This window comes from Chelonia mydas, chromosome 9 (genome assembly GCF_015237465.2).
Source record: "Chelonia mydas isolate rCheMyd1 chromosome 9, rCheMyd1.pri.v2, whole genome shotgun sequence".
Classification (NCBI taxonomy): Eukaryota; Metazoa; Chordata; order Testudines; family Cheloniidae; genus Chelonia; species Chelonia mydas.
In genome coordinates this window covers 3,665,210-3,909,002 of record NC_057855.1, presented here as the reverse complement: position 1 = coordinate 3,909,002, position 243,793 = coordinate 3,665,210, and the positions used below count along the sequence as shown (strand labels likewise).

General features: G+C 47.9%; 2 protein-coding genes across 3 annotated transcripts; both read right to left on the bottom strand.

Annotated features, from left to right (window-relative positions):
* Nucleotides 1-23,465: 23,465 nt before the first annotated feature.
* P3H2 (prolyl 3-hydroxylase 2) lies at nt 23,466-142,205 on the bottom strand. Of its 2 annotated transcripts, none has more exons than XM_037908996.2 (15): nt 141,596-142,205; nt 51,896-52,042; nt 50,153-50,342; nt 44,571-44,702; nt 42,398-42,540; nt 41,233-41,322; nt 39,890-39,930; nt 38,274-38,368; nt 31,824-31,951; nt 30,525-30,620; nt 30,276-30,426; nt 29,689-29,806; nt 28,914-28,989; nt 25,278-25,418; nt 23,466-23,659 (listed from the first exon to the last, which is right to left on the bottom strand). In XM_037908996.2, exons 1-15 carry the CDS (start codon nt 142,034-142,036, stop codon nt 23,567-23,569), a joined length of 2,082 nt encoding a protein of 693 aa, XP_037764924.1. In that variant the 5' UTR covers nt 142,037-142,205; the 3' UTR covers nt 23,466-23,566. The 2 variants fall into 2 exon arrangements, with proteins under 2 accessions (XP_037764924.1, XP_037764925.1); XM_037908997.2 differs by lacking the exon at nt 141,596-142,205 and adding an exon at nt 141,268-141,379.
* Nucleotides 142,206-214,437: 72,232 nt separating this feature from the next.
* Nucleotides 214,438-235,578, bottom strand: CLDN1 (claudin 1). Its single transcript, XM_027820300.3, has 4 exons — nt 235,104-235,578; nt 221,046-221,210; nt 220,348-220,432; nt 214,438-215,114 (listed from the first exon to the last, which is right to left on the bottom strand). The coding sequence occupies exons 1-4, from the start codon at nt 235,324-235,326 to the stop codon at nt 214,952-214,954; spliced, it is 636 nt and encodes a 211-aa protein (XP_027676101.2). The 5' UTR covers nt 235,327-235,578; the 3' UTR covers nt 214,438-214,951.
* Nucleotides 235,579-243,793: the final 8,215 nt, after the last annotated feature.

Sequence of the window (243,793 nt, the reverse complement as noted above, 5' to 3'; positions counted from 1 at the left end):
CCAGCCGGTCCACTCGTATGCTCTCCGGATGAAGGCTTTGTCTGTGCTGGGGTTTTGCCTCTGTGTCAGCCACCGGATAGCTACGCTGGTGCAAGCCCCGAACGTGGACAGGGTCAACTGCTGTCGGCTGCGTTTTACAGTGGTGCAGCTTTATCCCCGTTTCAGTCGGGAATCCGCTTCGGCACTGTCCCACAGCTATCTGCCAGTGGGGTCTCCAGGGCTTTCCTGAGCACCTCAGCATTCATGAGAGCTGGGGTGTTGGCAGAGCCTGGATTTTAAATGTCTGGGTGTGTCTGCTATAAAACACTGAGAGATTGGTAAGTAAGGAAACTAATCCTCAGTCTGTCCATGGGCCAGCGTAATGCAAGTATTGGCTCTGCAACTTTCCCCCACGGTGCTTTGCCAGGGACAGTGAGCCAGGGTTCTCCTTTGAGTCTAGAGGCCCTTTGCATGGTGCTCAGGAAAACGCAGTCAGGCTTGAGCCATTCAGCCCTCACTGCATCCAAACAGAACTTCAGCGGGTGAGAACACGACAGAGAGGGTCACTTCTTCTCCACAGGCTAATTGTGCCGTATTATTTGTATTCTCGCAGTGTGTAGGAGTCCCAGTCATGGAGTGGGGCCCCATTGTGCTAGGTGCTGTACAAACACAGCAAAGACACTGCCCTGCCCCAAGGAGCTTACAATCCTAGTATCAGCCAAGAGACAACAGGTGGATATAGACAGAAGGGGGGTGCAAGGAAACCACTCGCCCTGTCCAGCTCGCATCTCCCTGGTGCAGTGCCACTTGTTCACCCGAATGCTCTGCCTGTCTTTGTCGTTACACCGATGCCCACGCTTGGCTGGCCCAGCCAGGTGAAGATCCGGCACTCCCGTCTCCCATGAGCCATTCCTGCCCTCGCTCCCCCCAGGGGAGAGCGGCTCGCTCTGTCCCTTGGCCAAACGCCTTGACTTCCTTGTACGCTCTGCTGTGGGATTATGTATGTTTCACTCTTGAGAAATGTCAGTCTCTGGCTGTCGTGTTAGGCATGACAACATGTTGCTTCATGAGTTCCTTTCTGACTCTAGCCCACAGGTCCCACGGCTCTCAAGGTTTCAGCCGCTGTATGCACATCTCTGTGGTGTTCCTCTTCTCCACGTGAAACAAGGATCACTGGGCCTGTGCTGCTGGGACTTGAACCCACAGCTCTAGGTCACCTAGGTGTGCCTAGCCAGATATTGTAAGACTAAGCCATCGCCTTCAGTGTATGGGAGTTGCTGGGCTCTGTGTGCAGGAGCAGTTGTGATGCATTGACGTCTGTTGCAGAGACTAGCCCAGGCTCTGCCATAGATGGAGCCCCTGGCTTTCTTCCATCCCAAAATGTTTGGGTCACAATCTCTAGCTTAGGGTGAGACCCACTCGGTTCGTAAAGCCAAGTCCTCCACTGAGAGCGGCTGGGTTGTGTGCAAAGCGTTATACCGCGCACATGGCCCGTTTCCCATTGTTTCTATTGCACATATTGTTGTGGATGTTCGCATGGCGTGTAGCAGTAGCACGGGCGAGATTCTGCAGTACAGTGTCTTGGAAGCTGTTGCGGAGTCCAAAGTGTCAGGGCTCCTAGGAAGGAGGGAGCAGAGACGGCTGCTCACCCTGCTATTGACCGGCAATCCAGCTCCAATTTGGGGTGAGCAGCAAATGTGTGAACAAAATCTCTTCCTGAAATTGAGACAGCCACAGAATGGAATCCACCCACCCCAGGCACCTCCCGGTACATTATCCCCCGTCTGGTTTTATTCAGTTGAGACCAAAGAGAGACAGAAGTACAACCCCCCCCAGGAGCTGGTGACTCAGGTGAGTCTGTGTCTGAACACCGGCTGAGATACCCAGATGTACGTCTGGTAAACAAACCCCCTTCTGCTGGCTATGGAGATAGTGCCCTCCAGTGGATCGACAGCAGCCTGGATACAGCTAGTGCGGATACTTTGCTCCTGCAAATTCCAGGTGGGAAGGTCCTAGCAAACTGCTCCCCGGGGGGTGGTGAAAGGGAGCAGAGACACTTCTGGCTGCGCTAGTCAAAGTGGGATCTTAATGTAACTGGTACCAAAACAGAGGCATCACCAGAGCAGGGAAATGCACAAACATCCGAGTGGAATTTGTACTGGTGTAGAGAACTAGCACGAGCCCAGTGCACCCCGTAAGCCTGTGGCAGGAACAGACAAAGCCAGGAAATGTTAACATGCGTCTGATATCCCCAACCAAAACTCAAGCCATGAGGGTGGCATGTACTAATGTTTCTGTTACAAGCTGCAGTGCTATACAGAGCTAGCGCTAGCCACCTCTCAAATGTAAGGGTGGTCAAAGTTTCGCTATGAATTTTGCAGCTCAAATCTACATCTAATAAAAATTCCAACCCGAAGAACTGCCCCAGGGGCACAAGCGCTCAAGCTGGAGCAGGGAGATGAACCAGGTACTTATTCTAGCTTAAGACCCTCTTCTCCTGGGGTTACCTGTTGTGAAAGCTGCTGCTTTTGCAGCACGTTTCCTTGTTACGCTTTAGGTTGTGAGTGGATTTAGTGATCTTGTAAATAGAGAGCAGCATCAAGCATTTCTTTTCAAGGCACTTTACAGACGTTAATGGTGTGTCACAACAGCCCTGTGAAGAGGGAGGTCAACGGTAGCATTAATATCCCCATTTTACAAATAGGGACACTGAGGCACAGAGGGGCCGTGACTTGTCCAGCACCACAAAGGGAACCCATGTCAGCTCCAGGGTTAGAATTGAGATGTCCACTGGCCCTCCAGGATGGAATTGAGCAGGAAGCCACCAACCTGTCCTCATAAGAGTTTTAGAAACACAAAAAGGGAGCCATTCTGGCTCGCCAAGGACGGCAAAGCCTTGGTCATACCCTACGCAACATATGCCAGTACAGGAAGGATTCCGAACATTTATGCTAAAGGAGCACCAGCCTAGAGGCCAGCTATATCAAGGCCTCATTATACTGGATGCTACGTACTACACAGAAAATGACCTAAAGAGGGTGCAGTCTCGGAACCTTTCACAAAAAGAGCTTTTCTTCCAACTGTTTGTTAGGCATTAGAGCTAAACGGGTGCTAAGGAAACCAAAGAGCCTAATCTGAAAGAAAATCACTTCCCCGCTCTGCTTTCACTTCATTGGCCTCTGTGATGTCATAGTTATGAGTTCCCCAGTCCTCTGGAGAGTTGTTCAGGAAAAGCGGGATGTGAGCCCTGATTTATTTTTAATGTTAAAAAACCAGCGATTTACTTTTTTTCCAATTAAAACTTTCAAGTTTGTAACTGCTGTAAGGAAGCCAAAAAACAAACCAAAACCAAAGCAGACCTCATTTTAAACTCCACCTTTGAACTCCAAAACTGTCTTGATTTTTCAAAGGCTAAACCATCCACCACAACTGTGCTAAGCTACAACAGTTTAAATCCCCCCCCACCCCCATTAATGCCTGTCACCTCAAAAGAGCATTAATCCCACCTCAGACGCTTTAAGTGAACCAACAAATCCCATGCCAAGAAGCCAGGGCTGGTTGAATGATAAAAGCTGAATGGATCCTCTAAAGCCTCTTCTATTTTTCTCCCTCAGTAAATCTGCAAAATATTTAGGGTTCAGAAGAGTAAATAAAATGTCATTAAATGAGCTTTAGGAGGCAAATAGAGAATATTTTACAGTAACCCACAAACATTTGAGCAATGATCAATACAAAGGAGCAGCCCAAGGAAGCTTGCTTCTGGTTGGGAAGAAGGTGGTGACCCAAGCACTTACCTTGCACCTTGGGACATCAGGGTTCAAATGCTGGATTACGTCACACAGGGAGGCGGGTGGTCGCGGGCCAGGCCACCACGTGTGCAGTTCACAAAACACGTTGCATTGCAAACAATTGAAGCCTGGAATGGCAGCCTGGAGCACTGAGCAGGCCTGAGGTACAGTGGCAGAGCTGAGTGTGGGGCGATGCCCTGGGGTACTGCATGTCAGCGGGAAGAGTAACAATGGCGGGGGGATCAGGAGGAAGCACAGTGGGGTGGGGGGTGGCTCAGGATTGAGGGGCAGTGGTGGCAGTCGGCCAGGGTTAGGCCAGCTGGGGGTGGTTTGTGGTCAGGATTGCGGGGCACTGATTTTTGGTTAGTCCCCAGCATTCACTGTCGTCACGTTACCGCCGTCAGCCGAGGCCTCTGTACGTTTCATGCGCTAGCGTCCCAGTCGAGCTGGTGGAGCAGCTCATTAAGCCACATCTTCCCGCTGAAGCCTTAAGGCTTCGTTGCCAGTTTTCCTGCTGGGAGACGGTGTGTGATGCTGGTGGTTGGTTCAGCGTCCCCAAATGACACTTCCAAGTGCTTCTCCGGCAACTTAGTTGGGAGCGTTCCAGGCTGAGGACTGAACGTTTAAAACTCACCTCTACGGAGGGGCAACTACAAGAGGCTGCTGTCTGCTGTCGTTCTGGGTCGGAAGGGGGTGGACATCACTGAGGCCAGCTGAGGACAAAGATGGTGTTTATATTGCTCGCAAAAATATCTCTGACGGAAGTACTAGGGTTTTTGATTTCAAAGGGGCTGACTTTCAAAAATTAAGGAAATTAGTTAGGGAAGTGGATTGGACTGAAGAATTTATGGATCTAAAGGCAGAGGAGGCCTGGGATTACTTTAAATCAAAGCTGCAGAAGCTATCGGAAGCCTGCATCCCAAGAAAGGGGGAAAAACTCATAGGCAGGAGTTGCAAGCATCTCAGAGCGGTGATTAAGAAAAAGCAGAAAGCCTGCAGGGAGTGGAAGATGGGGAGGGATCAGCAAGGAAAGCTACCTTCTTGAGGTCAGAACATGTAGGGATAAAGTGAGAAAGGCTGAAAGTCAAGTAGAGCTGGACCTTAAATTAAGGGAATTAAAACCAATAGTAAAAGGTTCAATAGCCATATAAATAAGAAGAAAACAAAGAAAGAAGAAGTGGGACCGCTAAGCACTGAGGATGGAATGGAGGTCAAGGATAATCTAGGCATGGCCCAATATCTAAACAAATACTTTGCCTCAGTCTTTAATAAGGCTAATGAGGATCTATGGGATAATGGTAGCATGACAAATGGGAAGGAGGATATGGAGGTAGATATTACCACATCTGAGGTAGAAGCCAAATTCGAACAGCTTAATGGGACTAAATCGGGGGGCCCAGATAATCTTCATCCAAGAATATTAAAGGAATTGGCACATGAAATTGCAAGCCCATTAGCAAGAATTTTTAATGAATCTGTAAACTCGCGGGTTGTATCGTATGACTGGAGAATTGCTAACATTGTTCCTATTTTTAAGAAAGGGGAAAAAAAGTGATCTGGGTAACTACAGGCCTGTTAGTTTGACATCTGTAGTGTGCAAGGTCTTGGAAAAAATGTTGAAGGAGAAAGTAGTTAAGGACATTGAGGTCAATGGTAAATGGGACAAACTACAACATGGTTTTACAAAATGTAGATCGTGCCAAACCAACCTGATCTCCTTCTTTGAGAAAGTAACAGATTTTTTAGACAAAGGAAACGCAGTGGATCTAATTTACCTAAATTTCAGTAAGGCGTCTGATACAGTGCCACATGGGGAATTATTAATTAAATTGGAAAAGATGGGGATCAATATGAAAACTGAAAGGTGGATAAGGAATTGGTTAACAGGGAGACTACAGCGGGTCCTACTGAAAGGTGAATTGTCAGGCTGGAGGGAGGTTACCAGTGGAGTTCCTCAGGGATCAGTTTTGGGACCAATCTTATTTAATCTTTTTATTACTGACCTTGGCACAAAAAGTGGGAGCGTGCTAATAAAGTTTGCGGATGATACAAAGCTGGGAGGTATTGCCAATACAGAGAAGGACTGGGATATCATACAGGAAAATTTGGATGACCTTGTAAACTGGAGTAATAGTAATAGGATGAAATTTAATAGTGAGAAGTGTAAGGTCATGCATTTAGGGATTAATAACAAGAATTTTAGTTATAAGCTGGGGACTCATCAATTAGAAGTAACGGAGGAGGAGAAGGACCTCGGAGTATTGGTTGATCATAGGATGACTATGAGCCGCCAATGTGATATGGCCGTGAAGAAAGCTAATGCAGTCTTGGGATGCATCAGGCGAGGTATTTCCAGTAGAGATAAGGAGGTTTTAGTACCATTATACATGGCACTGGTGAGACCTCATCTGGAATACTGTGTGCAGTTCTGGTCTCCCATGTTTAAGAAGAATGAATTCAAACTGGAACAGGTACAGAGAAGGGCTACTAGAATGATCCGAGGAATGGAAAACCTGTCTTATGAAAGACTCAAAGAGCTTGGCTTGTTTAGCCTGACCAAAAGAAGGCTGAGGGGAGATATGATTGCTCTCTATAAATATATCAGAGGAATAAATACCGGAGAGGGAGAGGAATTATTTAAACTCAGTACCAATGTGGACACAAGAACAAATGGATATAAACTGGTCATTGGGAAGTTTAGACTTGAAAGTAGACGAAGGTTTCTAACCATCAGAGGAGTGAAGTTTTGGAATAGCCTTCCAAGGGAAGCAATGGGGGCAAAAGACCTATCTGGCTTTAAGATTAAACTCGATAAGTTTATGGAGGAGATGGTATGATGGGATAACATGATTTTGGTAATTAATTGATCTTTAAATATTCATGGTAAATAGGCCCAATGGCCCGTGATGGGATGTTAGATGGGGTGGGATCTGAGTTACTACAGAGAATTGTTTCCTGGGTATCTGGCTGGTGAATCTTGCCCATATGCTCAGAGTTTAGCTGATCGCCATATTTGGGGTCGGGAAGGAATTTTCCTCCAGGGCAGATTGGAAGAGGCCCTGGAGGCTTTTCACCTTCCTCTGTAGCATGGGGCATGGGTCACTTGCTGGAGGATTCTCTGCTCCTTGAAGTCTTTAAACCACAATTTGAGGGCTTCAATAGCTCAGACATAGATGAGAGGTTTTTCGCCGGAGTGGGTGGGTGAGATTCTGTGGCCTGCATTGTGCAGGAGGTCAGACTAGATGATCATAATGGTCCCTCCTGACCTTAATATCTATGAATCTATGGCTACAGTGGGGGATTTTTCTCATTACTGCCGGAGACCAGTTGCCTGATTTCTCTTGCCAAAGGTATTTAGGCTCCTAACTCCTAATGAAATAACAGGAGTTAGGAGCCCAAATACCTTTGAGGCGCTGGGCCATAGTTTATGAGTATGGGGACTAGCAGGGATTAAAATGAGACCAGTCAAGACTGCAGGCTGGTCGGAGGCTGATCAAATATGATTTGAAAAGTGCTTTGCACTCTCACAGTGCATTTCCTCCGGCATTGCAGCACACTATTATTATTATTTATTAGGCATCACAACCCTTTGTTTGTGCTGTTGTCTTCACCTTCAGTGTCCAGCTTGCCTCCACATCGTGAAGCCAGGCAAGCTCTGCCAGAGAAGGTCTGAAAGACTGTTAGACAGTAAGGGATGGTAGAATACAGGTGACAACACTGAGAACATCTTAAGAGGTTTCTATTATTGTCCTAGAGCAGCTTTACTGCCGCTACTTCAAGAAGTTGTCTTAATCTTCTCTAGCTTCCGGTAAACTTCTAGTGAATGCACTGGCTTCTTCAATTTTGGGGTCTTCTTTGTGGCTAGGTTTTGTCCATATACATCCATGCAGCTCTTTGGTTGATTCAGGTCTTGCTTCATTGGAAAGGCGTTGCCTGCCAGAGATAATGCTGTTGCTGAAGGTCCCTTCAGGTATGGTCCAGTCACCGCTCAGATCTCCAGAATGCTGCATATCCAACGCATTTGTAATTGGCTAAGAAATATTGCAACAGATCCTAATATCCCATAGCCAAGTTGCTGTGCAACAAATATATTGCAGTAATTGGAAAACATCTTTGATTAATGACAGTCTCTCAGAATTAAAGGTGTATATGATTACATCAGAACATCCGTGCCTCATGGTGAAATGTGAGAGAAATACATTGTGACTATTACAAGGGCATTGTCAAGTAGTTCATGCCAAAATTTGTGGATGGGAATATTCTTAATAGGAATAGAAATATTTCCACAAGTCTGTATAACTAATGAAAACAAGAATTGGGAGGGGGGGGTTACATGTAACTCTTCTCCTGCCATTTTGCAGCCTTGCAATCACCATGCATGGAAAAAACAAATGATTAAATTAACTAGAAAGTCAGAGTGAAACTGAATAACCTGGTCTCGTTGTCTAAGCTAAATGAAGGGCAGAAAAATAATCAAGAAAACAGAGTGAAAAGGAAATGCCATTCGAATGTCCTTCCACCCTCAGGTTTTATAGTTTTATATATATATAGTTTTATAGGTCGCACGAGCATTTAATCTTATTTCAGCAGAACCCCGTCAGGATCAGGGCCTCATTGTGCTCGGTGCTATATAAACACATGGGTTTTGCTGCCAACCGCTCACAGCTTAATCAGTTTGTTAAATGATGTTTAGCTTGAGATTGTCCCTTTGGCAGTAACAGCTGGAGCCTGGGCACAGGAACGATCCGCACAAACTCATTCTGAGCTTGTCATTCAAGGAAAAGAATTAAGGCGGCAAGTTGCACAACAAAACCACCCACATACTGGGGTTGCATAACTAGTGCAGGGTTGACTCATCCCCCAAAGTGGGGGAATGGTTGGTGTGTTCCAACGAGCTGTTGAGCCTTTCCATGGATCTAGGGGGAAGGTATCTTTAAGGCAGGTGTGTTACGTTCAGCCCTTGAGCAGCAGCTGTTTCAAGCTTTCATTAAATTATACCTCCCCACCCACCCCCAGCCCCAATTGAGCTGAACGTGACCTGTGAGTAAACATTGAAAGAACTTGACATATTTAGTCTAGAGGAGAGAAGGCCGAGGGGGCGACCTGAGAAGTCTCCAAATATGTTAAGGGCTGTTCTAAAGAGGATGGTAATCAACAGTTCTCCATTGGAGGTGGGGCAAGAAGAAATGGGTTTCATGTGAGGCAAGGGAGATGTAGGATAGATATTAGGAAAAACTTTCTAACTCCAAGGGTAGGTGAGCTCTGGAAGAGGCTTCCAAGGGGGGTTGTGGAATCGCCTCATTGGAGGTTTTTAAGGACAGGACGGACAGATTCCTGTCAGGGATGGTCTAGGTTTACATGGTCTTGTCTCAGCGCAGGGGGCTGGATTTGGTGGCCTCTCAAGGTCCCTTCCAGCCCGACATTTCTATGGTTCTATGTTCTGGATTTGTAACCGGTTGGAGGAAGTGAGATTAGAATCAGACCCCGTGTGGCTGCACCGTGCAGGGGACGAGCGGGCTGAAAGCCCTGCCTGTGTAATGGTGGCGATTCTCCTCTCACTTGTACCGGCCGTACACAACGGAAGCTGCACTGGCTTCAGTGGAGCTGCTCCTGATTAGTACCCGTGGGAGTGAGAGAGCGGGGGCGCGGCCGGAGTGCACTGCGGGAGTCCAGCCAGCGATGGATCTGTTGGCACGTTTGAGAACATGGACGCTCCCTTCACATTCTGCTGCCGTGTGTGTGTTGGGGGGCCTGCCAGGACATCCACACCTCTGGGCCTCCCTCTTGGGCTCCTCAGTGCGGGTCATCCAAAGCACGGCTACTGCCTACGTGTGAGGGCTAGTGGGAAGGGACTCTGAGCTCCCACCCGGTGGAGTGCAGCCCTAATTGGGCTCTTTAAACACAGAGGGCTAGCAGGGCCAGGGGGAGCAGTGGAGACTGCCCTGAGTGCCTGGGTGGATGGGAAGGGCCCTGTTCTGCTTCCCCGCAGGTGCTGGGGGTACTGCTCCAAGTCCTTTGTGGGGCAGGCGTGCTGTGCCTTAGTCCCCAGGCCCCTGGGGCGGAGGGAGTGCTGGCTTTGCTGGCCCACTGGGCGAGGGAAGGTTCGGCGGCAGCAGCCTTTGCCCCAGGAAGAGATGGACTCTTGCTTTAGTTTGCACCCCAGAGTCTAGGCGTGCTCAGAGGGAAGGCACCAAGCCCCAGGGAACACCTCGCTGCTCGGCATGCAGAGCAGTGTCAGTGAACTCCAGGGGGCGCTGCCGCCACCCCGCTTGGCCCATTCCATAGCCACCCTGATGGGCGGCCTGTGAAAGGGGTGCTAGGGGGTGATGCGGCAGTGGGGTGGGGTGCCCTCAGCATGGACTTTAGAGTGAGCTCCATGACCTGGATTACCTTCAGTCGCTTGAAGCCCAGTCTATGGATCATTTGGGACAGTCACGGGCCCCTGTCCCATGGCACGGACAGTTGGGTAACTGGAGAACTTGCACAGCCCATCTGCTGCTGTAATAATTCAAACCTGACCTGACCTGACCTCCCAGTTAATCCTGGGGGGTGGATGACTGGCAATAAGGTAAAGTTCCTGGTATTGCACGTTTCACCTTTGTTTCACTTTAATTAGCCCACTTCATTCTGGAGGGAGGGATGGAAGGACAGAAAGTGCAAGTAAATACTTTCTCAAGCGCCTCTCACAGACAGAACTTGGCTTGGAAGGGCGTCCCACACCTCCAGCTCCTGAGAACCAAGCAACATGGACCCAGGCTCCCTCACTTCCAGGAAAGCTCAGAAATTTTGTGGGATAGGCTGTTCTGATGAGACTTCCTGCTCCGATTTGCATAGCCAAGATGCTAGAATAGCTCTGATCAGCTGCCCACAAGCTTCCTGACTTTCACGCGCTTCCCTGACAGAGCTCTCCTGTGAATCAGAGCAATGCGAAGTGGAAAGGGGTAGCGGAGGGGTAGCTGATTTGCCCCGTGTTGGTTTCATGTGCAGTAATTTAGAGTGAATTCCAACTGAGCAGCGTATTGATTTGTCTAACGCTTGATTCCTTCACCTCTGGGGAAATAGTTTACGGTTAGTCAGACTCCTGAGCTAAATGAGGCTTATGGAGTCAAATCAGTTCACTGTGTCAGTTTCAAAAGGCAATACGACTCCCTCAAAACCACCCCCCACCCCCACTCCACTCCTGCAAGTCCATCCAGTCCCTTACAATGGACATAAGTCACAGCAGCCAAAGGCAGGCCAGCTGATTGATCGCTCTAGGGGACTTGCAGTACTCTGGGTGGAGTCTTCCAGTTACAGCTGCTCTGGACCTTGCCCAGTTCCTGGAATGGTTACTCACGGTTCTGACGCATGCACGTGAAGTTTGCACCAGCAGCAGGGAAGGATTAAGTGGGCCTCACAGCCTTTCTGGCCTGCGACAGCCCCTGACCAGTGACAGGAAGAGCGAGCGAGTGTGCGTTCACGCGGTCACCAACGGAAAGCGCATTCATCCCCAGCGCCACTTTTGTTTTCCTCCCAGACTACTGCATAGGGTGCAAACTCTGCCGTCATTTCCACCACAGCCGAGACCAGCAGGAAGGACCAGCCAAGGGAAACGGCATCATTCAAATGTCAGGAGCTCCCACGTGTGTGAGTTCAGTGCAAAAATGTTTAGTAAACATCCCGTCAGAAGCGCTGGACTAAAGAGGAGTCACGGGAGGGGTTGGAGAGCGAGCCCACCCTTCACCGGCGGCTCCTGGCCCATAGAGTTGGGCCTGGCCCCTCTGCCTGGTGCACAGGGTCACAGCACCAGTCGGGTTTGGCCCCGGAGACAGAGGGGCAGACAGCCCCAAGCTGAGCGGCGTTGCAATGGCACTCGGTTTGGGGGGGGTCTATTTAAAAGACATTACCAAGAGTTTGCCAACTTTATTCAAATTAACCCTTTCTGTGACAAACTCGTGAACACAGCTATTGCTGGGCTGGCAGGATTTGACAGGGGATGGCCGTGCTGGCAGACTTGGGCTTGGGTCCGGGTACTGAACTGCCCTGTGGTCTCCGGCTACACACTTCAACTTCCTCGGTGTGGCCATCCTCGCCCCCTCGCCCCTGGGAATGCTGGGAGAGTTACATTCGGTCCCGGTTGAGCCACGGGGTGCATGGGAAGGGGAATGAGTGTGAAAAGAATATTTAGCACAGCGCCACTTCTCAAACCCAGCTTTCGTACTCCTCAGCTCCACTTCTCGGCAGCAGGGCGTGAGGTGATTTAGGAGCTCCGTGGGGGGCGGGGGCCCAGTGACTTTCAATCCCACCCTTTGGGAATCAAACTCTCACGAGGACCCAGACCGAGCTAATGCCCCTCAACTTGCCCCTAGACACTAGAGCTGGAGACAATCTTGTGTGTTCTGCAGCCATCTCCCTGGCCGCACAGGAATGGTCCCTGTGGTGCATTTACTAGTGTGGTCTTAGCCTGGCGGGAAAACACTTGCTAATGTTGAAATCGGTCACCTGTGGCGTTGTCTCCTAAGGGAAGTGGTGGGAATCATTTGACACTAGGCCGAGCAGAACACTGGATGATATTCTCCAGGGACAGCTCCAGCAGGGGCTGTGGGAACAGCTGGTTTGCCCAAACAGTCCTTTTCCTTCTCTAATGGCTGTGGTTCTGTGCACTCCCTCGCGGCTGGGCATTACTTCCCACACACTGTGCCAGGCTTCTGTTGCAGCTGCATTAGTCTGTTCCTATAGGAAGTGCCTTGGTGTGCTTTCCCCCGCATAGGTAACTAAAATAAGAGCAAAGGGGAAGTTTCTGAGCGGCATCCTGGCTGCTGACTCCTGAGACGGAAGCCCTTAGAGGCTGGAATCCTGGTGCCCCGTTTTCCCAGCCTTATTCCCATGGCTATCAATAACGAGGGCTGGGAAAGTTTCCCCGTAGCGCACACGCACACACACAGAGGCAGGTGGTGACCCCGCTGCTGAAGGCAGGTAACTGTCACACAGGAGATAGACGTGAAAACACCCAGCCCCGCCTGCTGCACCCAGAGCCAGGAGGGTTTTGAAAACAAAGGGAAAAGTCAGTCCCCACCCATCCACCCAAGTTGGCTGGTAAATCAAATAAAACAACTGGCAGCTGGCACAGTGGGTGTGGTGAGATGCCAATTCCCGGCCTCTCTCAGCACCGCGGAGGGGATGTCGAAATGAGCGAAGATGAACAAACAACCCGAAGAGGCCTGAGGCGAACTGGTTTTCAGGCGCTGGTGGGTTGTTTTCTTATTACCAGCTCTGCTGTGCATGTGATCGGCTCTGTGATTCCTCCCTGAGGGGCTGGTGAAGCTCAGCGGGCATGCACACAACTTGTTACTCTCTGGAGGCTGTTCACTGGTGAGGCTCGGGTCAGGGTCCATCCTGCAACGATCACCACTGCAGCTGGTCTCGTTAATGCCGGGCTCAGTAGAATTGCCCCAAAGTACCACGGAGGGGCTTCGCTCTGAGGTGGCCCTACCAGATCAGGGTTGGGGCATGTTGGTGGGAGACACTTGACCTGTGATTGTCCATGCAGATTACGCTGCATGTCTCAAGGGGTGTCAAGCCAGAACTTTTCCTTAGCACAACGCTCACTTATAAAACTCATTTATAGGCTGGCGCCTCTTGCTGTGAGGGCCAAAGGCTCAGCAAATTTAAGGTGCCTTTTTTTATGACTGCAAAGACTGGCGCGTGCAAATGGGGAGTGCACGCGGCATCCTGTGTCCGTCGTCAGCCGTCTCACTGCAGCTGGGCCAGGCCCTCAACGGCAATCACCCTTGAGCCTGTGGGCCTGCAAGGCCTGAGTGTGTGTGGGGGGTCAATCCAGCGTTGGCATTACACCCCTGTAAAGTCCCCAGGAATCACAGAGCTACAGTCCTGCGAGCTAGGGGCTGGAGGCAGGAGACCTGAGTTTTAGTTTCAAGCTCTGGCACTGACCTGGCAAGTCCTGCCTGCTCTCTGAGCCGCTCTTCCTCCACCCACTCTTTGTCTTTGCTAGTTACAATGTAAGTGCTTTGGGCTGTCGCTCAGCGCATGGCTGTGTAGCATGCAGCACAAAGGAGCTCTGAGCCCCAGAGGGTCCACTATGAAACACGAACAGTAATAAGCTTTGTGCTAACCCATTTACATCTATGGCTTCAGCCTGCACTTCTCCTCTGGCCTGGCCACTCCATCCTGTATTTCTGAACCAGGTCTCCAAAGGAGTTTAGTTCTCATGAGAAAAATAGCTGGCAAGTTACTACAATTGACGGGACGTTTGCAAAGCACAGATGTCCCCACAAAAGCGCCACAAATGCACCTGGGCCCAGCGTCACACAGGGGCTCAGGTGCCCAACTCCCACTGAACTCACCTGACGCCCGTTGAGGCTCTGGGCCCTCAACCTTCACAGCACTGCCCTTGCTGCGGTCCCCTCTCATCAGCGACAGTCTGGCCTTTCTGACGTGTGTGTCTTGTGATGGACGCAGAAAGCGGAGTAGGATGACCTTAGCCTGTGAGCTAAGGAACATCAGGGCGCCTGAACGCTGAGTAATTGCATTGCTCTCCGGGGCTTCGGCGTGTGTCTGGAGCACGGGTGAAGGCAGGGTGTGAATGCAGGGCCCTGGAGAGAGGCGTGCTGCACTACCATGGTGGAAGCTCTAGCTCTGTTGGGTGGCTGCCTGCTGGGTGCATCTCCTCCGCTCAGCCTGCGCCTTACCTGCTGCTTAGCTCGGTGGGAACTTCAAGATGACGATGTGGGTGAAGGGCATTTACAAGCACTGAACCATCACCTAGGCTGGCATCTTTGCCCTAAAACTAGCCTGACGAGCTCTTGTCAGACGAGGGCAAAGTCGGAGGCACTGTAAATCTTACGCAAACAGGCCTGGGAGGGCACCGGTCCCTCTGCAGTGCATGCAATTAGCTGGCTGCATTGGGTTGGGAATGCAACCACGATCTCCGTACCGTCCGTGCCAGTGTGAAAGGCAGCTGATCTTCCCCACGCCTGGCAGCGAAATAGCCTCGAGACCTGTGCAAGCCGAGCAATTTCCACGTGTGTGGGAGCGCTCAGCGCCCTCGTGAACGCACAAGGGGTGTACAGACGCTGCTCAGCACTTCCTCCATTCGCGGTGACAGCCTGATAGGGCCACAGCCATCTCGACAGGGATCCCGCCTTTATTTGTAATGAGCTAAACAGCTTAGCACCCCATGCGCTAACCTTCTGAAGCCAGGCAACAGCCATTAATGCTGTGCTCATTATCTGAAACCACCCCAGAAATCTCATTAGCAGAGTCTCTCCCTCCCCATCCACACCTGCTCTGCAAGCTTGGGTTCCACCCCTCTGGCTGGCAGCATGTGCCCGATTCACCCAGTCTCGCTGCAATGCTCCTTCTCTTCTCCTCACCTGGGACCAAAACTTACGCAAGCACCTGGCCTGGCGCCTGTTGAAATCAGTGGTGGGTGGGGCTTTTTCTATTGGCATCCATGGGCTCTACACTGCGTCTAACTTGTCGACACTGGCACTTTACAGCGCTGCAACCGAAAAACACCCCCCTGAGCGCAGCAAGTTTCAGCGCTGAAATGCGCTAATGTAGACTGGGCCCCAGCGCTGGGAGCTACGCCCCTCGTGGAGGTGGGTTTTTTTAGAGCGCAGGGAGAGCTCTCTCCCAGCGCTCTGCCATGCCTACACAAGCCACGTTCAAGGGCTTCCACGGTAGCGCTTTCGTGTTGCCAGTGAAGACTCGCCCTAAGTGGTCAGTACGAATCCTTCGGGGTGACCTCCCCCCAGCGCCTTTACTCTCAACTGGATTTTCTGGGGGAGTGGCAGGCCAATTGACGTTCTGCATTTCAACTTTTACCAGATTAAAACCCATGCACTGGCTCTATTTGTGTTCGCACTGGGCTGGGACTGGAATCGAGGTAGCTGGGGGCGGTGGTTATACGCCCTGGCGCTGTGGCGTGCATGCGCTGGAGAAAGGTTATAGAAATGGGTGAGAGCTGGCACCTGAGGGCAAGGCCATTTCCTCCAGCTTGCTCCTGGTCTAGGCCTGATCTACGGCTCCTGAGTTGGTCCCCGTTCCCCATTCTACCTGGGTATCTGGCAGGATGCTGGGACTTTGAGGGCCGTGAATAGGACTGCTCCCAATCCCTTGAGAAGGGTGGTCAGACGCTCAGGCCACGTACCACCCAGATGCGGCCTCGGGAGCTGAGCACAGCTGCCAAGGAAACCAGTCCCAGACTAACGACACTGGTACCGCAGCACATTGACACTGAAAAATGACTGTTTGAGGTTTATTTTTTAAATGAAAACTCTCAGAAAATGTCTCTTTCTCAGCTGGCAACTGAGGTTCCCTCTCGAACATGAGCAGCTGGGATCAGGCTGATGGCTGTCACCTGCATCTGCTCTGGGGCAAAGGTGGGGTTTAGCGTGGGGGTGCTAGCAACGCCTGCTGTGAACTCACCCATTGTTCCTAGGCAAGGCACAGCCTTGCAATGCTGCGGTTTGTAGCCACCCAGGAGCTGTAATGCAAAGCTGACCAACCCCTCTGGATGTGCCCTTGATCTCCTCTGTTCTGGCTGTGGTGATCGGGCTGAGCAACTTGGCTTCTGCAGCCTCCCCCAACTGCCCTCCTGCTGGTGGCCCTTTCAATCCACCTGTCCCAGCGGGACATGTGGGGAACTGGCGCTGTAAATAGATCACCTGTTGCCAGGCAGTGGAGGCGGCTTTACCAAGCCTGCCAAGGAGAGGCCCACTCCCTACAGGGAAGAGGTTCAATGGGCCCTTCCCTGATATTCCTGCCTTTGCATCCTCGCATTGGGAAACCAGAGGGAGTTAGTAGCTTTGACGATGCGGGCCTTCACTGCGTTGCATCTCAGGTGAGACACAATGAGATAATGTTACTTACCGACCTCCTTGGGGATTAATGTCTTTTCCCTAAAGTGCTCTGAGGCTCTTATGACTGAGGTCCAGCAACACGCTACCGCATCATAAATACCTGTGGGAGCCACAAAAACACAGAGGGGAACTGTACAGTGCCCCAGCTGCAGGAGAGGGCAGATTGCTGCAGGGAAGCCTGGCGAAACAATGACAAGAAAAGGACCATCCCCCTTAAATAAAATCCTTCTGAGTAACGTCACTCAGCAATGTCTTGCAACTGTCGCATCCCCGCCCAAACGCAAACACCCTGCCTAGCAGACAGCTCAGTACGGTCTTACAGACATCTGAATTATAGTAAGCTTCCTTTAGGCTCTTTTGCAGACATAACTCAGACTCCGCTAAACCTGTCCTAGCTGCTGTTTTAGTACTAGGCGGAGTCCGGCTTAGTTAACAATAAACTAAGCTCCAGTGCGCTTGACACCTTTTCCAAACCCCGTGGGCCACGCCTATTGTCACTGAGAAAACTGGGTCAGCTCTAACAACCTGAGAAAGTGTCCGGTGTGCCCAGGACTGCCGTGAGCTGCTTCAGCACCTGCTAGAGAGGCGAATGCGTGCTTTCAAAAATCTATTGATGCGCCAAGGGACGTGCTTGACCCCACCATTAACTTTCAGCTGTGCAAACAAGTGACCACGGCAAGTGCAAAACTCGCGGCTCTGCTCCCAAAACAGGCTCTGGCTCCGGGAGAGCGGTTACAGTGCAAGCGCTCTGAGGCAGCCGCTCGAAAGTGACAGACGAGAGCTCTTCTGACCACGAAATGAATCCAGCCCGCTGGGCATGGCAGTGGGAGACGTTCTCCCTCCAACACAGAGCTGTCCACACCAGGGCTTAGGTCGGTGTCACTGACATCGCTCGGAGTGGGGCGTGGCTAACTCACACCCCCTAAGCCACGTACCTTATCCTGACGTCAAGGCAGTGTAGACATAGCCAGACCTTCGGTGAAAACTGACAGCTGGGCCTGGCTCTCTGACAGCTGGGCCTGGCTGTCAGCGCCAGCTCAGCATGGCTAACCCAGAGCGCTCTCTTTCTGGCCATGCCCTCCTGACCCAAAATGGCCTTTCTTGGCCACACCACTCAAGCCCGTCACCTGGGCCTCAGCCCCCCTGCTCTAGGGTCTCATCTTCAGGCAGGGGCAGCGGGGGTAATCGGCCAGGGGAGGCTAAGCCGCCCCCAACAAGACGTGGCGCACCTCCCTGGGGCAGCGGGCCACCGGCCTGGCGCCCTGGGCGCACCACCGCCGAAAGGAGGCCCAGGCCGGGGTCCTGCCCACGCGGTTCCCCGCCCCCGCTCCAAGGCCCTGCCCATACTGTGCCTCATCCGGTCCCTTGTCCGCCCCTTTCCCCTGCCCCCCCCCACTGCTCATACTTCTCTCCCACTTCCCTGCGCCCCCCCGCCTGCCTCTTGACCCTCTTCACCCCCCCTCCCTCCATGGCCCCCCTCCCCCGCCTGCCACTCACACCTCTTCACCCCCTGAGAGGCAGAGAGTCGTCGGGGGGGGGGGGGGGGGAGGTGCAGGCAGTGGGTGTGGGGACATTCGGGAGGGGAGGGGGGCGGAAAGGTGTGGGTGGCGGGGGAGGGGCAAGCGTGGGAGGGGATTTGGAGGTGGGTGAGTGGGCACCGGCCTTGTGGGGGGGGTGGTGGCACCGCCCCCTTGGAGGGATCTTCCAGCGCTCAGGCCACCCTCCCCAAATGCGGGCGTCACCCTTGCCGCCCCGTTCTCTTTAAAGCGAGCGGACGCTGCCTCCAGCCCACGAGCGCCCAGCGGCGGCACCGGGACGCGCCCTCCGGTTTGAGCCCCCGCTCGGGAACGCTTTGGGCACGAGCAGTGGCCCCCTCAGGGGCATCGCGTCGAACGGCGTTCGGCCCAAACACCACTGGTCACGCGGCTGCCTGTGCAGGGACCAAAGGGCCCCCGAGGCCAAGCGACCCGCCGGGCAGCTCAGCCTCTCCCCGGCTTGCACCCTGGGGCCTGCACGAGCCGTCGCTCAGGACTCCACACATGCAGGCTTGCCCCCGTCCTATCCAGCCAAAAACGCTGCTGCAAACAACGGGGTTTCTCGCCCCGCCTTTTGCCCAGGGCACCCCAGTCACATCAAACATCCATGGCTTGTCAAGGCCCTTCCTGCTTCAGCCTCCCACCAGCTCTCATTCAGTACGGCGCTGCCATCTCTCGCGGCTGATCAGCCAAAGCCGCCAGCCTCCGAGGCCCTTCAAAGCCCTCCTTACGTTTCGTTGATCAGGGTGACCAGATGGCCTGATTCGCGGGGGGGCTTTTTCTTACAGAGGCGTCTATTACGCCCCAGCCCCTGGCCTGATTTTTCACACTTGCTGTCTCGTCACCCTACCCATGATGGCTGCATGAAACGTTGCAACGATTCACCTGATCAATCGGCTCTCATTGGTTCCTGTCACGCGCCCATCTGTCTGCAGCCATCTCTTGGCTTCCACCATCACCTCTTTGGGGGCAGGGCCCATCCTGGTGGTCTGTTAAGACAGCACCTAGGAAATGCGAGCCCGGCCCATGACTAGCGCTCCCAAGGTACTACAGATAATCAGTACAATGCTCATAGTGTCCCGAGCCAGCTGGTGCACATATTTCACATTGCGTACTGCTGGCTGGACCAAGAACTTCCCTGTGTAGAGCCTGGACTCTCCCTGGGGAACAGTCAATTGAGGTTTTCTTTTAGCAGGGGGTGGCAAGCTGGCTGCGCAGCTGGGGCAGGAGGCGCTGAGTGATGTTCAGCCTGGCCGGGACATGTGTGATGCTGGCCGGTCTATTACCCCTGTGCCCGACCAGCTTCGCAATAGTTCACCAAACGGGGGAGGGGGCTTGTGAGGGGCCTCTGCTGAAAGTGGTGCGTTAGAAGCAGGACGGTTGCCTTTTAACACCCATGTCCGCGTGTGCGCTTGCACTGACCCGAGCAGCCAAGGGAGTGGCGCCTGCTGCCTCTGAGCCATGCCCTGAGCGGTAGCTGCCTGTGGGGCCGCTGGCGTGGTGGGCTTCCCCTACCCGAGCCGTCCCGTGGGCCAAGGGGCTGCACAGGACCCATCCTCCCCCTGCTGCAGCCCCAGCTTGGCTGCTACAATCCTGCCCTGGCCTCGCCCCACAGTAATTACCACAACACCCCCTACTGGTAAGGCAAGATCCGGGCCTGGGCAATTGCTGTGGTACCAAGGCAGCAGCTTGAGGCACTACTGACTATCCCAAGTTTTGTGCCTGAGCAGCGTTATGTTCCTCCCGCCGCCCACAGCAAGCGGGTTGTGCCAGTGTCCGTCACTCAGCAACTGAATGTGGTTGTAGCTTTTGGGCATTCAGCGTTAGGCTCGGAGGACGTGCCCGGCTGCCAGGAGCCCCCCGGAGTCCCAGGTTTGGCCTTTTCCACAGCAGCAGCAGCCTAGTCGTCAGACACGGCTCTCAGCGCCAGGCTGCGTTCCTTCCTCCCTTCACCTCAGCCCCCAGCCGAGCTGTGCTCCGGGCCATATTGTGCCACCAAGGAGCCTGCTGCCAACACACTGGGCCCGAGTCCCTCCTCTAGCCCAGCTACGCTTGGTTCAAGAATGGGGTGAGCGGCGGGAGGGCAAAACTAGCGTCACCCACTGCTCTGCCTTGTCCGGCCTCCCGCACGAGGTCAAGCCTGCTGCCCACAGCCCCGAGGGGACAGGGTGGCATTTGAGAATTGCACGCTCTCAGCCCCAGTCACATCCCGGCTGGCAAACCCTAGAGTTAAGTGCAGCTCTCGGCCCCCCAGGGAAGCCTCCAGGCTGCAGGAGCGAATCAGCCGGGGTTAGGGCCCTGTTGTGCAGCTGGAAGAGCATAAAGGCGCCCGGGAGAGCTCTGCCATCGCCTGGGGCCCCATGAGTGACTGGCCACCTACTCTGAACGTGGTGCACAACCCACCCCAGCAACCTTTTGTGCTGCACAAAGGCTGAGCCGATCCTGCTTGCTCTTCCCGAGCTGGGCTGGCAGGCGGAGAAAGCAGCGAAGACTCATGGGCATCACTCGGCTGCTGAGCTCTGACTTTGAAACACGCTCTGGGCGCAGCTCTGCTAAAGGGCAGGATGCCAATTGTGGAACACTTGTCCCACAAAACCCACACATTTAATGAACACACACCGGCTTTGAGATGATTCCAACCCCTCTGAGGCATGGTGGAGGGAAACCCCTTGTAGAGACGATGCAGAAGTGGGCCAACCGGGACTGAAACCCTCAAAAGAAAGGGCTGGGGAATCCCAGGAGAGGATCTGCGTTCCAAAGGAGCGACCCAATGTTGGAGAGGCCCTCTCCAAGCCGATAGTGGACCTTTCTGGATAAATCACCCGAGGCCAAGGCTGTGTCCTGTGTTTAGTTTATTCCCCTGAGTTTAGACACAGCTCTCTAGGGAACAGCAAAATAGCAGCAGCCAAATCACAACCTGCAATGGGAGCGTGATAGCGCATCTGGCCCGTTGTTCCTTTCCTCGCTGGACGCTGCAAGAACTGATGGAGACTGCGCCCTTCTAGCCTCACAGGCCACGAGAAATGGAGTGTGCAGCCCGTGGGTGTAGACGAGCAAGCTTGTTTTTGCAGGGGAGCTGGGGGAGGTTTTAGGGCTCCTGGGATTTGCAGTGGCAGGGTAAACGATGGGCCTCCCCAAACCCAGCACAGATGGGGCAGGAGCTAGTGTTCATGGCAGGTATGCGTTAATGAAAGGGGAAGCAGCATAAACCCTCTTTAACATCATAGATGCAGCATTTGCTGATTAATAAACTAGGCAACATAGGGTCAGTGTGGGTCAGCAGCTTACAGAGCTTGACTATAAGGATGTAAATGCCCTTCCTCATGCACTGCTGCTCCCGCGGTTTTAACAGGGCACCACGTGCTTCTGGAAGACACATTACAGTGGGGCTGGGATATTAGAAAAGAAACAGGCTGCAGGTTTACAAAAGCCTCACAGCACATGGGCAGGAACCTACCCCAGCTGCATGCTGACTCCGTCTTACTGCTGAAACAAAAATGTTGATCCCACCCGACCCGGGGCTGGGGCAAGAATCCCTGGGAAACAGGGCAGGAGCGAAGGCTGGCCGTTAGCATGGTTGCTTACAAAGTGGGCTGAGGGAAGTTGCCCCCTCCCAGCCTCGGCAGGAAGGTGGCAGCAAATCCTGGCTCAGCGACACACGGTAAACGCCCTGCTTCGCTTTCAAGGATGTAACTGTGTCCCCTTCCCGGCCTGGTCACGTAATCAACCTGAAGCCAGGAGAAGCCTGCACCAGTTCCCCTCCCCGCTGAGGTGGCGGCTTTGGAAGCAGACAAGCCCTGAGGAAGGCAGTGGCAGGCGGGAGGAGGAAGGCAACTGCTACCGATTCAGGACAACTTGGGGCAGGTTCAGCACAAGCTCCATGATAGAAGAGCGAGAACAAGTGACGGGTTCCAGATTCTCCAAGCCCTGGCAATGCCGGGGGGAGGGGCAGAGGGCTGCCAGCAAGGGCCAAGCACCAGCCAAGTTCCCAGCAGAACTTTTTGGCAATGGGACAGTTGCCGTGAACCCCACCTCACAGCTCCCAGCCTGCCAAGGTGCTCTTTGCTTTGCAGCTGACCGATTGGGGCCAGAATCGTCCCTGTGCATGGGGCCAGCGCGGAGGGTCAGACCTCACTGGCTTCAATGATTGCGCTGATTTAGAGCGGCCGAGGATCTGACTGTACAGCCCCCATCCGGGCCCCAGGGTTATATTCACCCTACGAGCAGAGAAGACGACACAGCAAGATACGGACTTAGTGGCCTACCAGAACTCTAACGCTTAACTAACAGCCCATGCTACCCACAGCAGAAGCCAGATCCGTCGAGGCATTACACTTCGTAGAGCGAAGCATGCAGTAAGCACCTCACACTGAAAGCAGCACAGGAGCACAAAGGGCTGCTGGTGCTGCAGGGCATGTGCCCGCTCCCCCTGCCAGGGTGCAGCTACAGGATCTTCCACAGGAACAGATGCAAAATGCACACCCAGCGGCAGGTCACCGTAACATCCCCAACCCTGTCAGACGCTGTACTGCATGGACCTGGGGCTGGGGACTTCTAACCTTCCATTTTGCCAGTATTGGGACCTGCGCCTGCCCCGGAACAGAAGTCCAAAGACGACAGCATGAAGCTGAGTTTCTTTCATGGCCCCAAGCAGTTAATGGGGAAAATGCAATCAGTGAGAGTGCCAATCTCACGGTGGAGCAGCTGGAAAACAAGCTGCTTGGCTTAGGCCCCTTCTCTTCATACCACTTTGCCTGGGTCTTGTGCAAAGCACATGCGGGAGCCCTCTGCAGAGCAATTCCATCTTGGGCTCAGCAGACATGATTTCTTAAAGGACAGCTCCAACCCCCTGGCTGTGCTCAGGAATTTATGGCCAGATCTCAGCCATGCAATAGGAGCCTGTACACGTCCCAGAGCAGGGTTCAGACCTAACTCCTCAAATGGCTTTGGAAAGGGAGCCACCACAAAAAGAAAAGCCAGGTCTGACATGCACTGCACAAACCCGGGACAACGAAAGAACTGTACAGTTCCCCTCTATCTGCGGTCAGCGCCCTGCCGGGAATAGGGCGTGTGATGCTGAAGACCTGCCAGGAACCCCCACTCTATGTTCTCCTTATCTGGGTCTGAGGAGAGACCCCCGCCTGAGGAACGGGAAGACAGCCTGTCAGGGGAATAGAGGGACCCAAAAAAGTGCTGGGGAAGGCCAGTGAATACAGCAGGAAGAGTCAGCCCCAGCAGGAGAGATGTGCACATGGGGCCCAGAGGGAGCTGTGCCAAAACACAGAGGCGCCATGTTCATATTAACCGATTCATTTATACCGAGGCTCTGTATAAAAATAAAAGGGTTCTAATAGGATTAACAATATTAAATAAATATTTAATCGGAAGTCCTTGGCCTAGTTTAGAGCTCGTCCTTTGGGTTGATGTTCAGGTCGTTGGCTCCTAGATGCTCTTGGTCTAACGTCGCTATCACTTCATCCGCCTGGATTCGCTCCTGCAGAAAAGAGGAGGAGGAGGAGGAATAAATAGCAGCAGCAGCGTCGATGTCTCCTCTCGTCTCTGAGCTATTTCTCCATCAAGGAGGAAACTCATCCTGGCATGGAAGGCCAGTATAAGACCTAGGCACAACTCACCTGGGGACATGGTGTGGCCTAATGGATTGGGCACTATGCTGGCACTTGGGAGAGCCATTCTCAGCTCTGCCACGACCTTGCTGTGTGATCTTGGGGAAGTCACTTGACTGCTTGGTGCCTCAGTTTCCCCTCCCACCCTTTGACTGTCTTGCCTATTTAGAGTTTAAGCTCTTTGGGGCAGGTCTCGTCCGATGCACCGAGCACAACGGGGCCTGTAGTGCTACTGTAACACAAATAACTACAGCACCGCCAGGTACATGTGCCCCAAACTAAGGCCCCAAGGGATGGACAGGCTGCGGTTGCCAGACCCCAGGAATCCAGAAAGCAGAAGCACAGTCTAGCGACCGGATTGGTAGACTGGGTGTCAGGACTCCTGGGTTTTATTCTGTTTTGCCAATGACTTGCTGTGTGACCTGGGGGAGCTGTTTAAAGCCCCTGTACCAGAATTTTGCCATCGGTGAAAAGGGCCCCACCAGGCTGAAGTAACTAATGGTTGAGATCACTGGCTGAAAGAACCGTGTGCTCACAAACAGGGGTGTGCTCCTGGTCCTCTCCCTTGCTGTGGATTTCCACTGGGATACTGGTCATTACCCGAATTGTCCACTAGGTGTCACTAATGCTCAGCATAAACACTGCTCTAAGGGGTGTCTACACTGCAATTAAAAACCTGCCGCTGGCCCCCGCCAGCTGACTGGGGCTCACGGGGCTTGAGCAAAGGGGTGGTTTAATTGCCTTATAGATGTTCGTGCTCAGGCTAGGGCCCAGGCTCTAGGACCCTGCGAGGTGGGAGGCTCCCACACCTCGGCCTGCAGGTGTCTGTCTGCAGTGTAGACGCACCCTAAGAGCCAGTCCCAGATTGCAGGTCCTGTTTCTCGACCTGGCCAAAAACGGAGCCCATGCAAGGGTCACACGGGAAAGCCACCCTCTTAGTGGAGGTTCCAGTATAACCACAATCTGCCCAGCCCCCCAGTGTCGTAATGGGCAGCTCCCAAACATGGCCGAATTTACTGACACAAGTCCCTCAGAGGCAGGACAGGGTACTGTCCCCACCGTGCAGATGGGAATTGGGGCCCAGAGAAGTGAAAGTCACACAGCTCAATCCAGATCTCCTGACTCCCAGTCTAGGCCTGCTACAATGCCTTTATTGCATTCATTGGGGGTGGGGGGAAGGGTTCGTTTTGCTTGCGGGAGGCTGGTTGATCCTGTAAGTCCCTTTCCATCTCTAACCCTATGCTCTGTAGAGCATGACAGTATCCAATGCCCTGAAGACGGGTTCCAGCTAGCTATGGAAACACCCACTGGTTCTGAGGCAGACAGCACTTCTGCCTAGGCAGGCATCTTTGTGGCTAGGCAGAGGGGCCTCTTTGCTAAATATGACAGAGCATTACAAGGAGCTCCCTGGTTTTTCACTAGCTCCCCGCTGTACCGCCCCGCGCCATTCATGACGGTCTCTGCTGCTGTCACGATGGAAGAACTCACCAGCTCTCTGTAAAGTGGGTCCAAAGTGAACCAGAGAGCCACAGCACATCGCTGGCCTTTGGTGACTGCTTTGACCCCGTGGGGGTTCTCCCCACCAGAGGAGAAGCTGATCATGCGCCCACACTTTGGCTTGATAGAGGCCTGTAAAAAACACCAAGTCAAACATTGCAAACACAACCAGCATTTAGACTCATGGCAAAGAACCAGCATACTGCAGATCTCTTGTGTTGCCCTGGGTTCCCGTCAGTTCAGGCCTTTGACTTTAATGGATCTCTCTGGATAGCTCCAGGATACTGGAAAACTCAGAGCATTGCTAAGATGGGCATTTTGCTCCAGAAAAAGGGCTCTGTCCTGTTGCAGAGGATTAACCCAGAAAAGATGAGGCAGTGTGCAAAGTCTGTGCAAAATTCAATGCAACACACTCAATCATTGCAAACCAGCTGTGTTCAAACTAGGCAATAATTAGACGTCCCTTCAATGAGATCAGGTTCACCTTCACACTCTGACTGCATATAAGGAAATAAGGCATACATTTCTAACAGTGAGGGTAACTGCTCCAATGGTTAATTTACCAAGGGTCATGGTGAATTTTCCATCACTGACCATTTTTAATCAAGACTGGATGTTTTTCTATAAGATCTGATCTTGGAATTATTTGGGGGCAGTTCTCTGGCCTGTGCTGTACTGGCGGTCAGACTAGATGATCACAAGGGTCCCTTCTGGCTTGGAAACCAGGAATCTATGAACCACGAGCAATGTTCCTCTTCTCCCTCTTCTGAAGCCATAACACTATACATTTCTGAATTGACACCCTGATTTGACTTTATGATGCTCAGTCCCACAATGGAGTGGATTGCAGTTCCAAGTTACGACAGTTCGACTTACGATGCAATTTTCTGCAACCAATTGTGTCGTAAGTCCAAGGACTGCCTGTATCTAGTTCTTTTTTGAACCCTGTTATAGTCTTGGCCTTCACAACATCCTCTGGCAAGGAGTTCCACAGGTTGACCGTGCATTGTGTGAAAAAAAACTTCATAGAATCATAGAATATCAGGGTTGGAAGGGACCTCAGGAGGTCATCTAGTCCAACCCCCTGCTCAAAGCAGGACCGATCCCCAATTAAATCATCCCAGCCAGGGCTTTGTCAAACCTGACCTTAAAAACTTCTAAGGAAGGAGATTCCACCACCTCCCTAGGTAACGCATTCCAGTGTTTCACCACTTCCTTTTGTTTTAAACCTGTTGCCTATTAATTTCATTTGGTGACCCCTAGTTCTTGTGTTATGAGGAGTAAATAACACTTCCTTGTTTACTTTCTCCACACCAGTCATGATTTTACAGACCTCTATCATATCCCCCCTTAGTCGTCTCTTTTCCAAGCTCAAAAGTCCCAGTCTTATTAATCTCTCCTCATACGGAAGTCGTTCCAGACCCCTAATCACTTTTGTTGCCCTTTTCTGAACCTTTTCCAATTCCAATATATCTTTTTTGAGATGGGGCGACCACATTTGCACGCAGTATTCAAGATGTGGGCGTACCATGGATTTATCTAGAGGCAATGTGGTATTTTCTGTCTTATTATCTATCCCTTTCTTAATCATTCCCAACATTCTGTTTGCTTTTTTGACTGCTGCTGCACACGGAGTGGATGTTTTCAGAGCACTATCCACAATGACTCCAAGATCTCCTTCTAGAGTGGTAACAGCTCATTTAGACCCCACCATTTTATAGGTATAGTTGGGATTATGTTTTCCAATGTGCATCACTTTGCATTTATCAACACTGAATTGAATTCAAAGGACTCATAGCAAGCTTATGTTCAGTCTTTAAATGAAGGTGGCTGGAGAGTGGAGGAGACAAGGATGGGGACACACTTACAGTCCAACCCTACAATGCGATTGGCTTATTTCTTTAATAGGATATCACTTGTATCATTCTAGGTGCGTTAACAGGAGTGTCGTACGTGAGACATTGGAGGGAATCGTCTTGCCCTACTCGGCCCTGATGAGGCCTTTGCTGGAGTACTGCGCCCCATTTGAGGGAAGATGTGGACAGACTGGAGCGAGGCCAGAGGAGAGCAACAAAAATGATCAAAGGTTTAGAAAACCTGAACTATGAGGAAAGTTAAAAAAACTGGACATGTTTAGTGTGGAGAATGGCAGACTGAGAGGGGACCTGATAACAATTTTCAGATATGTGAAGGGCTGTTATAAAAAGAACAGGGATCAAGTGTTCTCCACGTCCACTGAAGATAGGATCAGAAGCAATGGGCTTAATGTGCAGCAAGGGAGATGTAGGTTAGAGATTAGGAGGAACTTTTTATAGCTCTCAAGGTAGTTAAGCTCTGGAACAGGTTTCCCAGGGAGGTTGTGGAATCCCCATCACTGGAGGCTTTTAAGACCAGGGTGGACACGGATGGCCCTAGGTTTCCTTGGTCCTCCCTCAGCGCAGGGGGTCGGATTTGATGACCTTACTTTTCTACAATGCAGTGCTGTTGTAGCCATGTTGGTCTCAGGATATTAGAGAGACAAGATGGGGGAGGTCATATCTTTTATTGGACCACCTTCTGTTGGCGAGAGAGGAAAAGTTTTGTATCTCACCCACCTTGTCTCGCTTGCTTCAAATTTGACCACTAGGGGGTGCAGAAGCTCAGTGAATTGGGCAACCACACAAAGTAGGATCCTCGGCCAGCCTGTCGGGGTTTTTTTTTTTTTTTTTTAAACTGTGTGTCTTCGTCTAAACCTTTTACTTAATGGATCAGAGGTTCCAAAAATCTAATCTCTGCAGAAGTCAGGAATCCTGAGTGATTGTAGGCGCACAGGATGCCAGCAGCAAGGTTATGACATGGCTTTAGAAGGGAAAGTAACAAATACTTTCCTCATAGATTGTATTTTCTAAATGGACAACCAATCTAATTCTCAATTACTGAGGGACAATCCCCTCTCATTGATATATTTTGCTTTCCACAACCAAACCTCCGTACAACTTTTCATGAGTGTTGTACCCGACTATTCGGATTCTAATATCTAAACTGTATTGTTAAATCTATTCACCTAAATTTGGGTTTTTGCTGATTATGTACTCTATGGATCATATGACTTTTAAAAACTAACTTTGCATTTGTGGATAATCTAAGCACTATACCCAGATGTACAGACACTCTTTTCCCAACCTATGTATTATATAATTTTTTTAACATTAGCTTTAATAAAAAATTTAAAATTTGCTTCCACTTGTATCTCCCATGACAGAGGAACAGAAATTGCTTGTTAGCTTAATTCGGTAGCAATAAAAACCCTCCAGCCAGTTAAGGCTGTCCTCATTGACAGTTGTAGAGGGGTGGCTGTGAGCCACACTGAAGACCTCACACTCTGGGTAGCCTTGTTCTGCACCATTAGGATGGTGAATGTCTTTTCAGATTACACCTAGAATGGATTCTAGTCTAAGGTTACCGAGGCTAGGGATGTGACTGTTTTATGGAGGGGCCCACTGGTCTGAGGTCAGAGTTTAAGTCATCTGAAAAGCCCTAGCTATACACGGCGCCAGCCCTGGAGGAATGGACTAGGAAGGAAAACAAAATGGATCCCCCCAGCCAACCCACTGACATCAGCTTTGCCAGCCAAGGCAGTTTACTTACAGTAACAGTTTTGGCATCCATCTCAGTGAATATAAACTCCCCGCCTTCGAAATCCGTGTTAATGTACAGAAGGGCGCTGGGGGAAGAATGACGAGACCCCGGTGAGGCTGGCTGGCCGCCCCTACCCCACGCAGCTACAAACACAGGATTTGCCTCAGCAGATCTGGCCCGTGGGAAGAAGAATGCTCACCACTCTCCCAGGGCCCACTCCGCCTGCCAGGGAAGTCAGGGGAAAGGCTCCCACGGACGTCAATGGGAGGTGGCTGGGCCCACAGTATTTCAGGGGTTCGGGTCCCGCCCGCCCTGTGGGTGCCAGCAGGGGCAGGTATGTGGGGGACAGTGATACAGGGGTGGGGGTGGGTAATCTCTCCTCTGGGTTGTATCTAAGCCCAGCAGGGACACGCATCCTTCCTTCCTGGCACGGATGTGCTGACGATCTCCCCAGACTGGCCAGCCTTGCGAGGTGACCGCCACGTCAGGTGAAACAGCCGAGAACACCATGGGGCTGCCACAGCCAACCGCTGCCTGGACCTTGGCCCCCAATTCCTCCTAGAAGCACGACCATACCATGGATCCGGAGCCTGCCTCTTCAGCCCATCGCTGGCTGGGATTTACCTGGCTCTAGGGCAGCCTAACTTTACCAGGCATCGGAGCCAAAGTGGGCTCTCGTGGTCACGCCCCACCGACCTGGTGCCCAGCGAGGAACATGCCCTGTCTGTTTCCCCCGGCCAGGCACCTGCATCTGGCACATGGCATCTCAGCCCTGCGTTCCTACCTGTAATCCCGGAAGGTGTAGGCCGGGGGCTCCTTCCAGCACTCGCTGGCCTCGGGATCCAGCAGGCAGTTGTCGGCATGGATGGGGTGGCTCAGGTCGTTCCTTTTCTCCTGCTGGCCTAGGCAGTACCACGCGGGGGGAGAGGAAGAGATGAGATAAGGTCTCAGAGCTCAGCTCCCCCCAGGGGCATTTGCACTTGGAGGGCTCTCGCTGCCAGCAAAAATGCAAAGACAGCGGGCGAAAAGGGGGAATCTGGGGAGCCTGGAGACAAAGAATTGATGCCTGCCTTGCGCTCACTTGAAACACCATGAGCCTGATGGAACAGACACCCCAATCTGGGGTGAAGGAGAGCAAAGGGGGGCACTGAGACAGAGAGAGGAAGGAGGAGACGCAGACGAGGAGAGATGAAGAGCGAAAGAACGAACAAACTCATGCCCCCTGCAGGAGGCTTCCTCCAGGGAGAACGTGGGGCAGGGATCTCTGAGGCAGGAGACAGTACAAAACCGTTGTACGTACAACAGCTCCGTTCCCTCCCTCTTGACTGCTTCTTAAGCACTGAGCCGCAAGGCCGGCCCCTGCCCCCTTACCCGGCAGGGCGGTGCGGCACACCATGTGCGTGTAGGAGAAGTAGAGGGTGGAGTTCAGCAGGAAGTAGGACTCCACGATCCTGCGGGCCTTCTCGCTGACGTCATAGAACAGGCGGGCGCTCTTCAGCGGGACGCGCCCCTCGTAGCCGAACTGCAGGGCAATCACACACCAGAGTGAGCACTGGCCGCCCAGAGGGTGGCGGAGCCACCCGCCGAGCCACGGGGGTTGGAGAGAGGGGCAAACCGCACCTTGAGAGCTTTGAGGACAGTGGCCCCTTCAAACTTCTCGTTGGGAGTGTGGGGTGAGGTTTTCCCTCGATAGCCATCTCCAGCCAGCATGATCCCCTGGAAGAAATGACACAAGCAGAGGTCAGGGACATCGGTTATCCTGAGCAGAAACCCCCAAATCAGTTTTATTCTTCATCCTGCTCTCCCCACCCGAAATACTGAACCCTCACCAATAAGAACTACAGACGAAATCAGGTGGGTTCCATTCTGCTTTGGTCATTGTCAATGGCACCGTCAGCTAAGGGCTGATGGCAACATCGTTACTGGTTGAAATGACAATTAAGCCGCCATGGGTCTTTGACAACCCAGGGAGATTCAGGAGTGCAGGGCTCTCTGTTTAGCTCAGCTACTACCCTGCTTTCGAGCAAGCCACTCCACCACCGTGCCCTCTCTAAAATGGGGATAATCGTCTTATCTCCTCTGTGAAGTCCTTGGAGATCTATGGGTTGAAAGCACCACGTAAAAGCTGGGTATTATTGTTAGAGAACACAGCTCAGTTTTGCTAAAGAAGAAATATGGAAAACTATCCTTGCAACTCATGAACTTTCCTTAAATGTCATCCAGCTTTTTAAAATGAAAATATCGGCTGTGGGATTCGAGGCTCCCCCTGTTTCCCCCTTCCCCAAAAGTCTTGTTGAACTCAAAGCTTATGGCCCTGTGTGCAGAGAGAAACAGGAAGAAAATGATAGATAGCTAGTGAAAACAGCTGGCTGCTATCGCTGTCCCTTCTGAGTGAAATGCAAAAAGTAAACAAACTGCACCACTAGGGGAAAAGCGAATGAGATGATTCGACTCACTTCAGGGGTTACTTGGAACACAAGCAAAGAGATTATTTAGGAGTGGGCTATTCCCTAACCGGTCTTCTCATGTAACTGACAAACACAGTGGGCCAGATCCTCAGCTGGTGTCTATTGGTGTCACAGCATGGGCTGGCAGTGGGGATTGTAGACGGCATTTGATATGCTCCCCTAGTGCCTGGATCACACAGTTCTGTTGCAGAAGCCAAGCTCTGACCCTGGATACACACACGCAACTCCCAGAGACCTCGTTAGCGGTTACGTGCATGTGGGAGGGTGGAATTTGGAGACACGTTCTTTGTATTTGCTGGGGGCCTTGTGCAGTTAGGCAAAATCAGACAGTTACACCCACTCCACATGGCTCCCTGGCCCAGACCCTCTGCCCACGTGGCTTCCCTGCAACCAGCAACCCCCCTTCCCCACCCTCCACCCAGCAGCCCTCCCCACCATCTCAGATACTCACATTGGCCACTCTACGCAGCTCTCGGCACTCCTCCTCCGATATGACGTTATCCAGTAGCACTCGCTGCGTGCCGTTCAGCTGCTGGGAGTTATAGATGAACTTCACGTCGCTGTAGAGCAGAGAACCCCCTATGGGAAAGACAGATATAAAACAACCCTGAACATGACACCTCTTCCCTGGCTTGTCAGTCACACGGAGGCACCAGGCCAGCTGAGGTCACCTTGGTGGCGTTCCAGAGGCCTGGCTTCACAGCCGTGTAACGGAGAGCAGGACCTGGCCTCGTGTCAATAACAAAGACACAGAGGTGAAATCCGCTCCCTGCGAGAGTGCCAGAGATTCCCACTTTCTCATCAGGCTCTTTGGCAATGCACGGGCCAGACTCTAAAACGCTGCACGGAGATGCAACGGGGCCCCGGACACCAGCTAACTGGCTTTTTTCAGAGCAGCCAATAGAACCAATTCCTATTTTAAGTCGACCCTAAATTTCCACTGTGTTTGTTCTGTAAAAGCCTTTTTTGTATTTGGCTCAACACACCAGCCCCGGGAATAGTCATCAGCATTTTTTCTGTCTTTTTTTATTTTTATTTTTTTACTCTGTGGCTGCTGGGAGCGAGCTGCATTATTCCAGCCCAAGGCTGCTGACAGGAGCTCTCGTTGAGGGCCAATCTGTGATCACGGAGCGGATCTCCTGCCCCCCACCCCACGCAGGGCTCCTGGGAGACAGGGAAGCTGTGGACGTGGCGGTTCTGTGCCGCTGGGGACCATTCCCTTGTGCTGCTCACAGCAGTCTCACCCCTACAGTGTGTCCCCTCCAGTTTGCTGTATCCTTCTCTTGTCTCTCGTTTTCCACGTTCTAAGCTCCTTGGCGCAGGGACCGTCCCACGAGGCGTGTACAGCAGCTCACACAAAAGGGCCTGGCTTCCCAAACGCAGCCTCCATGGGCTAGCGCCTCACAAACAATTCCTCATCCTAAGGTCCCATTACCGGAGGGGTCATTCCTAAAGGCCCTGGGAGGGGCTGGAGGCAGAAAGGCAACGGCTGTGATCGCAGGCTGCTCGAACCCCAATGTTCTGCCCCCCTCCTCGTAGGCTTGATTTGGCCCGGCCGCCCTTCCATCATGCCAGAGAGGCGGCCGGGCCAAATTGCAGTGAGCGGCATTGCAACCTGGCACGCAGGGTCGCAATGCCACTCAAATTGTCCTGACAGAGGAGCTGTATCTGCTGCCTAGTTTATCTATTGCTAGAAGAGCCCCTGGCTAGGATTTGCTCTACGAAGGCTGGCCTGCACCTCCCCCTCCCATTATGCTCTGGGGCAGAGCCCATTTTCCAGGCCTGCAAGCTCGTAGGGGCACTAACATTATTTCGGACTAGCAGAACTTCATCACGGTGTCCCGGCGCAGCAGCCGTACACAGCCCTGCTGCGACTCAGCACGATGCCGCTGTGATGCGGCATCCTGTGGCTGCGGGAGCGCTGTCAAACACCAGCTCACGAGACGTTGCACGTTTTACTGGGCCGGGGGGCGCACACACTGGTTTCACGTGGTATTCCCTGGAGATTCCAGCCAAGACCCCTTTTTTGTGGAAGGATTTTACACCATCGGTTCATATCTGTTCACAATGGGTCATATCTTGGGTTGGTTTTGAGGTCCTCTTGAAATATACTGGGCAACGTATTGTCCTGATAGTATGGAGATACTGCCATCATCCCTTGGCACAAGTCTGCCATGGGCCAGCGCTCCACACTGCAGACTGGGGCCAGGACAGGCTTTTTGTCCTGGGTTTGTACAGCGCCTAGCTCCGAGGGTAATACAAATCAATACTAGGCAGCTGGCGAATCGGACGCCTACCTTGCAGGGAGCGGGGAAGTGATTAGCCATTTGGCTCACACGCTCTCTCTCCTGCGCACGGACACGGGATGAGGCCGCCCTCCTCCAAACGGAAAAACAAGACAATGAGAACAAAAGTCTGTGTGTTTTGAAAACTAAACCCTTACCCAGATGTTTCTCTGGGGGGAAGGTGAAATGCTTCGGAGCCACGGGAAACGGATCTGCTCTTGGAACGCCGCTATAAAAAGCGGGCAATGGCAGTACAGCATTTCTCTTGAAATTCGGCACGATGGAACATTTCTATTAAATGCTGCTTTTTTTTTTTTTTTTGGTCAGCTGCAGCACATTGCTGTTTTGGAAGGGCCCCAGGCCAATGGAGGAGACACGATACTGAGATCCCATTGCTTGCCGAGGAATGATCTGCGAAGAAGATTTAGGTTTCTTGGAAAAGGGAGCATCCCTCACGGTCTGTTTTGTTGCTTGAGGATAATGTTTATTATAAACCAGCATGGATCAGAAAGAGAGGCCTGGATCGAAACCTCACACACTCGGGGCACTATCCGACTGGGCTCTGAACTTTCTGGATCAGATTCGTCTCTTATACATACACAATACAGTGGGCACATCTAAGAAAGCTTTTGTTACTGCTTCCTTCTGGATGTGCTTCCAGTAGCTCCCCATTGCTGGCAGAAGATCAACTTCAACAGGATGGAGCTGTTAAAAAGTGAACCACAAAATATCCAGCAAGTTGACATGGATGTGCTGCATGTCCCAGCCAGGGAAAGGAGGGTCACTGCTACATCACAAACATGAAACTTCATCTTCCTTCTGTTTGTAGGTGCTGATCTACCTGGCGCCTGCTCTGGGCCAGGTCCCAGCATGTACCGTGCAGGTGAGCTCTACAGTGCAAACGGGTAAGTGCTGGGCTTTGCCCATGGCTAGATTGTCTTTACAAAACCGAAGGATTTGCCCTGGCCTTGCGCTGTTCACGTGGCGGTCTCCAAACACTTTACAGACATCCACCGAGCCTCTCACTGGGAAGCATCATCACCACTACTTAGAGGATGGGCAAAGGCAGGCACAAAGGGGTTAACTGGTCCCATGCAGCTGGGAATGGTACCCAGGAGCTCTGACTCGCAGTCCTCTGAGTTTAACCAGGACCAGCAGACACAATGCTGAACGCGGCCTGTCCTTGTCATCCTCTAACTTTGGGGGTCCCAGTGGTTATAATATTTCCCAGACAGGCTCATATAAGCCACCAAACAGCTGACCGAGGGCTCAATTCTGCTTGCTTCACCCAAGGGAACAACCAGTGGAAGCTAATAGGAGTCCTTCTGGGAATGAAGTGAACAAGATTTGGGGCCTGATCTACTGACCATAAATCAGTGGGGAGCTTTCCATGCAAGTTCCATGGAGCTGAGTCAGACCAATGGTCCCAAGCAGTGAAAGGCTCTGTCCCTAATCCCTTGATTTTATTACTAATCCCCACCCCACACCATTCAGGAGTGGAGCCATAATGGTTGTCCCTTTGGGAGGCTTTTAATTTTTGGCGATATTTTTGTAATTCCAGCCATCCGCTGGGGAAAGCCACGAATGATGCCAACTGTATGCTACAGTTACAACAGATCACTTGCAGCCAAAAATAAAAAGGAGCCGTATTAGTTCTGACAGCTAATATGTGCTCCGAGATTCATTCAATCAATCCTCTGGCCAACTTTGTGCACAAACGGGGGTGGCCAACCCAAAGGAGTTTGGCATCAGAGTTCAGAGGCAAAACCCAAGTCCTCAAATTCTCAGGAGACACCAAGACCTTCTGAGGATCAGCTGTTTGGAGAACCAGCAGCTCCGTTCCTGCAGAGCCCAGCAGCTCTAGCCCTCTGGAGCCTCTAAGCCTTGCAGCAATGCAGCTCCACATCACGTTCAGGACTGGGGAAACCATGCGCACACCCCACCACAGGCAATGAGACCAGCAGCTTCTGGAGTAACGCTAACGTTGGGGAGTTCGGCTAACTCTGGCAATCCTCATCCCTTCCTGCCCTGCTTCGTGCCCTCTCCAGGCTCAGGGGACACAACCAATCTTCAGTTAAACCTGAATTCGAGTGAATTAAGGTTTGCCTGTAAATTCAAAGCCAGGTGAACGCTTAGCTCAACACAAATATGATCTTTGCACCCCATGTGGCCAGGGCTGAAACAAGGATGGCAGGAGGTGGCTTGGTGCGTGGAGAAGCTGAAGCTGCCGTCCCTTTCCTCCCGGTGCTCTGGGAGCCCATCCTCAAGAGCAGTATTTTCTGGAGAGGCTCGTGATGTGTTGGCTGGCTTTGGCGTCTGCCAGGGCTGACCCTACAACATTGGGATGTTTATCCTGGCAGAGAGGAGCCCAGTGTGGGTCGAGATCAAAGAACAAAAAAAACCCGAAGGAATAAAAGGCCTTACAAATGTGTTTAGGTTCCTAACAGCCGGTTTGCACAGAGCTGACCCAGCCAACGTGCAGCAGCCGCCTTGGGAGCTGTAGTGCAAACACTGCATCCTTGTATCACACCGTAGGTATGTACTTGGCTCGGCTCCTCCAGCCTCCCGGGCCTGTGGTTACAACGGCAGCGGGATCAAGGGGAAACCTAACATCACACATACACAGTGACTGTGCTAATGATTTGTTTGGCCTCCAGTGTGTCCCGAGACTTTATATGCTCATGAGCAGAGGGGCTCCAATATCTCAGGCAGTACGTGCGTCAAAACAAGCTGGAATGGAACAGGGCAACAAGGTCACTGGCATTTTCTTTCTAGACACCATGGGGGCCCAGATTCTGATCTAAATGACACATGTGGGAATCTGCAGCAAGTCCACTGAGCTCAGTGAAATTATGCCTATGCAAAGCCAGGACAGGAAAGAATCAGGTCCCAAATGTGTCCCGGACAGAGTCTGTCACAAAGGGTTTTTCTGGGCAAATCTCTGAAAGGAATGAAAAATAAAACCCATTTTTTCCAATTTTTGGAGAGTGTTTTTTCAGATTTTTTACAAACAAAAACCAATCCTTTTTCCTGGTGCCCCCCCTTCTCTTCCTTTTCTTCTCTCCTTTTTTCACTGGAAATGGAAAATAAAAAGGGAATTAAAGGGGGGGGGGGGAGAAGACAGAAACTGAAAATCTTTTAGTTTTGGTACGTGTTTTTTCCTGAAAACTTGGAGAATTTCAGCTAAAGTGAAAATTTTGCACAAAAATTAAAGAAAGAAAAAACAAAAAAACAAACCAATTAGCTTTTATACCAGGCAACTTGCTTGAAAGCTCTCAAATACCAGACTTTCCTACATTGCTTGTGCTGTGCCGGGGATTGAGAGCAATAGATTGATCACTTACAGCAACGGTGGGCCAAACGCAGCCCCTGGAGGGACATGCAATGTGGTACAAACTGCCGGGACACTCAGCTCAGGAGGGGGGAGATTTGTTGCTGCTGAGAGTTGTGCCTTGATATTAAGGAAGACGGTGGCCGCGATGTGCTCCATTGCACGCAAACTGGGCTTAGCCGCTGATGATCTGGACAAATATCTGATGTGGCCCTGGCAAGTGCAAATGTTGGTTTCCTCTAGTTTTGATCACACAGTGTTATTAATGCTCTGCATCATTTTTAACTGCAACCACTGACTATGATTTCCAAAGGGAGCAATGGCCAGGATTACCCGGGAAACTTTGCAAGATCTTGTTACAATGACAGCCAGAGGGCAGAACCTTCCCCTGGCCCCATCCAAAGAGCAGAGCAAAGGTCCTGATATTTGACATGATTTTCTCTCCCAAGCACGCAAGATGGAGCCGGCTCAGCGGTGGAGACAGGAGATCTGCTATGGCTGGCTTGCTGTCAGGCTGCTTTGAAGCGAAGGAATGGCTTTGGAATTTGGCAAGAGCACACCTGATTTCAAAATCATCCGAGGGAAAAGCTCAGCTGTTAGTACAATAATTGATGGCTATTCTCTCTGACTGGGAAACAATCACTGAACCAGTTGAAACCCCTGCAGATAATGTGCCTACCAGGCGTTAAAAGGAAATAACTTGAACTTAGCCAAGATATGAAATTGTGAGCAAGGAGAACAAATATGCAGTGCTCACTGGAATCAGAGGATAGGCCTCGGGCTGCTAGCAAAGGGGTGGGGGCTGGGAATTCCCCCAAAAGTCTAATGCTTCACTGTCACTCAGTGTGCGACTTCGGGCGACAGGGAAAATACTCCCCTCCAGGGGTAACGTGTGAGGATTAACGGTCGGACCATGTTTGGAAGGCGAAAGGTGCCACAGAGCACTAAGGGTACATAGTGCTCAGGATCAGTGTAAATCACAACACGGGAACTGCCATTTCAGAGCAGCACCTAATCCAGTCTCCTATCTCCAAATTCTGAGCTCAGTGGAGAGCGCTCAGCAGCTTGCAGAATTAGGCCCTAATTGCAGGGCATCATGATGGCAAAAGCAATAGGTCCCTCACTTTGGCAGCGTCACGCAGGGTTGTAACAAACAGAACTGCAACTCCCACAGCTGACACGAGGATGTGACTCCGTGGCTTCATCCCCTCTAGTGACAGAATACGTGTCTTCATGGCTCACAGAAAGCCTCTGGTTTGGGTGGAGACCCTTGGCGCAGACTTACCCTCCCGCAGCTCTCGATCCATTTTGGGTGCAGGTTTCTTTCCCAGAGACAGTGCGGGACCATCTGCCAGCTCACTGTTAACACCCGAGGGGACTCTGGGGAGCAGGAGACAAGAGGAAAAGCCATGAGTTTTCAGTGGGTTTCAGATTCTGGGAATGCAGCTTTTTTTGCAGCTACCAGAAAAATCAGTAACACACACACACACGGAAAGGAAAGGAAAGGAAAGGTGGCGCTGTTCAAAACAGAGTAGGGATTTGGGGTGCCTAGTCTGAGACACCTTCAAAAAAGAGATCAAATTTTTTTTTGGCAGGGCATGGTTCTGCACTTGCTGGAAACTGGACCCCTTTACGGTGTCTGGGTCCCTAAAATCATGAGTCACTTTTGAAAATGCTGGCCTCAGTGTTTGTATGTTGGTTGCATGATCTTGACGTCTAAACCAGTACCACCAGAAACTAGCACTTGAGGAGAAGAACAGCATGGCAGACATGTTTAATAATTCAAATATCCAGTGCTGTCCTATAACAGCACAGCTCCTAACGAACCAAGGGATTGCCCCCGGGGTCATGGGTCACAATCCATTCACACTGCCTTTTTAAAACAAAAACCAAACCTTTGGGGTAGTAGTTTGTGCTTTTGAAAGGTGCCACCAAATAGTCACACCAAAGAGACTGAAGCTCCCCAGAGCAGGTTCCTTAGGGTTATGAGCAGCAGCCGTGCATGGGATACCTAGGGAGGTGGTGGAATCTCCTTCCGTGGGGGTTTTTAAGGTCAGGCTTGACAAAGCCCTGGCTGGGATGATTTAGTTGGGGGTTGGTCCTGCTTTGAGCAGGGGGTGGGACTAGATGACCTCCTGAGGTCCCTTCCAACCCAGATAGTCTATGATTCTATGCCATATTGCCTCACCAGTGGAGTTTATCTGTGACCCAGAGGCACTGCAGGGATACATGTGCAGCCCCGCACCCTGCTCTATGCACCCATCAGGTCTCACAAGCTAAACACACTAGGACCTCCCAGGAACACCTCCATGCTGCAGGAAAGCTATGAGTGCTTCCATAGGTGATGCTCTCCCCTCTGAAGGAGTCCGGCGCCCATGGCCCAGCATGGAGGTGAGGTGCTATCCTTTGCATGAGATGCGAGCGTCTCAGAACCCTGTGTTCTAAGGAAAGCAGCATGTTCTCCGCACTCACACACAGCACTGGGGCTGAGGAGATCCGGGTTCTAGCTCTTGGCTGGTTGGGTAGCCTTGGTCAAGTCACTTGGGCACTCCGTGCCTCAGTTTCCCCATCAGTAAAACCTGGCTAACACCGTTTCCCTACTAGATCGGGGTATTGGGAGGTTTAATTCATGAATGTTTGAGAGACACTCAGATAAAACCAGGATGGGTGCTACAGAAAGGTCTGTAACTAGATGGAAAAGGGACCCATCGTTTCCACTGAGTTACTGAGCTTGCTGGGATATGTGGAGTCCAGGACTGGAAACATCAGGTACCGCTTCGGCTCTCTTCAGCAAACAGACTGGTCTCTCGATCACAGCAGCGGCCATTTTAAAACCCTGTGTTGATTCCTGCGAAACCCTAAGTTCAGAAAACAAGGCCGTGCCTTTGGTCAGGGACTTACCTGTGCTCGTCCTGACGGGCACCGGAGCGGCTCCAGTAGCTCTGCAACAAGAGAGGGGGGTCGGGTTCTTTACACGGAATGATCAAATTGACCCACGAAAACAATTCGGGAGGCAAAACAAAACACTGGAGTTTTTGAACACTGGAGATGGGAATGTAGAAAAACCAGCTTCCTGGGAACGCGCAGGTGATGTCTGTGCTGGCGTGGCCCGGGGAGCACGTTTACACACCCCTTCTCGGACCGTCTCTGCAGTGGTCTCTCTGCCTCGCACACGCTTTTCTCCATCCAGCGATGCCAAAGGCAGTGGGCCTTGTGGTGCAACTCGCTGATCTCAACAGGAAGGGCAAGCAACAAACCAGACGACGTTAGCAGCTCTGACCTACTCCACGGCACCCTAGAGATGGGGCCGAGATGCGAACTTCAGCATTCCCCTAGTCTAGCGATGTTCAGAGTCCAGGCATTACAGAGACAAGCCATGCTATGAAGTCTACATCGACATTCAAACTGCTCTGAGAGGGTTCAGATCCTCGTATCTCTATCAGAACCATCCCTTCTCCCCACGTGAGGGAAAGGTGCACAGGTCACAGTGTCAGCAAATGGCACAAAGCCCACATAACGGCTGTGGCATTGGTTCTCCCAAAGAAAAGGTGAGGCAGAAGGGAAAGGAGTGAAGAATCTGCATGCATATTCCACTCTGCACTTCCACATGGGTGGAGTCATGGGTGCATGGCTTTGGAGCACTGTCGCAGTCCAGTGGCATTCAGGATGTTCTCTAATCTGCAAATCCATTACTTCAGTTGCTTACAAAGGATGGTCCAATGGCTAACACACTGGCCTGGGGCCCATGTTCAATTCTCTACTCTGCCACAGCCTTCCTGTGTACCCTTGGGCAAGTTACTTAGCCTCTCTGTGTCTGCCTCAGTTTCCCCAACAGCAAAACATGGCTAACATGACTTCCCCAGTAGACAAGAATGCTGGGAGGTTTAGTTCTTTAACTGAGTGCTTCACAGATGACAAAACCATGACGAGCGTCACTGAAAGGTCTGTAACTAGACTGAAAAGGGGCCCATATTAAAGAATGTGAGACAGCCAGCTACTACAGTGACAGGGGTCTAACAAGTGGGGTCTGTCTCTGTTACACACTGGTAACACCTGTATGGCTTGTCAGGCCAATACATTCTTCTGGACTTAAACGGACGTTGATAGACTGCTTTGAGACATACCTCATCCCTCACTTCACACGCTTGGCCTTGCTAATGGGGACAGAAAATAGGGACTGAAATCAGGCGGCAAAGTTTGGAACTAACAAACTGCAATGGCAAGGAAGAACTACATGTCGTTACCGGCTCAGTGTATGCGAATCCCAGGCCAGTTGCTCCCGTCTGCAAGAGGTCAGACTCCAGCTTATGACGCCTCAGAAACTTGGCAGCCTCCTGCAATAGCCGAGGGAAGGGAGAAGGAAGCGTGAGGCTGGTCAGGGCATGAGCCTCCAATTCAGGATTCCTGCATGACCGCAGGCGATTCACTAAGGCTACAAGTGCAGACACTTGCCACAGCGATGGAAGGGGTTTTCCGTAGCTGGAGGAACCGCCCCAGCCCCCGAGAGGCAATACCAAGATTGCTGGAAGAAACGACCAAACGGTGTCTACACTGGGGTTTAGGTCGGCCGAACGATGTCTCTCAGAGGTGTGAATTTTTCATACCCCTAAGCAAAGAAGCTAGGTCAACCTAAATTTTAGGTGTAGACCAGGCCTCAGGTTCTCTGCACCCCTCCTTCCCCTCTGTACACGGGCATAACAGCCCTGCCCTACTGCAGAGGGCTGTTGTGAGGCTAAATTCCTTACCGATTGTGGGGCACTATGGAAATCGGAGCCAGATAAGTATCTAAGATACATCCAGCTCTGGCAGGAGGAGACGTCTCTCAGGGCTGTGATGGGAACATTCTCCAGCATGGGAAAGGGACCCACTATGGGAAAATTATCGGTAGAAAGACATTTCCTCCAGTGGTGACTCAATAAGTCCTGTTTCGACACAAGGCTAATCCCCACCCCACTTACTGCAGAGCTGTTCCCTGCAGAACAGTTTGGAGTGCTTTGCCCAGTCTAGCTTTAAATGACTCAAGTGGTAAGACTGGCTTTCACCACTTCCCCAGTTGACTAACAGCCGGGACTGTCTGGAGTTCTCCGGATGCTCCTTACCCTATTTCATCACACTGCTCCTACTCCTGTCCTCCTAAACAATCCCTCCCCCTCCTTGGGCCATACACCTACGTGGGCATCACATCCCCCCTGCTTGGTTGTCATTGGGCTAAAAACGGTCACACCAGCCACTGGCATTAATCCCGAACGTGACCAAGAGAGCCACCTGGCCACAATCCTTTAACCTTTCCTCAACATCGGTGATGGTACTAGGAGATGGCCAAATTGCTGCATCAGTTGAGCTACTTCCAAACAATGCTTCAGTTGTGGTGCCGTGCAGGGTAATTTCAATACATTTATGTATTCTTACCTCTCTGGGTTTGATGGTCTCCGGGTCCACAGCCTCTTCCAAAAGGCTCTTGTAATAATCCGCGTTCTCCAAGACAGCTTCATCGTCCGGGTGGAACAGGAGGTAGGACTGGGCACATTCTAGGGCTTTCACGTACTCGCCAACTGCAAGGGAGCAGAGCAGAGGTTGGGGACGGCATGGAGACTACATGGCATGACCGACCCAGGGGACTCAGGGGTGACAGATGTGCTGCAGCTAACTAGGAGGAGAGATAAGAAAGAAGCCAGCCAGAGACGGATGGATGAGACTTTTCACTCGTACAGACTTTCACCTGATGCCCCCCAGGCTCATGACAGACATTTATGAATCAGCTCCACCACAGCCCTCTGAAATAGCTCTGTCTTATTGTCTCAATTTTACATAGGGGGAAACCGAGGCACAGAGAAGTTATGTGGCTTTTCCAAGGCCACCCAGCAAATCAGGGGACAGAGCTAGGACAGAAGCCCGGAATCAGCAGCAGACCAGAGTCCCTGAGAGGAAAATAAGGGGGATGGAAATCAGTGAATATGAGAAATGAGCAAGCTCCCAGTTTTAAGTCGGATTTATGATTCTCATGTTGTATTGCCAGATTTGCTTATTTTCCTCTTCTCGGGCTCTTAGTATATTCCTCTCTAGGACACCGATTGTAGGTGCTTTTAATAAACAGACCATTGTCTTATCCTACATGTTGTTTTACTATCGACAATAAGCACAAGTAATTACTTCTATGGTCTTGCCAATGCTCGCGATTTTGTTTCGACTCTCGCGATCTTTGGTGTTTATTTTAGGTTGTTACAGGAGATTCTCAGTTTACCTTTTGTTAAAAGAGAAGTTTATAGCCCTAGCGTTTGCAGTAAAAAAAGCTCAGAAACACAAACTCCAAAGGCTCAGAGCCCAGAAAGCCAATGAAAAGATCCCAAAACGTATCATTAAAAAAAGAATCTCATGATTGTTAAGCCAATCTCATGAGTTTGTGGTGGTTGGTGGTGAGCAAATAAGGCTGGTGATGCTGCTTTTTATAAAAGCACTTAGAGCCAGACTTTTAAAGCTTATTTAGGGGCTAAAGACACAGATAAGCACACAGTGGGATTTTCAACCGTGCACTGGCATCTAACTCCCCCACCCGGTGCCTATTTAGGTACCTAAATAACCTTTAAAAATCTGGCCCTTCACTCTTTGCACTTCATTCAGCTTGGAGAGTAACACTAGGCAGGGCTCTTCCACTCTCAGTTTTTAACTGGATTTATTTTCTGGTTCTCATGCTCTCATAGACTAATGTCAGAAGGGACCATCTATTCTAGTCTGACTTCCTACACACTGCAGCCCACATAACCTCACCCGCTCCTGAAATAGACCCCCAACTTCTGGCAGAGTTACTGAAGCCCTCAAGTCATGGTTTAAAGACTTCAAGTTACAGAGAATCCACCATTTGCACTAGTTTAAACCAGCAAGTGACCCACACCCCAGGCTGCAGAGGTCTCTGCCAATCTGACCTGGGGGAAAAGTCCTTCTAGACCCCAAATACGGTGATTGGTTAGACCCTGAACATGTGGGAAAGACCCACCAGGCAGATACCTGGGAAAGAATTCTCTGCAGTAGCTCAGAGCCCTCCCCATCTACTGTCCCATCTCCAGCCAGGGGGGATTTTTGTTACTGGCAGCTGCCAATGGGCCACATGCCATCGTAGGCAGTCTCATCATACCATCCCCTCCATACACTTATCAAGCTCAGTCTGGGAGCCAGTTAGTTTTTTTGCCCCCACTGCTCCCCTTGGGAGGCTGCTCCAGAACTTCACGCCTCTGATGGTTAGAAACCTTTGTCTAATTTTGAGCCTAAACTTGTTGATGGCCAGTTTACATCCATTTGTTCTTGTGCCCACATTGGCACTTAACTTAAATAACTCCTCTCCCTTCCTGGCATTTATCCTGATGTATTTATAGAGAACAATCAGATCTCCCTATAGACTTTGTTTGGTTAGGCTAAACAAGCCAAGCTCTTTGAGTCTCCTTTCATAAGCTAGCCAGTGCCATTACGTTGTGATGGAATACACCCTACAGGAGAATATTTAAATCCCCAACTAAAGCAGTCCCCACTAACCCAAAAAGAGTAACAAAAGCAAGCAAGGGCTGCTAGAAATGGAGAAGCCCAGCTTTACCTCTGTAATAGGCAAACTGCAAGTAGTCATAATGGAGAGGAAGGTAGTTCTCAATGGGTGACAAACGCCCAGGACGGGTGGCAAGTTCTCGGACACACTCATGTTGACACACCAGGATCTGCATGTAGTGATCTGCGAGGGAGAGAGAGAGATGACAATGTCTGTGCTCAGAAGGCTGATGATCAGCTCTTGAGAGATGAGCTCAGCTGGGTTTATGGAGACCAACTTTCACGGCACAAGTAGGTCAAAGACACAGGGGCCCCATCCTGTAAGCTGCTGAGTATATTCTGAGAAGTCAGTGGGACATAAGGGTGCTCAGCAACTTACGGGAACATGCTGTCCGTGCCCAATATCTGGGCCTTCTGTCATGTTCCTTTCTAACAGGACTCATAACTCAACTCAGGTCTTGAACATCTTGCAAGCACATAGTCTTCAGGCACAGCTTGGTTGCAGGTGTCTGATGTTTTACTTGGTGTTAATTTCCAAGGGTGTTAATTTTGCACACATGGTGAGGAGAGACTGTACTGCAGAAACCACTATTTCTGTCTAAAGCCACAGCAAAGCCACCTCAACATACAATAGGCCTCTTGAGAGATCTTTGCAATGGGAATCAACGGAAGTTGTCAGACTCGGAGGGTCAAAACTCGGAGGGACACCAAGAAGGAGATCAAAGAAACCTGAGATGTGAAAGACTTATGAAGTCATCTAGCCAATCGGGTGAGGAACAGGGTAAGATTGCTCTCTACTACATATTTTCCAGTGGTTTGTTCAAACCATTTTTAAATGGGTCTTGCAACAAGGTTTCCACTGCTTCCTTTTGGAGACTAATCTATAAAATAACAGGCTCTATTCGAAAGTTCTGACTGATGCACAGCCCATAATTTCCTGTGTTCAATTTCCCCCTTTGACAGCGGAATATACTTCTGTGGGAGCACTCTTTCAAAAGACTTAAGAACTGGATCTTTGATCCTTTCTCTATTGCAACAGCAGAACGCACAATACGGGACACATCCCAACTGAGTGACAGTTTGAGATTAATACTGCTGCAAGCCAGGCTGGGAAATTCAATGCAACCATTCAAGCTAAGCCGGACGGAATGTGTACTAATAATATTAAGGGGAGGAATGCTATCGACAGAACCCTTCTGTTCATCGCTTCTTAAAGAGGACACATTTCTCTGGTTAATTTAACTGAATGGCAAGCATCTGCCATAAACAAGATTTCTAACTGGTGACAGCACACAGTACAAGCCAAAGCGGACATCTGATTCCACTTTGGGACCTTTTCTGCAATGTACTTACAAATCGACTTTGCTTGCTGTGTCTCTGTATGCAATTAAAATCTTTAAGGAACAAACATAGGTTTGAAACAAAACATGAGCTCTGCTACCAGAGCGCTCCCCCGAGCTGCCAAAACGCTGGCTTTATGAATTTGCATTGAAATTAAGTAGAAACTCAAAACAGGCCCCGTCTTGCTCTGGGGATTCAAAGAACTGTTAGCGTGAGTGGACATTTGATTTCCCAGACACACTCTGCATCGTGCACTAAAGAGAGAGTGGGGGAGGGGAAAGCTAAACTTTAAACCTACTGGGAGCATCCTAGATCTGAAGGTTGGCAGCAAATCCTAATATCAATCATCACTGACATACAGTGCTTCCCCTCAATGCTCTCAAAGCGTCCTTCAAAACTTTACGGTGATCATGCAGGAATCATTACCTGCCATTGAAATGCAGCCACCTCTGGGGTGGAGAGTGGCAGCACCACAAAATAGCTCAGGATAGGAAATGAAACATGGTTTTGGAGAAACTTAAAACCATTTTCTCAGTAGCATCAGAATTCCCTCTTTCCACTAAATATAATGAGGCTGGGAACCAGAGACCTGTCAGTAAATTATGGAGTAAGACATCCTGTCATGTATCACTCTCAGTCCTCTGTAGAAAGACAAGTAACAGCAACGGGAGTCTACGTTATTTTGCCAAGCTGCTCCAGTCAAGCTGGTTTCTATGGGTGGCTAGATGGCTCTGGGACTTGGTAACGGGCTATAAACTCTTTCGCCTCCTGGTCATGGATTTAAGTCTCAGTGAGAACTGAAAACCTTTCCCATGTGATGGCTGTTCAGTGGCCTCTGGGAAGGGAGTTTCTTGGTCATTCTCAAGTTCCCAATGGACAGCATCACAAAAACCATTCACACCACTGGCTCCAGTAGGCAGCAAGGCCAAGGGCTGAGCTGGCCAAGGACATGGAAGAATCTTCTCAGTCTAGATGAGGTCCCTCCACGTCCATTGTGAGAAACAGGGTGAAGGGAGGTTGCACTGCCCACACTTTATCTGCTCCGGGGCTTCACTCTCCAGAGCTCCAAGCCTCGCACCTTTCACTAACGTCACGGCGACGCTCCTCTTCCTCCCGGTACGACCTGATTCTGTTGCTGCTCTGACTATTCCCCAAACGACCCCCCCCTCCCAAACACACGCAATTGCCATCAGAGCCCAAAGCCACTGAGCGCAGCGAGAGCAACATACGTGCACTAAACCAGCATGAGTTTTGCCAACTTTGAATGAGTCCCAGCTGCAGCTTTGCCAAATGATCTCCCCAAAGGAGGTGATCAAAGCTGTCTGATGCTAGGACGGTCTCCTCGGGACTCACAGCAAAGAACCCTCTGTTTGGAAAGAGGTGGGAACTCAGCAGTGCTGGTCTCTGGGCGCATGCCTCAGGGGCAGGAGGAGCTGCAGATTTTCCTGGTCTCATGCATGATGATGCCCAGGGTTTGGTATAGGTAACCTGAGAGGATGGATGGCAGAGCGGTGTTAGCCTATCACACAGAGACTCTTAGGGCTTATCTGCACACAAAAGTGGTACTTTCATTATACCGGTGTAATTTTAACTATGTTGGTATAGTCAAAGCACTACAAGCCTCCTAGTATGGACAGAGTTACACAGTTATAAAAAGGTGCTTACACTGCGATAGCTTATTCCTGTATGGAAAGGGGAAGAAGATATTCTAGAAGAAGACACCTTTATGCCACTATATCTGCATTAGAGTATATACTGGTGTATCTACATTGGCTGGGGTTGGGAGTGGGGAATGACATCCCTAACTGACATACAGGTATGAAATCTACCTGCAGATCAGGACTTTGAAAACTTCTCTTTTTTTCTTGCATGAGTAAATATTAAAAAAAAAAAACAACAATCTGCTGTCTCGTTCCAAAAACGACCAATCGATAAATCATCAGGCAAAGAGTCTTCCCTCTTGTTGTGCTCATGGTTTCCCATCTCATTGCTCTCAGTTAGGCTCTTGACTTTGTATTAGCAAATGAGTTTTGACACAAATAAAAACTAATCTGCATTTGAATGGAAATATTTTCCATAGCAGCAGAAGAAAAACAATCTCCCCAAAACCATGCATCAGCTCTCAGAGCTGACAGGCCAACTACAGATATATGAGACTTCTGAGGCCAACTGGGCTCAAATGTATTGTTATGCTTTCCCTTACTGCTAATTACAGGCAATTCAGTTTATGGAGAGAGGGCTCCCGCTTAACCCTGCCTTGCTCAGGGCCACACATGCAAATCGAAGGACAGCAGAGCAGCAGTGTTCAATTCCCTGCACAGGTTTCTAATCTCTAGTAATTCTTTGCCACTTCTGCATTATTCTAGCACCTATCCTATTTTTTTTCGCCAGTGTCCCGGCCTTTTCAGACAATGAGCTGTTCAGAATATGACCTGGCAAAATCCTTCCCTCCCTACCTACCTGATGAAAACAAGGGATGAAGCGTGCTGGGCCTGTTTATCATTCCTGCCCGTCCCGGGACCCAGCTGTGCAGCCCTCCCGATCTCAGGAAGTCTAGGCAGCTGGAAGGTAGGATGCTTATGTCGGTAAGAGTACAGGATTGGGAGCCAGGAGTTCTGCGTTCCATTCTTGACTCTGCCAATGACTCGCTGACTGATCACGGGCAAGCCGCTTCCTCTCTGTGCCCCCGTTTCCCCCTCTTTATAAACAGGGTGGTAATTCCTCTCCCCGGGGTGCTATGCAACGCTTGCACGATGCTTTTAGATCCCTCAGCTGGAAAGAGCTATAGAAGGGCAATGTCGAGCTGTTATCACTCACTGGGCTGTGAACACATTATCCTGACACAGGGGCCTCGTTGCTCCCAACTCCAGGCTCCTGCGTGCCAGACTTTGGAGCAGGTCAGCAAGTGCACAATTGGCAGAATCTGACGTTTGGGGGTTTTGGTTCAGCCTGTTATAGTGACAGGGACCAGTCGTGAAATTCCGATGCAGACTCATCATGGACTTCAGGGATAAAAGTTGGACCCCTGCATGCACAGGTTCAGAAACAGCCTTCCAATCAGTATTTGGTGGGCACGAAACCTAGCTAGTTTTAAGATGGAGCATGCTAAGTTTATGAATGAGGTCATATGACAGGGCTGCCTCCAACGGCAGGGCACTGGACTCTATGACTAGGGCCCTACCAAATTTACGGCCATGAAAACCACGTCACAGCCCATGAAATCTGGTCTCCCTTCCTGAAATCTGGCCTTTTCTGTGCTTTTACCCTATACTTTACAGATTTCACGGGAGAGACCAGCGTTTCCCAAACTGGGGGTCCTGACCCAAAAGGGGGCTGGTGGGGGGTGGGGGGGCCACAAGGTTATATTAGTGGGGGTCGCAGTATTACCACCCTTACTTCTCCACTGCCTTCAGAGCTGGGCGGCCAGAGCGTGGCGGCTGCTGACCGAGGGCCCAGCTCTGCAGGCAGCAGCTCAGAAGTAAGGGTGGCAATACCGTACCGTGCCATCCTTCCTTCGGCGCTGCTGCTGGGGACGGCTCTGCCTTCAGAGCTGGGCTCCCGGCTAGCAGCCACTGCTCCCCAGCTGCCCGGCTCTGAAAGCAGCACCGCCCCCAGCAGCAGCGCAGAAGTAAGGGTAACAGCACTGCAACCCCGCCCCCCCCCCGACAATAACCTTGCGACCACCCCACAACTTCCTTTTGGACCAGGACCCCTACAATTACAACACCATGAAATTTCAGATTCAAATAGCTGAAATAAGGACATTTAAAAAATCATAAATCGTACGACCGTGAAATTGACAGGGCCCTAGCTATGATCCAGGAGGTTTCTTCAGTCCTGTGTCCTTATGCACATTGTTCTAGACCCCTTAGCACCTTTAAAACACTTTACACACAGCTAGCTAGTGCACGGCCATGCAGCACGCTGGTAAGGCAGATGTTAATGTCCCCCTTTGGTGGAGGGGAAAATGGAGGCAGAGAGGTGGAGGACCTGATTTTCAGAAGCGCTGAGCACCCATAACACTAACTGTAATCAATGAAAATTGCAGGTGCTCAGCACCTCTGAACGTGAGCCCCAAGCCCACTGAAGGAGATGGTTTTCAATTCAGGATTAAAAGGAGGAATCCCTGGGTCCCAGCTGGCTTTACAGTTCAGTGCTGCCGGTTATTGAAGGGAAGCTGCTTTGCCAAATTCAGCAACGGTGTTAAAGTTTATAGTTAAAAACACCCCAGGAGCCAAGGCACATACATGTCCTGTGTCTTAAAGGGACATGGGGATTGGTTCGAGACCTCACCTGCAATTGCTTCATAGAGGTCAGCTTTATACTCCAAGTACTCGTACTCCTCGAACCGCTGAGGCCCCTCGCACATGACCCGGCACTCCACATCTGCGGTGTAGTAGCCCCGGAGCGCTCGCTCCAAGGACTCGATGGCCAGCACGTATTCTTCTTGATCATAGTGCTTCACCCCTGCACTGTAGTTCTCCTGCAAAGAAGCCCGACAGCCTCATTCGGCAGCTGGGAACCAGGTCCAAACATGTACAGACACCGGCCACGTGCCCGGCAGTGAGGCCCAAAGATTTACAAGTGTATAGGCACCGCCGTGCTCAGCATCGCCACCCACGCCTACCAGATTTAGGAGCCTAAGTCTCATTTTCAAAAAGGATTTAGGCACTCTGGAGCCTGAACAGCCTTGACTGTCAAAGGGATTTAGGCTCCCAAGTGCCTAACCCCCTTTTGAAAGTAAGACTTGGGCTCCTAAATCAGGTAGGTGCTGTAACGCTGGGATTAAATCAGTGCCCATGTGGCACACTGGTCTAAAAGAGAATCCTGTAGAACTGCACATTATGCTGAATGAACAGTGATGTTTGCTTAACGAACCTCCTGTGTGTAAATTCTCCAGAGCGCTACGAAATCATTAACCAGTGACTGCGATGAGCCCAGTTTTTGGGTTCATTTTGGTTGCTTCATAAAGCAGTTGTAAAGCTGGCTGAACCGGCTGGGCACTACCAGATAACATCGGCCATATCCAAGACCTTACTGAGTCAATGGGAGTTTTTCCATTGGCTTCAATGGGCTTTGGATCATGCTCATGGACCTGACATAACACCGGTACCTCTCCCAGCATTGGCATAGCTGGGAAAAGAGACACACTTGTGCTCTGGATCAGTCCGGGAATGAAGATGGCTTAAATCCCCCTTTGTTGCCCCCACCTCACCCATACCATCCTGTGCTGGGTACATCTCAGGGGGTCTGGAGAACCCAGCCCCCATGTAAATGTGAGAGAGCCATTTACTGAGCCGTCCATCAAACCAGGCTATTGCGGATACTGAAAGCAGTCAGCGTGTGAGTCAGCAGCTCCTCTACGGAGAGGACAGGTTGGAGGGTTGCGCCACCGGGCATAGGACAGGGGATACATATAACTGAGGATGTGCAGTCAGCTCCAAGAGGACACGCATCCGAAAACAAAAGGGAATTCTGACAGATTTGTTTTCCAGTTGAACCTTCACGACCAGAGAACACTGGCATGTCCACTGCCAGCCAGAGCTTAGCCCTCAGAATTGCACATTTGATGCATTGCCTTGGATGTACATGGATAAAACAGGTGGGTGAATAAGTGCCCTGGCTAAATGCATATGGCTGGACTACAGTGAAAATACAGGTGCACAGACGCCTGAATGGAAGTGTAAATGAATGCAAAATGACCATGCTACCAAGTCTATGTTTAATGACGTAAATCAGAGACACTGTGGTTATCTCTTGGCTATGCACAGGGTAATGGCGCAGCCAGGCAGATGCTATGGGGAGGGAATTGACAAATGCTGCCTTTCTAATGCCCAGCATAGACATGGCCAAAGGCTCACACACCGATATTCTCTAGCTAGCACGAGCTCACGTCACAGCATTGTAAACGCCATCCAACCGAGCTTGGCCAGTAGCCTGTGTTACCTTTCTCCAGGCCCAAAACTCTTCCCCAAGCTGGCTGACACTTGACGTACGTGTTCAGCTCAGTGGACAGAGCTGGTTTCCCAAACTCACCATGTGCGGCTTGGCCTCTCGATCAACCAGATGGACCTTCCCAGCCATGGTTTTGTAGTTCTCAATGTCCTGCTGCATTTCCATGTGCTCAGGGTTTGCCATGAAGAAGGTGTGAGCTGCATCTGCTGCCTCCTCCAGCTGGTTCAGCTAAAACAAGGGAAGAAACAGGCAGCTGGTAAGTGCCCTGCTAACACAAGCCAGAACCGCTCTCCATATGAAGGCACCACACTCAAGATTTCTTTCGCCGCCTACCACTGCTCAGCATTCCGGGGGCATTTGGGACCAAGCTACCACTGCCACTGAACACAGGGAGGAAATCCTGCCATTTCATCTGTCCTAAGGGTGCATCGATGGCCAAAAGCAGGGACTGGGAAGGGACCAACAGCAAATGAGATCAACATTGAGTGATGGGCGAAATCAAGAAAAAACTGAGCATGCAGAATGAAGGAAGTGATTTCAATGCCAGAGCCAGCCTGGTGCAGGGCAGTTAGAAGATAGGGAGTCTGTTCCCGCCTGCCTGCGTGACCTTGGGCAAGTCACTTTGCTTCTCTGCGACTCAGTTTCCCCAAGTGTACTATGGGATAGCAGCTCCTTCAGAGGTGGGTGCAGGCACAGAGCAGCAGTAACTGCTGCTTGGAGCCAGTAAATACACACAGCCTGGTGCCGAGACTGGCTATGCCTAAACCATCGTTGCCACGTTTGCCCTGACACATCGTGGAACACAAACCCTAGCGCAGTGGTCCTCAAAGCCGGTCTGCCGCTTGTTCAGGGAAAGCCCCTGGCGCGCCGGACCGGTTTGTTTACCCGCCACGTCAGCAGGTTCGGCCGATCGCGGCTCCCAGTTGCCGTGGTTCGCCGCTCCAGGCCAATGGGGGCTGCGGGAAGTGGCGCAGGCCAAGGGACGTGCTGGCCGCCACTTCCTGAAGCCTCCACTGGCCTGGAGCGGCAAACTGCGGCCACTGGGAGCTGTGATCAGCCGAACCTGCAGATGTGGCAGTTAAACAAACTGGTCTGGCGCGCCAGGGGCTTTCCCTGAACAAGCGGAGGACCGGCTTTGAGGACCACTGCCCTAGGGGATGTGTGGAAGAAATCTGGGCAGGTCTTGGGGGGGAAGCATGAAAGACCAGCCACCCCTCTCATTCTAGACCCCTCTAAATTCTCTGACCTGAATCCCCATGGAAACCCCGCACTGGGAGGGAACATCCTGCAGTGAAAGTACCCTGCCCATCTGCTTTTCCTGCAGCCAGACCCAGGGCTCCAGGCTCTCCTTGGCTTGCACAGGGGACCATGGAGCCCTTGCCAGGCTATTTTAAATTGCAAACAGGCAGATTCTGCTGTCAATCACACCGATGTCATCTGCAGTTAATCCCACTGAGTTAAATTACTCCAGATTTACACTGCTATCAGATGCTGGCCCTGCACTGGTCAAGGCCTCCTACACATGTAGAGAGTCCAGCCCTGTGCACACCGGCTGCAGCTGTGGGATCTGCAGGGAAAGAGACAGATGTGGTAAAACATCTGCCTGCTGACAGCCATACACACCATCATGGGGAGAGAAAAGGATAGGAGACAGCTTCCCTGGCTGAGGCCCCTGCCCCCAAAATTAATCACAGCACCATAGAGAAAGAGCAGGTGCAGTTTGGGAGCCAGCTCTCCAGGGGTGCCCAAGGGCTGTCCAAGCTGAAGGCTGGTTACTAGCGGTGCTAGACTCTCAGGGCCTGGTTCTCCTCCCACGGCAGGGGGCGGATGCCCGCCAGAGGCCTACCCAGCACGGAAATCCCACTTAACCCTGGCGGTGGTTTCACCGACACTCCCTCATGTCTCCGCTCCCTCACATCCGACTCAGTAAATGGTGGGGGCCCATGGTTGAGGAAGTAGATTGCAGCGAGGGAGAGGAGCAGGGTGGGCCTAGCCCCAGCCTGCCCTTATTGCACCAGTCTCAGCGCAGGGGAGGAGGGGACGCACACCGGGAAAGCTTGTGGCGGCCACTGGATATTCTGTCTGAGTCAACCAGAAACCCCCCCGGGGATTCCCACCTCTGCACCCCCCTCCTCAGCAATGGGGCCTGTAGCTTCCAGCCCGAAACCTTTGTAACGATCAGCCTCCGCCGATCAAAGCTACTCAGCACAGACAGCTCATAATGGCACAAGGGTCTCCGCCCGCAACGAGCAGAGGAGGAGTCACACCCAGGGACTGCGCCTAACTGATGGGGGGATCGGCGGGGGCACAAGGGAGCAGTGCGATGGTCCGAGAAGTGTTGTACGCAGCAGGCCCAGCACCCCAGCCGCCAGGCCACTGCCTGTGGTTTTCAGGCATCCCGGGAGAGCTGAGTTAGGAGGAGAGATTTCCCGGGCACGCTGCCCTGCCGCCACGGTCGGACATTGTCTCCCTGAAATGCCTCCTGCCTGCGTACGGCACCAGGAAGCAGATTCCAGCCACACTTGTGCACATGTGGGAAATTCAGTCTCGATTACAATGATTTGACAGAGACCGAGCACGCCAGCCTTCCTCCCAGAGGGACCACAAAGCCTGGCCGGCTCCTGGCGGATGTTACTCACCCGGGAGAGAACAAGAGACCGTGCTGGACGCCGGCCAGTTCAAAGCCGCACACAGTGTCACAGCACAGCATGACCGAGGGTAAAGTGCTGTAGGGCTGCGAACACGAACCGCGTGCCACTTGGCCAGCACCGCGGGTTGTTGGTAAACCACACTGGTTTGTTTGCTTTGGTCCTGTCTGCTGCTCAGATTCCCAGACCAGATAATTGGCAAGGGGGTCCTTCCATTTGTTGCCTTCTTTCTTAGTCTACGCTGTGGCTCGAGACGTAGGTCACAGCGAAGCAGCACACCCTGAATCAGCAGGTCGTCTGCCCAGCACACGGCTGGACCAGCTTGCACCGGTCGCACTTTGATTTGTGTGACCGGTCACACTTTATATTACGGTTCCATTTAGCAACAGTCGATGCAGGGTTAATACATGACTGACAGATGTTTCAACAAATGATAACGCAATTGCCAGCATGTCTGCCTGGTCTATAGGTTGCTTGTGACATGGGTTATGGGAATTTATAGCACTTCTGCAGGTGTTCATACCCCTCTATAACTTGTACTACTTGTGTCTAACAGCTATCAATCCTTTCTAAACCATTCATCAATGGAACCTAAACAATAATTGTGACCATTTTATGTACAGACACTCCTCACTGTAACATCCCCACACCTCATAAAGTTTGCCCTGACAACTCTCCTGTGAGTATCATCAGCTACATTTTATCCACTGGGGAGCGCAGATATGCAGAGGTTAAGGCCCAGATTCGTAAAGGGAATTAGGCACCTAAGTTTCACTGATTTCAATTGGTGCCTAATTCCCCTTTCAGGAGCTGGGCCTAAGTGACTTGCCAAAGGCCGTGCAGGAAGAATGTGGCAGAGCTCCAAGTTCCCAGCCTGGTACCCTAACCACAGGACAGGTCTCTGCATTTCTCTCACTGTTTCTGCACATTTCTCACCCCTTTCCTCCATCTGTTTACAGCACATTCCAGTCAGTCCCTGAGGAACACGCTGTTCTGCTAGCCGCGGTGCAAGGCACCGAGGAGAGGGGCAAGAGTAACGGACGTGCCGGGGGGAGCAGGGCATCATCTCGGAGCAGACTGTTTACGCCCTATGGGGAATTGCTAGTTTTGCATCAAAGGCTTGTCAAAATGCAGCCGTGACATTCAAACTGAAAATGTATTTTCACATCTCATGGCAAAAGAAATCAAAACCGGAACTGCTCAGAGGGAGGGGGAATCTGTGATGCTTTAACTTCACACTGGATGAAAACAGACCCCTTGGCAAGCTGGGACGTGCTACGTTCCACTAGGAAACCGGCCACATATTGAGCAAAGGTCAGCCCGCTCTTGAGCGATGAACACGCAAGAAAAGTCATGTTTTTATGTTCCAAATGCAAAAAAAAAAAAAAAAAAAAAACAAACCCAACTCTCCCCCCCCCCCCCCAAAACAAAACAACAAAGCAAACAAAAAAAACTGTACTGTGAAATCCCACAAGATATTGATGCTTTGAGGCACAACACTGTCCCAAACTGAACAGGTATGTTTAATCTTAGCCTAGATCATCCCAGGGAAACCTGAAGGCAGAAGGAGACCTCCACATGCAGATCTCTTCTGCTCAATGCAGAAGCTGCTTCCGTGATACTAGCCCCCACGGCCTGGCATCCAGCAGAGGGCTCTCCACAAGGTCAGGATCTCAGCAGGAGATTGGGAGCAGCGGGGTCATAAAAAAAGGGATGGCCGGAACGCTGCCCCGGGAATTGTGCTGCCCCAAGCATGTGCTTGCTTTGCCGGTGCCTAGAGCCGGTCCTGGCTGCCTTGTGGCAATTACCTAGAAGGGGTGTCCATCTGGGGCTCTGGTTCTTTTCTTGTGGCTCCCTTCAGCATGGAGACCTGAAGCCATCCCAGCTCTTTGGGATCCCCTGGAGCCTACTGGATTTGGGGACAAAGCAGCAACTCATTCTACAGGGGAAGGGGCAAACTCCGTAAGTTGGTGCTCACTGGTTTTCCCTTCCCTGTCTGGGACCAAGGCAATGTCTGCACGACATGCTAGGAGTGAGATTCCCCGGCTCGTGTACACGTACGTGAGCATAAAGAGCCAGGCAGCTGGTGGAGGGCAGGGAGCTGCAGCGGAGGCACGGCTGAGCCTGAAACCGGCGGGTACGTACGTGCTAGTCCAGTTTCAGGCTTCATAGAATCACAGAATCTCAGGGTTGGAAGGGCCCTCACGAGGTCATCTAGTCCAACCCCCAGCTCAAAGCAGGACCAGTCCCCAACTACATCATCCCAGCCAGGGCTTTGTCAAGCCTGACCTTAAAAACCTCAAAGGAAGGAGATTCCACCACCTCCCTAGGGAACGCATTCCAGTGCTTCACCACCCTCCTAGTGAAAGAGTTTTTCCTAATATCCAACCTAAACCTCCCCCACTGCAACTTGAGACCATTACTCCTTGTTCTGTCATCAGCTACCACTGAGAACAGTCTAGATCCATCCTCTGTGGAACCCCCTTTCAGGTAGTTGAAAGCAGCTATCAAATCCCCCCTCATTCTTCTCTTCCGCAGACTAAACAATCCCAGCTCCCTCAGCCTCTCCTCATAAGTCATGTGCTCCAGCCCCTTAATCATGTTTGTTGGCCTCCGCTGGACTCTTTCCAATTTTTCCACATCCTTCTTGTAGTGTGGGGCCCAAAACTGGACACAGTACTCCAGATGAGGCCTCACCAATGTCGAATAGAGGGGAATGATCACATCCCTCGATCTGCTGGCAATGCTCCTATGTGTACAGCCCAAAATGCCGTTAGCCTTCTTGGCAACAAGGGCACACTATAAACTCATATCCAGCTTCTCGTCCACTGTAACCCCTAGGTCCTTTTCTGCAGCACTGCTGCCTAGCCATTCGGTCCTAGCTACTAGTCTGTAGCGATGCACAGGATTCTTCCGTCCTAAGTGCAGGACTCTGCACTTGTCTTTGTTGAACCTCATCAGATTTCTTTTGGCCCAATCCTCTAATTTGTCTAGGGCCCTCTGTATCCTATCCCTACCCTCCAGCATATCTCTCTCTCCTCCCAGTTTTGTGTCATCGGCAAACTTGCTGAGGGTGCCATCCACGCTGTCCTCCAGATCATTAATGAAGATATTGAACAAAATCGGCCCCAGGACCGACCCTTGGGGCACTCCGCTTGATACCGGCTGCCAATTAGACATGAAGCCATTGATCACTACCCATTGAGCCCAACAATCTAGCCAACTTTCTATCCACCTTATAGTCCATTCATCCAGCCCATACTTCTTTAATTTGCTGGCAAGAATGCTGTGGGAAACCGTGTCAAAAGCTTTGCTAAAGTCAAGGACTAACACGTTCACTGCTTTCCCCTCATCCACAGAGCCAGTTATCTCGTCATAGAAGGCAATTAGATTAGTCAGGCCTGACTTGCCCTTGGTGAATCCATGCTGACTGTTCCTGATCACTTTCCTCTCCTCTAAATGCTGCAGAATTGATTCCTTGAGGACCTGCTCCGTAGTTTTTCCAGGGACTGAGGTGAGGCTGACTGGCCTGTAGTTCCCAGGATCCTCCTTCTTCCCTTTTTTAAAGATGGGCACTACATTAGCCTTTTTCCAGTCGTCCGGGACCTCCCCCGATCGCCATGAGTTTTCAAAGACAACTACGGTTACACCCACTACTGCGACCCTTGATGCACTTCTATTTATACTCGTGCTCGCTCAATGAGAGCAAGCATGAGCACGCGCACACGAGCAGTGGAATCACACCCCTCACCTGTAGTGTAGAGGTAGCCAGATTGGCATGTCTGCCCAGTAACTAGCCACCTGCAGATGTCCCATGGTAGCTGAATCAGGCTCGCGGGGCTCCTACGGTGCAGAGTCTACACAGCAATGAAACAGCCCCACAGCCCAAGCCCTGCACACGAGTTAGCTGGCACAGGCCAGCCCCGAGCTTTTCCTTGCTGCGTAGACAGACCCTCAGTGGTAACTGGGCTTGGCTACAGCTGGCCAGATGGTGCACACAGCTGTCCTCTGCTCAGGACTCCTGGCTTTAGAGAGGGCTTGTTCCCGGTACGTTACCAGAACAGCACTGTCAAGAAGCCCCGTGTTTATGTTTAATGCTGCCTTGAGCAGGCATGGCCTGGAGCTGAGTAAGAGTGGCAGCCTTGGAATTCAGCTAGAGCAGAAGAATTCCTCTGGAAGCAGCAGGCCCGGCGGAGTGGCTGCAAACCTGTTCCCATTCGGAAACTGGAGCTGGCTGCCAGGGCTCATAAAAGAGGCCAGTTGTTTAACTGGCAGAGCGACACCTCCCCCTGCACTGTATGCACGGTTCAGTGGGGCTTGGGAAAATACAAGGCTCGATGAGGATGTATATTTTTGTTCTGAGGCAGCTTTTTCTAAAAGTTTAGTGGGAACATATTTTGGCAGCAAACAAACTGGCCAGTACCATTCGAGTTTCCTCTTGCAAACAAAAATTCCAAGTGGCAAAAATGCATTAAGAAGCTACAGAATTGGATTTCCTTTAGCACTGTAAGAACCAGTAGGGAATTAAAAGAACAGCAAGCCACCGAAAATAATTTTACATGAACAGAAAGCAAGCGAGCAAGCTTGGGGAATCAGAGAAGTGTCCTCAAGTCCAGCCACCCATTTCCCAGACTTCCTAGCGTTTTCCCAAAACGTGGCCCTGTGTTTGTGGTGCAGCGTGGGGAAACTTGACTGTCAGAGGACAAAAAGTTGGCCTGTGGGATCATGGGATACTTTTAGCAGCCTCCCAGAGTACAAGTCCAGTGGGGCGGTGTCTACACTGCAAAGCGATAGGGCTTGAACCCTGGGCCCCAGCTTGATTTAGGCTCGAACTCTACACCCTGGGTCTGAGCCCTGGGTTAAGGTGATTTATGTGTAGATGGAAGGGGGGTTAGGGTTGAACCCAAGTTCGAACCCTGGGCTTATATTGCAGTGTAGACGTACCCGGAGGGTGCGAGCCCTGCAAGGACACGTCAGCTGACGGAGCCTCAGGTTTTTTAATCGCAGTGAAGACATGCCCTAAGGGACTTAGCCTGCGGGCACAGCAATCAATTGCAGAGCTCGGAACAGAAACCGTGTCCTTACTGTCACTCCCCTACCTTCCCTGGGTGGCATGTGGAGGGGACGCTACAGATCGTGTGGAGGCTGAGATATAAACTTGGGAGAAAACAACTTTCTTCCAGTGGCTGGAATCCTACAGCAGGTGTCCCCCCCCAGGCGCCTTCAGAATCCTTCTGGCTCTGTGGCAAATGCTAACATGGAAAAACACTTCAGATGAAGATAGGAATCAACTCCAGTGGCATGCTCCATGAACTTTGCCTATCCTGTCATACTCCTGCTTTTCTCATTGGTAACAATGGGCTGAATCAGCCCTCAAATCAACACAGGTTTCAGAGTAACAGCCGTGTTAGTCTGTATTCGCAAAAAGAAAAGGAGTACTTGTGGCACCTTAGAGACTAACCAATTTATTTGAGCATGAGCTTTCGTGAGCTTCAGCTCACTTCATCGGATGCATACTGTGGAAACTGCAGAAGACATTATATACACAGAGACCATGAAACAATACCTCCTCCCACCCCACTCTCCTGCTGGTAATAGCTTATCTAAAGTGATCATCAAGTTGGGCCATTTCCAGCACAAATCCAGGTTTTCTCACCCTCCGCCCCCCCCCCCTCCCACAAACTCACTCTCCTGCTGGTAATAGCCCATCCAAAGTGACCACTCTCTTCACAATGTGTATGATAATCAAGGTGGGCCATTTCCAGCACAAATCCAGGTTCTCTCACCCCCTCACCCCCCTCCAAAAACCACACACACAAACTCACTCTCCTGCTGGCAATAGCTCATCCAAACTGACCACTCTCCCCACAATGTGCATGACAATCAAGGTGGGCCATTTCCAGCATAAATCCAAGTTTAACCAGAACGTCTGGGGGGGGAGGGGGTGTTAGGAAAAAACAAGGGGAAATAGCCACTCCCAGTCTCTATTTAAGCCTAAATTAATAGTATCCAATTTGCAAATGAATTCCAATTCAGCAGTTTCTCGCTGGAGTCTGGATTTGAAGTTTTTTTGTTGTAAGATAGCGACCTTCATGTCTGTGATTGTGTGACCAGAGAGATTGAAGTGTTCTCCGACTGGTTTATGAATGTTATAATTCTTGACATCTGATTTGTGTCCATTTATTCTTTTATGTAGGTGCCACAAGTACTCCTTTTCTTTTTGCAAATCAACACAGGCACTTTGCCAGGGAACTGAAGCTCACTGAGATTTCCACCACTGTAGTCAAATTTCAGACAATAAAACCTCTAAACTCTAAGATTTTGTTCTATTGCCCTAACTCAGCCAAAGTCCACTGACTGGTCCAATTCCCAGCAGACCCAGAGCAGGGCTGCCTGAGAAGGAGCATGTGTGATTGCCTTTGAAAAGAAAATGTAAGCCCCAGTCAGAGGGCATGTCAAAACAGGCTCCAGCTTTGTCCTTTGAACAGCAAAGCACCAGGGCACAGCGATGCCCAGAGGAACTTGAACAATTTGTCCTGTACAAACTTGAGAATATTTTTGGCTTTAACCCTGTAGTTACAATCTGTGCAGGAAACAGAGGCTGGCTTTGCTCTTCCTGCAAAACAATAGCTCTCCCGTTTGTGTATTCAATCCAAACAGAAGTGAAAGTTTGAGTTTACACTACAGCACAAAAGAGAGAGAGAGAGAGAGAGAGAATGAGAATTATGTCTTGCAACTTAGTTGATCAGGTAAATTCTATTTTATCCATTTTACAGATGGGAAAAATAAGGTTCAGGGAAGTAGTGTGATGTGTCCACGGTTATATTATATAAATAGGTGTCAATTCTTAGCATTGAACTCAGGAGTCCTAACTCGAAGTCTCCCCTAAACCCTGGCCACAGAGGGTATGTCTACCCTGGAATAAAAGACCCGCTGCACAGCTACGCCTGGCCTGGGTAAGCCGCCTCGGGCTCGCGATGCTCGGCTCACAGGGCTAAAAACTGCAGTGTAGACATTCAGGCTCTGGCTGAAGCCAGAGCTCTGGGACCCTCCCCACCACGGGGTCCCAGAGCTCAGGCTCCAGATGGAGACTGAATGTCTACACTGCCATTTTACAGTCTGCAGCCTGAGTCCCGCGAGCCTGAGCAGCTGACCCAGGCCAGCCACGGGTACCGTACCACAGCATCTCAATGACCTGGTTGTAAGAATGGTTTTAATGTGGACAAAACAGCTACTTACTGACAGCAGAGTATCAGGAATCTTGGGGTCCAGTCCAGCTTCTGAGGGGAGTGATCTCTCGTGGTCACAGACCCTTCTGTCCCTATCCGTGACCCGTCTCATCCCAACCCCAGATCTCTGTCCCAGTTTTTTCCCCAGCTCTTCATCCTCATCCCTGTGCCGGTCTCCTTGCTCACTCTCGGTCACCCCCACAGGGGCTCCTCGTCTGATCCGTCATACCCCAAACCCCAGCTCCCAGTCTCCCCCACCTCCCCAGGCTCAATCTTCTCCCTCTTCCTTTCCTTCCTTTGCCCAAAGGTAAGGAATTGAGAATACAAGAGAGACAGGCTCCCTGCCCTCAGTTCCAGAGCCAGCACCCTTAGCCACCAGGTTGGAGCACGCTTGGTCACTGTGTGGGATGGTGCATGCATAGTCTGGTCACATGCAGGAGCGGTGAGAGATTGGAGCATGCTCCGTGCAGGTGGAAGCTTCAGAGATTTAGCTGCCAGCATCTGTAAAGTGAGATTTTTTCCAAAATCTTATAATTTGGCCAAATTTGGGTGCATTTTCATGAGAACCATAAAAGCCATAATCCTGGCACCAGGACGACCCCCTCTTCTCCCACCAGCTCTGCTCCAAAGCCTGGGGGCACTAGCGCTGTTCAATGAAATGGTTATACGAATGTTTTTAAAGTGGACAAAACAATGTCTTTTCTCATTCTGAGAAACGACAGCCATTTATGCTGAAAAACTGTCCAAACGCACCCACCCGGAGGCACCTGCCTGGAAAATGTCATCCCCAGTGGCTGAAGTTTGGCAAAGTTATAACTGAAAACTGGGTCTTACAATAAGAAGTCTCAGGCAACCTTAACTAGTGGCAGTGCTACCAGCTCAGCCTATAAGTACAGCAGGTTAATTGGTGACAAGAGGACATTCGAGAAAAAAGAAGCAGCTGATTTGAGATTACATCGATGATTGATGTTAAGGAAATCTTTGCACTGTTCAGAGCTATTTACAGTGCAAACTTCAGCCTTGATCTCTCTCATTCTTGTTAACTTTGCAGTCCTTTGCTTCCAAAGGTTGTGTGTTTAATTCTACCAGTAAGCTCAATCCTGCTCTCTGCAGCACCAGGATGCGAAGCAAAATGCTGTGTGGTGTGACTGGATTGTTCTTGCGCGTGCTGGTTCCCATTTCTTTTTGAAAGGTGTATAACCCACCAGTAGGTCCTGTGATGGTTTCAGCTCTTCCTGGGGAAACTCACTCTTGTGCAGAGGGCTCGAATAATTCCTGAACAACAGAGAAGCCGCACCTAACTCCTCAAAATAGGGTGTAAGCAGTGCTGAGCTCGAGTGCTGGGTGAAACTCAGAACATCTGAGCTCCACCCTTTCAGGGTATCCCCTTCTGTGTTTGCTTCTGAAATATTCAAGTTGCCCTAGAAGCCAAGCAGTGATAAGTTTCTACTTGTCTTGGAGTGTTTAAATAGAAGCATATATATAAACAAATTCCAAACCAGTAAGCTGTTCTCAGAAGCTAGGGAACAGACGTATTATGAAACACTCCGGGGTCTGCTGCCAAGTTCCCTCGAGACCCAAGGGAGAGGAAGAATGGTTTAAAGTACAGGACTTGGACTCAGGAGACTATGGTTCAGTTTCTCGTGCCATTGCAGACTCAGTGTGTAGCCTCAGGCAGGTCACAAACTGATGGAGAGCTAAGTCACAAAGTAAAATAGGAATAATAATAAATAATGCTTCTTTCCTCCACCTTTTCTTGGTCTTCTCTACATACAATTTCCCTGGGACAGGGACCCTCTCTTACTAAGCGTATGTAGAGAGTGTGCGTAGCATATGGGAAATCCCATTCTTGATTGTAGACACTATACTATTAACAACAACTACTAGTGGATGGAAAAACAGGATCTCAAAAACTATATATTAGAATTGGACAAAGTACAGAGAAGGGCAACAAAAATTATCAGGGGTGTGAAACAGCTTCCATGTGAGGAGAGATTAATAAGATGGGGGCTGTTCATCTTAGAAAAGAGACGACTAAGGGGGCATATGATACAGCAAGTGAATAGGGAAGTAGTGTGTTATGTGAAGGCATAAATAAGAACCAAGGGTCACCCAATGCAAACAACAGGCAACTGGTTTAAAACTAACAAAAGGAAGTACTTTTTCATACAAAGCACAGTCAACCCGTGGAACTCGTTGCCAGGGGATGTCGTGAAGGCCAAAAGTTTAGCTGCGTTCAAAAAGGAATGAGAAGTTCCTGGAGAATAGGTCCATCAATGGCTTTAGCCATGAAAGTCAGGTATGCAACCCCATGTTCTGGGTGTCCCTAAACCTCCAACTGCCAGAAGCCGGATGACAGGGTTGGATCACTCTAAAGTGCCCTGTTCCGTTCATTCCCTCTGAACCACTCGGCGCTGGCCACTGTTGGAAAATAAGATCCTGGGGTAGATGGACCCTTGGTCTGACCCAGTGTAGCCATTCTTACGTATCAGACCCTTACTGTACAATACATCTTGAATTACACTAACACTCCCGGAATGACGTTGTGGGAATATCTTCAAAGTTTTACATCAAAACCTTTACATTTCAGCTGCAAGGTCACATAAACAGAGCACAGCATCAAGAAATATGCAAGAGCCCCGAAACACTATGGCGGGGTCAGCTCAGCTGTGGCAATGACTAGAGCAGGAAAATGAGGAAAAAAGCACCTTTTTTGAATTTTGAAAAGTGAAATGAAATTTTTCAGCTCAAAACCAAAACTCGTTTCATTTTCTTGGCAAATGGAAAGATTTCAAAGGAAGTTTGAAAACCTATTTTCATCAAAAAATGTTTAGATGAAAGAATTTCAACTGATTGTAGTTTACACTTCTGCAGGGGGTGGACAAACTGTGGCAAACTACTGAATAAAATATTTGTTCTGTGTTTGTACAGCTCCTGGCACAACAGGGTGAAATCCAGACCCTATTATAGTCAGCGGGAGTTTTGCCATTGAATTTAATGGGGCAGGATTTCATCCACAATTAGTGGCTTTCGGAAACTTATATGGGAAAGATTTGAACAGGGTAAGGACTGAAGTCAGACTGCAGGATGGACCTCAAGTTAGTACCTGCCTGGTCCTAGCACGATTTATAGTGTCACTTGACACCTAGAGTGCAGCCAGTTGGTTTACTTCAATAGTGAAAATCCTAGATGGGGAATGACTACCATTGCTCTCAGAGGCTGTATGATAATGTATCAATACAGTATAAACAGCTTGCTCAAAATTCACCCTCTTTCTGGTTTTCATTACGAAGCCAATACCGTCTTTCCCCAGCAACCCAATCTAAATCCTTTGCCTTTCTATGATTGCAGGTTAGCAACCAGCAAGGTTTAATACATAATACTCTCTACATTCTTCCCATTTGCTTGGCAACACTGTACCACTAAGGTATCTGGAACACATCTTACACAGAGTATGATATTATCAGCACTTTGGCTGCTGCTTCATTTTTAAAAGGATAACATCATAAAATCATCATGGATGTGTCATGTAATCCCAATCCTGAACGCCCATCTGCAATCAGCTCTGGCTAGCTCAGCTCCATTCCAGAAGAACTGTTTTTAACTTGGACTTGTGCGTAATAATAATTCTGATAAGGACTTGGACTCATTCGCATGGTGATAGATCCTAAAAAAAACCCCAGACTGATCCCAAGTCGCTAAGTGCTGTTCAAATACACACAAAAACACAGTCTCTTCCCCTGCGCAATCTGCAACAAGACTCAACGACAAAGCAACGCTAGTCAATAGCTAAAAACTATGACCCTAACCCCGCAATCACTTAGGCACGTACATGACTGTACTCGGGTGAACAGGGCCACGGAGTGCAATTGGACGGCTCACCTGAGTAAAGCTATACATGTGCTTAAGTGACTGTGGGATAAAGATCTACAGTGCTGGAAACAAAATGGAATGATCTATTGCCAGATTTTTGGAGCAAGCAATCCATGGTGTTATACTGGCTTATTCCTGCATTTTTCTCTGTGTGTGTTTAGACAGACAGACAAAGTGCGTATTCTGTACAATGTTACTAAGTTACAGGACCATTTTCAAGTTGCAAAGTGAATCACTCAAAAGTTAGGAAATACCAGAATGAATGTAGCCTATTCAATGTTAATTCGAACTCCTTTTCCATAAGTACACGACACAGAAATTTATTACATGGTCTCCTATGACTTTTGCCACAGGCTCCCCTTCCTCTCCTGTCTCTTATTTCAATACATTATCATCTGTCAGGATCCGTGAGCTGTCCAGTGTGACTGGCCCAATTCATCCAATTTCCATAATGGATTTCAGAGCCAGTCATGCTGTGTGGGGAGCTGGGGATAGGGGCGAGAAAGGAGGGAGGAGGGGGCGGGGGAAAGGGGGGAAAAAACCAAAACCAAAAACCCACACACCTAAATTCAGCAGCCTCTTGAAACTTGGAGAGAGCCACAGTTCTCCAACTGTGCCTGAAGAATTTGGTCTTTTATTTTGCAAATGGCTTGGCACAGCTGATGGCTGTGCGCACTTCAGAGGTGATCAAGCACACAGCTACTTCTGTCGGGGTCAATTTATAATGCAGTCCTAATTTCCTCTCCAATTTGTGTTTATGAAATGCACTTAATGTTCCGCACAGACTACTTCCCTGTGAGAAATGCTAGGCAAGCAAACACAAACAACTCAAGCACTTCCCCCATCTTGTAGCTCTCAAAGGCCTAAATATACCCTTCTCCCCTTGAAATAGCCGCCATTCCTTACTCAGACAAGGGCTCTTATTTTTCCGGGTACTTCAAAAAACGGTTTGAACATTGGAGAACTCACTTGAGGAGGAATGTGCAGTGACTGCTGGCCAAAGCTTATTTCATTCCACAGGCCAGACCTGAAGGGATACTTAAAGAAGTGAGGCTTGCCCATCCCAGCTCACTGTGGTGGAACACAGGACCTTTGCTAGGGCATTTCTCACTGCAGTGGCTGACACAGAAAGTCATAGCATCCAGATCCATCCAAACCCATCCCTGTACACAACTCCATCCCATGACACGTGGCGCCCACCAGGGTAAACACAGAGCAGCCTGGATGTGAGTGGCACTGGTTGAAAGGACGTAGGGATACACTTAGGTACTATGGCACCCAACAGCATAGAAATACAACAGACAGAACGTCCTGCAGCGACCGCTTCTGGAATTATTTATGCTAATTTCTGTTCATTCAAATACATCTCGGTTACCTAGGGAGGTGGTGGAATCTCCATCTTTACAGGTTTTTAAGGCCTGGCTTGACAAAGCCCTGGCTGGGATGAATTAGTTGCGGATTGGTCCTGCTTTGAGCAGGGGGTTGGACTAGATGACTGCCTGAGGTCCCTTCCAACCCTAATCTTCTATGATCTCCTTGGTAAGGATGCTTTTCCTGTGCTAAACTCTATGGGCTGGATTGCGGCTGGTAGCTATGACAGTACGTAGGGTTGGGAAGAGGTGCCAGAAGACACATGGCTCAGGAGCACAGGCTGAGGCTCCAGAGGGTATGTCTAGACTGCAATGTAAACCCAGGGTTAGTAGAGCAGACCCTGGGTTTGTTAGCCTAGGGCTTGAGCATCTACACTCATTTGTAACCCCAGGTTAGGGATTGTTGAACCTGGGAACCAACCTGGAGCTCCAGCACCCGAGTCCCATTAGGAGTCCCCGAGTCCTACTACCCATATCCCAGACTTCCTAGGGCGCTCCCAAAATGTGGCCACTCTAGGCCTGTGTTCATGGTGCAGTGTGGGAAAACTTGGCTGTCCAGAGGACAAAGAAAGTCAGCCCATGGGATTGTGGAACGCTTCTGGTGGACTCCTAGAGCATGAGTCTGAAGGGGCCATGTCTCCATTACAAAGCAATAGGGCTTGAACCCTGGGTCCCGGCTTGACTCAGGGTTGGACTCTCCACCTCCACCCCCCCAAAGGGTCCCGGGACCGAGCCCTGGGTTAGCGCGATTTGTGTGTAGACTAAATGGGGGTTAGGCTTAAGCTTTAGTTCAAACCCTGGGCTTACACTGCCGTATAAACGTGCCCAGAAAGTCTGGCCATAATGTGTCTCATGAGCCCAGGCCTCCGAAATGAGGGGGGCTCGAAGGGCACGGGACATCCCGCCCCGCTCCAACCCCTGGGGCATCTGAAGTGGCTGGACTCAGAGACCTGCTGCCAGGGCAGGGTACCTGCCACACAAGCATGTGCTGTGCAGAAGGCTTGAGAAAGGATTCCAGCTGCATCAAGCGCACCAGTTAAAATGAATCGATCCAGTTTTCATAACTTCAGGGGGACTGGCTGGCTCAGGGATTGGTAAGAGATTGTGCAGCACGGTGTGATGCCAGATCAGCTGAGTAGAGACAGACAGTCGTTCCCGTCTGACATGGAGTACCGACACTAGGGTTCGATCCAGTTCCTAGTGGCCAGGTGTCCATGTCTCATGAGCCAACAACACAGCTGCTGCCCAAGAGAGTCTCGGAAGTCCAAGGGCTCAACTGATGGTGGAGAATGGAATGATCTCCGGGCACTGGCTCCCTGCAGCTCAGGGATTGCGTGGCATCAATTGGCATCCGGTGGGAAGCTTGTATGGTTGCTGACCCCCGTAGTGACCCGTTTAACCACAGAACTGACATCTCCCTTTGGTACCGGAAAATCTGATCTCGTCAGTCTTTTTAATCAAGTGGCCAGCTGCATTTCTAGCCCAGAGAGCTTCCCCCTGCCTAATCTGCAACAAGACCATAGTTGGGACTAGGTCGCAAGCTATTTACATCTGTCGCCTTGCAACTTGCTTTTGCCTGCTATGCTGAAGGCTCTGCAGCAGACACAACACAATCATTGTCCAGTAAAGTGAACACTTTAATTCCCCTGCTATCTATGCTGATGTGCTCCACATCCCTGGGGTGTCTATTGCAACTCAGCACTCAGGTTTCTAGGTCACTTGGGTAAAGTTTTCAAAAAACACCAAAAAAAACTATGACCCAACCCCAGTTGCTCAGCTGTACTCTAGGGCTACCAGTAGGTAGCAAGAAGCCCTGCCATGCATACTGCAGTAAATTGTCAATGAACTCTTACAGTAGCAGGTGTTGACAGAAATGAGAGTTACAGAACCAAAGAGGGGTTTTCAGACTGAATATTATTGCAATCCGCATCACACAAATTGACTCAAAAGTACACGAACTCTGACAGAGGAGTGAAAGGAAGCTACTTGAGCGGGTTTCGTGCATCTTTGGAAGAGCTGAATGGGCTTTTCTGCCTTCCTTAACTTCATAGAATCATAGAATATCAGGGTTGGAAGGGACCTCAGGAGGTCATCTAGTCCAACCCCCTGCTCAAAGCAGGACCAATCCCCAATTAATCATCCCAGCCAGGGCTTTGTCAAGCCTGACCTTAAAAACTCCTAGGGAAGGAGATTCCACCACCTCCCTAGGGAATGCATTCCAGTGTTTCATCACCCTCCTAGTGTAAAAGTTTTTCCTAATATCCAACCTAAATCTCCCCCACTGCAACTTGAGACCATTACTCCTCGTTCTGTCATCTGCTACCACTGAGAACAGTCTAGATCCATCCTCTTTGGAACCCCCTTTCAGGTAGTTGAAAGCAGCTATCAAATCCCCCCTCATTCTTCTCTTCCGCAGACTAAACAATCCCAGTTCCCTCAGCCTCTCCTCATAAGTCATGTGTTTCAGTCCCCTAATCATTTTTGTTGCCCTCTGCTGGACGATTTCCAATTTTTCCACATCCTTCTTGTAGTGTGGGGCCCAAAACTGGACACAGTACTCCAGATGAGGCCTCACCAATGTCGAATAGAGGGGAACGATCATGTTCCTCGATCTGCTGGCAATGCCCAGATTGAAACTTGTTTCGGACTTTTCTCAGAAGTCTGCAAGCTGTTTTGTTGCCTTTTCAGAGCAGAGAGATATCCTATGTGTCGGCAAACATATCTTGAAGCAGACGGTTAGCACTGCCCGTTCATACCATTACTGAATGCTGTACTGGGGGAAGAGGGAAACATTAGAAGGGAACCAACCACCTCCAATTTAATGTACCCTGGGTGTGATGATATTCACAAGGTCCGAGATGATCTTATTGATACTGCTGTTCCCTGGGACAGGAGCTCCTCTTTTATATCAGTCTCAAAATATCACTCCAGACTTTAGCATATTAAAAGAAGGTGACAGTCTGCTTTAACTATGTCCCAGTTACCCTGTAGGGGCCCAAGTCCAACATTTGTCGCCAGGCATGATCCACTTTGACTTCAAGAGAGGTGCCAACACCAGAGAGAGAAATTTGTCCTAGAAAACTATATTCCAAGATGGGGCCTTTGTCCATAGGTCTCGGATTATTAGACGTCTGTATAGGTCTTCAAGTGTGAAAATCCATTTCCTTCCCAAAACACTTGTCTATTTGCAGTCTACCCGCTCAGGTTATGTACAACAGGACTCTGTGCTACAACCTGCTTAGACAGAAGGTTCTTACCTTAAAAGATTTAGTCACCACATTGCTTTTTTCCTCATTGCCTTCAACATGCCCACTACCCAGGACAGAAACACATACTTTATGACTCTTTGGAGGCCCCCCAACTTTTTTTTTTGAGAGATTCTTCCATCCCCAAAATATAATCAATCTCCAGTTTGCTCTGGATGTTCCCTTTTTAAATAGTTTCAATGTGTCTCAAACTAGCACATTAGTCTTCTGTTGGAGCAAAATGGAGCAAATATATGCTCATCACGACAAGGGAGGGTTGGCCTGGGTATGTCCTGAAAAAGCTACCTTGAGAGGCAAATTATACATACTACACAATCATACTTACCAGTATGCACACTGGCATGGGCATGCACACACCGCAGAGCCAGACTGGATCAGGTTTTGGAACAGTCTCCAAAAGGAGGTGGCCCTTTGGAGCATCCTTGCTTTGGAAATTATAACTGGGCTGAACAAACTCTGAGAAAATATTCCACAGGGAACAATCCTGCATCTGCTGCAGGGAGCTAGACTAGCTGTCCTAATGGATCTCTCACTTGGGTGATTATCTCCATGTTTTTTATATATACATATATATACACACACACACACACACAGGACCAAAAGATTCGGGGGGGGGGAGAGGGATAGCTCAGTGGTTTGAGCATTGGCCTGCTAAATCCAGGGTTGAGAGTTCAATCCTTGAGGAGGCCATTTAGGTATCTGGGGCAAAAATTGGGGATTGGTCCTGCTTTGAGCAGGGGGTTGGCCTAGATGACCTCCTGAGGTCCCTTCCAACCCTGATATTCTGTGAGTCTCCAGTCTGATAAGGCCACTTTGTAGTGGGTAAGCAACACAGAGTGGCCATAAAGTAGCTGGAGGAGGTCATCAGAGAATTACCCCTGTTCCAAGGAACTCTCCACTAGTGTGAGGCCAGTGGAAGCACTGTACTACCTTCTGCACTAGCTACCCCCCATCCCCAACATAAGGAGAGTAGGAGTGCACTGGGGGCATTCTAGGGGTGGTGGGTGATCAGATTAGGGTGTGTATGACCACAATTTGCTTTGCCCCATCCTCCAGTGGTTTAAGGGAAGGTTGCACAAGGACAGTCCCAACTTGCACCAGAGCTGATGAGTCCTGAATCAGAGAGCCCCATCTGGCCCCCTGCAGCTCCCCACTCTCCATGCTGCCTAAGCTGTGCTCAGACGGAGTTGAGAATCAAGCCTTTCGTACATATATTTGTGCTTGTGCATTACATGCCTTACGCTCTCGCATGTACACAATTCAGCAAGTCAGGCAAAAGGATCATCACTCACACCCAAGTTACTTGCTGAACCATTTCCCAGAAGAAAAACACCTCCCACTCCCAAATCCCAAACACACTGAATATGTCCTAGGATATGTCATGGGAGCATGCAGCCGGAGATCTGCGTGTATTTATGGTCCTATACCGAGCCTTCACTATGATTGATCATGCAAATTGCTCCCGTTGGGATTTTCTCCCAAGAAAATTTGATTCTGTTTAACACACTCAGAAGAAGGCTAAGTCATGCATTAAACAACACTTTATAAAAGAAAACTTTCCTAGAACACGCCCTGTTGGCTCTCTTGGCAAATAGTTAAGGCTGAAGCTGAAAACTGGATGTAAACAGAAGGCTGTGCAGAGTGAATTCTTTCCTCCATTCCAGTAGGTGCAACACACGCAGCCCATTATCACGCCGAAGTCACGCCAAGGGTGTATCTGGCAGTATGCAAATTCCACCACCCTATTTTGTAGCGCAATACTGGACCAGGAATATTCACTCATAGCAGGTGACACACAGCCAATGGGACATCTGGCGAAGTTGAGCCCTTGCAGCTCAAGGTAGAGCTGGGCCCAAAGAACCTACTATTAAAAGAGATCAATCAACAGGAGCTGAAGACACCAATTAGCTACACTGGAGCTTGTGTTTTCCACCACTATAAATCTGACAATCCAGGTGCCTCATCAATTTCTCCTGCTTGGGCCTGGCAAGAAAATGTATGTATTCTATGTATTTAAATGGATGCAAACATAAATCAGATGGCAAATGAGTAAGTGGCAAAAGGTTCTCCTTTCATAACTCCCATTGGGACTGGCAGAATTTTATTTAGCCTTTGGGAAACGCTAAAGAACAGTTTACCTTTTGGTACTTGTAAGAAAAAACACTTCACATATTTTTTGGTCAAGCTAGATCAATAGACTTACAAATGCACCCCAGTTCACCTCCTGAGCCTCTGAGGTCTTTTGTGGCCAGGCATTATTGCCTTTAAAGCCAGATGTGAACAGCAATATACAGCACCAAACCAGGGGTGAAAGTAACTTAAAGGACTTACCGGTACTCCGGAGTCCTGAGCAGGGGTGTGTGGTCTCGACTGGAAGAGGCGTGGCCTCAACGGGACAAGGCGGGGCCTTTAAATACCCAGGCCCTTTAAAATCAAGATTTAAAGGCCCCAGGGCTCCGGCTGCGGCTGGGAGTCCTGAGGCCTTTAAATCACCCCTGGAGCTCCCAGCTGCACAGGCAGCTGGGAGCCCGAGGGCGATTTAAAGGGCCCCATCTCTGGCCGCCGCTACCGGAGCGGAGCGCCACGGGGGCTGCGGCCACTGCGGGGAGCCCCGGGGGCGCTTTAAATGTGCAGCAAGAACAATTGTGGCGTACGTCAAAGAAGTCTGACAAAGACAAGGAAGCAGGACTGTGCATTTATTGTATTCCCTGCAACCACTAGGCATGGGATCACGACAATACTTGATATTTATATCGCACCTTCCAACATTAAAGATCTGAAAACATCTCAAATGCCACCACGAAAATGCAGACACTTCCTCGGAGATGAGGGGCAGCAACCAAGCAGACCAAGGAGTTTGCAGGCAGAAAACCGGGAAACACTCCTACATTTGCTAAAAGGCTTGTGGGCTCCAAGGTCCAAGCAGAGCAGAGCTGACCTCAGTTTTTAAGGCCTAATCCCAAAGACATGCAAAGTGCACAGAACCCAATTTACAATATGTACACCAGCAAGGATGAAGGGCTGATCAGAATGCCAGGATTGGAATGTGTGTTTCTTATATAATCCTAAAATCTAGGCCACTAAAACATCCCCTTCATTACAGCACAGAACCTCCGCTGGTTTGCAGACTCCTGCTGTGATGGAACAGCAGTTCAGACCCATGCTTGTGTAGTTGAATTGAGGAAACATGTTCCGCAGGAAGATCTACGAGCTTCACAATAAACTCTGCTGTACACAATAGGCTGTTCGATCTACCTACCTACCTACCTACCATTAGCAGAGCACACTGAGCTTCACAACAGCAGGCTATGCCGGTTTTCTATCAGGGTACAGCAATTCTTCTGCCTGTACTGTACCCGCTGACACCTCCCTGCAATCTCTGCAAATAGCAGTATTGTAAGAGTTAATTAGGAGGTTCACGGTGCAATGAGAGAAGTCAGAGAATGGACCACAGAGTCTCTCTACGGGCACAACACAGTCCCCTTGACAGAAGATACATCAGACACAACAGACCACTGATATCAACCATCAACCATCCTCAGTGTCTCAGCTTATCCATTTCTCTTGCCTTTTTTCATTTTTTCCTTTCCTGGAGGACATATGCAAACAGGACCTTTCCAGGTGAGGGGTTTGTCTGCTCGAGCTTCCTGCCTCTCATCCAATGTCCTAACACACCATTTCGAACACCACAAGCACTGGCTCTTGTGAGGTTTATTGCATCATAAGGAGAGGACGCGTGACACCAGGTGTGGGAGCAGATGAAGAGCTAAGCAGCAGGGCCACTGTTTTCATGCTGATGTCTCCAGCAGTAACTAAAAAAAAGATGGAAGAAAAACAAGACAGAAAACTGTAGGAGCCAGAAACACTCCAACAATAGAACGGTTTCCCCCAGAGTGCCACAACGGCTCAGCACCTCTTAAAAGACTCAAATGATGAGCTGCTGAATGTGCAGCATGCTGCCATTACTGAGCATTGTCCAGGCACTTCCAAGAGCTGCTTCTCCCTGATGCCCTTTCAAGAGAGAGCTCGAGTTAGTTACAACCATCAAGCGCAGGCAACCAAGACACAACAGATCCAGCGAGTAAGAACACACTTTTACATAGCCACTTTTCTGACTTAAAAACAGACTTGTGTCGAGCTGTAATTGGCTTGTCTCAGCACTGCTCCAAGCCCGAACGAGGCTCTCTGACAAAAGACAGTTTATCTTCCAAGGAACGTATCAGCTGACCTGAATAGTGAGTTTGGTCCATTTGTTATTTTTAAAAAACAGTGTTTATTTTTAAAATGAATCAGTGAATAACCCGAAGGGGAAAGCCAGGAACAGGACTGTGCTATCTTAGAAAGAAGGTGCTATCTGCATACACTACAAGCAACACCATCCCTGCAAGAGGGGGAAATAAAGAGAGGCAAATTAAAACTCTAAAATCCCAAAGAGAAAACAGACTTCCCATTTAACTATTCCCACCAGAATCTTTGACAGTCTTTAAGAAAATGGCTTTGCCTGCCACAGCGTTTTCAGAATAGCTCTTCCAGGGCTGGATTCATAGTTCAGTTCATCACGCCTACCAAGTGCTGAAAGCATGAAAACACAAGGATGGCAGACATTAAAGCCACTGCAGATTTAATTAAAAAACCACCCCCATCATTATTTGATAGAAATTCTGCAGAAACTAAACAGGCTTTAAACAAAAAGACAACTTCAGGATCTTTGAAGGGAAGAAGGGAAGTGAGAAAGGCGGCCAAATATTAGCTGCGGTCCGGTTTCAACATTCATTTTTGGGAGGGCCGATAATTCTGTTTGGGGATCGCGTTTGGGGTGGCCTGGCTCTCCTCATCCATCCTGCAGCTGTCCAAAGTGGATATTGACACGCTGAGCAGCGGGAGAGGCTGCACACTTACACACTTCTCTAACCCCGGCTGCTGATTCTGCTTGCTTAACATAAAATGAACAATACCTCACTCCACAGCTAATCCCACTAGAGTCGACAGAGTAGTGGTAATGGGGGCTGTCAGAGTTTCAGCGTAACTTCCCGTCTTCCTGCTCCATGATCCCCCAAGGGCCTCCACTTAAAGGCTCCTGGCTCCCAGCCATCACCTCTGTTGGTCAGAGAGCTGCGTCTCTCTCCCTCCTGACCAGGGTTTTTCCAGGCTGCAGAGTTCCCTGCCTACACTGTGATATCCCCAGCAAGCCAGACTGCCGAGTCAGGCCACTCGGTGCTTTGCTTTCTCTTCGAAGGCGATGAACAGTGTCATTGCCAGCAGGCATTAGTCACCACACAGCTCTTTCTAAGCAAGTACATTTATTCTTAAGGTGAAAGTATTACAGAGAAAACCTATTCCAAGATGCTACATGCACGCTAAAAAGCTTACCAGAGATCATCCCCAGCTCCATCCTCAGGAGCTGGTAGGTGTAAATCCTTCAAAACCCACAACTGCATTTCACCCCTGGTTACACGTTCATAATTGTCTCCAATTCAGAACCGGAACCGAGGCTGGACAGTTCACCCATTTCTTTATACAAACCAGGGCCTTTGATCTCCAGTCTCTGGGAACAGTTAATCAGCAGATAGTGACATGCTCCTCAAGGCAGAGCTTTAAAAGGTTAAACTTTTGCATAACCAGAGGTGGGCCGTTTGCATTAACCTCCACCTTAGGATGCACTTAACACTTATTGCCTCAAAGTCCATTCCTGTCCGGCACATTTTCAGTATAGTCCTTTGACCTCCCAGGCCTCACATCACATCTCCCACCCCGAGAGGTTACATGCAGTGCTGGCCCACAACAACGTGTAAACCATTCATTTAAAACTAAGCGCCTTAAAGATACTTAATTCAACAGGGTTTTCCAAGGATATTGCAGGAAATGGCCATCTCTGCTAGCTAATTTTAAGATTCATCTTGATAAAATTATGAATGGGATTATACGATGGGTTTGCATGCAATAGCAGGGGACTGGATTTGTGACCGCTGTTCCTAGGAACTTCTCCTAGAGTAAGGCTCTACTTAATGTGAGGATGTGAGTTTGTAACTAACTCAATTTACAAGACCATTCTTTCTGGAGAGCACTGAAATCTGAGACTTCAACCCCGATCCCATGAATCCTCTAACTTCTGGAACTCCAACTGCCCCCTTCATTTGCTCACTGCAAGAGAAGCAACATACGTTGAAGTCAGGGGGAAAAGGCAATTAGGGGAATTAAAACAAACCTACAGTTCTGGAGCATTAAAATTCTACCTGACTCGAAGGGTGAATTCCACTGAACACCCCGAATTCCCGCTTAAAACCAAAAACAAAAAAATGACACTCCCTACCTGCTATAAAGGTGGGATTTGAAGACTCCAGGACACTATAGTACATTATTCTCCCTAGAATTTGGCTGAGGCCATGGAATAAGTAAAGAGCTAAGCTACGATATAGTTTTTTTAGGAAAGAGGATTGTAATGAAAATATAACACACATACACACGCACGTGCACACACATGTTTAGATGCGTGAATCAGAGTAAGATAGACTGCTGAAGTGAAACTGCAAACGTGTCCATAGCTTCACTGAAATCCACAAGCATTTGGGTAAATCAATGCAGATTTTCACACAAAGTTTCATGCTGGTTGTTTCATTGTTTTGAAACCAAACCAGGAAAAACAAGCGACAAGAGCTGGGTTCAGGGCTCATGAAACCAAAACACAGTGGAATGTTCCACACCAGCATCAAAGAGATTGATCTCGAGTAGGCACTCAGATTGGTGGAGGAGTGACAGGTGCTCTGGCATGGAGAAGATGGGAATCAGCTTCATCAGGCAGAGGGAAATGGTCTCAGCATGGCAGATTTCACACTGAAACGATTCCTGTGCATGGTCCCATGCAAAATCGAACCTAAGCACTCCTTGGAGGAAAGGTCCTCTTTCTGCAGCCCACGAATGTTATGGCCAAGGTTGACTCACAGGAATAAAAGAGCTATCATAATCCCTTGTATAGATATCGTGGTTTCCATCTGGAGGGTTTCCAAAGCACTTTCCCCACCCAATAAAATGTCATCACTTCTGAGGTGGAAAGGGCCAGCTGTTTAATAACGCACAGCGACAATCCACACTACTCTTCAGAAGGGGATCTAACGAAGGACTTGGACAATGGGCAATTAGGAGAAATAGTTGATCCACTAATGTGTTCTCTTCTTCTGTAAAGCTTCTGGTGCCCGTAGAGTCTGCCAGCAGGAGACTCTCTCTCTCTCGCTCTCTCCTTCCCTCCCAACAGCAACCAAATAGCCAGAGTGGCATAAATCAGCTCAAGTTTCTATATAGCTGAAGCTAGCATAGGAAAGGACCTTGGAATGGGCCCGATTCTCCCCTCAATATGCCAGTTTTACACCAATGCAATTCACTGACTTCAGTGGAGCTACTCCTGATTTGCACCAGCAGGAGAGAAGAGCCAGCACCAGTTACTACAATGGAGCTGCACTGGGCTGAACTTGGCCCAGGCTTTCAGCAAGAAAGTCCTCATGCTGGCCAAACAATCACCTCCACATGCTCCAGGAACCACAAATCTCAGCTGGATTTGCTGTTTCTGAAATGAAAAAAAAACAACAAAAACTTTGCTTGCGTTCCCGGGCCGTGCCTTGGTAATAATGACTAAACACTTACCAAGTGGACGGCTTTCATTTCCTGAGAACCTGGATCCAATTAGTCCAGAACGCCCCCTGCTTTTGACTCAGACACTGAGGCACAGCAGTCTCCGAGCCCTCCTGCTACAAAGTTAAACTTTGCTACGGTCTGACGCGGAGAGAATCCAGCCAGAGTCCAAAATGGCCAAATTACTGTGATGATTAAGAGTGCCGGGCTTGCTTCACAACACGTAAGAATAATAAATTATAATGCTTTGCAATGTTCCCATATAAGGTTCTTTATTAACCTTTGCTAAGCCCTTCAAGCCCTCTGTGGGAGAGGTATCGTTGTCCCCATCTCACAGATGTGGAAACTGAGGTCACACGGCAAATCAATGGCAAAGCCAGAAGTAGAACCCAAGAGTCTTGACTCCCAACTCCACGGCTCTCAGTAACCAGCCACAATCCAATGCATGTTTATTAGGACATTCAGTACAATGGGAGGTTAAAAGATTCTTTGTACAATGTTCTGAATAGAACACCATGGGACGATCGCTCCAGTAGTGACGTTAACACAATCTCAACACTCATTAACAACCACCAGTTTGTAAAAAGACTTGATGCCTCACATCCAGCCAGGTTATTCTTAGTTAGATAACAACCATAGCATTACAAGGCTATAATTCTGTTGTTGCCAAACCACAATACGATCAGTATGGCTACACAGGCACCTGCTCTATCCCTTGAGCTAGAGGAAAATCCTTCCATTTAGCATGAGAGATCTCCTCCTTCCAAACTTCCAGTCAACCTCAGGGTGGGAATCTCCTCGTGCTGAAGGGGGTCTACAGCAAATCATGGTATGAAAAGGAGGAGGCAGGTGGAAAATGTACACCAAGAGAGATGCTCACGGATAGACTTGTGTGAAACCCTGCTCTCACAATGCCAAGACTAGGGTGGCAAAACTAGCTATGGAAGCACGGAGGCAGTTACAAGAAAACAGCACCCACCCCACCCTACCCTACCCTCGGGGGACATAATGGGCTTCACCCAAATGAAAGTGCCCCCTCATTCTTCCTGTGCATGCACACACGAAGCATGGCCACTCTCTTCAGGGACTGAGCAACAGGAAAAGGTGGCCACCAAGGCTGCATCTACACTGGGGGCTGGTCTACACTACTCAGTTAGGTAAGTGCCCTACTACACCGACATCATAACTGCACCTCCACGACCGGCGGAGGGCTTATGTCGGTGTCGTTAGGGCGACCCAGAGTCTGTGTAGACACTGTGTCCCTTACATCGGCTGTTGGTCGTTGTGTCAATTTCACAGCAGGAACCGTGATACTAACAAGAAAGCCAGGCAGCTAGAGCCCAGCTGCCTCCTGCTCTCCTGGAAAGTTGAGCCGCTGGACCCTGCTCCCAGCTGGGAGCCAGTGTGAGAAGGGACCAAAAACGGGACCCTTAATTCTCTACCAGTGCAGCTTCAGTTTCAGTAGAGGACAGTGCAATCCTAGGTTTATTGCCACTAAGGGCATGTCTACACTACAAAGCCTGTGCACCAGGAGGGCTACGTCAGCACGGCCCCTTGTGCAGATCCAGCGACTGCGGACAGGAGCTCTTCTGCCGACACAGACGCACCACCTCCCTGAACAAGGGTTCGCTGAGCTGACAGTAGCACCCTTCTGCCTGTATAGTGATGGTCACGCTGGAAGTTCTGCCCGCTTGGCTATGTCAGCGGGGTGGGGTGAGTTTGTCACACATTCGTAGAGCAGGCCTAAGCTGCATTTAACAATACTAAGCTATGGCCTGTCGGATGTTCTCTGAAAATTGTATCGCCTGTTTTCCTCATTTTTCCACCTCAAAAAATTAGGAAATACCACAAGAAAATACCACTGTTTGGAGAGGTGGCAAAGTTACAAGTTTCCATAGACTGAATTCTTGCTTTTCTGGAGACTCTCGCTCTCTGGTAATCCAGAAGGCTAGGGATAGCATGACGGCCACATCACGTCTCACAAACTACTCCACTGCCAATGACCACCACACCGACCCAAAAGGTCGCTTGGTATGAGGCGTAGGTGAGTTTTTATACTAGCGCGGTCCTGGGCCTCTCTTTAGCAAACTCACTGCCAGCCAGCCACAGTTGTGCCTTTTTTGATAGCCCACAGCACGAAACCATAAGGCACTGCACTCTGCCCATGCTAGAGACCTCTCTTCTTGGAATGTCCGGCTGGACTTGTAGGGCAGATCCATCGGCAAACGGCTAGTGCTCAACCAGACTGCAGCACAATGCCGAAGTGGCATCTTTTCCCTAGGCCCTCCAAGCAGGTCTCCCGCGGGTAGTCCGTGTGCGAGCTTCTTCCTCGCTAGTGCCCAGGAAGTCTGAAAGAGTTGCGGCACCCTCTGCTATTCCATGCCTTGGCTCCCCCTCAGTTCTGCCAACGCCCATCGTTCCTGACCTGCTCCACCTTCAGTTCCTCCAGTCCTGAGCAAGTCGCGCGGCTCTGCTAATACCTAACCCAGCCATAACACTGCAAGAAGATTTGCAGGCTGTTCCAGTCTTGAGAGAGCAACCTGGCTGTGGGCAGTTTCTTTCAGTTCTGACCTGCAGCCCCCACCCTGCTCTGCTATCCCTGGCGCCCTCTTGAGCGGAGAATGTCAACTATGCTTGTAGCAAGTGCCAAGGGACCCTCCATTACCAATTCGTCAGGATCTTGGTTTTACTCTCATTTCAGCAGCAGCGCTGGGGCGCTGGTTCTGTGCCGACTTGGAAGGGACGCTACTGAATTGCGATCATTGCTCCCCTACACAGACTACCACGTGGGATAAAGGAACAGCACTGTAGAGCCGGTGCACTGGGATGAAGATCGTCATACTCCTTGCTGGGACAAACATGGCACAGCTTCTCCCTCAGGACCTGGTCCTACACAGAGTGAAGACTGACTCTGCACAGAGTCCTAACTGAAGGGAGAGACAGTGTGCCAGGCTGGAAACCAGCCCAAGCCCAGCCAAGCTCTGACGCACACGTCTGCCAATTCCTTCAGCAGCCCCCTTTTTCCTAGTCCCAGGCCTCGGCTAGGTCGACAGGACTCCATTCATTGCCCATGCCGGCGAATCCCTTTGCAGGAGAGGAGCTGGGAGCAGGGTCAGTGGTGGGCATTCCCTAATGGTCTCCTATCTGCCTTAATTTGTAAGAGCTGATGGGCTCTCAGCACGAGCACAATGGCCGGAGGAACAGGCTACCTGGAGTTATGTGCCACTGGGAGGAGTGAAGAGGGTTCAGTTGCCTGCTGCTTTACTTTCCCTCTCGGACATGGAAGAAAGCAGGCGACGTGGTCCTGCGTCGCGGAGCCCAGTGGGTTGCCAGGATGAACTAGACAAACAGCCACGTAGAGCCCGCAGGGAGCAAGGCGTGCGTTTCACCCGACCGAATACAGAGGCGCCGCGCGATGACAACACGGGTTATTTCTCCCTGGAATGAACGTTGGTATTTCTGACAAAGCTGCCACTATTCATTCAGTGCAGCATGGCAGCTCCCTCCTGCGACATCACCTCCGAAGACTGAGATGTTACCCTCTGTCTGGGACAAAGCGATTTCCCGGTATGTAGAAAATGAAGATCAGTATATGCCTTTATTCAGAACACAGGGGGAGTGAACTCTGGGCAAGAGGCCAATGCGGTCTGTGCTTAGCACAGGGACCTGAAAGTCTGAGCTGGTTTCTAAATCCTGCCTCTGACTCGCTGTGGGTTCTTGGACAAGTCTCCAAACCACCCTGTCACTCAGTTTCAACATCTGTTAAATAGGTCTAAAACCCACTTACCTACAGACCCACACCAAGCAGGGAGGCTGAACACTACCACTGGAGACTCTCAGATGCTATTTTAAGGGCCTAAGATGTTGCAATAATTTCCTATTGACCTTAAGATTGTTAATTAGTCCCCTTCAAGGGCTCACTCAGCCCTTATAAGTGGCTCTCTGTTGCTGCTCCTGTCTACGCCCTGGTCCTTCTTTGAAAATCAAATATGGCTAACTCCATACAAGGCTATTTAGAGAGACTCTGAAATCCATCAAGGGGATGTTAAATAGGGTCAGGCTGGTTTCGTCTTTGCCAGCCTGGACTGTAGCCAATAGCGGCTCTTTCCTACATCTGTGACCTGTGACTAACAAAGGTCTGCCTGTCTGCAGTCACCAGCGTGGGTGGGGCCTGTTTTACCCCCAATAAGGGAGTCCCCAGCAGCGCAAAGAGCTATTTCGTCTCCAGATGAAATATTTACAGTGAGAAAGGGAGATGATGCCAAGGTAAAGTCAGAGAGTTAAAAGGGAAAATCCCCTCTCCTTGTTCCTAACAGCTGAAACAGGCTAGAAAACGAGGGTGAGGGGAAGCCTGCAGAAAATTTTGACTTTTTGTGGAAAAAATGAAACCCGAGAAGCAAAAACATTTTAGTTTTCAGCTGAAATTTTTCAATTTTCGGGTTTTCCGACACTTTCCACAAAAATTTTTGTTTTGTCAAAATGCCAAAATTTCCTTCCAAAAAAGATTTTTGTTGGAAATTTGTCAAGCAGGCTCAGTAACAGCACTTGAAGCTGATGAAGCCAGAATAAGTTTGCCATCTAATCAACTTCTCGGCCAGCACAGCGGGGAAAGTAAATCAGATGAAGGCTAAGAACAATATAACCAGAGTCATCCATTTTACTTTCTGTGTACCGTGAATTTCACTGCACTGTTCACAGCATAGGTCGGGGAGGGAAATAGGAATAAATAAACTCAAACACATCAGTTTTCAGAGACATTAAAGAAAGACAATATTTCTATCAATTATATTAACAACGATTTCTTGGAATGCTCTGATCACCACAATATTTCACGAGGATTCCTACAGCTGGCTCTGTGGCAGAACCAGCTCAGGATGAACTGTGGAAGGGCAGGGCGTGCAAAGGTGACACAGAAAGGTATTCAGGTAGCCAGAACATAATTTGGAATTTGGCCAGGATACCAGGTCCAACCTCTGTAGTCCCAGAATATTCAGTGACTATCAGGAGTGAGGAGCCCGGTTTTGCATCTTCTCTAAAAGGTGGTCCCTCCAGCAGCACAGCATCTGCTACATCAAGCCCCGGCATTGGTTCAGGAATGACTTAAAGAGAAGGGCATCAATTATGAAGAAGTTACCCACACCATTTCTGGGCTCCCATCCAAGTACAGTTTTGCTTTGCTTGAGTGATCGGTTAGGGCTAAAGCACGGCTGGTAGGTACAGCGGCCCAAAAAGGCATGATAACTTACCTTTTAGCCAGGTGCCTCATGACAGGCCCAAGGCCGCATGTAGCTATATCCATTAGAACTAGCCAGACCACCTCATGAATTGTCAACCCCGTACCACCGTGTCCTTTTCCAGTGCACAGGGGCTGCTCCATTTCAAAACATTCTATTGCAAGCAGACATTTCCTGCCAGCTACCGATGGCTTAAGTTTGAAAATGGAGAGTTCAGTAAGTTACAATCTGTCAAATCAATGCATTTAGGCGGCTGACTGGCATGCTTGATACCACCATAATATCACATTTATTCTTTTGTTTTTACTTTGGACTCCTTTCTTAGAGAGTCCTCTTGTTTGCCTAGGTGAGCAATGGCTGCTTGTTTCAAAATGCCTTTGGAAACCAGTCCGTCTGCTCCAATCCTATTCTACTGTTGGAATGGCAAAAAAAAAAAAAAAAAAAAAGAATAAATCAGCCTAGATTCCTTCTAAATGAAGGAAAGGCCACGATAGAAAAACTAGTACAAAATACATTGGAAACACATATTGTGGTCATTCCTGCACATCACAACACGCCCAACTCACCCCTCACATAATTCACTGAAGTCAATAGGTTTACACCAAGGATGAACCTAGCCCAATGGGCACAATTCAGCTGGACCCCCCGGTGGTGTAAGTTGCTGGCAAAGGGGCGTAGGTAGCAGAGTTGTGTACCTAGCGCCAATGCTACAGGTGTGGGTCTGACTGTAACTTGCAGAATTTTTTAAGCCACCGCTTAGCTCTTGTATGGCACTGTCTGTCAATTGCAAAATGTCTACAAAAGGAGTGGAAGTGTCTTTATCCCCATTTTACAGATGGGAAAACTGAGGCACAGAGAGCAGAAGTGATTTGCCCAAGTCACACAGCAGGCCAGAGCCAGGTATAGAACCCAGGTCCCTTGACTCCAAACCCACTAGACCACACTGCCTCGCTAGTAGTGCTATTCAATGACTTCAAGGGAGTTCACCCTGGTTTGCCCCAATGTAAGTGAGAGCACAAGCATGTATGTCGGTCACATCAATTTAACATACCACATGGATCCAATTCAGCCCTGGCCTCAGGGGGTGCAATTCCCTGTGAAGTCAGCGGGAGTTACACCTGCTTATGCCAGGACTGAATTGGGTGCCAGGAGCACCAGAGATGGCATGGGAAAGCCTGCTTTACTTTGTGTGTAAGCGTCACTCCTTTTGCACATCCACTGAAGGCTAAATGGGCACAAAGCACTCTTACTTGGCCACTTTCTCCTGCTTTCTGACCAACTCGCAGGTGACACAACTTAGATCATCAGGTCCCTATTGACTTTGGCCCAGAAATTTCCACACCCATTTACTCCAGGCTGTATTTAGCCCTATGAGCAGAGCACCAATGGAGAAGAGGCAATAAAAACACCGGTTTCAGAGTAGCAGCTGTGTTAGTCTGTATTCGCAAAAAGAAAAGGAGTACTTGTGGCACCTTAGAGACTAACCAATTTATTTGAGCAAATAAATTTGTTAGTCTCTAAGGTGCCACAAGTACTCCTTTTCTTTTTAATAAAAACACCAAAACTTTCTAACACAGAAACACCGTATCTGTTGTCTATTCTATTCCCAGCCTCTCTGTCTCACCCCGGGCAACTTGATTAGCTGCCCTGTGCCTCAGTTTCCCCATCTGTGACATGGAGGAGATACTGATCGTCTCCACAGTGGGGCTCACTAAAAGTCATTACAGCTGATGGAGACCGTTGCATGGCAAATGCAGGACAGCAAAAAGGAGCAGCAGCCGCCGACCAAGAGCTGGCTGCGAGAGGCAAGCCTGGCCCAACTGAGCAGAGGAGAAACCCAGTCCAGACCGATTGAGCTGGAGGGAGCAGGCTCAGCCCTGCTGGGGTACTTGCGAGGAGGGACCCAGCCCGAGCTAGATGGATCAGAGCCCAGCTGGGCCAGAAGGAGACCAGCCAAGTGTCCCATATTTTCCATTGACAGAGACCATGGGACCTCCCACCATGGCAGCTGACAGCAGAGACCAATATGAGCTAATCCACCCTCTTGAAATAAAGCATCTCAGAGGAAACCAATAACTCCATCCACATCCACCCACTCCACAGGCCTCTCCCGAGGGGCCCAGCACATGTGCTTGCAATGAAGCGGCCGTCAGGCAGCAGCACCCTGCTAGGCGATGCCCCGACGGGCAGCTGAGCTGGGTGCCTACTGCACACTCGGGACCCGTGCCCCCTGGCGCAAACAAAACCAGGAAGGGTCAATCAGGAACCAGAAATTGTGCTCTCTGCCGGGTACTGCAGCCTCAGGAGGATCTAATGGAGCCTAACGAAGGGGGGCCAGAGTCGGGGGACTCCCCTCCATACCTGCTCAGTCACTGCATCGGAGATGCCCCAGACCTTCAGCAGCTGCGGGAACCTGCATAAAAATGGGGCAGATTGGCATGTACATACCAAGCTGACAGGCAGGTGACGGGGTAAGCCACCATCTTGTCTGTTGTCTTCTAAAGAAAGGGTTTTCTTGGTTTTGTTTAAAAACAGCTACCCGGGACTTTGAACCTCGGCACAAACTTTCACTAACTAAGCCTGAATAGCCGGGGTAAGACAGTACCACCCGTACCGATGTAGAAGTTGAGGCACGGAGCTGGGATGTGACCATCCCCAAGGTCACACAGCAATTCCCCAGCAGAGCTGCAAAGGGACCCCGACTCCCCTGAGTCCCAGACCACTCTCCTCAAGCACCTTCTGTAGCTCAGCAGGTTCGTGCGACCGCCCCAGAGCCAGAGCGGTGCCCCAGCTTGACACAGCTGGGGAATAACTAGTCCACAAGCTCCAATTCAGCAACGTATTCCAGTGTAGATGGGAGACATCCGAGGGCAGGGCTGCCACGGGCGTGAAGCACACGCGAACGTGCTCAGGGCAGACATCCCAGGAGTGAGGCGAACGCAAAAAGCTGGTTTCCAGTGGCAGCAGCAGAAGCCGGCTGAGTCGCCAGACCACACATGAATGGCAAACAGGTCCTCCCTCACCACCGCTCGGCAACGACTCCGAGCCAAGTTCCTCGAGCCCCCTTTGCAGAGAACCTCCCCAAAGAGGACTTGGCCACAGCCCTTTGGTGCCATGCTAGTGCCCGGTGGAACGATGAAACCCGCCCTGGGGCGGGGTCAAGGGAGCGGGTGCGACTTACGGGGTCTCTGCAGCAGCAAACGCAGGGGCTGCTGGACGTGTTCGCGGAGGCGTGTGTGCGCTGGAGCGCTGCAATGTGCGATTCGATGTGGGGGCAGCAGGGAGGGACAGGCCCAAGCGTCACAAGGCCTGAAGTCTACCCCTCTCGGACCCTGCAGCGCAAGTCGGTTAGGCCCAAGTTTTCAAGAGCAGCCTCTAATTTTTGGGTGCCCCACATGACACGCCCTGGGCCTTACCTTCGGGGTGTTGTGCACCAGGCTGCTTCATGAGGGGCACGAACCTGAGGCCATTCTTTAATATTTGGGCCGTCGCACCTCTGGCCCTCCGCTGCTCCTCAGTAAAATGGGGACAGCACCCATTTGCCTCCCCGGGCTGCCGTGAGGGTCAAACGCCTGGAGGGAGTTCTGCGACCCGTGGACTGATGGCATTGTAACCACTGCCTGTATTAGGGGTGGGCAGCTGCCTCTGGCTCCAGCATGCTGGGGTGTCCAAACCCTCCCAGGGTCCTTGGAGCAACCCACGGAGATCACTCTAATTCCTTGCGTCGGCCATTTGAGAGGCTCCCTTCCCCCTCCTACAACAAAGACTAAATATTTCAGCATCCTCCTTAATCTACCTACCTCCCAGGGGAAGAGGGGAAATCCATTAAAGTATGTAAAGTTCCTTGAGAGCCTTGGATGGAAGCCATGAGGGAACTGCAAAATCATCTTCTTTCATGTCTTTCTCAGGCCATGGAACAGGCAGGCCACATTTTTGGTGCCGCTCTTTATTTATGCAGAGTGTCGGGTTCGATGCCCACTAGGAATCAAAGAAATTAACACGGGGGCGGGGGGCGGGGGGGAGGAGAACCCAAACCAAACCAATTTGGCCTCTTTAAACTACCTCTTTGTCTGGGGCAGGATTGTTTCTTATTGTTTGTATCACAGTAACGCACCAATCCGTACAGCCCTGCACGTATAACAAATTTGTATCCGCATACGATCTGCAAAAATGATCCTTGGATATAAAATGGACATCCATGGATTTGCAGGGTGCTACCAATCAGGTCAGGTCAGGGTCAGTTTGTTTGTTTGTCAAATACCTGGCAGAAGGGGTAAAATGTTCAGAACTGCCTGAGTCACATAAGTGCCTAAATACCAGTCGGCTCCTAAACCACTTAGGTAAACTTTTCCAAAGTGCCTCTGGTCTCTGCCCCTATGAAGCTTATGATCCAATCTAAAAGTCAAAAGGCAAGCACCAAACAAGAGGGGAGGAGGGAGGGTGAGAAACAGCAGACCTCACAGTTTCATATGCACAAGTGCATCCGTAGATTCCAAGGCTAGCAGGGACCATTGTGATCATCTGGTCAGAGCTCCTGTGTAACACAGGCCAGAGACCTGCCCCACAAGAATTCCTAGACCGTATGTTTTAGCAAAACATCCCATCTTGATTTAAAAATTGCCAGTGATGGAGAATCCTGCACGACCCTTTGTAAATCATCCCAAGGGTTAATTACCCTATTAAAAATTTACGTCTTATTTCCAGTCTGAATGTGTCTAGCTTCAACTTCCAGCCATTGGAGTGTATTATAGACTGAAGAGCCCATTATGAAATATTTGTTCCCTAGGTGGGTACTTACAGATTAAGGGGTGACTTGATGGCAATCTTCTCTTTGGTGAACTCAGTAGATTGAGCTCCTTGAGTCTATACGGCATGTTTTGCCATGTGAAAGTCCTAATTATTTCAAAGCGTTTTTATAATACATACATTCTAATGCCTTAGTCTGCTTTTTAATCTCTCAAGCACTGGGGAAACTCATTGCACTTGTGACCTAAGCCCAATGTGAAACCCCCTCGATGCAGAGGTGACTAGCTGGAATTTAATCCATAGCACTACAAAAAAAGGAGGATGAAAATAACAGAAGTCGGAAAAATACTTACCATATTTTCTCTCGATGAAACAAGCTAGGACAATATGAAGCCATGTCACAGTTGATGCGACTATATCCGCATCGCCCTGGGCTGATTTCAGAGAGTCCCTTATCGTTTTAGAGGTCAGATTTCACTTCAAGACAACTGAGAAACTGCTAGGCAGAAATGGCCTGTATAGAGCCACACTGATTTGAGTAGCCTGGATGAAATCAGGCCGCAGTGCACAGGGAGAGAGCTCAGCAGGCCTGGATTAGCCCTCTGGGAACACGTTTAGGCATACGGAACACTCATACGCAGCCTTTTATGAAACTGAAAGCACCTGGACTGTACCACACTCCCCTGCGGAGCTGAAATTTCAGCATAAAAACTGGTATTCTCCCCTGAAGCTATTCAGGGGTCTCACTGTCCCTCCGTGCACCAAGATTGGGTGCTTTAAGCTGGCTTGTGAGTTGTCGTGTTTCTATGGAACATCCGACGTGGCACCAACCATTAGAAAACCTTGCACATTCGAACCCTTGATATTTAGACTAGGTCACTTTTGAAAAAAATAAAAATAAAAATGTAAGAGTCAGAAGCATAAATCACTGCTTGTGATTGCTATTATCCGGCATTATAAACCTAAGGGAACATGGAGAATGAAGTCGTGCTTTCAAGTGGGTTACTGTACCACCGACGAAGACACCATTCCTGTCATGGCACAAGGCATTGCACGCAAATAGTGATGTGCATGTGCACCACTGCCCTCTGTTGGTCGCAATCAGAATTACTCACGCGCACGTACGAGGCCCAACACTGCGGGGCTCACTAGAGCTGGGCAGGGAAGATTCTCCCACCCCACCAAAATTTCCGAGATATCGAAAAAATTTCTCGGCCCAAATCGAGACCAAAAGCTGAAATTTCAATGAAGCAGCATCTTCCAACTAGCTAAACCTGAATAGTGATTTCCCTTGGGATCCAGAGGTTGAGGCCTGTGTTTTTTGAGACAGGATAATGAGCTTTAACCCTACAGCCATGTTGTGCAACATGGTGATAGATACGAAGACTTAGGGGACCAAAGTCCTGGACCTGGTGTCTGCTTTTACAGTGGCATTTTTCCACCCACTCTGCACTGGTGTGAATGACAAGGCCCGGTGCAAAGCAATGCTGAATTGGACTCTATCTTCAGCACACTGAAAGGTTCGTGTCCACGGACTTCATTGGATTTGCACGGCAGGATGGAGGACTCCTCCCAGCACTTAGAGACAGGGGTAAACACAATCCCATTACCATGGCACCGTACAGCTGTCTTTTTTAAACACACCAGGGAAAAGGAAATTTGTTCTTTTCTCCCTTTGTATTTGAAAATGTGCACAATTTATAACCGCAACAATGGCCTATGTACTGGGTATTTCTTAACCAAGGATGGCGAATACCCCAGTGTCTAGAAACAGCATGCCAGACCCTCAGCATACGATGGGCAAATGAACCGGCACCACTCCATTACAGCGGCGCTGGATCTGCCCCTGTAATTATTGATAGAGTAAATCCACATTTTTCTTTTGAAACAACTTTGAAATTCAGGGTGAAATCAATGGCCAAACTCCTGTGGACTTGAAAGGCCAGAATTTCACCCAGGGAGTCTAATTTTATATCCAGTTCTCCGCTTTCCAGCCCCTCCCTTCACTTCTCAACTGACAGTAGAAGGACGGGGTTCCTGCCTGTCTGGGTCAGATGTAGCGGAGCAGCTCCAGGGACCAGACAGGCAGGATTCTAGTTAGGTAAGTGACATTCCTCTCCCAGCCTCCTGCCCAAGGTAGACAAAGTGGGGGCAGCAGATACAGGGGAGGGCAGATTAGCACGGACTGGGGCCATCATGAGCCTGCTGTGTGTGCAAAGAGGGGACAGCAAGGGAGGGCAGCGGACTGAGCAGAAGCTTCTGAGAAGTCACAGAGAGCGGTGGGAGTTGAAGGGACTTTATCCAGTCAAGACAGGGTCTCCCCTAGGACCCAGCTCCTTTGTCCCCCTGTAGCCAAGGCCCCTGTACACCCACACCTTAATGACTGTCTGAAGTCCTCCAGCTAGTGACTAAGCGCTAGGAACAGCCTCCCCATCTATTGTGATTGTTTAAAAGGAGGCAGAAAAGTTCCCTGTTCACTCAAAGGTCTGTTAATATAATTACCTGATTGTTCAGTCTGAGCCCAGTCTCACAACACGGGCCAAGACAGTATGTTAAATGTCTACAAATAAAAGTAAATGAAAAATGAAATCAAGCCACCCGGGGCTTTGGCACAGCACCCACCCTGTGTTTAATTTGTCAGGGTCTCTGAAAGCTCTGATCCTTCAGCGCTGGATCTAAAGCTAACAAACAGGGGGAAAGAGGTCAGAAGTCAATGTACCATGAAGTTGGCTTCCTTCAGAACAGCTTCCGGAGTGGATACAAATATTTGACTTTTCTCTCCCTTCTAAGTTTTAATGCACACGCCACTAAAGCTCTGGGTTTGTTATTGGAAGCAGCAGCTTGCATTTTCATTGACTTAATCTCAACATGATTTCTCCAAGGGTCTGCGTGTTTGCTTTCCCTGGTCGTTCCGGAGAGCAGTAGCTAGTCCTCGGCTGAGCATACTGGAAAGCTCCCCGGACTGAGCATGCAGGGATGCCATCTCCAGGGGCGCTCCGATTTCACAGGGCTGTCAAGTAGCACGTACCCTGTCAGGGCCAGTTCCAGGGGCTCCCAGACGGCATAGTACCATTGCACCGCTTGTTTCTTTTACTTTTGGCTGCTGGGGGTGAGCAGGGAAAACATTTTCCACCCCCGCCAGAGGCAAAACAGCTCAGACTGCTCCTGTACCCAGCTACCTCCCCACGCAAAAACAAGCTTATTTATCAATAGACGTCGTTCCCGTACAAATACACAGTGCCAGATCCAGTATGATACAACACCCTCGCTAGAACTAGTTACACTGCACCTTTGTAATATACCAGGTGTATCCCTACCCCACAGTGCAGACCCCACCCGCACTCCTGGAAAACGCACCTGCCACCAAGCCTTTGTCTGCAATGTGTCATCAATACCCTTACGGTGCTAGGGAAAAATCAAAATAGCCCCATTCCCGCACCAGGGAAGCTGAGTGCTGTTCCCTTAAGGAGTCTAATAGAATTCATCCACAGCTTCACTTGGCATATTACAGCCTCTCCTCTCCACCCACGGAGGCTCAGACTGTGTCTAGCAGTCTGAGCAGAGGTGAACCCATCCTCTGATCTCAGCTGCTCCGTGCCATCAGTGGGCTGCCTGCTTGCTATGCTAAGTATGATATGCTGTTACTCCAGCATAAGGTACTAGGGAAGAGTCCCTACTAAGAGATCAAGGGCCTATAATGAATAATATTTATAATGAAAAAGTATGCCACCAGCATTGTCTGTAAACCACACTCACAGGATATCATAACCGCACATCAGCACGCGCTGTGCAATACCCACCAAATCTAAATCAGAAACCACAGTTTAAATCCTCACTTACAACCTTTTCCAACCCACAGCATCTGAGGTTCTCCATATACCCATGGCTCCCATAGGATTTTACTTTTACAACAATAATTTCATCTAGGGGGGCATAGGCAGAAGGGGTTTGTTGGAACTAACAACAGAGTACAACTGTCCCATAGAGGGGGGTGAGTTATAAAACAGCCTGGCCCCTGACCTGAACAGAGCAAGCAATTTTGCTTGTGGTGGGGAGGGGAGAGGCATTCATTAAGCTCTTAATTACCTTAAATCAAATGAATATTCCCTCCCCCTTTTTAATGTGCTGAACCTGTCAAAGGGCCAACAGCACAAGACACACGGCACAATGGGTTTGTTTTGTTTGAAACGCCTTACACTGCTGAAGCTGACCCAACGCTGCCTTCCAAAAGCAGGCGGTGGGATTACAGGCCTCAGGCATGACTCACTCTCCTGCCGCTGCCAGAGTAGTAGTTCTGGATCGAGGAAGTCCTAGGAAGACTTAAATTAGAGAGTGGGAAAAGAAGAGGGAAAAAAACGCTCCTCAGACTGACATGTAGGTTCTGCTCTCAACCAGATAATAAGAGGCCTTGGGAGGAATACAGCATATACCATTAAAGGGAGAACAGTGTCTACGGTTTGATATATGTGATTATATAATTAACATACACACAGTCTAAAATTTATACATACCATATGTACACGTGCACCCTCCCCCCCACACACTTCCCTGGAATAATTTTTTCTTTGATGGGAGAGTACAATTTCAATGTCACCAACATTTTCTAACCAGCTCTGCTTTGCCTGTGTGTGTCCTTAGTCCACATCTACACCTCAGGGACTACTGTAGGATCGCTACAGAGACACAGCCATGCAGGCATAACCCCACAGGGTAGACCAGTATACACACACCCTTGTGGGTACGCAGAGGTCTTCCAGGGGGTACATCAACTCATCTGGAGATTTGCCTGGTTTTACAACATGCTCCATAAAAAGCACTAGCGAAGTCAGGACAAACTAAAATTTCATATAATGACTTGTTTATACTGCTCTATAAAGTACAATATTTATATTTCAATTGATTTATCTTATAATTATATAGTAAAAACGAGGAAGTGAGTGATTTTTCAGTAAGAGTGTGCTGGAACACGTTTATATTTTTATGTCTGATTCTGTAAGTAAGTCGTTTCGAACGGAGGGTAACTTGGGGTATGCAACCCAAATCAGACCTCCTGAAAGGAGTGCCGTTGTCTGGGAAGATGGAGAGCTACTGGTGTGGACGAAGCCTACAATAATAAAAGGGGGTTTTCCACTGCGGTAGGGACAGCACCTCCCCAGGCGAGAGTAGCTAGGTCAATGTAAGCATCCTTCTGTTGACCTTGCTTAGATGCATCAACTAGGGGAGTTAGTTTACACACCCCTCAGTAGCCTCTCTCTGCCTTCTCCCTCACAGAGCTCTTCCTTCGGGTCGATGGCAACAGACTGGGGCGTGCTGCTTTGGAGTCCATGAGCACCACTCCAAAACTACGGGGTCACTGCAGCGTAAATCAAGTTGCACAGCGTAAATCAAGTTGCACGCTACCCCAAGTGCCCACTACCCCAACCAACCCAACTACGTCCTCTGTGTAGAAGTGCCATTGATTTCACAGTCAGAACTACTTCTGGGCTTAAATTAAGCGGGTGCGTAAGTGTTTGCAGGAGTGGGGCCTTAGCTTGTGAGCTCTTTGGGGCAGGGTCCATGTTTTGCTGATTTGTCTGTTCAGTGAAGCACCTAGCACGGTGCTGGACACGATACTGAATGACAATCACGTGGGAACGAAGGCCAACTCTAAGGAACCTAGAGCCTGGCTTGAGAATATTTCCCAACCCCGACGCAGGTATGCATTTGGCTGACAGTACGGGATCGGATGCCCTCCAGGTCAGTGTCCAGTAGGAAGCTGAGATATCAGCGTCCAGTCAAACCACTAATCCTGAGAGAAGAAATCTAAAGCTGGGGCCAACACTGCCAATAATTCATACTGCTGCAAAAAAACCAGAGGCACAATAGTGAGAGTTAAGGAGGTCATGTTAGCAGGGCTTAATTTGCTCCCGAGCTTGCCCCTCTGGGCTTGGCCATTCGTAGCCTTGGCCCCTCTGGGCTTGCTGCGTCAGTTATGAAAGTAAAAAAAATTCCTTGAGCCCCTGCACCTCTCTCATTACAAATTAAGCCCTGCTCGTTAGCCTCGTTACTGAGACTTCCTGCTCTGTGTTTGTTTAAGGGAAGCCCCCACGTTTCCGGTCTCTCTGGTCACTGTGTATTTAGGCAGCTTTTTTATTTTTAATCTTGATAATGTATAATACAGTCTTAAAGAGTTTGTCAAATAGGGATAAAGTTTAGTCGGGAGACGGGGAGAGTCTTTTCTCTGGAGCTGTTCTTATGGGTAAACATTGTGTTTGTTGTGCTTAGGTAATCTGAAAAAGAAAACACATGCGATGTGTCTGATAGATCAGGAGAAGCCAGCCTGGTACACACCCACCTGCTATAATCACAACGGCTGTTGCTTTACAAAGCTGTATGGCTCCATTGATTAGAATATTCAGGAGCCGTTCCTATGATGCAATTATTAGAGACAGTATCAAGTTGAAATCCCACCTATATTAAAATAAAAATGGACCCTAACCCACTTTGGACTCAACACCTGCACCGAGCCCGGCCAATTTTTGTGATCTTGCTTAGAACTAGTATGGGGAAAAAATGTCCTCACCAAAAAGAAAAAGAAAAAAAAAAAAAAAAAAGGATTAAAAATGAACATTTTCCTTTTTTGTCAAAAATTTTCTTTGAAAACAAAAAAAATTTAGATGAAAATGGAAATTTTGGGATAAAAATTTCTGTTTTTGTTGAAAAGCCATTTTCCTTTGGGAAAAACGTTTGGAATGGCATTTTTCAACCCGCTCTAGTTTTACATTTTCTCTCACCTGTTTGCTGTGTGAAAGACCCAAGAAACCCAGCCCCCGAGAGTAACCACTAAACTATGGTCCCTCCTCAAACAGATGCTCTCTCGAATGTGCAGACCTTAGGTAAGAGAGGCCGAGTGGAGGCAGGGTTTTGGGGGGTGAAGAGGCCAAAGGGGGCCCCAAGGCCTTGCGGCAGGGCCATAGTTTGAGCACTGGGGCTCACAAAAGACTAATCCGGCTTTGCGGTGCTGAGCACCCACGATCTTTTTCGGTGACTGTGTGAGCCCCGGAGCGCCCACGGAGTCGGTGACTAGGCTGCCCCAAGGGAATTCTCGGATCACTCCCCTTGTCAAACTCCACACTTCTCTTCCGCCACTGGCAAATTCAAGCCTGCGGCCTCAAAGCCATGTCAGGTTCTTGAAGAGGGGACAGCAGGCTGGGGAAGGATAGCAATCCAACAGCCCTGATTACGCAGCCTCTGACAGTCAACGGTGCCTATTCTTCATCACCTAGGGGCAAATCTGCAGCTCGGTACACAGTCTAAGCGTGCTGTGGCTGTGTAATGGAGTGAGGGAAGAAGGGAGACACCGCGTCAACCTCCCAAGCTCCTCGAGCAATTCCACAGCCCACCACCAAGCCCCGCCCGCGACCATGCGCTGAGGACCGGGAAGCCACTGCCAAGCTGAGCACGGGAGACAGACTTGCGTGTCAGGTGTCTGCAAATGCGAGCAGGCACTTTCCAACCCATGGAGACCACCCGAGGTCACACTGCCTGTCAATAGCCAGGCCAGGGGAAAGAATGCAGATACCTAGGGCTTGATTCTCCACTGCCCTTCTCTGTGTAGTCATTTATACCAGCACAAAGACAGATACTTACATAGGTATGTGTGTATGGACACACACACACACACCCCTACATTCAGATAGGTCATGCATACACATATATACAGTATATAGATACACTTACATATGCAATATACAAACATTATTTAGACAAACATTATTAATTATTATTAAATAAAAAGTCTACGTTTGGGGCCCAAGCCAATTTGAGAGGGTCCCTTTAAAGCAAACAGGAATGGATCTCAAATCCAAGTTTCAAAGAGCCAGCCAGACTTTTAGTGTGTTTTTCCGCTCTCTCATTCTGCCGACTCCCCCACGAGGGGAAGAATTTATAAAATATCTGGTAATTCCATTTCAAGAACAAAGACAGCTCAAGCGGCAGCTGGATGTAGTTCTGCGTTCAATAAAATGTCTTGCTTTTTAGCTCGAGAAATGGAAGCCGTATTTTAAGCTACAATTATGGCTCAGAAACCATCTGGGGTTCTGAAAATTGTGCAAAATCTCGATTTTAAAAGGACTCGTTTTTAAACTTCTGCCTCCCTTTCAGTTGTGACTGTTGGCGAAAGGAACCTTGGGCAGCAGGAAACCTAGTAAATCCTTAAGCCACTACACAGATAAGAGGAAGCGGGGGGGTAACAGCAGAGAGAAAGGGGACATTTTTGTCAAGATATTCTGCATCATTTTTTCAACTAGCTTCAATCACTGTTTAAAATAAACACCCTGGACCTTGAAACTAAATGACTGAGATTCGTGTTGCACTGTGCACACACCAACTTGTTATTGCAGGGTTGTACAAGAACCCTGGGTTGTAAACACTGGCTTCTTTCTGTAGGGCTGCTGAGTGTACTGCCCTGCACACAATGGTTTGTTATTGTAGGGTTCCTCAAGAATACTAAGCTGTACACACCTGTTTATTATTGTAGGGTTGTTGACAGGTTTTATCTTCTGAGAGCCCTGAGGTATTTATTTTTATTTTAAAAAACCTCCTACATATGTAAAGTTTTAGATGGATTTTGCAAACAAATAAGAAAAAAAAATAAACTAAGGGAGAGAAGTTTTTAACCTCATCTCCCCCTGCCCCCACCTGGGCACTCTCCCTGAAGGAAAATATTCTTGTGCAGTGGACAAATAAAGATCGGAGACCTGAGCCCAGCTATTTGTAAGAAACTGGTCAGAGCTGAGCCTGCAGACTTTAGATCTCCCCACCTTTGCTCCCCACTAAAATATGCTAGTAAAGCATGTTACCAGCATGGGCCAAAGATAGTCCAGTCATTTTGACTCAGAGAAGGCAGCCAGGACAAGGGAAAGGGGAGAAGCAGTCGCAGGTAGAAAGAAAGACCCATTCGAGTGGCCATGTGCTGCTCCCACCAGAGCAGTTTACTCAACGCAATATTCTCAGTCTGGAATAAAAACCCAGAGTCTCAAATTCATCCCTATTAAAAAGTAGGGGGAGCCGCTGAGACTAATGCGGTCTAGACAGGCCTTCAGCAGCCTAACTGCTGGCCAGGCTGCACTGAAAGCACCAGCCGCACCCAGCAAGTGGTGGGGTGGGTGGATGGATGGAAAGGGCCACGCTACTGCTCCATGTAGCTCTTCACCATCCCCCTCTCGGAGACACAGCAGGGGAAGGGGACAAGGAGGAGGCCCGGAGAAGGCTCCTAGCCCATATATCAACTGGGTTTGACCCATCCTTCCAACTCAGTGATCGCTGGGTGCAACTTGCATTGACTTCAGTCAGTCACCTATACTTACATGAGGACGGAATTTGCTCTTTTTCTAGGCAGCTGGTTTAAAACCAGCCCAGCCGGGTAATAAAACAAAATAAATACTTAGCTCGTCTCATTCCTAGATCTCAAAGTGCTTTACAAAGCAGGTCAATATCGCCATCTCCATTATGCAGATGTGAAAACTGAGGCACAGAGTGACGATGTGACTAGCCCAAGGTCACCGAGCAAGCCAATTTGCTCTGCTGCTGCCCATGCTGTCCCTGATCTGTGGGTAACCAGAGGAGGTCAGAGTCTGGGGCTGTCCATCTGAGCAGCGAAGTTCTCTGCAGAGAAGCCGAACGTGACAGAGAAGCATTGTAAGATGAAACAGTGAAAGGCTTAGACTTCTAGTGACTCTAGGAATGTGCAGCCAGATGCTTTCCGGCTGGTAAACCAGAGTCGTTATAAAACCGGTTATGAAGCCTGGACAGAAGGGAATTCTGTAACACAGTCTAGGGAGTCAAGTGCTAGAAACCAAACCCTGAGGAAAGCCTGAAATTCATGCAGGCCTATGCACTGCTCTGGTAGTAGATACCCAGGACGCAGAGCATTCACGCAGACCGCCCCGACTCCATCCCCACTCGCAGCGGCAATGAAACGAGGCTTCGGAAAAATGTGACTTCACACAGGGTAACTCGAGATCCTCCGGACGACAGGCAGGGCGTCTGGTCTGGGGTGGCGGGAAGCAGGGGAGGAGGAAATCACTGGATAGCTTGAGAAGCACTGGCTCGAATGCGATCTGATGTGGGGGACTGGCAATTTTATTTTCCAATGTGCGCGCGGACCGGCAGCCGATGGCTCGGATTCCGGCACCGGTCCCTGGACCACAACTTTGAGTAGCACTGATTTAGAGGACTCCACAACCAGCTCTGAACAGCCGACTCGACAAAACCTACAGGCTTCATTTTGTGCAGTCCTAGGGCGCGTTCACAATGCCACCCACAGAGCGGGAATCAACCCCCTACCCTCAGTGCTCTCCTATAGCAAAGCGGTGGGATTCAGGCGGGGCCGTCATACCCAAAGCTCCTGGACAACATGGAGCAACCCAGACGCCGACGTAGACACCGGACCATGAGACCCACCGAGACCTGACAGCGCATACGTGCCACAGAATAGCCATTAGATAGTAGCAAGGTTCAGTCCCTACGGAGCTGGGCTGGATTTGAACTGGCAGCCCACAGGGGAAAGGCGCCACCAAACCCATAACAATCTCCGCTCCCACATCCCCGCCCCCCCGGCAATAGCTGCCTTACACGTTGGCCGCACACCTCCCCAGCCCTGCACACAGCTCAGATCACGGCAAAAAGGAAAACGGGTCAGGGCAAATCCTGTCTGCCCCTCCCACGCGTAAGAAGGGCCTCAAACGCAACATGCAGCTCTGCTGCCCCAGGGGATTTTGGGATCCCTACCCCCACATGACGGGGGAACTGACCCCCTGCTTTCCGGCACACTGAGGGGCAGGAGGGGAAGGAGGCTCTCAGCTGGCCTGCAGGCCGTTCGCTTTCCAGGAAGGCCTTGTTCCTAGAGCTACACAATGGCTCTACAGCCAGAGGGGACGGGATTCATGTGCGCCTAGCACTCGGAGGCGGCAAGAAGAGGTGCCCTTCCCATATTTCCCTGCTCCCACAACAGAAGCGTTTCTCTCCCCACTTCTGTTCGGCCTGCTGTGCATTTCGGGGGTGGGGGGGGCAAATATTCGGGGTCGCCCGCGAGTGATCCCACCTATGACCATCTCTGCACGCAGCTGCCCCTGTGCCCCAGGGTGCTGCTCACACCTTGCCAGACTCGCTCTCTTGGAAGACGGCTAAGCAGTCCCCTTTCCGCTGGATGCCCGCCCAACGGAGGCTCCGTCCCCTGGGGGTGGGGGAGGCTGGGAATCTGGTCCAGGATTTGGGTCTAGCTGGCTGCAGGCAGGCCTGCAGCTGGCTCCCCAGGGAGTAGTGAAGGGGGGGGGAGGGGGAGAGTTAATTATATTAAATATCTGACAGCTGGAAAATCTGAGCCACCATTGTTCTCAGCCCCTTACTGCCCCCCGGCCCCTGCCTTCCCCTCTCCAAGTCTGTCGGCTGACGAGCAGCAGGGATAAGAGAGTGGGAGTTGGGCTGGAATCACTGACTCCCCTCCCAGCACAGAGGGAAACCTCGTTGGAGGTTCCAGGCTCCCCACCGCGCCCCTCTCGGGCTGGCTCCGCATCTGAAGGGTCAAAGGCTCTCGCTGCTTCTGGGCAGCGGCTTGCTCCCATTTCGCCTCCTCAGAACAGCTGTGCTGTGTCTCTGCACGGGGCACTAAACTCGCTGCTGTTGTTACGGGGTGAAAATACTCCTCCGAGGCCACAAGGCTGCTGTCTCCTCTGAGCCGCCGTGCGGGTGGGCAGGAGCACAGCCGGACGCGTCCCACAGCTCCAGCCTAGAGAACGTTATCTCCCCCACCGTTCCCAGCCCTGCTAGCCCAGGAGGCTAGAGTCCCGAGGGCCAGTAGCCAGCCTGTGAGCCAACATCCAGAGGGAACCTTAGGGCCTTTGCAGGGACCCGGCCTGCCCCTCTCCACAACGTGAGAGATGAGGGCCTTTGCCTCAGTCCGGCTTCGGTAAGTCAAAATTCACAGGCAGGTTGTGTGGAAAGAAGGCAAAAGTTTTCAGCGAGAATCACCAACTCTCAGTTGCTAGCAATGGGCAGCGCCTGGTACCAGTGGACACAACAACCCACCTACCCCCGCCTCCTCTGTCTCACTCCCCTTCCAGCTAACGAGCCCTTCCAACACGCCACTAGACCCCAGGCTACTTCCCAGTAGCAAAGCCCTCAATCAAATCCACCACTGAAAGCACCCTGAGCCGCCCCCCTCTACCACTGATCTCAGGCACCCCCCTCATCCCAGAAGATGGGAAAATGCCTGAGAACACGACTCAAGTAGGGACGGATCACCCAGAGGAAAAGGTATTTCCAGACATCCAAATTCACATCCCCAAGGGATGCTGTCAAGGTGCTATCGCCAGGACAAGGCTCCTGGTTACACTGCAGCGATCGGTCAAAGTTTAACCCCTAGGGGTTAGAAAGCGATTTTTATCTGAACCGTTTAAATAGTTCTCTGCTCGCTCCCGAGCACAGCCCTCACAGGACTGAAATGACAGCAGCGTCTCTGGCCTTCCGGACAACGCGTAAGTAAATGAACCACAGAGATGGTTTTCAAAGTGGATGCTCGTACGCAGCTTAAGATCCAGACCTGACCTGCCTTCCTAATAAAAGTCTTGTCTCTGGTTCATGGGGGGCGGGGAAGAGGCTTTCAGCTCCTGAATGTATTTGGGTGCATCATTCACCAATAAAGAGCTATTAAGTGCCTTCATCATCATCTCGCAGCTCGCCCAAACTTGAATTTCCCCAGCCACAGACGGTGGCAGGTGGTGGTTGGAAAGTGGCACTTGCTGACGATTTCCCCAATTACATTTCCTTCTCCCGGTGGAAGCAGGCAGACTGGATTGTTTTGCAACTGGAACTAAGAATAACACCACTCAAACCACGCTGATGGAGTAAGACAGGCACACCACAGACACGTGCACACGCCACAATGGCCTGGAACACAGAAATGACATGACATGCACAATAACCGTAAGTGGCTTGAAACTTACTCATTACTCAGCTCTTAAAAAACAGGTGGGGAGCGCTCTCCCAGCTATATACACAAGAGAGAACAAATGTTAACTATGGTATTCTATTCCCTGAGCTGAGTTAAAGTCACAGATAATGCTGGGCCACACACAATGCAGGGGAAACCTCAATATTTGAAAAAGTGTCTTTAAAAAAGTTTGACAGCACCTATAAGTGTAAACACACACACACACACACACACACACAGTTCAGTAAAATTTCTCACCATCTCCTCTGTTGCATCTCACACAATGTACATGAGCCAGCCTGATCGAGGTTAAGTGCTTTAATACAAGGCACATTCTGCATGGCACCTCCCCTTGGTACCCATTTTTCCCCAATGCCAGCTAGCACATCCACATTAAAAAACCACCCTCTAAGAAGAGAGTCAGAGCATCTCCAAGCCCTTAGAGTGGCCTCTCTCAGAAACGCCTCCGCGACTTTTCCCACTGTTCACATTCCTTCACCCAGCTGGGAAACATGCAATTATTTATATTAATTTACGTTCAGGAAAAAGGCTTAAATCCTACTGAAGTCTGCATGGTTAGGGTATGATGTAATTCAGGCAATGGAAATTCTCCTGTACAAGGGACATGTAGATTGTCAAATTCCAGCAGCAGTTGGCTTGGCTGCGAGTAATCCAGGGGCTTACATAGCCAGCTTATATCCGCTTCCCCCTTTGTATGTATATCCCTTCCTTTCTTACAGAGCCTAAACAGACATTTAACCATGGTGGAGTCTCACTGCATCTCTGCACAGAGATGAACGATCAACTGAACCTGCAGGGACAGGTGCCGACCCTGTTTATCTCCTCAGCTTATCAAGAGAATATGCCCAGCCGCTCAATTCCATGCTGAATCTTTGTCTTCAGTTTGTGCCCCACTGCAGCAGGTGGTTAATGCTATCAAGAGCCTGGCTGGCAGGTAGCTATTGAGCTCACCTGTTAATAACCTCCGGTTTGCACTGATCACCATTCAGAGCTCTGCAAAGTGTACCGTTTGGTTTCCAAGAAACTCCAGCCTCCCTGAAGAACATCCCCCTGCAGCTTGTGCAGACATCACCTTTTCCAGCCCTCGATCTCAAAACACTGTACCAAGCATTGTCAGTACCATTATCCCCATATTGCAGGTGGGGAAACAGAGGCACAGAGAGCTGAAGGCGCTGAAAAGCAGAGGCCTGCATTTTCAAAGGTATTTAGGCATTGCTGAGCTCAGCCAGTGGGATTTGGGCTCCTAAAGGAGACTTGGGCTCCTAAATCAGTTACGTATGGCAACGCTGAGCTCAGCAATGGCTAACTACCTTTAAAATCTGGGCCAAATTGACTTGCCCAAGGTGTCACAGTGCATCAGGGTCAATCAGCATTCAGTTCTCTTGACTCCCACTCCTATGCCCTATCTGTTGGGCCAAAATCCCTCCTGATTTACAGCAAAGGTGGGGAAAGGAGAGCTAGAGGAGGAAGAGCTTGCAAATTCTGTAGCTGTGTGAACTGGTTCCCCCAACGTTCAGAGAATCCATCAGCCTCAACCCCAGCTTTGAAAGCAAAATGTTTTGCACGGCTCTTATCTCAGCCCATCTCTGCAAAGCCCCTGTAATGCAGCCAGGAGTTTTGGCCTACAGTTTCCCTTAATTAAGCAATGGGAATTAAGTAATGAAATGTTAAGAGGCTCTCTCACATTTGCAGAATGCTAGTACTTGGAAAGGGCTGGCTGAATCATTAAGTCATCAACTCTCTGCAAGTATAGGATCATCAGGATATAAATTAGGAGCTTGACATGTAAACAGCTTTGTAATTAACTTCTGCTGCCCCACCTCTCCCACTTTCTCCCCCGCAGGTCTGGACAAAAAGGAGGCAGCTGTAAAATGAAGAATTTAACTTGGCTTTTAATTCAACGCTGAGGAGATGCAACAGAACAATCAGATCTAGTGGTATTACATACCAGAAGGTAGGTGTGTGGTGTGGATCTGTTTTTCATCAATGCAGCCTTGGAGGATTTACATGAACCTAAAGCTTTAGGTTCCCTTTTAACAGAGAGAAAACAGAATCCATCGGAGATATTATTCCTCTTCCCACTCCTTTTGTATTGAATTCATTGGCCACTGAACCTTCTGCATGAACTTCCTATGGTCAAGGAAGCCTACAGATAAGGGGTAATGTTTCAGCACCATATGCAGGGAATTACACACATACTTCTGGCTAACACTAATGGGAACCGCAGATCTGCTGCACATGGTGCTGAAACCGTATTTGGAAGCGCAATAAAAATCAGAATGACTAATTCACACACACTATTCAGGATCAACAAATGTAGACTATATAACCTCTAGAAAGAGTGAAGCATGGTACTCCTGCATAGCAACATAGCACAGTCTTCAACAGATAAATTCAGAATTTAACAGACGATGATGTCCTTCCCTATGGTTTTTTTTTAAGCCACCCTAAAAAAAATTCTCCATTCAATTTTACAGGGTGATTCAAAAAAATCCTGATCACCTTTCTGCCTTTTTTAATTACTTTCCATTGGGTTTCTCTATCTTGGGCACTGAGAAACACTGAGGGATATGATAACTTGTAGTTTTCTTTTCATTCAACAGCAGCAAAAAGGAACTGTTCTGTCAAGCAAAGACAGTTTCCCAGGTTCTCTATAAGAGACACGATGCAATCTGGTCCCTTGCACAAGGTGCCACAAATACTCCTGTTCCCTTGCACAAGGAACTTCTAGTCAAATTAGCCATATTATTACTCTCTCTCTGATGGGGCAAATCATCAGGCTAGAGCAGTGGTGGGCAACCTGCATGTGGCCCATCAGGGTAATCTGATTGTGGGCCACGAGACATTTTGCTGATGTTGACCTTCCGCAGGCATGGCCCTCTGCAGCTCCCATTGGCCAGAAACGGCAAACCGCGGCCACCAGGAGCTGCGGGGGGCCGTGCCTGCAGACGGTCAGCGTCAACAAAATGTCTCGTGGCTCACAATCAGATTACTCTGATGGGCTGCATGCGGCCCGCAGGTTGCCCACCACTGGCCTAGAGCAACAGCTGAACTTGGATGTTAGACATCATGTCATTCTTGTCTGCAAAGGCTGGTAGTGATAAGTATTAGAAAATACCTAGCTTCTCTCTTGACATAACACGCACTAGAAGAGTTCAGGATTAGTGCTAACATTCATTCAAAACATCCACATCTATTAACAGCGAGCCTCGTGTGTGATGTGGCACTGACCTCATGTCCCACTCCTGTTCCCACCAAAGTCAATGGCAGAACTCCCATTGGGCTTCAGTAGGAGCACGATCAGGCCTATGGTGTGGTACAATAGAATAATAGAGTATCAGGGTTGGAAGGGACCTCAGGAGGTCATCTAGTCCAACCCCCTGCTCAAAGCAGGACCAATCCCCAACTAAATCATCCCAGCCAGGGCTTTGTCAATATCTTTGTCAATAGCTTAAAAATATCTAAGGAAGGAGATTCCACCACCTCCCTAGGTAACCCATTCAAGTGTTTCACCGCCCTCTTAGTGAAAAAGTTTTTCCTAATATCCAACCTAAACCTCCCCCACTGCAACTTGAGACCATTACTCCTTGTTCTGTCATCAGCCACCACTGAGAACAGTCTAGATCCATCCTCTTTGGAACCCTCTTTCAGGTAGTTGAAAGCAGCTATCAAATCCCCCCTCATTCTTCTCTTCCGCAGACTAAATAAGCCCAGTTCCCTCAGCCTCTCCTCATAAGTCATGTGCTCCAGTCCCCTAATCATTTTTGTTGTCCTCTGCTGGACGCTTTCCAATTTTTCCACATCCTTCTTGTAGTGTGGGGCCCAAAACTGGACACAGTACTCCAGATGAGGCCTCACCAATGTCGAATAGAGGGGAACGATCATGTCCCTCGATCTGCTGGCAATGCCCCTACATATACATCCCAAAATGCCATTGGCCTTCTTGGCAACAAGGGCACACTGTTGACTCATATCCAGCTTCTCGTCCACTGTAACCCCTAGGTCCCTTTCTGCAGAACTGCTGCCGAGCCATTCGGTCCCTAGTCTGTAGCGGTGCATGGGATTTTTCCGTCCTAAGTGCAGGACTCTGCACTTGTCCTTGTTGAACCTCATCAGATTTCTTTTGGCCCAATCCTCTAATTTGTCTAGGGCCCTCTGTATCCTATCCCTCCCCTCCAGCGAATCTACCTCTCCTCCCAGTTTAGTGTCATCTGCAAACTTGCTGAGGGTGCAATCCACACCATCCTCCAGATCATTTATGAAGATATTGAACAAAACCGGCCCCAGGACCGACCCTTGGGGCACTCCACTTGATACCGGCTGCCAATTAGACATGGAGCCATTGATCACTACCCGTTGAGCCCGACAATCTAGCCAACTTTCTATCCACCTTATAGTCCATTCATCCAGCCCATACTTCTTAATAATAATCGCTCGCCTGGTTGGATACAGAACATTAGCAGTTGACTTTTTTGGTTCTTTCCCAGACCTCCAGAAGGAAGAGAATGCTGAGGGTTTACCACCCCCTGAAAGCCATCTGCAAAGATAGCACAGCAGGAATTGTGACCGTTTATGTCAGAAGTGAGGCCAGGTCCACTGGAGAGGTTGATTATTTTCCTAGCAAGCATCGGCAGTTCAATACATTCTACATTAGTTAAAAACTGGAAAGAATCTCACCCTCCTGTTTAGTGGGACAGGCTAGATATGGATGCCAATGAAACCCAGAAAATATTACACACAAGTAATTCAGCTTTTCCTTTTACCTGTAACATCTATAGTACTTCTGAGATCTTACTGCAGCCATCTTGAATTATGGGACCCAGAAACAAGGCTACAGAGGAAACCCTAAAGATCAAACACATCATTTGGCATGAACATGCCAAAGCAAGAAAACAAACATATGGAGCTTGCTCCTCTTGTACAAGGGAAAAATAATGAACTGTAACATCCTAAGGGAAAGTGAGAGCCCTAAACTAAGATGGGAATACATTTAAAAATAATTGTTTCTATCCTTCTACGTAACTGTATCTGTAATTGTACCAACTGATGCCTTACCAACATAAAATCACATGGATGGTCCACATGTTGACCTAAATTCTTTCGTCTCCCCCGCCCTCACACACACACACACCCCGCCAAGGACAGGTAAAAGATTTTATATTATTATGGGAAAGCTATAGCAAAGATTTTGCATTCGTTCCTGAAGGGGTGAGCATCATGGCCAGGATTCAGTCATGTGGAAGGGAGTTCCACAGTCATGGGACAGCCACTGAAAAGACTTCATCTCCAGTCCTAACCGTGCCATTGAGAATCTCATTGTTCTTGGGCAGTGCAGCAATCATGGAAGGATTTGTAGAGAAAGATGTGGGGTCTGGTGCTAGAGCCCAACCCAAGCACACCGAGAGCTCTGAAGACCAACACCTAGATCTTAAACTCGCTAGACTATGGACAACCACTGAGGCAATCAGAGCACTAGGGTGACAAGAGACCCATATCTGACAAGCCAGCAACTTCTTGTACTTGCTAGATATTATTTTATGTATCTGGTTTCATTCCCAAGCACAGTGTGTTGTTACAATCAAGCCTGGAAGCCAAGAATGCCCAGAGCACTGAGACCTGGCTTACGTTGGACAGGATGGGGTATGGACCTCGAGCCATTCTGAGATGGTGCAGCCTAACGCTGCCCCGTCTCAACCTAACGGACACCAAACCCCATATGGGTTACCAAAGGTCTAGGTCAAAGACAAGCGTAGCCCGTGGTATCTTGTTTTTAAGAAGTCTGAATTATGGAGACTGGACAGGAAGGCTACCTGATAATGAGTGAATGTACTTGGGCAAGATGCTTACAGCAGAGGGGTTATGTGCTCTTACCTGGGCTAAAGGAAAGGATCTGGAGACACTGGACGGCTCGTAAAGGAGCCTCTTCCAGGCACTCATTAGCGCCAGTGGGCCCGTATTCATAGCCTGTTGAACAGCATGGTACTGTAGATACTCTCCTACTTTCCCAAGCAACACGTATCACATGCCCTAATCAGATTCTTCTTAGAGACCGAGGCCTTAAGCCAATGCATAAAAACAGGTAATCCTCAACCTTTCGGTGGGAAGGGGAATAAATGTATCACATCTTTGTATAAATCCAGTGTTTGTCAGACATGCTGGGTTGACAGCCCAGATCAATGAAATCCTCTCCGCTCTGGAAGCTTTACCACACTGCACTGAAAATACGCCGACCCCTGGAAATACCACCTCTATAGATGGTGACGTTACGGTATCCAGCTATATTCGATCCCCACCCCCTTTCTGGCAAGACTGCAAGGAATGATGCCAATTGCAATGGGGGTTTTCACCACATGGGACAACTGAGAAGAGAACTAAGACTACCCAACTCATTTCACATGGGCCCCAAAACTCCCTTTGGGTGGAAATTACCATCAGTCATTATCAGTGGCCTGAGCAGGAGTGGAATGAAGGACTCTAAGGTTAAGAAGTGCCACAGATCATTACTAATCCCCTGACCTCTCCAGTTCCCTTAAAAGCAGTTTCACCAAGATCCATATATTTTATTCCCCCAAGTACTAAATTTCCACTACCTCAAAAGGCATCAAATTCCAGCCCTTTGCTACAGCTTCAAATTTTCACACTCTGGTTCCAGACACCTCATTAGCTTCCTTGCCACTGGTCCAAGATACAGGGTGTTTGCTCTAAACATGCCAGAAGCAGTCATCGTGACTGTCTGAATACATGCTGGCTCCAAGATCTCATATCTATTTTTTAAATACATAAAGATGAAATTAAGCAGACAGCTGTAAAGCCATGGGGGTTGCAAGTTTCTTCTTGGAAAACCTGTGCTAATCCCAGTTCCAGAAATAATACCAGGCATGGTCCTCAATGTGGGAAGGCAACATCCTCTAATATCTTTGATTGCCCTGTTTAACAGGTGGCTTCAGTGATGGCCGATGGTGCCTGGATGCCTGTTTAGGACGTACTGCAAAGCACACCCGTAGGGTAAAAGTGAAATTGGTATTTGCAAGCTGGTGGCCCAACTCCCCGGCCAGTATGTTGAATAAGGCTTGGAACAACGGCAGGGATTTCACTCCCTTTCGCTGGGATTTTCTATATTTAACAAAACAGTTCCCTCTCAGCTCAATGTCTATAGTCCCTTCCTGGCCTTTCCTATAGCCTCTTCCCATTAAGGTTTCTGCCACTGCTTCCTGCAGGTATCAGTCTGGGTCCCCCCCCATTGCTGTATCTGAGCACCTCACAATCTTTCATGTCTTCATCCTCACAGCACCTTGTGGTGCAGGGCAGTGCGGTTATCCCCATTGTACAGATGGGAACTGAGGCACAGAGAGACTAAGCGGTTTGCCCAAGGTCACACAGGAAGTTTGTGACAGAAAATGGGTCCCCTGAGACCTAGGTTAGTGTCCTAACCACTAGACCATTTTTGCTCTCTGTCTCCTATCAGACCTTCTGCCTGGCTGGTGCAGAGAGTCCCTCTTGGTCCTTCCATCTTCCTCCTTGAGTAGGTTTCCTCTTAGAGGAAGTGTTGTCTCAAGGTTGTCACCTGACTCAACTCATCAGCCAGAGCCTTGAAACAGGGCATTGGGTCACTTGCATATGCCCCAGATCAGTGCCCTGTTACAGTACTGCTTCCATCTTTAGAAGCCATAAACTAATGGTCCTCAACCAGGGGTACACATACCACTGGGGGCACACAGAGGTCTTCCAGGCGGTAAATCAGCTCATCTAGAGATTTGCCTAGTTTTACAACAGGCTCCATAAAAAGCACTAGCGAAGTCAGGACAAACTAAAATTTCGTACAGACAATGACTTGTTTCTACTGCTCTGTATACTATACACTGAAATGTACGGACAATATTTATATTCCAATTGATTTATTTTATAAATATATGGTAACAATGAAAAAGCCAGCCATTTTTCAGTAACAGTGTGCCAGGACACTTTTGTATTTTTAGGTCTGATTTTGTAAGCAAGCGGTTTTTAAGTGAGGGGAAACTCGGGGTACACACAAGACAAATCAGACTCCTGAAAGGGGTACAGTCATCTGGAAAGGTTGAGAGCCACTGCCATAAATTGACGGTGTTTGCTTTGGTTCCCTTCTCGTACCAACCGGTGTCTGAAACACTGGCCTTTCTCCATTCCACTCTCCCTCTGTAATATGAAGCAAACTTTTTCTACAAAAACTGAAAGAAAAATTTAGAGCATACATCCTTAATTTTGAGACATTTATATGTTTTGACCTGCATGTTTTCAGCATCACCCCGCCAAGCACTCCTTGCTGCTTGGCAGGCCAACAAAACCTGCTCAGCCATAAACAAATGAACTTCAACTCCCCCGTCACGCTTTAAAAAAAAAAAAAAAAAAAAAAAAGGTGGACAGCTGTTAATAGGATAAGCTTTTTAACTAGAACTTTTAAACATTGGGAACTTATCTTGTAAACAGAGCAGAAAGACTACATGGAAAGCTATTTGAAGCAGTGCTCTGCAAGGTGGTTGATGCTAGTAATTATTACCCATCCATTCTAGTGATCTGTTCTGCAAAGGGGCAGAGGGGAAATAAAGCAGGCAACAGCATTCATTTTGATTTATCTGCAAATGCAAATTAATCACTTGCTTTAAGGATAAGGCCAGGAGGAATTCAGGGCTCTCACAATCTCTCTTTGTAGTGGGGGCACTACAGAAGCATGGAAAAATTCCATCTCAGTTTCCTAAAGGCGTGAGGCGGTTCGGGGAGTATCAGACAGGATGTCCCCTCTTCTGCACACAAGCTGGTAATTCCAAGCGGTTTTATCCATGAAGATCTCTAGTGTAGAAGGGGCCTGAGCTGCACAGTTCAGTGCTGTCTACTTTTGAAAACACAGAAGGAATTTAGAAAGGCAGAAAGCTAATCATCCAAGGTGGAGTTTGACAAAGACATGTGATCTAAAAGGACTGATCCAAAGCCCAGTGAAGTCAATGGGAGCCTTTCCACTGATTTCAATGGGCAGTAGATCAGACCCTAAACCTCAGGTTGCAGTTAACTAAATAAAGTCAATTTATAAAGAATCCAAGCTAGCTCAGGGGATGAGAATGGTGAGAGACTTCCTCTGTCTGGATCAGATAACTCGAAGTTACCACTAGAGAAGACTTTGCTTACATATACGAGACCACAGACAACTCAGCAAGACACTAAGGAATTCAAAGTCTTCAGCTCCAGTTACTGTCTGTATAGCGTTCTGAAGCCCCTCCGAATGCAGCCAGCTCAGACTCAGTGATGTCATCTTATTTTGCTGGGTCCTGAATCAGAGATCTAGTCCCATGCCTTTCTGCTTTTGGAGGTTCTTCTCAGCCGGATGCCTTAGGTGGGCACCACGGCTGTGTAATACCCAACAATGTGTAGCCTATGCTCTGGAATGCCCCTTTGGCACGTCAGCCTTATCTTCCACTGTTACATACCACATGCAGAAATCCAATATTTCCTGTGCAGGTTCCTGAACTGCCACTCAGTGGGGACCTGGTATCACACAGGCCTGTGTGCTGGGAGCCAGGGAATCTGTCCTGGAAGCTGAACAAAGTCAGTGTTATCTGGGAATACAAACTCAGGCCTCCCCTGCTATTATTCAGGGATCCTTTGGCACCCAATGCAACTTCCTCAGTGATTTCAGCATTTCTGCCCTTAGCCTTGTCCCGTGGCCTCTTGCATACCCTGTCAATGTTAACACTGGCCATATTCATCCCCGATCCGTATCCATAAACGATTGCTAGGTGGGAAGGACCAGTTTTAACCCACTCCTCATCCGCGAAGAGATTTACAGATACATTTTCAACCCCAGGTCTATGTAACTTCATGCACAACTGTGGGCTCACACACCCCTACCTCTACTTTGCAGACGGTTCAAAAGAAACGGGTAACTCCCTCCCTCACCATCACATTCACTCACACACACACACACACACACACACACACACACAGAGCATGACTACCGATGCAACACTGCACTGTGGGGAGAAATAATTCTTACACGGCTCTACAACGGAAGGGCAGAAGACTTGAAAACAACAAGAGAGTCATAGTTCATTTTGCAGAGAACTTAAAACACCAGAAGGAGATCGTATGTAGAATGTATTGTGTATTGGTGACTCAGTCCACACACACACACACCCCCCCTACCAAGGCACTGGGAACAGCACCCAGAAATTTTCCAAACTGTCCAGAAAACTTCTTTGAGCACAAACAAAACATGCAGAACAAATCCCAAACCCCGAAGCGTTTACACACTGTGCAAGATACCATCTGGTAACAACAACTGCATTTCCTCATTCTTGGATCTGCTCCCTTTTCGGCATCTTTCCTCCTTTCTCAGGGATTCCTGAGGGTTCTGCCAGGGGAATAAAACCATCTTCCAAGTGCACGTGCACACAAAAGAAAAGAGGCTCGTTACTTTAATTGCATTTCATTGGAATCAAAATAATGGCTTGGCTTCGCTTCTCAATGTCAATAGACACTAATCTTATTTATCCAAATAACAGAGGATATCACACTAGGAGAAACCCACCAGTCCAGCAACTTGGGACAACCAGAAATGCTGGGGCCTAGAAAAGTGAAATTTTATTACTTACTGCTCACAGTTATGGTTCTCACTTGCACTTAAAAATCCTGGATCCTTTGACTGACTCATATTTGATATGATATGGACCGTGAAAACCATCCTCTTTCCTTGCGTTTCCTCCCAGAAAGGGGGACGTAATGGAAGATGTCTGCAAAATTATTTTGCTAACTCCACTAACCAGTTGCATCTTCAATGGTAAGAATATAGGTGAGAAACAGCAGCTACAATAAAAACTTGGGACAAGTGGGTTTTCTTGTCAGATGACCTCATTTGGTATCCAAGTTGCACTTCACATTTTTTGTTTGTTTTCAGTCTGAGGGACCTGAAAACAACACATGGAATGGGTTTCAGGGCAAGCTGCAGAATACACATCTGGGAATGTGACCTTGTTTCAAATCAAATGAAACTGGTCTATACCAGAGTGGAATTTACAACAACCCTCCCACCCTCCAAACAAGCCGTTCCTGGTAAGAGCCTGATCCGGAGAGATGCCCAGAGCCCTCAACTCTACTGAAACCAGAAGCTGAGGGAACTGGGCATTTTCCAATAGCTTCTCAGTCCCTTGCAGATCAGGACCTCAGTTAAGAGCAGATATTTAGAAAGTGAACCCTTGGCATCCGTAGCACCCAATGACATGGAACCGGAGAGGAGGTGGGTGAAAGAAAGAAGCTGCGAAAGAAATGGGCATCCTTCAAAATGCAGGATTAGAAAGTCTCTGCAGTGCTAGTTCCAAGGCACAAAGGTTAGCCCAAAAGACATCCGGGCAGTTGCGAAGCTCCCAGCATAGCCTGCATTTCACCCTATTCCTGCAAATGTTCACCCAGTCTTCAGCTCCCCAGCAGGGACTCCAATAACCCTGACTTTCGTTTCCCTTGCTTTAAAAAGGTGGTACGTCTTAGCTGAAACTTTGCTTTGCACAAGGGATCGGCAAACTGCATCATGTTATTCACATCGGCTCTTTGCATCTTTCAGGATAAAAATAATCATTCAGAAGGTGCTGGGATTTATCCCAGAACACACAAGCCAACATCCACATGAATCAGTAAATAATACACCTACCATCATTTCCCACCGCCTACCTAGGGTTGCCAACCTTCCAGGATTGGCCTGGAGTCTCCAGGAATTAAAGGTTAGTCTTTAATTAAAGACTAACGTCATGTGGTGAAATCTCCAGGAATACATCCAACCAAAACTGGTAACCCTACCCCACCCACCTCCTCCACCTCGGCAAGATAAAGTCAAAACAAATGAACGGACACTGTCTGCATGCTTCTTGTTCAAGGATTAAAAGTTTCAGGAGACTAGAATGACTTCTGTGACTTGGAATACTAACGAGGGCTCTACTGTTCCTCGACAGGTTGACAGCCAAATGACGAGTCTGTGCATCACTAAGAATGACACAAGCCAAGAATCTTTACACTTTCCAGACTCTGCTCCAGGAGGGCTGCTTCTAATTGAGCTGCTGGAAGAGAGAAATGCTAACCCTTTCTCCTAAAACTACTCTCTCTTTCGGATGACCATCATGACGCTGGGGCCTTCCCACAACAGGGTCTCAGAACAATTTCTCTGGCTGGGTTTTTATAAGGTCACCTATCACCAGCCATAAGAACACCTAATGATTTAGAATGACCTCCTGAGGTCCCTTCCAATCCTGATATTCTATGATTAGGGCGAGACTGTGTCATTACTATATGGAGGTGTGGCAAGAATACGTTCATCTCTCCAATGCCAAGGCAAAGTTAGTAGCCTGAAGCTGAGGTTAATGGACTCAGGGCTTCTGAAGACCAAGCTACTTATTTGGGGTATGTCTCCACAGCAGCTGGGAGCGTGCTTCCCAGTGCAGATAGAGACTAAAAATAGCACTGTGACCACAATTGAATGGGAGGAAGCCTGAGCTAGTTGGCCTGACCGCCAAGTACCTATGGGGGTGGCTAGCCCAACCTGCTTGCCATGCATTTGTGGCTACGTTGCTATTTTTAGCATGTTAATTTAAGCACAGCTAGTGATGCTTGCCCACCCGCGCTGGAAAGCACGCTCCCAGCTGCTGCTTTAAATACGGGTTTAGGAGCCTAACTTTCAGCGCCCATTTTCTAAAATCTTGGCCTGAGCAGCTCCAGATGAAGGCAGGGCCTTTTTTGTCACCTGCCAGACTGGATCTATGTTGCTATTTCTACTCTGAATAGAAGTGTCCCTTCCACAGATGTAGCAGCTGCAGCAGCCATTAGCTTAGCACAGCTAGGGGCTAAGAGTTTGCCGACAGCTATAACAGCCCAAATAATCCACAGCCAGAGACTTGGGTGAGAAGCCTTCATTTAGGTAAGGCTGAGCAGGTCCCATGCGTTAACTGAACACACAGTACAGACCAGATGCTCCGGAAGGAAATATCTCTTGGCCAGTCAGTGACCTGTGTTCTATTCTGGGCAGAAACCACCATATCCAGCTGGGGAATTTGGGTGGGAAAACTGGAATATACACGAAACTCCCGGGAGTCAGACCTCAAAGGATTTTGCAATGGCAAATGTTTGACTCAGCAAAGAATAAGGGGTAACACCATAGCCTGTGGGAAACAAGAGCCTTACCCCTCCCCTCAAGAAAATATGCAATTGTCGTACAGCCAGTTTCCAAGACAGGGAGCATAACCTGAAAGGAAGCTAAATATCAACAGCCTTCCCGATTTAGCAGAGTACAACAACGTTTTCCCAAATGAGCATGGAGCATGTGAGCTGTCAGAGAGAATATTCCCGGTGTTACGCCACCTCAGGAAATGACAAATTCATTTCTTTGTCATTTGCCTCAGGTAGGACACCACTGTTTATTTGCCCTGAGAGAAAGCACCCAGTGTCTGCCTAAATCTGCTCCCCCTGAATAAGTGAAACTCCCATAGACTTGAAGGGAAGCAGAATCAGGCCAATGCTGTGTGCTTTGAAAATCTTGCTCTTGTCTCTGCTCAGAAATTCAGTTCAAGTCAGTTTAATTAACCAAGATGTCAGAGTCAGTAAGTGCACTAGTTATCTGATTACATCTAAATCACAATGCTTGGAAGAGTGGTTCTACTCTGAAAAGTGACTCTACAAACACCATGTGGTGATCCATGCCTGCTGTCTCTGTAACAAACGGGCACAGTTTACAAGTACAAAGATTGTCCTTTCCTAACTGCCAATGCAGCATATTCAACCTGGGCTCATAGTCAAGCTGGGTTCCTTCCTTACCATGTAAAAAGAAAAGAAGTACTTGTGGCACCTTAGAGACTAACCAATTTATTTGAGCATAAGCTTTCGTGAGCTACAGCTCACTTGTATATCCGATGAAGTGAGCTGTAGCTCACGAAAGCTTATGCTCAAATAAATTGGTTAGTCTCTAAAGTGCCACAAGTACTCCTTTTCTTTTTGCGAATACAGACTAACACGGCTGTTACTCTGAAACCTTCCTTACCATGTGTTATTTGCAAAATCTGCCCTCAGGGACACCTGTGCCACCACATTCCCTTCAGTGGGTTTGCAGAGGTGTATCTAACTGGAACTATTTGTGAAGGATGCACGAGGAGAAATGGAATCTATCTTAGTTATGAAGAAGCACTCTGAGCACAGCTAAATAGTCCAGTCCGTAAGCAGTTGGTTTGCTACTGTTAAAATTCTAACACTTCATGACAATTTCGCACAGGTGAAATATAAATGAATAACTAATAATTTATTTGGACTTTGTATTTATTTTCCAGACTGAATAATGCGTATTTCCAACAGTGGGTGAACATGGGCTGTGGCAACATTTGTGACACAGCCACGTCTATTCAACTCATCCCTATTTAGTCCACCTTTATTTATAGATGTCCAGATTCCAAGGCAGAAGGGACCATTGTGATCATCTAGTCTCAGCCCCTGCAGAGCACAGGCCAGAGACCTGCCCCAACGTAATTCCTAGAGCAGAGCTTTTAGGAAAACATCCCACCTCAATTTAAAAATTAATCAGTGACGAAGAATCCACCACGACCTTTGGTAAATGGTTCCAATGGTTAATTACTCTCGCTGTTAAAAATTTACACTTTATTTCTGGTCTGAATTTGTCTAGTTTCCGTTTCCAGTCACTTGATCAGGTTAGACCTTTCTCTACTAGACTGAAGAGCCCATTATTAAATATTTGTTCAGCATGTAGATACGTGCAGATTGTTATCAAATCACCCCTTAACCTTCTCTTTGTTCTGCTAAATAGATTGAGCTCTGAGTCTATCACTATAAGGCAGGATTTTCTAATCCTTTAATCATTCTCATGGCTCTTCTTTGAACCCTCTCCAATTTATCAACATGCTTCTTGAATTGTGGGAACCAGAACTGGACACATTATTCCAGCAGTGGTATCACAAGTGCCAAATACAGAGGTAAAATAACCTCTCTACTCCTACTCAAGATCTCCCCTGTTTATGCATCCCAGGATTTCATTAGCCCTTTTGGCCACAGCATCACACTAGGCGCTCATGTTCAGCTGATTAGCCACCATGACATCCAAAACTTTTTCAAGGTCACTGCTTCTCAGGATAGGGTCCCCCATCCTGGAAGTGCAGTCTACATTCTTTGTTCATAAACAAAGAATACATTTACATGTAGCCACATTAAAAAGTGTAGTTTGCTTGTGCCCAGTTTACCAAGAGATCCAGATCGCTCTGAATCAGTGACCTGCCTCTGTCACCATTAGATTAGAGTCTGTCAATAGTTCACACGCTCATTATGGGTAACCACTGCTCTCCTATAGGAGACTGCACTGAACACCTTGCCAGGCAAATACAAATGAAATAACTTAGGTTCTCTCCCATCTGGTGCAATCCACATTAATCCAACGTGAGCCACTGAACTAAGGGGAACTAGGTCTAGCCACTAGACAAGGGGATCCACATTGGATTAGTGTGGGTTACACATTAGGAATTCATTGGCCAGAAAAAAGTCAGGGCTGCCGTGAAAGACGGAAAGCTATGAAAGGAAACGTACGTACTTTAACCAAGGTGATCTTCCAACGGGCTACCTACAATATGAACTCTAGCAACAGCTCTTCTTACTTCACACGAATATACGCAATCATTTTCTATTCTATTCCAGGAAAAATGCACCAGAATTGAACAAATAAATCAGTTAATTTCTCCAATTACTATCCTCCTGCTGCTTTAAATTTAATGGGATTAACGGACCCTTTAGAGAGGGAAAAAAAGATTCCTAATAAACATTATACCCCGACTCTAGGACTAAAGACTTTGCTCAAATTCCATAATAACCCACAGCAGCTGGCAGAGAGTTTCCCACCGCAACAACTACACTTTTTTCAAAAGCTCAACATGCTTCTTAAAAGAGCATTTTTGCACAAAAAACACTAATTCAGTAGCTTTGCAAGGATTTAAATAAGAAACCTGAAAATGATAAACCCTGAGAACGTACACATCAGGGTACATATAATGCAGGGTGTGTTGTAACACTGGAATTATAGGGTGCTTTTAATACACATTTTGGTACCATACTACCTTGTGTTGTGACCCACTAACAGCTAGCCAGGCTGGGCCCAGTCATGACTTGGCTGAGTAACTGAGCTCATTCTAGTGTCCAAAAAACGTAACTTTTTTTCCCCATTCACTTTAATGAAAATCAAAAAGCATTAAAGGTCCCAATCCTGCAGAGTCCGGAGCATCCTTCCATGAATGCAGTTCAGCTAACCTTGCTAGGAGGAGGTAATTATTTCATGAGCTATGAACGCTCATGTGTGATCCACTGTCTGCGAGTTGAAATCCTTGCTGAAGGAGAATCTCTGTGGTCCCTATTAAAGCCCTTTGCAACCTGTCATAAAAACAAAGGGAAGGCTAACCACCTTTAAATCCCTCCTGGCCAGAGGAAAAAACCCTTTCACCTGTAAAGGGTTAAGAAGCTAAAGATAACCTCGCTGGCACCTGACCAAAATGACCAATGAGGAGACAAGATACTTTCAAAGCGGGGGGGGGGGGGGGGGGGGGGGGGGGGGGGGGGGACAAAGGGTTCTCTGTCTGTGTGTTGCTTTTTCTGAGACCAGAGCAGGAATGCAGGTCAGAACTCCTGTAAAGGGCTAATAAGCAATCTAGTTAGAGATGCGTTAGATTCTGTTTTGTTTAAATGGCTGATAAAATAAGTTGTGCTGAATGGAACGTAGATTCCTGTTTTTGTGTCTTTTTGTAACTTAAGGTTTTGCCTAGAGGGATTCTCTATGTTCTGAATCTAATTACCCTGTAAGGTATTTACCATCATGATTTTACAGAGGTGATTCTTTTACTTTTTCTTAAATTTCTTTTTCCTTGGCCTCCATAGCTCTCCTGTGGGCAGCCTCTTTGGCTGTTCCCTTGGTTTCTGTCATGTTTGCCTCTCTGTTTTTAACTAACTTTACACCCGAGAGTTAGAACTAAAAACAAACAAAAAACTTGGCTTTTCAAAACAAAAACAGGTTGTGCTGTAACTGGATACCTGTGTTCTCTGATCATGATGGTCAGCCTACAGAAAAATCCTTTAAAAAAAACCCCAAAACTAACACCTTTGTCTCCAGGCAAATAGACAGAAAACCCCTCTAGTTGCTCTTAGGTAAAAAACAACTTCAGGTCTGTGAAGACTTGTGAACTACCCTGCCTTTAGGTAGAGAAAACTCCAACTCACAAAAGACAATTACCTTTTGTCTCTGCTCTGGTCCCCAAGCAGAGACAAAAAAAAACCTCTAACTGCTTTCAGCTTAAAACTTGCTTTCCAGCAGCCCAGAGGAAAAAAAAATATTTCCTTTTAAAATCTGTGCTTCTGGTTCAAAAAAATCTCAAATTGATCTCAAAATGATTTCAAGTTAATCCCACCATGTCAAGGTTCCTTCCCCACTCTGAACTCTAGGGTATAGATGTGGGGACCTGCATGAAAACCCCCTAAGCTTATTTTTACCAGCTTAGGTTAAAACTTCCCCAAGGTACAAACTTTTTTACCTTTTGCCCCTGGACTTTATTACTGCCACCACCAAGCGTCTAACAAATATATAACCGGGAAAGAGCCCGCTTGGAAACGTCTTTCCCCCCAAAATCCTCCCAAACCCTACACCCCCTTTCCTGGGGAAGGCTTGATAAAAATCCTCACCAATTTGCATAGGTGAACACAGACCCAAACCCTTGGATCTTAAGAACAATGAAAAACAATCAGGTTCTTAGAAGAAGAATTTTAATTAAAGAAAAAGTAAAAGAATCACCTCTGTAAAATCAGGATGGTAAATACCTTACAGTGTAATCAGATTCAAAACATAGAGAATCCCTCTAGGCAAAACCTTAAGTTACAAAAAAGACATAAAAAAAGGAATATCCATTCCATTCAGCACAACTTATTTTCTCAGGCATTTAAACAAAACAGAATCTAACGCATCTCTAACTAGATTGCTTATTAGCCCTTTACAGGAGTTCTGACTTGCATTCCTGCTCTGGTCCCGGCAAAAGCAACACACAGACAGAGAGAACCCTTTGTTTCTCCCCTCCCCACCCCCCTCCAGCTTTGAAAGTATCTTGTCTCCTCATTGGTCATTTTGGTCAGGTGCCAGCGAGGTTATCCTAGCTTCTTAACCCTTTACAAGTGAAAGGGTTTTTTCCTCTGGCCAGGAGGGATTTAAAGGTGGTTAGCCTTCCCTTTCTTTTTATGACACAAGCAATCTGACCCAGCATATGTATTTCTTTTGCGAATGCGAGGGAAAAACAGTCATCTGTACATCACAGCTGGGTATTCAGCTGTCATCTACATACCCTCTTGCAGTGTGAAATGAGGCTTCCACAAGGATGAACAGCCAAAAGAAAAAAAAAACAACAAAAAACAAAAACAGTGTTTGGTTTCTTGGCATCTGTTCTGGTCTGTGTTACCACCACCACCAGCAGTTATAAAAGAGTCTATAATTGATTCAGTCAATGCTCCCTTATTAAACCTAATGGTGTCTAACTAGGAAGGAACTGCAAGCCCCTGAGGATTTGTGGGAGAACAATTTCTGAGATGAGAAGAGGAAAAGGCGGCGGCAGCTTTCCTCAGAACAAGACGTGATGCTTAAAGGTTTCTTTAAAGCTAGGAAACAACTGACAACAACTCAGGGCAGGCCTTTCACAAGCAAAATCTGATGGATGACTGCATTAGACTAGCATTAGAAAAGCTAGTCATAAAAAAAAGTTCTGAGTTTCCTATTTATGATAATTATACAACAAAATATTCCTCCTCCATACATGGTACAATGGAGTCACACAGCCTTAATCGGTGAATGAGACCTAGCATTTTTCCAACTTCAGCAAGGCTCCCACCCAAATCCATATGTGATATTGGTTTTTTATCTTGTATTTAGACTACACCACACTATGCTCTGCCCACAAGGGATGAATCCAGACCTTTGTGTGGAAAAGTTTTTGGCTGAATCGCAGGCTGCTTTTCTGTGGCCAATGAGGTAAGACGACTTTAGCAGTGGCTTACTTTAAATTCCTTCCACTCCACGACATTGCATAATTCCTAGAGGAGTCATTATCTTAAGTTACTCAAGAGCCTTGCTGATAGGTCTTCCAAACTGGCCACTCTAGTACCGATGTGTAAGTTACCACATATTTCAAAACCACATGCTCCCAGATTACACATACTCACCATGGTCTTGTTTTCTGCCATTCATCGGTATCAGTGTAAAGCAGCAGGGCAAATCAAATAAATTACTTCATTCCTCCTGGGACAAAAGTGAATGTGAACAAAGCAGCAAACATTTAGAAATTCAGGCAGCCATGTGTTGCTAAGTTCTTCTCCAGCTGGGAACTCCAAAAGGCTCGACGAAGTGCAACCAACAGACTTTTTCCCTAAGCCTGTGAGCATGCGCAAGACCCAGGATTTCTCAAATCCAAGTCAGTGTAGCCTGGGAATGGAGGCTTCCGGGAGTGCAATGGTTTAATACATTTTCCCTGCTATAATTAGTGAAGTGCAAAGATAGATGGCTCAGGTGAAATAAGTTTCGGGATCTCCATCAAGTGCCAGGGGACATCTGTCTGTTCCACCACACCGAATGGAAATCGGCAACAAGTTGTGAAGACTAAAATCTAGGGCTCCTGGGGACTCTCCCATCCTGCAACAGCATAGGTGTTACAGAGGACTGAAGTGCATTACTACAGCAGTAGAGTGCAGGGTTGTCCCAGGCCTGGAATAGCAAGGGGGTCTCATAAGTCTGGTCTGAGGTTGTTTGGAAGATCCAGGACTAGGGAACTGCTAAATATTTGCTCTCGCTCATCTGTGTTTCCATACATATGTAGCTCCACTGACCTGGCTGGGATTATTCCTGGTTTTCACCAGCGTGACAGAGCAGGTTCAGCTCCCCTGTGAACTGACTCCTGTGCAAAGAGAGATAACTGTGGCAGCTGTTGTAGATAAGTTTCTTTTTCTAACTAGAGAATACATTAAAGGAAGACAATAAAATGCAGGACCGCCAAGCAGGAGCGGAATGCAAATGCAATACTGAATCCAGCACTAACAGCAGTGGCTAGGCCAGTGCAGAACAAAGTCACCAGCAGCAAATGGCCCACTCTGCTTGTACATATGTGCGCGCACACACACACACGCGCGTGCTAATCAAATGGTTGAGACACCTGCCCAACTCAACTAGACTTCGCAGAGCTGAGCATGAGGAGGGAGGATGTTGCTAGAGCAAGATTTAGAAGGAAAGCCCGGCGCCCTGGGGGATGGGACTGGGATGCAGACGCGGCCATTTCACGAGGGGATTCACAGCTGGGCGGGTTGCAGAGCTGCTCAACGACATTATTTTTTGCCTGAAAACAGCATCTTCATCGAAATGGACATTCCGGCAGAAAACAGCCATTCTTGGGGAAATTTTTCAAATGTTTGAGGAGAACAGGAACACCTTGGACCCAAACGAAAGCTTTCGTTTCCATCGACAGGCGGGAGCAAGAAAACATTTTCCCGACCAGCCTTGGGGACTGGCCAGACTCCCGCTGTTTGCTGTAGCAGCTTTGGGACATATGGCCCTCAAACTGAGTGGCCAAGAACAATAGGGACCGATTTACCGGTGCTGTTACACCGTACAGACGGCAAAGCCTGGAGATCTGTCTCCCCACAGGAAACTGGCGGTTTCGCAGCTGAGCACCCGGCAATGAACACTTACAAAACCAGGTTCAGGAGCCATATATCAGCTAACCAGAGTAGGTCCCCTTGGGTTGTCGTCTTTGTCACCCTTGGCTCCAAGAGCCAGGGCCCAGCACACAGCTCAGTAACCCTATGGCACTGCTATTTCTGGCTGCATTCTGTTTGTACCTCTGGCTGGAGTGAAATTTTCTAGCACTGACATCCTCCTGGTGTTGTCATAGGTCACTGGCGGGGCAAAGTCTTTGCCTGCGCCAAACAGTGTTCCCAGATAAGAAGTGGGTGGGGGTGGGGTTGGGGTTATGTTCTGCATTGGTCCAAATAAAAGCTGGCCAAGGAAGGAGTGTTCAGGAATACGAAGCGAGAGCTCTGAATGCAATAAGCACAAAGACAGGCTTCCTGGTGCAGAAAGGGGAGAATACACCAGAGGCTTAACTCTGCCATACAACCGTTGTAGCAAAAGAAAATGACAGAGCTAGTTTAGCGAGGGCCTGCTGTCCTTGCTTGGACTTGACTGATACTCCCAGAAAAAGGAAATTGTAGCTATATCCAAGAGAAAAGGATTTCTCCTTCCTCCCCTTCACATAGTAGCCCTCCTGTCTTTTTTATGTTTTTAAACTAGATACGAGTCAGATCCCAAACACACACTCACAGACCTCGGGGGAGTCAAAAATCTCAACTGGAAGTTTGCAATCTGAGCCAACCACCCAACTTGGCCTTTGAAAAATAAGGCTTTTATATACTTGGCAGACTACAGCACTATTGGCGAGCTATAACCACTCCTGTATGGGGAGCAGAGAGCTAAACAGAGAGCTAAACTCTTCAGTTCAATACTTCATTTCCCAAAGCTGCTGTCCTCCACCCCAGCGATGGCTGCATTTCAGTGCTGGATGAAGTAATCCTGCAGATACTGGGCCAAATTCTGCTTTCATTTACACCTGAGCAAGCCCTCCTGCTTCAGTGGTGCAGCCTACGTGCAAGTGAGAAGAGAATTTGGTCTTTGTGACCCCTGGCTCTAAGAGTCTCAGTGCGCATGTAGAATAGGTCCATGAAACGTACCGAGCATGTGCAAGGGTGCGCTTGTCACCCATGCGTCTGAGAAGACTCCCTTTTGCACATTTTGCTTATTCCAATATTAAACACACACAAAAAAACTAAGAGCATTTCTTCGGATAACTGTGCTCATTTATTCCGCTCTCCATGGATCATTTTCAAAGTTGCTTGTAGTTTATTCCCAAACAGGAATGTAAAGAATATATCTGAAATATGCCCCAACTTTAGTCCTTATCTAATAGGTCTCATTCCAAACACGGAGGGTAGGATGGTTGTACACTGCATATTTTCTGTTGATCTAAGGCAGTGTGTGGATTTGTAAGAACTCAGAATCAACTTTAAACCCTCTAAATTTCAAGAACAGAAATTAACCTACGTGATCATTCAGGTCTACGTAACCGGTTTTGTTCCAATTCAAAAAACTTCAATGAGACTAAAGAAGTATGTTTGCAAGTCTATCATACATCAGCATTTCAAAGAGAGGATCTAGAAATAGCCATGCAAAACAGAAGCATGGTGATTAAAACAACAGTGAACTGGAGTTAAAAACAACCCCTTGGATAACCTCATGCCCCATTGCAAAGTCATTTTCCAAAGCATGTTCTGCTGAATGTTTAAAACTCATGCAGCAATTAGGCAAGGAATGAGTCCCCAGAGATGGGTTGCTCTCCTCATCTAAGTTCAGGGCCGGAGTTTGAGAACATTCAATTCCCAGAGCTTTAGCGGTCACAGGATGGATTCAGATTTCTAAGGCTTAGTCAAAATGCACCCTCTGGGCCTGCCAGTGTGAGGAGGATGGGACTGAGCCTTCTAGGATTACAGGTATTGCAGGATGTTAGGAGACATTTAGTATCCTTCGACATAGCATCAAAACCTGACCCTTTGCCAAGTGAGAGCACCAGTGGCTGAGGACAGGGGGAAATCAGCCCTCCTCTCAGACCCCGCATCTCACACCCGAAAGCAGCTGCAGTTTCTAGCAGCTGTGAAGGACTGGGGGATTTGTGGGGCAGCTAAAAATCCTCAGCTGGTTTGTGGTCTCTTCGTGGCAAAAGTTTGAGGGCTACTGGTCCAGATAACCCAGCAGAAACATCCCTATGAAAAAAATCCCTTGGAAGATCTCCGGGCGGTGGGGGGTGGCGGCCAGGAAAAGGAAAGGAGGGGATCTGCCTCTCCCTCACTCACAAGAGGAATCCTAGCTGCTTCCTACCCATTACGGACGGACATTGCTGCAAGTCTAGCGCCCTGGATGCTGTGCAGCTGGTGTGCGCTGCTACATGCCCTGATGACGGTTTTATGCGCCAGCCACCCACTGTGCCCCGGGAGTCAAACATTCCAAAGCCGTGATGCCAGGAAGCCCAAGCCTGTTTCCTCCTTGATAGCAACAGGCACGTGGGTGACAGCTCTACTTACACCATGTCTGGGAGGCGCAGACTGCTATCTTTAAAAGGCCATAGCGGCCATGCCAGGGTGGAGACATGGGGACAGGGAACATGGCCTGCACTAGCTGTGGGGTTGCAGGAACAACCTAGGAGGTTTCTGTAAAGCACTTTAACCCCCATTTAGTGTTCAGCGACGAGCTGCTGATCAGAGGCACACACAGAACATCTGCCTCCAGTCAAGGAAATGGGCTAGAATTACAAATCCAGGACGCAGGGAACCTAGGCCCAAAAGTATCACCTTTCTGCCAACAGCGATATTGATTTTCTCCACTCAGCCTTTCTTCCATTTACCTGCACGTGGTTCTGGTGACAGGGGCAGGACTGACCGCCTGGGGAAACTTGCATCCTCTGTCTGTCCACAGACAGGATACAGGCTAGACTGTGGACAAGTTGCCCACCACAACGGTCCCTGCCAAGATGCCTCAACCCAGGACGAACAGACCCACCCATAGCAGAAAGAGGCCTCCAGGGCCCACTCTCGAGTCCTGGATCTCTCTACAACGGTGCCAATGCAGTGCCAGCTGAGAAAGCGGTGTGCGAGATGTGGAAATTAGGAACTAGGCAGACACCTGCCCTTCTTGCACCCATCCCACACAGCCCAACGGCTATCAGTTGGCGACGACCCTCATCACTGCTGACCGGCTGTGCCTGGAACCAGAGGCCAAACGGCCCCACCCCACCCTGCATTTTCCCATAATACGTATGTTTACCGGCCACCGAAACTACTGCCCCGCAGGGGCAGATGGCACAGTCCACGTCCACGCCAGCGCCAAGAACCTGCTGGCAGGAAAGGGAGGTTTTATCGCTGGTGTAAGTCTCAGGGATGGTACAACGGCGTTGTGAGGCAGGCCAGTCGGAGCAGCAAAGGAGCCCCCACACCTCGGGAGGGCGTGATGCTATTGCAGAAGCAAGAGGTGAATGCCAAGAATGCACCGTCCCTTTATGGCCCAGAAGCGAAAGCAAAGGGTAAAGCACGGTCCAGTTCAGCCTAGCCTTGGGAGGTAAAGCCACCATGTGTCCACTCAGAGATCCTTCCTCCTGGACTCTCCCCACCAACCACAGTACCAAAGACCCACAGCACGTCTTACAATGTGCCGGGGGGCGGGGGGGGGGGAGGGGGGGAGAATTAAGTCATTCCCTGCAGCTGGCCTTACCCCACTACCCTGCAAATTCCCAAACTCACGACAGGCAACTGTCTTTCCCGAAGCCAGAGGGAGATGGCTTAACCCCAACTCCTAGATCGACAGTACCAACCCTGTGATAAACCATTACTCCTTTTCCAGCATATTAACTTGCTTAGACAGTTACTCGCTGCCTGCCCACACATGCATTAGACCGGTAACACTCACAGATCAGGCATGTAAGCAGGGTCTTAGGCACTGCGGAGATAGTGATTTATAAGGGATTTAGTCACTTGCAGATTTACACACACCATGCAGTCATTTAGGTCACGATCATTCTTGACACACGGCTGCTCTGACTTCAGCATATGCCTGTTCTCGCTGGGCAATCTGCTGTAATTACTGGGGAGCAGAGAAATAGAAGGGAGCGGTAATGCTGGGTGATATGATAAAGAAAAACACTAGCAGGCTTTACACAATTCTTAGCTTAACGTGAGACAGAGCTTTAATTGATAAAACAGGTTTGCACGAATAAATGAATGCTTTCCATGAATCAGTGCTGCCCACGTTTGAGGCAGGCTTATATTCTGAAAGCAAACTTCCCTCTGACTGCCCTGCACGTTCGGAGCTCAGCCCATGTTTCAAGAGGAACCCCCAGAGCCCCGGTGTTGGGAGGTAGAAGCATTGCAATGCACATTGAAAGGGGAATTCTTTGAATTTGACTATTTAAAAAAAGAAATAAAAATCCAGTTTCCTTAAAATAGTATCTAATCCTAGAAATGTCCTGTAATACATTCCTTTAAGAAAACATTTAAGAGTTTTTCTTGCTCCTCCATGGGTCTTTTCCACAAGGGATAATTGACTAAGGCCTTGATCCTTCAAACAAACACTCATGCACATGATAACGTGACATAGGAGAGTAGCTCCACTGGGCCAAATTCTGCTTAGTTAAACCAGTGTAAATGCAGAATAATGCCACTGAACTCCCTGGGCCTATAGCAGTATGAAACTGGAGTAGTGAAGAGCAGAATCTAGCTGGTTGAGTTCAATAGGTGCAAAGTTACTCAGGTGCTTAATCGTTTGGGTAGTTCCTATGTTCTCCTGCCTTGTCAGAAGGTCCCGATTCTGAAAAAGATTAAGAGGAGAGAATGGATGGAAAATAGAGCAAGACAAGCTGAAGAGCTGTACAAGAGAGGAGATTCTAAAAAAAAGTGTATTCCAGTAGCTAAACAACTGACATCACAATTCTTGAACCATTTTGGCATTGTGAAGGCTCAAGACGGTACAATTTTAACCACAGAAGAAAGACAGTCTGTTGGATGGAACCTCTCCAGGCTGTGCTTAACCAGCCAGAACCACTAACACACATTGAGAGAGGAGAAGAGATAGCAGACTTGCCTAGATAATTGGAAGTAACCACCTTTGAGGAAGTAATTAAAGCTACAAACCAACCATAGAGTTGTAAAGCACCAGGATATGATAACACAGATGGTTGAAATGTTAAAAGCTGGTGTCAAAATGATGGTGAATTGCATAAATGGTCATACATGCACAGGTTGTACAGAATGGTTTGGGGAAAGTAGACCTGTACTAAAGACTGAGGAAGAAGAGGTCTGTAAACTTCCTAAAAAAGGGGGACCAGCTTCTTTGTGAAAGCTGGAGAACAGTGACAGAGTTGCCAATTTTGGTTGGACGTATTCCTGGAGGTTTCATCACGTGACAATCTTTAATTCTTGGAGACTCCAGGACAATCCTGGATGGTTGGTAACCCTAATGACACTCCTGTGTGTTCCTGGAAAAGTATTTTGCATTATCATTTTGAATAGGATGAAAATTGATGCTGATCAAGTACTCAGGGAAGAACTGGCTGGATTTTGATCAGGTGGGTTGTATTCAGACCAGATTTGAGAAGACTCAATGAGAAAGACTTAAAAACCATCTTTTGCTGGTATTCTAACTTTGTTGATTTTATGAAAATGTTTCCACTGAGAAGCCTTCTGGAAGATCCTGAGACACTATGGAATTCCAGCAAAGAGGTTAATTAGATAAAAGCTTTGTAGGACGAGTCTCTGTGCTGTATGAGGACAGAGAGCAGACACACTGAGTGGTTTAAGATTGTTACTGGTCCAAGGCAAAATTGCGTACTATCCCCTCTTCGCTTCTGCACTGTTACAGACTTTGTGATGAGAAGAGTGATGGCTGCTGCAGAAAACTCTGGCATTGTTTGAGCAAGAGAAGTGTGAGACTTCGATTTTGCAGATGATATTTTTATACTGACAACTTGGATGGAATGAAGACTCTTTATGAGCATAAAAGCCAAAGAAGCCACAATGGGACTTCATATCTGTATTGAGAAGAAGATCATGGAGCTAGGAGAGAATGCTGTCAAACAACAATGGATGTGTGATTGATGGAGAAGCGTATGAAAGATTTGATGACTTAGTCCATCTTGGAAGTACAATATCTGCTAACAGCAGCTCACTAAAGTAGTGAAGGCAAGACTTGGCAAAGCCAGTGGATCATTTTCCCATTTGTCAAACATCTGGAAGAGTAGAAAGATACATCGATGTACTAAAATGAGATTGTACAATGCTATTGTCTTCCCAGTACTACTGTATACCTCGGAAACATGTCAGATGGTGGAAGTACATAAAAAGGAAGCTGAATGCAGCTTTGTTTAAGAAACACCTTGGGAGTGCAAAGGAGAGATTGTGTAACCCACGTGGAAGTGTTGTACCACACAGGTCAGTGGACTGCAGATTCAGTAATCGGACAGGGACAGCTACGGTGGTTTGGTCATGCCATCAGGCTACCATGTGGCACAAGCACCAGGTATGTCTTACACAGGATCCCATTTGGAGAGGAGAAGAGAAGACATGGAGGACAAAGAATGACCTATCAGAGGATGATCGAAAAGGATATTACCATCATGGGGACAACGTACAATGGGATAAAACATCTTGCTCCGGATAGACAAGAGTGGGGGGAAAATGGGCTGCCTCAAGCGCCCTGGGGCATGGGAGATTCTAGAGTTAAACCAGATGCTTCAGAGGATGATGCAAGAAACCCACAGCAGTAGATGTTGAATAATCTGCTCCCCCCACACTAGATCTCATCCTGATTTCTAATAATTAGTGATTGGCTTATGTCCTGAGGCACAAGCTTTAATATCCCGGCCAACATTTTTATTGTCATTATGACATTCTGAATATTCTTGCTATTTATATATTCAATCCCTTTTTGAATCTTTTTAATTCTTGGCTTCAGCAACTTCCTGTGGGAGTGTGTTCCACAGTCTAATTACGCATGGTGAGACTAAGTATATCAGTTTTGAATTTCCCAACTTTGTGTTTCACCGGATGTCCTGCTCTTCTTGATTTAGAATACAAGAAGAAGGGAAGTTCCTGATCTACCTTCAAGACCATTCATTATCTCACATAATCTTATTCTGCTCTGCCTCTTGTTCATGTCCTTTCAAAGATAAATAATCCCAAACTTTTCAATCTCTCTTCAAATGAGAGCTTTTCTAGGCCTTTGATATGTTCCAAAGGTAAAATAAGATGCTCTCCAGAAGTATTTGTCTGAGCCCTGGGAACGGATCCTCTCTGGTTGGGAGCCATACATGGAGTGACTACGACACAATCTCATTAAACTCCTCTCTTCAATTAGGGGAGATGACAACAAGGGACTCCTGGAAGCTGCCTCCAGCATCTCCGTTATTGGCACTTCCTTCTGCAAAATTCTCCTAGTGCACTGGCAAAAGCCAGGCCAGCTCATTCATCTCAAGTCGCCATACTATGCACAACATTATTCTGAGTCTAATTTCAGCTCTCCAGTTATGTTGTTAATGTAATGCTGTTTTCCGTGCCCGGGAAAAGGCATCCAGCCAGTCTCAAGAGGTGCTGAGTCCCTTCCGCTTCTACTGACATCACTTAGAGTTGTGAGCGTCCGGCTCCGCTGGAAACCAGTTCTGAAGTTCTGTGTCCACAGAACTGATACACCGCATGGATCACACGTGTCTCCCCACAATGCCCAACTCCTGACTTGAGGGGGATGTGGGCACCTCTAGGCACAAAGGAGTGGTACTGTCTCTGTCTATGCCTATTCAGCACTCTCCCCGGAGATCCTAGTACAATGTTGACACTTGTGCATGACGAACCAGACCGAGACCCACCAAAGAGCCATCCCAAGTCAACCACTCCCCATCACCTCTGAACCAGGCCAGATGCAAACCAACAACTGTGTGTGCGCTGGTGATGGAGGCATCCATACGGATCCCCTGAGCCACCACATCGCCCTTAGCGGATGGCCATCAACAGTAAACCAGCCCTCCATTCCTCAGAAACATTGAGCAACGCACTAGGAGACGTGCAATGAACTGGGGTTCAGATTTTGCAAAATGGAGGCCGGACGTTAGGCTCCTGTGTGCCTATAAAAGAATGTAAATAAGTGGCCTGAAAGAGCTGAGTATCCAGCAGCTCCTGCAGATTTCAGCAGGAGTTGTGGGCACTAGGCACAACTGAAAAATTAGGCTATTTATTTGAGGAGCCTAACCATGGATTTAGGAGCCTGATGTCAGGTCCTTCGTTTTTGAAAAACCTTGGCTGCATGTATATGTAAGAGGACTGTTGTCCCCTTACTAACATTCGGGTGGGGGGGGGGGGAGGGGCGTTGGCTAGGTCCCAGTACTACAAGAATGGGGAGAGGCCAATGCTCCAGGTCAGCCTGATTGACAGGGTTAATCAGGGAGTCAGGAGGCCAGGGTGGGTCCTGTCCTCCGTGTGAGCTGGAATTGCCTGGGTCAGACAGAGTGGGGCCGAGCTAAGGAGAGAGCTGGGGCCCAAGCTGAGCTGGGGAGCAGAGCTGGGCCAGCCAGAGGGGCCAGAAAAGCCGCCCAGGACGCAGGTCAGAGCTGGGAGCAGAGTCATGGAAGCAGCCCACAGAGCAGACCTGTCCTGGGAGCAGGGCTCAAGCCACAGAGCCAGAGGGGCCAGAGCAGCAGCCCAGGGGGCTGGAGGCAGAGCAGCAGCAGCCGTGCTGAGGCAGAGCCGGACCTAGAACAGTGGACCTGGGGCTGGAGCAGCCGGGTGTGGTGAGCAACTGGGGCCAGCCAAGGGGGGACCCCGGGCAAAGGGCCCAGCGCAGAGAGACACCCCCAGCCAAGGGTCCTTGGAGGCCAGACTGGGAGGGAGATCTTAACCCGACAGGGGGCTGACACTGGGAAGAAGGGTCTCACCGCCCAAAGCCCAGAGGTGTGTGGCCACCACCATGGCAAGTGTCCAACCCGCAGCATCCCTGTAGCACAGCCAGGGCCTGGGCCAGGGCCATCGACTGTGAACTGCCCTGACGTTCCAGAGACGCTGTTTGTGATGTTCCCTGCCACAGAGCGGGGTGATGTGTTTCCTTTAACCTTTCCCATGTTTCCTTATTCTTTTTTTTTTTTAAATTAATTGTTGATTAAATAACTTGCATTTGCTTTAAATTGTATGTAATGATCAGTGGGTCAGGGAGGTGCCCAGTGCAGAGAGACCACCCCGAAGTGGGGACACCCTAGCCTCTGTCCTAGGTGACCGCAGCAGGGTTGGGGGTTGAGCCCCCCAGGAATCCTGGGCCCAGCCTTGTTGGGGTTATGAGGACTCTGCCAGACAGGAGAGTGGAAGGGGAGTCCTCAAGGGCAGGGAGGCCTCTGGGTAAAGGAAGTGGGAGCGAGGACTCAGATCCTTTCGCTAGTCCACTTCACGGGGGTAGTGCAGAAGCCAGGAAAGTTTTCCACAGTAGTAGGACCATTCCCCTGCTTACATATAGTTCATCACTTGCATGTGTTTCACTACTTATGATGCCTCAGTAGGTCTGATTCTTCCTTCACATCCAATCTTCAATGCTTTCCGTTTTTAACTACATCCTTGAACACCACCCTATTAATTTTGCCTGCCCATGCCTGTTGTAAGTTGAAAGCTTAGCACCTGCCGTGAGACCCATCATGCTAATGAAGCAAGCCTTGTGTCAGCTCTGCCCTTTTTTACTCCCGAACACCCCATCTGCATGCTTTACATCAATAAAGATTAAGCTTAAAACGCACCACACCAGTGGCAGCTGAAGAACACACCAGCTTGCAAAGATAATTCCGCTGCATCTGCACGTGACAAGGGTGGAGTTGCAGGGTGGTGAGCAATGCAATGGCATTCTCAGGGCGAGGGACAGCCAGCCATCTGGTTCCAGGCCAGTTATGAACACAAGTCGTCCTTTTATCCAGGCCCGAAGGAACATGTTTTCCTCTTTTTTTTTTTTTTTTTAAACTTATATAAACAAACAAGAACCAACAAGAAAATATTTGGCCTCCAGATTGGATAGGCCACAGCCAGACTCTGCCCTGCATTCCAGTTAACACATGTGGATTTGGCTTCCCATCCAAGGAAGGAGAAAAGGACATTGATGATCTGGGATCAAGATACCATTTTTGTTGATATAATTATTCAGTGGCGAATCCACGACCCTGGACATCAGCCTCAGAAAGTCAGTTAAATGCCCAGTTGCGGTGGCGAGGAGGTGGTTTGGCTGGGCAGTATGATGTGGCTATGGAATGCTGTTTAGCTACCTGCCCCTTGCATGTATACACTCAGACCCCTCTCCAGGATCAGTCCTCAGAGACCTAGGAATTAAAGTCCTTGCTTCGTGGACATTATTGCCTAGGATTGGTCAGAAACTAGAATAACCAAGGAACTTTGAAGGCTGTGCTCCCTGCAGTCAGAACTGCTATTAAAGACCACAGGCCTTTCCCCATATAAACGCAGAGTAGCTCCGGAGACTTCAGTGGAGTCATTCCAAACTCATATAGGTGTAACAGAAATCAGAATCAGCCCCCATCCCCTCTTAATGCCTCTGAACACCTACTTGGGGAAGTGGTTTGATACAGGAACCAGTTCTGTGCAATATCAGTTTATATTAACACCCCTTTAGGATCCAGTCTAGCTTCCTTTGACTTCAGTAGGAGCAGGAACAGGGCCCTGGCTTGAAAAGAAAGGATTGATTCTCTTGTCATTACCAGAGCTGTCCCCCCCTCCCCATTATGACCGTTATCCTCCCCACAACGGGCTTCGAGGGGAGAGGAGACCTCAACACCCACTTAGGGGAAACTTTACTCTCCCGTTGAAACTGACAAAAGGAGGACTAAAGCATTTCAGCTCCAGGCCCCTGGTTCAAATCTAGCCCAGGTGCCCAATACTGGGAGGTACTTAGGCCCCTTGCAAGGGAGCGGAGGACGCTCTCAGCACCTGGCAGAATCACATCCAGTCATTGCTATCTGGTGGTTGTCGAGTGGCTTTTGTGAAATGAGCTCGGTGGATCTCAGCCCAACTTGTAACAATCACATTTTATGTTCACACCATAAAAAAAAAAACGCTATCGCCGTTGGTAGCTTTGTTGCTTAAACAAGGGCCCGATTTTGAGAGCCAAGAGCACCTGCAGCTCCCACGGACGTCAACGCGGGTGCTGGGTGCTAATGAGATCCAAAAATCAGGACCCAAGTCACCTTTTTAACCTTCCAAGCTCCCTCCCAAGTCAGCATGGAGACACATGAGTGGGCTAGTATGGGGGGGTGGGGCGGGGGAGCCAAGAAACCCGCATGGCTGCACCACTGGGCCTGTGAGTTGATGTAGTTTTCATTCAGGACACTGCCATCAAGAGCAAGCAGACGATAGGTTCTTAAGTCCATGGATTTGGGGGGAGCTAGTCCTTATATTTAGGTTTATTTCTCATACAAATTGATCAGAGTCCAATACCTTGATTTAAAGGTCATTCAGCACCCTCTACACATGTCCACATGGGGTTTCTGCATCGCTACTCTGTCCAGAGAGGATGAATGGATGGGCTGTGTCTGGACATGGACCGAGTCACTTTAATTTGCAGAGCTCCTACCCTTCTTCTTCGGAAACTCAGGGACTGATGTGACTGACAGAACATTCCCATCTCCACCTGACTTCAATGGCAGCGGGATGATGCCTTCAGGGCTGAAGGCCTAAGCTGTCTTTCATAGATCCATCCCACAAGGCTCAGAGCATTCCATCCCATACAAATACTGTTTATTTTTGTACTGCAGTAATTTTAACTTCGCTGACCACCAAGATGTTTACCCTCTGGGTGAGGACTAGGGATGCTATTTTAGACAATCTAAATTAAGAGATTTTCCAAGAACCCAGCTCTGAAATCTCTTTATTTAGTCAATGGCAGAGCAAAATCAGTCTTCAAGATTAAAAGATAAAAGCATCCCCCTATTTATTAACACTATTGCTGTACATTTCTATTTCAACATTTGTCTGGGATACAGGGCATCTGTCAGATGAAAACAAAATGGACAGACCTCCCAAAGAGCATAGTGGGTAATACCTCTAATGAGAAATAAGTTAAATCGTTTGTGCCAGCACAGATTTTGAACCAGTGGCTTTTTCTTGTGTTATCTGCCACTAGGCATCCAAAGGGAATGGATTACCAAGAGAACAGCATTTTCCACTAGTTCTGGCAAATTCATCACAGTCAGATGTACACTTAGGATTTTTCATAATGGTAGTATTTACATTTCTGTCATACCATGATCCCAAAGTTCTTTATATTCTCCAATGGACATACAAAGTACACAGGGGTAACTTTCTCCACTACTGAAATTCATCCCCCTGTGAGGTTGAACCCTGCAGCTGTTTAGAACACACAGCAACATTGCAGACGATCTTAGTACCAGAAATTAAAAGTAGCGTGTGGAGTTAAAACTTCTAGTCTCCGTTATACTGGTGCAAATCCAGAAGAAAACTCCATGATTTCCATCTAGTGATTCCAGCTTTACATCAGCGCGAGAGGAGAAACTGGCCCAATGTAATTACGCAGTTTGAAGTTTAGGCAGGCAGAAAGTAATCTGAGGAGATGGAAGGAATTTGGCACAAGGACCATGGTAAACATTCCTAGTCTTGCAACAAGTGCCAGGGGACCTTTACTGGCTGCAAGTGGTCCATTTCAAGTCTCACGCTGGTGCTAGTGACAGACTATATGGGCGATTTAATCACACTCTCCTGCAGGACTCCTGCATTACTCAGATTACAAAACCCTTTGGAGCAGGGACGATCATTTTGTTCTCTGTTTATACAGCGCCCAGCACAGGGACTCCTACCTACCATGAGAATACAACAAATTCCCTTCCTGAACCGTCTGCTGCTACGTTGTATGGCCTTGGTCAAGTCATTTAATTGCCCATGCCTCAGTTTCCCTATCTGTATTAGGGAATGTTTGTGAAGTGTTTTAAAATCCTTGGATGAAGAGCATTATACAGTATAAGAGCAACCTAGCAGTAGTATCTGGGCACAACAACAGATTACTGGGAGTAGGATGCAGTAGTTAAAGGGACATTGCAAGGTCAAATTTGTAAAAACACTGTAATTTGGCTAAACACCTTTTTAATAAAACTGAAGATCAATACAAAGTTTTTCAAGTTTTAAAAACAAAAAAATTCAACAGAAGCAACTTCATTTAAAAAAAAAAAACAAAAAAAGGACCTTCTCCTGCTCTATTGGTGACCTAAAGACAGCCACATCGTACTAATGCATGAAATCCTCAAAGTAATATTGGCTAGAAACAAGTTATTCTGGTTAATCTGTAATTGTTATCCTAGCCAAAAGAAATGCAGAAAAGTAACAGAATAGAATGGAAAGAGTTTTAAAAATCAAATGTATGTTTACTCTTTAATGATCTATGGTGTTTGAAAGAGAGGCAAGGACATTATTATTCTTCAGAAATCACTTTTTATCCTGACAATACTCCAATGAGCTTCCTACCCCCTATGTCCAAATCTCTCTTGAATTACACCTGAAATGTATTTAGTGGTGCCAGGCTACAGAAATAGGATTTACACTGTGTCTCTTGTCATGGTGCAAATAGAGAAGAGGCTGAGTAGACGGGCAGACAGAGACATGGTTTAGAGATGGATAGTTAGAAAAAGGTAGCAAGCACTCAGGAGCTGGAAACAGAAAAGCAAATGTGGAAGGAAGCAAAGGCTATTAAGATCGTCTGGCAAACAATGCAGGCAAAAGGGGGACAGGAAAAAGACTAAAGGAGGAAATGAGAAGCTAGGAGAAAAGCTGGAGGGTGAGGTTAGAAGGAGCAATTGTTTTTGATCAACCTGTCAGTTTTTTCCAGGAAGTTACTAGTTATTTTTGGCCAAGGATTCCTGACTCGTGAGAATCCGTGCAGGGCATGGGGAGCTCTGTTCTCTTGTGCTGTTCACAGGCAGAATGTCCACAGCAAGTTCCAACAAGGTTACTGACTCAGCAGTTTGTAACCGGCCAATGCCGTCATGTCTTGCAATTTCCTACTTCCCCAACCCACATGCATAGCAGAGAAAACCCCTAAAGAGGGCAAAAGCTTTGGCCTCCAGGCTACATTCAGACACAAACCAAAACTTGCCAAGGCAGCAAAAGCAGGCAGGTCATAATTCAAATCAGAGTCCGGAGGGCAAACAGCACCAGTGATCCCCCAAACCCCTCCTACCAAAGCCTAGCAGGCTCTCAAAGGACAGCAGCCCGTATGTACTGTAATAGACAAGTCAGCCTGTATGTAATAGAAGTAGAGAGCATTCAACATATAGCCTCTTCTGCTGACGAGATGAGCGTTTGGGAACACACTACAGACCCTTCTCTTCTCCAGGGGCCGGAAAACTCAAATCTTCTTTTATTTCCATTAGTGCCTCTCCTCCCCTCCCCCCATTCTCTATGCTTATTCGTTCTCCCAAACACTGGCCCACCTGGCAACGGCCGTCTCTGGCTGTCCCTGGGGTATTTCTGGCCCAACTGGAGATCTCTTGGGGAAGCATGAGCCTGGGAGATTTCCAGCCCAGTGGTTCCAAAGAAGGTCAGGGGGCACATCTGAACTTTGGGGCGCTTGGCCAAACGTCTGAAATAGATCCCGCACTAGGGCCCTGATCCAAAGTCCACCCAAACCAATGAGAGGCTTTCAGCTGACTTCAATCAGTTCTGAATCAGGCAGGAGTTTGCTCAGGCCTGGGGCACACTTCCTTGTATCAACATTTTGTGCAGGAATTTGATTGTGTTTCGTTTTTAAGCCTTTATGGGTTAGCGAAAGCCAGAATTTCCCCCCTTCCCTCAACTGCCATAGAGTTAAAGGCTGATCTGCTGGCGAGTTATGGTCCAACAGAGTTATATGGTATCATCCATGAACCTAGAAAACCCCACCTATCATTGCAGGGGTGTTTTCTGCGCATATTTAAAAAGACAGAGGCAAGGTACTCCAGTGAATTGGCCAGGATAGCGTAGCAAGTAGCACGGGGCACCAGAAAGCCTCAGTTTCTAAACCCAGCTCTTCCACAGACTTACTACAGGGACTTGGACAAGTGACATTGATTATTGGGCCAGATTCTGCTCTCACAATGGTGTAATGGTAACACCATTGTAACTGAGGCCCTCTGAGTATCATTCGAATCACACGTTTACTGGTGTAACACCGCTGACCCAAAGGAATTACTACAGAGATACAGCCATGTGAGATGAACATTTGGCCCTCTGACTCAGTTTCCCCATCTGCAAGGCAGGGATAATAGCAGTTGCCTTCTCTGATTTACAGGGCTAGTGTATGGATGAGTTTGTATTTATACAGCACCATATTTTGTAAAGCACCGTACAAGTGCCAAGCCTTATATTTTTGATTTATTCCGTTTTGTCATTACCATCAAAGGGTTCATTCCCCTCCCCTCCCGAGAGCTAAACAAGCAAGTGAGAGGTCACTAGGAGTGGGACGGAGAAAGCACATTCCATACAGTTCGTTCTCTCTAAAAATGCAAAATGACATCAAATCCTGCCGTCCAACCACACAAGGGACTCTATGGAAGTACCCAGCTGCCAGTGACCCACCCACTCCTGGCAGAGTGACGGGAAGGAATTGTCCAGGGTACACAGTGGGATGTTTAACCTAATCTCATTTCCTCTTTGGTTTCGAGAGGAGCAACAAAAGCAAGACACTGCTTGGATCTCCAGAAGGTCTGCAACGTGTTCAGGCAGCAGGTCCATTACAACAACCACCACCAATAAACCCTTCTCCGCAAAGGCACAAAGGAGCTGGGAATGCAAATGCCAAGTACGAGAGAGACCTAAAGGGGTGGGGGAGAAGGGTGTCACAGTCTGCCTCTCTCGCCAGATGTCATACAAGTGCAATTCGAGAGACAAGGCGGGTGAGGCAATATCTGTTGTTGGACCAACTTCTGATGGTGAGAGACACGAGCTTTCGAGCCACACAGAACTCTGCTTCATCTCCGTATGGCTCCAACGCTGGTCTCTTTCACCAGCAGAAGCTGGTCCAATAACAGACATTATCTCACCCGTCTTGTGTCTCTAATATCCTGGGACCGACAGGGTTACAACTACACGGCATACATACAAGTGCAATGTGAGTTGTACTCGTAAAGCCTGAAGTCACTGGCAGCTGCAGGTGCTTGGCAAGTCTGGAACTTAAGGCCCTACTTGCTAAAGTGAATGAACAGATAACATGGTTGCAAACAGCAGTTGCCAGAACAGAAATGAAGCCTCCCCCTGCCCCCTCCCTAGAGAGGTGTGCAAGTCTCAGTAGCCAGCAGAACCTGTGTGCAGAGGGGCTATTAGGGGAGGAATTCAGGGAGTTCTGCACACCCCAGCCGTGTCTGTCTGCTGCATTGGACAGGACTGTGTGTGGGTAAACAGAGCTGGGGTGAGTTGTGCTCTATGCATCAACCCTTTTCCCAGCCTCCCCTCTGCCTCAAACTCCCTCCACCCCCCTCAACTTCAGGTTTTAGTGGGGTGGGCGGGGATGTATCCCATGCCCTGGGGAAATTTGCCAAACCCATTTACTCAGACTTGACACAGAAAGAGGATTTGGCTCTCAGTACACAGACATCCAGGACTCGTGGTCAGTACAACTCAGGCAAATCCAGTCTTGCACAAGCGACCTGGATCAGTCTCTGCACCTTAGGGGACCTATCCTGATACATCGTTATGGAGAGAAATTCTTCCAGCTAGCAGATACCCCACTGATGGTTTTGCTAAGCAAGAAAGGTGCTAAACTGAGTGGCTCACTGGAGGCCAAGGCAGAAAAAGCTGAGATCAGAAGAAAGGTTTCCATAAAATGATTTTTAAAACTTCCAATTAAAATAGTTGTAGTAAAAAAAAAAAAAAAAAAAAAAATCCCCAGAGGCAGTGTCTGAAACCCAAACATTTATACAGCTAATGAGAACATCCACAGTTACATTAGGTGGGGATAGACATGCTTTGAGAAGGAATACAGGCTCAGATTCTTAAAAGGTTTCAGACACCTAAACGTCCAGTGATTTCAATGCGAGTTAGACCCCTCAATACTTTTGAGGATCTAGGCCATAAGCTCTGGGGGCTGTAAAATCACAAACATTGGCAGGGGGGCTCAGAGATTGCTATGGAATATCTGAATCTTCTTTCAGCTCATCTTTTTGAAATGGAGTAGTTCTCAAGTTCACTGTATCCCTTTAAATGAGGAAAACGGACTCGGATGGCAGAAGCAGGAATGGAAGGCAGCCCTTATTTGGCAAACACAAAAAAAGACCCTAAAGCATGGAGTAATTTTGCTGAAAGGGAGCCAGACATAATAGGTTCAATCCATATCCTTCTGTGAACTCTATGCAGGTAGACCCCTGAACCCACAGGCAACCCCGTTAACTTCACAGGATTTGCTTCTCAGGAGGAGAAAGGTTGAAACTGCATATTTCTCAGGAAGGTGACTTGAGTGGAGCTCCACATAGGTGAAGGCATCCGCCCACGAAGAGCTCACTGCAGGCTTCAATGACACCAGAATTTGGACCAGACTATAACCCTGTTTCTCCAGTGGTATTTCTTTCTAGGGCTGCATATTATGCACACTGGGTTTCTTAACTTCCTGTAAATCCTTTCCTTTGCATTTCCAGTCCTGTGGATTGCAAAGACCTCAAACTAAGACATTACAGAACAGGAAGCAAAGCACAAAATGCAGCTATGATTTTCAGTGGGTCCTTAATCACAGGGACTGATGATTGTCACCCACTTTCTGTCGCTGTTTAGTTAATACATTACAAGCATTTATGCTTTCAGTACTGACATTTGCTTCTCCATTTGGCTTTGGTGGATTGCCGCAGAATCGCCACCACCAAGTCTTGCTCTACATTGGAAAGGGCAGATCTCCACTTAATACCCGCCTTTAGCAATTACAACCTTGTGTCAATTAAATAAGGAGAAGTCCAGAGGGAACGTCCCAGCAATGTTTTACATTTTCAGCTTGGCACAGAATAATTTCCCAAAGAGTCTCTATACTGTTAGCCATAAAATGTCAACTTCCTTCAGGTATCCGGTGGCTCAGCAAATACAGCATCAGCCTTGAATTAAAAAAAAAAAAAAAAAAAAAAAAAAAAAGAGCCAACCTCAGCTGTTCAGGAGATTTTCTGCCCACGGCAAGTTCATTAAAGACAACACAGTCTTCATGAAGAGTAAACAGCGATGATTTGGGAACAATTATCAGGACAAGGGGCAGGATTTCAGAGGCTACGAAAACATTGATTCTACTGTACCCTGTAAAGTATTTCATACCACAAAAAATAGACAAGAGGCAGACACAATATGATAATAGAAATCATGTATCCTCTTGCTACATGCACAGGGAGAGAGAAAGGAGGTGTCACTGAAGTGACAGGGGTTTAAGGTACCGCTGCATTAAAATGAAAAAGGCTCTTGTACCATAACTTCACAGTTGCTGGGTTTTCCTTAAAACATTCCTCGTAAGGCAAGTCATTTTCAACCCTAACCCAGTCCCCTTTAAACTTTCATTAGGAGGAAAGAACATGGATGCTTTAATGATGTACTGAGCTTGAGAGTCCTCAGCCACCAAAGAACAGGAGAAGGAATGTAACTGACATAAACCATAGCAATTCAGGACACAAACTAATGTCTTAGCGTAGATAATTGTCCAGGACCAACTTATCAGTACATCCCTTCGAATACCTTGGGTTTCAATTTTCCTTCGGCTTTAGGGGGGCAAACACTTGGGTTTCACATTGGCTCATCTCTCCCCTACATCATTCATTATTTTTGCTTCATTGTACATAGTGTTACCAATGAGATGGATAGGGACTGTAGAGACAGGTGAGTGGCTGGGTGGATGGGGAAGGGATGGACTGGCTAGTTCCTGACTTGGGTTCACACCTGCTGAAGCTGTTTTCACAGGGCACCCTGAGCCTGATGAATGGATGGATGCCTCGGTCTCACCTGATGTATGCCACCACAAGTAGACGTAGGGCTCCAGGTGCCAGATTTTAAAGGTATTTAGACACCCTAAGGATGCAGATAGGTGCTTAGTAGGATTTTCAACAGCACCAAGGAATCAAACTCAGACTGATTTCATAAACACCTATGCCTTTAAAGATCTGGCCCCGTGCTAAGGGGATGGGTAGAAGGGATGAGGAAGACAGACAGGGATGAGGAGAATTAACAGAAAGACAAGTGAATGGATGGAGAGGCTGGCTGGCATCTCTGTCACCTGGATATACATCCGCTGCGAGTAGATGGATGGGGGAAGAGGGGGAAGGAGAATGGATGGAGGGGGCTGGCCAGGGCCAGCTCTCACCTGGGAGTACACCCATTACAAGCTGTTGTAGGACACCCTGTATGAAGAGATGTGGGGATGGATGGTGGAGGTGGATGGAAGCTGGGGGTGAATAGATGGGGCCGGCTCTCACCTCGATGTAGGCCCGTTGCAGGTAGCTGCAGGGCACCCGGCGCTGGCGGGGATGGGTGGAAGGATGCTGGGGGTGGATAGTTGGGGAGCGAGGGCGGACACTGGGGGAGGAGAGATGCGGGCCGGCTCTCACCTGGATGTAGGCCCTAGGGCACCCGGCACTGGCAGGGATGGGTGGAAGGACGCCGGGGGAGGAGAGATGCGGGCCGGAGGGGCGCGGGCGGAGGAGAGATGCTGGGCCGGAGGGGGGCGCGGGCGGACGCCGGGGGAGGAGAGATGCGGGGCCGGAGGGGCGCGGGCGGACGCCGGGGGAGGAGAGATGCGGGGCCGGAGGGGGGCGCGGGCGGAGGAGAGATGCGGGGCCCGGCTCTCACCTGGATGTAGGCCCGCTGCAGGTAGCTGTAGGGCACCCGGCACTGGCAGGGATGGTGGAAGGACGCCGGGGGAGGAGAGATGCGGGGCCGGGGGGGCGCGGGCGGAGGACAGATGCGGGGCCGGCTCTCACCTGGATGTAGGCCCTAGGGCACCCGGCGCTGGCAGGGATGGGTGGAAGGATGCTGGGGGAGGAGAGATGCGGGGCCGGGGGGGCGCGGGCGGACGCCGGGGGAGGAGAGATGCGGGGCCGGGGGGGGGGGGCGGGCGGACGCCGGGGGAGGAGAGATGCGGGGCCGGGGGAGGAGAGATGCGGGGCCCGGCTCTCACCTGGATGTAGGCCCGCTGCAGGTAGCTGTAGGGCACCCGGCGCTGGAAGTCGGCCCGCACCTCCTCGCTGGCGCGGTGCCGGGAGGCGGCCCCCAGCCGGCGCCCCTCGCACTCCCGCAGGCAGCGCGCCCGGCGCAGCACGGAGCCGAAGAAGGGCAGGTCCCCGCCGGCGCCCGGCCCGAGCCGCCCCGGGGGCTCCCGGCAGCCCAGCCCGCAGCGCAGCCGCGCCTCCCGCAGCTGCCGGTGGCTGCTCAGCGCCCGCTCCAGCCAGCGCACCGCGCCCGCGTAGTCGCCGCCGTCACACGCCTCCACGCCGCGGGCGAAGAGCGCGTCGAAGGGCGGCGGGGGCTGGGGCGCGGGCTCCGCGGGGCCCCCGGCAGCCTGGCCCAGCAGCGGCAGCAGCAGCGCGCCCCAGAGCCGGCTGCGCCAGCCGGGGGCCATCCGCGCTGCGCTGGGGCGGGCTCCCCGGGGCAGAGGCAGGCGGGGGCCGGGTGCGAGCGGGGCTCCCTAGGCTGAAGCCGCGGGGCTGGGCTCCGGCTCCATGTGCTGCTCGGGGACCTCCTCGCTCGGCCGCCCGGGCGTGAAACTCCACCCCGGGCTCGGCCGCCGGCCGGCAGCTCTTAAAGGCACCGGCGCTGGGTCACACGCTCCTCCTGCTCCGGAGCGGGGCGGGCAGCGGGCTCCGCCCTGGGAATCGGAGCCGCCGGGGGCTGGGGCCGGGCAGGGTCACGCTCAGCCGGGAGCTCAGCGCCGGCCCGGGTTAGTGCAGCGCGCCCGAGCCCCTTTCCAAACGGGGGGGGACGGGGAGCTGCGGCTCCTGCCACTGGCGGGGCCCCCAGCCGGCTTCAGGGGCGGCAGGATCGGGCCCTCAGCCGCCCACGCTAGATCATCCGGCTGCAGCTGAACGAGGACGAAACCCCCCCGCTCCCCCAGCCCCATCTGTGGCTCTAATTCTCGTCGCGAGTTGTCTTTCAGGCAGTGCCGACGAGGTGCCAGTGGCCATCCCAGTGTTTGGTGTGTTCGGTTCTGGGGCATGACAGAACAGAAAGGTTTAAAGACGAAGGAAGCCATGAAGCTGCTCCCAGATAGGACGTGGCGCCAGGGTGACCAGATGTCCCGATTTCAGAGTCCTGAGATTGGGGGCTTCGTCTCATACAGGTGCCTACTGCCCGCCCTTGCCATCGGGTCACCCTAAGTGGTGCCCGAACTTCCTTCAACCCCCGGTCACTAGTGAGCGACCCAAGAAGAGAGGTTTAGCAGCATTTAAAGCCCCCGCTGAGGGTCAGAGCCCCACTGTGCTAGGTGCTGTGTAGATATAGATAAAGACCCTCCGTGCCCCAGTGAGCTCACAGTCTGCACAAGTGGAGAAAACTGATGACTAGGTTGTGGGGGGGAGAGGGACTCGTCATAAATCCAAAAAGTCTCCTCAATTTGTTGCAGAAGTGCCCCTCTGCAGCCTGTCCCCTCTGGTGCAAAGAAACCGGGGTCGCTCTGATGCCTTTAAGGCATTGGGTCCTGGGAAGATAGGTCAGAGCAGGCTGAGCTGGGGGAGTTAGGGGGATAGAAGATAATGAATAAGTGCTGTGGGAAGGAAGCCCAGTTTGTGTACAGATTTCTAGCTACATGCCCCAGGCTAGCAGGCCTGGGAGGGGCAGTGTTTGGTGTGGTGGGGGTTGAGAAGGCAAGGAAGTCCCTCTTAAATGATCTGCTTCATGGCTGTAACATTTTAAAAAAAAAAAACAACTTCCCAGCTGCAGGCAATGTATTTTCCTCTCTCCTGCTCCCTCGACTTCCCTGTGGTTGCCTAACTATTTGCTAAATATTTTGTGACACTCTTCAGTCTGCTGCTTGGAGACCTTGGTCTCTGGCTTCTGTGTCCCCCTTCCCACCTACACAAGCCTCTAACTTCTAGGAATTTTGCAAATAAATCATCAGGGTGGGCACAGTGAGCCAGAATGGAGAGGTCTGTGAAGCATCCTCCTCATCTCCCAGCTGTGTGTAGGTCTCTCTCTTCAGGGTTCCCTCTTCCAAAGCTACAGCACCTGCTCTGCCAAAATATTACTCATTTTGGATTCATTTTAAGGCGGTATTTTTTGTTCAAGCTTCTCATTCTTGCAATGAAGTATTTGGCAAATGCAGCTCAATGAAACATTCAAAAATCGCACTGTACACTGGGGGGAAAAAATCTAACTATAATTTCAACTCATATTGTTGAATCCCTGACAGCAAAAAAGTTTTTAAAAGAAGTTCAGTTGATGTGGGGGAAAGAAGCTTTCACTGCGCAGGGCGGACTGGGCAAAAGTCTGTTGGAACCGTTTTTTAGAAACCCAGGATCTCATTCAGTTTCAGGCTGTCAGCTCTTTGGGGCAGGGCTCATCATTGATTATGTGTTTATAAAGCACCTTGCACAATGGGCCCACCAAACTGATCGCTGCTGAAATGTAAATGTTTAATAATAATCATGGAAGTAAACCTAGACCAGCCCTGGCAGGTGCCTGTCCAACCGCTTCTTAAAAGCCTCCAGTGATAGGGATTCCACAACCTCCCTTGGAAGCCCATTCCAGAACTTAACGACCTTTATAGTTAGAATGTTTTTCCTAATATCTAAGCTAAAGCTCTCACTGCAGATTAAATCCATCACTTCTTGTCCTACTTTCACTACAAATAGTTTATTTGACAAAAAGTGCAACCGAAAACTATCAGTGTATTTGACAAAAATAGTTTTGGCCAATCACAAAACAGCTAGAGGAAGTGATGGTGCTGCCATCCCAGCCCCCAGATCCTGATTCCTCACACATACCTAGGTACTGGAGCTAGAGGTGCTCCTGCACCTCCTGGCTTGAAATGGTTTCTATTATATAAATGGGTTACAGTTTAGTTTAATAGGAGGGGGAAAGGGTGCAGCTGGAATGCATTGTGCCCTGGGTATTCTGGCCTGCTGAATGGTCCCTTGGGGTTAACCAAGGGCTTTGTGGGCTAACCCAGGTGTTCAGGGTACTCTATCCCACCTGCTCACAACAGGAGGGAGCATTGTCTGTGCCTGCCAGAATAAACCCTCCTCAACTGCTGGCAACAAAAGCACTCTGCTGCAGGCTGTACAGGACTCAATCCTTTCCCAGCACACGCTACGCCCCACTTTGTTACACTGGAGTGCTCAGTCCTTATCTTCTGGACTCCAACCCCTGTTCGCTGGTTTCACCTCAGTTCAAGCCTCTCCTTAGCACAAGGCACCTAGATGTGTCTACTGTAAAACCAAATTAAAGTTTGTTTAACAGAGCTTGAGATAGAGATTCAAATAAGAGCAAGTTAAAAGGTTTGGAAACATAGGGTTACAGCTAAAAAAAAAACCCATAAAACACAGTTGATAGCTTATCTATTTACTAGCAAGTTACTTTCCTGTGTTTTTCACCCTATGGTCAGTCCTTACAGTGCTTGTCCAGGCCAGGAAGCTGGGATCTGCTTTTCATCAGATAGTCCCACTGGCAGCATCTCCTCCATAATGGAAAAAAATCTTGTACCCTTTCCTCTTCTCTAATACTGTTACAGACAATTGTTTCTCCCCCAACCCCCACCTCCACCCCCACCCCGGGGGTCTCCTATTCACAGATTTTGTATTTGTCTTTGTAAATCCTCAAGCCTGCACCTGGTTCAGACAGTAAACTTAGGGCTGGCTCCAGGGCTGGCAACAGTTCTTGGAGTTGATTGAGTTAGCCCTGGGACCCGCCTCACCTCAGGGGACAAGTTTCACTTCAACAGTTTGAAGACCTAATAGTCTACATTTTACGTCTCTCACAAACTATTCCCCATATAAACATCTTGCAATAACTACGAGGATCAGCTGGTTCTTAGCTTTTGGCAGACACCACGCACGACCCGTCTTTAGTGAAATATTGAGAAGATGGGTGGACACAGGGGCAATATACTCGTCTGAGCATCTCTGAGTCACAGCATATGAGGCTGCTCTATGCTGGGAGTCAAATTGGTCCCAGAATCAGAGGGGTGCAAAGATGGAGTAAAGCCCCCCCACTCCTTGGCTGTATCTCCTGAGAGGCATAAGTCAGAATCAGTAGGCTGTATTTGATTTCTTCCTCTATTTCCAAGTCAATTACACCAGTACTCACAGCACATGGTCAGCACTGAGGCCATGAACAGGAAGGAATGCAGAGCCTGAATGAATGGAAGAGAGTGAAGTGAAATGAAATGTTTTCGGTCAGTGTGTTACCTTTTCCGAGCCAGATGTTCTTTTCAGAAAAATCTTTTTGAAACAATCAAAAAGGTTCTTAGGCACGAGGTGTTATTTTAGAGCCGTGTCCTGTCACCTTAGTCATTGAATGGGCCTGATTCTGATCTCACACCAGATTTACACCAGTATTGCTCCATCCACATCCACAGAGTTACATCACTGTATGACCAGAAGACATGCATGAATGAGGAAGAACAGGATCCCACCCTTAGTTCCAGCAATACCAATATCAGTTAATTATCATCATAATTTGTAACCAGGCCCCAAGATGCCCGAGACAGCTTTCAAGCCTTTAATGAAAGGAATAATTCTAAATATGCAACAACTCGACCCGCGTTCAGCAGCTGCTGATCCTGGCTCCTGCGAGGTTGTTTTGAAAGTTTTTTTTTTCTTACATGAACAGATTCATCAGAAGCTCCCCTCCCAAATACACCCTGAGATGTTGGTCAAATCCCCGATGATTTGGCAACATGACAGGAGAAGAACTTTCCCCAAAGAATGCATTTTAAGTAGAACTTATTTATCTGGATCCATGTGTCAAGCCCCCCTTCTGTTTTCATTAGCAGTTTTTGACCTGATTATTCACCTTAATTCACAACTGAACTTTGCAAATCCTAAATCAAACACTCAAAGCTGTGCTGCCATGTACTGTAAGTAGAGATAGGTTCAAACCAACAGGTAAGCTCTGACACTTCTAAACTGCAGTGGCTTGATCCTCAGCTAGGGTACATCACTGTAGCTTTTTTGAAGTCACGGGGTCTCTTCTGATTTACAGTAGCTGAGGATCTAGCCCTGAATCAACATCTGATTTCTGTGGCATATACCTATCTGTAATCATAATTCCCTTTGTATTCAGAGGAATGGTGATGGTGAAGATAGATGGATGAAGGGAAGGTGAATACAAAGCTTACAAAATGCAAAAATAAATGCGGTCCAGATTAGGAATATCTTTTTATGGAAAACTCACCCCTTGAGTCATTTAGAATTAGACTAGTAAAAGCCCTGGAGACTCCTAAGGGGGAGAACTATTGGCATGGGAGGGAACAGTGAGATGACTTCTCTCTCGCTAATTCTGTATCCTTTGTTTTACTCAGAAGGAAATCAATAAAATGACATGTTGCAAAAGATCAGGAGGGGATGGAGGTGAAAATACAGGGTGCATCATGGCATTAAAAGCAGGGATGAGAACGCCGCATCATCTACTCCTGTGGGTTTAGCTATCATCTCTTTGCTGATGACTCATAAATTACTCCTCCACACCTGACCCATCTCCCTCTGTCCAGTCCTGCATTCCAGCCTCTCTGACATAGCATTCTGGATGCCCCACCAACAACTCAAGTTCACCTTGGTTAAGGGGAGCTCCTTATTCTTCCTCCCAAGCCCTGTTCACTTCTGCCTTCCTCTGTTGCTGCTGACAACACCTCATTGTCACCCTGGGAGTCATCGTCAACTTCTCCTTCTCCCTTGAGGTGCAGGCCATGATCAAATACTGCATTTGCTCCTCCACAACATACACAATCAAGAACCTGACACTTCCTCTCTGCCCTGACAGCTGAACACTTCTCCAAGCCCTGCTCATCTTGATTACTACAGCCATCTCTTCTCCAGCTTCCTATGTCACCCTTTCCAGTCTGTCTAAAGCTTGCCTGCTTAACTTAGCTTCCTTGCTTGTCCATCTGAACATGCCACCCGCTCCTTGTACCCTTCCGCTTGTTTCCCTTCACATACAATTTCAAATCTAAACTGCTTGTCCTCACCTTTGAGATCCTACACACCTCTGTTCTGGTATAAATCTCAGACGTTGTCCCTTAACCCATCTTCCCCACCCTCTGCATTCCACTAACAATGCCAGTCATGAGAACATGTTCTATTTATTGCTCCCATTCCCATCCCTGTGTCTGGGCTGCCCTGTATGCATATGTAACCCACCGGCAAGTGTGTGTTACAGGTCCCCTCTGTGTTCAATCCACAGAGGATATGATTTGTTAGCTCAAGCTGTAGTCATTTATGCTTTTAGCTCTGGAAGTTCATGGTTCAATCCCTGGTATGTTGGCTAAGAGGGCGGCTATCACATATAGATCCCACTTTGCAAAGTAACCATCCTCTCCCCTTCCAAATTCTTCCCAAGATACCCTAGTAAGAAACAAAGCCAGCTCTGGGTTGTTCCCTCCTCAGGATCTCCCAGGGTTCCTCTCTTTTCTGATGACGTGTTTTTGGGTAATATCCAGCTCAAGCAGACATACCTGTGCTAGCTCCAATAGAGCTAGTGCGCTAAAAACAGGAGTTCAGCCGTGGAAGTATGAGGGGTTACCTAGCCCAAGTATGCAGCTAGGGCCCTGGACGGGGGGTCATTCTCAGGGAGGCTAGCCTTAGCCACCACTTGCGCTGCAACAGCTGCATTTCTATTTGTAACGCACTAGCTGTGATGGGGCTAGTGCGGGTGTGTCTAGATCTCGACTGCAAGCTCTACGCAGTGCTCAGATACCCGGGGGATGGATCAGACATAAGAAATTACACACAAGAGAATAGAATTGTACAGTATCAACCACACGGTTGGCATGGAACAAATTATATATCCATATATCTATAGCAGTATAGATATATATTGCAGGCTTGACAAAGCCCTGGCTGGGATGATTTAGTTGGGGATTGGTCCTGCTTTGAGCAGGGGGTTGGACTAGGTGACCTCCTGAGGTCCCTTCCAACCCTGATCTTCTATGATTCTATGATATAGATAATTAATAATAAACAACAACATGAATAAGAGGCTTCTCTGTGTTTCCATGTGCAGACAGTTGTATAACTTTATTAAAAGCCAAATGCCTGCACACTTTGCTTATGTAGAAACTTGGACTGCAGTGCAGTTATAAATTAAAAACTAATAAAAATAAAGTTTAACATGTACATACAAAGTACACAACCACAGGCTCACTAGTGACTGGGAGGGATTGGCCAGCTGCCTATGTCTTTGAGCACAGATTTAAAATAACTCCGAAACACCACGCTACTTATTGTGCTAACAATTACTAATGCTAACAAATAATTAAACTACATTTTACATGGCACCTTTCCTACCTTAGTGTCACAGAACGCTTTACAGACTTAAAGAAAGTTGCAGAAACTAACAGAAAAAACTTACATGATACTAGGAACAGCAAAAATATACTCCTGGACTCATGTGGTACGGATATATTCAATACATAGTCCAGAGTTAATGAGGCTCTTGAATGGTTTCATTGTATAACTTTTGTCTGAACTAAAGCTGTTAGCTACAGTTATCTATCTTTTTGGTTGTATTCTGTACACAAAGGGCCAAATGTATCCCTAGTGTAATGCCACTGACATCAGCACCATTACAAAAGGGACGAGTTTAGCCCAAAGCGTATGTATGCGCAAACATGCACACACTGGCTCAGGCTGCACGTTTGTGAGAGTGTGATCTACACCACTGAGTTAGGGGTTGATTTCAGCAAGGCCCCGGTTAGTCTGTTCAGTGGAATGGAGGGAGAGGCCAGGAAGTGAGCTCTGTTTTGGCAATGCGCGAAGGATGAAATTCACGCAGGTGGGTTGGGATTATCCAAGGCCCACCACAGCATCAAGCCCTCCATCACTCCTCCTCTAAGGGAGGGGGAGGAGGGACCAGCAGCCATGCAATGGGTCCCTCTTGTGTGGCCTGCAAGGGGCTTGTGGTAGCAGGGCTGCAGTATTTGCATGACCATAGAGCCAGTGGCCTAAACTCCTGCCCAAGTGGCTCAGAGGAACTGTGGTGTTAGCCCCAGTCCCCCCAGTGTAACTCTCAAAAAGCCAGATTCCTCTCGCTTTATGCTTGGTGGCGTAGGATTTCACCATGAGCACCTAAGAGTTTATCCCCTACGATAGGGTAGCACAGCACGGGTAAGGCACGCCGATGCATGCATAGGACTAGGGGTGCTGGGGGTGCGGCAGTAGCCCCTGGCTTGAAGTGGTTTCCATCAGATACAGGGTATACAGTTTGGTTCAATGGCTCTCAGCACCTCCACTGTACAGATTGTTCCAGCACCCCTGGGTGCATGCAAATGGAAACAATCACATCTGGTTACTACTGGCCTGGGTGAGTTTGGGTGGGATCTGTCCCTGCTGGGGCTTGAATCAAGGGCAGTAGCCACAACAACCAGCAGCTGCTGCGTATGCTCTAGTCATGTTCCACTATTGGGCAGTACAAGCTTTTGCCTGGATTCACATGAATTTCCATCCTGCTGTCTTTGTCTTTAGCCACAGAGCGAACCTGACTACAGTTGGCTTCCCACAGCAACAGAGAGATCTCTTCATCACTGTGGATAATGCGCAGGAACCAATTGATTTCACAGAGTACTTTGGTTGATCTTCCTCATCCGTGTCTTCTCATGCTAATGCTCCCCATGCCCCAAAACATTGCCCATTGCTCAGGAGATAGGCCAAAGACCAAGACAATGGGGGGAAGAAATCAATACGTTAAAGAAGGAGCTACCATTTCAGGAGGTCACTAACTCCTAGCAGTTGTTCTATAGGCAACAGATTCTGGAAGGCAGGTTGGAACTGTCATAAAACACAGAAATGGCTCTGGGACAAGATTCGGAACTGAATCACTGCCTCAGAGATATGCATGAGAAACTTGAGGGAGTTTGGGCAGAGACAGAGAAAAAACATGCGTGCCTGACGTGGGGGTGGGGGGGAGGGAGTCTACTTGTGTCTATGGCAACAAAGTAGTGATTCAAGAAAAACAAATCCTTATTTGAGATTTCCCTGAAATGTGGGTGATCAAAGGGAGTTAGAACATGATTGCTCTCTATAACTATATCAGAGAGATAAATACCAGGGAGGGAGAGGAATTATTTAAGCTCAGTACCAATGTGGACACAAGAACAAAGGGATATAAACTGGCCATCAGGAAGTTTAGACTTGAAATTAGATGAAGGTTTCTAACCACCAGAGAAGTGAAGTTCTGGAACAGTCTTCCAAGGGAAGCAGTGGGGGCAAAAGACATATCTGGCTTCAGGACTAAGTTTGATAATTTTATGGAGGGGATGGTATGATGGGATAGCCTAATTTTGGCAATTAATTGATCTTTGACTATTAGCTGTAAATATACCCAATGGTGTTGTACCAATAAATTAAAAACCAGCAGGATCTTATTAAAGGGAAAAAGGCAAAATACCACATTTATTGTGAATACAGAAAGAATCATAGTAAGCAGTTAGTTACAGCTATAACATTCCATTCAATCTCATATTTATTCACACACACACACACACAGGTTCTGCAAGGTTGTTATCATAGTTACCAGCCTTAGAGTTGCTCATGCCAAGCCACTGGCCAGGTGGCCTGGACATGAGGAGGGAGCAGGGCCTTATCAGATGCTCATCTGATGCTCCTGGAAGTTGCTTTGCAGAATCAGACCCCAAAGTTCTCACTTTTTAGAGTCTATTTTTATAGGAATTTCTTCCTATGCCAGTCTATGGGAATTGCTTCATCATGCTGTTGCTGAATCAATCAGCAGATAGCACATTCCTGACAGCTCCAAGATGTTATCTTGTTCTTTGGTTCTCCCATTGTTGAGGCTGTTGGGTGGATTCCAGTTTGCGCTCCGGGGGTCCTCTGGTTATTTCCACTTGATGCCTTCTTCAGCCGATGGACACTGGATTCTTAGGCTGGCACCTCCCTGATCATTCAGTTATTATCCACACCAAGCATCCATCCACATACATCCTCTATCTCTATTTTAATCACAATTGTTAATACAACAAAAGGGCGGGGAGTCTCTGAGTGCTGTTTCTGTTGTTACAGAGTATTGTTTTGAGTCTCTCTCTCTGTGAATTGCTTTGAGAACAGACTCTGTCTTAGAATGTACTAACACAATTAGCAGCTTGCAAGTTTCACACACAGAGGGAGAGAAACAGTACCAAAAACCAAGAGACCTCTTAATTAGTAATACCCTGGAATTTAAACTATGGGGAATCAAACTCATTTGTGATTTTAATACAGAACTTCTTTAATATGATCCAACAATGGCCTGTGATGGGATGGGATCTGAGTTACTACAGAGAATTCTTTCCTGGGTGTCTGGCAGGTGAGTCTTGCCCATATGCTCAGGGTGTAGCTGTCGCCATATTTGGGGTCGGGAAGGAATTTTCCCCCAGGGCAGATTGGCGGAGGCCCTGGGGTTTTTCGCCTTCCTCTACAGTGTGGGGCACGGGTCACTTGCTGGAGGATTCTCTGCTCCTTGAAGTCTTTAAATCATGAGTTGAGGACTTCAGTAGCTCAGACTTAGGTTAGGGGTTTGTTACAGGAGTGGGTGGGTGAGATTCTGTGGCCTGTGTTGTGCAGGTGGTCAGGCTAGACGATCATAATGGTCCCTTCTGACCTTAAAGTCTATGATTCCACATGTCAGCATAGTACCGTAGCTAAGTGATCAGACTGGCTATAAGGAGACCAAACTTTTAGTCCCAATTCTGTTTCTCATTTACTGAATGACCAAGGATTCTTCAGTTTCCTGATCTGTAAAGTGGAGATGATACTGCTCATGTATCTTTGTAACATGATTTGATATCTATGGAGCAGATCTTCTGGGGATGTAATCAGGAAAGTCCCACTGACTTCAAAGCACTAAGTGTTATTATCAGTGACAAGTCAAGGGCCAGAAGTAGGTCATACAGGGTCATATTGAACAAACAAATATAAAGTGGATATTAGAGAGACTTGGTGAGGGAGGGCATATCTTTTATTGGACCAACTGCTGTCAGTGAGAGAGAGGAGCTTTCAGGTTGTTCTTCAGGGCATAAAATGGATATTACATTTTAGCACCAGGTTAAAGTTGTTAGGGAGGTAATACACTATACGGGTTGTGTACTGCAAGGATACATTGGCCAAAAGAGGGAAAACAAGGAAGCTCATAAATTGATGGATTGTATTGCCATGAGTGCAGGGGATGGGAGGAGATGACCTACTGAGGTTCCTTTCACTCCTTCACTTCTATGATTCAAATGGGAGCAACTCATTGTCCATGAAAATAAGGCCTTGCTAGTGCACTGGGGATGAGACAGTAGGTGAAAATACTCAGAAACATCTTGAGGTTTGTTTTGAATCAGTTTGTATATCTGGGTGTGAATGTTTAATAGGCCAAACCCATCCCTGAAAGGGAAGTCAACAAACTTACACCAAGATTAAATGTGGCCCAGTTTGTTTTTAATTTGGCTTCTTTTTTTCCTGCACATTTTCTCATATTTCTGTTGCCATGGTGCATTTATTATCTTTGTCTTTAACTTTGTCACTTTTGGTCCTGTCCCAAAATGCCCTTCAACAATTAAACAGTGTTTAAAATAAGATCATGTGAAACCTGCGGGTCGCCTGAGCCAATTAAAATAGACTCCAAATTCCACTCCAAAACACACCCTGAAAAGAGCAAGGCTTTTATCTATCGACCCTTATCCCCAAATTACCCAGCAGTGGAAGACTGTAGTAAATAAAGCAAGTATTTCCTTTCCCAGCACAACTCTCGACTGGATTTAGATCCCACTTTGATTGTGGGAGGAAAAAGGGACATTTAAAATATGAAAGACCCAGAAAGAATATAAGGGAAATTTAAGCCCAATATTAGGGAAAACTTCCTATCAGTGAGACCTATTCAGTTAGGTTTCCCGGAGGCAGCAGTGAGAACCCCATCACTTGGGAAATCTAAAAATAATTTAGACATGCATTAGATAATGTACTTTAGAGAACAATGCACTGGAGACCGATGGATTAAATGCTTATTATTAGCAGTATGACAGAGGTCCCAGACGAGAATCTTACAGTCCAAATAGCCAAGACAGACAAAAAGTGGGAGGGGAAATGATCTAATACAGTAGGTCTTTCCTGGTTTTAATTATGATTCTATGAAAATAGAGGAGAGAAACTAGAAAAGATGAGTTCATTTATTTAACACATCTTATGTTTCCTAAAATTTTTGTGTCAAGATTCAGCATTCTTCCAATTACTACAGTTCTAACAAATCTACCAAAATAAATAAATCCTTATTTTTGGATTACTACTTTGCAATAATAAAAAATATAAGAAAAATGATCTACAGCTAAGAGGTACAATACTCAGTGGCTCTTTGTGATTATTATGGTGTATTGAAAATGTAAGCTGTCACTTTAAATCAGGGATGGGCAAACTACAGATGAGCTCCTGCTGGGGAGAGGAGCCTGGGGCTTGCCCTGCTCTGGTGCTCCAGCCAGGGAGCAGGGTCGGGGGCCGCTTCGCACAGCTCCAGAAAGCAGCAGCATGACCCCTCTCCAGCTCCTACTCATAGAGGCAGCCAGGGGCCTCCATTCCACACGCTGCCCCTGCCCCAAGCGCCGCCCCCAGAGTTCCCATTGGCCGGGAACCGCAGCCAATGGACAGGGCAGTGTGCAGAGCTGCCTGGTGGTGCCTTTGCTTCTGGGAGCTGCTTTAGGTAAGCGCTACCCTGCACCTGCACCCCTGACCTCCTCCTGCACCCCAAACCCCTGCCACAGTCCTGATCCCTCTCCCTCCCTCCGAACCCCTCGGTCACAGCCCGGAGCACCCTCCTGCACCCCAAATCCCTCATCCCCAGCCCCACCCCAGAGCCTGTACCCCCAGTCACAGCCATCACACACACCTCTGCACCCCTGCCCCGATCCCCCCTCCCACCCTCCAAATCCCTCAGTCCCAGCCCAGAGCACTCTCCTACACCGCAAACCCCTCATCCCCAGCCCCACCCCAGAGCCCAGAGCCCACAGCCCCAGATGGATCCCTCACGCCCACCCCCATGCCCCAACCCCCTGCCCAAGCCTCGAGCCACCTCCCACACCCTGAACTCCCCATTTCTGTCCCCACCCCAGAGCCCATACCCCCAGCCAGAGCCCTCACCCCCTCCTGTACCCCAACGCCAATTTTGTGAGCATTCATGGCCCGCCATACAATTTTGATACCCAGATGTGGACTCGGGCCCAAAAGTTTGCCCACCCCTGCTTTAAATGCTCAGGGTTTTTTTTTCCCTGGTCCTGCTTGCAGGCCAAGGGACTCAGTAGGGAAATGTGTGATCTGGGCCTGGCAAGGCTAGCAACAGTCAGTCAGCAGGCAGAACGTCTAGACTAGAATAAGGTGCAGTGAATTGTGCTTCTCTGTTTTAGGGAGCAGCCTGTTTTGTCTCTCTCTGTTTTGGGGTTCTTGTGTGTTATCTTTCTGAATTCTAAGAAATAAAGTAGTGTTACTTCAGACTTCCAGCAAGAGTATTGTATGTTTTCATCTAACTTCTCTGTGTTTGTTCTGTGACCATAATAATTATATCCCCTAATACAAGATGGAAAGATCAACCCAGGGCAGAAACAAAATCTTTACTCTGGCAAAGTCAGGCTGAGATGGGTCATTGGACTTACTGTACATGTGCAGAAGAAGGCTCAGAGGACACAAAGAAAATGTAAGGATAAACAAATTGTTAAATGAATTTGGCAGAAACATTTTTTTTCAGTAAGATGCTTCTTTTATATAGCAACTAATGTTCATCCTAAAGGATCCCAAAGTACTCTTCAAACTGTATATATACACAAGAATCATTTCTCTACAGCTACTAGGCAGACAGCAAGCATATAATACACTGCTCAGATGTCGGAAAAGAGGAAAATTTAACCGACCAAGGACAGCAGGGCTAACTTCTGTCCTGAAGGAAAGTGCCATGGGGAGAACAGACAGGGCCAACATTTTTAAGGTCTTATTCAATAGACAGTAAACTGCCAAGAACTCAATGGGTCTGATTCCCCTCTCATATTGGTGTAATTCAGGAGTACGCCCACAGAAACCAGTCAAATTACACTGGGGGGTGGCCATTGACACATCTCCAGGTACCTCCAGGAACAATGTGGGCCAGTCCCCACCTGCATGACCCCGCTCCTCCTGGCTTGACCTCACGTGTACTATGTGTGCGAGGGCATGCTGCATAGAGGATCCCATTTTGGAGAGCAGGCTGCCTCACCCCTGCTGGTGTGATCTCACATGCATGATGTATGTGAGCTCATGCTGGCAAAGGTGGTCTCTTCAAAGTGGCATCCTCCATGCATGATACAGGACAAAACCACATCCAGTTTTGTCTGGACAGAGGACAAAACAGGAGTGTCCAGCTTAAAACTGGATGAATGGCCTGCCTACGCTGGTGTGAGGGGAACGAGGCCAAGTATTTCTACTCTGGAAGGATGAAGGGCCAAGTGAATCTTACCTGGATTTGAACCTCTGTTTTCGGGGAGTCCAAGGGTATCAACCACAGATTCGTAGCCCTCTGAACCTGGTTGTTCTGCACTGCTTAGGCATTACAAAGCAGCTGGAAACAGGCAACTGGGCAGTCCCCTACAAGTTCCTCTATAACACCTGCCCATGCAGCATAGGGGGAAGGGCAGGGGCAGGAAGGGGTGTGCCTAGGAATGAAGATTGGCATGAAACCACCCCTGCCCACCTCAGTTCTGTGATACGCATGGCTCAGCCAGACCTGAGGCTCTGGTGGTGACCTGGTGCTGTCAGTTTCAGAAAGGAATAGACCTGTCTTGGTAAGCTTGGGGCACATGGCTTTGGCATCTGAATGTACTACTCGGGGCTCCTCCTGTCACCCCAGGGAACAAATAGCCTCATGGAGGGGAGGAGTGAAAGGTTCGTCAGCCTTCTGGGATGGATGGATGGATGGCAGCCAAATGATATCGAGTGTTTGCAGAGCCACTGACACCTCATGGAACACATCCTGTTTGGAAACAATTGTAACCCTTCTGCCCATCAGAGTTGGTAGCAACAGGGGCCCGGTTCAGTATCTAGGGGTTCCGTTTCAATAACACAATGCAAAACCGGCTCGAGCCCCCACCCAGTGACCGGGGAGAATTACATACCACCCCTCTGGGCGCCTCTAAGAGGCAATACTTCCCCTCTCGCAAGTACAGAGTCTGAGTGTAGCAAAAGCCTCTTAATAAAGGAGGGAAACAATGCAGCATTATGTTGGGGAAACACCACAAACAGGATTCATAACACCAACCATGAGCAAAAGACACACCCACAAGTAAGTTTGGCAGTGTCCTTTTCCCCTCAGCATCCAGCAACCCAATAGTCACCCCCCGACACACAGTTTCTGTCCTTGGTCAGTGCAGCCCCCCAGAGTTCAGAAGTTCATCTGCAGAGTTTACCTCCCAGCCTGGATGGAAGTGAAGGGAGGTATGGGGGGCATCTTACATGCTCCGCTACTCAGGTCGATGGCCGAGTGCCACTCCTCTCCATGGGGGTTCTGCTGCAGTCTTCACTGCCAGCCATGCATCTCCACCAGCCGTCCTGCTGGCCGCTCCTCTCCGCCAGCCACCTGGCTATCCACTCTGCTCCCCGTGCTAGCCATCCTGCTGTCCGCTCACCAACTTGTCTTCAGGCACCCCCCGTACTTAACACAGCTCTCAGCAACTTCAGCTCTCAGTGATTTTTAGCTGACAGTAGGGGAGCTTCAGTGCTGGTATACCTCTAATGCAAAGAAGGTCTAATGCTTTGATCTAGGTATCGGTGATTTTAGCTTTCTAGCATGTGACAAGACTCTTAATGAAGCCAAGATTAGCTCTGTTATTATACAGTGGAGAGAGAGCAGGTCAAAGTACTGTTTAGGACTCACCCTGCCAGGTATGCATACCTATCCCCAGTCTCTTAGTTCATTGGGTTTTGGAACCCATGTCCCTTGCCTAGCGAGTGCTCCTTAGTTGAGGGCGAGTCCCTCCATCATAAAATGCCAAGTACCGTTCTACTGTCCTTGATTCATTTAACCAGGATAACAACACTTTATTACTCCTGTCCCAATAACAAAGAGCCTGGGGATCCCACAGCAGCCAAAGTGACCATTTGGGCAAGCAGTCCATCATGCTAGGTAGGGTGGGTGTGTCCATGCAAACGAGATCAGCCCCTGAAGTCCTTTTCCACAGCTCACCACCAGATGTCAGGGTAGAGTTCATTCTGACTCTGTTTACACAATTCTGCCAATATACACACACGTTTTTTCTCTCTTTGTTTTTTCTTCCCTTGTGGCCAAATTCTGCTCTCAGTTAAACTGGAGTAGATCCAGAGTCACTTCAGTGAAGCCAATGAATTTACTCTGGCTTTACACTGGTATGAGTGAAAGGAGAGTCAAGCCCCTTGCTGCTTATTTCTGGAAACAACTGCATGAAGCTTTCAGGCCAGATTCTTATCTCAGTTACCGCCAGGTGAATTTGGAGTGACGTCAGTGTCTTCAGTTGGGTGACTCCAGATTTACATCCGGGTACCTGAGATCAGAAACTATCCCTTAGTTCCTGAGGGGTTCCTCTCTGCTCTTACCACATTGTTCCAATCTAAGGTGATACAATGTGCCATCAAAACCAATTGCATGGCAACCGACTGCAATATCAGTATTACAGTAGCACCTAGAGGCCTCAGCTGGGACCAGGACCCCGTTGTGCTGGGCACTGTACACACTGAGTGAGAGAAACACCTTGCCCCAAAGATCTTACAATCTAAGTATACTGAGGGTGTCTGGGAACCAAAGATACAAAGTGATTTGCCCAACGTCACTCAGTAGGTCAGTGGCAGAGGAGGAACTAGAATGCAGCTCTCCTGACTGCCACTGCAGTGGCCTGTCAGCTGGACCACACCCCTCTCCACGGCAAGACCCCCCAGTTGAGACTGGTGTGATCAGCACAGTGCCATTCAAGCAAACGGAGCTGGTGGGGTGACTCCTCTGGTCTGTGCAGCAGAACCTCATCGGTTTCTCTCGAACCCTACTTGGCAGTGTGTGGATGTTGGGGGAGCAGGACTTGACCTTAAAATAGTGACCAAAAATAGAGCCCAGTTAGTATCCCTTATAGGTTTTGCCAAATTGTATAAGCTTTGGGACGTGTCCAGAAAGGGGCACAAAGTGGGAAAGGGGAGAGGATTGCTGGAGACAGTAGCAGGACCTCTGGCTTTCTTAATTTACTACTTACTGGAATGCAACTTCTTATAAAAACAATAAAAAGACAGAGCTGCCTTTAGAGCTCCCCCTCACAAAGGCTCTCTCAGAGGCTAGGAATTATAGCATGTGGTTGCTTGTGTGATCCCTGCAATCTCATCAGGGAGCAGCAAGCAAGTCTCGTTGCTGGTACCTGGGGTTGGGAGTGAGGTTTTCTGGTATGCCGGGCCAAAGGTGGCTTTCAGAGCACATACCTAGCGGGAGCAAGAACAAAGGATTGCAATGATCTTTCACTGTGTAAATCCATCAGCTTGCGAGGGCTCCGGAACCGGCTTGATTCTGATGCTGGCTCACGTGGGGACAGTTATTAATGAGAGAAGAGGTAGCAATGGGAAAAGAGTTATGTGAAATCCTTCATCACGGTGCAGGGATCTCTAAGGAGGTTCTGTCTCTGTTATTCATTTGAAAAGGGCTCCGTGAAACTGGGCTCGAATGGTTAGCTGGGCAGAATATTTCTCTCTTTAAGCAGTTTCAATTGTTATAAGCCGAGAGGGTTGCTCCAAATGGCAGCCATTCAAGTGGCTGGCGAGCATTTCACAGCAAAGGTCTTCTGAGCATTTATGAGCAGGGTGTAGGGCATTTCCTAGGGATTAACAACTGGCTGGCTGGCGATGATGGCCCTGTGCAGCATCTGAGAGGATTGTTAACTACAGCTGCTTGCTAATCCCCAGCTGCCTCGTGCTGAGTGAGTTAGTGCTGCTATGAATTAAAACAGGCTTTTCAAACAATACATCCTTTTGACTAACCCATTGGGATTTCAAGACTTTTGACAAGGGCTTCAGGGGCAGCCCTGAAGTCTGAAGTTCCCCATTTGCCCATAGCAATAACAGAGGCAGCGGTCATGTATGTTTCCACCATGCTTGGTGGCCAATATGCCCAATGCCTGTGTTAGAGCGAGTACATCTAAGGTGGCATCTTCACTGGCAAAACTGGGACCCATGACTCTTCCCCGGTGCCGACTAGTGTAGCTGCAGCAGTGGTAGCAATTGTGGAAGCTGCAGTGTAAGTTTAGAGGACTCCTTGGTGCAGATGCCTGAGCCTGTCTGCGCTACAGCTTTGGCTGCTGCTGCAACCAGTAGAAAATTGCGGCTCCTGGTTTTTCCAAGTGTAAACAAAGCCTGAGAGTGGAAAGGGAGAGTGGTCTCCGTGACGCATTTAAACCTTGGCCTTCCTGCTGAAACTGCAGTCCTTGCTCAGGCAAAATCCCCACCAAAGTCAGTTGGTGCCCAAGGCTGCATATTGTGATGGTGGTTTTTGATCAAGGACATTTGTCTATTGGGAACTGAGCTGAAACCAGCAAATGCAATTCATTCAGGTTACAAGTCAGTCATCAGAAGGCAATAGCTTGTTGGCCCTGCTGATCTAGGTTAGCTTTGCACCAGCAACCTAGTAGTTCCCTGATTAGCACCTTTTTGACTTTGGTCTTTGACTTAAGTCGGGACAGGTTGAAGCGTTTCCCATCTGATCTTGTGTAGAGATACACTCCATCTTTCATGTCCTTAAACGCACAGTTCAAGAGTACTGAGAAGAAGATTCCAAAGAGTGTAGGGGCAAGAACACATCCTTGCTCCACTCCGCTTTTCATCTCAAAGCTGTCCGAAGTGGACCCGTCAAACTGGACAGTTGCTCTCATGTTGCTGTGGAATGAACGTATAAGACTTAACAAGGTTGGTGGGCATCCTGTCTTTTCTAGTATTGCAAATTTGATTGGGGATTGGTCCTGCTCTGAGCAGGGGGTTGGACTAGATGACCTCCTCAGGTCCCTTCCAACCCTGATATTCTATGATTCTATGATTCTAAATAGACCTGCTCTGCTGACTATGTCGAATGCTTTGGCTAGGTCCACAAAGGTGATGTACAATGGTCGGTTTTGCTCTCTGCACTTTTCTTGGAGTTTTTGCAGAGAAAATATCATGTCTATAGTTGATCTTCCAGCCCGGAATCTGTACTGTGATTCAGGGTAGACAAGATTTGCCGGCTGTTGTAGGCACACTAAGATGACTTTTGCTAAAAATATTCCTGCTACACTTAGTAGTGAGATGGAGCTCTGCTACAAGAACTCATGGACTGCCTTTCAATTGTCTGTGAGGCATTTGCTCTCATCATCAGCATCAAGAAAACAGTTGCATTAGAACAAGGGGTTCCACAAGATCCTTCAGTTACCTTAAATACAAATCAGCTAGAAGTAGTCCAAAAGTTCAGCTATTTAGGTTCTACAGTAACCACAAACCTCTCACTGGATGAAGAACTAAATGTTCGCATTAGAAAGGCTGCCACCATCTTTAGCAGACTAACTAAAAGAGCATGGGACAACTCAAAGCTCAAGGCCAAAATGTTAGTGTACCAAGCTTGCGTCCTCACCACTCTCATGTCTGGTGGGGAAACATGGACAACTTATGCTCATCAGGAGAAAAGGTGAAACAGTTTCCACCTACGTTGTATACGCCACATACTCAACACTAAATGGCAGGATAAAGTCACTAACACAGAGGTTCTTCAAAGGGCAAATTTACCAACTGTGACAGCCCTGCTCAAGCAAAGATGACAGCGCTGGCTGGGCCATCTGACTAGATTGGAAGACGGACGCATGCCCAAGGACATGCTATACGGGGAGCTATCAGAGGGAACAAGAACAACAGGACGTCCCAAGCTTCGCTATAAAGACACATGCAAGCGAGCTATGAAGGAATTTGGAATTGATCCTGACCAGTGGGAAATCTTGGCAAGTGATCTGTAACAAGTGGCACCATCGTCTCCATCAGGGTATCAAAGTCCATGACAGAAGCTGGCCCCCAGAAGCTTGAGGAGAAAAGAGAAAAGCAAGCAGCTCCCAGCCAACATACAGACATTTGCAATAACTGCCAAAGATCGTGCAAATCTCGGAGCGGACTATTCAGTCACATGAGACATTGCAAACGATCTACATCAGTGGGGGCAACCTGCGGCCCATGGGCCGCATGCGGCCTGTCAGGGTAATTCGCTGGCGGGCAGCCAGACAGTTTGTTTACATTGACCGTCCACAGGCACGGCCACTGCAGCTCTTAGTGGCCGCGGTTCACCATTCCCGGCCAATGGGAGCTGCGGGAAGTGGCGCCGGCTGCAGGGACGTGCTGGCTGCTGCTTCCCGCAGCTCCCATTGGCTGGGAACGGCGAACCGCGGCCACTGGGAGCTGCGGGCAGCTATGCCTACAGATGGTCAATGTAAACAAACTATTTCGCGGCCCACCAGGGGATTACCCTGATGGACTGCGTGCTGCCCGCGGGCCGCAGGTTGCTCACCACTGATCTACATCATAGGCTGCAATTGCCATCGTCTCTCGCAGACAAAAGGCTAGAGGTGAAACTAGAGGTGAAAGACTCCTCTCGACTCTGCCAGTTTTCCAAGCCATCTTGTTCCATGGGAGTGTTTAAAAATCATATTGCGCATTTGCTGTCACTAATGTCATTTTTAGTTGTCTGTACAGGGCATCTGGAGAGAAGGACTTCTCAGTTGGTTTGATGTATTTCCTAGACCTCCACCAGACGTGGAATCTTATGGAAAGTCAGGCCAACATCTACTCTTGGATCGGATGGTAGAACTGTGTGGAGTCTGGGAAGAAGGAAGAAATTAGACTGGGGGGGGGGGTAGGAAATCTCATAAATCATCTGAGAATATTTGGATGCTTCTTTTTATACTTATCCAACACACTTTAATATGTGGGCCAAACTCCACTGGGGGAACGCCAACAAAATCAGTGACATTTGGCCAGCAGAGAATGTGGCTCTTTTCCTTTATGTTCATGTCACTCCTCTTTACAGTAGGATGGTATATCTGCTTTCTCATCCCAAACAATACAGTGAGGCTATCCCCTGACCCCCTACAAACATTTTGGGGGTGAATTTAGTCATCTTTCCTGTTCAAGAAAGTTGTCGTTTGAGGTTTGCTTAGCACTCGTTTAAAATCAAGATACTTTTGAATTGAATGAAGCACATGCACTGAAAGAAGCTTGCCTGGGGGAATGGGGGCTAGCCCTTGATAGAAGGAAGCCCAGTTAATATGCCCCATGGCAGCTTTTCCCACCTCACCAAAGTTCAGCCAAAACGAACCTGCATCCTGATTTTGCAATCAGCTCCCAGCTGTGCCAGATGGGTGGGACCGGACAGTGGGTCACGATGGAGGCAGTACATTCAGTTTCATTTGGGGACTAAGTCAGATTTTGCCTCCCAGGAGAGGTGCTATCAAAAGGCTAGTGCACTAAATCATTAATAAGGATATTCAGCTTTTGCAGCCATTTCTTTGTAGATGTATTTTGGGGGCTGTTTTTAGCTTTGTTTGGATAATTTGAGAGCCCCCTGCTACCATGATTAGAGACATTATGGGCCTGATTCTATTTACACTAGTGTAAGTGAGATCAGAATCAGATGCCACATTCAGGAGCTCATTGCAAGTGCCAACATTACACCTTTGTTACAGCTTTGGTTGGGAGAGCTGGAAATCAGTCAGGTGTGTGGCTGGTGTATGCACTCCAGTAAAGAACAGGCTTGAGCAGAGACAGGTTCACACTGCAGGAATATTCAGATAGAAACCTCGAGCCAGATGGTTTTAGGGCCCTTCTGACCAATGCTTCACACACAGGGCTAGGTCCTTGCAGCTTCACGGGGTTACACCCGCTGTAGAACTGGCTCAGAGTCTTCAGATTTAAAATGACTTTAGTGTAATATCCACTCCATCGAGACAATCACGAAGCAACACAACCCATCAGTGTCTAGATTCCAAAGAGCCATTTATAGGGCCAAAATACCATAAAAATCTGATGTTTCCTCCATATAGGAACAGGAATTCTATTAAATCCTATGTAGGGACAGATTGCACGAAGTAGCATCAATTCAAACCTCTCATGGCATACACTGTATGGGTTTGGTGTCCAGATACTCTGGAGATGGAGACCTATACAAGAAACTAGATAGATAAAGAGGCAATTCCGTGGCTCTGAAGAAGCAACAGTATTGGGCCTGGCTAGTAATTGATTTTGAAAGAGGGATACCACTTGCATCTGAAAGGGAACATCCTAGAGATTCACAGACTAATGCAAAACCACAAGGCTTTGAGGAACCATGACTGGAGAAGAAAGAAATGGTCACATCACAGAATACGAGAACATGTTAGATGTAGCACTATAAGAAAAACCAACTAAAGATGGAGAATGAGGACAGAAGAAAGCTTGGTATTATTCCAGGTGGTGAGCTAAAACTACTAGAGGATGAATCTAAAGAAGATCATTGTTGTGCCAAGATGGTGTCTTCATGGGAAAGAGAAGCTCTGGGACACAGCCAGGAATTGGAATGGTGGGGTGAGCATATGAGGTTTGGTCAGGAGAAGATGGTGTTTTCCATTCATTACATTCTTTTCAACTCAAATTGTGGTCTTGGAAATGACTGTATTAGGGCAACTAATGTTTGTCAAAGCACTTTATTTACTTTTTTCCGAGAGACCCAAACCAGTCATTTTAAAAAACAGAATGGAGAAAACCTATTGCATTTCCTTTATGCAGAACACAAAACCAATGGCCAAGGAAGCAAGGCTGTGCCAGGCCACAGCGGTCTGTAGCGTAACAGAAAGGGGTTAGGTTATGGAGAAAAAACAAAACACACACACACGTCCTGGATTTCTAGGATGAACTAAAATAATGAAAAAATATTTTGTCTTTCAAAAAAACCCTCATTCTCTGGGTAGGCAGGCAGACGTTTGTAATTTATATTATATATATTTAAAACACAAAACTATGTTAAAGAACATTATTAAGGTTGCAAAGTGAAGCACTCAAAAGTTTGGAAACGTCAGTATTAGTGTTGTGCAGACAATCTTAATTCAAACCCCTTGTGTGTATGAATTATGAGACACTCATTAATTACGGGATCACCTGGTATTTTCCCCACAAGACTCTGCCTCATTCAGTGCACAGCGCTGGCTTTTACCGCAGCTATTCAATATTGCATTTTATCCTCGTTGTTCAATGTGCGGCCCAGGTCTTATTTATCGCACGCTCGTCACACCCTGTTCTGAAGACAGAAGAGTTAATTTCCCCGTGGCATTTCTGTAGCTCTCCTTGCTCCGGTATTTGTGCTTTGTGAACATTGATGAATTGATAGTCACAACACCTTTGTGAGATGAAGGGGTATTCTTACCACCACCTTACAGATGGGGACCTGAGACACAAAGACAAAAGTATCAAGCTAGCCCTGGGTGGCCAATTTGAGAGGCCAAAGACCCGATTTTTCAGGGTCCTTCGCATTATATAGCTCTTTATCTGTTCAAAGCACAGCTCCCATTGACTTCAGGGACAGCTAGGAGTGCTCAGCACTTCTGGCATGCACCCAGAAAATGTGTGTGACACTGAGGCTCCTAGGCTAAGGGTCCCCTGTTCTTTGCAAACAACTCTTACCTCAGACCTGACAAACTCTCTATACCAAGCATGTTTTACAGGATTTTCATGCATAAAGAGTAACATGCTAAGGTAGCTACAAAAAGCTTGTCACTTGTCAAGATTCTTAGTCATTGTGAGATGTATGTACAGGTAACATTTAAGGAATAATGTATGTATACTGAAAGTCTGCTCTATGGACTTGGAATAGACATTGGTCAGCGGGAGACGATGTGTCTTGGTGATGGTCCATTTGGGCGGCAGGGAGCTGTCACCTCACTCTACTTAGCTTTGCTCCATCCCAAGACTTACAACGGAAAACCCATCAGAGACAACTGCAAGCAATGTCTTGAAGGTAAAAAAGACACAATACAACATGAGCGGGGTTCACCCTGTCTGTGAATAGAAACAAAAAACGGTTTTGGTATAACACGGAGGAGAGAGAAGTCCTCTGAAACCATTCACTGAGGAGACATATTGAGGAATGAGGTGTTCTCTTAAAAAAATAGATTCTGGCTCCTTGTGAAGCCAGCCAGCTCTGCAGTGGACTGAACTTTGGGGGCAAAACCTACTTTATTAGCTAAGAAAGGGAACAGTTAATAAGTGTAGACTGAGGTTCGCGTTTTAGGTTGTTTTGTACTGTAACCTTTTGTTTCCACCACATTCACTCTCATTTCTAGATAAATCTCTATTCTTTCTTAAATAAATATATTTTTGTTTTATTGTAAGTGCTGTGTGTTATACATGAGCAGTGATTTAAGGTGCAACTCGTAAACTGGGGTGCACTGCTTTTTGGATGCAGAAAATCTGGGATTTCTGTGAACAGTCAGTGTCAGGAGCTGGATTGCAGAGGGGAACAATTCAAAGGGACTTGGGGATTGGGGTGCACCTCTTGTTAACCTGGAAGGAGAAGACAGGGCTGGCATAGCCCATAGGAGAGCGCTTGAGGGGCTGAAAGGCTGGTGGTGTTAAGGAGTTGACACCCCGCCAGACACAGGAGAGACTCCCTCATGCTGGAGGCAGGGCTTACAAGGTGACTCACAGTCCTGGGTACCCTGAGAACCATCACAATGAGGAAAACAAAATTAGCGAATACCTATGAATAGTTCATTTTAAATGACTTGCCCACCATCACATAGGATGTCTGTGGCAGAGGCAGGGACAGCATCCCCTTCTCCAGGGCAACTTTCAACTGCCTTAATCAAGAAACTGTCCTTTCCCTTCTTGCAGTGTCCAGCTCATTCACTACACACCTTCCCAGCTGAACTCCCTAAGGTTAGTGCAAGAGACCGGGACTGGTTAGACCAACCTCTCACTCTGGCTGAGTCTTGGAAGCCCTCCAGCCGATACCCATACGGTGATAAGGGAGAAGACGACAAGTTGCTCAGAGCCTTCCTTGGGTTGTCCATGCTCCAGCTGCCGAACAAGTCTGAAAATGGGTTTGAAAATAAAATAAAGCTAATCGGTGTGGGCAAGTTGCGGCACTGTGGGTCTGAGCCTTTAGGGACTGAGCTTCCAGACAGGGAGCCGGGAAGCTGTGATGCAGAGCCAGTCGAAACCAGAGTAAAGCAGAACCTTGCCAGTGCCTGAAGCACTGAGCCGTCACTGATCACCACACACATGGAAATCTACTGCTCGAGGGAGGTTTTAGACTGACAGCTCTGGAGTCCAAAGCCACAGAACGTGTGTAGCACAGCTCCCACCACACGCTCCCTTGGCCAGTCTGAATCCTATTAACCTCTTGGCTTGGGAAGAGGGGAATCCCTGCTCCAGGTTCCATTTAGTCACTAGCTTTTCTGCTGGGACGGCCAAGAAGGAGGGCAAGAATGTTGGGTTTGGTGACATGCCCCCTGGGAACTGGACTGAGGTCATCAGACTTGTTTCACAGATTGTTTGCTCTTCCCTAAACTCCTTCTCAATGACTTGCTGCGGGCCACACCTGAGATGGTCTCTGCCTGAACCAGCGGGCCGAGCACACTTAGGACGTAGGACATATTCCAGCCCCGGGTACACAAGGAGGCTGTGCACGTAACTTGCAACTCCTGGCTATCGAGGGGGATTGCTTTCTTCTTCGGAAAATGGCACCAGTTTCGAAAGGGAGCCTGTCTGATGTCTGGCGTGTTTGGGGTTGTGGAAACATTGATGAAGTGTTCCCTGACCATTTTTTTCCAAGAGGACATTGAGTCAGTTTTCTTCCAAAGAATAACTGGATGCAGACTCTTGGAATATGTGATCTCACGGTGTTTGTATTTATACCGCTCACAAAGCCTCTTTTATAGCCTCGATATCTGTGAGGCACCCAGCGCAGTCAGTGCAAGGTCACTCGGCGAGAATGCTACCTCATGGCTGGAAAGGATCCGTTTTATTGTAGGGACGGTTGAGGAAAGTAACTACAGCCATGGCCATGAACTGAAGAAATACAGCAATGAATATTAAAATGATGAAGTAACCTAATAAAATATATCTATATATACAATAGGGAACAATTCTGCTCGAATGGTGGGGGAAGGGGTGGATTATGCAGGACTAGATCATTTAACAAGATGGTTCCATCTCTGATTTCTGTGAAATTCTCTGTGTAAGAAGCTCAATGAGAGGTTTCTTTAGCAATTTCCCTAAAGAGCCCCTGCTATCCTACAACAAACGTAAAGCAATATTTCTATTTGAAGTGGTGTCTATGTCTAATACAACCTTGCAAGGCTGTCATGGAAACATACCACCACAGACAAAATCCATTTGCCCTTTATCGTGGTGACGATCTTGGAAAACCTGATATTGTACTTGCCATTTTATCTGGGGTGAGCGGAGAGCAGGGTTTTGCAATCTGTGTCACATATGACACCCATGCCATGGCTAATAACAACAATGTGTAGCTATTATAAAACACTTTTCATCCACGGCTCTCAAAGCGTTTTAGAAAGGAAGGTGTCATCTCAATTTTACAGATGGGGAAAGTGAGGCACAGAAATATGAAGTGACTTGCCCTAAGGTCACAGGCAGAGCTGGGAATAGCGCGCAGGTCTCCTGCTCTGTCCCCTAGACTATGCAGCCACAATACACGTCCTGGCTTTATCTGGACTGGAACTCACTCAGCTTGGGCCAAGAAAGCCCAGTTTAATGCACATCTCTTTTCCTGAGGGGACTTGAGAGATGGGCTCTGGTCTGGCTGCATTTGTTTTCTTTCATAATGCCCGGGTGAAATGGGTGGCTTATATTTTGCGAGGCGGGGTTGACATGGGGGAGGATGGGCTATTTCACCTTTCGATTGATACATGCATCGTTAATGGTTGTGAACTGAGGAGACTATTTGTGGTCCACTGAGCAGGCTTCAGGGATGGGCAGCACTGGACCACGATTTATGGGTGTGGAAGTGCCTAGAGCCTTTAAGAAAATTTAAATAAATATTATTCACCCCTCACCCCCACGGTTTTAGTCTGAAAGATACCTGAGTGAAAGCTGCCCTTTCTGCCTTTAACAGTTCAGCTGCTGCTTGTTTTCCCACCTGGAATCCTAAACATTTGTTTGGAGGCCTAAGAACTGGTCATGAGGCTGGACAACTTTGTTCTGCCAAGCAATTAGGGCTTGAGCCAACACTCACTGCAATCACTGGGAGTCTCCGTATTGACTCCAATGTTCCTGAGACTGGAAGACCCCAAATTAATTGCACGTGTGGTGCACATTTCTGAAGACTTCCAGATGCTAACGAGACCATCATGTCATAAATGGCTTTTAATAAGTACAACTATGTGAAACATTAGCAAGATTATGGGTCTGGGCCCAAATCTTGGCCCACTCCAATCAACTGGAGATTTGTCATTGATTGTAGTGGGGCCAGGATTTGGTCTCTACTATGCAACAAGGGTGACTAAATGTCCCAATAGTATCGGGACCATCCCGATATTAGTAGCTTTGTCTTATATATACAATTACGCCCCCACCCCCGAAAAAAAAAAGTGTCCCGATTTTTCACACTTATTATCTGGTCATTCTATATGCAACATTGTGGTTTATATTCCTCTGTGTTTTGCCAGAGTAACTCTTCTGGCCCAGAGTCAGAGAAAGGCGAGTTTGTCCCATTATCACTAGTGTTTTCCCTGATGCCACTGTGGACCTTTACTGGATGAGCAGGAGGTCCTAACCTGCAGAGACAGCCCCACTGATTTTAATGGAACAATTCACAAGAGTATCACAAGTTTGCAAGACCAAGCTCTTATTGCCTTTTGCTCCAGTGGGGTCCTTTCACGGAGGCGGGGAATGAACACATGGCTTAGTGCTGAGCGATGTACAAGGCTGAACATCCAGGATTAGCCCTTGGCTGGCTTTCAAGGAAGGTCTCAGCTGCCACATTCCGGGCAGCTCCCACCCAGGAGAAGGAATCACCATCTCTTCAGCATCCCACCCCAGCCAGCCGGAGTGGGGGAATGGCGGCAGGAGTCTAGTTTCTGCATGCCTCAGAAGCGAGGCGGGAGACAGGGGCTTGGAAGGAGTCGTGGGCTGTGAGCGGAGTGGGGGGGGGGGGTTTGTTGGTGGGGGAGAGTGAGCTTTGGGTGAGGGGCAGGGACTGCCTGGGGAGGGGGCTCCTGGGAATGGCAGAGCCAGCCTAGGGAAAGGGTCATGAGGTGGCAGAGGAAGCTTGAGGCAGCCCCCTCATTCTGCCTCCTCCTCATTTCTGCTCCCCCCTTTTGGTCTCTTCCAGGCCCCACCTGTGCGGCCTGTCCTTCCTCCTCCCCACACCACCCTGCCACCGCTCTGGGGGATGCTGGTGAGCCTGGCACTAGCAGGGAAGCAGAGAGAGGACCACCTGAAGCCAGATGCGACAGCAGCGCCAGTAGGGAGTAACTGCATCAGTCTGCCCACAGCCCAACAGGATGCAAAGTGGGCAATCCCCGCTGGATGCAGGCAGGCGTGATGAGGCCCAGAGCATGAGTGTCCTGCCAGACACTGGGCATAAGGCAGTACTGAGGGAAGAGATGGCCTTGCACGGCCAGATCTGCACCTACCCCTCTTGGGAGAGTGCAGGACTGCTAGGAAGCAGCTCCCCAAATGGGAGGTGAGGGCACAGGGAGGGGCAAAGAGGATGTGGGACCAGGGCTCAGCCCCCTATAACAGGAACTGGCCAGGGGCAGCAGAAGGAAATATATCGCACCTCTTACAGGGATGCAGCAGCACGGGATCCTCTCCACATAATGAGCTTTCTGCCTCCAGGGCTTCCCCTGGGGTGGTGGGTTCTTCACCCCTTCCCACATAGTGTGGTGTCTTACAGCACCAGCGAATCCGGAGAAGGTGGGGAAAGGAGCGCCGAGGGAAATGTCATAAGCTCCTTAAAATCGAATCACTCTCTCCCTAGATTCCCCTGGCCCCCACCTCCCGGGGCTTGCTTTAGGCACAGCTCCCTCCCACGGAAATGTTTTCTACAGCCAAGGGTAAACCGGTTCCCTCTCCAGCTTGTGGCAACCTGCCTTGGTAAGCTCTCCGGGCAAATTAAACAGCAAACCCAGTACACCAGGTTTCTTCCGTGTGCTTCGGGCACAACACAAATACAGCGACAGCTAGAAGGAGCCCCCTGTCCTGCTCCCTGGAATGTGGGACCTGCCTTTAAAGTGGCTGCTGCAAGCCAGGATGTGGGACTTTTCATGGCTAGGAATCAGTCTGACGCTTTGCATTAGAGACCATTTAAACACGTGATGTTTTAAAAGAAGAAAGGAATGCATTAAGTGTATCTGCAGAAATGCGGTGATACCCTCCCTCTTAAATGAATGACCTGATGGAAGAATAATACACCAATTAAAGCACGAAGCTTCCAGTGAGGTAAAAAAGTCAAATGTGAAAGGATACTGCTTTGGTGAAAGGACAGGTGTTATGTCCATGTATTTCATTCATAAGAAACCTTGACCTTGCATTAAGGCAAGCAAAACCCATGGAATAGAGAGGCCATTGTAAAACCATCCTGGGGAGTATTTCTGGTGTGACCTGCCCTGTATGAGTCACAAGACGTGACCTTGCATCATTCTGCAGACTCTACTGGTGACAACTTTGAATGAGTGGGCAGCAGCGCCCTGGGACTGCATAAACTGACTGTTTTAAGCAGAATTAAGGCAGAATTATTAGAACCGAGCTGTTCTTTTTCACGGAACTGCCTCACTCTATGTGGACTTGTGCATTGCAATGCATTGGCACAGCTTGGGGTTTCCCGAGTCTCATTCCCTCTGAGTTCCCTGTAAGCAGTTCCGCCGTATCAGAGCCTTGGCGGGTGTTTGCGTGAAGAAGGGAAGCTATGTTAATTGCCTTTACTAATTTTTTTTGGACATGTATATTTTTTTCCTCTTAGCATTTTTTACTGTTTAAGCTGAACTTCGTATTTCATATACCAACCCCCACAAGTCCTTTAGACTAAGAGAACCCAACTGCTCAGTTAGTAGAATAGGGCCCAGTCCTGTACCCCTCGCTCTCAATGAATAGTATAGTCAGTGCTCTGAGTTACAGCGAGATATACGATGAGAGACTTTGTATGGACAGTCTGATGGGCCAAAGAACAGTCGTTTATGCCCTCCTTGCAGCTATCCATCCTATCTAATACACCCAGCCTTTCAGTAAACAGGCACTAAGGTTATGCTGACATCTAGTGGTCTTCTTTACTGCAATCAGAAAAAGCGAACTAACATTTCTCTCTTGCTTCTATTCAAACTGTTTTCATAGCAGGATCCCTTCCGTATTCAGTCTTGTGCAACAGATGCTCTTTGGCTACCTCCCATAATCCTTTGAGGAGGACATTGAGGAGGTCAGTGCACTGGTTGTATAAGGCTGGCTCTCCTACGTAGTTTGGCAGAACATTGGAGACAGGAAATAGTAACAAGTTCCCAACACCCTCCTCTTCTCCCCAGACAGTTGGTGGAGACCCCTTCAGGTTCCAGAACCCCCACACCAAGAATCTCTGCTCTAGGATGTTGGGCCAAGTTCTCTTGCAATTGTGCACCGTTGAGGACTGATGCAGTTTATCTATTGATCGACAACATGTTGAGTCTTTGTGGAAATGTCTCAATCACTCAAACAAGCCCCGGTCAATTTTAGCCCAAATACACAAGAGCTGAGCTCAACCCCAGGAGTGAGGAATAGACTCATGGACTTTAAGGTCAGGAGGGACCATTATGATCGTCTAGTCTGACCTCCTGCATAACGCAGGCCACCGAATCTCACCCACCCACTCCTGTAACAAACCCCTAACCTATGTCTGAGCTATTGAAGTCCTCAACTCGTGGTTTAAAGACTTCAAGGTGCAGAGAATCCTCCAGCAAGTGACCCATGCCCCACGCTGCAGAGGAAGGCGAAAAACCCCCAGGGCCCCCAGCAATCTGCCCTGGAGGAAAATTCCTTCCCGACCCCAAATATGGTGATCAGCTAAACCCTGAGCATGTGGGCAAGACTCACCTGCTAGAAACCCAGGAAAGAATTCTCTGTAGTAACTCCCATCCCATCACAGGCCATTGGGTACATTTACAGCTAATAGTCAAAGATCAATTAATTGCCAAAATCATGTTATCCCATCATACCATCTCCTCCATAAACTTATCAAGCTTAGTCTTGAAGCCAGATGTGTCTTTTGCCCCCACTGCTCCCTGTGGAAGGCTGTTCCAGAACTTCACTCCTCTGATGGTTAGAAACCTTCATCTAATTTCAAGTCTAAACTTCCCGATGGCCAGTTTATATCCATTTGTTCTTGTGTCCACATTAGTACTGAGCTTAAATAATTCCTCTCCCTCCCTGGTATTTATCCCTCTGATATATTTATAGAGAGCAATCATATCTCCCCTCAGCCTTCTTTTGGTTAGGCTAAACAAGCCAAGCTCCTTGAGTCTCCTTTCATAAGACAGGTTTTCCATTTCTTGGATCATTCTAGTAGCCCTTCTCTGTACCTGTTCCAGTTTGAATTCATCCTTCTTAAACATGGGAGACCAAAACTGCACCCAATATTCCAGATGAGGTCTCACCAGTGCCCTGTATAACGGTACTAACACCTCCTTATCTCTACTGGAAATACCTCGCCTGACGCATCCCAAGACCGCATTAGCTTTTTTCACGGCCATATCACATTGGCAGCTCATAGTCATCCTGTGAACAACCAATACTCCGAGGTCCTTCTCCTCCTCTGTTACTTCCAACTGATGAATCCCCAGTTTATAACAAAAATTCTTGTTATTAATCCCTAAATGCATGACCTTGCACTTTTCACTATTAAATTTCATCCTATTACTATTACTCCAGTTTACAAGGTCATCAGATCTTCCTGTATGATATCCCAGTCCTTCTCTGTATTGGCAATACCTCCCAGCTTTGTGTCATCCGCTAAATTTATTAGCACGCTCCCACTTTTTGTGCCAAGGTCAGTAATAAAAAGATTAAAGAAGATTGGTCCCAAAACCGATCCCTGAGGAACTCCACTAGTAACTTTCCTCCAGCCAGACAGTTCACCTTTCAGTAGGACCCGTTGTAGTCTCCCCTTTAGTCAGTTCCTTATCCACCTTTCAGTTTTCATATTGATTCCCGTCTTTTCCAATTTAACTAATAATTCCCCATGTGGAACCATATCAGACGCCTTACTGAAATTGAGGTAAATTAGATCCACTGCGTTTCCTTTGTCTAAAAAATCTGTTACCTTCTCAAAGAAGGAGATCAGGTGGTTTGACATGATCTACCTTTTGTAAAGCCATGTTGTAGTTTGTTCCATTTACCATTGACCTCAATGTCCTTAACTACTTTCTCCTTCAACATTTTTTCCAAGACCTTGCATACTACAGATGTCAAACTAACAGGCCTGTAGTTACCCAGATCACTTCTTTCCCTTTCTTAAAAATAGGAACTGTGTTAGCAATTCTCCAGTCATACGATACAACCCCTGAGTTTACAGATTCATTAAAAATTCTTGCTAATGGGCTTGCAATTTCGTGTGCCAATTCCTTTAATATTCTTGGATGAAGATTATCTGGGCCCCCCGATTTAGTCCCATTAAACTGTTTGAGTTTGGCTTCTACCTCAGATGTGGTAATATCTACCTCCATATCCTCATTCCCATTTGTCATCCTGCCATTATCCCTAAGCTCCTCATTAGCCTCATTAACGACTGAGGCAAAGTATTTGTTTAGATATTGGGCCATGCCTAGATTATCCTTGACCTCCACTCCATCCTCAGTGTTTAGCGGTCCCATTTCTTTCTTTCTTTTCTTCTTATTTATATGGCTATAGAACCTTTTACTATTGGTTTTAATTCCCTTTGCAAGGTCCAACTCTACATGGCTTTTGGCCTTTCTCATTTTATCCCTACATGTTCTGACCTCAATAAGGTAGCTTTAGTTGTTGATCTCTCCCATTTTCCACTCCCTGCAGGCTTTCTGCTTTTTCTTAATCACCTCTCTGAGATGCTTGCTAATCCAGCTTGGTCTACAATTCCTGCCTATGAGTTTTCCCCCTTTCTTGGGATGCAGGCTTCCGGTAGCTTCTGCAGCTTTGACTTGAAGTAATCCCAGGCTTCCTCCGCCTTTAGATCCACAAGTTCTTCACTCCAATCCACTTCCCTAACTAATTTCCTTAATTTTTTTAAGTTAGCCCTTTTAAAATAAAAAACTCTAGTCACAGATCTATTTTTGTTTATCCTTCCATTCAGTTTGAACTGAATTAGCTCATGATCCCTCGAACCAAGGTTGTTCCCTACAACCATTTCTTCTACGAGGTCTTCACTACACACCAAAACCAAATCTAAAATGGCATCCCCTCTTGTTGATTCAGCAACTACTTGGTGAAGGAATCCATCAGCTATCGCATCTAGGAAAATCTGAGCCCTATTATTATTACTAGCACTTGTCCGCCAGACTATATCTGGGAAGTTAAAGTCTCCCATGATCACACATTAGTATCTACTTCATTAAAAACATTAAAGAGGTCTCTATCCATATCCATATCGGCGGTCTATAGCACACTCCAAGCACTATCCCAGAGAAGGCTGTAGCAGCTTTCTTCCCCAATGTGATTTTTGCCCAGACAGACTCTGTCTTATCCATTCCATCACTTCTTATTTCTGTACAGTTTACTTCATCATTGATGGACAATGCTACTCCACCACCTTTGCCTTTATTTCTGTCTTTCCTAAACAGCACATACCCTTCAATACCTGTACTCCAGTCATGACTACTATTCCACCATGTTTCTGTTATTGTCTAGTCAGCTGTTCTGACTGATGCAAAGGACATCATCAACTGCTTGCAAAATTTGACTCATCCAACTACCTTTGGCAAAGAAAAGTGTGGAAAGTTTGGTGAGCCAGTCTCCTAAGGAATGGGAATATCCAGGATAAATACATCCAAAAATTGAAATTAACAAACTCTACTGAGTTTATCCTTATATATTTAGAATGTTCTAACAGTTCTACCACAATCCCCCAGATGTGAAAGCTTTTTGGCTCATGTGTGTCCTGTGTGGCGATCATTATGCTCTGTATTTGAGGTCTTCTGCAGTTTCCACGATATGCTATGCATCCGATGAAGTGAGCTGTAGCTCACGAAAGCTCATGCTCAAATAAACTGGTTAGTCTCTAAGGTGCCACAAGTACTCCTTGTCTTTTTACGAATACAGACTAACACGGCTGTTACTCTGAAACCTGTATTTGAGGTGCTACTGAGAACCCCTTAAAAGGATCTGCAGCTGATCCTAGCACCCAAATGGAAGGAGAGGCTCTAACAGAAGTGGTTACAAACTTTGAGAGAGCTTTTGGTTCTGTTCTGATGTGCAAAGGGCTGTGTCAATATTAATTTTGCACAGATCGGTTCCACTATCCCTACAATTCACATATACTCACACGAGGGGGAGCAACAGCTCTTAACTGAGACGAGTCTGTATTCAGTTCATGAAGTGAATTAATATCGTTTGCTGTTGGGGACAGCAATATTAACAATTCACCATTCTGGAGCACTTTATGCACCTTAATTTGTTAATCCCCATCACACCCCCAAGAGGTGGTTAAAGAAGTATTATGATCCCTTTTGTATACAGGCAGGAAATTGAGACAGAAAGGCAATGGGACTTCTCCAAGTCACTCCGTGAGACAGTGCTAAGGCTGGTACTACAATGCAGGAGATCCTGGCTTTTAGTCCTGTGCCCAGTTCAATAGTCCATGCTGATTCCTTGTGTGGGGGATATATAAACATTTCCTCTTAAAGTGTTCCTTTGGCTGGTGCTCAGGAATATGTCAGCATTCCAGTCTGAAGGTTAATGGGATCAGTGCACACCTCCTATAAAAAATAGCTAGTGAGACCACTTTGTTTTTAAAGAAGCTCACAAATCCAGCAAACTCTGACTCTTGGTAGGTCCTTTGCTGCTTTGTTTTTTAGGTCTTCCCCTCCACCCCCAGCCCCAATGTGCATTCAGAGCTGGTGCAAGGTACCAGGCTTGTGTATTCACAGAACAAATACAGTATGAGGAATTACTTAAGCTCAGTACTAATGTGGACACAAGAACAAATGGATATAAACTGGCCATCAAGTTTAGACTTGAAATTAGATGAAGGTGTCTAACCGTCAGAGGAGTGACGTTCTGGAACAGCCTTCCACAGGGAGCAGTGGGGGAAAAAGACATGAATGGCTTCAAGACTAAGCCTGATAAGTTTATGGAGGGGATGATATGATGGGTTAGCCTAATTTTGGCAATTAATTGATCTTTGACTATTAGCTGTAAATACACCCAATGGCCTGTAATGGGATGTTAGATGGGGTGGGATCTCAGTTACTACAGAGAATTCTTTCCTGGGAGTTTCAGAGTAACAGCCGTGTTAGTCTGTATTCGCAAAAAGAAAAGGAGGACTTGTGGCACCTTAGAGACTAACCAATTTATTTGAGCATGAGCTTTCGTGAGCTACAGCTCACTTCATCGGATGCATACTGTGGAAATTGCAGAAGACATTATTATATACACAGACACCATGAAACAATACCTCCTCCCACCCCACTCTCCTGCTGGTAATAGCTTATCTAAAGTGATCATCAAGATGGGCCATTTCCAGCACAAATCCAGGTTTTCTCACCCTCCGCCCCCCCACAGACAAACTCACTCTCTTGCTGGTAATAGCCCATCCAAAGTGACCACTCTCTTCACAATGTGTATGATAATCAAGGTGGGCCATTTCCTGCAGAAATCCAGGTTCTCTCACCCCCTCACCCCCCTCCAAAAACCACACACACAAACTCACTCTCCTGCTGGTAATAGCCTATCCAAAGTGACCACTCTCCTTACAACGTGCATGAAGATCAAGGTGGGCCATTTCCAGCACAAATCCAGGTTTGTGAGGGGGTGAGAAAACCTGGATTTGTGCTGGAAATGGCCCATCTTGATGATCACTTTAGATAAGCTATTACCAGCAGGAGAGTGGGGTGGGAGGAGGTATTGTTTCATGGTCTCTGTGTATATAACGTCTTCTGCAATTTCCACAGTATGCATCCGATGAAGTGAGCTGTAGCTCACGAAAGCTCATGCTCATATAAATTGGTTAGTCTCTAAGGTGCCACAAGTACTGCTTTTCTTTTTCCTGGGAGTCTGACAGGTGAGTCTTGCCCACATGCTCAGAGTTTAGCTGATCACCATATTTGGGGTCGGGAAGGAATTTTCCTCCAGGGCAGATTGGAAGAGGCCCTGGGGGTTTTTTGCATTCCTCTGCAGCGTGGGGCACGGGTCACTTGCTGGAGGGTTCTCTGCACCTTGAAGTCTTTAAACCACGAGTTGAGGACTGCAATAGCTCAGACATAGGTTAGGGGTGTGTTACAGGAGTGGGTGGGTGAGATTCTGTGGCCTGCGTTATGCAGGAGGTCAGACTAGACGATCATAATGGTCCCTTCTGACCATTATGACTCTATGACTATGAGCAGCTGCAGTGCGAGCTTTTCCCAGTGGGATTTCCCTACACCGCTCCTGAATTTCCCCAACATCCCCACTCCCAGTGGTCAACCAGTTACATGCAGTGTTGCCAGTGTAGTCATTGGTTGGAAATCTGAATTGAAATTGAAACATTAAGACACACTTTAAAAGCAAATACAGTGTATGATAAAATACTTGAATCTGGGAAAGCATAATAGGTTTGAAAAGTATGAACAAAAACTAGCTTCCTCATACAGCTGTTATTTATCACAATGTTGGCACATTTGTTTTGGCTGTATTGGCCAACCTAATAATTTCAAATTATGATTTGTAAGCAAGGTCTGAATGAGCTCTCCCTTGATAGCTAGTGATGAGCCAGGGGAGGGGGGAAGGCTTCAGGACCAGACTGTATTTACATGAGCACACCTACTCTGCCTAGGTAAGTACTCTGCTAGCAGACAGAGCTGTGTTGCCCATGTAATCAATTTTGGCTGGTGTTGGTGATTACAAATCACTTTAGTACTGAATGTGGGGGTCATGAAATGTTGTTCTCCTTATTGTAGGAGTAAAGGGCAGTTAGCCCGCCTGAATGAGGGGGTCTCCCTCCGCGCTTAATTTGTGCTAGGGCTTGCCAGGGCTGAGCCCCGGCACCTCTGGGCTTGCTGCATCAGTTATGAAAGTAATAAACTTGCTTGAGCCCCGACATCTCTTTCATTACAAATTAAGTCCTGGTCACCCTCAACTGAACTGCACTCGCTAAGCAGCGGGTTTGGATGCCAGATCCTAGTGGAGAGAGAGAGAGAAAGATAGAGTGGGTGGGGTACAGGTATTTTGCTTGGTGGTGTGAGCTCTGCCTAAAAGTCATAAGCCTGCCATTTGATGTGCCCCTATTCCCTGTTTAAGGATCCATAGAGAGTCATGATTTTAGAGGCCTCTGTCAAATCCCCCTTAGTCGTCTCTTTTCCAAGCTGAAAAGTCCCAGTCTTTTCAATCTCTCCTCATATGGCATCTGTTCCATACCCCTCATCGTTTTTGTTGCCCTTCTCTGTACCTTTTCCAATATATCTTTTTTGAGATGGGGTGACCAGAACTCCACGCGGTATTCAAGGTGTGGGTGTACCACAGATTTTTATAGTAAAAGTGAAGGAGCTTAATTTGCCAGACTGATCAGTCAAGCCAACACTGATGACCTACATGAGAAGGCTGCAAAACACCATGCCTCTGGACTGCATTGACATGCAGAAAGCTTTATAAGCCAGTCACTGCCAAAGCCAATTTTAGAAATACTTAATAAGGTTGTTAAGAATGCTGGAGACACAACATAGTTTATGTGAGCCAACATGGCTGTCGCATCATACTTTCTTTTTAAGCAAGAGATACCACACACTACAAACTGGAGGCCAATGTTAAGTGCATTGTCACTTGTTCACCCTGAAGTTGGACACTGGTTCCGAACAAGACTTGCAAAAGCTCCCTATCTTTCTGCAAAACACTCAGCTGGCTGGCTAGAAGCATGCGGTGCCACAGTGAAAGACTCAGCAATTGAAAAAGTGAAGAACTCTCTCCCCACATTCAAAAAAATGTATGTACATGGCTGATGAATGCACTGATGCAAATAGGCATCAAGTATTAAGTCACTGCTTATGTTACCTTGATGTCCATGGCAGGGCCAGTAGAAGCATTCTAGATGTTCAAGTTGCAGAAGACAGCTGCATCTGTGACATCTTAGAAGAGTTAAATGCTTGTAAATTGAACCCTAAAGAGATGTTTGCTTGTTCATTTGATGGAGCTGCAAACTTCTCTGGAAGACATAGTGGATACAAGCTTTGCTCAGAGAAAAGTGTAACCCTAGTCTCTCCTATACACACTGCAGAGGCCTTCTACTCCAACTAGCACTAGTAAGAGCTACAGAATCTTCAAAACACATTAAAAAATCATAAATTTAATGGCTTTGTTATACTCTTTTTTCAGCAACAGCCCAAAGGACTGAACGTCTTGGAAACAAATAGAAGACTGAAGTTCAAATTAGTCCAACCTGGGAAAACCTGCTGGCTTTCTCATGAGCGATCCTTGGCTGTTGTCTTAAAATTACTGTAACCGTTATTACTGGCTTTGGAAAGTGTCTACTGAGATAGAACAGATCTAAGTAGTGCAGCTGATGGACTACTTTTGCTACAAAATTCAGAGAAGACTTCTCTTGTAAGTCTACTGTTGAAACCACTTGGGTCATTAAACAATGCCATGCAGGAATCTTCTACAACAGTGGTAGATCTTTGTCCAGCAATAGAAGCTACCCTTGGATTAATCAGAGAGCTATCCATTGAAAACACACTGGGAGAAGCAAACACTTTAGTCCAGAAGTTGACGAATGAAGGCTCATATATTGAGTCCTTATGTGAAGAGGACAAGAAGTGTTTGTTAAACCAGCTGAAAAAATACACAGACTTGATTCTTACAAATCTACAGTAGTGATTTCCGGATTCTTCTCAACCTCTACATCTTATAAAACACCGACAGTTGAGTGGAGTGAGGCTCTCCCAGCAATGGGGCTGCCATGTGCTCAGGACAGAATAGAGAATTTGAACACAGTGTGGAATATCATACGATGAACGAATGAAGATTTAACCTCAACTTCTTCTTTCTCATCACTAGTGGCTCGACCCGATCTTTGTGCTCTGTTTCCTGGGATGCAAGAAGTAGGAATTCATTTCTTGCTACTCCCCATCACAACAGCGACAGCTGAGTGTTCTTTTTCCTCATTAAATAGAATTCTGTGTTCTGAAAAAAGTCACCTTCTGCCGGATCATGAGCATATCGTGAAGGACTGGACGTAACAGACACAAAAAGCCACCAAAGATGAACGCATTGCATTTGAGAAGTTCATTAACAGAGTTGTGCAAAATTACAACAAGAAACCAAGAAGAATGTAGATATAGTGCTCCTTTGAAGGCTTGAGTAGCCAACTTTAATTTCTGTGATGATTTTAAAATGAGTTAAATCTAATAAAATGGTTGTGAAACATTTTTTAGTTTTTACTATGGTCCCATATAGCCTATCTTCCCCCTCACAGTCTCACCCCTCACTGGCCCTCCTTCTCCCTCCCCCCACCCCGTGTATTCAAACACCCCCCTAATTTCAATTCCTGGGGAAAACACTGGCCACACTGCCTCAGTCCTGCCTGGGAGGGACCAACACGATGGGAAGGTCTCATTTGCTTGCTGCTCAGTCTTTCCAGAGTCTAGTGCAGCTCTAAATATATTCTACACAGGTCTGTCGCGTCCTGGGGGCATTACCTCTATACATCTCAGCAGGACTTTGGAGCAACCGAAGAAGAGGCTGTCTTCAGAGAATCCAGCCGATCTATGGGAGCAGGAGCTTTTCCCAGTACAACCCACTCAGGACACAAAGTCCAAACACATCCCCCACCCTGAACTTTGCTTTTATTAATAGTGAACACAACGCAATCACCTCCAGCTCAGACTTCGTTTCCATCTCAACCCAGGGGGATTGCCAGGCTCTTGGCTTGGCCACGTTTGACTCTCCCTCCTCTAGATACTGACCTATAACCTGACCTGTCCCCTGTGACTGAGGCAGTCTGTTTAAGGACCACCACCCACAGCCTGAGAGCTCCTTCCACTCACCTCATTCTCCCTTGGGTCACAGGTTCTTCCTTGTAGAAAACTCCCGATATATAGTTCAGCTGACACAACTCCTCTTCCCTCTGGGGTTGCTGGCTGCTGTCCTCCTCAGCAGAGCTGAGTCAGTGTCCCCGAAACATCCCTGTCTCCTCTCTGAGGTCTCTTATCGAGCTGTCTGGCTCTTGCCTAGGAGAGCCCCACAGCTCTTCCCACTCTGTCCCTGGCATGAGGGAAGTGAGCTGTTTATATTCCTGGCTCCCCTCCCAGCATGCTTTGCGGCAGCAGTCCACAACTCCCAGCATGCTTCACCGCTGAACAGAAGCCAGGAGCAGGGTAATGCTGGATCCATCACCTTCTTAAAGGGCCAACACAGGCTGCTAAAGGTTCCTTCCTCAGGGCTACTCAGTCCACACCCTAGATCCCACCTTTCCTGAGAGACACTCCCACTTCTATCTTACCTGGGTGGGTTAATAAGCCACCTGCCTCCGTGAATCACCATACCCCACTTAAGCCTTTCCCTGCAGCACCTGCACCCGCTATCACGATGGGGCTGTTTCAGGCCAGCACAACCATCCTTTTTCAATGAGTCCCAAGCATGCTGGGAGAAGACTTCAGGAGTTTAGTGAGAGTTGCGGGAGTACTCAACCAGCAACGCTCACAGATATATGTACATTGCTGTCGAGTCTCAGCACCTTGATTTGAGAAGATCCCCGTAACCTGGAAGGAGAACAGGGTCCTAAGCAGAGTTCTGATGGCGAAGCAGGTGAAAATATAACCATTTTCCTGAGCCAAGTTGCAGGATGGGAGATCAGCTGGGGCTTGATAAGATCCAGCACATGGCTGGCGCATGGATATCAAGGTGACAGACACTTTATAAATACCTAACAGAGATGCTGGTGGGACCCCACGGGGCTGGCTTGAATCCCATCCTTGACTAGCATGCTATCAGTTGTTAACACACACAGTTACGGGGCCAGTCCAGAAATAGTTCTAGGACTCCCTGGAAGGAAAATAGCAAGTAGAGGAATAAAGCTATGAGCAATATTCATGTATCATTGCCTTGCCCCCAATGCGGTGGGTGCTGTCCACCCATAGGCAGACGCATCCCTGCCCCAAAGAACGCTCACTCAGACAAACAAGGGTGGAAGGGAAGAGCCATAACATACAAAATCAAAGGGTTTAATATTTGATTAAATAGAAGCAACCCCTCTCAGATGCTTAGCGGGCCCCCTTATCACAGCATCTGAGTACCTCACAGTCCTTAACGTATTTATCCTCCCAGCACCCCGGTGAGGGCAGGCGATGCTACCACCCCCACAGTACAGATGGGAAATGGAGGTACAGAGAGGCTAACTGACTTGCCCAAAGTCACACAGGAAGTTGGTGGCAGAGCAGGGACTGGAAACCAGGACTCCCCACTGCTAGGCTAGTGCCCTAACCACTGGGCAGCCCTTCCTCTCTTCTTAGCTAATTAGCCAGTTTATTTCTCACATGCGTCCTAGCAGAGTTGGGTCTTGAGGTGGGATTTGACGGTGGGCAGGGCAGGAGCCTTGCAGACCAGTTCACAGGGGGCATTCGGTACCAGCCGGGAGGAGTGTGAAAGAGCAGCGATGGGTGAGAGAGAAGTGGGTCGACGAGGGCTTGAGGCAAACAGGGACAGTGAGAGAACAGCCAGGACGGGCAGAGGTAGGAAAGGCCTTGAGAGTGAGGGCACTTGGTTCCAGCCATGAATTGGCCAGTAGAAGCGGGTGCTGAGCTGCGCTCTATCTGCCCAGAAGACACCTCCTCTGAAAAGTGCCAGACCTGCATCTAGCCCAGGGTCTCTGACCTCCAGTGCTGCTGGCTGCTTCAGTCATTCAAGGCTCTGGAATCAACCCTCTCTGCCTGCAGGTGGGGGCGTGAGAACACCTTTCCCTGTGCAGCGTCACCCTGCCCAAAGTTGCAGCAGGGATGAAAGAGCAGGTCGGTCACTTCCACCCTCTGCCATCCGGCGTGCAGAAAGGAAAAGTGGCAGGGGGAGGGACAGTCCGATAACCGAGGGGGCCACATCCACTCGCTGCGTTGCCTGCTGTAGATATGAGCCAGAGCTGGGAATTTCAGAGACGGGACCCACCTAAACACTGGGGTTCTCCACTCCCTGTGCAACAGACTCCTTCTTCCAGTCGCCTTCTGCCACTGATCTTCTCCTCACAACCAACCCCCAACTCCAGCAACATTCAGGCCTGGCCTAAGCAGGCACCAAGCCCACTGAAGTCGATGCATTTGTGCAGCAGAAACTAGGGAGTCAATTTGGGGGTTGGTTTCTTGCTGCCTCACCGGGCTCAGAAGCCAAGACTCCAGCAGGACCCTTTGCTTAATCAACGCCTGCTTCTCCTGACACTGAACCTCTGGGGATTTGTTAGTAGCCCGTGTATATCCCTCCCCTAAGCGCAGTGCTGGATGCATCGATTTGTCTTGCTAACGTGAAGTTCTCTACAGGCTCAGATGGTGACACCTTCACCTTTGCTTTGGAAGGAGACATGTTTCGAGTGGAATTCCATCTGAAAGCAGCCCCAAAGCAGCAGGCCACTAAATCCTTGGCAGGGAGAGTGCAAGCAAATTAATCAGGAGGACTGGGAAGGACAGATGCTGCTCTCAGCTACAGCTGCGTCGGTCTGCAGTGAGTAGAGTTGGGCGGAATTTTTCAGGCCAACCTGTTTTTGGAAAAAAAAGACATTTGGGCCAACTGAAACTTTTCACTCATTTGTGTCCCATTTGCCAAATTGTTTTGGTCCAAAACAAAACAAAAAAAATGGGAAGAAATGGAAACTTTTTATTTCAATATTTTCAATGTGCAACATTTTGATTTTTCTATTCACAATGATTTTTCAATTTGAAAATTCCCTCCATTTTATTTTAATTTTTTTTTAAACCAACAAGTTTTATTTGACCTGAAATGAATTTTTTTTAATTCTTTGATTTTTTTCAGAACTGCCAGTGCTCGGAAGAATCACACAGCGCTAGTAGGTTGTTACTGCCATCCACCACACTGAGTTATTCAGGACTGGCACCTGTGAACCAGAGAGCAGGCTTTGGCCCAGGGCTCTGCACTGCTTTTTGTTAGCATGCAGTGCTGGGGACCCTCTTTACAAGCCTTCCTGCTGCAGATCTCTGCAGTGCAGAGTCCAGGGAAGATCCCCTCCACACTTCCCTCCGGGGTTTTGAAGCAGCCTGGTCGGTGTTGTGCAGAGGGCCAGATCCACTAAAGCTCTGCCAATTCTTTCTACGCCCTTGGTGACTCTGCTCCCCACTTGCCTCCTCACACGCACTTCCAGCAAGCCCTCTCCCTGCAAATGGTGAGCCGCCCGCCATCTTGTCAAGACGAAACCACTCCTGGGTCCCGTGTCAAGCGGTCTCAGTCCATAGGCCCAGCTGCCCTGGCATGGCTACACTGTACAAAGCAGAGGGCAGAATACAGTGGCAAGGGCAGGCTGAGGAGAGCAGGAGGTTGCACTGAGGCTGGAACAGGGGAGCTAGGATGTGTCAGACATGGCTCAGGCCAGGCACCCCAACATAGGCCCTCCTCTAAGCTGCCACAGACCCTTCCTCTCCTTCGCCACAGCACCTCCGGGACGAGGCTCTTATCTCTGGAAACTGGCTCAGCCTGATGGGTATAAAGCATGTCAGCACCGGCCAGTGTCCTACGGTGAATCCTGAGACTCGGTTAGTTCATTCACGTTCTCCTGGTGCAGAACGGGGCGGAATGTAACCCATGCAGAACAGAGCTGTACAAAGCTTCGCTGTTTTCACTTTGTCCATTCTGAAGGGTCGGCACCCAGTGTGGACGTGATGCCAATCTGGCGCAAACCCAACTACGGAGCAGGAGCAGATCCAGAGAAGGGCTAATTTGAGGTGGGAGCTCAGCTAAGGGTATGTCTACACCGCAAAAAAGAAAAAAAATTATATAAAGTGAAAAGGTTAGTTCTCAACTCAGTTTAGCTAACCCAAATTAGCTAACTCAGGCTAAAATAGCGGTGAAGACACAGCAACTTGCTTTTCACTCAGGTTAGCAGCTCAAGCTAAAGTCTTGAGGGAAGCCAAGTTGTTGTGTCTTCACTGTTATTTTAGCCTGAGTTAGCTAAGCCGAGTTAAGAACTCACCTCTTTTTGCAGTGTAGACATACCCTTAGGGTTTGTCTACACAGCCTGTGGAAATGAGCCTCCTAGCCAGGACCACAGACTGGGGCTTGAGCCAGCACTTTGAAAATATCTGTGTAAACAGGCTCTTTGACTCCATTTCTGACACGGCAGCCTCTCCCTTCCCCACTTCCAGTCTGTCCAAAATGCTGCTGTTAATGTTACCAACTCTCGGAATCCTTCCACTGGCATCTAATTCTTACTGCTTATTAGCCAGCCGCCAGTGCTCCCCAACAAGGCCCTTCACAGCCTCCCCCTGCTATGTGTCTGCTCTCCCCAGCTTCCTGTCAGCCCCTCTACTCTTCCCAGGCCTCTCACTTGCTGTTCCCTGTATCTCCTTCACCCATTCTCAGCTACATTCCTTCTTCCTACTCCCTACCTTCCCCATCCTGATCTGCCGAGTGCCCTCCTTCCTGTCCCTTTGAATCCTTCTCCAACCTCCTCCCAATCCCTCCTCCCTTCTTCCCTTCATTAACAACCAGCTTTCCCCCTCCTTCCCCTGAACTATTGTTATCTTGTGTCTTATCTTGCCTCTGGGTTAGTCCTGTCTCATTTTGGTTGCCAGCTCTCTCTGAAGCATGGAATTTGCCTCATTCCATGCATGCTGGGCGTCTTGTAAGCCTGCCTTGTTCTATTAAGGGTTGCGACAACCTTTCCTGTTATTAATGATACAAATAAACCATCTGAGTAATTAACATTTCCTGGCCCAGCTCTCAGATCTGCCTCTAGCAGCAGGCCTGACAGTGGGAATTCTCCCAGAGAAATTAAACACAGAACTTTAAGATCATGATGATAAGAATAATGAAGGCTCGTTCTTGCTTCAGGGCACAAAGCAATCACCGGCATTTTAGAGCTTTGCACAATGGCCTTGTGTGCAAATTGGGTGGGAGTAAGGGGTTGTTACTTTCTAATGATGCATCAGGTACTGGCAGTTGCCAGTAGCAGGACAGACTAGATGGATCAAAGAGCAGTTTCCAGAATGGCAATTCTAAACTGTGTTTCAGAGTAGCAGCCGTGTTAGTCTGTATCCGCAAAAAGAACAGGAGGACTTGTGTCACCTTAGAGACTAACCAATTTATTAGAGCATAAGCTTTCATTGGCTACGGCCCACTTCATCGGATGCATAGAATGGAACATATAGTAAGAAGATATTTATATACATACAGATAAGTTGGAAGTTGCCATACAAACAGTGAGAGGCTAATTAGTTAAGATGAGCTATTATCTGCAGGAGAAAAAAACTTTTGTAGTGATAATCAAGATGGCCCATTTAGACAGTTGACAACAAGAAGGTGTGAGGATACTTAACTTAAGGAAATAGATTCAATAAATCTAATGACCCAGTCACTCCCAGTCTCTATTCAAACCCAAGTTACTGGTATCTAGTTTGCATATTAATTCAAGCTCAGCAGTTTCTCGTTGGAGTCTGTTTTTGAAGCTTTTCTGTTGCAAAATTGCCACCCTTAAATCTTTTACTGAGTGGCCAGAGAGGTTGAAGTGTTCTCCTACCGGTTTTTGAATGTTTTGATTCCTGATGTCAGATTTGTGTCCATTTATTCTTTTGCGTAGAGACTGTCGGGTTTAGCCAATGTACATGGCAGAGGGGCATTGCTGGCACACGATGGCATATATTACATTGGTAGATGTGCAGGTGAACGAGCCCCTGATGGCGTGGCTAATGTGATTAAGTCCTATGATGAATATGTCACTTGAATAAATATGTGGACAGAAAAGGAGTACTTGTGGCACCTTAGAGACTAACCAATTTATTTGAGCATAGCTCATGAAAGCTTATGCTCAGATAAATTGGTTAGTCTCTAAGGTGCCACAAATACTCCTTTTCTTTTTGCGAATACAGACTAACACGGCTGCTACTCTGAAACCTGCCATTATGTGGACAGAGTTGGCATCAGGCTTTGTTGCAAGGATAGGTTCCTGGGTTAGTGGTTCTGTTGTGTGGTGTGTGGTTGCTGGTGAGTATTTGCTTCAGGTTGGGGGGCTGTCTATAAGCGAGGACTGGTCTGTCTCCCAAGATCTGTGAGAGTGAGGGATCATTTTTCAGGATAGGTTGTAAATCTTTGATGATGCGATGGAGAGGTTTTAGTTGGGGGCTGAAGGTGACAGCTAGTGGTGTTCTGTTATTTTCTTTTTTTTGTTATATTGTGTGTTTGTTACAAATCAGACCCTGATCTGTGCAGATAGAGGTTGACTCCCGTGGGGCTCTGTGCAGGCACAGCAGTCCACCCAAACAGATCACAGTCCAGGATCGGGGCCTTCAGGTTACAGTTGTCTCTATTAGGTAAGTCAGAAAGTTCCAAAATACCATGAGAGATCCCATTCAGGGGAGACCTGCTGCCTAAATTTTCAGACTCAGGATGACTGGCTAGTTCCGAGACTTTTCCAGCCTTTTGGTTAAGCAAATTTTAATAGCTGAATTTTGTAGTTTGCCACCCAGGGACACTAAGAACATAATTTCCTCTGAAATCCACAGTTTGAGGAACCAGAACCAGTATAAACTCATCACTCTTCCAAGATCAGGTCATCATCAAATGACCTTTCCTCATTTTAGCACTTAACTGCTGGTATCTAGCAAGGCTCCACCCAGCTTTCTGGGGCTCAATAATATTGTCTGTGGGAACATTAAAGGCAAACATGTGCCATAGTTACATCTATTTGGGCTAAGGGCTTCCAAGAGACACTTCCTCAACTGCCCAGCCCATCTATCCAGTGATGATACAGGATCCTTGTTCTTCTGAATGATCACACTAGATAACACCAAGGTATATTGTACATTTCCAGACCCCTTCTACAAAGTAAACAGTGGTTGTTTGGTGCATGGCACATTTTAAATGAATGAAACACCACTGTGTGGTTAAGAACTGCTGAACTCAGATTGTGAGGAATACAGAAGGGTAAAGATTGGATGGATGCGATTCTGGAAGCTACATCCAGACATACAGGATCTGATGAGGGCTGCCTTTTTCCATTTCCAAGGCCCATGTCTTTCTTTTTTCAGCGGCCAAAGCTGTCCCTGTGTCTGCTCCAGTTACGTGTCCAGGTACTGGATCTGACATGTGCTAAGATTCTTCTTCCCGGCCCTTCTAGCTTCTCCGCGCTCTGAGTTGGAGTGCCCCTGGGTTCTTTTCAGGAATGTTGCAAGGAAGTGCTACTGTCCTGATCTGGCAAACCACAGATAAGCTTCCCGGCTCTGAGGTGGAAACTCTCCAGGCTCTGGGTTTGGAATGTCACAGACATGACGAATCCAAAATGAGTCTCTGCTGTACGGATAACCAGCTTGGTACTGCTGTCCTATGTATATCAATACTTTTGTGAACCTAAAGACATCACTGATATAAACAATCTGCCCTGTGACAATGTAACTGCACTTCACATGTGCTCCTCAATCCAATTCCTACACATATGTGGGATAAAACACACTGTGAAGCTTTGGGCTTGCTTCTGCTCCTTTAACTCAATTGCAAAACTCCCCTTGACTTGTAAGGGAGCAGGATCTAACCCTTAAAGGTGACCTGCAAGACACCACAAGATCCATTGTCTACAGCCAAGCTCTACGATACAACCGCATTTGCTCCAACCCCTCAGACAGAGACAAACACCTACGAGATCTCTGTCAAGCGTTCTTACAACTACAGTACCCACCTGCTGAAGTGAAGAAACAGATTGACAAAGCCAGAAGAGTACCCAGAAGTCACCTACTACAGGACAGGCCCAACAAAGAAAATAACAGAACGCCACTAGCCGTCACCTTCAGCCCCCAACTAAAACCTCTCCAGCGCATCATCAAGGATCTACAACCTATCCTGAAGGACGACCCAACGCTCTCACAAAGCTTGGGAGACAGGCCAGTCCTTGCTCACAGACAGCCCCCCAACCTGAAGCAAATACTCACCAGCAACCACACACCACACAACAGACCCACTAACCCAGGAACCTATCCTTGCAACAAAGCCCGTTGCCAACTGTGTCCACATATCTATTCAGGGGACACCATCATAGGGCCTAATCACATCGGCCACACTATCAGAGGCTCGTTCACCTGCACATCTACCAATGTGATATATGCCATCATGTGCCAGCAATGCCCCTCTGCCGTGTACATTGGCCAAACTGGACAGTCTCTACGTAAAAGAATCAATGGACACAAATCAGACGTCAAGAATTATAACATTCACAAACCAGTCGGAGAACACTTCAATCTCTTTGGTCACTCGATTACAGACCTAAAAGTGGGAATTCGTCAACAAAAAAACTTCAAAAACAGACTCCAACGAGAGACTGCTGAATTGGAATTAATTTGCAAACTGGATACAATTAACTTAGGCTTGAATAAAGACTGGGAGTGGATGTGTCATTACACAAAGTAAAACTATTTCCCCTTGTTTATTTCCCCTCCTACTGTTCTTGTAAACTGCTGGAAATGGCCCACCTTGATTATCACTACAAAAGGTTCTCCCCGCCCACCCCCTCTCCTGCTGGTAATAGCTCACCTTTCCTGATCACTCTTGTTAAAGTCTGTATGGTAACACCCATTGTTTCATGTTCTCTGTGTATATAAAATCTCCCCACTATATTTTCCACTGTATGCATCCGATGAAGTGAGCTGTAGCTCATGAAAGCTTATGCTCTAATAAATTTGTTAGTCTCTAAGGTGCCACAAGTACTCCTTTTATTTTTCCTTTGCTTCCTTATGATGGATAAAGAAAGCCTGAAAGATTGTAGTTTTATTTTTATTGTTATCTGCTTGCTTTTTAATTTCCTTTCCTTTTCTTACATTAGAAAATTAGGACTTGTCTAAACTGACTAGACTGTTTAACACTCTTTGTTGTTTGTTTATGGTATCATCCACTTAACTCTGATGCCTAAGGACCATTCAGGAGAAGAGATATCTTTGTTAAAGTCTCAGTTCCCCGATCCTTTTCAATTAAATGTGACAGTTGTCAATACACATCTGATGAGGCACCCAAGGAGTTCTCTAGGAAAATAACAGACGTGACATTCAAACATTTCTATGGTAAAGCAAGAAGAAACAAATACAGTTTCCCTGTCCCCCTCCTCCCTTGCCCCCTCCAAGAAATACACTTTTTTGGAAGAAGCAAAATAGGGCACAAACCCAGTTAAAAACAGCCCTTTGGAAAGGATGGCATCCAAACCTGTCAATACCTAACAGCAAAAGCAGCCTCTGCATTATGCCAGTAGCGCACGGTGATTATCCTTTGCTGAGGGGCCACATGAAGGGCTTTGGCAGTCGTTGTTACATAATTATCTACGTGGGTTAGATTTTTAAAATGAAAAGCTACAAACACGTTGGTAAGTTGGATCTAGTTTCCGCCCGGTGTAATGTCACTGAAACCATTGGAATTACTTCGGGGAGCAGTTTGGCTCCCTGTGTCTATGGCATTGCTTAAGCCAAATATAATTACACCCCCTGCTGCTGAGCCTTTTGGCTCCCCTGCAGTAAGTTGCTTCCACAGTCGGGTCCTACTTGTTTGGCAGCTATTATCAGAACTGTTCATTACTGAAAAAAGGCCCCACCCATTGTTATTTCATGTTAGCTCCTGTCCAAGCTTCAAACTGCAAAAGGGAATGTGTCTTGATGCTGGAGCTGACAAACATTTGCCAAATGATGAGGCCCCTCCATCAACGGGCTTGTAACAAGGGTGGGGGAGCCACTGGTGTTATTGGGGTCAGTGGACTTACTTTAACAAAACCTGAGTCTGGCCCTTTAAGAATGAGGAATTGAAACAAGAAGCCATTTCATGAGGAGCTTCCCGAAAGCTCAATTCTGCTCCCACAAAGTACAGGAGGAGCTCGTGCAGAACAGCTGAAAATTGGGAGCCACATCCACCCCTGCCCTAATTCCTGTGGCTTCAGTAAAGTAACTCCAGGTGTTGCCCCATGGGCAGTGCAGCTCTGAATTGACCCCAGTGGCTAAAGCCATAACTGAGTCCATAGCTGGAGTCCTTCATCCAGGGTCCATAGAGCTTGAATCCAGAACAGTGCCACAGACCGTACCCAGAACAGAAAGGAGTTCTGGCAGGTAAGGCCACAGGTGAGCCTTCCACTGAGTGAGCCAATCGGATTGGTGCTAGGCTGGTCTCAGTTGGAGGCCAGACATTGGGTTGCTGTCAGGTTGAGGACTGTGTCACCAGCCTTGTCTCTCAGTGCTGGCACATTGCCCACGCTACTCTGGTTCTTCAGTACTCTTGGCTTGATCAATCCAATGGAGCCAATTTCCCCAGTTGCTATTTCCTGGCAAGCAAGGGAGATAGATCACATTGAGAGGACTGGGAGATGGAGCAGATCAGGTCTTTTTCCATCCTATGGTCCAAACCCAGCCCTACATCCCTGCCATCAGCATGCCACCTATCCAGCACAGAGCTTGCCAGCAACATATCCGGAGCCCAGATACCACAATGATGAGTGCGTTAGAGGTAGATTAGATTAGAGAGTAAAACCCCAGGAAAATGGCTCGTCAACCAGGTGGTGCACATGCTGGACCTGGGAATTACAGTGGTTAGCATTCTGTGAGTTAAGCTAATGATCACCAATGAGGTTAGTATGTTACACTAATTGTAGGATATAAAATTCAGACCAAGACCCAGATTCTGAACAGCCCTAAATTTGTAGGGCTGTTTGGAGCTGGGGTTATGATTCAACCCCCAGTATGGAGACAATGTCCGGCTGCAAAATTCAGCCCTGAGTTTGGATTTTGAACATTCGCAATATTCAGAGGTGTTTGCTCTGGTTTGATCTGATCTCTACTGTATCGTGGTCAAAAGAACGAGTGATTCTGGAAAAACAAATGTGACACAGCTTCACAATAAGTGTCATTAACTTCTCCCTCTCCCCCATTTTTCAATGACCTGGTCAAAAGTTTTCAAATTTCAAACCCCCCAGATAGGGGGGTGGGTGAGGAAATGTTCTCGAAAAATTATCTTTTTTTTGACCTATTTTAATTATCAGCAACCAAATGACAGTTTCAATTGCCCTGTGTTGCTACAGTACGTTGCATTGTCAAGGTGTGGGTCTTTTGGAGGCAAATAGTGTGGTGAATTTTTTCTCTGCTTGGCTAGACAAAAGATTATGAGAGAAACAGAGTGTGCTACAGCTTTATCAGATTTCTAAGATGCTTAAAAACATGCCTGAACGTGAAGGGGTGGTGAACCAGGCATTCTGGACATCAAGTTCCAGGGAAGGAGAAACCCCAGCAGAATAACCGGAGTTTGCCTGAGCGTAGGAAGCCAGTGAAAATGCCACACTGCTGTAACTGACAGAGATTAAACTGTTTCAAAAACTAGGTGATGCTGTCATAGCTCCCGACTGTCCCTCATTTGTGACCCAGATTTTGTCCTCACACTTGGCAGCATCTCACTTTCATTATGCTAAGGTATTTGCATCAGGAAGGGGAAAAAGGCTTCCAGACAATGCTGTTTATGCTGTTAGTCTGACCTCTTTGAAATGTATTGGGCCTTATTCCGATTTTATTGCCTGTGGTGTAACTCTGTTGGTTTCAGTGAAGTTACTCCTGACATACACCCAGTAAGTGAGGTCAGATTGAGACCTAGTAACATTCTTTCTTATGGTTCTTATTATGGGAGGTTTGTCCCCTCGGCTGCCCCATATTTGCTGGGTCTCAGATGACTTCGAGGATTGAATTTTGTCTTGGGAAACATTTGGTTTAGAGCTCGGAAAATTAGGTTCATTTTATTTTCAGGAGTGAATGTGCCTCTAGATAAGACTCTTAGAGCTTGTTCATTTAGATATAGAAACCATTTACATAGGGGTCTGTCCAGAGAGTTCCTGGGGTGGGGCGGAGGTATAGCCCATAGACCGTGCAACTCTGAAAGATCCGATGGAAGTTCAAAGTTGTAATGGGCTGGCCAGGCCTTGCCTGGGTCTGCCTCTGGTTTAGACAGCCTGGGTTCAAGCTAGGGTTCAGATGCAATGGTGTCAAAATCTCATCTGCTGTATTTGCAAGATTTCAGCTCAAAACTGACGAGCTCTCATTAGATCAACCATACTTGTGAGATTTCCACTAGCTTGAGTTGGAAAATAGGCTTCTTCTGGTTTGGGACATTGCTGCAATCAAATAGCGTGTCTTTAGTTGCAGGAATTCAAATCCACCCCCTTTCTTCCCGCTCTCTGAAACTGTGTGGGGAAGAGGAAGCGGGTTGGATTTGGGTTCTCGTTTGGACCCATTGCCAATGCCAGTTTAAATCCCATCTAAAGTGTCCAAAGTGACAGCAAGTCAACACTATCTGATGTTCGGAAACCTTCTTACAATGAATAGATGGGGTCGGTCCACTTCCGAAGGGGTACCCTACCTCAAAATAAAAAAAACAGCAATTCTACAAAGATTACCCAAACACTGCAGCAGCACAAAGGTAAACTGGGATGCTTTGGCCATTGCTAGCAAATGCTTTAGTACTTTGCATATAATATATACACCTACATATAGATGGGGGTATGCATTCACACATGTATACACACACACACACACACATACACACACAGAGAGGAGGTATCTATATCATGGATACCACTGCTATCAGTAACCATCCTTTAGTCTCACACAGGGATTCAGGATTGAATGGACAGCATCAACCACCTCTTGCTGCTTTCCCGGTCAGCACTTAGACGAGACCGTGAGGGGGAAGGCTGCCCTGCCACTTTCCTTGTTCTCTCTGCTTTGTGCATAAACACAGGACTTCATGGCCTCTGAATGTTAATCCAGCACCTTTTGCCAGCATTTAATTCACAGGGAAAATATTAGGCGAGGAAATTGAGCTCTGCTTCCTAAAGTGAATTATAGAACGAAACTGTGCAACTGACAGGACCCCACGGAGCAGTTTGGGAAGAGGGTTGCTGTTGAGGTTGGATACTGAATCACAATCCCAGCAGGTGCCTCTTCTGACTTGCTCTTGACCCTCACAACCAGGGCTGCTCCCCTCGCCCCAATGTTGTGTTTGAATGGCTGGCTGCATTCTACCGCTCCCACAAGAGCATTTGTGCATGTTCATTAGCAAACGCGCCGGTGGTCTGAGTAAACACACAGGGCCACCCATTCTGAGAATAAAACAATGCTACAGAGACTGAGCAGCAAAGAGCTTTTAGTCTTTCATCGTCTTCAGTGCTCTTACGGGGAAAATGCACATTTGTGCGAAGGAGCCTTTCACAGAGCAGGGCAAAAATGCCTATTATTATGCAGAGGAAATTTTGAAAATGTTGTGTTTGTTTCGTTTTCAGCAGCCTTGCCCATGGAATGGTATTAGGGTTTTCAGCCAAAAAGCCGAAATTTTTCAGTGCTTGTGAATTGTTTGCTTTTAAAAGGGTTGGGTTTGGGGAATGATTTTCAGCGTTTGGTTTCCACGTTTTGGGAAGATTTTTTTTTGCTTTTTTTCGACAAAATTGTTTATTTTTCACAAAACCCCCATATTCTGACAAAATTTCGACCCATTCTGATCCTTCTCCCCCTTCAAAATGAAATGAGATCAAATGCTGCTTCACCTAATCTTTGATTGTGGCCATTCCAAAAAGAATACTTCATAGATGGTCTTTTGGTTAAGGCATGGAACTGGGTTCAGGAGGTCTTGGTACAATTCCCAACTCACCTGAGAGACCTTGTGCAAGTAACCTAATCTCTTTATGCCTCAGTTTCCCTATATGTAACAATCTATCTGCCTTAGGGTTTTATAGTGCTGCCTATCGCTGTGCGCCTTCCCTGTAAAATCAATAGCAACAGCAAAGTCCCTCATGACTTCCTGTCCTTCCTCCCTGATATCGCTGTCCTTTCTCCCTTTTCACGGTCAAAACTCTACTTGTGTAGGGGTTTTAGATTTTATTAATTTCCTTTTGTGTGTGGTTGGTAGCAGTTTTGAGGTAGACGAGGGGGTGAGTGTTGTGGGTATCATTCTTACAGTGGAATGGCTTTTTTGAAGAGGAAGGTTTTGAAACGTCTTCTAAAGAGGGTCACAGACTCTGCATTCTCTTGATCGCCTCTGGAAGTTTGTTCACTTGCTGGACGGAGAATGCTGTGTTTGCAGCTCTCACATGCTTTGTGCCGGGCCCTGAGCTCTGCATGGTCCCAGGGAGCACAGCTGACATGGGGGTTCTGAGACCCTAATTCAGTCTTGGATGTAGGTGAGGTGCCGCCTCACTAAGAAAAGACGTTGTGCGGTTTAATTAATGAATATGGGAACTCTGTTTCACATGTTAAATTGTTTCTAGTGTCTTCCACCCTTGGCACGTTGCTCATCTTCTGACACACTCAGCATGGATTGTGCCTGTACCTACGTTTGTACAGCACCAAGCACGAATGAACCACAGGCAGTGACACCATATAAATAATTCTGAAAAATGTGTGTGTAATGTGCTTGAAGATCCACTGATGGAAAGCTCGATAGAAGGGTAACAGTCAGTGTAGCAATCCTCTGTGAGCTATAGATGCAGCCAAGCAATGTTCGTTTGATTACCCAGTTGGATAATAGCAGCAAAAGGAAGGCTAAAATCTGAAAACTAGAAAGGCAGTGACTCAACAAACAAGGCGTGGGTGAGCCGGACTGGATAAAATATTTTAAGAAGCAGCTTGAACCTTTGCCAAAATCCCAATCTAAACCTTGTTTAAAATTGTTTATTATTGTACCTTTTAACCACCCAAATCCACTGCTGTGATCCTCAACTGCCAACATCCGTGGAATTGATGACTGAACTTTACTTTCAGTGATCACTGGGGTGTCATAAACATCAACAAAAGCTTTAATTTCTTTAGGTCCCATACCAACTTCGCAGTGCGCCCATGTTAGCCCTTTTCAAAGCCTGCACGAATGGTTAGGCTTTGTTTATGTTGGGAGCTCCAAGAGGTCCACCCTTCATTTATTTAATTACTCAGTGCTGCAGGAATTGATTGGGAAAAGAAACACATGTTTGGAATGTGAAGGCCAAGAAATAACAATAACAAACAAGTTATGCCGGCTCTGAACCTACCTACTCATAGTGTTCTTTTAATTAATGGTTTTAATTCCATCTTAAATGATTCACGCCACCTGTGCAAAGCAGGGCTTCTACCTGAAACAACATTAACTTGCTACTGGCTTGGGCTGTCAACTTGCCAGATCTGTGACGTTATTGACATAAACTGTGACCGTATAGATCATTGTTGCAACCACTGTTATATATTTGCAGCAAATATTGTACAAAGGTTGTCGTGTGAGGTGTCTATGAAAAGGTTATGATTTGCTGGTTATGATTATGCTATCTGTATGCATGTATCATTTTTGTATTTAAAGTTATAAGTATTGGCTCTATCCTGTCTGTATTTCAAACTTGTGCAATGCTTCTGGGGATTGCAAAATTGGGTTCGGGTTACACTACTCCAAGTACTGACCTCCAAAGAGATCCCTGTTAGTGGATGAAGTTGTGTTGGTAATTCAGGAGGCCAGAGGTGTGTGTGCATTAGTCACTGCTGCTGGAGATACCATCTTTCCCATAAAACACAAAGTGAAGGTCTTAACCACCTCTGTTCATTAAGGTACCTATAACACTTTTGAAAGCGTAGAAAGAGCCTTGATATCCTAGCCAAATGGCAGGTTACATAACTCCAATCTAGTTACCTAATTTCTCCCTTCCGTTTCCGAACAGAAGTGTGGGTGGTATTGCCGAGTCCAGGCAAAAGATGAGAGAAAGGATGGTCCATTACTTAGTGTGCTCGCCTGGGCTATGGGAGATGCAGGTTCAGCTCCTTCTCTCCCACAGATATTCCCTGTGATCCTGGGCAAGTCACTTACTCTCTTCCTGTACGATGGGATAATAGCACTTCCCTGCCTCACGGGGGTGTTGTGAGGAGAACACATTAAAGATTGTGAGCTGCTCAGAAGCTGTGGTGAGCCAGCTAAGTACCTTAGCTAGATGACACTGCACATCAGCCAATTGATTTGTGTGTGTGTGTGTCTTAGTCCTGCGAACACCTACTGCCAAAGGGAAGGCTGACTTCCTGGAGCAATCCCATGGCTCAGGCTTTTTGTCAACATAATCCGTCTATTAATGGCAACTTGAGAGGTGTGTTTATTACTGGGATGATGTTGCATATTAAACTAGCCCCATACCATGGGGCCAGAACAATTACCTCTCAACTGTCCCCTCTTTGAGACAGGGACCGTCTTTTGTTCTGTATTTGTACAGCACCTTAGGATCCTGGCCCTATGCACTACCACAACGCAAACAAAATAACAATAATATCACACAGCACCAAAAAGTCATTGTCCATAGGGAGTCCCTGTGGAATGAGGGTGTTTGTAGTGAGGGTTCCTCAGGGACCAGTCCTAGGCCAGAAGTTTTTCAACATTTTCATCCATGATCTGGACATAAATGTAAAATTGCTGCTGAAAAAGGTTTGCAGAGTGGTAAAAGCTGAGGAGCACAGGGCAGTCATAGAGTAATCTAGATTGCTGGATAAACTGGGTCCCTTCGAATCAAATGCTTTTTAATACAGCCAAATGCAAAGTTACACGTCTCGGAACCAGGAGTGCAGGCCCGATCTACAGACAGGGGAACGGTCCCCTGGACAGTGGTGACTTCGGAAAGGACTTAGGGGTCAGAGTGGACAAGCAACTCAACATGAGCTCCCAGTGCCATGGTGTGGCAAACTAATGCAATTCTTGGCTATACAAATGGGAGTAGGGGTAGGAGGAGAGAGGTGACTTTACCTCTGTATCTGCCATTGCTGGAATCCTACATCCAGTTCTGATACCCACAGTCTGAAAAGGATGTTGAAAAATTGGAGACGGTGCAGACAAGAGCCACAAAAATTATTCAAGGCTAGAGAAAAAGTCTGACAGTGAGAGACTTAAAAAACCTCAATCTGTTTAGCTCATCCAAAAGAGGACAGAGAGGTGACTTGATGACAGGGTACAAGTACCTTTACAGGGAGAAAACTCCAGGTACAAATGGGCTCTTTAATCTAGCAGAAACAGGCAGAACAAGAACCATTAGCTGGAAATTCAATCCAGACAAATCCAAATTAGGAGAAAGGCACACGTGTTTAACAGTGCGGGTGATTAACCATCGGCATAAACTCCCACGGGAAATGGTAGAGTCCCCATCTCATAAAGTCTTCAAATCCAGACTGGAGGCCTTTCTGTAAGAGATGGTTTAGCCATATACAAGTTACTGGGCTTAACACAGAGGTAACTGGGGGAAATTTAATGGCCTGTGTTACATAGGAGATGAGATTAGATGCTCTAATGGTCCCGTCTCATTTTAAACTCTGTGACTCTCTGAACCTTTATTCCGTGTAACTAGTGTAACCAACCACAGTTCAAGGGGGCTCTAAACTCTCCTTTACAATATTAGGTGTTGTTTTGTTTCCCCTCAGCCCAGCTCTCAGAAGAAGCATTTCAAAGTCATCGTTATGCTTATCCTCCTTTGCTGAAATTTGCATTCTCCCCCACACCGCTCTGCCGATATTCCCAACTTTATCCAGCCATTTGTCAGCCACTCACACAATCATCTCTCTGCCTTCTTGCCCAGGGTCCCCTGTGCTTGATAGAACCTCCCTGAGCTCATCCACCAGGCCCCTTCCCTGTCCATACTCCAGTCCCTCTTGAAGACCTACTTCTGCCCTGCTGCCTGCACAAATCAAGTGATCTTGCATTTAAATTACCTGTTGCTGTCCCCCTTTCCCAAAAGTCTGCCTTCTTGTCTGGTAAGGAAATGCTTTTTCAAATGATGCACAATTAACCTGTGGAACTCTTTGCTTTAGGATATAATTGCGGCCAATAGCTGAGCAGGGTTAAAAAATGAGCGGACATTTTGCTGGATAATTAAATCTGTAGATACAACAGAAAGGGTTAAAACAAGAATAATTTAGCTAAACCATCATGCTTCAGGGGCATGAGCCAGCCTCTGACGAATGTGAGTCAGGAGGAAACATTCCCTAGGGGCAGATTATTTCATCGCTACCCACTACAGGGTTTCTTACATCTTCCCCTGAAGCCTCGGGTGCCAGCCCTGTTAGTGATAGGAGACAGAAGTAGATGCCCTCTTGGTCTGATGCAGAGGGCAATTCCTATGTTGCTATGTCTGTCTCTAAATTATGAGCTTCTCAGGAAGGGAATGTCTGTAAAGTGCTTAGCACACAGTGGGCACTGCTGTAAAGAAAAGGATATAGAAATAATAACTGCGGATGCTGATGTATCTGGTGCAAAAAGCAAAGCACACTTCAGAAGGTCGGGTCTTTGATGGTTGTGCTGATTGCCGCCCATTCGTTGTTACTCTTTGAGAAAAAAATTGCCCATCTGTGATGTAATCAAAAAGCCCATGAACACTGGTAGGTGTGGGAGAGGCCTAGGAACCTAAAGTTTGCCAGACCCAAGAATTCATCCTGATATCTGTCAAAGACACAGGAATGTAAATTTTAACAAAAAGCAGAAACAGCCCTGCTCCTCCACCCCTCACTTCCTAATGCCCAGTTAGAAAGAGAAAAACTTTTATAAGGCTGCTGGGTTTTTTGGCACCAGATTTTTCTCTGTTGTGTAGTCAGTATAACTAGAAGGCCAACATGCAATGTCAGCCCTGCCCCTAATGACACAGAAAGAGGGTGAGTTGAAGAGTGTTATGATGAGTGACTTTAATAGCCTTGTAACAAACAAAATACTAATAGATCCTCACCACATCCTTGCGTGAAGTTTGTATGTAAATATTATTATCTCTAGTTAACAACCTTTACTCTGCCCTTCAGTGATGACATGCAGCAACCAGACAATTATGAACAAGGCACTTTAGGGTTTGTGGACCCAGATTAGATTAAATGGATTTTTAAAAACACATTAGACATTTTTCATATTTTGCCCCTTGTCTCATCCCCGCAGAGCAGAGTGAAAGTTGTTCAGTGTCTTATCTACGCAGTCCTATGATTCTATGATTCCTTACCTTAATGTATTTGAATTTCTTTTACCTGTAACCTTACCACTGAATTTCCTTTATATTCTCATGCACTAGCAGAGCGCTAGGACATCTGGATTGCAAACTCGGCAGGGAAACGTTTTGGTTTGCCCATTTTCAATGGATTTTATTAAAAACAAAATCTTACAGCAGCATTTCTGCGTCTAGAAAGCCTTGTTTGAACCAACCCTAAAGTTTGGGGTCAAAATAGACCTGACCATTCCTTTTTAAAAGTATCTGGAGTTAATGAGGCAGAGCCTCAACTGGTGTAATTGTCATTCCTCCGTGGAAGTCAGTGGGTTCAGTGAGTTATGTGGAGCTAGGACAATTTAACGCCAGCTGTGGATCTGACCCATTCTTTTTGAAGGATGACCTAACTACAACCTGCTGGTTCACATCAACAGAGCCCTTTCCCCTTGCTAAACACATTACTGCGTCAGAAAATTACAGGGTGCTGAAACTGAGACTCCCTTGAGTGCAGAATCTGAAGCTGGGCCTGAACTAGATCACTCCCTTGCAAAATACAGGCAGGGAGGTCTTTTTATTCTTGCCATGTCCCCCAGCACTAGCCTAGACACCCTTCCGTGGAGGGGATAGGCATGTATTTGTGTCTGTGTCCACAATCCTAATACTTCTATAGGAATTTTACAGCTTCTAGCACAGAGTGGAGGCCGGCAGGAAGGGTGCCTCGGTCCCTCTATTCTTTGACCTTTATTAGCACAAATAGTGGAAGGAAAATAAGGAAAATAAAGTGATTGATTCTGAAGACAGAGACACTGTCCAATATATTGTGAGGCTACTTTGCCTCCACCCCGACTGAATCCAATCCAAGCATGAGAAGCTGTGGAAGTGTTACACAGTGCTAAAGAAGAGACAGGCCTGTCAGGTGTCCATCAAAGGCAGGCAAGGTCTGCCCACAATAGTCTACATGCTGTCTAGGGTTTGATCTCTCACACCCAGATCCCTCCACTTTTTGCATGGATTCTTTACACATGCTAACACAGATCTCTGTTGTATCAGTAAGAAAGAAAAGCAAAATGCCAGAAAAACAAAAGCAGGGGTTTGGTTTTTTTGGTTTGCTTTTAGAATATAAGGGAGTGTGGCTAATGGTTAGAGTGTGGGACCAGTGATCCGGTCTCCTGGGTTCCATTTCTAGCTCTGGGCGGGAGTGTGATCTATTAGCAAGAGGACATGGAAGCCAAGACTCTCCGATTCTGTTCCCAGCTCTGGGAGCTAGCATGGTGTCGTGGCTAGACAATGTGGGAGCCAGGACTTGTGGGTCTATTCTCAGCTCTGGAAGGGGCTGTTGTCTAGTGGTTAAAGCGGGTGTGGGAGGGTATACAGGGTGCCTGGATTTAGTGGTTCTGACACTGATTCTCTGTCAGTTCCCTTGCCCAACTCACTTCCCTTTCTGTGCCTTTAGTTCCACCTCTGTAAAATGGGGATAATAAGAATCTGAACCTACTTCTCAGGGCTCCTGCTTTGAGATCCCCATGGAGCAGGGTAAACAAGCAGCTCTGCTTCTCTTTCAGATGCGTTCTGACTGCCCGGAACTAACTGGCCAGCCACTGCCCGTTCAGAAGAACTGCCGAGTGTGTGCAAAAGGCACTGTGGGCTCTGCAAGTCTGTGGAGCTGGAAAAGGCAACAATTAAAAATGAGGCATCCAGCTCCTTTCACTGCAAAAACAAACACCCCATTGCTGGGGGCTTTGATGGCAGGAGCAGTCGGGATCTAATCACTTCACCTTTATGACTCACTGGTCCCCATTCATTGTGGGTGCCGCTCCACTGAGGTGAATGGGGTTACACCAAGCCTGTGTTTGGCTCATGCTAGCCACCCTCACTGGGAACAGCTTTTAAAGAGGAAGCTCTTAAAGCAGCAAATGATGAAGGCACACAGGTAAATAATGATCATTTGCAGCTGCGGTTAGAATGTTCCACCTGGGGGGGATATTCCACCTACTCTTCCAGGACATGTGGTCAGAGAGGTGGATCATCCAGGTACCATTTCTATCCCCCAAAGACAGAGTTAATGCAGCTTCCCTGGTAATATGGATTTTATTTACTGCTTTGTTTTTCATTTGGCCGAGTCCGTTTTCACGGCTCCCCGGTTGCTGTCCTAGTTGGGGAGCTGGCTATGAGAACACCATCAGGCTGAGAGTTCACAGCTTCTCCCACCTCCCCCAGGCAGCTGGGGGACGGGGGACCCCAAATTAAAACCAAAACCCTTTAGAATCTTTCCCTCTGCAGGAGATGACCCCACAACACAGGCCCGCAGGACCAGCATGCTAGGGAGGCTCTTGTCACTGGCTGTCCCAAGGATGGTGCCCCTCCTCCAGAGCAGCAGGAAGCAGAAATTGGGGGCAGCTCAGAGGATGGGTGTGTAGCACCTGCTCAGGGGGTGGCAGAAGCAGAGAGCGGTTGCTGGCCAGGTAGGAATGGTGAATATAGACTATAGTCGCTTTCCTTTCCTTTTAGTAGATGTAAAATGAAATAATAACAAATAATAATAATAACCAATTAATAATAACAACAGCTTTAGCGCTTCACTACAGTGTTTCATCTAGAGAACCCAAGACACTTTATAAAGGCCTGTGTAACACGGGGGGGGGTCAGACTAGCTGATTGCAATGGTCCCTTGTGCCTTTGGAATCTGTGACTCGAGAGCACTGTGAGCCACCTGTTACAGGTGGGTAAACAGAGGCAACAGGAGGTGAATTGACTTGCCAAGGTCGCCCACGAAGGTGGAGCAGGGAGAGTAGCCAAGCTCTCCTGGTGACTAGTTCAGTGCCCTATCCACTAGTCCATGCTGCCTCCCAGTTCAGTGCTGGTGAAAAGTCTGCGCTTGATGTCCCTGGACAGTGAAGCCTTTATCATCTAAAGAGAAGGAGCAGCCCCTCTAGCTCGTCCAGCGTGCCCTAGGCCTGTCTTGGGGAGAGTGGTCTCTGTGCCCATTCTGTCCTTGGCCTTCTGGCTGAGATTGCCTGCAAAGGGACCCATCAGGGCCTGCTGGGATGGGGTCGTTTTCGGTTCTGGCAGGAGAACGTTGTTCATTTCTTATACCAGTGGCATCATTTCCCTCTCTCCTTCATTGTCCCCAGAGAAAAGCTAATGATGTATCATTGGGAGGTGCCGGAGAAAAAGAGTTACAAGTAAATCAGTGTCGCGGCAGTGTCAACGCAGCACAACCGGACACATGCCACTAAATCGTGTAACGTGGCACGACAGCCTCCAGAACCAACCCTCCGGCTGCCGTGAGCCGTGACGTGAGAGCAGAGTGACCGAGCGTAGACACGGCGATGTTCTTTTCTGCGTGTCCCTTATGTAATCACGTTTGACGTACACACAGTGCCTTTCAACTCAGAGTACGCTAGAACCCTTTGCAAATTAGGGGCCAAATCTGGCAGCCTTTTATTTACTCCTTTACCAGGCAAAACTCCTGCCCGGGCGTTATATACAGGAATAGTTTACCCATCACTTAAATGCAGGCTAAGTATTGAATCATTTGGATTGGAAGGGATCATATTAGATATAGGCAGATGGACCTGATGATCCAAGGATTCCAGAAGAATTGTTCTTGAAGGGGAATGTAGGAAAAGGCAGGGGTAGTAGTGGCAGATATCTCAGTACTCTTAGAAATGATCCTCAGATCTTCTATGGGAATTATGGGCAAGGCAGAAGGCAACATATGGCAGGAAGATAAGCTCCTTGCAACGTTCATGTTCTAGCTATGTTCAGATGGATGATATGGATGCCAAGCAGACTTCAGGGCCTGAAAGTACAGGCCTGAGGAATTAAGAAATAAACTACATAATATCTGGAGTGCAGGTAGATCCTCGGAAGTATGGTTTGTGCTACAATCAGGACGGGGTGCAGGGATAGTTTAGAAAAGCCAAGCCTGATTACCGCACCAGTTGGCTGTGCACACCTCCTGCTGAAGTAATTGGTAGCTGCATGCATGCAATGAAATTCATTAAAGACAAGTGCAAAGTACTGCATTTAGGAAGGAAAAATCAAATGCACAACTACAAAATGGGAACTAACTGGCTAGGTGGTCGTACTGCTGGAAAAAATGATGTGGGCGTTACAGTGGATCACAGATTGAATGAGCCCAAAATGTGATGCAGTTGCAAAAAGAGCTCATGTCAATTAACAGGACTGTTGTATGTAAGACACAGGAGGAAACTGTCCCGTTTCACTTGACACTGGTGAGGCCTCAGCTGGAGTACTGTGTCCAGTGCTGCACTTTAGGAAAGGTGTGGACAAATTGGAGAGTCGGAGGAGAGCAATGAAAACTTTAGAAACCTAACCTATGAGGAAAGGTTCAACAAACTGGGCATGTTTAGTCTTGAGAAAAGCAGACCGAGGGGGGACCTGATAACAGTCTTCAAATCTGTGAAGGGCTGTTCTAAAGAGATCAGTGATCAATTGTTCTCCAGGTCCACTGAAGGCAGGAGAAGTAATGGGCTTACTCTGCAGCAAGGGAGATTTAGGTTAGACATGTGAGGAAGAACTTTCTCACTCTCAGGGTAGTTAAGCTCTGGAACAGGCTTCCAAGGGAGGTTGTGGAATCCCCATCACTGGAGGTTCTGAAAACAGGTTAGACAAACACCTGTCAGGGATGGTCTAGGTTTATTTGGTCATGCCTCAGCGCAAGAGGTAATCTAGAAGACTTTTTGAGGTAACTTCCAGGTACATTTCTATGATCTATGAACTGACGAGATGACCAGGCCCTGGAATTTATGGCTGAAAAGCTAACGCAAATGGCAGGCTTTGGGGATATGAGAGTGACGGGAAATCTTATAGCTATGGGGGACTCTGCAGATTTGATAGGCTACGAAAGAGTGAAATGGGCACCTGACAAGGCTGATGGAGGAATTTAAACTAATGGAATGGAGGGATTGTTAGCAAATACAGGGGCCTTTTTGAGACAGGCAGCAGCTAACCTAAATGGATAAGGAGTAAATAATGTAACCTAAGCCTTTGGGGTGGGGACCATATTTTTATTTTGTTTTTGTATAGCACCTACCCCAGTGGAGTCTTGGTCCGTAAACCGGGCTATTACACCATACAGTCACACAAATCAGTAAATAATAAAAACACATAGCACATGAAAGAGAGAAAGAGCAACCTCAGGAAATAGAAATACCGTCTCAGACACAATGGTAAGAAGATTACACTGGTGATGCTATAGCTATGGTGTGTGAATGTAAATAGAAGAAACATGACAAAGAAAATAAGGGAACTAGGAATATCTGGCTGCAGAGAGGATTTTCGTGATGCGTTCTTCAACCACACTTGGTGCAGACCAAACAGGATACCCATGGTAGGCTACATATGGAGAAGCACAAACCATTTTGCTGAGACTGAATTGAAGGAACAGGATGAAATGTAAAGATACGGAAGTGGGCTAGCAAAGGAGGAAGTCTGGGTCTGGTGACAGAACCAGTGTGGTTAAAAATCAAGAAGAATCCTAGAAGCTGTGCTTTTTGCAAACCACTTGATCCGAAAGAACAACTACAGAAAAGAAGATAAACAGAAACCAAATAGGTTTCTGATATGAAAAGAAGAGTAGCAAAAAAGATTTCAGTGACAGTACATGGGCTTTAACTACAAACCACCAGTGAAATCAAAGACCCCAGCATGCTGCAGGTAGACACGAAACAGGACAGGCTTCTCATGGAGTATTTGAAAGAGGGGAGCCTCAAAAGGGGCTGATCTGAATTGGGATGTCGCTGGAGGTGAAATGAGTTAGGCAGGGAGCGTTTGAAGAAGAATATTCTTATGGGTTATATTCGCAAGTAGTGCTGTAACAAAGAGGAGACAATATCCAGGAACAGCAGTAAACTTCGAAAGAACCTAGGGAATGATGAGAAAAAAAATCCCTGAAACTACTGAGTAAGAATCATGCATAAGTAAATAAATACATGAATAAATAAATATGCAATTTATCTTAAAAAAGATTTCTAGGTGTCCTACCAAACTACATCCCTCCTGAAAGCTGACCCTCTCTCTCCAGGCCAACTCATTATACTAGATCTGCACCATATTTACAGGCAACCTTTCAATGCAGTAGATATTGGCTTGAAGGTACAAAGGTATTAGAAGAAGATATTGAAGCTTCTTGGCTTCTCTTTGGCCCCCACTCCTTGCCAGAACTCTGGGCCTGAATTTGAGCTCCCATGGACTGTTTTGACTCAGATGTCACTCCATTGGCTTCCATGGCTTCTTCATGTAACTCATTAAAAGGGTTAAACATTGGCTAACAGATAGGCCTCAAAATGTATTTGTAAATGGGGAATCATCAACAAATGGGTTTGCTTCCAGCAGGGTCCTGCAGGGATGGGTTCATGGCCTGCACTATTTAACATTTTTATCAATGATCTGGAAGAAAACACAAAATATCACTGATCAAATTTGCAGAGGACACAAAAATTGGGGGAGTGGTAAATAATGAAGGGACAGGTCACTACTACAGAGTAATCTGGATCGCTTGGTAGACTGGGTACAGGCAAACAATATGTGTTTTAAAACAGCTAAATGTAAATGTATACATCTGGGAACAAAGAATGTAGTCCAAGTTTAGTACTGGGGTACTCTATCTTGGGCAACAGTGACTCTGAAAAAGATTTGCGGGCCATAGTGGTTAATCAGCTGAACATGAGCTCCCAGTGTGACTCTGTGACCAAAAGACCTAATGCCGTCTTGGGATACACGAACAGGAGAATCTTGAGTAGGAGCAGAGAGGTTATTCTACCTCTGTATTTGGCACTGGTGTAAGCTGCTGGAATCCTGTGTCCAGTTCTGGCGTCCACAATTCAAGAAGGAGGTTGATAAATTGCAGCGGGTTCAGAGAAGAGTCAGGAGAATGATTACAGGATTAGAAAACATGACTTGGCTCTGTCTACACTAGGCACCTTTTAGCAACACAGCTATGCCGCTACAGCTGTGCCGCTAAAAGGCGCGCAGTGTAGCCGCTGTTTGTTGGCGGGAGAGAGCTGTGTGGTTTTTTCACACCCCTGAGCGAGAAATTTTTGTCGTTCAGGTTCCAGTGTAGACAAAGCCTTATAGTGATAGACGCAAGGAGCTCAATCTACTTAGCATGGCAAAGAGAAGGTAAAGAGGTGACTTGATTACATTTGGTAAGTGTCTACATGGGGAACAAATATTTAATAATGGGCTCTTCAGTCTAGCAGACAAAGGTGTAACACGATGCAATGGTTGGAAGCTGAATCCAGACAAATTCAGACCTGAAAAAAGGCATACATTTTTAATAGCGAGGGCATTTAACCACTGGGACAATTTACCAAGGGTCATGGTGGATTCTCCCTCACTGGTCATTTTTAAATTAAGATTGGGTGTTTTTCTAAAAGACCTGCTCTAGGAATTATTTTGGGGCATGTCTCTGGCCTGTGTGATACATCAGGTCAGACTAGATGATCATGACGGTCCCTTCTGGCCTTGGAATCTGTGAATCTATGCCCACCAGTGTAAGTGAGAGGGGAATATAAACCTCTGAGTCTCGATAGTTATCTGAGCCAGGTTGTTCTGAAAAATCTGCTTAATTCAGGCTCTGTCATAAGCTTGCCAGTACTTCTTGGTTTTGCCCTTGGCCAGAAATACCACAAGAAGGTCCTCTTTCCCCACTGAGCTAGAAGCTCTGCTTCAGGATCATGAGAGGAAGAGAAGAGTCATAGGGAAATGCTCTTCCAAAAAATTAAATGAAGCTATTTTGAACCTCCAAAAAAGATTAACTTCCGGTTGTTGGTGAAGTGTTTTCTCCTACGTGGCTTGTCCAGCCTCAGCAATGATGGCGTGTCTGGGAGAAGCACTGAGGGGAGGGTTGCTACCCAGGTATCTAGCAAGAATTTAAAAAAAAAAATCGAAATGTTTTATGTCTGGCACCGTGGCTCGTGATCTATGGAAGCCAACTGGAAAAGATTTGACATTGGTGCCGTGCAAACACTGGCGAAAAGTAATTAACACCGCTGGTCAAAATGGGGGGAAATGTCACAAATGTTCACAAAATGTGTTATTCCTTTTAACTGAACTGGGAAATTGCTCTGGAGTTGGGCAAAGGTAGAACAGGGAACAATTTATAAGACAAAGGTGGCCCCATTCTCTGTTGCCTGTGAACAGATTGTTATTTTTATTAATTTGCTCATGGTTCAGTATAATTTAATGAATGCTTTACAGAAAAGAGTGGGCTACCAGTTAACTATTCCTCAGGATCATTGTTTCCAGTATGAATCACTTATAATTCACTCAGTTCTACGCAATAGGCCAGCTAAGTCACATGGTCTTGCTTCTTCTGCCTGATTAGATGACTGAAACTTCTTACGCACAGAAGGTGGCCTGGATTATGCACTTATGCAATGACCAGTCTCATGAGTGTTCATTAACGCCATTACTTGTGATACTTTCCCTGACTGTGAATTCTTGTGAGCAGCAACCACCTCATGATGCCGTGTTTTACCGGTAGCAATAAAAAGGCTGTGAACCCTGCTAAAAAGTGAATTTGTGCTTCCTGACGGAATGAACGTTCATGACTTTTTTGGTTTCAGTGTTTGCCTGGTTCTGCTTCGTTCTCCACAGCATTTTCAGAGCTCTGCCAGTAACTGGCAGCACTCCCTGTCACGGTCTGTATGGCCTCAGAAGTTGAATATCCCAGCTGAGTCTCTTTGTCCAGTGTGAAACCTATTCAGTGTATTTACGTGTGTGAATCTAACATCTAAATCACACCCACTGACCATCACCAGCCAGATGAAGAGCGGGAGGATGAGATGAAGCTCTCAACATGGAGAGTCTCTTACTTCTGATTTAGTTCTAGAGGCAGAGAGAACCAAAGATCTAATGATTTACAGAAAGCACCTCAACTCCTAGCTGCTTGAAAAGTCACCAGCTAGCCAGGATTATAACTTAATATTCCATTTGGCAGTAAGGTTCGGTAAATGCCATAAACAGCTATGGTGCCATGAGAACAATGAATAGTAAGTGGAAGCAGTTTCTCATCTAATGAGATCAGACACGTCTCATCACTGGTATAACAACTCTGATATCAATACGACTGATTGTCAGCCAGTCTCCAGACTAGTAGCCAAAGTTACTATCTCCTACGCTGAGTGGCTTCACAAATGGTAGGGTTTCCCGGTAAGTTGCTTGTAGGTGGCACCTACCCAGGGGGCTGAGCTCCAATGCGAAACCTTCCCTCGTCATTCCACCCCAGCCCAAATTCCTTTGCAGTGTCACTAAAAGTGGGAGGTGGGGAAAGACACATGGAAAATATGCCCAGATGTGACCCTGATTATGTGTTTGTGGAGGGAGTTATGGGAGCAAGGGGTGGAGGTTTCCTTTTGCATAGAAGGCGAGGAGGAATGTGAGATATGCCCCAGCTAGGATCATGAGAAAGGAAAAGATGTCCTGATTTCACAGGGATCTCACGCCCACCTCTGCCACAACAGTGTAACTCCACTGGTTTCCATGGAGATACACCCAATTTACACAGCTGTAAGATCATAATGTGCTCCTGAAGAAGGACTTCATCCTGCACTCCAGGTAGGTATCAGGCTGAGCAGCAAACATCACACGAAACTTTACAACCTCTCCTAGTTGGGCCTGGAGCTGCAGGATGGGCAGAACTGTTTGATCATGTGAAGTCATAGCAGGCATAGAGGTCATGGCCGAATTCCCTCCTCTCCAGTCTTGCAACACAATCTGACATCTTGCTGGAAGCGCACAGCCCTGCCTGGCCCTTTGTGCAAGCATCAGCAAGTTCAGCCTTGTGTGCAGATGGGAGATTTGTTTATCGTTTTGCCAAGAACTTGGAGAGGCTCTTGTCTTCACAGGAAACTTCAGCAGAGCTTGAAAAGTCCTTGAACGGGGGGGGAGAACATGGGAAAAAATTAATCTCAATAAAAGCCTTGACTAATTGACAGGCTGAAATGAGGATAACCCAGGACCCCAAACTGTGCCAAGGAAACAGTCTGCTCCAGGCAGCTCAAGCTAGTTCAGCCAACAGCATGCCTGTCTGCTTTGCTTTGCCTACTTTACAGGTCCCTAATTAGCTTTATTCCTTTTGTTTCCTGCACTAAGTGAATAGTCAGTGAGCAGAAAGGGAGCAGAGAAGACAGCTTCTCTGCTGACAGCAAGGAACAAAACACTGAGCACAGAGTTTGCCTCCCATTATATATCCTTGAAAAAGTAAAGGGGAGGGAAAAAAAAACCATGATGCAAATTAAATACGCTCAGATTCTCCTGCAGCCTCTTAGTTTCCATCGTCTATTGTGGCTAGAAAAGCATGAGGACAGACTCATTAGAGCTGGTGATGCAGCCAGGGTGCCTGCTCTGGCCTCGAGCGGGAGCAGAAAGGGTTAACGTTGCTGCCTCTGGGGGGAGTCTGACACAGCAGGCGGAAAGCTGGGGCTCCAAGGGAACGAGGAGCTTGATGAGTCCCGGGATGAGAGAAGGCTGCAGCCATTTTCCATCCCTGCAGTCTCAGCCATGGACGGACTTTCTCGCCCCAGAGATCATAACACCAGAGACTGAGTCTTACAGAAGAAGCAGATGAACCCAATAAAAGCCCAGCAAGGGGTGCGGAGTCAAAAGACTCCTGAGATGTTAGAGCCCAACCACCCAGCTCCCAAACTAGAGGCAATGGGAAATACTCCCAGCATGGTGCTAATCGGAGAGGCCCTGGCACTAGTGCAGCTGCCCAGCACCTCGCGCCGTGGGGCCCTGGCCTCGAGGCAATCCCATAAGCCAAGTACATAACAATAGACGGGATCAACCATCTGGCTGGCTTGGTGCAACAGTGGCCAGTGCAAGATGCTTCGGAGGGAGCTGCCCTCTGGCCTGCCCATTGCTCAGGTAATGGTAGGAAAGCAGGTGGCAAGCCATTAGAAAGGAGGATGGTCTCTAACTCCTCTGGGTTCAGTTGTACCTCTAAGGCAGAGAGCTCGCACAGCTCTCGTCTCTTCTGGTAATCCTACGATGCGGAGCAGACCCACAGGCTCCCCTAATGGCAGGAGCGCTGTGCCCAGTGCCGTGCCCCTTCCCTTCCCCATTCCTGCTGGTTACGCCCCGTGTGCCCATGTGCATCGAACTGCTTCCTCTCCAACCCCTCCTGCCACTTCTGGGGCACACTGTGCCCTCAGGGCATTAAGGCCAGAGCAGCCATTGTGCCCTTCTGATTGCATTTGCACCTGGCCTTTATAGGGTCTGTCTACACAGCATTCTAAACCTAGGTCTCTGGGACCTGGGCTTCTGGACTTGGTGTTTCCAAGACAGTGTTCGAGCATCCCCACTGGGCTAACAACGGCTGGACCTGGGTTTCACAGCTGTCTAACACATCCGTACTGCACTCCACATACTCTCTGGCTTGGCGCTGCGGCTTGACGCACGCCCACACTGCAAAATGACGGGGTTTGTACGCAAGTCACAGCAGGACTTGGGCTCTGACCAACCCCTGACCAGGGTCCTAGGACCCAGGTGCTAAGAGCTTCCTGACTTGAGTCAGACTGATTTGTGTGTGGCTGGAAAGGGGGCTGGAGTTCAAACCTGAGCCAAAGCCCACACTTAGGATACCCAAGGAGACCACACCGGTGGGAAGAGAGTCCTTTGCACTCTCCATCTGCCCGACTCATTCAACAGGCCTCAGCCACGCAGTGACGCATTGTAGTACAACAGGTCTTATTCAGTCAGCCTGAATCCCAAGGGCCTGATCTCCGCTTCTCTCTCTCTTCCATCCCCCGCCCCGTGGTTATTGCTCTGTGGTAAAAAATGAATGATGCAATTGGGTTTTCTTAAAAAAAAATCCATTTATTGAAAACATTGTTTAACACTTTATACAAGTCCCCCATGGAAAAAGTCTGTTCCCCTGCTCTGGGTCAGACCTGAATAAGTAAGAACTGCGCTCTGCTGCTGACAGATCCAGCCTGGGCTGCTGACTTGTCAAACCAGGGACTTCACAGGCAGTCACGCGACTCGTCTGGAAGCTGTAGGTGTGGGAGGGCTGCAGGACTGGGCCCAGCACTGACTTAAACCTGGAGCTGACCAATGGGCTGTACTATGCAGTGTTCCTTGGAGGACAGGTGGCTGTCAGATCAACCCTAGCTTGCAACAATCAAATAACCCACCAATACTTCTTACATATTTCAACCCCAGGGCTGCCCTATTCACACCAGAATGTCAAGCAATTTGACTGCCTCTGAACATATGCCAAATGATTAGCCCTGTATATAGAAGCCACCGGCTTCTTTCCTTTCAGACTGAGTTTGTGTTTCAGACTGAACTGCCTTGGCCCTTTTGGGAACATGGGAATTGCCAGGCTGGATCAGAGCAGGTCCACCTAGTCCAGTATTGTGTCTCGGACACTAGCCAGCACCAGCTGCTTCAGAGAAGGTGCATGAAGCTTTTCCCATGAGTTGCTTTCCTCAGATATGCCTGCTTGCAATCACTGCCAGGACATCAGGCTTCTGGATCTCTCTTTGGTGAGCCTGGATTCAAAACTTTGGGACTTGGAATATGGGCTGGATCCGTCTAGAGGAAAACAATCCAGGGTGAAAACGGCAGTGTCCTGAGCAAGGTGTATGTCTGTGTGAGCTATCCGAGGGGAATCTCTCAGGCACTGGCCTTGGGCTCAGTTTGGTTCGACGTATTTATGAATGACTTGGAAGAAGAGGCAAACCACATGCTAATTCATTGACGGGGGGATGCTAAGTCAGGGAGAGTTGCAAACAGCAGCGAGGCCAGAGAAGTAACAGAAAGAAATCCAGAGAGGTTAGGAGTAAGAGCAAGACTTTAAAAATGAATTAACCAACCTAGAAATTTGCAAGTTAATCCATCTGGGGAATAGTTAGCAGACAATTAAACTGAAGGCACCAGAAAGCAGACTACTCAGAAAGCAGCCATGCTGAAAGAAGACTACAGGTGATAGAGGACAGCATCTTGGACTGGCGTTTGCAGGGTGGTACTGAAACACAAATCAGTACCATTGTGTGCTGCATCTGCAGAGGCATCACGCCGTAGATTGACAAGGTGCTAATCCCTCCGTGCAAGACTGGAGAGAACGTACCTGGAATACAGTGAATAGTTCTTGCTGCCTCACTCCCAGAACTGACAGTTTGGGGACAGGGAAATTTAGAGAAGAAAATGACAAAAAGGCCAAGGCGATGGATTCTGAGAAGAGAAAGTACAACTCAGCTCAGAGTTGACGAAGGATGTGGGTGGTGGATTGGATGTAATATCTGGTAACTAATATTTGAAAGGAGCAAACTTCAAGGAGTAGAGGAGTTGTTTAAGGTAGTGTCCACTGGCATGTGTGTGTATGTGTGTGCATGCACATGCACACATCTGTTTGTGTGTAGTAGTAATGGGTAAGAGTAAAGGGTAACACTGAGCAAAGTCAGATTGAGGGTAAATACAATCAGAAAAAATCTGCAGCACACCTTTGGGGTTTGCTAATTTTTGTGATTCTCTAGTCTTTGGTGTGCTGATCTGTACATAGAAGAAAGAGGGATAAAATAGGAAGCCAGAGCAAAACCATAAGACCTTATGCGACCCTCTTAGAACAGGTACTGTGGGTCAGGTCTTTTCCCTCGGTCGGGAGATTTCTTCTAATACTACTTTTTCTATCACTTTGTATAGAAAAAAATATACACACCACACTGGACTCCAGCTTAATGGGATAAAGGGGCTGAATTGTTACCATCTAATTGGGTTTTTTTTTATATAAAGCACAAATATTTGTCTGAAAATCACTTTCCCTTTTTCCCCCAGTGAACTGCAGGATCAAGATTAACACAAGATTGGAGGCTGCACCTTTCCAATGAGAATATCTACGAACAAGGCTAGTCTTCCTCTTTGGGATGGGAGAGAAAGGAAGATTCATGTCCAGTAATGAAGAGGATTATAAAAATATACACATTTGCTGTAATAAAAGGAAGGCAGTATGCAGAAGGTCCGAACTCCGCTCCGATCTGGTCTCCGCATCCTCTCTTTAATGAGCTTTGTCGCCAACGCAGGTAGCTCTTCCCCGTCTCGATTATACATAATCCTTTCCTGCTGAGGGGGCACTCTTTGGGTAGGCGCGGGTGGGTGGGTAGGAAATTTCTCTTCGTGGACAGGAGCAGCAGAGGAAGGCGCCTCCCAAAATGGTGAGAGAAGCTGCTGCCCAGCCAATGAAGAGGGCCTGTCCGAATTCAAATCTGGGGAGAAATAGTAAATAGTAATAAATATAAAAAAATCCTAGGGTCAAAGGCAAAAAAGACCCCCAACAAACTCTGGCCAGAGAGCCAACCAACATGCAGCACAATCCTTGTTCAGTAGAGCAACATTGCCAGTCCTAAAAATATGGAGTCAGGCTCCCCAAAATCACGAGATTGGCTAAAAAATCATGCAATTTAAAAATAGAAAACACGTTGAGCTCCTTTTCCTTGCCTTCTGGTTTCTGAGCCTGTTGGTCACATCTGGGTCACAGTTTCAAGCCTTTCTTTTCTCCCACAAGGGCTAGAAACTTACTCTTTTTATAAAGAAAGTGAAAGCCAAGATTCTCACCTAATCACATGCCTCCAGGAGCTTGGGCTTTAAGAAAAACACCAACTATCAGGAGACTTGAAACCATGCGAGTTGGCAGCTCTGTGAACTAATTTTGAGTACCTAGGTCCCCACTGGGTTTATGGGTTTCCCCCCATGACTAGAATGTCTGTGAAAGTCACACTCCCGTGATTTCATACATCAGAGCTCAAACTGTCATCCATCCTCGATATTCAAGGGATGCCCTTTTGCTACCCAGTGGCAATTCAGGTAGAAATATTCATGAGGCTGTGTTCTATTTAAAGTACTGTAGAGCAGGTGGGGGTTATTTAATGTCATGCGCTAAGCTGGAGTTTAAGTATAATCAAAGAAATGAAAGAACAGAGCAGGTGCAAGTCAGCAACAAAACCTAGGAGTCATAAGTAGCAGAACCACATTTTGTGGACAAAGTACGAGGGTGTCTCATAGTAATGGCGCAGAACAGTTCTGTTTACAATGGAAATACCCTCGTGTTTGGGACCATTATAATGTAGCAATTTCTTAAATAAGAGATGAGATATTAGGTCTTCCAAACAGGTGATAATAAATCTTTATATCACCGCAAACCATCCCGTAGTTTATCTATGCCCAATATTTGATTTACTTCGTTAGGGTCCAGGGGGTGTTGTTTATTTAGCCTCCCTCTGATTTCTCCCCTTTGAGTTACATTAATGCTAAAGCTGGTTGGAAAATGACGGGGGGAAGGGGAAGGAATCATGACACATTTTGTTTCTCTTTTTCATGGATTTTTTTGTTGTTGTGGAAAATTTTCCAACTAGCTCTTACCGACTCTTCTGGAAACAAAGATGCCATCGGTATGCGAAGGGTTAGTGACCCCCCCCCCCGCCCCAAATAAAAGCAATATGTTTATTAAAAGAAAAGGAGTACTTGTGGCACATCTGAACGGACACAAATCAGAGGTCAAGAATTATAACATTCATAAACCAGTCGGAGAACACTTCAATCTCTCTGGTCACTCGATTTCTGATCTAAAAGTGGCTATTCTTCAACAAAAAAACTTCGAAAACAGACTCCAATGAGAGACTGCTGAATTGGAATTAATTTGCAAATTGGATACAATTAACTTAGGCTTGAATAGAGACTGGGAGTGGTTGAGTCATTATACAAAGTAAAACTATTTCCCCTTGTTTATTCATTCCCCCCCCGCCCCCACTGTTCCTCAGGCGTTCTTGTTAACTCCTGGAAATGTGCTGGAAATGGCCCACCTTGATTATCACTTCAAAAGGTTTTCTCTCCCCCCACCCCACTCTCCTGCTGGTAATAGCTCATCTTAAGTGATCACTCTCCTTACAATGTGTACGATAAACACATTTTTCATGGTCTGTGTGTATATAAATCTCCTCACTGTATTTTCCACTTTATGCATCCCATGAAGTGGGCTGTAGCTCACAAAAGCTTATGCTCAAATAAATTGGTTAGTCTCTAAGGTGCCACAAGGACTCTTTTCTTTTTGCGAATACAGACTAAACACGGCTGCTACTCTGAAATGTGTTTATGGACTGGCTTATCGTTGGTACCATGTGTGGTATTACTATAAATATGTTGCTCTTTGTTAGTGCCTTTCATTTGAGGATCTCAAAGTGTTTCCCAAACATTCATTTTTTAAGCTTCACAACTACATTGGGTTATTTCTCACATTTTACAGATAGACAAACTGGGCACAGAAAGAGGATCAAAGCACTGCTCCAGATCACACAGCAAACACAGTGATGGAGCTAGGAATAGAACGCCAGACTCTTATTTCACTGGCCTGTGTTCTAAACACTGGGCACTACTCCCTCCGAATTACAAGCATTAATTGTGTTTGTACTGCACCTAGCACAGTAGAGTCCTAGCCCATGACTAGGGCGTCTAGGCACTACAATAATACAAATGATAATAATTACTTGTCACAGTTAACTCACAGGAATGGCGTACAGTCCAATTCTGCAAGGCTTAACCAAAAGATAAAAGTAAAGAAGACAGTGTAATGACACCAACTTAAATTTTCCTTCGCTCTTACCCATGCAATCCCTGTGATGCCACTAACAGGGCACTATTTACACCAGTGGTGTGTATGGCACAATGGTAAAATCTGTATCTGACTCTCTTTTTTCAAATGCTAACCAGTTCAAAATAGAGTTAAAAAAGTAAAATCGCTGGCATGGAGACGGGGTTTTGTGGTGAAAATATAGACATAAAATTGACCCCATCATCTGATTTCAAAGTGCAATTTATCACAAAAGACTTTGTGAATGAGTTACGTTTCACTGTTAACTACAAATTACCAATCTTGCCTCTCTGGTTCATCACTCAGTTTTGGCCATTTGTTTGGCACAGCAAAACAGATTAGAAGAATCCAGATCACCTTCTCTATGCCCAGAAAATACGGTGTACAGCAAAGTAGCTTAAAACATCAGTTTGCAAAACCTATGGACGCTTGTTAGAAATAATTGGCAGCAGCGAGGTTATAAGCATCACAGAAATGCACATCAAAGGCGAAAAGCTTCTGTGTGGCATTGTTGGAATACTGAAAGAGTCGTTCTCGAGACTCATTGTTCTGACGTTTATAGCCTACTGTGCTAGAAGCCGCAACGCTAGTGCTGGCTCTGCCCCTCACCTGCTGTGCAACCGTGGGCATGTCACTGTTCTTTGCCTCAGTTTCCCCATATGTAAAATGAGGTAATGATACTGGCTCTGCTTCGTAAAGCACTTGGAGGTCTATAGCCAAAGAGCCCCATGTAAGAGCCACACTGAATATATTTCTTTCATGGCAAAAATTGTAAAACCCTATAATTTTAGCTTAACATCAAGGGACACACCATTTTAATCGACATTAAAAGTTGTTTTAAATTTAAAATTAAAAAATTGATATTAAAAATTATGAGGAAAGTGTTGTTCCTTGACCTTAGCAAAGCTTTTCACACGGTCTCCCACAGTATTCTTGCCAGCAAGTTAAAGAAATATGGGCTGGATGAATGGACTATAAGGTGGATAGAAAGCTGGCTAGATTGTCGGGCTCAATGGGTAGTGATCAATGGCTCCATGTCTAGTTGGCAGCCGGTATCAAGTGGAGTGTCCCAAGGGTCGGTCCTGGGGCCGGTTTTGTTCAATAGCTTCATAAATGATCTGGAGGATGGTGTGGATTGCACCCTCAGCAAGTTTGCGGATGACACTAAACTGGGAGGAGTGGTAGATACGCTGGAGGGTAGGGATAGGATACAGAGGGACCTCGACAAATTGGAGGATTGGGCCAAAAGAAATCTGATGAGGTTCAACAAGGACAAGTGCAGAGTCCTGCACTTAGGATGGAAGAATCCAATGCACCGCTACAGACTAGGGACCGAATGGCTCGGCAGCAGTTCTGCAGAAAAGGACCTAGGGGTTACAGTGGACGAGAAGTTGGATATGAGTCAACAGTGTGCCCTTGTTGCCAAGAAGGCCAATGGCATTTTGGACTGTATAAGTAGGGGCATTGCCAGCAGATCGAGGGACGTGATCGTTCCCCTCTATTCAACATTGGTGAGGCCTCATCTGGAGTACTGTGTCCAATTTAGGGCCCCACACTACAAGAAGGATGTGGAAAAATTAGAAAGAGTCCAGCGGAGGGCAACAAAAATGATTAGTGGACTGGAGCACATGATTTATGAGGAGAGGCTGAGGGAACTGGGATTATTTAGTTTGCGGAAGAGAAGAATGAGGGGGGATTTGATAGCTGCTTTCAACTACCTGAAAGGGGGTTCCAAAGAGGATGGCTCTAGGCTGTTCTCAGTGGTAGCAGATGACAGAACAAGGAGTAATGGTCTCAAGTTGCAGTGGGGGAGGTTTAGGTTGGATATTAGGAAAAAAATTTTCACTAGGAGGGTGGTGAAACACTGGAATGCGTTACCTAGGGAGGTGGTGGAATCTCCTTCCCTAGAAGTTTTTAAGGTCAGGCTTGACAAAGCCCTGGCTGGGATGATTTAGTCGGGGATCGGTCCTGCTTTGAGCAGGTGGTTGGACTAGATGACCTCCTGAGGTCCCTTCCAACCCTGATATTCTATGATTCTATGATTCTATGAAATCAATACTCACTTTACCAAAAAAAAAAAAAAATGCTTACAATCATTTAATGCTGTTTCACTATTTGTTCACATACGGTGCTCATGCCTGGCCTTCCCATGCTGCTCAGTGGGTTGCAGCTAGATCCCAGCTAGGTGAGAGGAGGGTCCTGGCATGCAAAAGGGGTTTGTGGTACAGCAGGAGAGGAGAAACCATGGTTTCAAACAACTTAAAAAGCTGTACACCACTACACTGGGCCTGGACGGAGCCAAATACCTAAACATTCATGGAGGAGGCTTACTCAGTAGAAGGCAGGTTGGAGTGAGAGAGACCAAGGGCTTGGTTCGCCATTGAACCATGTGTTGGCATGGATAGCTGTGCAGAGCGAGTGAACAGCGCTACCATTCCAGTTGGATAGCATTTTGCCCTCACTTTGCACAGGTGTCAAAGTGCAGGGCTGTGGGCAGCTGGGCCCCACGACCTTTTATGAGAGTCACAGAAATTACGGCTGATGTCAACATGCCGCTCTAGGCCTTGCTCTTGCAACAGGATCTGCATGGGCATCAGGATCCAGTCACGCGGCTCCGGTCGCATTAGTCACATTTAACCCTTCTAACACGAGTCATAGGACAATCACCCAAGTCTCACAGGGGCTGGGAAACTCCTTCAAGCAAACCCTGGCAGGGCACCAGTAATCATGATAGCCCACTCTTGCTCCCACTGAAATCAATGGCAAAATTCCCATTGAGTGAGATGGGTCAGGCCCTGCACTGCAATGCTCATTTGCCTTATGGTACAGTGTCATTATGCAAGACTGACTGTTACCTGGTGTTGACGGGGGTGAAAGGGTTGTAGAAGTCCTGAGCCACTCGATGTCCATACCACGATGTGGCCACCAAGACGGCAAAACCTGCCAGTGAAATTCAGACAATTAAATGGCTGGTTAGTTAATAGGGAAGCCTCCAAAGAGATGACATGGTCACAGCAAAGATTAGTACATTGAGGAACTGCAATCCTGAGAGGTCCTGAGCACCCACAACTCAAAGCCAAATTGTTACTTGAAGCCACAGGGCGGCACTGGATGGGAGATATGGGTGAGGGGCCAGTGCCATGGACCCCACTCTGGTTAATTCAGCACCCTTGCACCCGGGACAGCTGCCATCTGGTCCCTTTGGTGGCAAAACCCTGGCATCTCAGCACTCTTGGGACTTTTCAACCCATGGCACAGCATGCCAGGACACTAGAGAATGGGGCCAGCCCAGCTAGTTAGTGTAATCCTTTGAACAACGGAAATTTTGGAAAAGGCCAACCAAATGAATGACTGGCCCTAGGACATGCAATGTGTGTCTGCAGTTTCCAAAGGGTTAATACGTAAAGGCAACAATTATTTCCAGATGTTCCAGCACAACTAACCAGTAAAATCACTTTATACTCTCCTCTCACCCAAAATACCCGATTGCAAAATAAATCCTATCCAGAAATGGACACCGGTAGGTGTGTTTGGTCTTTGAAATGTTACCAACCTGCAATAAGGAAGATCACGCCGCCAAAGACAGCCATCCGCATCTTCTTCACCTCGTCATCCTCCATGCATTTCATGCATTTCATGCCAGTCACAGCAACAAATATGGCAATGAGTCCCAGGAGTATGCCAGCCACCATCAGTGCCCGGGTAGCCTGCAGACTGCCTGCAAGGACAAACATAGCATTGTGTTGGGTTAGAGTTACCATGAGGTTATCAGTGTGTTGGAAAGAACCCAAGGCACACATTGAAACACAAAAGAACCCAAGGCACATGTTGAAACACAAGTTATTGGGCTTAATATAGAGGTAATGGTGAAGTTCTGTGGCCTCTGTTAGGTACTACTGTCTGGCCTTAAACTCTCTGAAGAACTGTCATGCATCAACTCGATCGTATAAAGTGGTGGACACACAAAACTTCTTCTGAAGTCAATTGACAGTTCAGAGAGCTCAGCTCCTTGCAGGATTTGATCTTCAACAACTTTTGTTCCCTAACCATTTTAATTCCAATTACAAAAGAATACATTTGCTAGTTATCAAAGGAAATAAGTTCGGTTTTAGGCTCCGATCTGGCAAAACCTTTAAACACATGCATAACTGCAATCAGTGGGAACTCTTTAGTGTTCAGCACTTCTGAAACTCAGACCTCTAATTTAAGTGTCTCAGAGCTTGTCTCTACGGTGCAGCCGCGCGCACTGAGGGGCGGGAGTATGAATTCTAACATGGACCAAAAATATAAAGTCATTTCTCTTAAATATAAAGATGACATAAAAATTGGTGGAATGGTAAATAATGATAGGGACAGGTCAGTTGCACCGACCCATCTGTATCACGTGGTAAGGTGGGCTCATCTGAACAACATACATTTTAATACAGCCAAGTGCAAGGTCTAGGAACAAAGAACAGAGGTCACACAAGATGGGGAATGCTACCATGACCCAGAGCAGAACGTAAGGGTAGGGAACTAAATGAACACGGGCTGTTCATGGGCTGTATGATTCTGTAGCGAAGAGGCCAAATAAGAGGCTTTGATGCATAAGCAGGGGAATATCAAGTAGGAGCAGTGAGGAAATATTACTTCTGTATTCAGCATTTGTGGGACCATTATTGGAATGCTCTGTCCAGTTATGGCATCGACACTCAGAAAAAGACGCTGAAAAATCGGGAAGTGTTCAGAAAAGAGCTAGAAGAATGGTTTGAGATCTGGGAAACCTGCCTGACTGTGAGATGTCTGCAGCTCAATCTATTTGGTTTATCCAAGAGAAGGATAAGAGGTGACTTGATCATGGCCTACAAGTACTTACGTGGGAAAGAGATTTCGGAGAGTGGATGGCTCAAAGCATAATGAGATCTAGTGCTTAGGAGCTGAATAAAGGCTACCTGCTATGCTGACACTTGTCAGAAGGGACCAGAATAGGGCCTTTCTATAACTCACTGGTCAGTACGTGAAACATTTCCACCTGTGCCAGATCTACAGAGGTTATGAGTCTGTTACACACCCATCTGTAGAGCCTGGCTCTTCATCTCAGCTGTAGGGATTCATGCTCTTAGCTCTGGAGGTCCCTGGCTCAAACTATGGCATTGACCAGGATGGCAGCAAACTCACATCTATTCTATGTAGATTCTTAAACCATGCTCTTCACTGTAATAACCAAATCCTCCATAGCTTCATGCTGCTCCTGCAGCAGGAGGATTCTTTCCTAGCCAATCATAGCCCCTGCAGGGCAAGTGTCCAAATCTGGCTGATGGAGTTTCCCATCAGGAAGCCCTTAGCCTGCACCTGGAGCAGTTAAAGACACACCAGGAGCAGATCTATTGAGGAAGAAGGTGCTATTTTGACACCGTTTATTTTTGAATTCCAGCTGCTCTTTAATCATCATTACACCGATCCCTTTCCCAGCCATTCTGGGTCCTTCCCTTTGTCTTTTTATAGAGTCTTTGGAAGATTCCTTCCTTAAAAGCCAGGGAGAGTTGGCCCTGACTAGCCCATCGGCAACAAGGGTTCAGTATTGTTGCATGAGGACAGAAAGGCACCAATATCTTAAGGCAAGTCAGGACCAGTCTCTGTGTAAATGTTCAACTTCTTAATGGTGTAGGAGTAGGTTGTGCCATGCAGTGAAAAAGCAAACAGATCCAGATCAGTGGGAACCGACACACCGTGCACAAGAAAAAAAATCTCTGGTCTCTTAGGGGATTTTCACTTTCAGAGTGTTAGGGCTTGGCTGGCTTGTGTTTCCCTGCCTTTCCTTAAGAGGGAAATTGCCCATCAAAGCAACACAGATGTTTTTCACTGAGTTTCCTTTGTGTCACCACTGGTCATGGCTTGCAAGCTAAGGATGCAAGTCTCCTCTTGCTTACAGCAGTGTAAACCCAGGGTGACTCCAATGACATCAATGGAAGTTCACGGGTGTAAGGGAAATCAGAATCAGGCTTTAAATGTGTATTATTATGCTATTAAACAAGCAGAAAAATTCATCATCTGGCTCAGTGATCAAGCATGGGTGATTTCAAACCAAAAGAATATTTTGTAACACTGTTGCTATTGGTCACTTTTTTGTATTTGTCAAGTTATGTTGAATCATTTTTAAACTAATATTTGTCAATGGAATAGAGCTTAAAAAGACGGACACAAACATCAGCTTGCATTAGGATACTCATTCCGCAATAGTATCCAAGACCCCACACATGTTTCATGCTAAATTTTGCAACATGTCAGCAGCTTTGCAATGGCCAATAGCTGAGTGTATAAACTGTGATTTTCTTTGTACGTGAGGAAAGGCTGTTTGTCAGATGTACTGTGACCATATGTCACATACAACACGTCAGGTCTATTGTGCATAATTTAGGCTCATTCTGATTGTGAAAGAGATGACCCTAAAGGGAGAGAGGTTTTGAAAGCAATGAAAGTGTTTTGCAAGAGGTTCAGAACTGCGGGACGTAATCTAAATATTGGGCAACTAGGAGTAAAAGCCCAGTTACTTGACACAAGGGGTAATAAATATAGGAAATAAGTTACAGGGTGAGGTATTTGACAGAGAGGAGCTAAAATGACTTTAGAAGACACTGAAGGTAATTTTAGTACTAATCACAGTTACAGCATTTACTTCTGCAAACCTTAGCTGATTATCCCCATGAGATCCCTGCAGAACTGGTAAACCAGGATCACCCTCCAAACTTCACAGATGGGAAACCAGAGAATCACAAGATTTTCCAAAGCCCCACAATAAATCAGTAAGAGAACATGGGGTTAGATGTCAAGGGCACGTGATACCTAGTCAGCGGTTCATTCCCCTAGACCACACAGCTGCCATAGCTGGGGGAAAAAGAGGATCAAGGCATTTAGTAAAGGAGGTGGCTGCTGGGACTAGGTTCAGGATTGTCTGGCTGAACGGACCCAAAGAGTTTTCTGTTGGTCATCAATTATCTGATAAATGAGGAAGGAGCAGAGTGCTTTTACCTGGTCTCTACCTAAAGATCACATTTGATAACGACACTTGCCCATGAATCTGACAGAGCTCCATAGGAAAAGCTGCTGGTAAGGGTCAGAGTTAAGGTTCATGAGTTTGACTTTTCAGCATTTAGGATTTTTGAACTAAAAACTTGCTATTTCTTAGCTTTATTGTTATTTTGTTCTGAACAGCATTTACAATTTTAGTTCTGTCTTAACGAAGGGTGTGCGTGAGAGAGAGAGAACATGGAGGTGGGTTGAGGTTTTTCGTTCATATGTTTGTGTTTGCCTGTGAATATCAATACTGCAGGGGGTCTGTTCTCCTCCCCTCAGATCCCTCCTGCCAAAGTGTCCTGAGGCTATTTCATGGAGCTCCACCATGTGCCCAAGGAAAGGGCTTTCCCCTCTATTTCAATGCGTGTTCCCCCCAGCAATGGGCAAAATCTTAACCACAAAGAAAGACCTTCAAGCCATTATCTCCAGTTCTTTCCATGGAGAATTTCTCAGGGACATACTCCGTTTGTTTCATTTTGCTCCAGTGACTTGAATTGGTTAAACCGTTTGTTCCCCGTCTCCTTCTCTGCAAAATCTGCTAATCTTAGCTGAGGTTCAAAATTGAGTCCATGGGGACCATCTGCCTTGTGGCGAACCTGGGCAATTATCTAGCATCTCTGGATCTGCAAAGTGTTTACTCACATGGGCCTGTTGGGTAGCACGGCCTATTCGTATAGATTGCATTTATTTGTAGTTTAGTTGAATCTCCCCAAATCTTGAAAAAAAAAATTCCGAAATTGCCTTGGATATTGCAAAGGGCAACAATATACTGCAATAGATGATACTGGGGGGAGTTAACTGGTTGGGTACCAGATGGATCAGTGTTAGATCTAGCCTTGTTTAACATCTTCCCAATCTGGAAGAGGGAGTAGTATTACCAGTGAAGCTCCCAGATGATACTAAACTAGAAGGAGTTGCCTGGCGAGCTTAGAAGCATGGGCAGAAAACAACAAAATGAGATTTCATTTGAAAAAAAAAAAAAGTACAATGACCCATGTGGGGGGGGGGGGGGATAGAATTCAAACCCCGCTGCTCAGTGGGAGGGAATAACCAGGGCAGCAGTAACAGCTGAAAGAGATGTGGTCTGATTGTGATGACACCCACTTGTCATTCAAACCCCTCCTTAATACATGCTTCTGGCTCTGTCTCTCTACCTGTCACTCTCTGTGATTGTGCCTTCCTCCCTTTTGCAGAGTACATTGATAGTGGTTAATTACCACACGGGTGTGTAGCTACCCTATAACCAAGGTGACAGCTCAATACAGGATTATCTAAATCTGCACACACTTGAGAAGTTAGAGAACAGAGGCCAGTGACAGTCCGTGATGACTAGTCTTCTAGGACACATGTTCTGTTTACTAGAGAAATAAGGGATTGTTTCTCCATCCCTTGCTCATGCAAATAGTTCCTCTGAAGTCAATGGAGGTGCAGCTGCTCAGAACCTGTGAAAAACAGGCCACTTTTACTTAAGAGCCCAACTAAGGATTTAGGAGCCTAACCACAGGCACCCTTGTTTGAAAACATTGACCTTACCCAGCTGTCCACCAAGAACTGGACTGATACCAAACCACAGCCATCAGATGGCACCAGGATTTGGTCTCTACTATCCATTGTTTACTCAGAAGTGAAGGGCTTTTGTTGCCGTTTAGTAATAACGAACCAGCTCTGCAAACATCTCCTAGTGATGGGAGATAATAAGTAAGTATAGGACTGGGTCTTAAGACTACTGCTGGAAAGGGTTACCTTTAAAATATTGTAACTTCGTGCAAATGCTAGAGGTGCTCTCGCTGAATTTAAAATGTGAAAAGCAACATCCTTTACAAAATATGCCAACTCTCTGCTGCAGGGAATTTGATTTTGTCTGTGGCCATAGATTAGGACATATGAACTACACGATGCACAATTTTATCGACGGCCTAGATAAGATTTTTCCATGGCTATCAGTGGCTGGCAGAGAAATAATCATATGAAGTGGTGTGACAGCAGAAAGGTTTCACTGGAGTAAGTGTGGGATTTCTTTTAGACCTCACATTTCAGCCTGGATTTTGTTAATGCCACATGTTAAATAAAAGCTATGTTAGGGAAGTGACTGGCACTCATTTTGTAAACCCTGCACTTTTCCCTTTCGCGGCTCTGTGTGTGCGCACACACATTTATCTTGTGCTGGTTCTCCACACAACCAGCTCCATCCTTGATGGGTTGCTGATCAGCTGACGTGTCTGCATATTTTTAGCTAGAATAGTTTTCTGACAATAACTGGTCAGTTCCCTGCTACCAGGCCCTACAAGGCTTATGCAGCCCAGGGATGGCAGAGTGCAGGTGAAACTGACAAGTGCTACACTGCTCCCTATTCTTATGAGAACAGTAACTACTCATGAGTCACAAACAGCCCATGAAGTATGGGAAACATGTTACTCAAGCTACTCCAAACAGCTCGGTCAGGAGTGTTCACTTCCTATTGGGGTTCGACAGAAGCCAGAGCTACCCACCAATGCCAAACCTTCAAGAATGATTCACTCAGCGAGGCCCGTCTTACCTGCCTTGCTGTTGTGCCATTGTACCCGTGCTGGTGACGATGAACTTTCTCCTTTCCTTTTATTATTGCCTTTCAAGGGATGCTTAGGAAAAACAACCCCCCAGTTTTAAGATTAGACAAAAGCCTCTCTTTGTGACAAGATCAGTCTACAGGGAGGATCCTCAGAGGCAAGCAGGTTAAAAAATGAGAGGGATTTTGTCTTATGCTGAATAAACATCTAACGTACGGCAAAACACTAAAAAATGATTCACCCAGGTAAAAGGGATGGGTGCTGAACTCCGATCAAAAGGGTCTTTGATAAAGGATCCAGACTGGCAACTCAGGCCAATGAAATTCTCTGTCTCAGATCCCACAAACTTTTGGTGGTAGCAGTGGAAGCTTTACCCAGGCTGCCCCACTGGATGTGCGTGCATAACCTAACAACTCCAGTCAGAAGAATACCACCTCTAGTAATGATGAGGTACTTAAATATCCAGGGCACATATAGTTTTGGACTCTGCTTGCTGAAAAGGAATGATTAATGACGGTGATTTTTGTTGTGACTACACTTTATCTCAGCCAAAAGGCCGAGAAGCGATGTGATGCAGACACCTGTCCACTAGCAACCACAAAGATCACCAGATGAAGAAATGTGCGACGCGTGAGCGACGTCTGCTCACACTGATCTGGGCCAAAACTGAGTGAGTGAGCCGGAAGCAAAATGCTAGGCAAGCCTCTTACCCGGCTGGAGCCAGCCGCCCCTCCAACCTCTGAAAAGTCCATTCCTAAATTTGACATTGTGCTATGAAAAGCACTCTAGAAAAGGGTGAGGAGAGCCTCTGGGCTGGGGGCTAGTTAGCGACTGAAAGGTGAAGGCTGGCAATTCCACCAGGTGTGTTCAATACAGACAGAGATAAGGACAGTGATCAGCATGCACTGCTTTATACTGTGCCTGCCCTGAAGCAGGGGAGAAGGTAGGAATGCCCGCTGTAATCGCTCAGTGACAGCATCAGAGAAAGCCTCCCTCCTGAACCAGCCCATCCACGCCGCCCTTTTCTGAGGCCAAACTCTCACCTGGCTTGGTGGCGATTCAGGAGAGACATTTCCTCCATAAAACCTGGAAACTGTTCCCCACCTGCAGGCTTAAGAACACTGAGCACGTAACCTCTACAGCCACGTAGGAGACGGTTCCTATGGCAGGTTCTGCTGTCAAGCCAATACTTTGTGACAGAGATTTCAGCCCACTCTGCTGCAGCCGCACCGCCCACAGGTGGCCTCAGTGGGATTCCGTCTGGCTCTTCATCTCCTCAACGCAATGTGCAAACATTAACCAGTCCCCACAGCAACCACGCTATCCCCATTTTACAGAGGGGGGAAATGAGACACACCGGGGCAAATTAAGCCCTAACCACAGGAAAGCACAAATCCCATTGAGCTGCACCTGCTTATTCCATAGCTAAAGATAACGGAGAGGTGGGTGACTTGTCTAACTCCATCCAGCACGCTGGTGTTAGCGCTAGGATTAGAACCCGGCTGCTTCTGCTACTAGTCTTAGGATCAGTCCTGCAGCTCCCCCAGTCAAGTATCATGGTGCGGCACTTGTGACCTGACAGTGAAAACTTCCCCCCGCTCCACCAGGGAACAGCCTCAGCGAGGATGCAGGAAGGGAGGGGTTCACACGGGAATAACGTTGCTGGGCCCGGAAAGCATGCAAGCCCTTGTTTATTTTCTAGGATGGGGCGGGGAATCCACCCGGCTTCAGCAATTAAGCAGCCGCCGAGTCTCCACTTGCCTGAAGTGCGGTGCCTTTCCCAGCGGCAACACCCCACAGGGGGTGATGGATGGCTTGGACGGGAACAGTCCCGACAAGACCCCGGAGGAGGAGCTCTGCTTTGAGAGAGCGAGAGAGTGCGTAGGTGCGGCCGAGAACTGGCAGGTGACGGTGCCAGGTGTCCCACTTCATGGATGCTCTGGGCTGATTCTCCCAGCTCTGACCCACGTGCAGAGCAGGGCTCACTCCGCCGAAGGCAAGGGGGCTACTTGAGAATAAAACTGCCACAGGCGAGAAGCGGCTCCGGCCCTTGACCTCTAGAGTGCCATCTTGGCAGCAGAGGAGCCCTGCCTATCTCACTGGGAGCTGGGCACGGCGACCCATGGGGGGTACGGGTTGGAACAGCTTGGGGGCTGCCCAGCAATGTTCAATGGACCCTGCCTCATTGCCAAGCTTATCTTCAGCCACAGGCTGGCCTGTATGTGCGGGGAGGGTGGAAAGTGCGCTCTTCCTTCTCCAGCAGAGTCCAGCATGCACCGAACAGGTGAAAGGACCTTATGGCTAGATCCTGCTCTCCTCATTCAGGAGAAAATCCCAATGATGTAGAGGACTCTGGGGGGCAAGAGGAGTTTCCCTGCAGTATGGCCCATAGGGCCGCCCGTTATAGGTTTATCATGTGATCGAATGACCCTGAGGGCTCAGCCCTGGGCCCTGGCACTGCAAAGCATCAGCATCCCCCACTGTCACAGAAGAACCATTGTTTGCAGAGCAGTAATCATCAGTTAGTTACAAATAACTGGGCCGGATCCTGTGGTCGTCACTCAGCTTGTAAGGAGCCATTACTCAGGCGATGCGTGTACTCTAAATTAAATCCTCCTGCAAAATCGATGGGTTAAATCCAAGCTAGTTCTTTCAGGGAAATCTAATCTTTCCAGGAGTCTGTAAAATCCCCAAACCCCACTAGCCTCCCCTGTCCCCAGGGAGCTAAATATAAAGGGTCGGAGGCCTCATCTATGCACAAACCAAACCAAACCAAACATTGATTTGAATACGGATTTTGGTGACACCGGCCCAAGGTTGGTGTGTAGCCGCTCCCCGATTCTCCACTGCCCCACACCCAGGGGAGCCATTTAGAGCTAGAATAGTGTCCTGCACCCACTTGCCCATCTGACTGACAGCACATTTACCCACGATGCACAGCAGTAAACGACTGTACAATATGCACCGTATGGTGTGGGGTGGGGGGGTGAGGGCAGGGGAAAGCTGAGTCCACAACGGACGGTGGATACCAGTAATTAGGGTGGGTCACTGCAAGCCTGAGTGTCCAATGGCAGCACCCGGGGAGCGAGGTGGTGACTGACTGAGTCCAATAAACCTGCACTAGCATTTCTAACGATCCCTTTATAGAGTCTCTGTGGAAACCTGCATGCGGGCTCCTGGCCAAGGTGACAAGCCGGCATTGTTATTATGGTGTTTCACAGGGTTAATCACAGCTGGAAAGGAACGTAAGGAGCCCTACAGGGCCGGATCCAAAGCCGCTGACGTCAATGGGAGCCTTTCCATGGTTTTCAATGGGCGGGGGGTAAAGGGGTCAGTATAAAGGAGTTGCTGTAGCCATGTTGGTCACAGGGTACGAGTGAGACAAGGCAGGTGAGGTAATATCTGTGATTGGACCGACTTCTGTTGGTGGAGTTGGTCCAGTCGAAGATATTACCTCACCTGCCTTGTGTCTTTCGGGATTACAGGAGGCCATTAGGCTAGTCCTTAGGAATTTATTTTTCCTTCTTCAGGTTTTAAGGCAAATGACAGCAAGGGAGCAAGGCAACCACAGGCCCTGACCTTCCAGGCCCTTCTATAGGCGCATGGCTTTATGCGAGGGAATAGGCCCCTTGAATTCAACAGCCTTGGCTTCCTTAGGAAAGGTGTGTCCTTAACGCCGGTTAGCTACGCTGCAATCAGAGGTGACCATAAACTATACAGCCGAGCTTGCAGCGAAGGCGCGGCAGCATGGGCTAGCCCCGGGAGCAACTACCCAGGGTCCCCAAGCAGGGTTATCCAGCCCTTGCTGCTGCCCGCGTTGTCTTTGCTGCTATTGTTGATCAAGCTAGCGAGAACGAAGCCTTGGGGCAGGTCTCTGACCTGTGCTATGCAGGCGGTCAGATCACAATGGTCCCTTCTGGCCTTGGAATCTACGACTCATTCAAGCTAGCTCCGGTGTGTGTATACGTGAGGCAGGCACATCTCTGACGGCAGTGTAGATAGACCCAGGGTAAAATCCTAAGTGAAGACTTGTTATCACAAGTGAGCCGGTCAGGGTAAACCCTAGGCTCTCCCGTAGTCTGTGGGTTGGCCTGCTAACTCCTGGGGAAACTACCAACTACTCTGGTCTTCATTAGGATCTTACCTCCTTGTAGCTAACTCCAGTTTAGAGCTAGCTAGTGAAGAAGCATCCCATGGGGCTAATCATGGGTGTAAAATCACACACCTATGTACTTGTTTTGTAGGATCGGGGTCATGATAGTTAAGTGTCCAAAGGAACGGGTACTCGCTCATAAGGAGAGCATCATGGATTATATTTTAAGCACCAGTGGTTGCATTGGTGCTGTAGAATAGAGGTTCTCAACCAGGGGTCCGGAGCCCCCTGGGGGGCTGCAAGCAGGTTTCAGGGGGACCACCAAGGAGGGCCAGCATTAGACTTGCTGGGGCCCAGAGTAGAAAGCTGAAGCCCCACCGCATGGGGTTGAAGCCTGGGGTCCTGTGCCCCGCCACCCAGGGCGGAAGCCAAAGCCTGAGCAATGTAGCTTTGTGGGGGCCCCTGCGGCACGGGGCCTCAGGCAACTGCCCTGCTTGCTGCCCCCTAAAGCCGGGCCTGGCTTTTCTATGCAGAAAACGTGTTACTGTGTCACATGGGGGAGGGAGGGCTCAGAAAGAAAAAGGGTGAGAGCCTCTGCTGTGGAAGAAAATAAGCTCTGCTCACACAATCGAATGGCCTGATTTTGCCCGGTTTCCGCGGGGCAGCCGTGTGAGTCTGAATCAGCAAAATCAACAAGGAGTCCTTGTGACACCTGTTTATTTGGGCGAGAAGATGTTCTTGTCAACTGTTGGAAATGGGCCACGTCCACCCTGATTGAACTGGCCTCGTTAGCACGACAAAAAGTAATTTTCCCTCTGTTGATATTCATCCCCTTCTTGTCAACTGTTGGGAATGGGCCACGTCCACCCTAACTGAATTGGCCTCGTTAGCGCTGACCTCCACTTAATAAGACAACTCCCATCTTGTCATGTGCTGTGTGTTTATATCTCCCTACTTTTTTCCACTCCATGCATCTGATGAAGTGGGTTCAAGCCCACGAAAGCTTATGCCCAAATAAATGTGCTAGTCTTTAAGGTGCCACAAGGACCCCTCGTTGTTTTTGATCTTGCTAGCAACTGGAGATTTTCTATTGACTTCATCGGGAGCAGGATCTGGTCCTAAAAGAATGTTTTCTGCACAAAGAATAAGAATCACATCGGACTAATGACTCGACTAAGTTTTGTCCCCAATTCACAGAAGTGTGTGCGGCAGCTCTGGTAGTTTCTGTAGCCGATGATGAGTTGTGGGAACAGACAGAAGTGCTCAGATTACTGCAGTTTCCCCCCTCCCCTGTGAAAAGTTTAGGCTGGAAACATTTTGCATAAAGGGGCAAAGGTTGGAAAGTATCACCTGTTAGCAAAACAACACGAGGCCGTTTGTCAGCCGATTATATAAACAGATCCACTCACCTCCAGCTAATCAAAGGGGTGGGGCTGCAGGATTTCACCCTCTTTTCCAGACAAATCTCTCTCCAGCCCTCAGGCCTTAGGGAGATAGAACTCAGGGTAAGATCTTGTTTATGCTACAAATTTAGTTTGACCCAGGTACAGTCACTCAGGGGTATGAAAAATCCACACCCCTACGGGCCGTAGCTATGCAGACCTAAGCCCTGGGGTAGATGCGGCTAGGCTGATGGAAGATACTTCCATCCACCTGGCTACAGCCACTCAGGGAGACAGAGCTCCTACAGTGAAAGAAAAACCCTTTTCATTGCTCCAGTCTTCGCAGGCTTGTCTACACTTAAAAAGTTAGAGCAACCTAGCTATGTCAGTCAGGGGTGTGAAAAACCCTGCCCTGGGTCAGCGCAGCTAACTGCCAGTGTAGACGCAGCTATGTCACCAGAGGAATGTTCCCGTTGACGGAGCTGGCCTTGTTCGGGGAGCTAGTGTTCCGATACTGATGGAAAAACCGGTTTCAGAGTAGCAGCCGTGTTAGTCTGTATTTGCAAAAAGAAAAGGAGTACTTGTGGCATCTTAGAGACTAACCAATTTATTTGAGCATAAGCTTTCGTGAGCTACAGCTCGCTTCATCGGATGCAATTTGTTAGTCTCTAAGGTGCCACAAGTACTCCTTTTCTTGATGGAAAAACCCTTTCCATTAGTGTAGGCTGCATCTGTACTGCGTGGTTTCAGTGTGTCACAGCTTCGGGGCCATAGCTATGGGTCTGTAGCCCCTGTAGCACAGACAAGCCCTTAGTCAGTGGGAGTTTTTCCTGAAAAGAGGGACCCTGGATCAGCCTGTATTTCATCAGGAGAGCTGTGGTCTACACTTAAAATTTAGACGGATCTAGCTACAGCACTCTGGGGTAGTGAAACTGACAAAGCTCCAGGGTAGCCCTAACTTCATTGAGAGTGGAGGGTGCTCAGTGCTTCCCAGGAGGGGCTCAGCTCTCTGCTGACTCAGGCCCCAATGGAGGGGTAAGGACAGACACAAGGATGTGACCACAAGTGATTGCATCTGAAAGGATTAAGAAACTGTTTTCCTCTGAACATTCCCAGGGGATCACACCCCTCTCTGCCATCACATAAACTCAGGCTGTTTACAGGGAGAAATTTGTAACTGACACAGAATGTTCTGTTCATGGTTAGAAGAACTTTAGAGTCAGATTCTGATTTTCAGCCATGCGGGTGTAAATCCAGTGTAATGGGGCTGCTCCAGATTTATAGCTCTGAGGGATTCAGCCTTGCATGCATCCGATGAAGTGAGCTGTAGCTCACGAAAGCTTATGCTCAAATAAATTGGTTAGTCTCTAAGGTGCCACAAGTCCTCCTTTTCTTTTTGTGAATACAGACTAACACGACTGCTACTCTGAAATCAGCCTTTAGTGTGTCTCCTCACACGTTATCTTAGCTGCTTAGAGAATTGATAGCATTCAATTGATGTAGGGAGTTTTTAAAGCTCCTTTTCCTAGATTGCTATAAATAGGAAACTCCCTGCATGAAGAACACTATAAACAACAGTAAAACTTGAGCAGATTCCTCCAGAGCTTCGAATTCCTTCCTCCCCCACCTTGGCTCATCACTAATTCCCTCTTGCTGAATTTTTCGGTATGAAGCAGTTGTTTTCCAAAGCGCTGATCTCTCTGTTCTTGGCACGTTTCACTCACTGAGCTCATTCATTAATTATTGCTTTTCCACCTCCTGTTTCTGACTCCTTTGTCAAAGTCCGGGACACAGACCCAGTTCTACCAGCCCTCTCTCCTGAGCTATGCGATTGCTTAGACTCCAAAGGAACTGCTCAAAGCCACAGTAGAAATCAAGGTGTCCTGTAGAATCTGCAGGAAATGGGCTATTTTGCCCCTCAGAACCAAACCAAAACTCGGATTACTCATAAGAGGAAGGAATCAGCAATCCTGAACTCTTTACAGATTCATATTAGATACTTATGAAAAAAAAATTGTTTCTTTTACACATTGATCTTCTGACAACTAACCCAAACTATGAAAAATTAAAATCCAAGTAGGAAAAGGCAGCGAATCATGGTGGCAGATTCTCCCTTCACTTCCCCCTGTCTTCCAAAATAGATTAGTTAAAGCATCATAAGACACCAGGTAAATTGAAAAAAGAACGCACATGCGTGGACTGAAGGCAGCTTATGCTGAAAAAAACTAGTTCTACTGAAAAAAAAAACCTTTCGCATGTAGACCAGGCCTTATCTGGAGTAACACTGTGAATCTGACTGAAGCAATTCTGTAGTTACTATCATGTGAGAAGAGAATCAGACCCATTGAGACATACAATTGTGTGGGAAAGACCTATCTGCACCTTCAGTGGCACCAGCTCAATCTTATCTACCACAATGAAAACAAAATACAAGAAGTGTTTGTGTCTCCTGGCAATGCTTCCCCTGGCCAGAGTGAAAACATAGAACCAACCGGCATAAGAACAGTGCAGTTCACAACCCTCCAGTTGCTACTTACCCTCCAGTTTGAGCAGGGAGTCATACACCTTGCACTGCATCTGCCCCGTGCTCTGCATGACACAGGACATCCAGAGTCCCTCATAGATAGCTTGAGCTGTCACAATGTTGTCCCCAGCATAAGAGGACATTTTCCACTGGGGCAGGGCTGCGCTGATGATGATGCCGATCCAGCCTATGGAAGCAAGCACGAATCCCAGCAGCTGCAGACCTCCGCTGGCCATCTCTGCGCCAAACAAGGCTATTGCTTGCAGATAGCTTTCAAAGTCTCCAAAGGGTCCCTGGATATTAAACTGAGCTGCCCAGGACCCCGAATGCTGCAATTGATCTGCCTGCTTCCCACCTAGTAAGAGTAACAGCAATGTGAATAACCTACAAACAGCCTTTCCTTTCCTTCAGTTCTTTTATAATCCAGGAGCAAGAGGCATCCGTGGTGCTGGCTGAGAAAGCACCTGAATGAAGGGCAGAGCATGTCTGGATCGCAATTTAAAGTACAGTCTTCGGGTCGCCCCCTAGTGGTTTCACCTGACTTCCCAGCTCGCAGGAGAAACTTCTGATTCCTCTGGAATTATTAAGAATTCAAGCATGGTTTCCCCTCCTGTCGTGTGAACATGTGACTTTTATGACGTATTTCAGTGGGAAAACAGGTGATTTTCTCCAGCACCTTGCTCCCCTGTTCAATCAGCTTGTTTAATGTGCGCGTATTGATACAGCTCGTGAACCAATGGGTGCAGAGTGTGGATGATAGATACTGTTGTTTCACACTCCACCTTGTTCGCTGCGCACCTGTGGTTTTCGAACACAGCAACAGCGGTGGCTGAGAGGATGACTAATGCCGACCAAAGCAATGAAACATCTAAATAATCTCACGGTGATACTGGCTGCTGCTAGCGCACCTTCCATATGAGGCTCTCAAAGCGCTTTGTCGGCATTGGTCAATAAAGGCGCACCGCTCTGGGGCCGGCATTGTGATCCACGTTCTAGAGATCAAGGTGGATTTACAGGCAGAAAAACTCAACATATGACTATGGTTTGCATTAGGCACTAAAAGTAACAGAATCTCCTGAGGGCCCCACAAATGCAGGCCAGACTGAGGCAGCAGGGGCTAGAAGAGTGAACTTAGGAGCCAAAAAGGGCTGAGTTCTAGTCCCGACACTGACTCCCTGAGCAGCCTTGGGTCAGTCACTTTGCCTGCCTGTGCCTCAGCCCCTCCCCGTCCCCCCACTGCCATGCAATGAAGTAGGGAGGAACTGGAGGCGGGGACTGCATCTGAGCTGTATTTGGAAACCATCTGGAGTGAGAATAAAAATAAAAGATATGCATTCCAAAAAGCCATCCAGCCAGGCCAGCCAGCACCCATCAATCATCAACACACATGTGCTTCCCAGAACCAAAATCTTTGGATTCTGAGCTTTGGACTTCGCATTTAATAAAGAATGGGCAGTGGGCAGATCCAGCTTTCGTAAGCTTGACGGTTCTAAGTGGTTGTTCAAATTGCCTTGAAATTCTATGGGCCTCATTGGGGCATGGGGTTTGTGGCCTGGAAAATTTCACTGGAGCAGGATAGCGGAAGGGGATATAGCTTGTGCTGTCAGATGCAGCACCTCTCCCCAGCGGTTCTCAGAAGCTCTACAAAAGAGATGATGGATACTTGTTCCTAGTACCTCAGAAAACAAAGAGGTTAAATGACTTGCAAAACGGTGACGTCAGTCAGTGGCAGAACCCAAGTCTCCTGGCTGCCTTCCAGCTCTGTTTATCCACCTGACCACAACACTCCTCCTGCTGCTGAGTGCTAATTTGGAAATTAACATCGGAACTGATCACATCACAAGGAGCCAAAATCACTGGGAGAATGTGAGGGTCAAAGATGGAGAAACATGTTTACTCCTTGCAGACTCAAGGGAGAGCATTGAATGTTCTGGCTGAGGCTGCCTTAATCCACCACCAGCCGGACCGAGGTAGTGACCAGACGTCCGGAGTGTAATTCCGCAGCCCTGAGATAAACAAGTGATAAGAGCAGCTGAAGGCGCCGTGCGAGCTCTGTAGCACTGCTTGGACAGCAGGATTGCTGCCTTCTGACGACTGGCAGGATTTCACGTGCAAAAAAAATAAGCAAACTTGTGGTTACCTGGCCAGCCTTGCACAATTACAGGGATGGGTTCAGAGGGACAAAAACCAGTGGACAAAGATGAAACAAGTCTGGGTTGGTATGAAAACACCTGCCACTGGTGGTCCAATAGTGCTAGGCAGCTGCCTTTCTGTTCTCAAAATAAGCAAAACACCCTTAGGGCGTTGCTTAAAAGGAACAGCGAACAGATCAAGACAGGGCCGGGGGTGAACGTGTGTCTTTTTAAACAGAGTACAAAGAAGCCAGAGACCCTACAACGTGAGTCTGCAACCATGGGTATGTGCGCTGGTGGGGAGGAGGAGGGGGGTTCCACGTGTTCCAGATTACAGGAGATTTGGGAGGGTGGGATGAGTAGAGGCATCCTGTGCAGAACCCTGGGTCACCCCCTTCCCTGGATAGGGGATACTGGAGCGGTAGGGGTTCCCTCTGCTGCTCCTGGATCTGGGGGAACTGGACTCCTTCTCTGCCTGGTACCGAGGTCCCCAGCGCACAGTGCAGACACAGAGGTTACAGAAGGGAGAGATTTGACCATTGATGTTTAACCACTTGCTTTGATTCTACACTGTAGGGTTGCAGTGGCTTTTGGACTTTAGCTGTGTGGCTGGAAGCACTGAGCCAGGTCGCCCTTCATCTCAGAAATTCACCACTGGCACAGGACAGCCCCACTCCCCTGACTCCAGCGGAGTTATGCCAGCTGTGAATTTGGTTTGAGGAATGGAAGCTCCCAAGGCATCTTTTACAGGCTTCATTCCTCGGTCCTGGGGCCGGTTTTGTTCAATATCTTCATTAATGATCTGGAGGATGGTGTGGATTGCACCCTCAGCAAGTTTGCAGATGACACTAAACTGGGAGGAGAGGTATCATAGAATCATAGAATCATAGACTATCAGGGTTGGAAGGGACCTCAGGAGGCCATATAGTCCAACCCCCTGCTCAAAGCAGGACCAATCCCCAACTAAATCATCCCAGCCAGGGCTTTGTCAAGCCTGACCTTAAAAACTTCTAAGGAAGGAGATTCCACCACATCCCTAGGTAACCCATTCCAGCGCTTCACCACCCTCCTAGTGAAAAAGTTTTTCCTAATATCCAACCTAAACCTCCCGCACTGCAACTTGAGACCATTACTCCTCGTTCTGGCCTCTGCTACCACTGAGAACAGTTTACATCCATCCTCTTTGAAACCCCCTTTCAGGTAGTTGAAAGCAGCTATCAAATCCCCCCTCATTCTTTTCTTCCGCAGACTAAACAATCCCAGTTCCCTCAGCCTCTCCTCATAAGTCATGTGTTCCAGTCCCCTAATCATTTTTGTTGCCCTCCGCTGGACACTTTCCAATTTTTCCACATCCTTCTTGTAGTGTGGGGCCCAAAACTGGACACAGTACTCCAGATGAGGCCTCACCAATGTCGAATAGAGGGGAACGATCACGTCCCTCGATCTGCTGGCAATGCCCCTACTTATACAGTCCAAAATGCCATTGGCCTTCTTGGCAACAAGGGCACAATGTTGACTCATATCCAGCTTCTCGTCCACTGTAACCCCTAGGTCCCTTTCTGCAGAACTGCTGCCTAGCCACTCGGTCCCTAGTCTGTAGCAGTGCATGGGATTTTCAGTCCTAAGTGCAGGACTCTGCACTTGTCCTTGTTGAACTTCATCAGATTTCTTTTGACCCAATCTTCTAATTTGTCTAGGGCCCTCTGTATCCTATTTCTACCCTCCAGCATAGTTACCTCTCCTCCCAGTTTAGAGTCATCTGCAAACTTGCTAAGGGTGCAATCCACTCCATCCTCCAGATCATTAATGAAGATATTGAACAAAACCGGCCCCAGGACCGACCCTTGGGGCACTCCACTTGATACCAGCTGCCAACTAGACATGGAGCCATTGATCACTACCCATTGAGCCCGACAATCTAGCGAGCTTTCTATCCACCTTATAGTCCATTCATCCAGCCCATACTTCTTTAACTTGCTGGCAAGAACACTGCAGGAGACCGTATCAAAAGCTTTGCTAAAATCAAGGAACAACACGTCCACCGCTTTCCCCTCATCCACAGAGTCAGTTATCTCATCATAGAAGGCAATTAGATTAGTCAGGCATGACTTGCCCTTGGTGAATCCATGCTGACTGTTCCTGATCACTTTCCTCTCCTGTAAGTGCTTCAGAATTGATTCCTTGAGGACATGCTCCATGATTTTCCAGGGACTGAGGTGAGGCTGACTGGCCTGTAGTTCCCAGGATCCTCCTTCTTCCCTTTTTTAAAGATGGGCACTACATTAGCCTTTTTTCAGTCGTCCGGGACTTCCCCCGATCGCCATGAGTTTTCAAAGATAATGGCCAATGGCTCTGCAATCACATCCACCAACTTCTTTAGCACTCTCGGATGCAGCGCATCCAGCCCCATGGACTTGTGCTAGTCCAGTTTTTCTAAATAGTCCCGAACCACTTCTTTCTTCACAGAGGGCTGGTCCCCTCCTCCCCATGCTGTGCTGCCCAGTGCAGCAGTCTGGAAGCTGACCTTGTTCATGAAGACAGAGGCAAAAAAAGCATTGAGTACATTAGCTTTTTCCACATCCTCTGTCACTAGGTTGCCTCCATCATTCAGTAAGAGGCCCACACTTTCCTTGACTTTCTTTTTGTTGCTAACATACCTGAAGAAACCCTTCTTGTTACTCTTAACATCTCTTGCGAGCTGCAGCTCCTGGTGTGATTTGGCCTTCTTGATTTCACTCCTGCATGCCCAAGCAATATTTTTATACTCTTCCCTGGTCATTTGTCCAGTCTTCCACTTCTTGTAAGCTTCTTTTTTGTGTTTAAGATCCGCAAGGATTTCACTGTTAAGCCAAGCTGGTCGCCTGCCATATTTACTATTCTTTCGACACATCGGGATGGTTTGTTCCTTGAACCTCAATAAGGATTCTTTAAAATACAGCTAGCTCTCCTGGACTCCTTTCCCCCTCATGTTATTCTCCCAGGGGATCCTGCCCATCAGTTCCCTGAGGGAGTCAAAGTCTGCTTTTTTGAAGTCCAGCGTCCATATTCTGCTGCTCTCCTTTCTTCCCTGTGTCAGGATCCTGAACTCGACCATCTCATGGTCTCTGCCTCCCAGGTTCCCATCCACTTTTGCTTCCCCTACTAATTCTTCCCGGTTTGTGAGCAGCAGGTCAAGAAGAGTTCTGCCCCTAGTTGGTTCCTCCAGGTAGATAAGCTGGAGGGTAGGGATAGGATACAGAGGGACCTAGACAAATTAGAGGATTGGGCCAAAAGAAATCTGATGAAGTTCAACAAGGACAAGTGCAGAGTCCTGCACTTAGGACGCAAGAATCCCATGTACCGCTACAGATTAGGGACCGAATGGCTCGGCAGCAGTTCTGCAGAAAAGGACCTAGGGGTTATAGTGGACGAGAAGCGGGATATGAGTCAACAGTATGCCCTTGTTGCCAAGAAGGCCAATGGCATTTTGGACTGTATAAGTAGGGGCATTGCCAGCAGATCGAGGGACGTGATCGTTCCCCTCTATTCGACACTGGTGAGGCCTCATCTGGAGTACTGTGTCCAGTTTTGGGCCCCACACTACAAGAAGGATGTGAAAAAATTGGAAAGCGTCCTGCGGAGAGCAACAAAAATGATCAGGGGACTGGAACACATGACTTATGAGGAGAGGCTGAGGGAACTGGGCTTGTTTAGTCTGCGGAAGAGAAGAATGAGGGGGGATTTGATAGCTGCTTCAACTACCTGAAACGGGGTTCCAAAGAGGAGGGATCCAGACTGTTCTCAGTGGTGGCAGATGACAGAACAAGGAGTAATGGTCTCAAGTTGCAGTGCGGGAGGTTTAGGTTGGATATTAGGAAAACTTTTTCACTAGGAGGGTGGTGAAACACTGGAATGCGTTACCTAGGGCGGTGGTGGGATCTCCATCCTTAGAGGTTTTTAAGGCCCGGCTTGACAAAGCCTTGGCTGGGATGATTTAGTTGGGGATTGGTCCTGCTGTGAGCAGGGGGTGGGACTAGATGACCTCCTAAGGTCCCTTCCAACCTGGATATTCTATGATTCTATGATACTGGCCTGAGCAGACAGGGCTTCAGGGCTCTGGAGGGGCAGCAGAGTTGTGCATGGGAAGAGCTTGGACTTCTTCGTAAGCCTCGAGGAATGCAGGTGTGGAGTCCCCCCAGCTCACACCAGGAAGGAACCTATCCCCAAGGTGTGTATGCCAGCAGTGCACACCTGCGGAAGGGATAATCTCTGACATGTCCAGATCACCAGTGTGGGGCCCTGGGAAAAGATTGCAGTGTGTATCAAGAGACCAAGTCTCCCCAGGCTGTGGGTACAGGTCACTTGCCAGGATTATCTGGGTGTATCTCATTTAATCACTTCCCTGCCATTGCCGGACCTCAAGCACTGATGCACCTCGGTCCCTCCTATGCTCTGCCTCTGGCATTTAATAGTCTAGTCTCCTCTGGGATGTAATGCTCTGGGCTAATTGTGGTCGTTGGGTTTAGCGTGCAGGTGCTGGGTGGCACTGGTGGCCTGTGCTACACAAGAGATCAGGCTGGATGGTCTTATCCCTGGTCACCCTAAACTCTATGAGTCATGGCACTGCAGTTTAATTGATGTGTCCCTACGCCAGGTTGCAGCCACCCATTGCTGTGTATGCAGAGCGCGTCCGTTTGAGCTTCGGTTTACTACTGTTTCAGTCCTTTTCCCCTGGACTTTGTGATGGATCCTATGGGATTAGAACATGGAGCATGATCCACCATCTACAACAGTTGGCATCTAATACAGCGGGACCAAGGAGTCATCCCATCCCCTGGGATTCGTGTACAAACAAACCACGGCAAGAGTAAACAAATTTAAGAGATCCTCAATGAGAAAGCCGTGTGTGTGTCTGAGAGCACATATGGCTGCTCCGCAAAAGAGAGCTAGATAAAGAGGGAATCACAGTATTTAAAAACAATCCGACACCTTCAGCAACTTTTCAGAAAGCCAGAACTCCCAAAGGTTTCATCTATGTATCTCCCCTGTGTCTGACAGTAGAGAGTATTACATTACTCAGAGACAATGCAAGACCACTCTCGGTTTTCCAGATGACTCATAATCTCTTTTAAGTAAATCTGTCCTGAGCAGTTGTGTAATATTATGGTCACATAGTTCCTTCGAGTGTGGTTATGTTCAGAGGAGTGATTGTAGTCAGATAAGTTTCAGAGTAACAGCCGTGTTAGTCTGTATTTGCAAAAAGAAAAGGAGGACTTGTGGCAACTTAGAGACTAACACATTTATGTGAGCATGAGCTTTTGTGAGCTACAGCTCACATAGTCAGATAACTTATGGCTCGACAGATCTGCTCTCTGTGGGTCATTAAGTCATACCTGGTACTGGTAAACACCAGATATTTCTCCTGTTAGGGCTTGTGGGAGGCAGGCAGGATGTTTTTCTGCCGTGTGCGTTTGCTAACAAAGGTCTAAGTGCGGAATTAATAGATTCGTAGATTATAAGGCCAGAAGTGACCACTGTGATCATGTGAGCTGACCTCCTGTATCACACAGGCCAGAGACCTTCCCTGAATTCATTCTTGTTTGAACTAGAGCAGATCTTCTAGAAAAATACATCCAATCTTGATTAAAAATTGCCAGTGATGGAGAATCCACTACAAAGCTTGGTAAGTTGTTCCAACGCATAACAACCCTCCTTGCTTAACACTGTGTCTGCTTTCCAGTCTGAGTTTGCCTAGCTTCACCTTTCAGCCACTGGATCTTGTGATACCTTCATCTGCGAGATTGAAGAGCCGTCTTTTGTCAACCTTCTGTTCCTCATGGAGGCAGAGGCAGCAGGTGTAATAGGCCAGAGGAGGAAGGGGAGGTGCGGCATGACTGGGGGGCTCGGGTTGGCTGGGCTCAGGCCAGCTGGGGCAGCTCGGACTGGTCTGGGGCTCCTCCAGCTGTGGGGTGGGGGGAGCAGGAAGGGGAGTTCAGGGCTCCGGCAGTGGGGGCGGAGTGGGGGGGGCGGCTCAGGGCTCCGGCAGCAGAGTGGGGTGGGGGAGAGCTCAGGGGGGCAGGGCCAGAGGGCTAGCCTCCCCAAAGGCGGGGGGGGGGGCACCCACTGCCCATGCATGTAGGTACTTATAGACTAGATCAAGTCACCCTTATCCTACTCTTTGATAAGCTAACTAGATTGGGCTCCTTGAGTTTTTCATTGTAAAGCGTGTTTTCTAATCCTTACTGCTGTGAACCCTCTGCAGTGTGTCAACATTTGCCTTAATTGTGGTCACCAGAACTGGACACAGTATTCCAGTAGCAGTTGCCCAGTGCCAATTACAGAGGTAAAATAGATTCCCCGCTCTATACATCCAAGGATCACATGAGCACCTTTGGCCACAGCATCACACTAGGAGCTCCTGTTCAGCTGATTAGCCAACTCCACACTCAATCGTTTTCATCAGAATGGCCATACTGGGTCAGACCAATGGTCCATCTAGCCCAGTGTCCTGTCTTCCAACAGTGGCCAATGCCAGGTGCCCCAGAGGGAATGAATAGAACAGGGAACCATAAAGTGATCCGTCCCCTGTCAC

What these genes read in the sequence shown, in the direction of transcription:
- P3H2 (XM_037908996.2), bottom strand. Translation starts at nt 142,036, where the DNA reads ATGGCCCCCGGCTGGCGCAGCCGGCTCTGGGGCGCGCTGCTGCTGCCG. An exon ending in GCCCGTCAGGACGAGCACAG is followed by an intron (nt 38,369 to 39,889) that starts GTAAGTCCCTGA and finishes CCTGCTCCCCAG; the next exon opens with AGTCCCCTCGGGTGTTAACA. An exon ending in TACACCTTCCGGGATTACAG is followed by an intron (nt 28,990 to 29,688) that starts GTAGGAACGCAG and finishes TTCTTCCCCCAG; the next exon opens with CGCCCTTCTGTACATTAACA.
- CLDN1 (XM_027820300.3), bottom strand. Translation starts at nt 235,326, where the DNA reads ATGGCCAGCGGAGGTCTGCAGCTGCTGGGATTCGTGCTTGCTTCCATA. An exon ending in CTCCCTGCTCAAACTGGAGG is followed by an intron (nt 221,211 to 235,103) that starts GTAAGTAGCAAC and finishes TTGTCCTTGCAG; the next exon opens with GCAGTCTGCAGGCTACCCGG. An exon ending in TTCACCCCCGTCAACACCAG is followed by an intron (nt 215,115 to 220,347) that starts GTAACAGTCAGT and finishes ATTTCTCCCCAG; the next exon opens with ATTTGAATTCGGACAGGCCC.